The 241,589-nt window shown below is 39.3% G+C and overlaps 12 protein-coding genes across 20 annotated transcripts; 7 read left to right on the top strand and 5 right to left on the bottom strand.

Moving 5' to 3' along the window:
* Nucleotides 1-7,311: 7,311 nt before the first annotated feature.
* On the bottom strand, nt 7,312-13,472 carry LOC109985046 (vimentin-like). Its single transcript, XM_020635275.3, has 9 exons — nt 12,864-13,472; nt 12,435-12,495; nt 9,921-10,016; nt 9,480-9,647; nt 8,588-8,713; nt 8,163-8,383; nt 8,037-8,080; nt 7,852-7,937; nt 7,312-7,748 (listed from the first exon to the last, which is right to left on the bottom strand). The coding sequence occupies exons 1-9, from the start codon at nt 13,388-13,390 to the stop codon at nt 7,707-7,709; spliced, it is 1,371 nt and encodes a 456-aa protein (XP_020490931.2). The 5' UTR covers nt 13,391-13,472; the 3' UTR covers nt 7,312-7,706.
* An 8,487-nt stretch (nt 13,473-21,959) lies between these two features.
* LOC114920364 (oxygen-regulated protein 1) lies at nt 21,960-31,981 on the bottom strand. Its single transcript, XM_065954237.1, has 3 exons — nt 31,152-31,981; nt 28,926-29,085; nt 21,960-28,054 (listed from the first exon to the last, which is right to left on the bottom strand). The coding sequence occupies exons 1-3, from the start codon at nt 31,818-31,820 to the stop codon at nt 22,266-22,268; spliced, it is 6,618 nt and encodes a 2,205-aa protein (XP_065810309.1). The 5' UTR covers nt 31,821-31,981; the 3' UTR covers nt 21,960-22,265.
* Nucleotides 31,982-36,133: 4,152 nt separating this feature from the next.
* Nucleotides 36,134-42,672, top strand: tcea1 (transcription elongation factor A (SII), 1). 2 transcript variants are annotated; one of them, XM_020635158.3, is made up of 10 exons: nt 36,134-36,351; nt 37,840-37,902; nt 37,993-38,098; nt 39,016-39,118; nt 39,233-39,378; nt 39,462-39,518; nt 40,175-40,329; nt 40,502-40,648; nt 41,458-41,529; nt 42,246-42,672. In XM_020635158.3, exons 1-10 carry the CDS (start codon nt 36,277-36,279, stop codon nt 42,252-42,254), a joined length of 933 nt encoding a protein of 310 aa, XP_020490814.1. In that variant the 5' UTR covers nt 36,134-36,276; the 3' UTR covers nt 42,255-42,672. The 2 variants fall into 2 exon arrangements, with proteins under 2 accessions (XP_020490814.1, XP_020490813.1); XM_020635157.3 differs by having other exon boundaries at nt 36,136-36,351; nt 39,230-39,378.
* A 1,216-nt stretch (nt 42,673-43,888) lies between these two features.
* Nucleotides 43,889-56,259, bottom strand: rgs20 (regulator of G protein signaling 20). Its single transcript, XM_065954238.1, has 5 exons — nt 55,908-56,259; nt 48,479-48,645; nt 47,402-47,476; nt 47,064-47,298; nt 43,889-46,597 (listed from the first exon to the last, which is right to left on the bottom strand). The coding sequence occupies exons 1-5, from the start codon at nt 56,094-56,096 to the stop codon at nt 46,409-46,411; spliced, it is 855 nt and encodes a 284-aa protein (XP_065810310.1). The 5' UTR covers nt 56,097-56,259; the 3' UTR covers nt 43,889-46,408.
* A 1,654-nt stretch (nt 56,260-57,913) lies between these two features.
* atp6v1h (ATPase H+ transporting V1 subunit H) lies at nt 57,914-81,926 on the top strand. 2 transcript variants are annotated; one of them, XM_020635204.3, is made up of 14 exons: nt 57,914-58,028; nt 58,742-58,890; nt 59,685-59,784; nt 60,840-60,929; nt 61,544-61,657; nt 62,322-62,426; nt 63,413-63,472; nt 64,410-64,507; nt 66,423-66,615; nt 70,992-71,170; nt 71,469-71,594; nt 72,814-72,915; nt 75,565-75,678; nt 81,531-81,926. In XM_020635204.3, exons 2-14 carry the CDS (start codon nt 58,787-58,789, stop codon nt 81,598-81,600), a joined length of 1,455 nt encoding a protein of 484 aa, XP_020490860.1. In that variant the 5' UTR covers nt 57,914-58,028; nt 58,742-58,786; the 3' UTR covers nt 81,601-81,926. The 2 variants fall into 2 exon arrangements, with proteins under 2 accessions (XP_020490860.1, XP_020490861.1); XM_020635205.3 differs by lacking the exon at nt 63,413-63,472.
* Nucleotides 81,927-91,255: 9,329 nt separating this feature from the next.
* oprk1 (opioid receptor, kappa 1) lies at nt 91,256-97,172 on the top strand. Its single transcript, XM_020635176.3, has 3 exons — nt 91,256-92,240; nt 92,998-93,350; nt 94,299-97,172. The coding sequence occupies exons 1-3, from the start codon at nt 92,002-92,004 to the stop codon at nt 94,838-94,840; spliced, it is 1,134 nt and encodes a 377-aa protein (XP_020490832.2). The 5' UTR covers nt 91,256-92,001; the 3' UTR covers nt 94,841-97,172.
* Nucleotides 97,173-100,666: 3,494 nt separating this feature from the next.
* On the top strand, nt 100,667-105,297 carry chmp5a (charged multivesicular body protein 5a). The gene is made up of 8 exons (XM_020635227.3): nt 100,667-100,838; nt 101,198-101,302; nt 101,392-101,438; nt 102,035-102,128; nt 102,401-102,472; nt 102,980-103,088; nt 103,612-103,727; nt 104,827-105,297. The coding sequence occupies exons 1-8, from the start codon at nt 100,770-100,772 to the stop codon at nt 104,875-104,877; spliced, it is 663 nt and encodes a 220-aa protein (XP_020490883.1). The 5' UTR covers nt 100,667-100,769; the 3' UTR covers nt 104,878-105,297.
* Nucleotides 105,298-107,345: 2,048 nt separating this feature from the next.
* Nucleotides 107,346-110,246, top strand: bag1 (BCL2 associated athanogene 1). The gene is made up of 7 exons (XM_020635226.3): nt 107,346-107,472; nt 107,990-108,118; nt 108,268-108,350; nt 108,419-108,532; nt 108,642-108,749; nt 108,834-108,896; nt 108,976-110,246. Exons 1-7 carry the CDS (start codon nt 107,436-107,438, stop codon nt 109,063-109,065), a joined length of 624 nt encoding a protein of 207 aa, XP_020490882.1. The 5' UTR covers nt 107,346-107,435; the 3' UTR covers nt 109,066-110,246.
* Nucleotides 110,247-110,323: 77 nt separating this feature from the next.
* On the bottom strand, nt 110,324-113,771 carry myl12.2 (myosin, light chain 12, genome duplicate 2). Of its 3 annotated transcripts, none has more exons than XM_065954239.1 (4): nt 113,747-113,771; nt 111,375-111,583; nt 111,016-111,177; nt 110,324-110,799 (listed from the first exon to the last, which is right to left on the bottom strand). In XM_065954239.1, the coding sequence occupies exons 2-4, from the start codon at nt 111,556-111,558 to the stop codon at nt 110,612-110,614; spliced, it is 534 nt and encodes a 177-aa protein (XP_065810311.1). In that variant the 5' UTR covers nt 111,559-111,583; nt 113,747-113,771; the 3' UTR covers nt 110,324-110,611. The 3 variants fall into 3 exon arrangements, with proteins under 3 accessions (XP_065810311.1, XP_020490802.1, XP_020490804.1); XM_020635146.3 differs by lacking the exon at nt 113,747-113,771 and adding an exon at nt 113,092-113,237; XM_020635148.3 differs by lacking the exon at nt 113,747-113,771 and adding an exon at nt 113,092-113,235 and having other exon boundaries at nt 110,324-110,784.
* A 158-nt stretch (nt 113,772-113,929) lies between these two features.
* Nucleotides 113,930-133,682, top strand: myom1a (myomesin 1a (skelemin)). Of its 3 annotated transcripts, XM_020635252.3 has the most exons (38): nt 113,930-114,088; nt 115,567-115,806; nt 118,710-118,850; nt 118,950-119,136; nt 119,252-119,409; nt 119,610-119,702; nt 119,850-119,938; nt 120,087-120,131; nt 120,665-120,826; nt 120,918-121,079; nt 121,630-121,771; nt 121,879-122,078; nt 122,172-122,228; nt 122,686-122,810; nt 123,156-123,339; nt 123,559-123,733; nt 124,042-124,163; nt 125,172-125,368; nt 125,780-125,906; nt 126,597-126,781; nt 126,898-127,012; nt 127,217-127,373; nt 127,565-127,671; nt 128,063-128,107; nt 128,347-128,483; nt 128,611-128,755; nt 128,928-128,987; nt 129,072-129,139; nt 129,262-129,387; nt 129,951-130,034; nt 130,301-130,388; nt 130,511-130,549; nt 130,705-130,810; nt 131,750-131,913; nt 132,042-132,078; nt 132,325-132,347; nt 132,749-132,804; nt 132,959-133,682. In XM_020635252.3, exons 2-38 carry the CDS (start codon nt 115,622-115,624, stop codon nt 133,223-133,225), a joined length of 4,560 nt encoding a protein of 1,519 aa, XP_020490908.2. In that variant the 5' UTR covers nt 113,930-114,088; nt 115,567-115,621; the 3' UTR covers nt 133,226-133,682. The 3 variants fall into 3 exon arrangements, with proteins under 3 accessions (XP_020490908.2, XP_020490909.2, XP_020490910.2); XM_020635253.3 differs by lacking the exon at nt 129,951-130,034; XM_020635254.3 differs by lacking the exon at nt 115,567-115,806 and having other exon boundaries at nt 113,931-114,088.
* An 838-nt stretch (nt 133,683-134,520) lies between these two features.
* Nucleotides 134,521-158,957, top strand: lpin2 (lipin 2). 3 transcript variants are annotated; one of them, XM_020635211.3, is made up of 20 exons: nt 134,521-134,756; nt 140,295-140,495; nt 143,511-143,606; nt 144,179-144,534; nt 144,627-144,734; nt 144,841-144,967; nt 145,642-145,984; nt 146,086-146,185; nt 146,367-146,554; nt 147,026-147,119; nt 147,228-147,297; nt 147,401-147,493; nt 147,612-147,694; nt 148,064-148,211; nt 148,628-148,776; nt 149,933-150,019; nt 150,506-150,658; nt 152,602-152,716; nt 153,468-153,571; nt 155,706-158,957. In XM_020635211.3, exons 2-20 carry the CDS (start codon nt 140,304-140,306, stop codon nt 155,848-155,850), a joined length of 2,751 nt encoding a protein of 916 aa, XP_020490867.1. In that variant the 5' UTR covers nt 134,521-134,756; nt 140,295-140,303; the 3' UTR covers nt 155,851-158,957. The 3 variants fall into 3 exon arrangements, with proteins under 3 accessions (XP_020490867.1, XP_020490864.2, XP_020490866.2); XM_020635208.3 differs by lacking the exon at nt 134,521-134,756 and adding an exon at nt 138,025-138,232; XM_020635210.3 differs by lacking the exon at nt 134,521-134,756 and adding an exon at nt 138,027-138,232 and having other exon boundaries at nt 144,182-144,534.
* A 461-nt stretch (nt 158,958-159,418) lies between these two features.
* emilin2a (elastin microfibril interfacer 2a) lies at nt 159,419-176,918 on the bottom strand. Its single transcript, XM_020635145.3, has 9 exons — nt 176,623-176,918; nt 175,915-176,040; nt 173,114-173,304; nt 170,946-172,922; nt 163,933-164,283; nt 162,107-162,160; nt 161,585-161,644; nt 161,244-161,384; nt 159,419-160,235 (listed from the first exon to the last, which is right to left on the bottom strand). The coding sequence occupies exons 1-9, from the start codon at nt 176,802-176,804 to the stop codon at nt 159,907-159,909; spliced, it is 3,411 nt and encodes a 1,136-aa protein (XP_020490801.2). The 5' UTR covers nt 176,805-176,918; the 3' UTR covers nt 159,419-159,906.
* Between the last annotated feature and the right edge of the window lie 64,671 nt (nt 176,919-241,589).

The raw sequence follows: 241,589 nt of genomic DNA on the forward strand, positions 1-241,589 counted from the left end.
CCACGGTTCTGTGTGAAGATGGAGGGATTTTATGTGCTGGCAGTGCCCAAGACTTCAATTTCAGAGTGATTCACAATGGAGCTTAATGTTTGTAGGTTACAAAAGGTTGGCTTAAGGCCCCTCCCCTGTGTAGTGAACGTGTCAACTACACCATATGCTTAAAGAGATACTTCACCCATTTGCATTAAGCTTTGTATCATTAGAAACCTAGTAGTATTTTTGAATGGTCGTGCATCCCGCCCTCATTTTCCACTGAGATGGGAAATCTTTGTATTTCTCAGTCTGAAAAGGAGCTTTTAACGATTTGTGTGTCACTGGAAGCTGTTGCGGTTAGCGGGGTGAAACTACAACGCTAGTTCCTCATATTTTCGACCACTGAAGCTACAGACCTATCACAGATCAGTGGGTGGGAACTCACTCCCAGAATCAAAACTTAACGTCCGCCATATTGCTCAGAAGCTATGTTCACAGACTCTATGGAGAAATCTGAAAATGGCAAAAAAATATAAATATAGCAGCGAGATGGCTGCTGCCGACGCGACACAAGACCGGCCTGTCGGGAGCAACTGTCTCACAGCTATATTGCTGTATTGCTGGCCGCCGCTGGCCGCTGCCAGCTCAGCAACCGAGACTTAAGGCCTGCCTGTCGGCGGCAGTGAGGACGAGGAGCCCGGGCCGGCTCGAGCTGGAGCGAACTGGTAGTGTCGGTGCTCTCACTGTTTGTCTATGGACACAGACATAGACTCTGTTTTCTGCCAGGAATTTCCAAGATCAATTCTGGAAGAAATCTTGGAATCAGTTGAGGAAATGGCCGTATGTGTTTTAGTAAATATGTCTGTAAATGTTTTTATTACTATATTTCTACTGCTATACTGTATATTTTGGAGAAACTGTAATGATCGAATTTCCCTCTGGTATCAATAAAGTATTTCTGATTCTGATTCTGAACTAGAGGACCTTAGTGGGAGTGGCCTGCGGTGCTGTGCATTTTTGGGATTTGGTGTCTTTCATCCACATGAGCCAAAAAGACACTTTCTGCATTTTCTCGGCCAAGGAGGCACCAACTTCAACATTTATTTCACATTTCTACTACATACATGACCCAATGTCAATACAGATTCATGTTTCAACGGGTGAAGTATCCCTTTAATATTAGCTAATATAGAATTATCATATAGAAAACATGTAAAAGCAATAGAAAGGAGCCGCAAAATCTTTAGACCGGGAAATTGTACCCTTAGAGAGAGGAGTCAGATAAGCTTATCCGCAATTGTTGTTGACAAATTAAATGTTGTAAGTCCTGCCCGCTTACCCAAAATGACCCAGGCCCAACCATCAAAGAAATCATCTGACTTGTCAAAAATGTAAAATAAATAAATTAACATTTTTCAGCAGCAACTCGATATGCTTACACTCATTAATGTCCACATCTTGGCACAACATTCTCTCTCTTTTATCTCTGGGATGGGAACTTGCAGACTCCCTGGACAGTGATGAAATAATAACATTATTAACTCCAAGCCCCGCCGTCTCCAACTCGTAGCCAGGCCAACAGATTGCTATGTTAATGGTAGGCATACTATGGGTTTTTATGTAATGCCCTTTCTTGGCATGTGTGTTTAAGTGAATTTAAAGTAATAACTGTTTTCACTGTTATGCCTGCCGTGGCATCTGCCTTCAAGTGAATACAGCCTAACGTAATTGTGCTTTATTCCATGTGCTGTTAATTTGAAAAACAATTTGCCTTTTATATCGATTTCCATTGAAAACTTTGTAAGCCAATGTCGTGTTCGCTGCTATCCGCTCAGTTTTTATGTTTGTCGGAGATGTTTATTTCAGTACATTCATCACAGAACAAGAGAAGTGGTAGCTGGTGTGCTTTTGAAGCAGACACTTTATTAATTTTAATTAATCCTCTTACACACAGGTTTAAACTGTTTACTGTTGCTACTCATTATTGCCAGACATTGCTGTACGCTCCAAAATAGTGGTGAACTGATCGATTACGCCCTAGAGGTAATGGAGCTGTCCATGTTGCTGAACTCTTCAGTGAGGAAATATGTTAAATTCTAAATAGTCACGCAAATAGTTTATTGCGTAGCTTTTAACTGTAAAGGAACGCAACGTTATCAGGTGCTGTTAGACCGCCTGTGAGTGCGCCTTTGAAAATTGTGCCTACCTATATTTTCTGGGGCCTATCCAGTTATCAATTTCTGCCTACGCCACTGGTCCTGCCCCTAACCACATAAAAGTCTCTGTTTTTATACTGCTGATACATTCGCTGCAGAGAGTGTTTACAGAGTAAATACAACTTTACAAATAATCAATTTAAAAGGCTGAATATTTTGCAAAATATTTTCGCTATAAATGGAAAATGGACTTGAGTACAGCGCTTTTCTAGTCTTCTCATTACTCAAAGCACTTTTAGACTGAAGGTTACCCATTCACACACTGATCCATACGCCGCAGAAGAAGCAGCGGGAGTGTGTGGCTGCAGAAGGCTATGATCAAACCCCTGACATTCCAGTTGAGGGACAACCAACTCCACTGAGCCACAGCTGCCTATATAGTGAGATGTGTGACACTAGAATCTCAAACATTTTAACTGACAGTTCATGCAATCTACTTTATTAACATTTTGTCTGAGTAATATGAGCAAAGGAGACAACTCCAGCTCCTTGTAAAGCACAAGAAATCCTCTAAATATAACCTATTTCTTGTGCCAGTATTGCAATCAACAATGAGGTAATTGAGGCCCTTCAACATCACTGATTGTATCAAAGACTGTAAGACATTTCCCATAAAGCCCCTGCTAGGCTGGTTGTCTGAGAAGCTTAAACTGCCCTGACATTGATTCAATCGATCCATCCTTCAAAATTCATGGCGAGGGAGGTTTAAAGTGGTTAGAGCTGATTTCAAACTATTTTCTGCAATTTCTGCATAACAGTACTCAGAATTAGTTGAAATCTCCACACCACTGGGACTGTATAGTACTGAAGGGATGCAAACAGATCAGGAGGTAGGTGTCTGTGTTTTGTTCCTCTGGAGGAAGTAGATGAGCATACAGTCAGCTGAGAGTCAGGGAGGAGACTCCTCAACACATATCTACATCACTGGGGACCAGGGGGGAAACTCAACGGGAGTCTACACTGCCATACGGTCATGGAAACGCCACAGTACAGATGGTATTTTAGGAATCAGCAAGGGACAAGAACATTCCTCCGGGACGGACATGCAACGAGTTAGGGGGCCACTAGAGGTGGCAGTCGTGTTGAGGGTTGAAGATAAACAGGGTTAACTGAAGGAAACACTGACAAGGACAAAACTGAAAATGTGACGTTAAATATGTTAATTGAATGAAGATGCTGAAGACAGCTTTGTACCATGTATCTTCAATATACTACAATCACAAGTTTGTAACATTTATGTTTTATAAGTTCACTGGCCTGAGAATCTAACTCAGACACTGGATCATTGAGGCTACGTGTGCAATCTATCCCTTTTTATATATGCCATTACCAAAACTAGCAAAGATTTCTGTTGTATACTCTCATTATTACTCATACTGATTTAATAAAACACGATAGATCCAGGCAATACTGCAGATTCACATCTGAATGTGTGAAAATTAATAGGGCTGTAATTTGTCTGGGTGACAACTCAAACATCAAAGAGATGCTTTGGGAGTGGAGATATGTTGCATTGAGGCTGGCCTTCAAAGAGCTCTGCATTCATTAGGTGAATACCTTTTTTTCCTGTGGTACATTCACAGTGATCCTCTGAAGTGACCATTTTCTCTCATCTACAGATACATCCAGGAACTGAACCAGAGAAGAGCAACAAGAGGTGCGGTTTAAGGTATCACACCATCTGTCTCTGAGGCCCAGATGCTCCCAAAAACACTAAAAAGTCTGTTTTATTCAAGCAAAGAAGAAATGTTTTGCTAAACTGACCTTTGTGGCCATCTGTCATCAGGATGATCTCTTCCTGACAATAACACCTACATGTCAACTACTGTATGTCAAAAAGTGTGCATTACATCATTAAGCAAACACAACCAAGATACCCAGCAGATGAGCCATGTTAGTACACTGTTGTTAGTAAGTCAATAAGTACTTTACCAAAGTTTTGACTTACACTAAGGTATACTAGTACAAGGATAGGTATCAACCGCATGTACATATTGAAGCAAGAAAATTGCCCATACATTTGTCAGTGTAATTTAATGTTTTTTTTTACTGATCTTGCATAAGTACATGATTTTATACTATACAACAGTTGTTGCATACTAGAACCATGAGGGGTTTACTAGAACACTTAATGGAACTTATCCATCGTTATTGTTATTGGCTCCACCTGTCCCTTTTTACTGCCATTCAGATTATTAACATTAGGAAAGTAGCAATGTAGTCATATTAAAACATTTCAGTACAGGATTTAAACACAAAATAAAAAAGTAGGCCTATTGGCAATAAAAGTAAATTTACTTATAAAGCAGCTTTTCTGTTTTGTGTTGTTGAATTTGCATAAATAATGTATTCATATGCAAGTGGCACTTTTTCTTCTTTGCACTAAAATAAGATAATCCTTTATTTATCCCACAATGGGGAAATTTACAATTCCTTACACTATTCCTTTAAATCTCTTATACACATTTAAATATATATTTCACTTAAATGTAATGCTCTGTTTTGTTATTGTTATTTTTTTCTCTGTAAATTTGGAGCAATGAATGTCTACCAAGATTTTAAAAAGATGTATCTTATCGTGTACTTTTTTTTTTTTTTTAACCTGAAGTTGTTGAGAAAGATATTTTAACAAAGTCAATGACTGGAAGGTAGTTTACAGTAAATGCATCATCTTTTACAAACTGCTGATAAGCTATGTTGTATCTCAAAGCTACACAAAACTGAAAATAAATATCCCAAGTAGGCTAGTTTAAAACGCTGTTATAGAATAGGCTTTAATTACTTTGTATGTTTGTTACTCTCCATTACTTTTCATCATTGTGCTGTAACGTTATTCCAACAGGTGTGTAGCTTCCTCCACGTTTTATGCTCAGTAATAGTTTAACTCACCTGCCTGTAGACCTTCAGGTGTCTTTTTCTTCGAACTGTGTTTGGATCCGTCTGAGTCCTGCCTGCTCAGCACCTCGGACAGCGACTGGCGGGAACTCTGCCGCCCGGTTAGGTTCGACACGTTGAACAGAGTGCTCTTTTTCTTGGCCCGGTCCGACTCCGGGGCGGACTGGCTCCTCTCTGGGTCATTGTTCTCCGGCTCCGAACCCACTTTCACTAACGCATTTCTAGTCCTTGTTAGGGCGGAAGTAACCGAGCCCATCATCAAAAAAAAAATGTATACAAGCTTCAGTCATAAACAGTTGCTCTGAGTTTCATGTTTTACTCAAACCCTGTAGAAACTTGACTCCATTTTTTGTTCCACTCGTGAAATTAAAAACACCGGGAAAACAACTCTCCGACCTGTAAACTACTAGCTGTTAGCTTGCAAGTTAAAAATTAACTAAAACTAAGGTCTCAAAAATTTAAAATAACCGAAACCTGAGTTTAAACGGAACATGTCGGCTTCTCCCTCGACTTGTTTCCTGCGACTATCACGTCACATGGAGAAAGTTGCTCCGTCGACAAACAGGCTGATCTCTCGGGACAGCCCGTGCGGAAACAAGCGACATTAATTAACCAACAAGTATCTTTGGGTTATTCAAATGAGCAGAAATCATAATACTCGCAATTTAACAGGTTTAATAATCATTATTATTTTAAAGTCAAAAGATTCCCGCTGTTAAAATCGTGTTTTTACGTTTCTACGATCATTTATCGCGAGATTTGACTAACTAAACTGCTAAATTAAATGTGATTTATGGAGGTTCTGACGACTCCTTCCCAAACGCATCCTGCTGTGCTGCAGTGACAGACCGAATGACCTGCCACTGCCGATTGAGCAATTCACATTTAACACCGACAGATGGCAGTCGAGTACAGAAGGTTTTCAGGGAGTTTAGAGGAAGACCATTTGATTTGTGAATCACCTTTGTAAGTGGCATTAAGATATAATCAAAGAACAACAAAAAGTACTCATATTGCAGGGTGGACAATTTCAGAACCATGGATAGGTTACTATAGACCACAATAATATTGGACTAAAATAACAGCCTACACTACATTATGCAGTAAAACATTAAAAAAAAAGTTTTATATTTGTCTATCACTCTCAATTGTGAATATGTAAGAAGCCCATTATTTATAAATCAGTCAAATGGCTTATATCTAAAATCTCAATCTAGCAGCTACTACAAACTTGAAGATAAGTGGAGTAGAAAGAAGATTATCTTGTTATGATCTTAAGTAAAATAGAAATAGGCCTATAAAGTAAATAAACACCCAAAAGTCCCAAAACTGTCCCTTAGTTAAACATTTGACTAAATATATTCATATATATTGTTGACAAGCAATCTTTTAAGTCTTACCTTGAGACTTACATTCTGGAGCTTTCATTCACGTCACACGATCCTTTTTATTTGCACATTTGTTTGAATTTTTTATGTAGGCTATTTTTCGAAAACATTTAATTCCTTGTTGGCTGCAAAGTTGATTTGATTACATCAGTCAATTTAGCTAGTGAAGCTATAATATATGTTTGTTCTCAGTCCCCATGCTGCAAATGCCCAACTTTAACTTCTGTCTATAATTTATGAATGCAGTCAATAAGATGTTAACGAACCTTGGATGCAACCAATTCCAGCATATGATCATTCAACTCTGAGCACCAAGAGTGTGACACTGAATGCATACTTAGCTTACAGTATAAAAGTGGACATCTTTATAACCTTTAGTAATACAACAAAAATAAACTGTTTGTGAAGCTTTGTTTAGTTTTAATTTAATGGCATTGGCTAAGAGATGTTGACCTGACTCTAGAAATGTAATGATTAGGGTTAAGTCATTATTGGTAAGTGTTTCTGATACATTATCTTGCATGTGTGTAAACACCTTAGCGTTAAGGGCAGCAGGGTGCAGTAAGCTGGGAGATAATCATACATCAAGTTGAGGTCTCTGCCGAGACAACTGAATCAGAAAGATCTGATTCTAGCACTGTCCCAAAGCCCTGGTTAAATAAGGTTAAAAAATAATAATAATAATAAAGTCCTCTTAAAACTTAAATTTGGAAATGTTAACAGTACAGTTGGTACTTAAAATGATAACCACATCCCCTTTTCTAAATTGAAGGATTTTGTTATCCAGTGCTTCTTCAGTGCTGCAGTTTGAAAAGGAAGTATTACACTTTGCACACAGGTTTGATTTGCAGTCTTAATGGTTTATTGCTGTATACAGGCAATCGTGACATCTTTAGCATACACATTTCCTGGAGTGTGCATGCTGTATTGATCAAAAAGACTACTTTGGTTACAAAGAAAGATATTTTAAAACCTAAATAAGGATTTCTATGTTGTGCTGATTTCATTATTGCATCTAAACACAGGTGACAAAGAGAATACTTTCAGCAGAGTAGAGAAAGCGAAAAACAGTCTGTGTGTCAGCTAACAGGCTTATTGAATCACCACATACAAAGGCACTTTTAGAAGCTGTTTGTTTTTTTGTGTTGTTGGTTTGTTTGTTTGCTTGAAGCCCCAGTGAATTGTGTGTCATTGTATTGCTTTAGTTGGTTGTTTGGCAAAGACAGAGCCATTATTACTCCATGTCATCGTGGTTCTGAGTTGACTCGTTGATCACCTGAACGAGGATGAAGAGGTCAGAGAAAAGTTGAAGAGCAGAGGAGGAATGACAGAAAATGACTTATTGTAACTGATTGGAAATCATTTGAAGTGAATCCTACCTGACCATCCCTGGTCTCGATGGTCTTGATGAGAACCTTCTTAGTTGTTGAGGTTTCAACATGAGGTTTGGAATCAATCATCGTTTCTAAGAAAAGAAAAAAAAGTGTTTTGTATGATTCAGTTCTGTCAAACAACCAATACTAAAGTACTTGCTGTGAAGTCAACATGCAGAATGTGACAGTACCTCTCAGGTTCAGGGATGAGAAGTTTGGCAGAGGAGTGGAGATTCTGAAAGGTACAGTCAACAAATAACAATGTGCATCTTAGTTGAATATACTCAATGCTCTGTTTTTTCTGAGGCATACATTACCTGCTCTCCTCTCCTTCCAGCAGCTTCCTGTAGGTGGCGATCTCAATGTCCAGGGCCATCTTGACATTTAGGAGGTCTTGGTACTCTCGCAGGTGACGGGCCATCTCGTCCTTCATGTTGTGAATGTCTTCCTCCAGACGCCCGACGGTGTCCTGGTAACCGCCTGTTTCCAGGGAGAAGTTCTCCTCCATCTCTCTCATCTGGCGCTCCATAGACTCGTTCTGGGACAACAGCCAAGAGATGACAAAATGACACGCGGGCTTGTTACAATAAACTCTCCCGGATGTTAATCTATTTTTTGTGTTATTATTCAAACTTGCAGCCACTTTTGTTCAATTTGATTCCTGTATAGCGATTGAAAACATCAGGTTATTTTACATAGTGAACTTGTATACCACAGTAAGATCCTATAGCTGAATACTCACAGTTCCTTTAAGGGCATCCACCTCACAAGTGAGTGCCTGAACTTGGCGTCTATAGTCATTGGCCTCTTGCTTGGCAACTCTCAAGGCATCATTGTTCCTGGCTGCAGCATCAGTGAGGTCAGCAAACTGGCATCCAACCAGGGGCAAACATAGAGAGGGGAAGGAAGACGTTAGAAATCAACTTGTAAAAAAAAATGACGATTCAGAGGACGAGGGAGAGTAGATACAGCAGATAAGAGGGAATAATGAAAGATGTGGTAACAGAGGAGGCTTGCAGAAGTTACACAGCAGTTTGGTGTTTGGAACAGTCTGAAGGGAACATTGTTCACAACGAAATGAGGTTGTAATTAAGAGGTTATACAGAATGATGATTGATACAGCAAACTTGCAACAAACAGTTCCATATTCAAAAATGTAGTTACTTGGAGGCAACACTGTTATTCCTTTAGAGTTGTTTTCCTGGAATGTAAGAGTAAGTGTCTTTTCAGCTGCTATATGCTTCTCAGTGTTCAGGAGTTAGATGCTTACTTTTTTAGACATTTGGAGTTGCGTGGGTGTCATGTAAATATATATCTGTATATGTTTTTTGTTTGTTTGGAAAAGCTGCTTACTGCAAGGAAAAACAACACTGAACCAAAACACAAGGAAGAACACCAAAAGAAACAGCTAAAAGACACTAAGATCATAGAGAGAATAAGAAGGGGAAGTTGAAGGTTCATTACTGCAAGAATTTTTTTTTACATACAAGTAGTCATGTAATAATTTTTCAACATTAAAGTATTGATTATAGCCAGTATGGATATTAAAGTTGTAGTCACTGCATTGTGTTGCTTTTGAATTTCTTGAATGTTCTCTGACTTGAATTAAATAGTCTTTCAATGAAAATCTTTACCTTGGATTTGTACCAATCTTCAGACTCCTGGATGTTTTTGGAGGCCAGGTTCTCATACTGCAGACGGACATCCCTCAGAGCAGCTGTCAGGTCAGGTTTAGCTACCTCCATGTCCACCTGCACATGCTGCTGCTGCATCTGCATCTGGTTCTGCAGTTCCAGCATTTCCTGCAATACAATCAATAGAACTGGCATGTACAAACACTCACTCTTTGTCTACTCAAATAACCTACACTGACCACCAAATACGATACGTTTTAGTCAGTGTTTCTGTATTCTCTTGAAGACTTTCGGGGAATCATCATTATTTCTCCAATTCATATAACTCATTATGCACTGTGGGCCCATCAACAAATACCTCAAATGACTGGGTATTTAGCTCATGCTTAGTGTTTCCACAGTAGACTGGGTCAGCTTTAGCCACATGAGAAGGAAGCTTACCTCATCATGCAGCTTCTTGAGGAAGTTGATTTCATCCTGCAGTGACTCCACCTTCCGCTCCAGGTCCAGTCTGGCGAGAGCAGCATTGTCCACATCCTGTGTAGTGACACTGACTCTTAAAAGGGTGACGAGTGAAGGTGACATGAATAATGAATCATGTGTTTGCTGACATAGGAAGAAAAGGTCTTTCACATGCAGTACAGGCACAGCCACACAAGACTCACATATACAAAATGACCCATTGTGTAGCAAGGCAAGGTCACACATACAAAAGCATCCAATAAAAATCAACTGGAGCCACGAGATTAGTGTTGCTGCAGATGTAGATTTGTGTCACTGCGGCACATTTCAGACCACAATCCCACACTGCATCACTTGCATTGGCAGTGGTGGAATGCAGACATGTACAACAATTAAATTAGACTTAGTTGAGGGGATTTCAATTTATTAGTAACTTTAATTGTATAACTTGTAGCTCACACCATTAAAATGGCAATGTTGTGCTATTTTATCTGCTACATTTCAGTTATTTATGAAGATTTTAAAAGAAAAAAGTAGAAGCTCATAAGAAATCTACCCAGTAATGCATGACGTATCATGATTTAAAGCACTAAAAAAGATTTAAAAAATACATCAAATAGCCAATAATATAATTTATTAATTTTCAATAAGTGGATAATTGGTATTTGGTTCTCTGGAGTGCTGTAAGTACTTTGTTGATACTTTAAAGGACATTTTGCTGCAGGAGTTTGAATGTCGTACATTAACATGTAGTGTAGTGGTTTTATGATTTACAAGGTAAAACTCCTTTTACTTAAGTATGGGATCTGAGTACTTTGACCACTGCTTGAGATGGCATGATCAGGTTTTTTCAAATGGAAGTGAAGGCCTGTTATAATACAATACAACAGTAAACTAAATGATATTGTTAAATGTCTCCCCTGTCCTGACCTCTGGTAAGAAAATTCTACAAAATCCAGTGAGAATGTTGGCAACACAAAAAAAAAGGAATGTTACTTAATAAAGGGAGGCCATGCCAGAACACCCAGAACCACAAAGCGTCATTCAGGAGGTCCTTAATCCCATTTGTTATTTCTTAACTGCATGATTATCCTGAAAATCTCCACTGTTTCTTTTGGTTGAAACTTGGTCATTCCAATAGTAGCTCTGTTACTGAGTAATAACAATAAATCAGACTAATATAGCGCTTTTCTAAATACTCAAAGACCAAGTAATCTCTCCCATCTCACCATTGTCTAACTTTACTAAATAATATAACGCCACAATTTCCCAGTTTGGGATCAATAAAGTAATTCTATTCTATTTTATTCTATAAGTTTTCTGTTGTTGACAAAAGCGTGTCATTTTGATACATTCTGCTGTTTCAAAACCAGTCTGTTTATCTCCATTCCATCACTTGAATGTGGTACCACACCACTGAGCTTTGTCTGGGGCGTTGGCAGGCTGTTTATTGAGGTATCAGCGAATGAAGCAGCTTTGCCCCTGCTCTAATGCCACAAACAAAGTGAGCTATTCAGCAGGGTTACTCAAACCGGCCCACGGCTGGAAGAGTTACTGTCTGGCTGACTGAGCGAGAGCTGGCTCTACACCCTGCATTGTTGTCTCAGTGCCACCATGGCATGCCACAGGGACTTCCTTCATGCCATTCGTACGTACGTATGGGGTCAAAATGTATTGATAACTTAGTGCATTCCCCAAAAAGCACACATTTCTGGAGAATTAACTGTACTCTTGTAAAATCATCCACAGTTTTTTCTGCAGCCACATAAATGCAACTAATTTTAATTTTTATGTGCTTTTTGCTCTCGTGACACCCATCATCACTTCATTATTAAACAATAAAACCCAGTGATAGGGAAGGATCTCGTTAGTCCCTCTCTGAGAGTGCAATTTGCTGATGCCCTCCAGAACGAGACAGTTGGATCACATGGTGGCTTGTCTTCTCGCTCTGATAACCACATTGGGTCGGCACCGTTATTGTGTTTCTGTCCGTCTCATTCAGCGTGACTGGTCAGACTTAAAAAGATCTCCTCTCACTACAGGCCTCATTTAACTCAACAGCCACAACTTGGCCTTTTGTACGAGGCCAGGGTCAGTTCTGCTCTGCAGCTATTAGGGCTCAAGTCTAGAAGCTGCTGTTGTGCCATCAGAAGAGAGCATTCCTGTCTCTGCAGAGTTCATGAGCGATAATTAGATTGAGATTAAGAAGAAGAAAAGGGACAGTCACACCACTAACCTGTGAAAAGTGAGACTCGTGAGTTAAATGATCTAATCTTTTTGTAACCTGCTATTTAATTAAGGCGTTAAACCCATATAAATAGCAGCAGTAAAGGCGGGGCAGCTCAGGGACCTTCCTAAGGTCATTCCCTTTTTTATTGATCTCTTTGCAAAATCACCATCTTTTACACAAAAAAAATAACAAATTCAGAGATCAACCCTTTGCATAAACCAAGAAAAACCCCTTGTTTTATTTCATCATTAGTCATACTGTACCTGTCTAAAGCTCTGCATGTTGTTCTCTGCATCTTCCCGCTGGGATATCTCATCCTGCAACCTGCAAGAACAAAGAAAGGGTAGGAAATTACTTTTCAAACCCTAATGGGAAAATTCCACCTCAAAAACAACCAAAATCCCATTTCCTGCCTCCAATGCTTGTTCATGCATAAATACCTCTGATAAAAAACTTGAGTCAGACATAGCCTAAAAGCTGCAGCAGCAAGTTTTACGTTTAGCTTTTGCGCAGTGCCTGGCAAACATGTGACAAAAACTGAATATGGTTTAGGGCCATTTGAAGTCATTTAGACACGTTAATAATGCGGGGGGGGCATTCATACACTAATTATGTAGATCATATTTTAGGCTTAAGGATTAAAAGACAATGTGCATGCGTTTATAAAGAGAACAGACAGCCACGCCTCCTACTTCTCCCTCAGTCGGTCGATGTCGTCCGCCAGGTTATCCCGGTGAACTTCCACCCGGGCCCTCTCGTTAGTCAGCTGGTCCACCTGACGCCGCAGCTCCCGCATCTCGTCCTCGTACAGATCTCCGACCCGGGACGTGCCCTTGCCCCGCAGCTGCTCCAGCTCCGCCAGCAGGATCTTGTTCTGCTGCTCCAAGAAGCGGACCTTCTCTATGTAGCTGGCGAAGCGGTCGTTGAGCGACTGCATCTGCGCCTTCTCGTTGGTGCGGTTGGTCATGAACTCGCTGTTGATGGCGTCGGACAGGGAGAAGTCCAGGTTCTCGGAGGCGAGCCGGGGCATGGCCGCGCTGCTCCGGAGCCTCTGAGTCTTCGTTGCGTAGACATTGGGAGCTGAGGAGAGACTGTAGGACAAGCGGGAGGAGCGCACCTGACTGGGGAACTGGCGGCTGGAGTAGGTGGTCCTGGAGGTGACTCTATCCCCTCCAAACATCTTCTTATAAGAAGAATGTGGAGCTGGTCTGTAAGACATCTTGCTTGTTGTTTTCAGTCAATGACAAAGTGTCGTCCCTGTCCCAACTGCATCAGCGGAGTGAGCCTGGATAGGCGTTCCCTGAACCATTACGTTCTTATAGTCTCCTCCTCATGCAAATGAGCCTTACTGTGACTTGAGTGACAGCATGACAAACCAATCACGGACGCATAAAGCTTGGTTCATTTCGGATACTCGCAGGACAGGAATGTTTAACTCCTATGTAACTAGTTTAGCTTGCAAGTTTACATTTGCATTGGGTCTCAAGTAAATAAAGTAATTCTCCCTCCCCCACTAATTCTGTCAACTTCTAAATATTAGATTTAAAAAAAACATAATTTCTTGCTATAGCCTATTATCCTACTCTTCTACAGAATATGAAGTAGTTTTTACCCAACCTGTAAAAGCATGTCAGATAATAAGCATCGATTGATTATTGCTTTTAGTTTACAAATATTTTGGGATGTTTCATTCAGAACTTCCCTAGTGACCAACATTTGCTTGGTGCAATAGTACCCCTATCTGGACTCTAATTTTAGGCATCTGACTGACACTTTGGCTACTTTTTCTACGCAGCTTTATTGAAGAAAATCGATTTCTCTCAGTCAAACTTCTTCTAATTTTAAGCGATCTTTCCCTTGCATGCCTCTGCCTTCAATGCAGCAGCAGGGAGTATATAGCTTCCCTCTGTGGATATTTGAGGTCTGTGTAGTTGCGACTGCCTTAAGACTCACTGTGCACAAGCTGAAGTATAACAGCATGTGAAGGTCAGGAGACACAGAGTGTGTTAATTTTTCCCACTAATAAAAACTAAACAATGAACAGCAAGGGTATACTTGAAGTTCAACTCAGGAGAGAGAAGATTACAATGCTAAGGTTTTGGAATGTGTGTCTAGGTTGAACTGCATATCAGTAAGGGAGAGAGGTTTTCCTATGACTCCGTCAATGCCAGATAGATTTCATACTCACTTTCTGTAATTGTCATGATGTAGTGCTTAAAAAAATCCTACATGATAATTGATTTATACATTTGATAAGTTATTTCCTCCTTTTATCTTGACTTTTTCTTAACAAATGTTGAAACTAATTGTATGTCGCATTGTGTCATAAGACTGACTTAATTGTGACACTCATACTGATACCCATCTTATCAGCTATAGTGCATGATGCTTGAGTTTGTAGCAGTGTGCCGTTTGTGCTTGGTTGGGAAGAGGAGTACAGTTTGTGCAAAGTGAGCAGCTTCACAATCAGGTTTAGAGAACACTATGCAAACACTTCCAGGATGAACATTAATCTATTACACACACACACACACACAGGTTGGGGTGGAGAACAAATCAAAGTCCTTCAATACTGGCAGGTTTATGCATCTTTGGATGCATGTTTTTAGGTTCTTCACACTCAGATTGACCTGCAGAAGATAATAACATATTAATTACATCAACGGAGCTCTGTCTGTCTGATTTCTTCTCCCTTTCTTCTGTCTCGTTGGTGCTGCAGTGCTGCTGAAAAGCACAGATTCAGTGTTTCTGAAGGGAGACACACAGCAGCAGACCTGAGCCAGTGACACCTTACACCCTACACCTCTCAACCACACTGCACTAGTGCAACTGAGTACTCTGTGCCTTTTACAAAACATGAAAGAGGTTAACTAGGGGGATCTGATTTGGTTTAGTGACGTTTGTTGGCTTGATAACAGCTTAAAAGCACAAACATTTCATTCACGGAGAGTTTCACATTTTTACCTCCTGGGTTTGGGCGGTTGCAGTGATTTGAAGTTGGCATGTTGCCCCTGAGTTGTGACTTTGCAGGGAGAAACCCAGCTACCAAGCATCATGCTGAAAAAAGAGCTTAGTCTGAGCTAGTGTAATTAACAGTTTTATTTGTATCCTTATGGGTTTGAGCTATTTAGTTTTTAGCTTTTTAAGATTAACAAACATTTTTTGTAACCTGACAAAATACAAGTAGTGACAACATACAAGTATATCATGTACAATCTCATCATGCAGACTAGTTCCTATCAGATCAGGATTCTTACTGATGTATGTGTTTTGTTTATGTATAATTAATCTGAAATGAAACAAGTAACTCTAGCTAGTTAGCTCTATGTCACTAACTATTCAATTTAATACAATACAATTGAAATACCCCCTAAAAAACAAGGATCTTAAATTGTACTCCAGTATTGTTCATGAGTTACAGTAAAATAGGCCTTAATGTATTTTGAAAAGTCTGATGTGAAAAACAACAAGTCTGAGTTGAAAAGTCAGGTTTTTAGCAACAATCTAAGATGATGTAAGATGTTAATCATTTTTTGAACATGATGATTATGTGTCTGCAAAGTACAGCTAACAAGCACTCATAGTTAGTAACTCATGTACAGTGTCCTGCAGTACCTGAAAAGAATATGTTCATGTATGCTTGCAATATTGGTCATTTATTCCTAAAACTTGATGAGGTGGAGCAAATTTTATTTTTATCATATAAAAAAAAAACTTAAAAAATACAAGCTGAAAAAAAATATTTTTGAAATGTACCAATGCCAGTTATAGCCTACTACACGGTCCAGACAGGGGGCCAAAAAATGAGTAAACAGTGGATCCAGTTACTAAAACTGTCAAAGGAAATTCACATGATCCACCCTTAGATGCGGGGGGGGCTGTAAAAATGCCTGCTCCCAGGCCCATTATGATGTGGCTCTGGCAGTGTTGGCCACAGAGACAGACAGAGGAGGCCGGGATTGTCACAGACAGAGCAGGGATTGTGTATTGCTGATCTGTCACCTAACTGCAGCAGCAGAATGCAGACAGTAGGCCGTATAATTATTGTTTGTAGCCCGGTGTTTGCCAGTGCCAAAGTTTGGACCAAATAGCTCCCATTCTTGGCAATGTTTAGAATTTATCATTCAGGTCCTTTCATTTTTGTTGCTGAGGTTCCTGTTTTTCTCTTAAGTAATGGCACTGCAGGGGAGCTAATTAGAAATACTGTACAAAAGGACAAGAAGAAGAATCAAATAAGACCAAACATTAGTCAGTCGGCCTCTAATGGGACAAGGCAGCAAATAATTTAAATCTTGTTTTAGGGTGTCATTGCTTCAAAACCGCAGGCACTGGGCAGCAAAAAGACATCCTTTGTTTCACCTCCCATGATAGTGAATCACCCACCCGCAAGCCCAGTAACCATAGCAAAGTCCAAAATGTTTTGTCAGAGTTGAAACACAAACAGAGACAAATTCAGGGTCTATCCAATTTATTGCAATTAACACTAGAAAGACCAAGGCAGTCATTTTGACTGTTTTTTAATTTTGCAATGTAATAACTTACTTAGAATAAAACCTATGTAACTACAGGACCATGACTTTTCCGAAATGTGTCTACATTTTATTCTAGCATTGTTATTTTATCAAAAACACAAAACATAAAATAGTTTTGAGTATTTATACCTTGAAAGTCCATAGCGGTCATATTGGCTGCATGCATTATAGCCAGTGTATCATTTCAGTATTCGCTACTTTTTCCCACTCTTGAAGGTAGAGGTGGGCGATATGGGAAAAATATCATGATATATGATTTTTTTTTGGCAAAATCACGATCACAATTTTATCACGATGTTTTTCATACTGTTTAGACAAATTTGTAAGTTGCTGACCAGTTCAACCAAACTTATTTCCCTGTATAATGTTTTTAAATGCATAAAAACTGCGCAGACAAGTTTAATCTATTTGAAAAACATCTTTGTAGGAGGTCTGGAGGTCTCACCCAGAACATCTTTAGCAACAGAAATGTCTTTCCCTGAATTTGATCAATATTTATGCACAATTTGAAGGTTTTCCTCACCTCAAGGTTTTCCTCACTAAATTATGATTTAGTTATGTGTCTTCTTTTTATGTTCATCAGGAACATTTTCATGCAGTGATTCATTCATTTAAAAACATGTAGACTTCAAGTTCTTGTGTTTCTGTTCTATTTTAGCCCTGCAGAGTTCCTCCAGCTGTAGCTTCATACAGGCTCTGCAGCCTTTGTTTTTTTTTATGACATCATTGGACTAACTTTAGTTTAGTTTATATATAATCAAACATAATACAGAATGTGTTCATTCTGTGACACATGATCAAAGTAAGTTTTATTGACAGAAGAGTTTAATTCACAGAGGGGGCAGGACATTGTTGATTGACAGACAGACAGTCACCATGGTTACTCACTCTCACCTGCCTGCTGCTTTGTAACATTGTTTAGCCTAATCCCTATAAATTCAGTTATCACAACAGGTGAGTTTTGGATGGAGAGGATGATAGTAACTTTGAAAAACCGAGAGAGAGCAGAAAACACCGACAGCAACATTTTTATCTCCCCTGACTGTCTGAGCTCCTCTCTGTCTGTCTCTGACTGTTAACATCTCTCTGTGTCGCTATCTGAGATGCAGACTAATCTTAACTGTGCACACTATGCAGATAAGTTAACTGTTGCTCACAGCGTGTCGATTTGGAAAAATATCAGAACAGTTGCAGATAACCGAGATGGAGTTGTTTTTGCGGACTTTACTTTTAAGTTTTGTTTTCACCGCTGCGGAGCAAATAAGGACAGGGGGAGCTGCATCTGTGAAAGAGCATAAACTGCAGCATGATAGAATAAACACATTAGTCCGGTTCTAGGATCTCTCTGCTTTGGCAGATTGTCAGCAAGTTAAAATCCTTCACGATATAAGATCGTTATATCGCCCACCACTACTTGAAGGTGCGCATCGCTGTTGCCTAGCAACTATTGTTTATAACGCTTGAGCCAAGGAGGAAAGAAAGCTTACCCGCCTAAAACCATATAAAAAGAATAGGAGACATACATTTGAATCAATCAACATTGAAAAGGCAGAATAGAGTAAATTAGGATCTGATTTAGAACAGAATAGAACGAAATGTCAGGAAGGAGGAGGATTGCTGCCCCAGAGATTGCGACCTTTCCAGTCATGATAAAATGCCGGTCGTTCTAGTGTTAAGTCTTACAGTTAAATTACTATTTTATTTGCAAAGTTGCAGAAATTAATATTTGTAGGATGCAGATTGCTTACTGTGTCTCTATCTTATATTTAGTTTATTTTTTCTTTATCTCCCTTTATAATGTTCTTGGAGACATCTAATAAATTGGTTGGCTTCTTTGTTGGTCATTACTTGGCAGATTTAGGAGGGAGTGCAGCAGCACAATGTCTTTTTTTTGCGCCTCATTGGGTGCATGGAGATCAGACTGAAGCAAGTCGAAATGTGAGAAAAAGAAAGGCTGTGAATCCATGCCAGGGGCCCCCAGTGAGCTTTTGTCAAATCTGTGTGTGATGGGCAGGTTATTAGCACTGCTGGAATGTTACAAGAACTGTACATAATAAAGGTTTAAGGAACTTGTACTACAGTTGAGTATTTCCATTTTTAGCAGAATTATATATAAAATAAGATCGGAAAAATGCTTTTTTCTCCACTACTTTAATATGACAGCTGGAAATAAATACTGCACTTTTGGGGGTTAAAATACATTAAATAAAAAAGTACAGGGTTCTGAATGTTATCTGCGTCAAACCTTTTTGGGTAATAACAAACAACAGTTTTTAGTTGAGACCATAGACTATTAGAGTATATACACTATGGTTGAGACACAAAGTCACATCTCTTTGAGTTTTCAGCAGGTCCACCAAAGAGATGACAGCCCTCTAAACTCTCTGATGATTCATTTGAAACAACTGACTGAGATCTAGTGATAAGAACTCTAAAATGTTTCATAATATAGTAAATACTTAGTGTAAAGTCATGATTCAACTTCTGTGTTTCAGACTTTTCTTTTTCCGCGTTAATCAACCCACAACCTCTCAGATATGTCTTGTGACCCATTGCAGTTTAATATTCAGCACAATAAGAAATTGCACTTTTTAATTTTAAGTACATTATTAATACTTACTTTAAACGTTTTTTTAAAAATTATTATTATGGGTTTTTTTGTAGAAAAAAAAGGAGTACTCTGTATTTTAATATTTGTCATTCTTTATCCACTGCTGGTATTCCAAAGGTTTTTTTTCTATTCCATCTGCTGTGATTATTTTTTTCTTCGGCTTCCTGGAACTTAAGCTTTAGCTTGACAGAAAACGTAGAACGGAGCTTATACTGGATACCTTTCAACCATTGTAACAACAGAGAAATTAAACTGCAGGGGCTTTTTTCCAAATCTCCATAGTGACTGACAAAACCCTTGGAAAGCATCCAGAATGGTCAGTTTGTAAAGAAACTCGCTTTCACTCTCACTCTCTTTGTCTCCTTCTCTGTGCATGAGTGTGTATGCAGAAAAGGATTGAGGGGAGGGTCCAAAGAAGAAAAAACTCAAAAGCAATCGCCTCTTATTTGCATTAAATAACACTGCGTTATTTGTCCAACATACAGAATTAAAATCTAAACTGACCGGCTGTCATGTTGTTATAGTTATCAATGATAATACCCCCTGGTCACTCATTATTTGAGCCTGTCTGACACTGACCATCACATCACAAGTGTCACTCCCATATGCTTGGCTGCATCAGCAGTCAACACCCGCACTGACTGACAGCTGCAGATGACACTTTCTCTCTCTACGCTCTGTGTTCACCTGCCTGCAATGAGTGAAAAATATTGAGACAAATCCAACAAGCATGAAATAAAGGAAAACTCAATATAGAATATCTAATAATACTTTGCCAAACAGCTTTGTCTTACAAATCAGAAATCAGCTTTTGACAGCTTGACATGATAATATAAGGCTTTGACTGTGAACTGGGCTGGACTCTGTTGTTCCAAATTTAAACAGAATATTTTCAGCCTAAGGCTCATTCACATGCTTCTGCTGGTTAATAACTTTACAAAAGTAAAATGTCACCAAAGTCCACAGGCTAGGCAATGGTTATAAATGGGAACTATTATCTCCAGTTTGTATTTGACCCCTATAACTTAATTTCTATGTTATTACAAACATCTACAGTAACTATAAAGTTATGACTGGGCGTAAGTGGTGAACACACTCTACAGCCATAAATCCCCAGGAGTCATTATATAAACAAGCACTCAAAACATCAGACAAAAAAAACCATTTAGTTTTCATCATTGTCATTTACTAAAGACGTACAGTCTGTTTAGTTGGGGAAACCTTATAGGATACAAATATATCTGCCTAGTTTATGGGATTTCTCATGGCTTTGCTCCCCCTCCTCTGACTGGCTTTATTAACTTCAAAACTGCCACAAACAGGACTACTAGAGGCGCAGCTAGGAGGGACTGCACAATACCACTCAGGAAAACCACTTTCAGCCAGAGTGTCTTTTCCTTCAGAGCATCACATCAGTGTAATTTGCAATCAATTAGAGAGTCAACTTCCTATCATTCACTTAGGTATAATGTTAAGAAATGGTTTATTGAGAGCCATTGCCAACAATGTTAACACTGATGCCCCTGTAACTGCATCATGTCCTGTGTGGGATATTATCTCTTCAGGTTACTCAAATGGTTTCTATCTGTATTTTTATTTTACTAGGCTACTGAACATATGCTGATGTGTTATATTTAATTGTAAAATGCCGAAGAACATCTGGCAAAGGGACTGCCGATTTACATGAGACTTTCAGTTAAACCAGGTAGCCAATATGCAATAGTGATGGTCATGTTTTAAAACATTTAATTTTCTTCACCAAACTTTGTCCCACAAATACAATTGGACCTTTTTATAGGCTTTATTACAAACTGCAATTGCATAAAATATTCCTGGGGCCATTTGTATGTCCACCTGGTGAATTTATGTCAATTTATTTTAGACTGTGTTTTATTCCTGACGGGCTTGCAGTAAACATCCGGGTCACATTAACAGCGTCTCGTTTGAAAGTTAGTCAAACCAAACGAACCAAATCTAAGGTGTTTAGAAAAGCCCAGTAGGTTGATAAGAAACATTTACTGTTGTTCTGGAGGTATTTCCACATTCATCAAAATATCTTCTTAGAATAGGCTATCTGCAAAAACTATTCCGTCCAATGAATGAGAATTGGAGGGTTCTCTGTGAGGCTAGCTGCCTTGCACCTGTCATAAACCGAGGTAAGAAAAAAATATTGGCAGTGGTAACGTCCCCTGCTTTAATTTTGTTTAACAAAGCAATGAATGGCGAGACAGTTTTAAGGTTAGACTACCCATGTAGCCTTTGACATATTTCTGCTGGTTCAAATTTCTGAAGTGTTGTATAGCCTATTCATTTTATGATGCAAATAACTAAACTTAGTTGAAGTAGAAACATCGCCTGTCTGTGTAGAATGTTAAATAAAAAGCTTAATTGAATATCTTCCCTGCTTACAGTAGGCTATGCAAAGGCTACATTAATGGACTGGTGGTTTAACTGCTATACACTCCTCTGGCTTTCTGGTGTTTGGCAAATAGCAGACTGTTCATTGTAGTGTTGGAGAAAACAGCTGCTTGCTGAGGCTGAAAATTATACTCAGAGAGAGGAAAGTGATTTGAAACACTAACTTCTGTTGAAAATCTAAATCACTTACTGAATCCCATTGTTGCCTTTGCAGATAGAGTCATCTGTCTGATGTATTGCATTTTATTGATTGAGAAGCTGATGACATGTATTACTTGTAAGCATAGATAATACAAATATGTACAGATAGGAGCATTTACATAAAATAAACATTGCTATATTCAAACATAAATAAGAGGCACAACTCTTTACAATTGCTGCACTTGTCTTTCGGTTTGGAAGAGCAGCTGCAAGACAAGTTTTTTTTCATGATTATTTGACCAAACACAAAACAAACATAAAAATTAAAAATACTTATTTACATGACTATCTTTTTATGTAAATGTTTCTGTGAAAAAGAATGCCTTTCGCTGCTATAGTATGGGGCAATATTGGCCACATCTCAGACGCAGTGCGTCGATGGAGTCCTGTGCCTGTACTGCTCTCCCTCCTCCACCAGATGTCCTTCTTGCCATTGTCTGAGAGGAGGCCTCCCCTTCTGGATGCACTTTTCTGTCTGGTATGTTAAACTCAACTGATGCAAATGAAGACAGACTACCGTTTTTATTTGCCCAGGTTTGAGAAGTATTGATGGTGGGTGCCACCCGGACACCTCTCCCCTTAGCACTGCTTGCATCTTTCTTCCCACTTTTAAAACTAGAATCATCCAAAAAGGGGTCGGAATCACTTCCATGTGGCATGTTATAATAGGTGCACTTTGGGGTGTTAGGCTTGGCCATCTCTTCAAGCTCAGAAGAGGATAACGCTGCAAGAAGGTTTTGCTGGGTTTTATAAGGAGGCGGGGAGTCCTCGCTAGACCTTGAATGACTTGTATCTATAGATGTGCTGTCTACATTATTATACATTCCCTGGGACACTGGAGGAGAAGTTCTAATGAGGTGATTCTCCTTAAGCAGCCATCTACCTTGGTCAATCAAAACCCCGTCCTTTGAGTCCTTCTCTGAGGGGAAAGAAGAGCACTGTGTGGCCTCTGTGGCAGCTTCCGTTTCTGCCTTTTGTGAGCTTCCAGCACTGAAATAAGACAGATCCTCCTTTGAGGCTTTAGTGCCTGAGTCAAAAGAAGAGAAACTCCCTCCACTTTTATTGTGGGAACTTTGCAAGACTTTTGAATCACTTGCAACAGACAGTTTTGAGGTACGGATATCTGTTTTGCGTCTGCACACTGGAAACTGTCTCTGTGATCCCTCTTCTCCACTCTCTGAGACAATATCTACAGACTCTTGAGTTTGGTATCCACCGCTCTCTGAGGTTTCTGGCCTGTAATCAGACAAATCTGAGCACTGTGGGCTTGGCAGACACTTCACACCGTATGAACTATCCTCTCTCCTTTTTAGTTTTGATGTTTGATTCGTTTTTACAACTCGAGAGTTATCTGGCTCAATCCTGATTTTCCCATGAGCGTCATATGTAAATATAAGGGAAGCAGACTGAAGGGCAGAGTTAACAAAGTCAAGTAATTCCTGTGATATCTCAACTGGATGTGGTTGACTGCTGTTTAGTTCCTCTTGCTGTTCCCCGCCTTCGTCTGTTTCGAGTTCATCGACTGTGTCTGTTCCATCCCCCTTGTCATCTGCACACTGAATCTCAGAGGAATAATTACTAAGTGATTCAGGGTTGTGTTCCCCTACCTTTGTATCTTCCTCACAGCTACTCTGCTGCTGCAGATACAGAGCCTCCTCAAGTAGATTTTTACTTTCTGCATCACTTAGATCTTCTTCCTCTGCCTCTACATCCGACTCTTGCTTTTCTTCATCCATCTCTATCCCCTCTACAACTTCAGCCTCTACAACTGATTCTTCTTCAAGAGTATTTTCTGCTTTCTCCAGGTTTTTCCAGCACTCCTCTCCCTCAGAATACTTTTCGTTCTCCTTAAAATTCCCTAAAGTTTCTTCTTCTTCCTCTTCTTTCCCTTCTTCCTCATCTTCCTCTTCATGTATTTCCTCATCCTCCTCCCTCTCTTCAATGACGTCATCTTCAGTAATATTTTCTACCTCATCTTCAAAATCTTTCTCCTTGATAATTTTCCTCATTCCCTCTTCCTCGTCCTTTTCCCTAATGCCTACCTCTAAAACCTCATTACAATCATCTGATTCTTCATCCTCCTCTTCTTCCTTCACTTCTACAATATTTTCTACTTCCTCCTCCTCCTCCTCGTCCTCTGTCTCATCATCAGCCTCTTCCTCAACACTTTCTTCCTCCCCTGTCTCCTCATAATCATCATCTTCTTTATCTTCCTCCTCTGTCTCTTTATCAACCTCTTCCTCAACATTTTCTTCCTCCTCTGTCTCTTTATCAACCTCTTCCTCAACATTTTCTTCCTCCTCTGTCTCTTTATCAACCTCTTCCTCAACATTTTCTTCCTCCTCTGTGTGTTTATCAACCTCTTCCTCAACATTTTCTTCCTCCTCTGTGTGTTTATCAACCTCTTCCTCAGCATTTTCTTCCTTCCCTGTCTCCTTATCAACCACATCCACCACTTTTACTTTCTCTTCTATATCCTTCTCAATGTCAGTCTCCTCATTTTCTTCCTCCATTGACTCCCTGTCAAGCTCATAATCAACATTTTCTACCTTGTCTGTCTCCTCATCACCTTCATCCTCAACATATTCTTCTTCCTCCACCTCCTCATCAACCTCATCAACCCGTCTTACTTCCACTTTTATATCCTTCTCGACCTCAGTCTCCTCATTTCCTTCCTCCTCTGTATCATCCTCCTCAGCCTCATCCTCCTCATTGTCGTCCTCCTCTGTCCCCCCGTCAACCTCAATATCATAATTTTCCTCCTTCTCCATCTCCTCATCATCCTCTCTTTCATCTGTCTCTTCAACACTAATGCAATCTCCTGATTCTTGGTCTTCTTCATTTATTAATCCATCCTCCATCACCTCAACCACTTCTGTCTCTATTCCTAACAAACCTCCTTCTTCCTCCTCATCTTCTGACATCTCTTCCTCTGTCCCTTCCTCACCTTTCACAACAGACTCCTCCTCCTCTTCACTGCCCTCTTCTGCTTCCCCTCCATCCTGCCCCTTGTCATGATGTTTTTTTTCTACCTCTTCCTCACTTTCCATTTCTCCAGCCTCACTCTCCGCACCCTCCTCGTCCTCATCTGTTTCTTTTGTAACCTCATCTTCTCCGTCTTTCAACTCCTCCCTGTTGTCTCCCTCATCTTCTTGTTCTTCAAATTCATTTTCTGTTTCTTTGTCATTTACCAGATCATCTCGCTCTGTCTGTGAAATGTCTGACTCTTTTACACTGGTATCTGTTTTCTGAACTTCAGGAAGTTCTTTCTCTGATGCTGTCACCACTGTTGTACTATCATGCTCTGGTGATTGTTCTGTTTCATAATTTTGTTCTTCAACAAATTTCTCTACATCTTCCTCTGAGTCTGAGTGGTTTCTTTCAGTTTCTATGAAGGTGCTCTCCTCTACAGGGTAAAAAAATCTAGAGTGTTGGATTGTTGAACATATCTCTGCTCTTAACTCTTGCGGCATATTCATTTCCTCCATCAGCTCATCGATACCTAAATGATGTTCTTCAAATACATCACCACCTTCTGAGAAAACATCTAGGGCAAATTCTGTTTCTGAAACTCTGGGAGACAGCGGCTCACTTTCAAGCCTTTCCCTCAGAATCTGAAAGTCCTTCCAGCGTGCTCTGAGCTGAGAAGATGCTCTGCTTTGCAGATCCGTCAAACTTGCCCTTAGCTCTTCTGTGTCCTCAATAGCAGAAATTTTCTGAAGGGACTGCATCATGAGCATGGCCTCAGGGTCACTTCTTGATTGGTCTCCAACCCCCTCTTCAGATTCGTTTAGGTTATCTCGCAAAGTCATAACTGATAAGAATGACAGGAAGGCTTTACACGAGGAGCCAAACACTGAAGCTACTTGTGTTGGAAAATCTGGAAGACTCATGGACTTCTCAAGATTGGATGTTGTGTTTGTCTCAGACACCCCTCTGATGCACTGAATAGAAGAATAAATCTGATTTAGGACAGGTTTTAGCTTTGCATGGGGACTCAAAAAGTTTGATGATGATGCTTCATTGTCAGCTGGACCAATGGCCTCTACAGATTTGTGCGATCTCATTACGGTCTCCATTTTTGCAGAGTCGACTCTGACACTCGGCATGGAAACGCATAAACCTCTCACATACTGTTCATTATGCAGAAGAGTTGGATTTGCATGACACTGTGGTACAGTTAGACAAGAGGCAGATTTTTTGACATCACCAGGCACTGCACAACACTCGTCTTGAGTAGTCTGGCCTTCAGTCTTTTCATCTGACTCCGAATCGGCGCCTATCTGAAACACAACCTTTGTCTGAGTCCTTGAATCATCAGTGTTGGTCTCCTCAGTGTATGGCACTGGGTCCGGACTGACCTTCTCCAACCAGTTCTCAACATATTGATGAATTTCAGAGAGTGAAGGTTTGAAAGAAGGTGTTGACAAACTCTCACTCAGCTCTAGAGACTTTTTAGGTGGTGATAATTTGTGTTCAGTCATAGACTTCGGCCTTGTCATTGTCTTTCTGGCAGGCAAAAGAGATTTTTTGGGTTGTAAAATGTCTGATATGTTTTTCTTCATTTGAGGCCTTGCAGTTGGAGAATTGACATTATGACCGTTATTTTTAGCAGCTGTTTTATCCATGTTTTGTCTTAGAGTTAGGTTCCTTCTCACACTAACAGCATTGACTATTAAGGCTTGCTCTTTCCTGGGGATCTGTCCTTCCTTAACAGTTTTCTTGAATTGAGGCTTCCCTGTTCCGTTACTCCTCTGAACATTTTGAACACTTTCTGATGAACTCAAACTCTTCTTTCCCATACTGGTGTTGCTGCTAAGCTTGTCTGTAGATGATTGGACTCCATTTTTTGAGGGACTTACTCTGCTTTCTTTTAGCTTTTTATCTGAACTGCTTGTTGAAGTCAAGCTTTTCAGATTCCTAGCAGGTTTAACAATCATTTTCTTTCTCTCAGTTTTAGGAGTTTTGACTTTTCTTCGGGCTTCATGCTTTGTCACCGAAGATGGATGATTTGTTATCTCTTGCGTTTGAGTTATTGGTTCGGATGACAATGATAACATCTCTTCTTTTTGTCTTCGTAGTGAGTCCCTAGTGGGTTGCTGACAGCTAAAATCTATATCACAATCATTGCTAGACGAAGGAGGTGCTGAGTCAAGGGAAGGTTTGCTGTCCAGCGCAGGTGTGGAAGAATATGAAGGTGCACCATCTGCACTATATTCCTCGTTAGCATAATAGTTGTCATAGCTGCCTTGACTCTCAAAAATATGCATTACAGTCTCTGTAACCTCCATCCCATTATTTTGTATCTGAAGAACCTCAGCTACTCCCGACGACCTGATGGAGGATTCATTGTTGATTGTCCCTACAGATGGCGTTTTGCGTGGCTTTGGGATCGGCCTGTTGCTGCTGCTGTGTCTGACAACGCGGTATCCCTCAGTCTTCTTACCACCAGCTGTTCTCTCCATATAGGAATAATGTCCCAGAGTACTCTCTTGAACCCCCGACTCTGTCACCATCTTTACACTCTCAACCGACGCCCTTTTAACCTGTTGAGCACCTGGTGTAGGACTGCGTTTGAATGCTGTTTTTGCTATACCCGTCACTCGGTCTTCGTTAAACTTGACACCCTTTCCACCCGCAGCGGGATGGTTCCCCTCTTTCAATTCATCTCCACTGATGCTTGAGGAGTTTTTGGCAACGGCATTGTTTGAGTCAGTAGAGCTCTTGCGCGACTCAGATATTGAGGCACAGACTGTCCTCTTGCTAAGGCTAGTGCGGCTGAGTGTGGTAGTCCAGTGGAGCATCTCCTCCTCTTTGACAGTCAGACGGACCTTCATCTCCACAGTCATGCTGCCATCTTGATTTACACGGAAAGACTTTTCTATGTCATCATCCTGAGGTACAATGGATGCATGTTGCTCATTGTTTACCATCCCAGTTTCACCCGTCTCAAAGGATCTGTGTTGATGGTTGGCCTCAGTTTCGAATGATCTGTTTCTTCGTTGTAGATGGCTGTTTGTGCTTCCACTTCGAGACTTGTTTATTTGGTTGACAATGTATCTCTCAGATGATAAGGAAAAATTCCTTGATCCTCTTCCGCTTGAGAAAGATTTGTTGTTCACTTTTGATGAAGGTGATTGTGACAGCCAGGGAAAGAAAAAGAGAGACAGAAACAATGAATGGCTTTAAAACTCTCTCAATTCCCATGGTTTGGTTGGTATAGAAAATAAATACTTTGAGGTTTTAGGAAATATTGTGAATAGCTTTCAAGCTGAGAGTAAGATGGTCATATTGTCACATGTCAAAGATAAAGCTACATCCAACCACTGATGCTTAACTTATCATAAAGGCTGGAAGCAGTAACCCAACAATTCACCAATGTACTGTATGTTGTGTCCATTTTGCTTTTGTGTGGTTATAACAAAGAAGGTGTAATGTGTTAATGAGATTAACAGAAGACACAAAGTATATTTTTTTGTCTTTTAACTTTAATTGTTGCACCAGTCAAAAGAGTGGTATTGATTTGCCTTTCAAGAAAATAAAAAACGTTTCCCAAAAATGCTGGACTATTGATGGAGGCAGTTATATTAGTCTGGGATAGAGGCAAAAAAAAATTACATCTCCAAATCTGAAAGGATTAAAGTTTAGCTCTTTGCCTGAGACAATATAGAACTAAGTGGAAAACACACTTATATCAAGTCATATCTGCAGTTTAAATGAACTTCCCCTGCAACAACAAATATGTAGTGAAACTGATCACCAGCTAAGATGTCTTTGAAAGTCCCTATAGGGCCGGACATGTTTCATGAACAAAGTCTGATCGAACACAGTACAATTACCTAAAGTCTGTTAATTAATTATCTTCTAACTTTTTTTTCATTTGCATTTTCTGACTGTACATTCCCATGAGAAAAAGAGGACCACATGGAAACTTTACAGTATCACTATAACCATAATGTATTAAATTAACAGCATTACTCATGAATACTTACAAGCTCTGGGCTGTAACATAGATGGTTCCACAGTATCCATGTACGTTGCTTGTGCCATTTGGCCCACTCTGTGGGAGGAGTAGTTTCCTAATCTGAATGGCTCGTTTCCCGCCGCCACAACAACTCCAGAACAAAGGATAAGTGCTGCAAGACCATCAACCTGAAAAAGGAGCAGAAACAGTTTTTAACTTTTAATTCATTTCATGTTATGCACTGCTACATACCTGTAAACTCAAAGAAGACTTTCAGTTGGAAGTATCAAATATTAAAGGGACACTTGACTTTACCTGGGCAACGTATTATCCCAAAACCAATCAGATAAAGCATTTGAAAGGCAGTTCTATGGGAAATGAGATCTTGGCTCTTAGAATACTTAAACTAAGTCCAGTAACAGTGTATGAGCCTTTTTTCTTATTTCTGTTAAACTTGTTAATATGAACATTTACTGTAAAAGTTATGTATTCTAGATGTTCAATTTTGGCTTCTTTAATTAAATATATTTCATATAACAATGAAAAAGGAGATCTGTAGTTACCATAATCATATTTTTTTGGGGGGGGTGATTGGCTGAGTTCAAATCCAAATTCACTTTATACCTATTTAGACTACAATGATTCCACCAAAGTGTTTTCAGTTCCATAAAGAGTTGTGTCTATCTATAAATCTTAATTTTGAGGCCAATATAAACAATTATCCTTAAGGGCTCAGGATAATGTAAAATTTTAAGATTTAATAGCCCATGATAGCTGAGATTCAATCCAAACCCCATAAACTGGCGCTTGTTGTTTTCAAGACCAAGTAATTGTCAAAAAGTGGACAAATGGTCCACCAACAAGTTTCCTCAGCGTCAGAGGCCTATCCAATTTGTGTGACCCAGACGTACCTTTACTTAAGTATCCCTGGATAGAAAGTTAATTCAGGGACAACAGCAGAGGTGCCATGGATTCGCCCGGCAAGGTGCCAATTGAAAGGTCACAAAAACATTTCCTAGTATGGAATTTTTCAACAAACAGTTAAATAAAATGTACTTTTTTACTGCGTTTTGACTTGCAAATTGTGTTGAGAAAGTTTTTTTGGGTATTCTTTTTTTTTTGTTGACTATCTATTCCCATCCTATCAAACACCAAAAATGACCATTATCTGAATGGCTACTGACCAGTAAAACAATCGCAGACATTGTGTCTTTATTGTCCAACTAACAAAAAAAAGATTGTGGTCCTGAACACATTTCTCCATTTCTTCATGATTGTGCTAATTTTTTATGACTTTCAATTTTTATTTTCCGAAAAACAAATCAGCGATAACATATGGTATACATCTGTTTTTTACAAATACCCTCTACCCCACCCCCATCCACACACAGAACTGTAACACAGAGGGGTCAGCAGGTGTGATTGTGCTAATTTAAAAACATGGCATGGGTAAGGCAAATAAGGATGACCGTAAATGCATCTTGTTAATACACCGCCTCTTTGAGTGGTCAAATTACATGATATGGGTTTGATTCCAAAAACCAGGCCACTTATTGTGTTTCAACTGGATCAAGCATAGGCCACTCTGAACATCGGTTTCACTTTAAGTTAAAACAAATAGATGTTGCGTCAAGTTGCATTTTTTGCTAACACCAAGAATGATACAACCACCAGTTCAACATAAAACTTGAGCCATGCCCAGCTAGTTAGCCTAGCTGCTGGCTATTAGCTTAACCAAAATAACTAATTGATGTTTAACATAGGGTGTTGTCCATAGTCCTATTCAGCCATTTCAAGGTGCAATATTTATGTCCCCGTGATGTTTCACCATCAATATAAATGTCACAGATGAATATTAGTTGGTAGTAACAGAGGCGTAACAGGGGCGAGACGGGATCAGCTGAGCCAGCTGGACAGCACAGCGCTGTGTGTGCATGTGGAGCTCCCGCTGTGTCTAGCTTCTGCAATGCTGAAACATAATGTGAAATCAGACTGGGACACCAATATGGCATGGTTGCAGAATCAATATGAATGTACAAAAACTTAATTGTGGCTGAGCTTAGTTATGCCACTTTTGCAGAAACACAGAATAAAAAGGGCTCATGAGTATAGTTTCCATTCTTTATGCAAAGCTAAGCTAACCAGCTGTTTGTCACCTGACTATCAGCAAGGAAGCGCACAACTTAATTTTTCATTACAACGTATAAAAAAAAAAAGAAGCTGTTTCGATTATTTTCAGGAACACAATACTTACTCTTCTGCCATCTGTAGAGAAGAGTTTCAGCACTGGGAACTGCAGGATCTGGGAGAGGTAATCCAGTAAAGCGTCAAATGTTGGTGCTGTTCTTCTCTGCAGCACAATTGTGCGTTTAACAGCGGGATCTCTATTCTTGATGACCTCAAGCCTCTTTGGTGTCCTTACTGCCGCCCTCTCCGTGACCCTTGTTGGCCTGTTGGCCACTTCATTCACTCTGAGAACCTGACCAAACTGGAGTCTTTGAAGCTTTCGTCGCCCTGCGCTGAAGGGTCTGGTGGTGTTCCATGGTACCTGCCGTCGGTTCACATCATCCAAGTTTAATGGCTTCACCCGTCTCTGGTCGGAACAAACATATGATCCCCCATCATGTAAGTCCTCTAAGGCTTTAACAAGGTTGGTGCCACGAGGTGTGGTAATGGTTCTAACTCCGAATGGCAGAGGCACTTTCTTTGACAGAGCATCTAGTAGAGCATCAAATGTCTTGAAGGTGCGGGCATTGATGACCATGCGATGCCCGCTGAATGTATAGTCGCCACTCTTGTAGAAACATACTCTTTTAGAAGCCGAGGGATCTGAGATTGGCTGGAAGGGTCGTGAGGGTAACGTCTGTTCACTGTCAAGGGACAGTGCCTGGGCCGGGGGCTCCTGGACCGGTGTGTTGCTCATATTGCCCTGAGCTTTCTGGAAAGAAAGTAGAGTGAGGGAAAAAGCTTATTTGTATAATATTGATCAGTTGTCTTGTCATCACTACATAGTCTAAACACCTGACTTCTTTATTACATGGCTGGAAACAAGGCACACTACCTCCCCACGCAGAGCTATTCTGGTGTGCCAAATGGAGCTGGTTGTCATGAATTCTCACTGTAGATTCATTTCATGTTTGATTTTAGGCTGAAAACAGTCCCTGTTCCCTCTCAATCAGGGTTTACTTGATCTCACAATGCAGGTAACGTTGATAATGATGATAAAAATGTAAAAGGATGTCTATCTTTTTTCTAGTGCCATGTGCACAGTGAAATATAACTGTGTTTCACTAAATGCTAGTCCAATTTTTAAATAACGCAATTTGGTGTAGTCAAAATATACAAAATGGTGTGCTTAATACTTATCTTGGTGAATCTTTAAAACAAAATGTACATTCTCCATTTGTTTACAAATAGAAGGAACCTTGACCTTTCACCACTCTTTGGGAAGTTATTGTTGGCATTTGTCTTGTTGCAATTTTATTATTATTAGCCATAAACATTAAAATGCATCTTTATGGCACCACTGGCTCAGTACAATTGTTACTGAAGTAATCCCAGCACTTTGCCCTTTCCTCATTGCTGATTTCTTTGACATTTTCTCTGTTCAAAAATAAACTTTTACTGCACATCAAGATGAAGACGAAGATCCTACAAGCTTTTCTTTAAGAGGTTCAATGAATCACTTTGAGCAGCCCTTGGACAAAAGGGATTTTGTTTAACTTAGTTTAACTATGGTTGTGTGGCTTTGTAATGCAATGTGAGTGTTTTCTCCCAGATGCATAGACAAATCATTAAAATAGGTGGCTACACATTAAGCTATTTTATTGTCAGCTCAAAGGGAGACACATTCAACACATGCCAACTCTGTTATTGGGAATTAGGCTGACTGGAATCATGCATAAGGTCACTGCTCATTACATTTATTCTTGTACATAACATATTCCACTTCTATAGTTTAGTACATAAATGATTATATATAATAATTGTAGTGCTGTCATGCACACATAGTTCTTGTGCAGTATGGTAGTTCTTCTGTTTAACTTTTTTTATTTATTTATCCAATGCTCGACACTGGTGTAGTTTAGTTTGTAGTAATAAAGCAAGCCACAATATAGTGTAGTGATGAAGCACAAAGGCTCTGTTGCTTGTTTAGCCTGTTATAGAGGTTTCAATGGACGTACAATACTCTGGAATACAATGTGTTTTTCTTTTAAACACTACAATGTTTTGAATCTGATTTTTCTTAATTATTGATTAAACATTAACCCACATTGAAAGTGGAAACAACATATCAGGTCTAACTACATGAAGACTTCTGGACATGTAGACAAACACACACCTTAAACAAACAAACTGATTAGAAAAACTACAGCCTAAAGGTGCCTCAAAAATAGCTAACTGTTAAACTAACATGTGAACAGAAATGTAATGAGCAAGACTTACTGTATTCCTCACATTTCCCCTTTATTATAAAGGCAAAAACAACAAAAGCAGAGTCCGTTATTCTACCGAGCGGTGTTCAAAGCCTCTCAGCAGCACTCCAGGGCTATTTTGGGACGGGCAACATCCTGACTAATTTGCTTAATCTTTGCTCACACTTAATCAGCATATCAAGGTAGGGTAACCAATGGAAGTAACACAAGAGGCCAACTGCAGCTGTCTGGAAATGTCTTTTTCAATCATAATGGAATTCAACAACAAAATCAATGGCCATGTATTTTTTACTTTTATTTTAATTAAAAGTATTACTTCTTAGTATCTGAAAAGTTCAATGAAAATATGAAAACTTATGAAACTCTTTATTATTTGTTCTAATTACTTTGCTATACAATTTTGGACTTTTTATTTGCACTTAAAAAGACAAAGTTAGAAAGAAACTGACTGGGTAAATAAAATGAATGAATGGCTTAGTGTGTACCAGAATAAATTAGTTTCCGAGAAGGGGACTGGAAAAGGTCATGAAGAGAGCATGTGTGGAAACTCCAGGTCGATGATATTTCCTGTTACTGTGATGAATGTATACCTATACATTCACAGGTGGCTAGAACTGTTTCCAATTTGTAAGCAGCCTGCATAATCTGATTTGAGAAGTCTTTGCCTAATAAGGATTAGGTGAAAGATTTTGCGCACTTGCTGACAGCATCGGGCAGAAAAGGGTCTTAAGAGGGCACTTTTACCTCACAGCAGGTATTGGATATATGCCATTACATTTCAGAAAAAAACAGTGCATCACTATTTTACCTGTTTAACAACCGTTTAGATTTCATCAATGATAAATGTGACAATATATATCATATATATTTATCAATACTGCACCTTTGTTTCCAAACTCTGTACATTTAATTGTTTATACCATGCAGTAATATTAAATGTTCTTCAGTGATTAATGATTTAATTGCATCACGGGGTGAAAGCTGTGTCACTGTACTCCGGCTATCAGAGAGAGAGAGAGAGAGAGAGAGAGAGTTCCAATTATTATTTGCCTCTTACTGTGTAAAAGCAGCTAATGCTTCCCACAAGCACGTGCAGTGTCCTGGAATACTTAAACTAGGGGAGGGGGGGCTGTGTAGGTCAAACAAAGTCCAGTTTAAGGAGAATTCAAGCTACCTTGTGTTGAAAGTGTGGTCAAGCAAATAAAAAAATGTATACTTTGGCCATTTGTTATTACAGACCTGTGGAGAAAAATATGTCTTTGATTTTTTTCTTGGACATCATGTAATAACAGTAATAATAATTTAAGTAGGGTGAAAACTGAAGAGAGGGATTCCATTTTTTGTTCAGATAAATTATTAAAAAGATTTGCAGGCCTTGCCTTACTCTCTTGGTGGTAATGTCAGCACCTGATCTGTTTGGATTAGTAAGATCCAACTAAGCGAGTCAATCAGTCTGACATGAACAGTCAACAGTGTACCACCGTCATGGCTCAGATGCCTATACTGTTATTCAAGGGTCAAAGGCTTGCTCTGTGCAACAGACAAGAATTCATCAAAGCCAAGTTTTTCATCTCTTTTTGCTTACGCCCAGTAAATAAAATATTTTCCACTTCTGATCTGTCATCAGCCGTTGTCCGTAGTAGCTTGTAAACATGAGAGGTTTCCCTTCCTGTTTTATCTGCAAAACTTATTGTGGCCTTTGGTAGAAAATTAATCTGGTCATTATCAAAGAAAATATATGATTTAGTTTTTAGAAATGTTTGTTGAAGCAATGTTTTTTTTCTGTTTAAATATCTGGATATATTTGTTGAATGTTTATTTTTGTTTTTCAGATGTATCTGCAAGCCCTTGTTTTACAAATGAACCTATAATATTTCTAAAACTTTAGTAATGCGATGTCCAATCACATTTATCCGTTAAAGTTTACATCCTACAATAGCATGTTTTAGGAAAGATCCAAAGAGATGGTAACATTTGTGTGTTTTTGTTTTACTTATTACTTATTGTTACAATGTTATAATTCACTTAGCAGACGCTTTTATCCAAAGTGACGTACATCAGAGAGTGAGTACAACACTAATCCATTCATACACCGCCACTGAAGCATTTTACATTATCTTATTTATCTTATTTTTACCTTATTTTATTTGATCTATTTTACCTTATTTTATTTGATCTATTTTACCTTATCTTATTTATCTTATTTTTACCTTATTTTATTTTATCTATTTTACCTTATTTTATTTTATCTATTTTACCTTATTTTGGTTGTATTGGACCGTGGGACGGAGACAAACGCATTTTGATTCCACTCTATGTCTGGCATATTTTGAAATTGACAATAAAGTTGACTTTGACTTTGAAAATAATTTAAAGTTGAATCTAATATAAATGTGTTGCCATTACATTTTGCTGTCACTTTAACAATCAACGCACCATTTTAGGTCCAGATACAGATACATAGCATTTTAAACTTTGTCAGAATTTCTGCTGAACGTGAAAAACACGAGTACACAAAGACAATTTGTAAACAGTCCTTGTGGACCCAAGAGGTGCTTAAGTTGCACTTTGGCGCTATCTAACGACATGTATTGATATGGCAAAATGCAGGCTCGCATAGGTAGCAGGACAGGTGTTTGTGCGGAACTACTGAAAATATGGAGTTATCTCTATGCATTAAAAAAAAAAAATGTTACTTTTATTCTGAGAAAAGTTGTACATTGTGCATACTCGCTCACTGTGCCGTCTCGATTATTTCACCTGAACGCATCACGCATCGATTCGTCAGGTCTGCTACACAGCGGAGTGAGCGGCCCCGGTCCGTCAAGTAGACGCCGCCGCTCTCTCTCTTCTGGTGGCGTGGTGTTTGGGGGTCTTTGTCGCGAATTGTTTCTCTCCTTTTTTTTGGTTCCTAATTAGCGGATTCCGTAGGGATCAGTCAACATGGGGAAAAAAGAGGAAGAGGAGATCATCAGAATTGCAAAGAAGATGGATAAAATGGCGCAGAAGAAGAATGGGGTGAGATGTGTTGAGAAAGAATGAAGCGCTTACCTGCAGCTTGTTGACGTTTAGCTAATGTTGGCGCTAATGGGATGTCAATGTGGATTCTAACCTTTATGAGACATTCTCCTTTCAGTTATTGTCAGTGCAATATTGCATCGTTGTGCCACTTCACCAGAGGACGTGTTAGACATTAAAATTGCACCATTAACTCCAAACATTTGGTCCCACGGCTGCTGTTGTACCTGTGGCTAACAGGCTAGCCTCAAACAGCTAGCTTCCATGTCAGCTGAAGTCCTGTGCGTTGACAGTAGTTAGCCATGTAAGCGGTCCACTGTTGTTTTACTGGCGTTTGTGTCTCACAACACGTTTTCCTGCTGGATCCGGTCGTTTTAAGGTTACCGAAATTAATTTGCATGATAAATAAAGTCGGAGGTGAAACAAAAGCAAAGTGAAACCTCGTTGTGGTGATGTTCAAACCGGCTTAAGTCGTTGTTGTTGTTGCGTTAGCGAGCTAACTGTTAGCCTAGCCTCTGTAACTGTACCACCGGTAACTTTAATAACTTTAACACTTATTAAAGATGAATGTTCAGCTACACTTTGGGATTTTAACAGCGCAAGGCAACCGGGACAAATACCCTTTGCAAACCCTGAGTTTATTCATTTTTATGACAGAAAAACAGTCTGAAAACAGAGAGGCATTTGAATCACCTCACAGCTGAAAACACATGTTTCTATAGTGTTTACATTGAGAGTGGACTCAAAGTATACTCATTATCAATTGTCAGAAAGTTGCAGTGTCGTTTTCCTTTCATTGAAATGTGAATGTTTTGATCCTATTTCATTTATTGCACATGTTAAATTTGCTCCCAGTAATAATATTAGTAATAATAATAATAATAAAGGGATCTCCAGTTAATACAGTATGTTTTATTATTATTATTATTATTAAACCAGATAAAGGACCCATTGAGATCAGGATCTCTTTCACAAGGTTGACCTGGCCAAGAGGTCAGCAGCACATGTCAAAAGAAAAAGTTACAATGAAGTGACAGTACAGATTAACAACAAAGTGTTTTCAATAAAAAAAAGAAAGTGTGGGAGCTGTGACACAACAATAAAACAACAATTTGAGATTTTAAAAACACAGGCGCTGTTCAATGGTCTCACGCTGTCTGTCCTTCAAGATAGACCGGAAAGCACCAAGTGGAATAAGTTCAGGGAGTTTTAATTCAGTCTGTAGAGTTTTCCGCGCCGAGGGGGCAGCAAAGCTGAAAGCTCTTTTTCCTAATTCAGTCCTTACCCGAGGAACGGATAGAACAAGTGTGGTACAAGAACGCAGGGCATAGCGACTGCTTGTTCTCTGTAATAAAGCACACAAATATTGTTTAAAGCTTCAGTGGTCATGAATTTAGTGTCAACATAATATAAAGCAATTTACTGTAGACAGCTAAGGATATGTTCAGTGGGATATTGATTAATCTTTTTCTGAACTCGCCTCTGCAGGCTGGTGCATTGGATCTGTTGAAGGAGCTGCGCAGTATCCCCATGACTCTCGAGCTGCTTCAGGTATGTGTTCTTATTTCTTGTTGTTGTGTCACTGTTGAAACATGCAGTATACAAAACTCTGATGGACCCTGACAAAACAACTCTCTGCAGTCGACCAGAATTGGGATGTCCGTTAACGCAATCCGCAAGCAGAGCACAGACGATGAGGTGACATCCTTAGCCAAGTCCTTGATCAAGTCATGGAAGAAGCTTTTGGGTAAATATGAAATCCTTATTCTACATATTTGTTCTGTCATGTGTTATTTCTGTCATAATATTTTTTTCGTTAGATGTTGTGATTATTGTCTGCCAGTCTTTGTGTTTATTTTTGTAATGGTGATTTTGATGTCATACTTATGGTAACACATTTACTCAGCTGTCAAAAATGTTCTGATGGAATTTCTTAACTCACTTGCAAACCTTTTTACAACACACTGGTGTGGGATAGTGATATGCTCAGCAGTGGTATTAGTAAAGGTTTGAGTGCAGACATTTACACTGAAATGCAGCATCATTCAAAGAATATTAAAATCAAAGAAAAAAAAAAAGGCGGTATATTATTTTGTAGTACAAGTGTAATGTCATGATAGTATTCTTGATGTCTGAAGTTCAAACTCTGGCTCAACTGATAAAGCTTTTTAAGCTCATGAGTTGTGTTTGAGTTTCCTGTCATGCATGATGACTGACTAGTGATAAAACAAACAGACACACATTTTATTAATTAAAGGACAACAATATTGTATAAAGTAAAGCAATACAGATCACTTCCTAAATGTTAAATATTTTGCAGCTAAATTCAATTTAAAAAAGTTCAAATGCAATTTAAACTTGTGCTTTTCTCACAAGTGGTTCTAATACGAACCCTCTTACCACAGTGTCTGTTTCCACTCTTACAAGTGCGCTCTGTTGCATATATTTCCCCTCTCAATGCCAATATTTCCTGTATTCTGTTATTATCTGCTCCTAACAGGCAGATAGACAGAAAATAAAATAAGCTAACATAAAGGAATGCTGAATTCTTCTTTTGATGTATCAAGCTAATTAAAATGTTACCTTGTATTTCTTTTAAGTGTGGACCTTCTGTTGTCACTTTCGTATAATATTTGCTTGCTTGATTTGTCACTTGTTGTCCAGATGAGCCTGGTGGTGGAGACAAATCCTCAGATGAAAAAAGAAAAGAGCAAACAACACCTGTTGTTTCTCCTTCGCAGGGAAGCCCAGAAGCAAAAGAGGAAAGGTAATTAGAAAAAAAATGTCTCGTGATTTTCAGCAATACTGATGGTTACAAACATTCTTTTGCCAATTTAAGGTAGAAATAGGACGTGTTTTTACTCTGATTTTCTCACAGCAGCTCCAGCAGTAACTCCAGCAGCAAGAGTGAGCACCCTGAAGTTACACCCAACACATTAATCAACACCTTTCCTCGTGCACCGGGCACCTCTGACTCTGTCAGGCTCAAGTGCAGAGAGATGCTGTCAAATGCTCTGCAATCTGGAGGTAATATTATTATGTGAGACTTGCACATTTTCCAAATTTCCCGTTATGTACAATTCTGACTTTGGTCTATTTTCTTTTCGCAGAGGATTATATTGCCATTGGTGCTGATTGTGACGAACTTGGAGCTCAGATCGAGGAATATATCCTGTACATTGCCCTTTGTTTGTGATACTACATCAGGCCTATTCAACAGGCGGCCCAGGGGCCAACTCCACCGATCATTTTTATTTACAATTTAGAAAAAAATAAATTTCTAAACAAGGGGAAACTTTTGAATTGTCATTGTTGCCACAGTAAAGTGTTAAAATAGCAGAGCTCTCCCATTTAATTGAACATCTTTGGTCCTGTGCTCACGGCATTTCACTTATTGTTGCTGGGGAAAAAAACATCTTCCGTGCACTGTACTGCTGTGGGGGACTGGCTTGTCTGGCCCCCGGGTCCTTAGCTTTCTGAAAATTTGGCCCCCTGAAAAACATAGTTGAATAGCCCTGAACTACATGATAGTTTTGGATACCTGTGATATTACTGAGCACACCAGCTCTAATTATCTCCTATTTTTTTTAAATATAAAGTTTATACAATAGAATGTGAAACAGAATCGCTTAAAACATTCTAGAGGCTGTAAATTGGTGTTCTTTGATACATAACAAGAAATAATTGTGGTAATTGTATGTTTTTATGAAATTTAAGTCTTAATAAAATTAATTAAAGATAGCTTCTGCACTAACACATAATAGTTACTTTCATAATGAGGCTTCAATAATCCATAAAATTGTATTCCTTAACCTGACATCACGCATTTTCCAGGAGTTTAAGAACACAGACATGAAATACAAGAACCGCGTGCGGAGCCGAATCTCGAATCTGAAAGATATGAAGAACCCCAATTTAAGGAGGACTGTGCTGTGCGGCAGTGTAACTCCTGAGCGGATGGCTAAGATGACGGCAGAGGTTTGTTGGCTGTTGGTGGCTTAGATTTGGCGCTGTCAGCCGAATAGTTACTCCATCACTTTTCTGACTCTCTGCAGCAGTTTGGTGTTAGTTCATCTTTACCTACGTGTTGGCATCATTTTGTTGAGTGTCTATGTTTTGCAGGAATTAACTGACAGCCTTCTTTTTGTAGGAAATGGCCAGCGATGAGTTGAAAGAAATGAGAAAGAATTTGACCAAAGAGGCAGTCAGGGACCATCAAATGGCCACCACAGGAGGCACACAGACTGATCTATTCACCTGTGGCAAGTGCAAGGGCAAATGCTGCACATACACACAGGTACAGTCATTGTATGCTTCATATATTATCATATACATCTGAAGATGTTTCGGCTAATAGTAAAAGAGTGTGCAAAGTAACAGGTTTGTTTATAATCAATATCATTCTTAAAAATAATATACACCTGGGTGTCTTTCCTTTTTTTTTATTTCCCTAAGTATGCTCATTAAAATGTCATTTATGTATGATATGTATGATTTAAGGCCCTTTCAGATTGGTTGCGGTGGGTGCTGCGCGCTGCTCTCAAACCCTTTCATGGTCTGTGTTGTGCGGCGCCAGAGCGTACATGCGCCACATCAAGCTGAGCGCAGTGCAAGAATGTGCTTGCCGTCAATGCGCACTGCCTGGTAGTTAAAACTTTTTAAACTTGGGCACAGCGCTCCATGATCACACGGTTTGGGTGTACTAGTGTGTATGAAAACAGAAATGTGTGTAGTGCTTGCGAAGCAGTCGTTATAGCTCCTGGACGAGCTTAAATGTCCCCTCATCGTGCCCTGAGGATTTCATGAACCCACAACCTCGTCTTCTTTATTGCTCGTCTCCTCAGCAGAAGAAAGGCCAGGGTTGTCTTCTGAATTGTGCTCTGTGCCCTACCCTGGCTGTGAGCGCGGCACACACCTCATCCCTATGTGAAAGCCCCTTTACACGGGTTGGCTAAAATGACGGGGGTTATTGTAGTATTTGTGTGGTAAAGGAAGTAAATTGGTTGCAAATCCGTGATATGTTGAGTTTTCTGTGATTGAAGTGTCGACACTTGTTAAACATGACTTTGTAAATAATAGTTTGTGCATGTTTTTGTCATTCCCCAGGTTCAAACTCGCAGCGCTGATGAGCCGATGACCACGTTTGTCTTCTGCAATGAATGCGGAAATAGATGGAAGGTATGTTTGATTTGCGTGGGATTCTATTTACTCAGTTCTGCTTTGACTTGCACAAGTCTGTGGGAAACGGTGTAGCCCCTCCCACTTTATCCAGACGTTTGTAATGCATCTTGAGCTGTTTACACACAACACATGACAATTCTTTTTAAAGATATTATTTGGACAATTTGAACCTGTTCCACTCTCCACACAGGATGTTTCAACTAAATATGTCCCTGATACCAGATTATTGATTTTTTTGATCTACAAATTAAAGTTAAATGGAATTATCAAATCGTCCATCAAAAGAAAATTCTCTTAACTTGTTCATGACACGAAGCTAACAAATGTAAACCCTTTTCTGGTTCCGGTGTCTTAAATGTACAGATTCTTACTGTTTTATACTTAAAATGACGGTATTATTTAGTGTCTGGATGTCAAAAAGAAACGAGACAGATGCAGATAAAAAAACTTGTGCTCTTTGACAACTTTTCAAAAGATAGATAAAATATAAATAAGTTACCAGATTGCCTTCACAAAAGGTTATTACAATGCTTTTATTCCACAATTCCACATAACTAAAACCAGGCAATTTTATTCTAAACCTACCTTGATTTTGGAGATCATTTTTATTTCATGCAACTGCATAAATTGTTGTTTATTGTTCTAAAGAAATGTCCAATTTTGTTTATTTAAAAAAACAAAATCCAGCTAATTTGTGTTTTTCTGTGTTCCAGTTCTGCTGATTGGGCAGTCTCGTTCACGGCACTCTGACAAATAGCAAAATTCCTGGACCAGGTTACGTCTCACTGCAACAGATTGGAGCTTTGCATTGTGTGGTACATGGTGCACAACATGCCATACACAGACGCCACTGCGGTTACCGTTTGAATAAACATCCTGTTTATAGATTGAGCTCGTTGTCAGTTACCCCGACAACCTCCCCCCCCCCAAAAAATCTTTTACGATTGTTATTAGTTGTTTCTCACTGTCGGATATATGCGATCAGTCTTGTCTCATTCTCTTTTATCTGCATTTTTTTATATGTAGTTTTAACACTTTGGACAATGTTGTTTTGCTTTCCCCTCACAACATTGCATTGTTTATTTAATTTCCCAATAAAGTGTAATCCATTTGATTAAAAATAAGTGCTTTTTATTAGTATTTCGTCTCTTTTGCTTATGTGAACATTGTGTGTGTGTGTGTGTGTGTGTGTGTGTGCGTTGTTGGTGGAATATTCATCACATCAAAGGGAATGCTGATGAATGAATATTAGTCTGAGCAGGGACAGCATAATGTCATTTGCTGAACCAGGGTGGACACACATTTGTAGCCCCGTGCTTGAGGTTTTATTAATTGCCAGGTGCAACCACTTTGTGTTGACTAGTTGTTGTGCTGCTTTTCCTCACCGAAAAACTGAACCCAGAGCAGTTACAGAGCTCTGTCTAATCACTGAACATTGAAGGGAGGCTGTACAGCAGAGCTTGAATAGATTAATAAATTACGCTTCTCTTGTCCTGCTGTCTGTGAAGTACCTCACTACACTCACTATTGTGTATATTCAACTAAAGGTTACTAATTTTGTACCTCTAAAGAAACCCTAATCCAAAGTAATGAATCTGATGAGAAAAATTGCCTTTTTGGCATTTGCTTTTCCCCCACATCATTTTGGTATCTATAGACAGTATGGGGGATGGGGTAATCAAAGTGTAATTTCCTTTTTAATTTCATGTTTTGGCCTGCACAGTGGTGCAGTGGTTAGCACTATTGCCTCACCAGCGAGGAGGTTCCTGGTTCCAGTCCCTGTTGGACACGGCCTCTCTGTGTGGAGTTTGCAGGTGTGGCTGGCTGTCTGTCTCTATATGTCAGCCCTGTGATTGACTGAAAAGTCCTGGGTGTACCCCGCCTCTCACCCAATGGCAGCTAGGATCAGCTCCAGCTGCCCCCCCACAACCGGTACACAAAGGCGGTAACGACAATGGACACCATTACTAATGTGGTGAATTTTGAAATATACACTTCAAGAAATATGAGCAAATGTTCAAAATTACCGAAAGTATTCCGAGCACATAAGTTAATATATTGCTTTAAGAAGCTGAGCCTGGATATTGGATCTTATTAAACCCTTCTCATGAACAACACATAGATTTAAATGAAAAAAGAAAAAGTTAATTCATCTTTTCAGTTTTAATGGAAAGTCCCCAAACATTTACTGAAACCTGGATCATCCAAACCTGCATACAGCACCCTTATCTTCTTGATTCATCTGATAATTAGTTTCACATTTTCTAGGAGGTAAACCTGTTTTCAAATCTAAAACATTAAAGTAGGTAAGTTTAACTACCTTTTGTATTTAATAATCAAATCATGCAATAGTCAGTAAAATTATTGTGCTTTATTTGATCTCAATCAAAATGCCCACAAGTTATTTTCTCATAAAGAGAAGCAGAAAAGAAAACTAAACCATTTACTGTAAACATTCACATTATTTGTTTTTTAAAAATGTATTCGTCAGTAAACTCAGCGCAAAATAACACATTTCATATAGTAAACAGAAGAAGAAACAACATATATAGGCATCACTCCAAACCATTGGCTTAGATTGTGTTTTGAGGTTGATCTGCATGGTGTATCCAACAGCTCAAATTGCACATAAGTTGAAGTTAACTCTAAGACAAGTACAAGTGCCATCGTGAAGCACAGGTTGGCAAGAAGTTCAGATCAACCAGCCCTATCCATTGATCTTTGTTTGCCCTCAGCAAATGAAGACATGTGTTGTCATCGCAGTCCATTATATTGTTTGGTAGCACTCACAAAAATGGACTGATTTACTCACAACTAAGGAATTAAGACGAAACACATGCGATAATTTGGCCAAAGAGAGGGACAATATCCTGGTATACTGACCGGGTGCTCCAGTAACCACCATCCAGTTACCACGGCAAAAGTCTGAAAACAACTGTTGCCCATGAGAAAGATGTCATAAAACTGAATGTCAAGGCACTTCCCCATGTGAGGATCTTGTCTTTGAGCGACATATTTGTGAGGCAACAAAGTAATTCAACTAAAACTATTTCAGAATACATCAAAGTATTCAAAACTTGGCAACTCCAATTTTTTGTCAACAGAAATGCCCTTGTAAAGAACATGAACACAGTTTACATGGTAGCTTTGGTGTTGCTGCTAACCTGGCCTGACCACACTATGGTTTTAAAAATTAAAAGTCAAATGCATACAAAAAAAAAAGACATCACAAAATATGGGTGGCATTTTATCTCAACTGTCTGCAATTTCCAATAAGTTTCATGCAAAGTACTGTGTTTTTAAGTAAGCTAGGTATTATTGGTCAAATAGTGACTTCAAGTGAACTAACTAAATAATTCTCAGTTAGCTTTAGACAAGAAGACAAGTTGTTATAGTGGAGAGTTAGTTAGTTGACATTTTAGTTGTTGCACTTAGCTTTAGTTCAACTAACAATTTGAAAAGACTCTCAATGTACAAATTATATGAAGCTACGGCCGGATGTTTGTTAGCTTAGCCTAGCTTATCGAGATACAATAACTTGTCTATGTCACAAACACATTTCTGAAACCAGCACTTCTAAAGGGGTAACACGTATCTCATGGGTGTAGTCTATACAAAGTATAACACCTTAAAACAGCTGTTGGAGGGTTAGTGATCAGGCAAATATTTATCAGGCTACGGTAATCTGACCAGTCTCTGGGAATAGCAAACAGATGTGAGAGAGGCAAAAAATATTTTCATCTAAATCTCCACGAGCAAGGAATTAAGCATATTTATGTACTACACATTTAATGTTCAATTTATTTAAACAATTGCCAAACAGGCTTATCAGGACTTCCATGAATTTAGGAAATTACAGACATAAAGTAAAGCGTTACCCAATTACTCTATATTTCTCTACACAGTGACCTTGCAGTATAGTTTACCCCATTTATAAATAAATATAATTTGTTCTTGTTTTATTTCTGTATTGGCAATAGATCAATAAGCAATAAATACATTTTCTTGTAAATAAAATTATTTCCGTTCATATATCACAATGGTAAAAATATATTAGTCCCATACTCATGAGGTGTGAAGTGAGTGACACATATCCTCTGTGGTTAAGATTAAGTAAAGACAGTTTGAATATCCTGTCATCATTGAGTTCAGGTTTTTTAAAGAAAAAGAAAACTCAACTTAACAAAAGCTATCTTCCCTTTTCTGTTACTTCACTTATAACCACACCTACAGCTGTTTCAATCTCACACATTTTCTACATGAACTGGAGTTGCCAAGTCACTGTCACAGGTACCAAAGTGTGAGGTTAGGTAACAAAACAAAGGGGAAACCAAGGTAAAATCATACAGTACCCCACAAAGCTGCCTGCAAGTACAGCTAACATGTAGCCTTTGACTTGAGCTTTGATTTTCATACGCAGTATATAGAACCAGGTGTCTATACATAAAATAACCCACAATTCCATTTTCACTATTTACAAACTCATAAATATATAGTCTACAGTAGGAATAATTTCCCCCCCAAACAATCATACAAAAAAACAACGGACCATAAAAAACTCAACGCAAATAAAATAGATTATTTCTATCAAAAGAAAGAAAAAGATGTAATCATATTCCTTTGGAGTGTTTCGCTATGTTGATCTGTAGCAGTACTTGTGATGTCGAGCCCTCGGGAGATTTTGAGACCTGAGTGTCTTCGGTCAGGTGCAGATCACAATAGCGCTGATATCCCTGGGAGGGGCCAGGCCCGAGGCCCGGTTAATGTAATCCTACACTGAACATACAAAGAAAAATGTTTAAAAAATGGTTAAGGAAAGAGGCTGTTTGAGTGGAGGGGGATAAAGAGAGTTGAAAGATCACAGGTCATCACCACCCTAAGATTCTGGGGACTGCTCTGATAGAGTGTTGAGCAGGTTTTTGTAGGCTGGGGAGTTCATGTAGCGGGGATACGAGTCTCTTTGCATTAGTGTGTAAATCTGGAGCTGGGCTTCGTCGAACGTGTGCAAGTTGGGCTCCTGCATGTTCCTGTTGATCGTCTCTCGCACACGGGAGTCGAGGCTTACCTGGCAGTCAAGAAGAGGAGATAATAAGCAAGTATAGCCTTTCTTCTTAAGGATTACTATGACATTGTACTACAGTAATTTTCTTATTTTTACAGGATGGATGATGAAATTAACCATTAGCATTCTGTGACTGTCTGTGATATGGCAAATTGTTGTCCAGAAGCAGAGTGGGCAGACTAAGAAAACCAGATTCAACATGACATGGCTCTTTTTTCACAGTAATTTTTCTATGCTAACCTTACTTTCTGCAATCTGAAGATTCATTTCTACCATTAAGACAAGATATTAGTATTAAACGTATCTACCTTTTCTGAGTAAGAGAATTCAAATAAGCCCACACTGTTAAACTTATCCTTTAATTTCAGGGCAAATTAGATAAAGATTTTCACATATAAAGTGTAACACTTCACACACAAACCATTTTAGTATAACTTTTAAAAATATTTTTTTTAAAAAGCCTTCAGACCTCTTTAGGCGAGAGAATGGAGATATAGTCCTCATAGATGACCCGAGCCTTCTCCTCTACCACACTCTTATTAGCCTCGTTGCTGAACTCCTCGCAGGCTAACCAGAAGAGCATATTCTCCTCGCTGAACTCAGTCCGAAGAAACAGTCGGAAGGAGTTCCTTCCCGCCGGGCAACACATCAGCTTGTCAAATGACTGCCCCCATGAGCGCACCTCCTCCAGCGTCGGCTTAGGACTAGCAGGGAGCATGGACAACATGGAAGTGATTTATTTCAATATTGTGTTTACAAAAATATGATTGGTAGCCTGATATTTCTGTGGAAGAAAAATGTATGTACCAGTCTTCACAGTCAGCGGTCCCCTCTTTAACGTCATAAGAAGCCTTTCGGTTCCTATCATCCTGGTCTTCATTCCTTACGGTGGCGTTGAAACAAAGCATTTCAGAATCAAACATATTACGAACTGCACATGATAATTTTACTTCTTCTTGATGTGACATCTCATTATATCATTTATATTAGTATAACGTAAATATTGCATACAAACAAATCTTTCCGTGGTAATACACAAGTGTAAGCAGACTGTAAAGTATATACTCTCAATACATCCATGTTAAACCATCTAACTGTAATGTGTTCATGCAGTCTTGTTCATGCCACACACTGTCACCTGTATCACTGAAATGATTTATCAATTCATTCACGATCAGATGGCCAGATGGAAAATTGCAGTCATTTTCCGAGGATAAAAGCTCACGTTTTGCTGGCTCCAAGCTCTTAAAATATCTGTTTCTGCTGCCTTCTCACCTTTAAATGACTAAACTGTTGTTACTCAGTAATACAATGTTCATAAATACTTTGTACTGCTCAAGATTATAGATAAGGTTATAGCTTAATTTTTTAAAATCCAAAATCATGATGTCCTTAACAACATAAAGTTAATGGTCATGTTTGCCAGAACGAAGACTTCCAGCAATAAAATGTAATTCTTCATCTAGCATCACAAAATCTTTATGGAAGACTTGGTGTGCCCTTAGTAAAGAATTTTTGTTGCATGCAGTCATTTGACCAGCACTTGGGCTCTTGTAATAGCTATGTATTCAAGATTTGTAGTATTTTTTGACTGTTTGTATTGTAGGGTGTCTTATAAAACAAAAATATAGATTACATCCTCATGAAGCAAGAGCTGACATTTCTCTCATTCTCAGAAGATGAATTACTTATATTTACGTGTTTTTTTTACATCCTAATGAGGTTGCTACAGGTCCATATACCACATATGAAAACATAGAGAACACAACACAGCCTGCTGCTGAGACACTGTAGCTCAGGCTGTGTTGTCCTGTGTGCAGTAATGTCGACCATGCTGGGCCACAACAAGCCACTTCTCAGGTGGGGGGGGGGGGAGAGACCTACCAGGAACAGCTACAGCAGCAGCACCAGCAGAAGCAACATGCATTTGAGCCCCGTGGATTGGCCTGGCCCGGCTGGCCCTGCTGGGCCGGTGCAGTTCCCCCCGCTGCAGACTCCTGCTGCACCGACATCTGCCTCTTTCGCATCTCCATCCGCTCTGATCCCATGGGCTGCAGATAGAGGAAAGGGAAGAGGACCTGAGGTTAGTGTCAAGATGTCAGGAATAGTAGCTAGCTGAGATTTTATTTTCAAGGCATTTCACTGATCTTGATACATTTAATGACATTAACGGGTATACTGTAAAGACACCATCGTCTAGTGTGACATCTTGACGAGTACATCTGTTTTATGACCAGCACTTTGATCACAGTCACCATCTTTACTTTTAATTGATTAAATAAATCTTAATTCAATTTCCCTCTCACCAGTTGCAGTATGCATTTGCAATGTGTGCGGGAGCTCTCTGGTTACAGCATGTGCTGGCATGCTCAGCAGTCACACTGTAAAGGAATGCTGTTTGTTATATTCAGCGTTAAAGTGTTGGAAAATAATTTTCAGACTTTTTTTTTTGCACCAGTTTATGCACCTTCCAAGTGGATTTCAGCACTTCTAATTTAAACATGCTGCATGTTCCTTCAAACACTCCAAACTGCATGTGTGAAAGGGACAGATGGTTGGCCATTAGTTCAATGCACATTATTTAAAAAACTGTACTATCCCATTTGTGGAAAATCTGAGTCTGATCATAGAGCATTTTAGGATATGCTGTGCTCACTGATACCAACTGTCCAAAAGCAGTACATTAAATGCAAATAACATAAATTTTCTTTTTAGGTCTTTACCTCTTCAAGTGTCACTTTAAGAAGCACTTTTTGGCTACATTTGTGTTCACATCATGACTATAGCTCCTTGGCGTATTCAACAGAATTGCCATTAAGATTTATAGGCCTTTATGGACTACAAACAGGCACTACTCACAGAATGACTTGTCTGATTTTAACAAATGTGTCATCACCGGGTCAGACACTGACAAATCCTGTAAGATCATTTATGTAACAAACTGTCATTCCAAACACACGGCATCATTCGGCTACTATACAAGACTAAAAAATGTCAGGAGATTTGGTACATGGGAGGAGGAGGGGGGGGGGGGGGCAAAGGCGCAGCTTGCAAATCTATAACCGCAACATCGCTCTATCACAGCCTTTCAGTGAATACAATACCATTTGGTCATTTCTAAAATGGATCCGCGCGCGTTTTTTTTTTCCCCACACAAATTCCGGGCTGCAGATCTCGTGCGTCTTGCCAAATGGCATATTTTACGCGTTAGGTGTCGGGTGCTTCAAAGCTGACACAATTGCAGTATACGCTATGGCTTGACTCAACAGCTATAGACGATGAAATGGGGGTGGGGGTGGTCGCATCCATTCAAAGGAGAAACCACGATAATACTAAATAAAACCATCGTTTTTCTACAGTCGCACTGTTGCAGAAAATGTGGTCGACCCTTGGGATTAAATGGCTCCTGAACGATTTAACGTCAGAAAGCATTGCATTAGCAGCTCGCACATCACATCAATGGAAAGTGCCTTCATGAAGAACCGCAAGAGCTTCATCGCCCTGGACAACCAACGAAAAGACACTGCCTATATCTGTTAAAAGCCCACTGTACAGCACAGATAGTGACATGCCATTTAAAAAATGCCTGGAAACGGCGTCAAACGCTACCAGTACTTACAATTTCACCATGTATGCACGGCGAGAAGAGGTAATTCTTTGCCTTGATTACATCCGATGGCACATAAGGCTTTTTTTCCCTCCGACCGGCTGCTTCAAGTCAGTACGCATGCGTCTTCTCCCTCTACTCGTAGTAGCCCAGTGATGAGCGTAAAGTCCGGCAGACAGTACGGCACAGGTTGACAGTGCAGGTCCTTACCCTGCCTAAGTCTATGTCAGACTCCTGAAACTGGATGTTCAAGCCACAAAGGCTGCGTGATGTCAGAATAAAATTACGAAAATTGTATAATAAAGCGTAAACATGAATAAAGTAATTTCATTTTTAGCATTAATTACATGACATTTCAGGTGACATTCAGAAAGATAAGCCCCCAAGACGCCATGATTTCTTTTTTGGTGCATGTCCCAGTAAGACTTTGAATACAGTCGCTGTCTATGGTGCTGAACAGCCACAAGCTGGTGTAGTGCGGCGGGGGGGGGGGGGGGGGGGGGGGACTTTAGCTAAACCTTACTGTAGGATAGCACGACTTTCACTAGTAGTGTTGTGTCATATATAAAGTTTAGTCTTACATTTCTTCTCTGATATAAGTACTTTCACATTCAGCAGCTCCAAACTGTTTTCCATCCCGTGAGCTCTGAGTGAGATTTAATCTGCTTGTCACAAACAGTATCCTCCTTGCATGCATGTGCCCATCCTGTCTAAAAATTCTCCCAGAGTTGTGCATATAAAACTGTCATTGCTTATGCAAACATACACACCGTTTTTTTTTTTTTAATCCTGATTCTGTTAACAATTCTGTTGCTTTTTTAAAATAGTTTTTAACCTGAGTCTGCTCAGAGATGGCAGATACAGTTTTATAGGTGCCATGTGACATCATTAAATCTTTTCTGATCAAAAAATGATCATCTCTAATGTCCCTGCTAAATCAAACATAAAGGCAAAGAACAAAGATAACGTTCAGTTTTCAGCACAGGGTTAATCAATGGATTATTTTCACAATAAATTAATCAATCGTTTCGCTAATTAAATAAAATAAATCTAAAATAATGCTCATCCTTTTTCCCAAAGCAAAGTTTCATGTCGAACCAACACTCAATACTAAAGGTTTTTTTCATTTATTATTGTATGAAAAATTAATTATTGACAAATGTAAAGCAGTAAATCCTTACATTAAGGAAGCAAGAACCAGCCATTGTTTTATATTCTTTTGGTGATAAAACTACTGAAAACAATTTTCAAAGTAGAATTTCAAAAATAAAATCATTCACTGCAGCTCTAAATTTTTCAAAAAAATCACATCATTAGCTTTATACCTCCCTTTTTAATCATAAAGTACATATAAGAAAACTGTCTGAAGTGACCATTTGGTTTCCTCTCTCACAAAGATAATTTGGAGACTCCTATGTGCCATTTGATATAAAGTAAAAGCCTGTAACCACATTGATATGGATGACAACACTGCCACCTAAAGGTAGCTACAGCTCCATACCAGCATGATCTAATACATGCACAGGAACGTAAAGCACTAACACACAGAGCCCCAGTGTTCAGGTGCGTTACTTAAATGGCTATGTTTACCAGATATGATCTTCATAATATGATCCTTAATATTTTGATATGCTCATATGGGTGTTATACTTTGCCGGTATGATAATTATTTATAACAGAATCATTGCAGAAGTAGTGGGATGTACATTTTCATGCGTATCTTCAATGCAATCTACAGTAAGCCTTTATAGCACTTTGCTTTCATTGCATTTCTTGCTGGATGCAAACACCAGATGGCGCTCTGCCTGTTCTGCAGATGTCTAGTACAATATTCTGCACTTTTTCTAATTATCCACCCATATGTGCATGTTCATATTACATTGCTAGTCAAGATGCTTTCTAAAGCTGGGGAAATTCATGTCACAAGTTACAACCTGTTAAAAGAACAGTGCTGCAAATTATGGACACCTGATACACAAAACTGAGGGGATAACAGTTCCTATAGTGTCCGCACAGACATTCTACTTTTCTATGATACTGCTTTCTGAATCACTTATGGATGGGGCATTCATCTGTGCTCTTCTATCGTAAAAAAAAGGAGAAAGAAAATGATTTGTGCTGTGTCCAGATGAATTTCTTTCTGATTCTGACCGTGCTGAATTAGGGGTTTGCCCCCCGAGCTTATGCACATCTTTAACCCCCCCGAGATGCAATCATGTGACTTTTCTTCACAACACTTCATTTAACACCTTCCTTTGTGTTCATGTTATGTAACACACAACCCACAAATAGCCACGTGAAATTGATACAAACACATGCAAGCAAGAAAGCAGCAAATGATACTCTCCACTGTTGTGATTTGATGAAATGACACTCCCACTTTTCCCACTTGAAGGGCACAAAGCCAAGTCGAGGAGGAAGTTTGAACCCACAAGGTCACACTGAAGAGGAGGAGGCAACAGAGCTGGGTGACAGGATGAATAAAGTCTTTTCAATGTGTGATTAAGGGGATTGAACGCATTGTGAAGCTCTGAGGAAGATTGAATTAACTGTAGATTCAATCACAGGAGCTCAACATGCTGATAGTCGCAGGAGGGGAAGTGTGTTCTCGTCTTAACACCTACACAGATCACGCACGGCTTCCGCGAACTTTTTGGTAGGGGAAGATGAAAAGTTCAGTCACAGAAACAAAGACATAAACCATATTCCTTCTGTGTGATTGGACTCTGCTGTAATTATTGTTCATGTAATTAACCTATCTCTTTTTCCCTCCTGTGTGCTAATCAGGTTGCTCTTCGTACTGACATGTCAGGCTCAGTTTAAGTAAACACAATCAGCGTAGTTATAGTAACCAAGTAACACACTCACAGATTGCTTTTTTTCTTTAACATCAACTTGACTATGACTGAAGTGAATAAGTCTCCATACAAACTTAGAATTTGAATTGTCCCCAGTAGAGGTAAATACTGTACATTTCTGTTCAGCTGATCTGTCTAGTATGGGATCTTAATTTTCTAGCTTTGCACACACAGTATGTTGACGTTTGCTTACAGTTTTATTTGTCCTTTTTATTCTATATCACCACAGTTTATTAGAAATGTTGTGGGAAGTGTTTTTTATTTGATGGAACATTTATTTCTATAAAGCCCCACACACACAAAAATTACAGATGACAACACCAAACATCGACAACAAAATGCCTTCACTGATCTCTGGTCCTTATTTTAGATTCATATTACGAGCATTACTCAAATCTATTATATGGATATGTAGATAATAGAGCAGAAAATATTTTTTATAAATGTAAATGTTTAATTCATTAGTTTAAAAAAATAAATTACTTAATATTCACTGGATTTATAGGTTTCTATGCAATTTTGTTTTTATACATTGAATGTAAAACATACAAAAACATTCACATTTGAAGGTTGAACTGAACATTTACATTTTGTTGTTATTGTTATTTTTGCAATATCCATTTCCCTTTTTACCTTCTGAGATACTCACTGAACCCTCCAAACTGCTCCCGGGTCACTGAACCTGAACTCGCCATCACTTCAAATCATATATTTGTGCAATCTGTCCATTAAATGAACAACCTGGAAATACCGCTCCCTTTTTGAAAATGTGCTTCCAAAGCTATGAATGGTAATCAGGTAGAAGGACCGTATGTCTCTCTGCTCGGCTGACAATAGCTTTGAAAATAAAGGTCAAGGGGCATGAAACAGTGATGTTATTGAAGTCAAAGTAATAGAACTCAAATATTACATTTTCTACAGCTTAAAGGGAACACCATACATTTCACACATCAGAATACGATTGCCAGTCTTTAGAAATACTGCTTATGTTTAAGTCGAATGGAGTCTTTTGTAGCCTTTTAAAGGGAGATGTATAAGGTCTGAACAGTGGCCTCAAGTGATGTAACATGAGTCATCATCCGATGTTGCTAAACAATAAAAGTTTGACAGAAAATACAAAGTTGTGGATTTGAAGAAAGTTGGCTTAGACCTCTCTAACTCCCAATCTCATTTTGAAGCTGAGTGGTGCTACATTAGCCACCGCTAGCATTGTCTAATCTTAGATAAATTACTTTGGGTTATTTTGTGGCAAATATTTAGGGGCCGCTGTGGCTCAGTTGGTGGAGTCGGTCGTCTCTCAAGGGAAGGTTGGAGGCTCGATCCCCAGCCCCTTCAGCCACACACCTGATGTTTTCTTGGGCAAGACACCTAATCCCATGTTACTCCTGCTGCTTTGTCAGTGGCATATGAATGGGATTAGTTACTTCTTCTTTTAATCAATCTTTTTTTAAGGCTTATTTTTGGCCTTTTTTCATACCTTTCAAGACCATGGATAGAGTCAGAAATCGGGGAGAGAGAGTAAGGAATCACCAGGCCACCAGCGGCCTAAGGGATGAGTTACCTCTGATGGTCACTTTGCATAGCAGCCTCTGTCATCAGTGTGTGAATGGGTGTAAATGGGTAGGTGTGACCTGTGGTGTAAAAGCGCTTTGAGAAGTCTGAAGACTAGAAAAGCGCCATACAAGCTCAAGTCCATTTACCATTTATTTAGCACCAGGTTTGGAAAAGGATATTTGGAATTGAAACGTTTTCACTTTCCATCATGAATACTAACAAGGCTACTGAGCCACAATGCTAAACAGGTGGAGTAGTCTTTAAATGTCATGTATGGCAGTCTTTCAGCCCAGTTAGGATCAGGATTATTTTGTTTACTCCATTTCTATTAAGTCATAGTGTGAATGCAGCAGATAGCAACACATTGTACAAAATGTGTGGATGACCTTGCCTGACTCCTCTGTCCTGACACTAATTTCTAGGAGCAGCTTCTGCGTCCTCATGGCTCTCTTACAGTCTCTTCTTCTGCTGTAAATAGGTACATAGTTCTCCTTACTACAGACAGCTACTGGAAATCTTTATTTATCCATTTACTAAGAACCCTTTCCGCAGCCAAACTCCAAGCAAAATCCTGCACTATTTTTAGAAACAACTGAGAGTATTCACAGCTCCTTGATCATTTCTTTCTCGTTCAGTTTTTCATTAGGATGTTAATCATGTATCATAACTGTCCTTGTGAATGACTGCAAAACTGTGCTAAGATTTGCAATTACTGGCATCGCACTATTTAAAGATAAAACAACTTCTTGTAATCTTCTTAAGCCTCATTCAGACAGGAATTACTTCCCTAAATAGATGTTTGACTAGAAGTAAGAGCTGCCACTTTGACAAGAGCAATCTAGTTGTAATTACAACAAACAAAACAACAGTATGATGGATTACTCATTAGAAGCTCGTGATTTACGATGTATAACAAATAAGGAAGGACTCAAAGAGATATGTTGAGATATATGCTGCTATGCACCTCACAAGGTTATTAAGGCTCTTTAATTTAGATATCTTAAACTACTAAAGTGTTATTTTTTCTTAATTTGTGGATGCTTTTAAGTGCAACAACAATCAAAGTGTTAAACACAGTTGTTACTGTGCTTTGACTCAGAAAGTTTCTGAACTGAATACACTGGGCACTATAAAGTAAAGTTTTACATTCATTTACCTCGGGGTTTGGCAACAATTTTCTGTATTTGCTTCATTTGTACGACCTCTGAAGTTAGAATTTGTGGCACAGTTATTGAAAAGTGGGCGTTGTCGGAGTATTATTGCTAACTGGAAAATAATGGTAATATAGCCGTACCTCAGTGCACACCATCTCCTGCTCCTCTTGGACCGGGTCATTGTAGTTCACCCTGTACCCCACACCGTGTCGGCAAGCCCTGGCTAGACCCCGTATCCGCTGCCACATCAGGGTCCTGGTGCGTCTGATCCCCAGCAGAGGAGACGTGGGCCTGACCTCCCACTGCCTCAGCGCTCTAACACATGGCATGCTCCGGCCATCAGCCCTCACCTGCCACGTGAGGCTCAAGTCTCTTTAAGATCATAAGAAAACCACACTTTGTGCTCCTTTCCTCTATGTGTTCCCGGCGCCTCTTCTGAAGCACATCGTGGCCAAGATATATGGCGCAATAAAAGCATCAGTGACCCTGACGAAGAGAAGAGTGTTTACAAAGGAGAGGGCAGAAGGGGATTAGGACAATGTTCCCACTGGATGAAATCCTGATTCCTCTGTGCTTTACTGCGTCTCACCAGCTTAGGCCAGATTAAGCCAGGAGGTCTTAGTGTCGGAGTGAGATGGACGGAAAGGAAGACTAGCGTTAGATGTGGATTCATTTGTGATTATTGTGACTCTTTGATGAATTCCCATGTAATACAAAGGATTAAAACACATTGTTAAGTACAAGAAACATATGGTCACAATGTAAATGCAGCACCATTAGTAAAGATGTGCTGCCAGTCTGGGCTTCTGACATGTTGCAGGGTCAGGATAAACTCTTTTCAAATCTCAGTGTTAACAATCAACCAACTTCATCTCTCTGTCATCCTTACAAAGCTCTAATGATACACCATCAATTAAATACACCAATGATTACAATGCATTGGCTGAAGTCACACCTCTCATTTTCCATCCTACCAGGATGTTGAAAATATTTTCATTAGGTCTGCCCTCCTCTTCCTCTTTCAAGTTTGTTGTTAATCTTTTTGCAGACCTTAACAGCAGGGGAACAGACAATCACATGTGATACATCTGTATCCATTTTTTGTTTTATTTTTAAAGCAGCCACCCTCTATTTTTTCTCTTGTAATTTAGCACAAATCTTTTTTCAAGTCACTGACATGTGCTTCCAGATAGGACACATATTAACATAAAAGTAGACTTTATCTACACTCTAGGATTTCTCCATGTACAATAGTCTATTCATCTCAGGCAATATGCATCATCATTAATGTTTGAATGAACTCCTGTTTTAGTTCCAGCTCTTAAACTAGTGACTTTTATAATGTCCAACATTTTATTATCCTGTCTTTCCCATTTCATGAAATGGCAACAGGCTTTATAATGTTATTACTGCAAAAGCTGCTGTACAATTGATTTGCGTTTAGAAGTTGTTAACATATTATTGCCAATAAATAAACTTAAAATCCTAACCCTTTAGTTTAATGAAAACCAATAAACAACAAGAGTTCCATCACTTACAGTTGTTAGTTGCCCACTTTTACCTTTAATCAAACTTACAATTATAATTCTACAATTTTTCAATCAGAAAGTAGACCTACATCTCTCTTAAATGTGGCTTGTTATTGTTGATGTTCATTTCCCATTTTGTCATTCATTTTCTTGTTTGGTTCAGGGTATGTTTACATTCTCAATACCCTAAACCATGGATGGGCAACTTTGGTCACAGCAAGGGCCACATTCATTTAATTCTGACTGCCAGGGGGCCAAATTGTAGGATACAAAAATGATAACAGTCAATTATATCTCAAATTTAACTCAACATATACCAGTGATCAAATATTATTATGGAAATATTTCTGGTTTTCATGATTTCATGGCAGATTTTGTCATGTTTTCTTCATGTTTTGGTGTATAAAAATTGACTTGAGGGCCACATTGAGGGTTGACGAGGGCCGCATGTGGCCCCTGGGCCGCCAGTTGCCCACCCCTGCCCTAAACTATAACCTGGTTGTTTACATATTGTCATTATAGCGATTACGCTTACGAATTAGACTGATATGGATATTTAACATAAACTTATAATTTCCCAGGTTTAAAGTTAAACTCATCCGTCTCAACCATAGACTGTAAACATTACAACTCGCGCTGTCGTCAGTCTGTAGTTCATGTGACTGTCACATGACGCAGCGTGACGTCGTGTTGTAGTCAGTCAGCTGTTCGCACAGGATACTATCTAACTTGGTGAGTAATTCAACCGAGCGTTTTGCTCTGTCATTTATCATAAGATATATTCACAATTCCGTATAATGTAATGTGTTAGATTCCGTGACTCTACGTGTTATTTCATGTTAAACTGTATAAAAAGGATAAAAGGAAGGATGTGAAGCTATGTTAGCCCAGCTAGCTTGGCAGCTATTGCTTCTGCTTATTTTACGTGACAGTGTGTCGCTAACAGCGCTTTAATTTGGCAGTGTTATATGTCTGTGTTATATTTGGCCGTAGCATTAAAACTGCATACGCGATAGGCTATGAATTGTGTTGCTTTATCACGGGTCTCATCGTGAGATGTCGTGACATTGGACTAAAGCTACTGTAGCTAGCACCTGATGCTAACTTCCGCAGCAGGGTTTCTTTGGTTAACTTGTCTCTTTCTGTCAGAATGATTGTTAATGTTTGGTGAATGTAAGGCCACATTTCGAAATAATCGTGACGTTGTTCTTAAATTGTAGCTCAAAGCTTCGTTGGTTAAATATTCTAAAGCTAATAATCAAATGCGACTTCACTGTTTTGCTTCACTTGACTGATTACTTGTTTTCATGTTTAGATTGAATTGATGAATTCACAACATTTCAAATCCTGCACATTGTAGTCAACACACCAAATCAGGCCTCAATCCTGTAGCCTCTGATGTTGTGACTCTCTGGACTGATGTTAATTATGTTCTTTCCCTCCAGGTGGAGTTGATATATTTAATATACTTAACATATTTAACATATAAGATGGATATCCGCGGGGCTGTGGACGCTGCAGTCCCCACCAACATCATCGCTGCAAAGGCGGCTGAGGTGCGGGCCAACCTGGTCAACTGGCAGTCCTACCTGCAGTAAGTAACGTTACATATAATGCAGGGCATCATTTTAAGTATGTTGTGCATTTTCATGAGGAATCAGTGGAGTTAGGCTGTGATTACAGGACTTAAATCGTTTTGAATGCTTAAGTGTAATAACTGAAGACCTGACAGCCAACTTAAAAGCAGCTCCGCTCACTCCACACTTCCTGTGCTGTGATTCACTGTCTGGAGTGAAACTTCCTCTTGTGCATGTGTCTTTTAATGTTGTGATCTGACCGATGAGTCACTGCAGTATATAGCTTCCAAAATTGCATCCGATTCTTTGATATTTCGTTTGATTTCAGCATATATTTACAACAAGCCTGTTGTTTTTGTAGCTGTCCAGACCCATGGACCATTGATGGTGTGTCTTGTCTTAACTGCAACATGTGGCATTTTCAGGTTATATGCCATTAGTGTGCAGACTGCTCTTGTAATTAGAATCACCCTGTTAGTGACAAGGGAAAGCCCAAAGGAGGGCGCTTGACAGCATACATGCATGTTGTCTTTCCAAATGGTTCAGGATATGTTTGGAAGAACTCGTGAATGATGAATCATTACATGTCTTTATTTATCTGAACAGACTCATGATCATTGCATTCAATCATGTGGATAGGAGAATCAAGACTCCTTCAGGCACACTGACTTCATTAAACTCTGATCTGCTTCAGATGCTGCAATGAGAAAAAACAATTATGAAATCATTTTTGGGTTTGCTGCTGATCAAAGTAAAGAATTGAGGCATTTAGGCATCAGATTAAATTGTGTTTGTTGACATTCTCTTGTAGGAGTCAGATGATCTCTGCAGAGGACTGTGAATTCATCAAGAAATTTGAGGTGGCAAACTCGGAGGAGAAACAAGTCATTCTGACCAATGAAGGACATCAGGTATAACGTTCTTTGTGTTTTATGTGCATTCATGCTTGTTTAGCTAAAGTTCTCAAACTTATCAAACTTATCTAGTTGCAATTCTCCTTAAAATCCCCATGAAAGGAGAGTGACGTATTTCAAACCCAAAAGGTATAGAACCAATCACAAGCCAGAAGGCGGGATGTAACATTGGGATGAATTTGAGTGGGTCGTTAGCTTTAGCAAAGCTTTTTTTATTGGTGGAAAAATGTGTTAACGGCCCTTAATGCAGGATGAGTCATCAGACATTTGAAATGTTTTACAGAAAAAGAAAATACAGTAATTTTGATGTAAATATACTCAGATATTTTTCAATTCCATGTGATTTCTCCCTGGATGTTTTCTGTTTTGGTTCACAGCTTTCAAAATAAGCAGACAGACAGACATTTTCTTGTAGACGTCTTAATATCAACTCAAATTAATAAGGGCGTTGCAGCCATTACAAAACTACATTATCATCTTGTGGTACCTTTATTTCCAAAGGTGATACTGAAGTTGAATACCTGGGAGTGTTTACATTCTGCTAAAGTAAAAATAACTGTGAAAGAATTGATATAAAATATAATTTTAACTCTCCTTTTAACGTTGCATATTTTTAAAATTTTACTAGAAATAAACTGTCTCACTGTACTGTGTAGACCAGTGGTTTCCAAAGTGGGGGTCGGGACCCCCAGGGGGTTGCCAGCCACCAAGAGGGAGGTCGCGAGATGCCTTCCATAAAAAATAAAAAATCATTTAAAAGTGAATAAGTATATATTTTTACCCATTTTTGTAAATATACAAAAAGTAGTCTAATGTCATATAAGACATAGTATCATTATGTGAAATTAATGTGTACATTTCTATTGTTTTTAGGCTGTTTTATTATTTTGTGTTCCTAGTTTTTGGATAGGTTTATTAGTGTGTATGTGGCTGTCGCTGTTTTTAGAGGGGCCACACACCGAATAAAAGCAAAGGCAGTTTGTTCATTTTGTCAATAAGCGCCACTGTATGTCTTTCTGAGTCTGTCTATTCCTATTTTTGTTTATGCGCAGTGTGCCAAGACCTTTCTGAACCTGATGGCTCACATCTCCAAGGAGCAGACCGTCCAGTACATCCTGACTCTGATTGATGACACTCTGCAGGTACGCAAACAGAACCACTGGCTGTGGACAAATAGGACATGCATGCACATATATAGAGACAATTTGAAATGGCAGCAGGACTATGGTCAGAAAACACAAGTCCATTTTGTTCAATTTGTTTTGGCCCCAAATCTAAAATCTCTATTTTCTTCAACCTCTTTCCTTGGGAAATCAATTCCAATAAAAAAACAAACATCTATTTACCCCCACCATGCTAATGTTTTAAGTTTTCTATTTTTTTTTTAATTATTATTATTATTTTTCTTACTGAGGAAATACTAGTTCTTATTTGTGATTAGAGGGCCAGCCTAATAATTATTGCTATTAAAAACAGGTTGTTGAATTTCTCAATCAATTAAAAAAGTAGACCTAAAATGAGCCTTTGTTTCTCTACGTATTCTTCTTCAGTTTATCTTATTGTGCTTCAAAAAATAGAGATACTATGAACAATGAATGTATTAACAATCATAAAACTTCAGTAGGGCAAACTGATGTTGCTGAAATTATTTAATCATAATTATATCTTATTATGATTCAACATGCACTATCCTATATCTTATCTGTAATCTTCATTCACATCATCTTCATTCAATCTTCATTTTACCATTACTCAGGAGAACCATCAGCGGGTCAACATCTTCTTTGACTTTGCCAAAAAGACCAAGAACACCGCCTGGTCCTACTTCCTTCCCATGCTGAATCGTCAGGACCTTTTTACCGTCCACATGGTGAGTAAAGACACATTGATAGGTCAGTAGGTGTTTTTCAGAGTGTAAATTCTCATACCCTACTATCTTCCTCCTGGGTTTGCTGTTTTTGCCCTGCCCTGCACCTACGCGATGTGCGTATAACTAGCTCCTTTGTATAAGAATTTAATTCAGGGAACTGTTTGTGTTGTTCAGATACTCTCAGCATTTCTTTTAAACACTCTGTAATCATTTCAGGGCATCATTAATTCCTCAAAAAACAACCTTTAACCTTTTTCATAAAAAAACAAGCAATTACCATAATTATTTTTTTTACCTGCAACCACCTTCAGATAAAAGATGACCACCCCATGACAAACTGATTACTGTGATATGACACCAGCAGCTTAAAAATACCAGCCAGATGGCATCTAGCAGGTGGGCAAAATGAGACCCGAGGTCTGTGACTCTGTACTTTGAATCAGTCGAAGTGTCTCACTGGCTGACACTCAATTTCAGAATTTCAGATTCTTGACATTTCTACAGTACAAATCCTCTACTGGCAGGAAGCAAATTGGAGAACAGACTGTGTTCCACATGCTTTACTGTGACCTTACAATACAGTTCATGGTAAAAGTGCTGTCAGTTTTGAATGTTCCTTAATGCTCAGCAATATGAATTTAAGTTGTTTGCTTTTCTTCATTAGGCGGCAAGGATCATTGCCAAGCTGGCTGCCTGGGGCCGTGAACTTATGGAAGGAAGTGATTTGAACTACTACTTCAACTGGATCAAAAGTCAGCTCAGTTCCCAGGTATTTCAATCAGAGTTTTACTTTATATTTTGTGATGTTGATAACTCTACCTGTGTCCTGCGGTGCGTTGCTGCGAAACCGATCGCCCTTCAGGGACAAATAAAGTTGAAGTTGAGTCGATTACCAATGAGGTTTCAGTTACATATTTCAATACTTTCAGGACTAAAAAGGTCCCTTATGTATGTTTATAACACGACGTCAACGTAACAGCAGATGTTATTTGTCCCCCATGACAAATGACAAAGGGTTAAGGCGGGTCACCAAAATCAACAGATTTAATCTTAATAAAGTCATAAACACCATGATGAATTTTGCATGCTCATTATTAGGAAGTCTGGTGTTTATGCCCACTTGAAAATGCACATCTTATTTATGAGGGATGTTATTCCAGAATGGAAAGTTTTGTGTCTGTGTTAGTACATTCATTATATTGTAGAAAATGTATCTTTTAGTTACTCTGGTTAATTTGTCCTTCAACCTTTCCCTTCCCCATATTGAGATATCTTTCCTTATCTATACTCTAGTGTTTTAGCTCAGTGTGAAAACTGAGGGAATACATTGTACCTCAGTCTATTCATATTGAGTTGGAGCCGCCTTGTCAGACCTTGAGATGTTCTGATGAAAGCCGTGATGTTGCTGTGCCTTGGCAGATGTATGTGGTGAAGAGTGGGCAGATGATAAAACAGCTCAATATTGATTCACAGTTTCTTTTCTGTGTCTGCAATATTAAGAGGACAGTGCAGGGGTAGCCAGCATTTCCAAAAGCCAGATTTTGCCTCTTGGCAAAATATGTCTTTTAAACAATAACGTCATCTTGACAATTCTGCTTCTCTCCTGAACAGCCAATAAGGGACCATCCATTCTCCCTGAATTCGGGTTTAGGCTTACTGGGTGAACAATTTCCTCCAGTGCCACTGTAACTGAAAGCAGCAAGAGTTGGATTGTGAACAATTGTGCACCTGTTTCTTTTGTTTATCTCTCATTAGAACCTACATGGTACAGGTCCAGAATCAGGCTCAGGAGCAGGAACTATTTCCCCCAGTGAAGTGAGTATGAGTGAAGTGCATCTGCAGTCCTCCGGAGCTTCAGAAGAAAGAAACAGTGGGGTGGCACCTGTCAGATGTCACTGGACTTTCACATCTTTTCTTCCCCCTCTCTATCTATCCCATCCTGTTCTTGCACTCATTAATATTTTGCAGATTTTCAGAGACCTGACTCTTTTAGAACACTAGAAGAAATCTCCCTTTAGACAGCATGGTGTTTGCTGCCACTGGTTGGTTTTAATTGTAAAAGTGGATATTGCATGCTGTAAGCCACTTCTCCTTAATGCTGAAAGCGCATGACAAACACAGCTTTTTGTGTGCATTAGGATAACAAGGGGAAATTGGAATATTATTAGCGCAGCAGCAGTAGCATCCTACCATTTTAGACCCCATATTTTCTCAAGCATAGCCTGATGATTCTGAGAGTTGTGCTCCGAATACTGTTTACATGAGGGCCATCTAATAACCAAACATTGTCTTTTCCTCTGCATTTTCAACCAGGTAACCCCCACTCTTCTGCTCTTCTGTCGTCACTGGACTTCTCCGCCTCTCTTCAAATCTCTCTTTGAATTAACCGATTAATGTGATCTATTTTCTCCTCTTAGCTTTTTTCCACTCTAATCTCAATTAACATTATTCTGCTCAGGTGTGGTGGGACACTTTCCCCTGCTATTGCACTGTATTGTACCACTGGGTCTGTGATCTAGCATGTGTTGACGTACAGTTGAATACAATTGGTTGCATGTGCAATGCCTCAGGTTTTGATCAGTGACAGTAATGCAAGTTTTGGACTGGCCTTCTTCTCTGTGCTGTATCTGCTTGTCAACTGGGTGTTTCAGAACTGCACTAATTGTACTTGGCCTTCTAACGCTTTGTTTGTTTTCCTGAGCAGAAAGCTCACACTGCTGTTTGAGTAAATGTTTGCCTCTGTCCTCCACAGAGCTCTCAGTACGTCCAGTGTGTCGCCGGGTGCCTTCAGCTGATGCTGAGGGTTAACGAGTATAGGTTTGCCTGGGTGGAGGCTGATGGAGTCAACTGGTGAGTACTCCTTTTAAACAGTGTTACTTCTATTATCAAAAAAGCACTTGAACTGGTCTTTCAAACATGCTTTTTGAGAATTACCCAATAGGAGCACATTCATCCATATTTTACCACAGTTTCTGTTTTACATATAGATGTTTATTTAATGCCTTAACAACATGCCCCTGCTTCAACAATGCCATAACCCAATGTGAATTCCCAGACTGAGAAGTATCACACCATTATTATTATGAATGTACAAAGAAGTGATGACGGCTGAGCTTAGTTACGGTGCTGTGCAGAAACACAGTCTGAAAAAGGCTTATAAGAAATAATTTGTCCATAACAACCTAAGACAGTCCCCCCGCACTCCCCTTTAATTTTTATTTGTTCTATTCTCGTTTTATACATATATATTTTTTTTAATGTTTTGACTTGTCTAGTTTTGATTTTTCTTGTCCTACTATGAGTGAAGGTCATGCCAATTTGTTTTAATGTTTATATTGAGATCTTTGTCTTTCTTGTTGGAAACCCAAATCAAAACAGTTCAAATTGAAATAAATGCAATAAAAAGACAGTAAAGCCATGAACCAAGAAAAAGGAATTTAAAAAATGTAATTTAATTAATAGCGTACATTTTTAATGTCGGCTTGAAATGACTTGTCAAAATTGCAGCCATCAACTGAACTTACAGCAAATGGAAAAAGTAAGTGTCTCGAGCGAGCACCACTTGTCATCATTCCTCATCATTTAAAAAATCGTCTAGAGAGAGCAAGGAGGAATAATGAAAAAAATAAAATAAAATGAGGCACTATCCTGTCAGACCCATGGCTAGGAACAGGCTTAATAACATTTTCTTTAAAGAGCCAATTACTGAAGGAGTGGAGCACCTCATGTATCTGTTAATGCGTCCTCTAGTGAGGTCACTGGTGGAAGCAAATTAACCTGACTTTATAAAGGGTGCTGGGACTCAAGGTAAAAGGTCTGAACTGTCTTTATGGCTCTGAATTAACACATTGATCTTTTAGTTTGATGCCAGTGAATTTTCAAACATTTAAAAACTGTATTAAATATTCAAAGTCGTCAATTTATGTAAACTTAAACAATGAAGATTATACAGAGCCCCTAATGTCCCAAAAAGTAAAAAAAAAAATATATATATATATATATCTTGTGCGCACAAGATATTAAATTGTACGGATAGGATTTTTTTTTTCTTACTTATTGGACGTCTGGGGCTCCGGAAGTCTAAATTGTGAAATCTGTAATGCATGAAACCTGAAAATTAATCTTAAAAGAAAAGCTGAACATTGATCAAAAACCCCTACTAGATGTGAATGTATAATAATGATCTTTTTTGCAAAGGGAAAAACGTCCAAATTCCAAATTCTCACTTTCGACTTCATTGGTACATTATAGGCTGCCACTGTATTTCTGAGTAGAGGCAATAAGGGGGAACAGTGTAAGACTGTCAGTGAAGATGGATAGTGGAAAAAAAACTTTGAGAAGGCTCAATCATTTCTGCGTTATCTGTCAAAATGATGTGTTTTACAAATGATTGATGATTCATACTATCTCTTACTTGGTCCCATCTGTTTTTCTGTTTACAGCATTGAAAACATTCCTTCCTGCTTCATTTGACTCAATGTTTCAATTCAGTTCTGCACATCTACAAGCTCTACATCCTTGCACTTACCAGCTATTTCTGTTAATGGAGGACACGCTGTCCCGCTGCTGTCATTAGTACTTATCTAAAGATGATGGCTGTGAATTAAATAAAAGATAATTGTTGAGCAGCATGCAGACACACGGATGTGAAAGCCTCTCTAATAGGAAAAAAAAGTGATAGATAGAGATGTGGGTCATTTTTTCCAACCACTAAACTTGTTCTTATTCTTTCCATTTTTTGTTTTTTTTAAATTCTCTTCTTTAGCATCACGGCTGTGCTCAGCAACAAGTGTGGCTTCCAGCTCCAGTACCAGATGATCTTCTGTGTCTGGCTCCTGGCCTTCAGTCCTCAGCTCTGTGAGCAGTTGAGACGCTACAACGTGGTGCCCGCCCTATCCGACATCCTGCAGGAGTCTGTCAAGGAGAAGGTCACTCGTATTATTCTGGCTGCCTTCAGGGTACGTGTAGAATTTCTCAATTGTTCTGTATGTCTCAGAAATGCAGAATTATATAAAATATTCTTACCTGAAATCTGGATTCAGGCAGAAGTGGTAACAGGTGCACTTTGGTTGCAAAAGTAATTGATGAGATGAGATGAGATGAGATGAGATTCAACTTTATTGTCATTACACATATACAAGTATAGAGTAACGAAATGAGGTTTGGCATCTCACCAGAAGTGCAAATAAGCAGAAAATGCAAGAGTCTGTGCTATGTACAGTAATTGAGTGCAAGAGTCTGTGTTATATACAGTAATTCTGTGCTATGTACAGTAATTGCAAAATTTACAGATGTAGACAAAAAAAGTGAATTATTAGGTAACAGGTATTATTAGATCTGTCACCAGTAAAGTATTCATCATGAAGGTTCATTGTGTTTTGATAAAGTTTAGGACCACATGTTCCAGAGGCCTGTTTTGTTTTTGTCAAAACGTAGATCTATAAGATACTTTTTGTAACTGGTTGCAAAAGTTTGCAAGTCATAACATTATGCCAGCACCTTTTCAAAATGCTGCAAAGCACTAAATCTTCCTTTCAATCAGGCGGTATAGTGTAACACAACAACATTAAACTGGAACGGAAACTCTTAAACAGCAGATGGAGCAGTCCATAAAATAGCCAAACACATAAAAGATACATGAACACGATTTATGATTGTGCTGCCCTTTCCACCCCTTGCTATGATTGCCCAAAACATCCATTGAATATTTAATGAAGTTCTAAGAGCTGTGTTTCGGCCTTGCTCTGTTGCTTTGAGTTGATGCCAGGTAATAGATTTCCCAATTCTGTGTCCAGAAAAAGTTCAATTAATGGCAGAGTGCCTGTGTATTCCTCCATGCTGTGGTGCTTATTTGATTTAAAGAGCCGATTAAGTCTGACATGACTCCAACGCAGCTCTGGAACATTTTAAAAAAATATAGAAAATCAATGTAAAAGCTCCCAGGTCCTCAGAGGACTGATAATGTTCAGAAGAGTATTACAATTATTGCTCAGTTCCAGGTATTGAAGGCCCAATAGTGTCGTGAATAAAATGTCCCGTTTTATGTTAATAATGAAGTCCTTTTTGCTATCTTGATTATGTAAAAGAATAAAAACACTAAATCCATGGAGCAGTGCAGTAAGCCTGTTTAAGACTGGGAAGTTTAGACACTCTATGAAGATTAGCAGCAAGATCATCTTTTCTTAGTTTTCAATCAATCTTTATTTGTATAGCACCAATTCAAAACAAATGTTATTTTAAGAGACTTTACAAAAAGAGCAGGTCAAGACCTTGTGATATTATGTTACGAAGACCAAACTTTAATCCATCACGAGCACAGCACAAAGCAATATTAAGCAAAGTTACAGTGGCAAGAAAAAAACTGCCTTTAAACAAGCAGAAACCTCGAGCAGAAGCAGATTCATGTTGAACAGCCATCTGCCGTAACTGTGTTGGGGTTGAGTGCAAAGAGGGAGATGCAGAAAAACAGAGATGTTACAACATTTAAAATTGGTAAAAATGTAGTATTTGTAGCATTGAGAGTCAGTAGGGGGGTCAATAGCCATTGGACAGGTCTAACCACCAACGACCCAGAAGACCCTGTGAGACAAGGGAGCTCAGCAAATCCCAGGAAGATAAATGGTTCGTTACCTTATAGTAAGGCCTACAGTAATGACATAAATGCATAAAGAGAGAGAGGGAGAGACAGGAGCCCAGTGTGCCAGGTCCCCAGGCCGTCTAAGCCTTTAGCAGCATAAGTAAGAGCTGATCCATACCAGAGCCAGCCCTAATTATATGCAAAGATTTTAAACCTGCTCTTAAAGGTAGAGAGGCTCCTTTGCCTATATCTTAATTCATGGTCATCTTCTGGATTAACAACATTTAATTAATAAAATATCAACGCCAAGTTAATACATTACACAGTAGAAGAAGTCTGAATGAAATGAAAAGCTTTCTTTAAATTCTGGCTCTGTCCAACCTGACAACAGACCAGCGACAGACGTTGCTCTGAGCTCAATTCTGGGGTGAATGGCATTGATTACATGATTGAAACATGAGCTCATACGTGAAAGAAGGAAAGTTAACTGATTTCCAAACCTGACTTTTAGGTTGCTCATACTCCTTAGTCAGACAGTTTCCTTGATTCTTTTCCTTCCTTAAACTCAGACAAAAATCTTTTCATGTCTTTTGTTAAATGTAACCTAACACCCCAGATTTTAAAAATACGTTCGTTTTTGTTTGCCTTAATGGATGGCTTTCCACCCCAAATGCCTTCTCATTGCCACTCACATCAGCAGAGCTGTCACATCAAATGTTTTTGGATGCACCCATGAAAGAAAGGTGCTTGGCTTTTTAATTGGTTCGTCAAGTTTGTAGCTCAGTTTTACTGTCACAGTACGTCGCAGCTAATTAAAAGCAATGGCGGGCGGTGAAGGGAGACCCTGAAACGTCTTGTCATTGAGGGGGTTTTCCCCAGAGTCGTTGAAGTTACCTTGAAGTGGGTGTGTTTGTCATACAGTGAGGAGAGCTAGAAAAACAGTGTCCCACATGTAGAAGAGGAGAAGTGTTGTGTTGAAACCTGACAGCTCTCTTCAGGGTGTGATGAACAATTTGTTGAAACAGGGATTGCATGTACATATCAGATAATCTCACTGAAAGGCTAGTTTTGATTGGTAGTCTTTTAGCCTTATTTAGAGGCTTCCTCCAATAGTGACTATTGTGCTATATGTAGAATAGTTAGAAGCAGTTTAATGACATGTGCAGACACAAATGTAAGCAGATGATACCAAAACAGCAGGGCTACAGTCATTTACAGACATTTTCCACATTGTTTTGCATGATGCTATTTTCCCAAATGTCCTCATTATGCAAATGATCGTGCTCACCACATGGGACATGAAGTGTGATTTACATTATCCCAACCATCTGGAAGTCCTTGAACACATCCTCTAAGGCAGCACTGATGTGTTTATGATGAGTTTTACCTATTAAAAGTAAAAGTAGTTTCCTTTTTTGAAAAACATATTCACTTAGAAAATGTTCTGTGACCTGGCCAATAAGGATGTCAAGCAAACATCTCTGCATTGTGCTAGAAAAATAGGGGGGGGGGGGCGACAGATTTTTGTAGTTACCAGTTACTCTGCCAACAGTGAGGCTTAAGTGTTCAATCAGTGATTGTAGAGGGTTCCTTTTATTTGAGTCCCACTGCTCTTTGTCCTACTTTATTTTTTTTTCACTCCAAAATGTCACCAAGAGTTTGTGGAACTTTATCAAAAGGGTTGGGCTGCAGAATAATGCCCTGTTACCTACAAGCGGTCCGGTTTGGTTCAGTACAGTTCGGTTCAGTAAACCCTGATCTTGCTTGTGTTTCCACAGCCAACCGTACCTTACTTGGTAGACGCCAGGGTGTAAGCCGGATGGCAATAGCCAAATTAACTCCACGGTAATATTAAAACATTGCGCATTTTGTGTTTGTGCCTTACAACTGCTGTTGCATGGGAAGTGACGATTCTTTCGACCAATAACTGGACTGCAGTGTGTCTAACTCCACCCTCTGTTGGGGGCTCTGGACCCCAACAGAAGGGTAGCAAAAAAGTAGGACTGTATGGATCTGTTGTTATAGTAACAATACAACATTGTCATATATTATATAAAACATATATACCATTGCTCTCTTTGTCCAACCATCTTTTGTCCTTTACCTCATAAAACTTAAACAACAAGACGCTCCTTTAGACTCTGCCCGCTCAGTGATTATGTCGTAAGAGGCATTGTGTTCTTTTTGCAGCACAGCTCAGTATTCATCCCCTGCACATGCCCCTCACATCTAAAATGAATCCTGATTAAAGAGGTGTAATTTTACCTTGAAAGAATTTCATAACCTTGATGATGTTTTTTTCATATTAGGAATAGGAAATGATGGTAGAACTGTCTACCACAGTATATTTATAAAGCTGAAGAACTTGTTGACTAATACTAAATAAGAGCTATGAGCCTTCAACTGTTTCTCCATTGACTGGATGCTGTAAGAGACGACCCAACTTCTTCTCTCGAGGATGAGAAAAGTTTAATAAGAAAAATTGCCATATCAAACAATGAGGCCAGCTCAATCCTCTTTCCAGTAATACGTTTTTTAATACGATTATTTACTGTAACCATGCAAAAACAACCCTCATCTTTCATGACTTAGCCTGAATCGGTTGCTACACTAATGATTTGTATCAATTACCAGCTTTCTGTTTTGAAATGTCAGTCCCAGTTTTCACTTCTCATTTCTAAAACAAACTGCTCGCATATGAGATGAGTCATTTTTTGTACCTCACCTGTTTCTCAAACTGATTTTTGTCTTTGACAGAATCTCCTGGAGAAGTCGGCAGAGAGGGAGACTCGTCAGGAGTACGCTCTGGCCATGATTCAGTGTAAGGTGCTGAAGCAACTCGAGAACCTCGAGCAGCAGAAGTACGATGATGAGGACATCACAGAGGACATTAAGTTCCTGCTGGAGAGGCTCGGAGAGAGCGTGCAAGATCTCAGGTACATTGGACTTTTCTTTTCATGAATAACATGCGGTCCTGTTTAGTTTACAGTAATTTTCAAACGACAGAGCGGACAGTGAAAAAACTGTATGTTATTTTCTGCACCAGGCTCTCAAAGAATTAATGATTATTCCGTGTTGTACATGAACCCAGTTCTTTATGAAGGCATTGATTTTTTTTAATTAAAAATAAGGATTATAGGTTACCTTTTAAGATTTTCTCTTTGATCCTTAGACTGCCCTTTCACTAGCAGAAAAAAACACTCTTCAGTTTTCTATTTTTTTCCCCCACACCAGCTCATTTGATGAGTACAGCTCTGAACTCAAGTCCGGCCGTCTGGAATGGAGTCCCGTGCACAAGTCTGAGAAGTTTTGGCGTGAGAACGCTGTCCGCCTAAATGAGAAGAACTACGAGCTCCTCAAGTAAGATGATGCACACGCAGTAGAGAGACAATCGGTTTACTTTGTCTGTTCATATTAGATAAAGAGAAATTCTGTTAAAGGTACAACATGTTCAGATACTCATGAAGAAAAATGCTTTTTCATAGAGTTCATAAATTATATCATACCAGTCTTTGGTATGAAGGGAGGCTGGCTTAAGCCTGTTTAGTTATTTCCTTTTCTGGCAGCTATGCTCACTGATTCCAATAAGTATCTACTTTTAGCACTTGTAGATGAATGTAAGAATACAACGAAAAGTTGATTAAATTAAAAGTAAAATCTTCCTCAAATACATCTTTGAGTACTCTACTTCCAAGAGTGTTCTTTTTGGAGTTTCTCACTCTATCACAAATTTGGAAAAATGTAATTTTAGATAATGAAAAACAAATTCAGCCATAAGATTAAGATTGAAAGGTTTTCATTTCTCTACTAAGTTCTCAGTTAAGACATCTTTGACGTTGTACTTTGAAAGGGAGTCTAATCCCTTTTGATGGTGAATATAGTCAATCAAAACAAACTCCTGTATTGCAATTCCATGTCTTAAGGATGCCATTTTTGCTGTCTTAGTGTCTTTTTGTAGCTGTTTTTTTTTAATACACTCAAAAGCATACACTTCAAACTCAAGCTGAAATAGTCTCTAGTACTTCATCAGTGTGTGTACAAAAAAACAACACTTGAAACAGCTTCTGAAAAGGTTCTTACTCACATCATCTTGTTTCATAATTGCACATCCTCTTGCAAGTGCCAGTGTGTCCAATCGAAGGAATCGGATCACAAGAGATAAAACACCAATTTGTGTCTGTGTTCTTGTGTCTGTCACATACTCTTGTTGGGCCTATTATCATTCAGGAGAAATCCTAATCTCCCCATCTAATTGTCTCTTCACTCGTTTGTCTCCATGAACAGCTACAGGCAACATTGCAGCTTAAATGACGCTCCTTTTTTATTAGTCTCTTTACAAAATTCTCGCTCACGCGCCGTCTGAGTTGAACCCCAGGGTGACACGTTTTTACAGAATACCTCGTCTCATGTCCTTGGGTTTAGATTTTAAAGTTTTACACCTGTTTAAGGGTGACATTTACAAAGGCTTCCAGAAAGATCAATGCACCTCTACATTCAACTCTTTGATAAGCCTAGGAAAACAGTCTCTGCTCATCTATTGATTTTATGCTCACCTTTTTGTTTGCCCTTTCCTTAACAGGATTTTGACGAGGCTGTTGGAGGTGTCTGATGATCCTCAAGTCATTGCAGTGGCAGCTCACGACATCGGCGAGTATGTGCGACATTACCCACGTGGCAAAAGGTAAGGCATGGTCTCCATAAAATGTTTGGAGCCTTTTATGTTGATGCCCCGTTGTGGTCGTATCAAGAGACATTCATGTAAAAAGCAAACATAGACACATTTTCATGGACATTACAGTTGCATTGGACAGACCAGATGCATTGTTTGAGTGTTTAGCACACATGCTAATTCTCAACACTAGTCCACAGAAGGCTTTTCAGAAAGAAAAAAAAAAAAGTAATACTAATGAGAATAATAATGGAAAGAGAAAGAAACAATAATGAGGGGAAGAGAGAAATTATCAATTGTAAACTAATAATTCAAGGACATGCCGCTACCACATGTGATGAAACCTATACAGCAGCTCATTAGGAGCAGAGAGAACAGCAGGAGGTCAGCTGAGTAACAGAACAAACTATGTTGACAGAAGTTTGTAACAACCAGTATTTCTGCCGCCCACTGTCGCACTATAAGGAAGTATGACTTTTAGAAAACAGGCTCACTCCTGGCAAAACAAGGGACCGAGATCAGACTTGATAGTGTCAGTGGTCACTTTTTAATTTACATTTGTGCTCGTTATTTGTTGTAAACTGAGTGAATTATATTGATCCATTAATTTAAACTGCCTTCTGTCAATGGTAATGTTACAAGCACACATTTTGCTGCTTAACTCAAACCCACAGTCTTCCACAGTCTATGACTTTAGTTGTTGAGCATGAATATCCCTTCATTGCCACAGTTTCCCCATCTGCTAATTGCAGTCTAACGTGGCTTGTCAAAGAGCTTGAGCCTTTGAGATGTAGTGTGATGATAAGGGATGTGATACTTGCTGATAAATCTTTTTAAAATGAGGTTAGTAAGTTGATAAAGAGGAAGAATTTCAGGACATTCACAGACTGAAATGTTTAATGAAACTTATTTTTCAAAGTATCCATGCTAATGTTTGTGTTGAGCTTGGACTCTTTTCTGTTCTTTTTTAACTGACAGCGTTAAACCATGTTAGCCACCAGCTCCCAGTACTGCTAATGATGTTGTTTAAAAGTATGGTACGGTTTCGATTAGCACTTCGTTTATGGGTCTCAGGACGAAGTCTGTACCCAGCTTCAGTGTCACAGAGGTCCACAAGTTGGTAGTCAACAGTCAAGAGTAGAAAAGAAAATCGTGCTTGAAGCTAGAATTGATCAATCAGCAGCTCAGCATCTCGCTCTCTATCTCTCTGTCTTTCTCTCTCTCTCATGCGGGCAGGTATCAGTGAGCTGCTATGGTTACGAGAACCCCCCTTCCCCCATCAATATCAAGACTCACTTAGTAAAAGCAAAAAACATAACGTCTTCATTGCATGAACTGTGCTAGTAAAAGAAAGTAGTTATCCCTGTACAAAGTTTACATGTTTACAGCCTACAGCTTTAGAAAAACTGCATGGCTGAAATATTGCTGAAACAGAGGTATGTTAGGGTTGCAATATTAACAAATCTGCTGCAACTGTCTGCTGCTACATATTATGAGACACAAACGAATCAGGCCTTTTAAACTAAAAGTTGATTTAATGACAGTTTTAAAATAAAAACACTTAGCCCAATTTCCTTAAAAAGCTGACATTGTTTTAAATGAGAAACACTAATACTTAAAGTAGCCAGAGCCCAAAAAGAGATTGTTGTCTGCCATATTTGTTCATATCTTGTAACACTGAAAGGCCTGTTCCTTAGCAGCACAAAAACCCTAGGAAATAAGAATGTGGTTGTCTGTTTCTGTCAGGAGTCAGAGGTGGATGAACCTTTTTTTTTTTTTTTTTTTTTACTTCATATATCCTCTGAGGACGCTAGCAGCATGTGTCTCTCTACTCTCTCCGTGTATTGTTAAGGTTCAGCCCTAACAGTTGTTATCCTGAAGACACTGTGTGACTGACACTTCAATTATGTTTTTTCCTGTCTCCCTATTGATTGTTTTTCCCAAGGAGTCAATCCTTAAGGTTGAAATGCTCCATTTCTTGCTTTAATTCAACCTTTATTTATTCTCCAGAAATCATTGAGGGTGATTTCAGCTGTTGTTATCTCTTTTTTTTGGGATACTAAATAGTTATTTTGGGTGGATGTCAAATAAGAAAATTCAGCGACGAACAGTCGATGAACATGCAACAACTCACATGTCACTCAATGCAGCCACGCCCTTTACAATGCATAAACATTAGACTGGTCATTTCTAAACTGGTGAGTTTAATAAATGTCATGTGTGGAGGAAAATGCTATAGAGTCCAACAATTTTTGTACCAAACTATAAAACAATATGGTTGTTAATATTTATGTGGATTGACTCAGTCTCTAGTGGAAGTTATTTTTGCATTTCAGCATTGTTTTGGTGCTTGGTTTACCAGAGTGAATATGTAACAGGGCAGAGTGCCTGTATTTCACCTAATTTCATTTCCTCTTGTCACACCATTTACTATATTATCACCTGCATCATTATGCAGTTCTGTTTTCCTCTGCAAAGCTTTCCTTTCTCTTACAGGGCCGATGGTCCTTTATCACATGTTTAGAACATTTCAGTCAGGCTGAATGCAATTACCAGCTGAACAACTGAATATCCTGAATATCCTTCAATGTGAAAAAAGTACCTGTTCCATATCTGGATAAAAGCTTTCTACCATTATTTCTTGTATTCCTCTCATTTCAGAGTGATCGAGCAGCTGGGTGGAAAACAGCTTGTGATGAATCATATGCACCACGAGGACCAGCTTGTCCGCTACAATGCCCTGCTGGCTGTGCAGAAGCTCATGGTCCATAACTGGTATGAACACATTTGTGGATGCATTCATGCTTTGCATTCTGCTCCATATAATAAAACAAGTCAACACAAAGTTGTTGTCTCGAGGAAAATTAGATGTTACAGTCACATTGGAACCAAGCATCGTATGCAAATCCTTCACATTTGCATACAAATGATGAAAAGACCCTGCACACACCTCGAAGGTATTTTTAATTTATTTTGTCTGATTAGACTTCTGCTTGGGAGAAGTTGAAGTTCAGCCGAGTTGTGCTGGGTAGTATATCAGGTCAGTTGATTCTGGGCACTGATATAAAAAGGTATAAATAGAATTTGCCAGAACATGAAAACGGAGATGTTACTTAAATTCAGACTGTAGTCGCCCCAAATGACCAGCTACGAAGTACAGTGGTAAAACAGCTCCTGTCAGAGGATTCTAACATTCGATCCTTTTGATCCTAGATTTATAGATTTCTACATTTTTAGTAAGGCTTTACAAATAAATGATTTGATTGCTTGAAAACTTCCAAAAATTTTAGTTAATTTAAGTAGGTTCAAGGGTTTCTTTTTTATTATTATTGTCCCCACTTAAATTGAGCAAACTCTGATTTTAAGTGCTTTGTAACAATGTCCTTAATTAAAATCAAGCAGGTTTTTTTATTAGCTAATATTTGCAGTATTGGCAGTAAGCTGCTGTTCCAGTTGAAGGGGTTTCTACACGTGACCACAAGAGAGCAATGACAGCTTGTTTCCCCAACTGTAAAACATTGTGACCCCAACATGTCTTGGTCACAGCTCTTGGAAAAAAAAAAAGGAGTCCTTCATTAAATCAAGGGTCCAAATCGTTGTTATTAAGTGTATCTGTGAACAAAAACAAAGAAAGATAAACAACAAAAAACACGAAAACCCAAATATTTATCAGTATCTTATCTAAAATCCTTTTCCAACTCCTCATTGAGACATGACACCATCACTCTTTTATATTTCCCTTCACTAAGCTTCAATGGTATGGGCAAACCTTGCCCGAACAGATTTTCACAAGGTCCAGTCTAGTCACTCCTCATCTTTGTGTGTGTGTTTTTTTTTTTCTCTGCTGGCTTCTGAGAAACACAGAGACAAACAAACAAACAAACAAACATGAAAATACTCTGCTCCCTGAGCAACAGTGTATGGAGATATTGTGTTTTATGTCCTACTCTGCTGCTGTTTTCCTTTTATGTGACCATAATGTTGTTTGTAAAATGTATGTTTGCTCAAGTGGGGGCAGAAGTTAATATATTCACTAGCACAAAAAGGTTTTCTGTCTGGCGTTAGTGACTGAGAAAAATGAAAAGCAGGGGCGATGATTACCAGCTCTAAACATGTTCCCATTTCTCAGCCTAGGATGTTTTCATCCCCACCAGCTTTTCTCAAGCTCACTCTCAGCAGGACTCCTCTCACATCAGTGTGAAAGCATGTGATGTCATGGATCACTTATCATAGGTCTTTGCTCTTTATGTGATGAAGTCTCTCTCTCCTCTATGTCCTGATGGATCATCTTTGCCTCCTTTATGGAAACCTTTAGTAATACACTGGTGGTATGTGCTTCCTTGTCACCTTACCAAAACACTGCTTTGGGGATTCTGGATGCTTTTAATTAGAGCCCAACCGATTAATCGGCCAGCCAAAAATATCGGCCAATATTAGCATATCCAGTGACTATTATCACTCTGCAGAGTGTCGAGCGGGGATGAGCGTACATGCGCTGTTACTTTCCAGCTGAGTGACCATCTTGTCCACGTTATAAATCTTCTCCACAAGTGTTTGATAATTGCAATGGGGGGAGCCGTGCAATAAATGTATATATCTATTTCTATCTCTACAGATCAAACATAGATCTAAGAAATCGTTACCATTGTCCGCACAAAAAATACCAAGTCGGTCAGGCTCTATTTTCAGTCCCTTCTTTCATCGATATCGGGGATTCATTTGATCTACTCTGTACTCATCAAACCATCATCTTTACTGATCTATGATCCTTTCCTAAAAGAATTGATGAGGTTCTCTTCGAAGGAAGCCTCTATTCAGATGTGCCTGTCTGTGCATTTAAAACAGTCCTGCTGCTGCTGCTTCAACCCACAACACTTTTTTTAACGGTTTCACATGTGTTGCTTTATTTTCTGTGATAAATTAAAATCAGTAAATGGTTGAAGAGCTGTTCGGATACACTTTATTCCTTTTTAGTGTTGATCCAGATACCTCTAGCTGAGTATCTGCTTAGACAGCGAGCGTCTGTCCTATAGCAGCTAGAAAAATATACACATTATTTGTACAAAAACTAGCATTTTATACAAATTATGTATATAATCCAGGTTGTTTCAATTTAATCTGTTAGACATACTAGATTAAATGTAGGCTTCTATTTTGCCAAACATGGCACGTCCTTTAGTCGAGGAGCCTCTATATCAAAGAGATGTTTGATTATGTAAGGAGATGTTAATTTAAAAAGGCTGAATTAATGAATTCAATAGGATATAAGCAAAAGGACACTGATGTGTGTGAAACCAGCAATATGATGGGGATTAAGCTCATTCATATAGATACTGAATATTTACTTTAGCATGTCAAATAGCCTTTGATTTAAGTAAGGTACATGGGCCTTCACGCCTCTTATATTTCATGTTGAGCTGCTTCCAAGTCCTCTTTTCTCGCGCTGGACTCTGAAACTGATTTATTTTTCACCCGTAATATCAGCCTATAAGTGTGATTTAGTAGCCTGTTAAATTAATCGACTACATTCCAATTTACACATCGACTGTTCAGCTCGGAGTTTGTTGAGCCTGCTTTCTGGAATAGGACGCTGACCATGAGATGAGGTCAGCGTCACATGATGTGCCGTACTTCAGCCGTGCCCAAAGACCATTGCAACCATTGATTTGTTTTTGTGTCAAAGTTTAAAAAAATAAAAAAATAAAGACAAAGGGCGGGATGGAGACGGATAAAATTGCAGAAACATTTTTGTCGTCTCAGAAATGCGCAGGCTGCTTTTGCAGGTTTGTTCATTTTGACAGGGATCTAATATGAGGATGGGGGTTTCGTCTTTCGGTATTTACATCACACATTGAATTATTTGCCGCCTCCACTCATTGCCTTCATGAGAACAGAAATGTAAGAATGAGAACATTGGTTTCATAGTTTATTGATCAATTCTGAACCTGGGGTGTCTTCAGTTCTTATTGAAGATCATTTATTTTCAAAGTAACAGCTTCCCCCTTCAGTTGCTTCCCTCCATGTGAAGGACCTCCCATGCCTTCTTACTGGCAGCCCCCGCTGTCATGACAACAGCACAGATGAATGTGTGAAAGCGTTCTATATCCTTGTACCCTTCGGTCTCCTTTGAAAAGCCTTTCTTCTTCAATAAGTTGTTAATTGTGCTACTTTGCTCCGTATTGATGGTTTGTTCTGTTTAAGTCCAAGCCGCTAAGAGTCACTCCTGTCCTTGTGCTGTTCTGGCCCCGAGACACGGTCCTTTCAACTGAAGTCTATGGTTTCATTATATATCTTTAAACTGCCGTTTAAACACAAGCCTGGCTTTTATGCCCATAAGAATACCCAAATGTCAGTTCAAGATCACGCTGAACTCCTTTGAAAGAGCGGGGAGGGAGGGATTGGAAAAAGTGCAAGGTTGAGAAATCGACCTTGCTGAGAATTTAGGGGGAACAAACACTCTTTTTTTTTTTTTTTTTTTTGTTAAAGATTTATTTTTCGGCTTTTTGTGCCTTTAATGGAGAGATAGGACAGTGGATAGAGTCAGAAATCAGGGAGAGAGGGAGTGGGGAATGACATGCAGGAAAGGAGCCACAGGCTGGATTTGAACCTGGGCCGCCCGCTTGGAAGACTACGGCCTCCATACATGGGGCGCACGCACTAACCACTGCGCCACCAGCGCCCCGGAACAAACACTCTTTAACTCAGGTTCCCCTCCACAGTTTTCATTCTATTTTACTGCTTATTTAAATAAATCGATTTTCTGCTCATTCCCACTGCTATCCTCCAGATAGCTTTGATTAATATTTCTGTTCTTAGTTTGTGCAGCTTCTGAAACGAAAGTATAACATGCTCAACTTGCTTGGTTTCAAATGTTAAAGACGAACAGTTTTATTGGTTCTTCTGGCTACAAATCGTTATTACTCATCGTTACTTTTAGCAGCTTTTTCCATTTTGAACAACCCTGATGAGACTCTTTTGTTAAGGTTTGCAGGCTTTTCATTACCATCAGAGACAAAAATGACTCTCCCTCTTTAATTAACTGTATTGAATGACTGAAATCCACAGAAGTAGATGGCAGACTATTTGCCCTCAAAGCACAGTGGACACCAGCTTTATCTGCTTTGAAATCTTTTTTGTGTGGATCAAGACGGGGTTAGTAGTTAATAATGATATAGAGCATGGAGGCTTTGCTTGAAGATGAGCAATGGTAATTTGAAAGAAGAAATACCTGAGACAGAAATGCTAACATGCCAAAGAGTAAAATCTCTGAACCAGAGGGATTATTTTGCCACCCCCAGTGACCCCTGTCTCAACTCACTGCTGTGATTAACTCTTAGTGTTGATACAATTTTTTTTTTTTTTAAATCACAAACTGTTCATGAGTTTTTGAAGTGAATATGATTTCCTCGTTCAGAAGCTATATGCCAGCCTTTCCATGGTTAGGTTTTTGAGAGACATTTGATATTTTTCGTCGCAGTAAATTGAGTGTCATGGTAACACATCTGTAAATGTTACCGCCCAAAAGAAACTCGGAGGTGTGTGTGACCTTTCGAAATAATGACTTTATAATTCAACTCTGGGACTGACACCATGTCTGGGGATCAAGATAACAGGGAGGAGAACAGATGAAACGAGAACACATAGATACTAATTTAAAAGATATAGTGAGCTGCACAGTAATCAGCTGGAGGGAAATGATATGTATTTTAATCCTCATTTTAAGATTGGTGGATTATTTTGGCATTTGGATAGTTAGAACAGATGATTTATAACACTCTGTTTCTCTCTACAATTTGAGGAAAGACTTGTCAAACTATAGCTTAGCTTAGCATTAGGAATGGAAATCCTATCATACCACCTCACCCATGAGTCACAGATTTATGATGTATGTGTCCTGTGTCGAACCTCACAAAAGCTGCAGTGCCTCATCAACAATTTACCAAGGAAATCTTTGGCCTCTCATCGCCAACCTGGAACCTTTTCAATCAACAAGGGAGTCCGGGAAGCGACGACCATTAAAAGCAACTAAACCCGCTTGTAGCTGCAGGCTGCGTGGCAAGGCAGCTTATTAAACATATTCCACACATTGTACGCCATCAATTAAAAATTTACATCCGGTTTGTTTACCACTGATGCAATATTGATGTTGCACATCAGAGGCTGTTATGTTAATTGTTTAAACAAAAGGCCTCAAGAGTACTTAAACCCGCTCAATATAAAGGAAACGTTTGTGATTGGCCTGGAACTGAATCAAATGTCAAACAAGAAAGCAGTCTTTAGATGAATCTATAGTAGATTTAATCCTTGGTCGCAGCCCTTCTCTGCACAAAACAACAAAAAATCTATTCTTCAGAGCTGAAGGAAGGCAAATCTTATAACCTTTGAAAATTGCTGGACTATTTTTTTTCCTGTTACTTGTCTTTATGCTAAGCTAAGATAATTCGCTCATGCTTTAGAAAGAACATACAGACTCAACTCCTCATCTACCTTTCAGCAAAGAATGTTAAAAATTGCTATAAATTAAAAGGACATTAAATAGAGCAGTTGGAATTAAAAAAAAAAAAAAAATCAGTATATTGTGTGTTTGTGTGCGTTGAGGTGTAATGTTTTTCTTCTTTCTGTCACAGGGAGTACCTGGGGAGACAGCTCCAGTCCACTGATCAACAGCAAGCTCCAGCCGTGGCGGCTCGAAGCTGAACTGTTACCGTGCATTTGTGTTTGTGTGTCACTGCGTGGATGAGTGTGTACTATCTGTATATTGGTCCTCACCGTTTAAATAATCAGCTGTTCATTTTGTGTGATGACTTAAAACTCAACCGGTGTAGGTTCCTCCTTCCACCTCCTCCCCCAGCTGATCCTTGATGTGTTTTGATTTGACCGTGTTGCTTCGTGTCGTGCCCGCTGCTCAGTGATGTGTGGTGATTGAACACTTTATGTCTGTGATAATGTACAAAACTGCAAGTTATTTAAGTCTGAACTGTAAAACATTGTATGTATCCAAATAAAGATGCTTATCTACGCTGCTCCTGTGTTGTGTCAGCTGATATTGAGGTTGCACCAACAGAGTTGAGACTTACAGAGATTGGCTCATTCATCATTTAGGTTTTTTAATCTCATCATATTCAAAAACATGTAGACTCACAAATAGCTACACAGAAATGTCGAGGCTGACGAGAACATTCCTTCTTTCTTTTCCAAGTGTTTTGTTGTTGTCATGGTTCTCTCATCTGCATTCAGGCTCAGCTTGAATGTTACCTTCATTGTAATTAGTTTTTATTTATTCTGTATCTGTGCCTAATTATGAAGTCAAAAATAGCTTTAATGATATTTAAGAAAGGATTTACGTGCCATGTATTCAAAACGCAAAGGAGTCACAATATCTTTTTTATGGCTATGTATTTTGAAATGTACCATCAGCAATGTAAATCAGAAGAAGATGGAAAAAAAACCTTTTTCCAAACACAGCATCAACAATTCCCCATAACACCTAGGGATATGAACCTGCCTCCCACTTGAGCGGTACCTTCACAGAAGTCAAAGAGATAAACACTGCTTCATTTGAAGCACTTACACCGATGCATTCCACTGCAAAAGTTAATCTTTAAATTTGACCATAATAGTACTCTTGATAAAGTTAAAATGTGTACATTTATTTTCTATTTCTATGATGCCGGTAATTGTTATTTCTGATGTCACACTGGACTTTATGTTTTAGGGGGCAGAAAATATAACTTTGAATCACCTCTAAAATAAACCCCAGCCTGGTGTTATTGGAATAAACGTTATTTATAGTAGTAATTTTCAACAAGGTGTTTCACAGATAAGAGAAAAGGAAACATATAAAGAACATCAGATAACAAAAAAGAAACAATGGGATCATAAAACTATGGGGGATAAAGTCAAACAATATATAGAACGGTTTATTCAAGTCCCCTGAGATTGAAATCTTTTCGAGAGAGAGCTGGCCGGGGAAGCGCAATAACAAAGTTAAAAGAACATAAAATAGTTCATGTCCAAAAACAGTCCAGGAAAAGTTGGTAAAGAAAACAGAAAGAGCAAAAAATAAAAATAAAAACGACAATGTAGCCTGTCTTAATATAGACGGAAAGTGCTTCAGTGTTCTGGGGATTTGAGCAGCCATGAACCTGTCACCTTGGATTTAAGATGTGATGAACAAAAACATCTCTTAACTGTACCCTCTGTCTCTATCACACTCATTTCACAGTAAATGTACCCCTATAATCAACAGCTACATTAACCATGATCAACCAACATTAATCAGAGGAGGTTAAGTATACGATACAACCACAAATGTGTGGAAGGCGGCCTCTGGCTGTGCAGGTGAAGACCGGGAGTGTGTGATGAGTTTGTACTGAGTGAGGAGGACGTTGAGAATGGGCGATAAAAATCGATTTAAAAAAAAAAGTTACATGTAGAACCTTTAATCTGATTAATGAAGTCCCCTGTGCAGAAATTGGAAACTTTATTAGCTCTTTGAAAGTTATAAGAGAGACATATTGAAACGGTTTTCACAAAGATAAACTTGATCAATGTCTGAATCGATGTGTTGCACAGAGCAGCTTAGCTCATTTCTATCTTCTCATTTCTAGCTCCTGTGAGGAACTTTCAAAACTTTTCGTTTTGTGTTGATCTTGGTGTCCTGGTGGATAAAGGGAAACCTCTTATATTTTCCTGTACATGTGTAAGTAGTATTCTCTAATAAAATATGCCCTCCTGCTTTCTTTTAACAGTCATGCTTATCAGTCACTGTACATCTTGGTGTACAGTTTGGTGTAATTTTGGTCACATTGTCAGTCACCTAACCCCCCGGCAGGTTTACTGGCATTAAATATAACTATATAGAAATCATCCCTTTTAATTGTGATGCTCTGGTTTGCTTTTGTAGGTCAGAAAGAGGCATCAGTAATAATTTCACTCTGTTTCATAACCAGCTAAAAAATCCTCACAGGAGCTTTAAATTGGTATTCAGTACAAAAGACTCATTTCAAACTTTGTCCGACAAGAAAGTATGTAATTCATCAGCAATAAAAATGTTGACGAAATAAGAGTCAATGTAGTTCTTTAAAAAACATGTTCAAAGATAGTTACCACATCAGACACAGGGGTAAAAGTTAATAGATGCTTAAGAAATAATGCTGAAAATAAACTAAAGCTTGCAGATGTCTGTTTTTGTTACCTTGGTAACAAGGATTTAAAGCCTAAGTTAGCTGCCATGTTTGGTGTTGAATTTTTTATTTTGATATTATTTTTTGTGTATATTTTCATGTTGTTTTTCAGAGATAGGACAGAGGATAGATTAGGAGACGAGAATGAGAGAGTCAAACACAGGACGTCTACAGAGCCCCATGAACAGAGGACCATAGCCTCTGTTGATGCAACGCACGATACAATGAATATGAATAATGAATACAATATAGGCTATCAGGGGACCTGATGTAAAAAAAATGTAAGGGAATTTTAATCATCATATATATATTATTAAACATAATGTACTGATACTTAAAGGCATTAACTGTAACACAGAACATTTTCATTGGACTGCTTTGAATGAAGTCGACGCTTATTTTATATGATGATACACTTGAGGAAATATTTTCCTGTTTTGTTATGCATCCAGTACCCCTATCATCCATGCAGAGCTGCAGTGATTAGTAGATTCTAGTTCAGTTAATTCAAAGAAAATTATTATTATTATTATTTTATTTTTTTTAAGATTTTTTTTTTTATGCCTTTAATGGAGAGATAGGACAGTGGATAGAGTCGAAAATCAGGGAGAGAGAATGGGGAACGACATGCAGGAAAGAAGCCACAGGTGGGATGTGAACCCGTCCCGCCCACTCGAGACAACAGCCTCCATACATGGGGCGCGCGCACTAACCACTGTGCCACCAGCGACCCCCAGAAAATTTATTTAAAACTCTTTTAATAATCACATTTAGTTCTTTTTAAAGACTTTTTTATGTTAATTAGCTGTTTTTCTGTCTTCTTTTTTTAAAGTTACTTTTAAAGCCTTTTAAGATGTCACCTGGAGCCATTTCCTGACATTTCATTGACCAGGCAGTTTATTAATGAACAAGGAAAAAAAGTAGTCTTACTTTCAAATGCATCAGATTTTCTAAACTCTTGTCACCCTGTCTTTCAAAACAAGCCTCTTCAGTCTTAAGAAAATATGCTTTGCAAGCAGTGATGTCATCTCAGTCTTGTCTTGCTTGATTGCAGAGAATAACATAACAGAGTCGGAGTCCTTTTTGACAACAAAAAAACAGTGCACATATATTTTGGAAAGAAATAGGATGCTTTGGTATCAAGTCCCCACTCTAGTGATGTCCAGTGAACATGCAATCCTTTTATTTTTTTCAAAAGTTTTATCTTTAGAAATTCTTTCTCCGTGCAGAGTTTTGTTCTCAAATAGTCACACTGGAAGGCCAAACCCTTTAGACTATGACACTTTATTTATTACAACTATCAGCAATCTCTCATTAGAATTGCAAAGCCCATTTGTTATGGGTGAGTGGATCTAATAAGAAAACAATTTTGGTATTTCTTGTACTGCAGGTTACTTTTCAAATGCTGTGTTGTATTGTGTGGTGTGCTCCATCAGAATGTAAATTGAATCTGAGGTGTTTGACCTCTATTCATCTCACCTTGATTGTGCAAATGCTTTCAGCTCTTCCTTTAGTATTTCAGCTTGTTCAGCACAGTCGGGGTAACAATCAGATGTAAGAGGGCAGACCCTTCCTGTCAGCGGGGACAAACTGATGTTTAAATGTGTTTAGAGTTTCAGTGTGCCAATATCTAAAAAAGCTTCCAAAGTCTTTTGAACTCTTTTATTTCATTTCATTCATGTCTTTTACTGCTACTACTCATCTAGAATAATGAAACAGGTTCTTCCTTGACTGCGGATTAGCTAGCTGATAACACAGTCATAAACTGATGTAAAATTCATTCAGCCTTTAATTCATCTTCAGAAAATATGGAAGGCGTGTCCTCCTATAAATGGCATTAAAAGTACAATTTATACAAAAAGAAAAAAAAGTAATTATAGGAAAATAAACAACAGAGAAAGCAATGTAATACTTAGAACATGATGCAGAAAACATCCCCATACTTGCAAAAACAATAGAAAATGTATCATTAAAATGTTCACACATGAATAATCCCTCTCTCAAACAAAAGTGGAAAAAGTTCTGTTTGAAACAACGTCTGCACTTCATTGAATAGTAATTAGAGGACATTAGTATTTACAGCAGCTTCTGTGTGCTGCGCTCAGCTGCATAAACATCCAGAAGGCCACGCTTACAGCATGCAGCATACCTCTGAGTACGCTGCTTCCAGATGCCTTCGTTGCTTCAGCACTGATGTTAAACTCCATGAGGAGATAAAACATGTTTTCCAAGTCTGAATCCTCTGCAGAAATCACACTTTTGTACTCACTCAGACTGTCAATATCCAACACATAATTAAACAGACAACTTTCAATGTCAGCCAGAAAACACACATTTCATCCCTACAGATCCTTAACTTCTGAACTGAATATCACATCATATCACAGCCTTGTAGATGAAAAGGCATACCTGCAGTATTCACACCTACAGTTTCTTGATCATGTAAGCGGCCTTCAAATGTCTTAGCAAGCATTCAAATCAGGTTTCTGCACTCAGCCCTCGAGCTTTGACGTTTAAAAGGTCTCGAGCGCTTGGATGTACACAGAGTCAATATTGATGTAGAGGCTCACTGCTGCTGGCTGCCAGGCTCTGCTTCGCTCCGTGAGCAGTATTTACAGCGGATGGCACTCTGTGCTCACTGTGCATGCCTACCTGAAGAAAAAAAAAAAAAACGAGTGAACTCTGGACTGTCAAACAGATGGGTTTTCTTCCCCCGCTGCCTTTTCTGTTGTTATCCTACCCACAATTGTTGTTCACGGTCAAGGCAGAGGATGCTTGTGTGCATATTCAGCCTCTGGGGCTATGCCTGCCTTATGTCCTGTCTCAACTTTTCAATTGTGTGAAAGTTTTTTATGTCCAGGTAAATGCGCTTGTAAAGAACATTTGAATGCTAGTGTCTGGCTGACTCTACCAAATTCTTTGTGTTGAGCATTTTCATCTGCCCTGCCTGGTGGACCATTAAATGAGATCACAAAGAGAGGAGTATTGTTGCCCCGCTTCATCAATCAAATCCCTTTGCTCTTGTAACTATTGGCCAGAGACGGCCCGTTCCCATAGTGATGATCAAAACAAGTAGTTGCAGGACGCTTCATTCACGGCTGCATCTGAAGTTAAACTAAAACCAGAGTGTTTGCAGCTTGTCCTGTAGTTATGTGATGTACCTACATGACAATGTGGTCGTGTGTTACCTCGTGCTGAAATGTTATGTACGGACTCTGGAATGAGCTGATTCAAAAAGGTTTCAGAGCTGGACTCCATGCGTGTTCACAGTAATCGTTTTCCTGCCGGGCTGTGTGCACTCACACAGTCACAATTATGAATGAATAAATGCACACTATGAACATTTCTTCAAATAACAGACTGACTTTCTCAAAATGTGTGTTGTCCTCAGTACTGAACGTCAGTCCAAGCAAGCCACCAAATACAAAAGAACCAAATGTTTTTATCCCTACTGTTGTGTCTTTTGTCAGTGCCACATGCCAAACATTGTGATCTTTATCTTTAGCAGACTCTCTCTCTCTCTCTCTCTCTCTCTTTTCTCTCCCTTTTCTGATGTGAACACAACATCTGGATACTTAAAGGTACTGAACTCATAGTCTAACCTAGTACAATGCTGCTTTCCCAGGTTGGAGCTACAACATGTGGGACGTAATTATGCTGCTACTAAGTTGCTGGAGACATTCACACAGTGATCTCCACATGACAGCATTAATGGTTAGATAAATGAGGCTATTTTTGTGGCATTGGCGTCTGAGAGACAGGACAATTTAGGAAATCGGTATCTGATTGACTCTTAGAAAGCTCTCGAGGTATACTGTAATCCTATGGGTGACTTGAGAGAATCAAGGCTTGCTCTTGTGTTCCTGAACAAGCAAATTCTTCGAGTAGGAGTCAACTTATTTCTTTACCAAAGACATTTCAAAAGCATATTATTGTATAACATTTTCTAATTCTTACATCAATGCAAATTCAAAACCTCCTTGGATAATCTAAAAGTACATCATCATAAAGCTAAAAACAAGCATTATTTTTCTTCCTTTGTGTAACATATACTGTATGTAGTGAAGAGAACCGATCATCATTTGATACTAAGACGAAAAGCCGTGCCAGCCACCTGTTCTATCTTTCACCATTCATTTCTTAGAAGTCTTCAAACAAAGCACTGTGATGAATATCAATCTTGCAATAATGACATTATTATGAGATGGTTGCATTCGGATCTTGATTGATGCAACGTGGAGCTAAAGGACTAAACCAAATTATCTTACCAATAGGGACAGATTACTGAAGCTCTGCCTCTATAGACAAAAGAGTTGGATGGTTTGGATGCCCAAAAAAACATCATCTTTGAGGGGTAAAGTAGGTCCCCATTTTAGCCTGAAGAAATTCAGCACACAAATTTCAAAAATGCATTCAAACCCACACAAACTCTTCTTCCCTCCCTACCCCTGCAGTTGCCCAACAGTCACTGCCAGTACGTCCCTCTGCCTGGATGTGGCTCTGGAGAATGGATGTTGAGAGGGTAATAGGTGGGTACAGGAGAGTGAGGCAACATGTCCATAAATATGCATATTCTTTTGGTTTGGTTAAGAAGACACAAATGCTACTATACCCTCTTGAAAAAGAATAAAAGCCTGATGACTTGCAATAGAATGAACTTTAAGTATAGTAACAGATGAGACTTAAAGGTAAAATATGTAACATTTTCGCATCAAAATATCTAACTACCTAGTCCTTAGTTAGAAACTTTTTTGAGTTTTACACCTATTATTCCAAATATTCAGCGAGAAATCTCTAATTTATGTACAAATTGAAATTGAACATTATAAGCAAATCGGTCCGGTTTAGCTCAGGGCATGCAAAATCTCTCCCTCTCTCTCTCTCTCTCTCTTCTCCATATTTCTGTCCGTCTTCACTACTACAGTTAAATCAAGGCAAAATTTTTAAAAAATATATCATCTTTAAATGAAAGCATCACATACTTCTTTTTTTGGTATAGACTGGAGGAGAATTATGATGACTTAATATAACACAGATCTGCAGAGCCCCTCCAGACTCAATGAATTAGGATCCCAAACTTACCATTAAACCATGCTCCCAACAAAACTCCAGGTTCAGAGATATTTTGATTTCAGTTTCTCGGTTTAAACCATTCAGACATAAAAATCATTGCTGGCGTGCGGAAAGCCTAGCGTTTAGATCACGCCCCTCATGTGCAGAGGCTATAGTCCTCATGGGTTTGAATCTGACCTCGGCCCTTTGCTGCTGTTGTCCCCCACTCTCACCTCCCAGTACTTCCTGTCTCTCTACAGATGTCATATCCAATAAAGGAAAAAATACCCAAAACATATCTGGAAAAAATAAATAAAATCATTGCTATACCATACATACAAGGTGACAATGGAGACACCTCCATCTGCTGATGGAGATTGAGTTTATATACAGTAATAAAGCAGTCAGTCTGTGTTTGTTCCTGCACAGTGGAGTGAATAACCTTGAGTAATGTGAAAGGGGTTCACTCTGGAGAAAAACACACACAGACTCTGCTGTACCCAGCTGTTGGAGCATTTTATCATCTCTCAGCTCATTGTTTTGGTTTTGCAACCCCCCAAACTTTACAGTTTTAGTTTTCAGAGGTTTATGTTTTGCCCACTGAGAAACAGCTAAATGTACATTTAACATCTTTGAGTGAAATGTTTATATTATGCAGAGATGCACTGGACAGGTGGTGTTTCTCCATGTGTAAAATGTTAGCGGGCAATAAGTTGACAATTTAGTTGTAAGTCTTTCTTTTTTGCCCTGTTAGAGAGAGCTTCTTTAATCTTGAAAAGCTGCTGGGAAATCAAGGCAGCTCCTTCTCTTGTTGATGCCAAATGGCAATGAATGTTCAGGATACTCCACAGGGAACTAACAATGAATGCTGAAAACCTTGACAGTTTTTTAATCCAGGAGGATAAATGAAAAACACCAAAAGATGAGACAGAGAAACCCACGGCTTGGTGTAGAATCCTATGGGGAAAGTTTTTTACTCATTGTTCCTGCAGGTAGAAAATGAGAAAGCTCTGATATGATGATCCCTCTCTTCATCGTGAAACCATTCATTCAAGCCTTTCACCGGATATAGATGACACCTCGGGTGATTATGCAAAGGGTAGTTAAATGGAAAAAAAAGCCTCTGTTTTTGACCTCATCAAGGGAAGGTTATGCAGCAAACATCCCCTCTCCTCTTCTTCAACTCACATAAAACGACCTGTTTCAAGTGATACTGATAGTACACAAACATATCTATTGATTCGGGTTAATGGTAAACACTGCAACTACATTGTTCCTCCATTGCAGCTCTTATAAGACGAAAAACATGATTCAACCTTTAATTTCATCCCGTTTAGCTCTCTCAGTGGAGTTTGTATCACATATTTGTAACTGTCAAGGCCATCTCACAGAGCCAAGCTGCTCTTAACAATAGCAACACACCTACAAAAGGCTTTGTCACTCAAACAACACCTGGCCATGATGGGTCTCTAAGCAACCAGAGTTACTGCACCAAAGGAGGGAGAGGAAACAGCAGCACCTTAATGACTCCCTGTGTCAAATCAGTTGGGGGGAGAAATAAAGGGTTAAGGGTGGAAAATCCTGTAATTTCTGACAACCAGGGTGTCATTTTTGTATATAATTAAAGCTCTCTTCTTTATCTTGAGCTCTTATTGCAGCCTCAATTGGGGATTTTGGAAGAATTGAAGATTTATTTGGGTTTTTAAAGCAGTGGCCAAATTAGGATTGATAAAATACAGAAAGTGTGTCCTGTTTGATGCCGCAGGCATAATGGGAAATTATTTATATTTTTTAAAAAGTCTCCTCTTCTTTCTTGCAGGAAAATCATATTGTGACAAATGTCAAAAATAAATCAGATTAAAAGGTTATTGGCAATTTTAGTTTGAAGGCATGAAAAAAGGCCCCTACATTAAAGTTTCTTTCTGTCCGTGGCAGTTTACACATTGGTTGTTATCTGGTGCTGCTGTCATGTTCACATGCACTCATTTGAAGGTTGCTGTTAAGTGTTCTTCTTACTTCTTCAACATCTGAGAGAGAGCTAGAGAGAGAGAGATAGCAGACTCTGTATGTTTGCATTGCAGAGGCAGATCTCAAAGGAGTTGCTAGGGAACATATAATGAAGCAGAGATGGACATTTTAAAATTTTTCGAGAAATTTGTGGAGCAAAATAGCTTTAACTTTTCTGCAGGCAATTAATGAGCTTATGGGAATGAAAAGGGTTGTTTAAATGTTTAAATAAGCAACCAGATGTTTCAGTGTGATGGTGCATTTGACCAGAAATATGTGAGAAAATATATAAATCTAAAAGAAGCGTTTAATATATTACCAAAATATATTTTTACTTGGCCTGGCATGTATTCAGGGTCAGAACCGTTTTGCCGGCTTGATCCTGTCACATCTGTTGCCTCAGCCTCTGATGTCACTGAATGAGCAGTGCGGGCTTCCAGTGCGCACCTTCGGGGACGCAGCGGTGGCACAGACAGTCAATTCTTTGCTCGAAACCTTTTGTTTCTCCCCAAATTCCTGCATCCGTATTTAAACCTGTGGCTAGGCACCTATAAAGAAACTCCTCTTTTGTGTTGCTGCGTTTAGATGAACTTTTTGGAAGCAGAAAAACAAGTGAGGTGGTGTTGGGCTGAGGTGATGATGTCCTTGAGCGCGGGCTGTTGCGCTCTGCTTTTTAACTAGAGCCAAAATCTGCGTTAAAGGAGACATTTCCCCGTTTATTTTTGCAGCAGTCGTTTGATCTCAGCTGTATTTATCGATACCAGTGTGAACTGAGCTGTCAGTCCTTGTCCAGCAGCAGCAGCAGCAGCAGCAGCAGCAGTTCGGTCGGTGCGGGTAGAAGCGGTTCGGCACCATGGACAGCTCCTTGGTGCACATCTACAAAGAGGACAGGTGTCCCTCAGGACAGCCAGAGGAGTGCATACCAAACTTCACCTGGCAACCCGGACTGTCGGACGTCTTCAACTACACCCCCAACGGCACCTGGGACGCCGAGCCCATGTCGCCCCTCATCCCCATCATCGTGGCGGTGTACTCCGTAGTGTTTGTGGTGGGCTTGGCGGGCAACTGTTTGGTGATGTATGTCATCATTAGGTAAGTTCACACCTTTTAAATATGTTTTTAATCAAAGCCAGTCGTTCCCTTAAGTGAAAAACATGTAGGATTAGGCTATAGCTGAGAGAACAACAGGAAATTCATTGTATTTTAATTTGTGAACATCTGAGGTTAATAGCAGGGAGATTGCTCCATGAGAGTGTTTGTTCATCTGCTGTCGTGAATGTAATGAGTTTAGGGTCACTTGTAGGGCTATAAATAAGAATAGTCCGTGACGCTGAAGCATAAAAAACGAAGTGCAGTCGAACTTCTGTTCTTTCCATGTTTTCTTGTGCCTGTGCAATGTTCAGCAGTTGTTTTTCTCTGTAAACTGAATCTTGAAGGCAGCACCATGAGCTACTTTTAGGAAAAGTGCAGGTTTGCAGTGATTGTAATGTCATTCATCTCTTGTTTCACTACATTTGAGGTTCAGTTCAAAGCTTCATGAAGGTCTTTTCCTTTTAAGTAATGTGAAAGCTCAACCGTGGTTCGATTTATTTTTAAAGCTTTGTATTAATCACGGGATCATGAAGAAAAAGTTGAAGTTAAAGAGCCTCCCTTTGGTTATTGTGTGTGCTTAAGTGAATCTATTTAGTGATAGAGCTGAGCACCTTAGTAAACAATCGTTATCTCAAAAAGTGATTCAATTGACCTTGCTCTTCTTCTAAAAGATTAAAACAACAAAAAACTAAAAGTGGTGAACAAAAAAACAATCAATCAAATCCATCCATCCTCTTCATGTCTGCCTCCACAACAGATACACCAAGATGAAAACAGCCACTAACATCTACATCTTCAACCTGGCCGTGGCTGACGCTCTGGTCACCACCACCATGCCCTTCCAGAGCACTGACTATCTGCTCAGCTCCTGGCCGTTCGGCGAGGTGGCATGCAAGGTCTTTATCTCCATCGATTACTACAACATGTTCACCAGCATCTTTACCCTGACCATGATGAGCGTGGACCGCTACGTGGCCGTGTGCCATCCGATCAAGGCCCTGGATTTCCGCACGCCCGTCAAGGCCAAGATCATCAACGTGATCATCTGGGTGCTGTCGTCTGCTGCCGGGGTTCCTGCGATGATACTGGGCAGCACAAAATCCAACAATGGTACCTTCTGCTGCAATAAATATACACTTCTGTGCACTGTGACTTCACCTGAGATGTTTAACAGTAGTTACATATTTCTGTGTGTCTATTATTGAGACAAAAGATTGTCTGTCTTATATGCAATTTTAAACTTTAAAACTTCTTCACCTTGTTTTATCTCAGTTGCTGCAGGAAGCTTCCTGGAATTCTTGAAAGAGAATGTTCTGTTGGTTGACGAGAGCCTACATTACAAATACTTGACAGGATAAAGCTAGAGCAGTAATTATTTGTTCACATAGGTTGAGAAAAGAGATTGAAATATTCCTCTTTTTCAGGGACAGACTGAGAGATCGTGTGTGTTCGCGACGGGCCTCTATACGATAAGAGAGATCTGACATTAGGGTTTATTAGCTTTTCAGTCTGTCAACTGACAACTGGGTTGGTTGTGTCAGTTTTACTGTATACTTCGATTCTGGCTGATTTATCTTTACAATTGTTGGATGTGTTTTGACTAAATCTTTACAAGCATCCATGGCTCTCAAAGGATGAATCCTAGGGCAAGCATGAGGTTGACTATTTGTTTGTTTGTCAAATGTCTTCCCAACTGTTGGATGGATTTCCATGGAATATGATGAATTTCTATAATCGCTTAACTTTTTGGCACAACTGCACTTTGAGTACTACCAATGAGGAAACTTCAATTTGGCCTATTTCCTCGTAACTGTAAAAGCATTCTACATAGCTGAAGTGTTAAAATGCTAAAACACCTAACACTGTACACATATTAATATATATCGAACATGATATCAGCATTATGAGTACATAAGCCACCAGCAAACATTGAAATTTAGACTTACTCTCAATGCTAAAAGTGCATTTGTTAGCATGAAAGAAGACTGTAGTTTTGTTGGTTTTCCCATAATTCAGTGTGACTGACTGAAATCCTTCCTGCTAACTCTGTTCAAACAGGGACTACAGAGTGTGCTCTACAGTTCCCTGAACCCTACATCTACTGGGACACCCTGATGAAGATCTGTGTCTTCATCTTTGCCTTCGTAGCACCCGTCATAATCATCACTGTCTGCTACACTCTGATGGTCATGCGGCTGAAAAGCGTGCGCCTGCTCTCTGGCTCACGAGAAAAGGACCGCAACCTGCGTCGGATCACACGCCTCGTGTTGGTGGTGGTTGCCGTCTTTGTCGTGTGCTGGACCCCCATCCACATCTTCATCTTGGTCAAGGCCTTGTCAGCCAACGTGCCCGAGACCACCGCTGTCATGGCCGCTTACTTCTTTTGCGTGGCGCTAGGTTACACCAACAGTAGCCTCAACCCCATCCTCTACGCTTTCCTCGATGAGAACTTCAAGAGGTGCTTCAGGGACTTCTGCTGCCCCGGAGCCAGGAGACATGGGGACTGTCAGGGGGTGAGTCGAGTGAGGAGCACCCTGCGAGACCACTCATGTCCCGCAGAAGGTCGAGGAGATACTATGAGGCAGGCCAGGCCGGTATGACTAGCCATGGACACGTCCTCTATGCCCTATCAGGGCTGGGAGGACTCCAACGATCTGGGCTTGACTCAAATCACCACTGCTATCTGAGGGCGGGGCCACAGAAAGGACTAGATTTTTGAATGTATTCAGCATGTTGGTCAGAGAATCAGAAGAATTTGTTGACTGAAGAATAATTTAGTTATATTCAAAACTTTTCTAATTAAGACTAATCCCATTATAAAACCCAAACCATCCAACAATGTATCCTACACACCAATGTTGCCTGTGTAGCCAAAACCGTATGAGATTATTCTGACATTGTTGTTGAGAAATACATAAAAATGTAAATGAGTTGTATGGTTGGAGTGGATGACATGATACTCCAAAAGGAAACTGTGTCTGACTGGAGTCAATCCCTTGACTTTAACCTGCTGCTCTTTGACTTAGACCTCTTAATGTGTAACTCTCCGCCACATTAACTAATCCCCAACAGATACAAAATGTACTTGTTTGAGAAATATCTGCAAGAATCTACAGTAACAAAGTGCTTGAAAAATAACTTTATACTAAACAAGGTGTAGAGAAACAAGAAATGAATGACAGGCTAACAACATGTAGATTAACCACTAATACGTGTAAATAATTATTGTGTAAGATGTCCAAATATCTTTTGGCATATGTGAAATATAATATTTCAAGTATGATTCACAAGTGTTTAACCTTCTGAAAGTATTTCCTCTTTGATCGAGTCGGCCATTTTGCTACGCCATCTTTTATTATAGCGTTTTTAACAGTACACAGAACAGAAAAGCAACCGAGGCCACCATACATTCACGCTTTGAATGGCAGGGTTGTAAAATAGAACCTGACCACTAGATGGCTCTAAATCCTAGACACGAGACCTCTAGAATGAAGCTTAGCTCACAAGCCCATGAGACAGTTAATGTTTAAGTACATCAAGGCCTCTGCCAGAAAATGATAAAATGTATAAAAATGTATAAACCTCTTATATGGTTGATGTGTAAAATACATTTAAAAAAGGATTTTATTGTGTTGTCCATATTAGTGTCAATAGGAGCCTTGTCAAGATAATGTGAAACTTTAGTCAGCAAAATGTATGCAAAGTATTTTATGTAGCTTAATCATATTTTGTTCACCTGACCTGCTACATGTACTTAACATAATTCACATGTGTATATTTTATAAAGCAGAATGTACAGTAGTTCTCCCCGATGGGGAACAAGCAGCATTGTTTTAAACTAATTGTGTTTACATTCATTGTAGTTTTGGTGCTTTGCTGTACTGTGACTTTGTGAATGGTCTTTATCTTTGAAGATTCTCTCTTTGGTAGCACCGTCATGTAGAATATCGAATAATCTCTCAGGGATCATCCTCTGAAATTCAACAAAAGATCAAAGTGTTTTCTCCTTGACAAGGACTCAAAGTTTAAACACCAGACGTTTCTGTCAAAAGCTGAACTTTGAGCTTCAAGAAACCATTATTACATCTGACACTGCTCCACATTTCCAGCTGTGAAGATTTTCATCTTTTGGAGTAGATGTAGACATAGATATGTATAAAGTCATAATGTCATGTTCTCACCTTGTCAAAACGCCGGCACCTGTGAAATATGAAGGAGGACTCCAAGGCAACAGCCAACGAGCCAGTGAGACACTTTATCTACACGACAGGGCTTTTGGTGTTAGTTTTGAGTGTAAATCTTTGCTCAACATGTAATCATTACGGTTTTATTTAGATGATTTTTTTTACGTTTATTCCCGTGCAAATTTCTCTCTGTTAAAGAAAAAATATATATTTTTTGTGACCTTTTTATAGCTTGGTTATCAGAATTACTGTAGCTCTTATAGGACTCAACAAATCAACTGGAATTACCAAAATTACAAAAACTAGATTTTATTTTTCTGGCTGCATAGCAAATCATTTACATATTTGCTTGTCTAGATCTGATAATGTTGTAGTAGTTATTGCTGAAAAGGTTGGGCCTTGTTTTGTGTGCCTTATCTCTGGGCCCTTAACTTTTTTTTTTCTAAATGATGACTACGCTTAAATTGTAGCATTATTTTACAGTGAATGTATGTCTTACTACTTTAAGCTAGTTACACTATGTGTTTCAATTTCCTCTAATGCTGTTATTTAAGTAAGTAATACGGTTGTAATAAAATACATTATGATTTTCAGCCCAATGCTTAACAACATATTTATAAAGTGTTACATCGTAAGTTGATTTCATCTGTTGTATATTTAGCTGTAACTATGAGCTGTAAACGTCAAAACATGTTTCATGTAAGTGCAACTAAGTCACAATAAAGCTCTGAGATGTAAGATTGATGAAGAGAGCTTTATTTCTTTCCTTGATGATGTCAAATGGGTTCAATGAAAAAACTATTTGGCATAACATGACAGAATGGAGTTTATAATCCGCCTCCCCAATGACTCATTTTCTTTCAATCCTTTATTCATTTTTTCCAGTTCAGCCACAAAGTTAGTGTTTCCATGGTGAGTGCACAGACTGAAAGCAGGGACCCATGGCCTGTTGTACTAATTGTGTGATATTACGTATTCGTGGCCTTGCAGAGGAATTTGTATTTATTGCAAATGTATTAGTTGCTGCTATACTGTGGCTCTCTAGATCTTGGTTGACTTGTGTTATTGCCCAGGTTAAATGGATTATTTAGGGGCGCTGGTGGCTCAGTGGTTGGTGCACCCACCTCATGTATGGAGGCTATGGTCCTCCAAGCGGGTGGCCCAGGTTCAAATCCGACCTGAGGCTCCTTTCCCACATGTCATTCCCCACTCTCTCTCTCTCCCTGATTTGCGACTCTGTCCACTGTCTGTCTTATCGCTCCAATAAAGGCACAAAAAGTAAAAATAAAAATAAAATATATATGTATCTCACAGCATATTTCTCTCTGCATTCAGACCTTATCAGTGCTTACTCTGCTCTGTTGCCTCCTCCAATATACAGACTTTACTGTGTTCCTAATAAATGTTATTATCAACTTTAGACCTGGTAATATGTAGTAGTCACTATTTTTTGTGCTGCCCCCAAGTGGCCAAATATATTGGTATTAAAGGTTGATTAAATAATATATATATTATAGGTTTTAAGTTTGATAAAGATTCAAAGACTATGAAACACCATGTCTTTTTAAGTTTGGAGGACTCTGTTGGTTTAATGGACTTGTAAAATTGTAGTCGTGGAGACAAAGATGTGATCACTCACAGGTTGTCCAATTACATCAACTGACAACTGAGAATGAAAGTGATGAAATAAAGCCAATTACTCTAATTATAGTCAATTATTTTTTTATGTACAAAAAAAGAAGAGAAAATAAAAAATATTCTCTAAAGTTATCATTCGTCATATACTTAGCCCTCTGTGCAGCAGCTGACGGGCCAAATGATGTGCAGGGATCCCCAGAGATTGAGATGGAAATTATATAAATCACTCCTCTGTCAGCTATTATGATCACAATGCTTCCATTTCTTCCACCCTCTTTCCCTGTCTCTTTTTCTTTTACATTTAACAGGTTCAGTAAGAGTTTACTGAGATACCTTTTGAGCTTTTTGAACATGTTCACAACCCTTTAAGTCAATTTACAGGTGAAACAACATAATGCCACATAAAGCCTAATTAAATCATGTAACTGCAGAAGGAGTGTGAGTTCAATACCCTACATTTTTTTGTTAGCAATGCCTCTGTGTTGTAGGCTACTTCAGTACGCATTTGTATGTGGGACTTGTATTTGTATTGGAGCGTTTAATTCTTTGTATTACTATTTTTCACTTAAAGCTCCTGTGAGGAACTTTCGGTTATGTTGATTTTGGCGCCCCCTGTGGACAAAAAGGACACTGGTGCACTTTTATTGACAAGGCCATGCTTGGGCTACTGCCCTCCTACATCTGTAACCTAATCACATGGAGAACTGTTGATTCTTATGGCTTGCGTTCAAATGATCAGTTGTTGCTGTCTGTTCCATTTGCCCGCACAGAGCTGGGAAAAAGGGCTTTCGTCTACTCTGCTCCTTCTTTTTTTTATAATTTTAATTGCTGTCTGTATGTTGTGAGTGTGACTGTGTAACTTTTGCTGCCAGGACTCCCTTGAAATAGAGGTTTATTATCTCAATGGGACTTTCCTGGATAAATAAAGGTTAAATTAAATTAAATTTAAAAAAAAGTGTTACTTATCATCTTGCCTAATCTTGTCCTGTTCATGTGTATGTAATGATTCTGAGGATAAATCTCTTCCTACTGGAGGTTACAAGCATTCAGATGACAAATCTTGTCACTCTTGTCAATCTTGTTTTGTTTGCTTTCATAGCATTATATATACTATAGCATTATAGCCGAACATCGGGGTGGATGACGCCGTCATCTACCTACGGCAGAGATCCTGGACTCACCTGGAGAACACCGGCAGCACTGTGAGGGTCATGTTCTTTGACTTCTCCAGTGCCTTCAACATCATCCAGCCTGCACTGCTCAGGGGGAAGCTAGAGGGGGCGGGAGTGGACTGTCACCTGGCTGCATGGACAACGGACTACTTCACCAACAGACCACAGTACGTGAGGCTTCAGGACTGTGAGTCTGACATGGTGGTCTGCAGCACAGGGGCCCCGCAGGGGACAGTTCTCTCCCCTTTTCTCTTCACCCAGTACACCTCGGACTTCTGTTACAACTCTGGGAGCTGCCACCTGCAGAAGTTCTCCGATGACACAGCCATCGTGGGGTGTGTGTCTAAGGGGAGCGAACAGGAGTACAGGCAGGTCATCTTGGACTTTGTCGACTGGAGTGAGCTCAACCACCTTCAGCTCAACGCCAACAAGACAAAGGAGATGGTGATTGACTTCTGCAGGAATGTCGACTTCACCTGCTGAGGCGACTGATGTCCTTTGGAGTATGCAGGACTCTGCTACGGACTTTTTATGACACTGTGGTGGCGTCTGCACTTTTCTATGCAGTGGTCTGCTGGGGAGGAGGGAGCACAGAGAGAGAGACAGGAAGAGACTGAACAGACTGGTCAGGAGGGCCAGTTCTGTCTTGGACTGTCATCTGGACTCTGTAGAGGAAGTGGATGAGAGGAGGATGTTAGTGAAGCTGACATCCATCATGGACAACCCCTCTCACCCCCTGCATGACACTGTGGGGGCTCTGAGCAGCTCCTTCAGCAGCAGACTCAGACACCCACCCTGCAAGACAGAGCGCTACCGCAGGTCGTTCATCCCATCTGCAGTCAGACTGTTTAATCAGACTGTTTAATCAGACTGTTTAACAAACATCACCACCTCATGCTACACACTGTGTGTGTGTTTTTTAAGAACAAGTTACTGTGTAATTTTACATTTACATTATTGTATTTTTTTACATTATTGTATTTTTTATTTAAATGATGTAAATATGTTTGATCTGTTTTTAACTTCTATTTTTATTTTATATAAGTATATTCCTGTCCCCTGTTTTCTGGAGCTGCTGTAATGCACAAATTTCCCCCACGAGGGATCAATAAAGTTTATCTTTATCTTTATCTTTATCAGTCTGAATCATGACAAGCAAAAGACCCCTCACAGGAGCTTGAAAATAAAGCACCTTAAATACTCCCTTAAGCGTTTCGAACAGAGTCAATAGAATATAATTAAAAGCTCCATCTAATGTTACTATATTTGCATTGTAGTGGCTGATACGACAAAGACACTGTGGTGGAGACAAAAGCCTTTTGACACATCTACAACCCCTCTGCTCGCCACACGGGGGCGGGCGTGTATCACAACCCTGATTGGTCATAACGGTTTACGCCGGCCAATGGGAACCTCTTGCGTCTGTACCGTTGCTTCCGGGTGTCTCCACTGTAGAAATCCTCTTGCAGTTGATGTTTTTCTGGTGTTTTCTAAGGGCAGCTAATAGCTAAGTACCCTTTAATACGTTTATCAAAATGAACAGAATATTCGGACGTGGGAAGCCGAAAGCGCCTCCTGCGAATCTGTCGGACTGTATCGGCAATGTGAGTACTGCGTTGTTGTTTGTGTCTTTATTATGGGACATAACGGTACGTTTACTAAAGCTAACATGGCCACAAAAGGACAGTCTTACAACAACACTGTGCGAGTTAGTTATCACACTCAAGATATTAAAGGCTTTCCACTGATATAACCCCTTCTTTGTTTTCCTTTCCGCCGGATTTAGTTGAAAAAGATGTGTTTTTTTAAACCATAGCCGCCCTTTAGATTTTTACACCCTCGAGCTATCTCCTCCTCTGTTTTCCTTTATCACACAAACACAAACCCACACAGGCGAGATGTATGTGTGACCTGCAGGGAAAACATGAAGTTACAATAAGTCTTTGATGATTGATCTCCTCAGGTCGATGCGAGGGCGGAGTCCATAGATAAGAAGGTCGCCAGACTAGATGCCGAACTTGTCAAGTACAAGGATCAGATGAAGAAGATGAGGGACGGGCCCTCGAAGGTAACACCGAGCAGCCTCATGATCAGAATAGTGATGTTTCAACGATGGCGTGTTGTTTACTTATTAATAACGTGTATTTCACATTGCAGAATATGGTGAAACAGAAGGCAATGAGAGTCCTGAAGCAGAAGAGAATGTGAGTCCTGGTTCTGGTTCTGGTTCTGGTTCTGGTTCCTACATAGGTGATAGCAGTCAAAGACATGTGTAATGGCATGACTGATTCTAATAACCTAATGTAGCCCATCACACTGTCTGTATCTACATGTACATGTATCTGAGCACAGTTCTGTAAGAATGTGTATCTAACAGAAATGTCTGCATGTAGTTACCTAAAAAAATGATATCACCTTAACAGAGCCCAATACGAGAAAACGTATTGCACTTAGAACACTAAAATGAACTACTAAATTTAAGGGATTAAGAATGCTTGCTTATATTATAATACTCGCTGATAATTTGCTCAAACATCTAGGGTTGTTGGGGCACTACTAAGAGCTGAGGTAAACATATCTTTATATACAGTTCTATGGGGACCCCGTTAGATCTGGGTTTTTTAGCCAATTTTTTGTAATTCATCTGGCCATTCGTTCTGGAAAGCGTCTGATTGGGAGCATGACAATGATCCCAAGCCGACTGCTAATGCTGTGAAGTCCTTGGAGAGAAAGGCTTTCAAACAGTACCGTTAAGCACATTACAAATGTTCTGATACCAGCTGTGTTTTGTTCTGAACAGGTATGAAGGTCAAAGGGAGCAGCTGGCTCAGCAGTCTTTTAACATGGAGCAGGCCAACTACACAATCCAGACTCTAAAGGACACCAAAACAACAGTAAGAGCCACACTGCTTCACAAAAACACTTGTTGACTCTTTCATGCAAGTATATTAAACTTTAACTCTAGATTCTTGTCATACGGTGCTATAAGAAGGTTTTTTTTTCTGTGAGTGAACTCGATGCTTTTGGTCAAACTATAAACAGTTTCTCCTCTCCTGACATGATCTCTGTCAGCGTGATTCTTAGCCAGGTCAGCATTATGTCAAACAAGACACATTACAGACTATTACTGAACACCTCCTTCTGCAATGTATTTCTTTGTTCCCAGGTGGATGCCATGAAGATTGGTGCAAAAGAAATGAAAAGAGCTTACAAGGATGTCAAACTGGATCAGATTGATGTATGTTTGTTATATGCCATGTCACTGTTTCTATTATCACTCAGTAACTATGTAGTGAAGGGTAAGGCGACACCACACATTCATACTCAGGACTAGTGTGTGTTTTTTTTCTTTGTCGTGTGATGATGTACCCAGCACAGAGTAGGAATAAGGTCCACAAAATGTTAGAATCATCAGCATTACATCATTTCCCCCTCCTCTTCAATTGGTATAATCAACCTTTTTACACATGTTTTTTTTTAAATGCTTGTTGCAGTGTAAAATGTTCAGGTGGTTAACACCACTCTTATTAAAAACACAGCTGCACAATTATTAAAGTCCTTGTTAAAGAATATGGCTTGATAAGCACATTTATTGGAGCAACGCTTTATAAAAAAGTTATTTTATCACTCAATGCAGACACACTGCTGGATTAGTCTCTCTTTTATCACTTCATTGTTGTTACATCATTATCACTCTGTTATACTGAGAGATTTTGGACATTAAAAGTGTTTCTTGAACTTTCAGGATTTACAGGACCAGCTGGAGGACATGATGGAGGACGCCAACGAGGTACAAGAGGCCCTGAGCCGCAGCTATGGCACTCCAGAGATCGATGAGGATGACCTTGAAGCAGGTATTTTGAATTGACTTTCTCAGCAGGCCGCTTCATCGACAGAACCTCTTAAAAATGAAACATAAACGCCAACATTTAAACAACAGAAAGAGCTCAATAGTTAGGCTTTCAGCTTTTCAAAAAAACAATTTTTGTTTTAATAATCTTATCATGACTATTTTTTCCTTGGCTTTGCATTTATGTTATTTCATATATAAAGTACTTTTAATAAGAGACTCCTTTCCAGCAGTCAATAGTGACCAAAACATAACCAACAGTTAATTATATCAACAGAGCAGGAAACCATAAAACTCTGTTTCTCTTTCTCCTGTGACCCTGCAGTGATATTGATTGATTGATTGATTGATTGATAGGACACAGTCTGTCATGATGGATAAATATGAGCTGCATCTTCTAAATCTTGGCTTAAGGATGCATTGTTGTCTTTGAAATGCCACTTGTTTTTTTTTTTTCTGTAAACAAAGAAAAAGTAAAAAGCATCATTGTGTAGAGTACTTTAGTGACAGTGAATCTGTGGTTTCAGAGCTGGATGCACTGGGCGATGAGCTGCTGCTGGATGATGACAGCTCCTACCTGGACGAGGCCTCAGCTGCCCCGTCTATCCCCGAGGGAATGCCCAGTGACAGCAAAACAAACAAGGTAACTGTAGAGCTGTGTGGAGCACAGCCGCGACTGTAAACTAACATTATACTCAAGAGAAAGAGTGGAGAATTACATCATTTAAAATACGGCCTTCAACAAAGGACTATAATAATGATCCATTCCATATAAATCAGATGAATCTTTAAATGATTCTGCCTATTCTACAAAACGTTTGTCAGATTGTGGGTGAAATGATGACTCATGTTAGCAGCTCTGTTGAAAATACCTGAAACTGAAATTCCAAATGATGATGCTAGGGTTTGAAATGCTTTGACATCATGTCGTCGTGTTTTTGAAAGGTTTCACCAACCTTTCAAGCAGCCACATGCTTGAGTTCTTTTTTTTTTCAACTGTGTGAAAGTAAACAACAAGAATCTTCAAACTAATGTTGGGTAATCACGTAACCGTCCAGCTTCTTGTCAAGGCAAAGATGTAACTCCAGTTGATAGACATGAAGTACTGGAGAAGCAGAAGAGGATTTTCTAGCACAACGTCAACAACTACCGAGGTGCTAGAAGGGCGTTAAGGCTTCATGCTGATGTGTCGGTCTAATAAAGTTAATAAAGTTGATCTTCATGGTGTTGCTGGAGCTTTTTGACCTCTATAGGCATAAAGTACAAATATTATGTAGCAGTTTATGTTCAAAAAAACTCAAGAGATAGTTTTTTCTTGGTTATGTTTTTGGGACATTTTTGCCTTTATTGGACAGGACAGCTGTAGAGAGACAGGAAATGTTGGGAGGAGAGAGTGGGGCATGCAGCAAAGGGCTGAGGTCGGATTCGAACCTACGGCCGCTGTGACAAGGCAACAGTCTCTGAACATGTGGTGCACGATATAACAGCTAGGCTATCAAGCACCCCATTTAAGAGATTAGATTCCTCAATGAATCTACTTCATGCTGCTCTTGGTAGAAACTCCAAAAAGTATCTGAATGCTGTTGACCCTGATTGATTGACAGTTTTGAAGCATATTGATAATCAAAACCTTGTTTAACGTGAACCAGCTCAAAGAATGATAACACTTGAGACGTAGGTGTGTTTGCTTGTGAACACACTAACTAAAAATATTTACTAACTTTTTTTTTTTTTTTTTTCAGGACGGGGTTTTGGTGGATGAGTTTGGTCTGCCACAGATTCCTGCCACATAAACAAAGGACGGATCAGAACGACTGCACTTCAACTGAAAAACACTTTTATATGTAGAGGAACATTTATACATGCGGAAACCATTTGACCTGAGAACAACATGGTTTTGAATCCGTGTTTGGGTTGTGTATTGTTACCACTACCGTGCCAGCATGTGGCCTTGTAACATACTAACCTTTTTAAAAAAAAGAAAACATTTTCATTTTTTCCCTCTTCCTCCTCCGGTCGAACACTCTCAAGTCTCACTCTGCAGCAGTGTTACTTAGCTATATTTATTTCATTCATGTTATTCTAGATTTGTGTGCTGTTTTAGTCATGAAGATTTTGTTTGAGTTATTTTTTAAGTGAAGATGGTTTACACGGAGGCGGATCAAATGTCTGCAGGTTACATGAAATTTTCAAAATAAACTTGTTTCAATTAACCTTGTATTATTTATAACTCTCCTATACTTTCTTCTTGTTTTAGGGGTTTCATTTAGATTTGTTATTTGTCTTTTTTGATTCCTTTCTTTGAGATGTTGTAGATTTATCTTGCCGCTCAAATCTAAACAAGTGGACAACGATCACATCTTGTAGTTAAACGTGATATGTAAAGGTTAAACGGGTGTTAGATAATCTGGCATGGCAGCCTAAGGGAAATCCGTGTAGTGATCTAGTAGTTAAAACTGACGCACTTGCACATTTGCGCAACTTTTTTTTTAATTCGAAGGAACTGCATTCCTTCCCTGTAAAACTGCCGTACCCGAGGTTTGCTGTGTGTCGGTTATTGTTCAAATATTCTCAACATGTTAAATATGTATATCACAGATTAAATAGAACTCAAAAAGTGGTCAGACTTTTGGGTAAAATAATCTTATTAGCCTGTCGAGAGTAAGAGAGGAGATGAACACGAGAGGTCCCTAAAGGGTCAATTCTTCTAACATTGATTTCAGCTGTACTTTACATTTAGAGCATATTATCAAGAGGAAGGTGGCAAGAATACATGTTTGAGCCATAAACTTCTAGATGTAAGCAGGCCGACATAACCCTTAAACTCAAAGGTCAGCTGTGCCGAGCTTTAAATCTTCTGTTACCTTTTGACTCACCACGATATCTGTGTCATAAATCACAAGATTTATTATTACATATTGTGTGTTGTTAGTTTTATTTATGTTATCAGTGTAACTTTTCACTGCTACACAGTTTCATTGTAATGAATCACAAAACAAAAAAGAACAAAAATTAAAGATGGACATTAAAACTAATTTCAGGATACTGTTCCAGTCTTCAGTGTATCCTCCAGTGTAACAATTATACTCTACGGAGGACTGGCTGGTTCGCTTGATGAAGATGAATCAGAGAAGTTGAATGTACTAAAGAGATTAACATGAGCAGAGTTCAGAGTTCAGTTTTAATAGTGACACACAAATAAAATAAAAAACAAACTTTCTTGAACTTGTTTTAAGTTAAGAATGATTTTTTTTTTAAATGTACTATATTTTACTCTGAAGAGCCAAGTAAGATAGGATAATAGGAATATGACAAAAATATGTTAAAAATTTCAAAACTTTGGACCTTTGTTGGCAGAAAAGAGTGGGGGGTACTGTTTAACAGGTTTGTTTTTTATGCAGCTCCTGCATGTTATTTAAGACTGCTGTATGGCAGCAATGTGTCAAGTGAGCAGTCCATACTTAAGACAGATGTTTTGCTGAACGACGTCAGTATTAACTATAAACTATTTAGATACATTGCACTACAAGTCCCGACAGCAAACACAATGGGAATAATCACTTTGACAACATCAACTGGGAACTGATATGAAGTCATTATCAATCAAATATTTGATGAAAAATAAAATCGCTGAGGTTTATGATACAATTATTCATTTAATTTATCCAATAAAATGCTTTCTAAAAAATACAGAAATTATACCTCTGAATCTTGTGTTCTGTAAAACTGGCTCAAAGACTATTTTTAATTCATTCCATTAATGCATATATGTTCATTTTTCTGGATTGTTTTTGAACATGTATTTAAAATTTTATGTTGGACTAAAATTAATTGACATTAAAAAGGATGTTTTTGTCTGTTATTGAAAAACCTGTATGAAATCATATTGGTGTCATTTTTTTTAAACGCTCTCATTTTACATGGCAGGTATTATATCCATAAATGCACATTTTTCTGAAAGGAAACCCAATATCCACCAATTCAAGAAAACAAATGAAACTGTATAGACTGGAAGGACAGACCACCGAGAAAGCCTCCAGGACTGTGGACAGTTTCATACAAAGCCTTGAAATACTCTTTGATTTTTAGCTCGACCTCTGACTACTTATTATTGTTTTTTTATTAATTTCTGTTTTCATTCCTCTTTGTTGCATTCATGCATTATATAACAATGATTGTTAAATAAATAAATAAATAAATAAAGCTTTAAAAACATTAATAAAGCAAAAAATCAAAGAAAACCTTGAGTGACTCCTCGAGTTTCCCGTCAATCCCGGAAGTAGTTAGCAACCAGCAACTGTTAGCACGCTGTGTGATTTATGTTGTGATAAATAGACGCCAGAAAAGAAACATGTCAGCGCAAACGATAACAGTGACAGTTGCATACGGTAATCAGTTTTGGTTTATTGTCGTGAATGTATTTAAAGTGGGTAGATAGACATGAAAATGTGAGTCACTACCGACCGCACATCGCTAGTAGGAAAGGGTTAGCTAATGTTAGCTTTTACCAAACATGAGCGAATAACTCAGTTCTGTCTTTGACTTATTCACCTTTCTACTCTACATGCAGGAATACAGTCTAAACAACCTGAAGTGCACATGCTCTCGAAAGAGTCTGTGTTCCTCAGATTTGATCTATAGATGCTCATTTTGTCGATATAAAATCTCAGATTGTATAAAATGCATGTATTTGATTTTCTCTAAGTGAAGACTTCACCTTTTGTAATATACAGCTGTACTTGGTGTTTTGCCATTGTTGTAAAACTTGACTTTAACATGTGTGTATATTACATTATTTACGGCCATGTTCTTTAAATTGTTGCACCATTTAAAAGGTCATTTCCATATGAGAGAGTTTTTCAATCTGACATTTGTAGTTGTGTGATTGCTTTTCTCATATTCCAGGATCCACAAAGCACAGCATCACATTGACCGGGGAAGACGATGGCAAAGGTCCAACAGTCAAAGAACTGGCAGATGCTCTTACACAAGCAACTGGAGTACCTCAAACATCACAGAAACTGATATTCAAAGGTAGACTGCAGAGCCGCTCTTGTCTTGCACAGCCGAATGAACTTGAATATGTCTCACCCTTAACTTGACTTTTTTTTTGGGGGGGGGCCCGAGCGAGGACCCTCTTGAAACCCAAAAGATGATTATTTTTATTCTTCCTTGAATTTCAGGAAAATCTCTCAAGGACATGGAGGAGAGTCTGACCAGCTATGGAGTAAAAGAAGGCTGCAAGCTCATGATGATTGGCAAGCGGGTAAGACCACATTACATAAGTAGAGTCTCTGGTGCGCTCATCTGATATTAACTATAATTTACAAACAGAACAGTCCCGAGGAAGAAGTCGAACTGAAGAAGCTGAAAGACATCGAGAAGTCTGTTGAACAGACGGCCAAAAAACTGGAGAAGGTAGACGGAGAGTTGACCGGACTCAAGAATGTATGTAGTCTGTTGTGGTGTTAAATATTCCTAATTTCCTTCATGGTCAAATCTTTTCTGATTATTTGTGTTTAATTTACCTTTAACATTTTTTTTCCCCCCTGCGCAGGGCTTCCTTGCCAAAGACCTCCAGGCAGAGGCGTTGGGTAAACTTGACCACCGAGTGAAAATAGCAGCAGAACAGTTCATGAAGATCCTGGAGCAGATTGATACTCTGGTAATCTATTTTTGTTCAGGTGTTTATGTTTGTGTAGCGTTTATTTATACACTAACTTATAACTCTGTATCACCTTTATAACAGAGTCTTCCTGAAAATTTCAATGACTGCAGAATGAAGAAAAAGGGACTTGTAAAGACAGTGCAGGTAAAAACCTTTTAAGTGACACTAAAACCCATGAAAATGCTGAGATATATTATCAAATGTGATTATTGTCCATCAACAGGATTTCTTGGCACAGTGTGACAAGATCGAGGCTTGCATATCAGACCACCTATCAAAGATCCAGTCGAAAAATCTCGCTTTGGCGGAGTAGAGCCAACAGTCTCAATATACATTGCTCTGTGAGCAACTGCAAAGTGTACAGAAAATGTGGAGCAGCTCCTTGTCTATTTATTGTTAAGGTGTATTGAATGAGAGAATTCCTAGAATTTGATGTCAGCCACATCTGGGATATGTTGTCTGGGTTACAGACTGATATGAGATGCACCCGTGTTCCCACAGTTGCACTATGAAAGGATCAGAAGTGCTTTAAACTATGGCAGATCCCCTTAAAGCAAACCAAACTCATGATCATAAAACTGCCACGGTCAAATAATTATCAGAATTATCCATAAATATGTCAGAACTGTTGCCCGTGTATCAATAACTCTGGAAGAAAATAGAGAAATCATGTTTTGTTTTTCTTTTCATTGTGATATTCCAACTGTTAATTGTTTAAAAAACGCATTTGCTACACATAGGGGTCAAAAGTATGTGAGCAGACACGGGGGCCGGATAGTCTCGTGGTTATGTTGCATGCCCCATGTACAGAGGCTATAGTCCTCTTTGCAGCGACTGTGGGTTTGAATCCGACCTCGGCCCTTTGCTGCATGTCATCCCCTGCTCTCTCCTTCCAACACGTCCTGTCTCTCTTTAGCTGTCCTATCCATTAAAGGCAAAATGGCCCAACTCAAATATCTTTAAACAAAGGTAAGGGTTTTTAACTTTCCTAACAGAATGTGGGAACCTGGGTGCAGAAATGAACCTGATGATTGGCTACAAGAGGGGACTTGAAATCGTCCCAGTTCAGCCCAAATCTGAGTGTCAGGCTGCGTGTGCTATCACAAAGCAGGGAAAATGCTTTTTTTTTTTTTGTCTGTGTGCATCAGGGGAAATCTCATGTTTTCACTGAAAGGTGGTGCCAGTTTTTGTCTGATAAGGATTGTTGCTGGGGGACATTTAATTATATCAATGACATTAGGCAAATTTGAGAATAAGTACTTGTAACTTGAGCCCACAGCAGAAAAATAAGTACATGGTGCTGTTCATACATTTGGCCATAGTGTATGTAAATGTATTTGTTGTACATTTAATTCATCGCCTTCTGTTAAATCCAGTAATTGATCCTGTGTTATCATGTAACTTTTGAATTGACTGGAATGGGAAATGCTTTAAACCAACGCTGACACGTGTTTTGGTTTGTTTTAAAATAAAAGATTTTTGGAAAATCTGTGATTCATCTGAGACCGCAATTCTATCTACAAACATGTACCTGCCTTAAAATGACACATGATTCAGAAAAACCAAAGCAGTCATGATAACAGATGTCTTGTTTCAGTTTATTTCCAGCTTTATCCATGGTAGCTTATACAGACCCTTTTAGTGGTGTTTTCACAGATGTGCAAATGAGCTTCTGAGGAGTTAGAGAGGAGGGGGGGGGGGGGGGTCCAACAAGCAGCTTAAACATATGACCTTCAGTGAGCTATACCACAGTGAAGCTTGTCATGAGCCACATGACAGGATATAGCTGTTCTAAGTAGAGACCCAATAAAGATACACAGATTATACAGAATACGCTTCATCCAGAGCTGCTACAGTCACTAATCATCTCTGTCCTTGGCACCGTGCTTTAGTATGCGCGTGAATGCTACGTAGTTAAAGTTGCCTTTCTTATCAATGGGCGCTTCTCGGAACAGCTCATCCACTTCTTCATCTGAAAATCTGTCACCCATCGTAGTGAGCAGCTCTCTCAGGTACTCTTCCTGGATCACACCTGCAGGAGAAGACACTTTTCATAAAAGTGAGGTGAAAATCAAACTTAGGCATTATGCATTTAAGGTTGCTGCAATGTCTAACATCAACATTTTTTTGCTTCTTTAAAACGGGACAAAAACACTAACTATAACTGTTTTGTCATGTACTTTAATAAAACAAAAACTGCCTGCCAACATTGCCTTAGCAGGATTGAGAACAGTGTTCGTTTAATTTGTATACTTAAACCCACCTGTGCCCTCCTCGTCAAAACAGGCAAAAGCGTTGCGGATTACATCCTCAGGATCTGTGCCATTCAACTTCTCTCCAAACATGGTAAGGAACATTGTGAAGTTTATGGGGCCGGGCGCTTCATTCATCATTGTCTCCAAGTAGTCTTCTGTCGGGTTCTTACCTGAGAATGGTCAGTCACTGAGATTCATGACATTTGCTTTCACTCACTACCCACACTCAGAACAGAAATGCTTCACAGAGAAAAAAAAGTTGTCATATTTGTTCGACCAAGATTTCCTTTTGTAATCTCATAATAAACAAACTTTCTTGAGCACAGACGTGAACGTTAATAACACAGATTGTAGTCGAAAACTTTACCTAATGAGGCCAGCATATCATGGAGGTCTTCTTTGTCAATAAAGCCGTCCCTGTTTTGGTCGATCATGTTGAAAGCCTCCTTAAACTCCTGAATTTGGGACTGATCAAACATGGCAAACACATTGGACGTGGCACGCTGAGGACGCTTCTTGGTGTTCTTTCCCTTGGCCCTTTTGCTCGACATGTTGGCGGTTGGTAGGTCCCCCCTCCTGTAGTATAGACAATATAAAGGCTGTCAACCAGAGCTTTGTATGATCTAAAATCTACATCTTGAGGAAGCTTAGGTCTTTTATAGTGTGTAGCAAAATGTTATCCATGTTTTATCAGACTGTTGTGGCAAGTGCCATTTTCTTTGCAGCCATCTGTTGGGGCAGCAGCATCAGGGCTCGTGACTCTAAAAAGCTTAACAAGCTGATAAGGAGGGCTGGCTCTGTGCTGGGGAGCCCCTGGAGGTGGTGATGGGGGGGAGAAGGATGATACAGAAACTGTTGAACATTATGGACAATAACATGCATCCCTAACACAATCTCGTGTGTGAACAAAAGAAAGAAAATACTTTTTTTACCTACTGCAATTGCACTTTATAACGACTCCCCTTTAAGTAAGGACAGAAGACATTTAAACCTTGAAACTTTAGCCTGAGTTGCATATATCAAACTGTATTGTGGGCTCATGTTTTTTTTGTATGGGTGAGATATGTATGTATATATGTGTTGTGTTGTGTGTTTGTATGTATATATGTGTTGTGTTGTGTGTTTGTATGTATATATGTGTTGTGTTGTGTGTTTGTATGTATGTATGTGTTGTGTTGTGTGTTTGTATGTATATATGTGTTGTGTTGTGTGTTTGTATGTATATATGTGTTGTGTTGTGTGTTTGTATGTATATATGTGTTGTGTTGTGTGTTTGTATGTATATATGTGTTGTGTTGTGTGTTTGTGTGTATATATGTGTTGTGTTGTGTGTTTGTATGTATGCTGGCTGCTGGAACACATCTTATCTTATCACTTTGTCATATTTATCTGGATAACCATGCATTTAAGTCTGAAACGTATACAGGTTACAGATCAGTCTTTTTATATCGTAGATACCTTTTCTTGAGTTGATTGCAGAAACATAATGTCAATGCCCAATTTCTTAAACTATGGCTCAATCTATGAAGATGCTGCCAAAACACTAAAGCTGTAGTTTCATTGTGTCTCTGATCAGAGAGCTTTTGTTTTGTAATGAATTCAATAAGACAGGAGAGCAGAAACAGACAGACTGCATGACTGTATTTAACAAAGTTGTAAGCTTTTGACTATAAACTTACATAGATAGAAAGATAAGATAAACATTAAAAGTCCTATGTAATAAAATCAATGGTAAATATTCACCACCAGGTTTACAAAACATTTGTTGTTAGCTTTAGCCTGCTACATACTGCAATTGAGATAAATAACTTGAACAAACATTTAGCAGAAATGACTCTATTTACTAAAATGATGAGGTTATTTCACAAGTCTGGGTTGTGACTTTACTTTGTAATTCAAGGACCTTCAAAAATAATAGATAAGTCAGCGTTATCTTAAGATAGCATTACTTAGCCAGCTAGCCCTGTGTTGACCTTAATAACTGACTGACCAGACTAGCCTTCACAAGCGAACCGAGATCAACTCAAAGGTAACACTCTTATCTAAGGCTGCACAAACACCCCGGAGTGAAATAAATCAACTACCTTACAGAAAACTTGGGTTTACTGTCAAAGGGCTGATCAGCAGAGGAGCATCCACAGGCTGATGAAGAGAACAACCATCAGTGTTTCATTTCCTCTTCCCGAAACTGACCAATCAGAGCGGAGATGGAAGGAGCCAAGAGTCTGGAACGTTCCATGTTGCGTTCACGATTATCTGTTCTTTTAAATGATCCTGATTGAATATTGATAAATAGGTTTAAAAAAAAAAGAGAAGCTATTTAGGAATGTTACACTCACACTAATACATTTGAACAGCCCTTGTTTCAAGATGTGTGATGATAACAATAATTTATGAAGTTCACATGCTCCTCCGCCAGGTGGTAGCAAAGGCTAACAAACGCCTTGGCTGGAAATCTTTTTTTTTTTGTTTACCTGCGCTTCTCTGCTGTCAGTGTTCAGTTTTCTGCGTAGCCTTTGCACACAGTATGTTGGATAACTGAGCTGAAAAAGAAACTCTAATGGTTCTTGGCTACATTTGTGGTACAGCCTGTAGGTCCATGTGTTAAAATACGAGACATTTGACAACATGTTAATTCAGCTTCTGGGTCCGTGGCCCAGTTTGTTTTGAGGGAAATCACGCCATTCAATTCAATTCAACAGGTAGCAACACCTTAACAACCGCAGCTCCTCTTCTAACCATTTCTAATTCACTGGGTCCCCGATGACACACCAGAAGTCTCCCCCTTCAACCCCCTTCAGTAACTCCTGTTCACTGTGGAGAGTCTGGCTTAGCAGAGGCTCCTCAGCGTGGCCCTTCTCATGGTCTAAATTTAAATCCGTCCCAGCCTTAAAAGGTCCTGACGGTGTCTTGTGCATTCTGCCGAGTGGCAGCATTATTTTTGCTCAGTGGACTGCCGTGCTGTCCGCTGCCCCTCACCCTGCTGCTTTGCCTGTACCTGGACTGGCTTTGGCTACTTTTGGAATATCTCCCCATTTCTCTTATTTTCAACTCGTAAGGATTTAGGGATTCTTAGTTGTGGTGAGTGACATGTACTTTAATTTCTATTCTAATCACTTTTTATTTTAATAATGAGTAATTGTAATTCTGCCATGTGTCTATAAGTTTTCTTTTCAAAATCAGCATAAACACTTGTTTTTTTTAATGTTTTGTTTACATTCACGTAGTTTAACTAAGCCTTTACTAACAAGGTGTGTCCTTGTAGATTAGTCTGCATGTGTCATTGGAGTGAAAAAGAAGACCCAATCTATTCATTTGACTTTTGCTTTACAAACAATAAGAAGTTATTATGACTTAGATTTTTGCTTTATGCACTCTGGGCCTTCATGACTGACAGCATACAGTTTGTAGTTCATTTATAAATATAAACAATAATATGTCTGTTGTAGGTGTTGTCAAGGGCTCTGCCTGCAGAAAATATATTTCCAAGTCAGAACTGAAGTCATAATTGTTCTGTGATTACATAAGGAAAGTTCTATGCTTGGCATGAGCGGTTCAAAATTTCAGGCTGAAGACCTCAAGCAATTGATCGATTGATTGATTGATTGATTGATTGATTGATTGATTGATTGATTGATTGATTGGTGAATCAACAAAAAAAACTGTTGTTCATTATCCACATACAGTATTTCTCTCAGTCATGTTCTTTAGCAACAATCCCCTGTTCCATGTTCTCAAATGTGATTTATGAAAACTGATTACCTTTTGACATTACCTCTGGACGAACAAATGTAGCAATGTGGACTTGACAACACTAGCTTTAGGAAATTGTAAAGAGCATTTTCACAATGTAGACCAACTGGTTATTTGAACTATCACCCACCCAAAAGATTCATCGACAAGAAACATTATTGTCAGTTCAAGTCTCAGCACTACATAGGGTAATGTGTATTACTTTTTTGGGGACTATTTGTCTTTATTTGATAGGACATTGGCTAGAGTAGGAAATCGGTAGAGAGCGAGGAATGACCTGTGGGGAATGAGCCACAGGTCCAACCCAAACCTGGGCCGCCCGCTTGGAGGACTAAAGCCCCCGTACATGGGGGGTAATCTACCCGCTGGACCATCTGCGCTGTAATATGTATTACTTTGATATGTTTGTGTATTTCGCCCCAAATGACTACATCACACCACTTTTTATTCCCAGCTTTTTATTTTCACCTGGGGACTATCTTAAAAAACATGAAAACAAATAAATTCAACCTCAACTATTCTTTTCTCTTTAAAGATATGAAACCAAGGCCTAGAGTGTAGACAATGAGATGCTGCCATAGTTTAGTTATTACCTGCTGCTTCTTTGTTTAACAGTAGAAGTAGATCTTAACTGGCGCTAACATTTTACAAATCAAAAAATCTTGTTCCATCTTAACAGCTTTAACATTTCCCTGGTTGCCTTAACTTCCATCCTTAATAGCTAATCATCATCCCCTGCTCTAAACTAACCTCAGCAAGATAATCAATTTGTAGTAAATAATAATAACAATGAGATTGATCTACAGAGCTGGTTAAGAACAGAAAAGTCTGAAATCATAAGTTGGCGGAGCGGCCTTCAGGATGTCAGAATCAATACAAGTGACGCAGAAGCAGCAGCGGAAGCAGCAGCTGCTGCAGCAGCATCAGCATCATCACTATCAACGACAGGAACAGCAGAAGCATCACTTTGAGAGCAGCTGTTACCTGAGCTCCAAGTCTTCTGTTAGCCAGCAGTCGTTCTCCACTTTCAAGACTTCCAGCCGTCGGTAAGAGTGTGGGAATGATGCATAACCTAAGGATGGTTCATATTTCATTTAAATGAGTTTCTAACATTGAAACCTGTCACATCTCCTCTGAAGAGATGATTGTATTCAAGCAGGTTCCTTTCAAATATTCAGTACGGTGCTCTCTGCCTGGTGTGTTAGTGTGTTCAGCAGACTGAGTCACAGTGTATACATAACACGGATGCTGTCTCTCTGCTGGGCTTCATCTGCAAAGACAGTACATCTTTAATTATGTCAGGGTATGAAAGTACATTTCATACCTCTTGAGGCTGTTGCAGAACAGCATGTCAGAAGTCTGGGTCGACTCGAGTCATGATACAGGTCTCAGGTCTTTAAAAAGTGTTAAAGTGTAAGGAAGTCAAATGCCAAATGGCCAAGTCCAAATTTAGTCAAATGTTTTATTGTCTTTCAAATTTAAGTCTATGTGAGGTCTCAAATCTGGAGTCTAGAACTGTTTTTTGTAACTATTTGATCTACACAGCGAAAAGATTTCACTTATTTATTTGTCACAAGAAGAACTTTATGTTTGTGTACCTTCATTTGGAACATCGTAGAGACAGAGCTGTATTTGAATCTGAATCCGGCAACACATTTGATAAGAAACACATCATTTCAGTATTCTTCAAGCAAAGATCCAGCCTCTCCTATTAGATGATTTGCTGAATGAGGTTGATGTAGTTTTTGTAATGTGTCTTTTGTTTCTATATCTGTGTATATCTGACGGTTAATTGGACAAAATAAGCAGTTTGAAGGTACTTGGATGTTGCGCCTTGTATTTTTTGTTTCTTTGTGATATTTTAGGGACCAAAAAGTTAATCAACGAAAGGATCTTCTGATAAACCAGTAATGAAAAGAACCGTTAAAGAGGGGAAAAGACGAAGGGCTTGCTGCTGCAGGAATAAATGTTTCACCTCTGTGGGTCATACTCTGCAAAACAAATTAGGCCTGGTGACGTGTGCAAGTTGTGCACAGCACTGATCCAAACAATACTTTGACTTCCATGTGTATGTACCATGGTGCGACAGATTCTTGTCAACACATTCTGAGTTTCTTTGTCCTTGAGGGGGCGTAGCGCAGTGTTCATGTTGGAAGTGCGATGGCTTCTTAAACGGGGTCAGGGAAGGAATGTCAGCTGTAGCGAAGGGCTGCCAGATATATTCATGGACGGCTGAGCTATTCCTGTAGCCTGGACATGAGACGTTACCATTAGGCCGACTGTAAAGCCACTGTATGGATGTCATTAAACTGTAAATGGCTGTACAGTGGCTTGCATAGACCTTTAAAACTTAATAACTTTGGACCAGTTTCCACATTTATCAGTCTAGTTGATTTATAGGTTTTAAAGATTTGAATGTAGTCCTTCACCTTGGTTCAGTTAGAAGTTGTCCAAATTTGTGTTGCACTATTTTAATCTGTTGATTTACATATATAGTAGATTCCCAGACTGTTAGGGGTGAAATGCTTTTATCTGCAGGAGAACTTTCCTTCACACTGAGACAAAGACTTCCTTTAAGAACACCTGGTGAGTCAGCGGAAAGAATAAAACTTTTTCAGCTAGGCAGAACTCTTTTGAGACGTTCTCCATCTGTCTGTCTCTGCTGTGCGATCAGCCTCTTCCATCGACTTGATCCCAACCCGCCAGTATAGAATTTAGTTTATCAAAGCCATGTTGTGCCGCTTCTTCTTGAGGTGAAATGGATCGAGTGGAGCAGACTCGGATGAGATTATATGAGTGAAAGCAGGGCCATAAGATGAACCTTTCCACCCTGACGCATATCCACCACTTCCTGCTCCATTTATAAACCCAGCTGACAAAATGATGACCTGGCAGGGCCGATAAGTAAATAAGTCAGGGTGTATCAAGGGTCAGGGTAGTAGACCATGCACAGAAATACATCTTTCATTTCTGAGTAGCTGCACGACCGCATTTTCAGAATGTGTTATAAGAAACATATTTAAAGTTTTATAAATGCTGAGAGGCCAGTGATTCACGATGAGTATTTCGTCATTATTTTTAGATTTACCTGCAGCTCTGTTGTCCTTTTCCTTGTCTGCTGTAATATTTAACGTCATTACAAATTTTAAAAAATGCATTTAAATTACTTGTGAAATTAGATTTTGTCAGCTTTTAGTTTAAAAGACTAGTTAAAAGAAGTGTGTATTCCTGCCTGTGCGGCTTTTACAAATCTATTTTATTCACTATCTTAAGACCTTTTTCTGCATTACAACAGAACTAAAAAAGCCACATTTTTATATAAAAGTATTCAATATGAAAATTCAGTTTCACTTTGCTGCAAACAATACGTTCTATCTGCTATCACTGCTAGAGTTCAGGCTGTAGTAAGTGTGGCCGTCAGTCACTTTAAGGTGAATTCAATCACTAGATACTGATGGTAATTTTGTCAGTTTAAACAAACTGTGAACATGAAACATGTTCATCTCTTGATGCTACCGCTATACCCATCTCTGTAACATTAAAAATGAGTCTTAAGATTTGTATTTTGATTTAATGAAAGGGTAATGTAGAACCTCAAACAGCTGGGCACTGCAGTGTTAAGCAGCTGTTCCTTCATTGTTATTTTGGGGTGTTTTTTTTTTTTACTGCAAATGTGTCAGTATTTATAACAGGAGACAGGTGAAAATAGTACAGACCGGAATTAAACGGCGTTGCCATGGTAACTGAGGAAACATGTTCAAGACCAACGTTACAGCTCTTTGTTTTTTTTCTATGGGCTTACTGATCACAAGCTTCAATCCTCTGATGAACAATTTAGCATGAATTACCAAAAAAGATGACAACAGATGCTTTATTGGTTAAAAGAAAAGCATGCCATATCTTTGTGTTAATCGTTCAAGTGTTGTGACTGTTGTCTCGTCCCTGTAAGCCTGAAGACCTCTGTGAAGACAGAGAAAGGGCAGGAGGTGATTAAACTGAGCCCGCTACCCAAAAGAGCCAAACGCACCTACCTGGCGATGGACAAGGACAAAGAAGTTATCGGCTATGTAATCCCCGTATTCAGAGCCAGGTGAGTGAGGAAACTGCAGAACACCCGATGACATTTTCTTTTCCCACTTCACTGTAAGTCTGACCTTCTCTCACATGTTGTGGATTTGCTGCGTACCAGTCATGAGGAGGTCCGAGGTCTGATGGAGGCCCGGGACGACGATGTCACAGAGGAGGGGATCAACTACGTGGCCATGAGAAACCTGTTTGTCAGGGAGGCCAAGGAGGCCATGAGTGTTAGAGTCGAGAAGAAAACCAGAACAGTGCATATCAGGGAATCAGCTGAACGTGTTGCACTGAGCAGGACGGTAAATCCTTTCAGCCTTTTTGTGCATCATGATCCATTCACAAATCATTAAATCTCTCACATGAAGCCATACAATCCCCGGTACATGACAATCTGGCTTCACTCTCTCCCTAAAGATGGACGAGTGGTCTGAGTTCCGTAAGAAGATGAACCCAGACAGCCTGACACACCATCCAGAGTTTATCGTCAAGCCCCGTGGACAGACCGCCTGGGAGGGCAAGAATGTGAAGCTGCACTGCACTGTGGCTGGATGGCCTAAACCCAGGATCGCCTGGTAAGATACCTACCTTCTGTGAGGCACGGGAAAAAAACTGATGAAAACAAGGGTTCATGTGTTGTGTCACAGAGAAGTTTCCATCCAGAGCTCCTTACATCCACAAAAACTACTTCCAACACTCCTCACCTCTCTGCAATTACAGACTGTGGAGACGACGGTTAAAAATAAACCAGCTGTCTCATTCTGCTGTCTTCAAGGTACAAAAACAACGTGCTCATTGATGCTGAGGCCCACCCCGAGAAGTACACAGCCGAGAGCAATTACAACATGCACTCCCTGGAGATCAAGAAGTAGGTAATCATTCAGCCACATGGGGTCAGTTAGAATTCATGAGATAAACACACACAAAACACAAAACTGAATGTTTCATGCTAAGAATATTCTTTCAGTTTAGCTGTAGGCAAATCACCAAGTCTTTAATCTTGTTTTGTTTTCAGCTGTGATTTCTTGGACACCGCTAAGTATCACATCTCTGCCCTCAATGTGAAAGGGGAATCTTCTTTTTTTGCTACTGTTGTTATCAAAAGTAGGTAACTGTTTTTTCTTACAGCTCGTCAGTCCCTGTTTTTTAATAAGTTAGAGGGGTTTTTGTGCCCACTCTTTCTCATATTTGATCTCCTAAATTTTTTTTTGCTATTGATTGAAGATTACTAAATCGACGTCTTGCTTCTCAGGGTTCCAGGAAGGCGAGGAAGCAGGCCCTCTTGATCCTAAGCCACGTGAGTCACTCAAACTACTTTGAGTTTACTTGAAGGGCTTTTCATCTGATATTTGAACATTTTTGTAACAGCAAACAATTCTTAAAGAGAATTATCAGCACAAGCAGATGTTAAATTAGAAATGACTGTAAAAGGCATTAGCCAGGCAAACTCAGAGTTCTCACTGATGGCTTTCAAGTCTCTCTCAGCGCTGCTCTCAAAGTGTTTTTTTTAAATCTCTGGCAGGCAGCTGTTTTCAGTGAAAAAGCTCTAAAAAAATTCCACCATGAACTACCTACTCAACATCAAGAGGCATATGGACACAATTAGTGATTAGCAAGTGTATCGAGTTTCACATTTAACTAAGATCTAGACATTTTTTTTGCTGAGAAGCTGGTTGAGAAAAAAAAAACAGCAATAAAAAATAATTGGCGGACCAAATAAATTTTGAAGTGTAAAAAAAACATAACATAATAATGTCAATAATGGGTTAAAAACTTACTGTGCTGCTCAATATTGTTGAAACGTCAAAAGTTGTTTTTTTTCCTCTATAGATGGTTTCTGCCCTGAATACGGTGTAACGTTTGAAACAACCATCATTGACAAATTTGAAGTGGCCTTTGGCAGTGAGGGCGAGACACTGAGTCTGGGCTGCACTGTCATCGTTTATCCCACTGTGAAGAAATACCAGCCTGAAGTCGTGTGGTACAGAAACTGTAAGTAGAGAGAGAAAACTTAAGTGGGATAACTTGTTAATTATTTCACATAATTTGTAAATGTATTCTGTTCTTGAACTTTTCCCATCAGCGACCCCTTTGAAGCCCTCTAAATGGGTACACATGAACTGGTCTGGGGATCGTGCCACGCTTACACTCGTCCACCTGAACAAGGAAGATGAGGGCATGTACACCATGCGCGTCAACACCAAGTCTGGCTTTAACAACCACTCAGCCTACGTGTTTGTCAGAGGTAAAATGCCCTCGGGATGTTTTTACAGAAGACTTTAAATCCATTGAAAAGGATGAGGGTGATGTGAAATTTAGATTTGAAGTTTTACATGACATTGAAAATGATATGAAAACTTTGAAGCCTCTTTCCCCTCTAGTCCTAGTGAACTTAACATGATTAAAATCAGTGTAAATTAAGGCAATATATTAGAGATCAGAGCACATGCAGATGTGGTGAGGAAGTTTAGGATACTGCTGTGTCTTTAAGTGACACAACGCTCTCCCTCACATTCTCACAAAACAAACAGAACAGACAGGTCATCAACGGTGGCTGCCATATGCAGTCTGATCTCACTTAAAATTCCACAAATGTAATTCTAAGAAATACTCTTGAGAACCCCCTTTTGTTACCAACATGTGAAATACCCTTTCATAGCCAGCATCAGTGCTAACACTGTAGAGGTGTACCGGTAAGTAGGTCACAAAATGGAAACTGAGTATGTCATTGAAAGCATCTTGATTTAGCTACAGCATTACTCACATGTGCATGTGTGTGTCTTTTGCCTTGCCAGATGCCGAAGTTGAGGTAGAGGGGGTTCCCGTGGCCCCCCTGGATGTGCGTTGTCATGATGCCAACAAGGACTATGTGGTGGTAACCTGGAAGCAGCCAGCGATGGAGGGCAGCAGCCCCATCCTTGGATACTACGTCGACAGGTGAGCTATACATTTAGCCTTAAACAAACATAGTAGGAAGATTTCTTTTTTAAACGGGTAATTTATGAATCACTAATGTTGCTTGGGTCGTGTTTTTTTTCCCCAAGGTGTGAGGTGGGCACTCACCACTGGGCTCAGTGTAACGACACCCCTGTGAAGTACGCCCGCTTCCCTGTCACAGGACTGGTGGAGGGGCGTTCTTACATCTTTAGGGTGCGGGCCCTGAACAAGGCAGGAGCCAGCCGTGCGTCTCGTGTCTCTGAGGCTGTGGTAGCAATGGATCTCTCTGACAGAGCCCGCCTCAGAGGTGAGGAACACAAGAACAAATCCATAGAAATGCTGCGACAAAGACAGCAACTGCGATTTTTGTAATGGATTTTCTTTTCCTTTAAACCAACAGCTGGTCCCTCAGCTCCTTGGACTGGCATGATTAAGTTCACAGAGGAGGATCCCACTGGTATGAAAGCTTCATATGCTTTTAATTAGAAAAAACAGGACAGCTATATATTGAAATATCATGATGTCAGACGTTTACATTTCCAAAAAAACAATCTGCCAACAGTGACTTGGCATATTTTAGTTGCTTGAAGGGCTGCGTAATGAACCTTAATCCCTAAATAGTCAAAAGCATGTATCATATTTTCTGTCTAGTTTACTTATTTTAAATGATCTATATATCTATAATGGGAATACGTTTTGACAGTATTAAACTAATATGAGGATATTGTATGGCTGCTTGTGTTGAGAGATATCAAAACAGTTAATGCAAGATGTTTTTCATGTCTTGTTTAATGAAAAAGAAAAAAGGTTTTTGGTACTAAAGTTAAAATCTTGAAAATGACACACTTTAAGCACGAGTCACATGATTTAGGTGGCGTCCTCTTAATAACTGCAGCTTCATCTTTCCTCCTCAGTGGGCGTCATCCCTGGAGAACCCTCTGATGTTGTGGTTACCGAGGCAACCAAGAGCTATGTGGTGCTCGCCTGGAGGCCTCCAGTGCAGAGAGGTCATGAAGGAGTCATGTATTATATTGAGAAGGTGAGGAGAAATGGATAACTGTTTGTTGTAGAGCTAAAGCACCTCATCAATAAATAAGTAGTTCATGGAATCGAATAATATTTATAAACATTAAGGTTATACATTTATAGTTTTAATGAATGCTCTTTAGTTTTTATTTTGCAAAAAAATGCTAATTCTTTGAGGATATTCTTTAGGATAGGAAAGAAGTTGCCATCTTTATACTGACATATTAATCACTGCTTACCTAAGTACCTATGATTACCTGAAGGTTCTTGTTTGATTTTGATTTAACTCTGACATGTAAAGACAACAGTATTGTGTGGAGGCTCAAACTGACTTTTCTTTCATGTTTGTGGAACACAGTGTATGGCTGGCACAGACACCTGGCAGAGGGTGAACACCGGCATGCCAGTCAAGTCTCCTCGCTTTGCCCTGTTTGACCTCGCTGAGGGAAATTCCTACAACTTCCGCGTGCGCTGCTGCAACTCTGCCGGTGTGGGCGAGCCCTCTGTTGCCACAGGGGAGATAGTTGTCGCAGATAAACTGGGTGAGCATACAAAGCTGAATTTATATTTTGAATAGGTATAATAGTTAAGCACAACTTTTCTGCCTAGAGGGTTTATTGTCCAGGCATATTCCTTTATAATTTTATTTATTTGCATTATTTTCCAGCTATTCCCAGGAAATGATACTCCCTCTTTGCTCAATGTATTTATTCTCACTTCTTTTCCGTCTCCTCTAATTTCATTCCAATCTTCTCCGACAGACCTGCCCTCAGCTCCAGGCAACCCAGTGGCCACCAGGAACACTGCAACCTCTGTGGTGGTGTCCTGGGGGGCCTCCAAGGATGTCAAACAGCTCATCGGCTACTATATTGAATGTAATGTGGTCGGCACTGATGTCTGGATGCCTTGCAACAATAAACCTGTCAAGCAGACCAGGTGGGTACAGCTGAAGATGATTCTACGTTTCTGAATTAATATGAGAATTTCAAATGGGTGATGTGTAGCCTTTGCTTATGTGACCACGAAGGGGAAATGTAATTAAACATTGGCACCACTTAGAGAAAGGTCTAAAAGTCATTAAACACCATCAGTGTTGGCAGTTATGTAGAAATTATGTACACCACAAGTTAGCTCATTTTGCTCACAAATTTTTGCTTCCATTAGCTAAAAATGAAAACCCCACTTCTCTTATCAGAGTGCAATAATAATGTTTGCCTCTTTACAACTTTGTCTTACTTTTTCAGGTTTGTGTGCCATGGCCTGACCACCGGGGCAAACTATGTGTTTAACGTCAAAGCAGTCAACGCTGCAGGATACAGCCAGAGTTCCCCTAATTCTGATGCTGTGGTTGTGCAGGCGGCCATCTGTGAGTGTCCTCACAAGTCTCCATTATTTACCTTGCCTGTAGCATTCAAGCCATCTCCCTCTGCTTATTTCATTCTCTCCCTGTGCCATATGCTCCCAGCTATTTTTAAACATTCATTCATCTGGGGAACGATATCTGACAATATAGAGCAAAAAGACCTGCTTTAAATTCAGAGACATGACCTGCAGCTCTCTGCTCTCTGCCAGCAAGCCTCTAAGCTCTTGTTTGTTCATGAACCTTTTAAAACCTTCAGCACTCAGTTTCCCTTTTCCAGACCAAAAATCTTGAATCATCCAACCCATTACTTCATTTTCTTTGTTCTTATTAATTATCAATGTGTCTACAGCATGAAAGCAGCTGCCACATGATGTTATCCAACTCCAGCTTCATATTTTTGCATGTTCTTTCCTGACATACTCATCACTAATACTGCTCATCAAGCTCCTTCCCATGACTTCATTTTTAACTGACAAGAATATTAACAAATTAGATCATATTTTACAATGCTTTTCTGTGTGTAGGTATTGATGACTGTTAAAAAATAAGTGTTTTTGCTGGTGTTCTCTTTTGCCATTTAATAACTCTTTAGGGGTGCCTCTTGCTGCATGGCCAGGGTAAAGGCTAAAACATTGAGTTCTAGAGAGCATGGGCCTGATGAGAGTCTCGTCTGGCTTTCTGAGGTTTTGGTAGCGTGCAAGTTGCCCTGCTTCTGGCCTAGAGTGTAAGTACTTTATCCATTACGATGACCCTAAACAAGTGTATTGCTTGTGTGCCCAAAGCATGGAGCATGTTTAACAGTGCCACTTGTTTTTGCTGTGATAGCTCTCAACACTTATGGAAACTCAGATCAATGCAATATTTGGCTAATGCCAGGACATCTGTATAAGATTGTGTCTCGGGCTGAATATTTTATAAAAGCAAATACAAAGAAAAAGGGTGTGACTATCTGAAAACTATCCTCTTGGACACACTTCTTCAGTTGGTTCAATCTATTAACTTTCTCTCCAGCCGTTCCAGGGAAGCCCTCTGGTGTGACCTTGCTGGAAGCTGTAAAGGACTACATGATGCTGGGCTGGAGCGAGCCTGCTAAAAACGGAGGAGCTGATATCAGGGGATATTTTGTGGACTACAGGACCGTGAAGGGAGATGTTGTTGGGAAATGGCATGAAATGCACGAGAAGGCATTGACTACTGCCTCCTATAAAGTACGTTCATTTACTTTATACCATGGGCTGGATAAATACTCGATTCTGATTGGCTAAAGGGTGTCACTTGGGTGTGCCTTAATTTTGATATATGGAAAATTATGGAAGTAGTTCCAGTTAAACACTCAGTTCACTGTTCCAAATTAGTGTGCTGCAGACGGTAGCTAAGATGAGTAACCATAGCAACAGAGAAAAATTATTATTATTTTAGAGAATGAAAGAGTCACATTGTCCAGAGTCACTGTTGACTAAAATGTATCAAGGCAACAAGCAGTTTATTCTTAATTCATGTTTGTATCAAATTAGTTTTAAAAAAAATATTAGAATTGATTTGTTGGAAGGAGTTTAATATTTGTTGCCTCAATTTGTTTTTTTAACTCATATGTCATGATCTGTATTTGTTTCTTTTAGGCTGAGAACCTGAAGGAGAACGTCTCGTACCAGTTCCAGGTGCGTGCTATGAACATGGCAGGTTTGAGTAAAGCCTCTCTGCCCAGTGCAGCTCTGGAGTGCAAGGAATGGACCATTACTGTTCCAGGTATGAAACCACTGACCGGAAAATGATTTGAGTTGATTAAAGAGAGGAATCCCACAGGTAATGTATGGACTAGCTGGAGGACTTAAAAATTAGCTTAGATTTTTCTTTACAGAACAAACAGACGTAATGTGGTTTTAGTTTCCCAATTGTAGAGTAACCTTTTGTTTTTCTTACGGGACTTTAGGTCGTACAAAACCAGATATATGAAGACATCAACTTGTGCTTGAGAACACTTTGAGAATTCACAATATGATGGTCTGATTGATTAAAAATAATTGTATGTGTTATGCCTAGTGTTGTATTACTCGAAATCGGTCTTGGTCTGAGAACCACCTTTTGAAGGTTTCGTCTCCGAATCAAAAGCGGAATCTTGTCTCAGTCTTAGTCTTGTCTCGGTCTCAGACTGGGCGGACTAAGGATTTTAAATCAGACCGGTCAAGACCACCACTGAAAGACCAGGCTTTTTTTTCCACGTCATTACTGTGGTTTTGGTCTTTTCTCTGTCTCAATCTTACAACGCTAGTTTTGCCAAATTATTTTCTGTTTATAAAGGATATGCTTGAAAAAGAAAAAGTATATGAATTATTCAAATACAGGATAATTACATACTTTTTGGGAAAACTTCCCATGTTGTAAATATTTAAAACAAATATTTCCTTTTTGTTCTCATTATCTTGACCACCCTCCAAGGTGCTCCTGGTGGTCTTCATGCGTTGGAGGTTCGTGACACCTCTGCTGTGGTCCTCTGGGAGCCACCTGCATTTAGCGGCCGCACTCCTGTCAACGGCTACTATATGGATATCAAGGAGGCCTCTGCTGGAGATGAATGCTGGAAGGCTGCTCATGAGAAGGCCAACAAAATGAAATACATGAAGGTGAAGAACATGGAGAGATTGAATCTTAGACATCACTTGTGTATGTAGCTGCTGTAAATGGCCAAAGTCATGTCTTTAACTTGCTCTCCATTCCCACTTGTCATGTGCTTATTCAGTTTGCAGGGCTGAAGGCTGGTTCATCCTACGTCTTCCGTGTGCGTGCTCAAAATCTTGCTGGAGTTGGAAAGCCCTCAGCAATGTTAGGTCCAATCTTGGCCCAGACTCGCCCTGGTGAGTGTGAAAGTTTCGTAACTCACACTTTCAATCACATAGTTTTCCTACGCACGTCTGAAAAGTGTGGTAAAGTAGAGAAAACCTGCACTGCTACCTTAGTTTAGAACTCATTGTCTTGTATTTAATTTGCAACTTGCAAATCAGTAATCCTAAATTCTCTTTATTGCTATCAATTAACACACATTGTTACCATTTCTTCAGGCACCAAAGAGATATATGTGGATGTCGATGATGATGGCGTTATCTCTATGGTGTTTGAGTGCTCTGAAATGAAAGAGGGATCTGAGTTTGTGTGGTCCAAGAACTACAAGGCTATGACCGACACCTCTCGTCTGACTATTGTCAATGAAAAAGGAAGGTAAGTATCTGTTATGCCCCCAATTTCTTCTGCAACTTTCAGGGAATAAATTGTCTTTCTAGTTATTTCTCTATGCTTGTTCCAGGCTTTTTACCCAGCGTTGAAAACCATCTTGCTTTGTTAAATCACCACATATCTTTTCCTCTTTCCTCATTAATTCATTGTGACCCCCCTTGTGTCCTCATCTCCAGGACCAGAGCTATCTTCAACAGTCCCTCCCTGGAGGATCTGGGCACGTTCTCCTGTGTGGCCACCAACACTGATGGCATCTCCTCCAGCTACACGCTCACTGAGGAGGGTGAGTCAGCCCACACTCTTGGCATCTCTGCTGCAGTGTGTCAGAAACTTGATTCTCCTGTTTTTGTTTGGGTGATGTCAGTGCTAAAGCCTTAAGGACGGCCTGAAGGACTCTGGATGCTCCTGTTGGTTATCCTGTTTCAACAGCTGCATCAAATTGACCTGTGTTACTCTCAGGGGCAAATGTGTGCTTGTTCGGAAAGCTGTCTCAATTCTTTTAAACTCAGTGTGTTTTTAAAAGGTTATACTTTCATAATGTGTAAGTAATTCACTGTTCAACCATTCTGTTAAATAAAAAGACTAGTACAATAAAGCTTGAAGTCAGAGAGTTGATACTTTAGGGTTTTACAGAGCAGAACATTTCACTGATGCTGTTGTTTTTTTTTTTATAGGTCTCATGCGTCTTCTGGACATCAGTCATGAGCACAAGTTCCCTGGTAATTATTTCACTTCATCACAGAAATCCCCTTTTAACTCTCATAATAACATTCATCATAACTGAACCAGCAAACAATTATTGTGTAAAAATGACTTAAACAATAGTTGTGTAATAAGTAATTTAGCACCTCTATACTCAACAAATTCTCTCTAAGAACAGAGGATTGTTTAAGGCAACGTTTCTCATTCATACTTTACTGAACAACAAGATTTCACAGAAAAATGTGGTTTCCTCCAGTTATTCCCTTCAAGAATGAAATGGCCATGGATCTGCTTGAGAAGGGTCGCGTGCGATTCTGGACTCAGGTGGAGAAATCCAGCTCCGCTTGCCAAGTGGATTATGTCTTCAATGATGTCATCGTTACTCAGGGCAAGGTAGGGCTCAGACTTTAAAAGTCTTTTGTGCGTTGTCACATTATTGCCACATTGTCCTGTGTGTGTGCTTCTGTTTTTGCATTTTCATTCAAAAAAAATGATTTTCCTTTTCATCTTTTGCTCCCAGAAATACACAATGAACTTTGACAAGTCTACCGGCATTATTGAAATGTTTATGGACTCTCTGGAGGTCACTGATGAGGGAACGTTCACCTTTAACCTGGTGGATGGAAAGGCTAAGGGAACAACCAGTCTGGTGCTCATTGGAGATGGTAAGACCACATTTTCTGCAGTTAAAGTAGGTGTCCATTGAGGGGCAGCAGAAGACCATCTTTTCTTTTCCTCCATGCCTCTTCTATTCTTGTTGTAGCTGACCTTCTCATGTCTGAAAAGAGAGGAATTTATAGACAGAATTTGACACTTTACAATGTTTCTGTTTTCCAGAATTCAGGGCGCTTCAAAAGAAATCAGAATTTGAGAGGGCAGAATGGGTCAGGAAACAAGGTAAGTATTTAAACTTTTCCGTCACAAGGTTTAAAATGGAGAGAAAGTATGTTTCAATATTATTTCTTTATTAACTTTCTAAAGGTCCACACTTCGTGGAGTACCTTGGCTTCACTGTTACTTCAGCATGTGATGTGCTCTTGAGATGCAAGGTAAGAAAAGTAGCTGTTGTGTTGTGTACAGCTGTATACATTTCTCAAAAGATTGATTACATCCCAATGTTTGCAACTTGGCTGAGCCAACTTATTCCTCTATGTCATCTCTCTGTCAACAGATAGGAAATGTCAAACCAGAGACTGAGATCACCTGGTCGAAGGACAGCATTGAGATTGCTGAGGACGACGAGGAGGCCCAGAAAATTGAGAGACAGGAGGGCGAGCTGACCTTTAATATCGGAAAGGTCAGCCCATTAGACGGAGGCCATACTTTGTCAGGAGTCGTGATTTGCTGAGTAAAGAGCTAAAAGCCATGCTTCCCATGCAGCAATGCTTCCATTGTAGTGCTAAGATAGATGCTACGCTAGCAACCATCCCTCTCTGACACACAGATACATAAATGATGAAACACTTTAGAAAATATTCTTGTTGCTAACTCTGAGTGCTGATGGAGTCAGAACGTCAGCAGGTTCTACTTTGGAACCAGAGTAGATGTATTTAGTTTTCAACATTTATTACCGTATAGTTTAAATGAACTATATGGTTTATCTGTGTGATTTTATTTTCATCATCTCATTTCTAACAATGTTCAATTTAACTTCTCTGGCAACACCTATGCAGAAATTATTCAAACCTTATTCTGGTCAGCCAGGTGCAAGAGAAGTTACGTTGATATTTAAAACTTGTATGTTTCATTACCCAGGAAGAGAGGGTTGATGTCATTGCATAAGCTCATGAGAAGTGGTCTGTTCATCGCCATTCCTGTCACCTGCTTTTGCATTAACCGGCTCATCTGTCTAATTCACAGTGGATTATTAAGCAAGAGATACAGGAAGAAAAAGGACAAAAAAAGGCGCCTGCTGTGGACGTTCCCCCGCCGCCAAGACCCAAAGTCTGGACATTATCTTTGCTGCCATAAATTCATGCATATCATTTCTCCATGTGTTGTCCTCATCTTACCCTTATTCATGTTTTCATAATAACGCCTGCAGCATCCCGGGCGGGAGAAAAGCTTGCCTTTTCGGATTAGTTTGTCTCTGTCTGGCTGTTTCAATGTCTATGATATGTCCCAAGAATGACACTGTATTCTCCTCTGTTTGAGAAAGAGATTCATTTCTTTTTCAAGTTGACTGAACTTTCTTTTGCTTTGAACTCCAGATCTGCAAGAAGGATGCAGGTATTTACGACGTGTTCCTGAGGGATGACAGAGGCAAAGATAAGAGCACATTCAATCTGACAGATGCAGGTATAGTTTGTTCTCTGAATAATATCGATGAAAAATCAAGAAGAATCCAGAGCTAAAAAAGTGATATCTGTGAATATGACTTGCTATAATTTCTGCTTTCATTCTTTTTTTTTTTCCCCCAGGATACCAAGCTGTAATGAATGAACTGTTCAGGGTTATTGGTGAGTCATAACGCTTCACACTTACCCAGCGGTAATGAAGCGCCACACATGGACCACAGACTTAAATCACAAAAAAGAAAGACTGTATCGTTTTTACTGTGCATGAACTGCTCCTGAGTTATATATATTTTTTTTCTTAATTTCTCCTCTTCCAGCCAACTCCTCCACTGATATCCAAGTCATCAGTACTGAGCATGGCATCATCCTCTACTCCAATGTCACATATTGCAACGAGGAACTGCGTGTTGGTTGGCTCCACAAGTATGTTAAATAACGATTATTCACTTACATCATTTAATGAATTTTCCAATCTCCTGTGTGGCATACACATGTGGACTGGTGCAGACCAATTTGAACCCAATACTGACCATTTTATGTTACCGTATTCATATGCACTCATAAGTGATGACATTAGATGGTGTTATACATTCAAATTAAACAATATAGTACGTTATTGTCCCCACGGGGCAAGTTTGTTGTCACACCTTTGCACAGTTGGTACAAAAAAATATGTATATAATAGTGAGCACAGGAAGAAAAATAGAAACAACAGGAAGAAACACATAAACAATGAACAACAAGCATACCTTCATAGTGCATATGTGATAAAAGAACATAGCATTAATGAAAGAAAACCTTGTAAAATGAGTTCCAAAACGGATAAATACAAGCATTAAAGTCAAATACCAATGACGCATAAAGTAAACACACACAAAGACGCACAGACTGCTGGACTGCTGAAATATAAAACAAATCATGATGGATTTGGTGTTTCTCTATCAGCAAATGTTACAGCTAGAAAACATAGCATAGGTTGTTTAAAAAAAATAAATGTATCAAAACAGTGAAACATTTTTCTGAGCCAAAATCCTGGCATTCTTTAATATATTTCCACAGTTAAATGATTTTCTGATGCTTGATGACTAATATTGAACAGTGTGGAAGTGTTAAGATGTGACTTTTCTGAATGAAATGGTTGATCTCAGATGTGTGTGTATTGTTATGAAAAATCTGAAAACCAACATACACTATAAATCTCCAATTTTGGTGTAACTAAGGGATAAGTGTTAAGATTTTGTGGGTAAACAGAAATAGCTTTTTTCCTATTTTGTTGTATTTTCTCTTGCTATCCATTGTGCTAGCTAGGGCATCTCATAATCTAGCAGCAATTGATATCTGGTTCACCCTTTTCTCCTCCAGAGATGCTAAGATTGCCGCCTCAGAGAGAGTTAAGTCTGGAGTCACAGGGGAGGAGCTTTGGCTTAAGATCAACGAGCCCACTGAGAAGGACAAGGGCAAATACAGCATGGACATCTTTGATGGCAAGGATGGTGTAAAGAGAGTCTTCGAGCTGTCTGGCCAGGGTGAGTGAGACTTTTAAGCAGACAAGGAAGAAGCCACCGATTTCTCCATAGTTCCAATTACTTCCAGTTAACTTTGCCTATTTATATGCTTTTTAATAACAATAATTTGTTTTTGTTTTCTGTTGCAGCATGGGAACAGGCGTTTGAGGAATTCCAAAGGCTCAAGTGAGTAAACAAATCCATCCGACTTGATCCATCTGTTGTGTAACTCTGTATTTATTTGTGTGAATATCCTCCTCTGGCTAAAATACAAGCAGTCATCACAAACCTAAAATAGACTGTATATACTTTATGAGCGCTCTCAAAATACCTTTCCTGTTATTGTATAGAGGAGACAAAAAGGTCAGACTTTACTGGTTGTGATACTATTCAAAGATGCTTCTGACTGTGTCTGTCTCCTTCCTTCCGTAGGGCGGCAGCAATCGCAGAAAGAAGTAAGTGGGGTTGTTGTTGTTTTTCTCCAGAGAGTCTCTGCTCAATGAGATTGTATAACATTTTCTGGATATAGAAGCTGTTTCAGTTTTGATAGAATTGTAGACTTTAGGCTAAAGATACAAAAGTTGATTTGTTATTATTAAGATCATTCATAGGTAAGGGTTTCCCAGGAAATACAATATCTTTATTTCTGCAATGGGGGGGTTAATAAAGGTCCAAAACTTCATTCATGCACACAAAACTGTTAAAAATATTGTAATGTGATTTTTGTTTATTATCAAGGATTCATTTAAAAGTTTGAAAGTCATTCTGGGTGAATATTCTGTTGTCAACACAAAAACGTTCCACAGGTTTGTGGATTGATTTATTTCTTGGCTCACTCTTAAAATGTCTTGTTTAGATCGTGCTCGTGTTGTTGGAGGCTTGCCAGATGTGGTTGCAATCCAAGAGGGCAAGGTAAATTAACTTGATTTTACCTGTGTTTATACACTGTGGTGGTAATCTCCTTGTCTTAGCTTTCTCCTTCCTCCTTCTTTTTATCGTCTCAATGTCACTCGATTGAACAGCTTTTTAAAGCTCACTTCAAACACATGCAATGTCTCTTTTTCAGTCCCTGAACCTGACTGGCAATGTCTGGGGCGAGCCCGCACCTGAGGTGTGCTGGACGAAGAACGACAGGGAGCTGGTGTCTGACGACCGCTACAAACTCAAGTTCGAGCATGGCAAGTTTGCCAGCATCACAATTGCTACCGTCACCACGGCTGACTCTGGCAAATACGCCCTGGTGGTCAAGAACAAGTACGGCACAGAGGCTGGTGAGTTCACTGTCAGCGTCTACAACCCAGACGACGACGAGAACAAAGAGAAGAAAGGCTAAAGGATGATGATGCTGTGTTATGAAATAAAGCAGAAAAGATGAACAGCTGGCTTATCTCCAAAGCATTTTATTCTGGCACATGCCGGTGCACCAAAGCAGTATGAATAAAAGATGAATACAGCTGCTTCCTCCTGCGTCTTTCATGTGCTGGGCTAAAGAGCTTTGGGTATTACTTTTCGAAGAAGCAAACTTTGTATGTAATACAGATAGGATAATTGTATGCATGTAGTGGTTTGAGATGTCTTCTGTTAGCTCAAGCAAATATGGTAAATTATTGTGATGTTTCCTCAAGGAAAATGGTTCCTTCATCTTTCTGTTTATTTTTTTCAAAAATAGCATTAAGGCCAAGAAGAGCACAATGCTGTTCTCTCACAATATTACAGAAATTAATTCAGAAGATTTCGACCTCAGGCCTGAGGTTTGTGTAAAAAAATAAAGGAAAAATTGATGTCATGAATTTCCGAGCAAGTATTTGCTTTGTGTTGTAAGACATATCACATGCTACAGGGATTTCAGCTTTTTGTATCTATTTATAGAAGTTAGTTATTATGTTAAACGTGTACTGTGTGCATGTATGTCATGTGCCTGGGGTGTTTGCAAGCGACATTACAAGTGTCAATCATTACAACAGTCTGGAGGTGGTGGAGCAGGAAAACCCTGATGACGTGTTGAGTAGTTTTTAGTCTGACCGTAAAAACATGTAGTGGAAACTGGTTCATTCAAGGTATCTCACACAACAATAATACCACAAGCAAAGTAAAACAGGCATAACTGGAATACTCTAGGATGTCTTATCTGTACAAGCGAGTGTCAAACTGTCATGTTCATTTGTTGAAGGGGGGGTGGGGGGGTGTATTTCTGGTATGTTACTATGAAGAAAAATCATATGGATGAGTGGCCCTTAGCATTTTGTCTGAGGCTATGTGTCTAACAAGTTAAACATGCGTCTGTTTCCTCTTTAAGGCACTACTTTTCCTTCAAAAGTTGCATCTCCTTTAGAGAGAAAGGTAAAGTATGTAAAGTTCATAATCTCCCATTCACTTCATTGTAGGAACCCCAACTGGATTGGGGACAACTAATTTGAAACTCACAAGTTCCAAAAGTATCCTGGTCCCATAAAGTGAATTTTAGAAAGCCCAAGAGTTGATATTCAAGATTTCCAACCACTCATCCACATGTGATCCTTTTGTGTCACAATACAGTCACTAAATAACATCCAATATGACTTGCTCAGGTCAAAGTCTTGCTAAATGTAATGAGGGTGTTCCACTTTATTGTGTAATTTTTAACCCTGTACTCGCCTGAGCTGTCACACACACACACACACACACACACACACACACACACACACACACACACACCCCGGCTGTGTGAGTGAACCACCACAGCGCGGCTCTCTGTCCCGTCAGCCGCGGTGGTCCAGACCCGGACACGTCAGGAGGCTTCAGGTGGGACTTCATCGGGCACAGAGATGGGGACTTACTGAAGACACCGTACACTCCTTCATCTGCAGCATCCCGCTAAAGCAGAGGTAAATAAACAATCAGCGATAACTTCATCCCCTTGTTTCTTGATATCCAGTCACCGACCTGAGATGATTCTCTTGATTCTCCCGTCTGCTAATGTTAGCTAGCTTGTGAGCTGGCTAGCACACATTGGGTACGCTAGAATAGATTTACCCCAGATATATAACTACAAATGAGGACACCGGGTTAATCACAGTTGCACCTCAAAGTGACCTATTTTCGTTGAAGACTAGCGCTGGTTACCGTTTCACCAATTACTGTAAGCTAACGGTAAACGGAGGATAACATTAAAGCTAGCTGCGGGGTAAACAGCTAGCTGAGCCCCGTGTCCATTCATTTATTACACTCGCTCATGTTTTTTTTTACCGAACAGATAATGTCTTGAATATGATATGAACTTACAGCGAACACAACACAGACATACTAAAAATGATTTTGGTTTCTGTTTGTTCATTTCCGCAGTTTTCGTTCAGGTAACATTAGAGTGCTTCTGTACTAGTTGTGTTTTTATGACGCGACGTGTCAGCTTGAACACCTGGAATTAGATGTTTTGGCACCATAAAATAGTGTCTAAACAGCATAAAATAGTGTCTAAACAGCATAAAATAGTGCTTAAACAGCAAAAAGTAGTGCCAAAACACCATAAAGCAGTGCCTAAACACCATAAAGTAGTGGCTAAACAACATAAAATAGTGCCTTAACAGTATAAAATAGTGTCTAAACAGCATAAAATAGTGCTTAAACAGCAAAAAGTATTGCCTAAACACCATAAAGTAGTGCCTAAACAGCATAAAGTAGTGCCTAAACAGCATAAAATATTACCTAAACAACATAAAATAGTGTCTAAACAGCATAAAATAGTGCTTAAACAGCAAAAAGTAGTGCCAAAACACCATAAAATAGTACCTAAACAGCTGTGGTCCGGTGTATGTTGTTATCAGCTGTCACTAAAGTATTAGATGGCTTGTAAGCAATGCTGACAGTTCACCAAACAAAATCACCTGCCAGTGGGTGCTGTGTGAAAACACGACTAACTTGGTAGGGTACAGGTCACCTTTTATACTCAAATTACTTATAATTAGCTGCTTTATGATACCTTTAGGAGTATATTTTAACTAACTTCGAGGTGTTCTAGCCAAGACTAATTCAGTTTGTTCAATTTCCTCTTCATACTCTTTTGGTTAATGCTGAACTAGGGCTGGGCGATATGGACCAAAACTCATATCTCGATATTGTTTAGCTGAATGGCGATACTCATTAACAGTGGAAAAATAAACTACCTGTTTGTGAATTTAAAAAGTAATATTATAAAATAAAAATGTTCCTTAAATACAATAAAGAGGGAGAGAGAGGAGGAGCAGGGTTAAGAGGGACAGACAGTCAGTCATCATCAGTGAGATGAGAAAAAGGTGAACTGGCATCTCTGTAATGTTATTTTAACGCAACATAAACTATATCGATACTAACAATATTGTCTTACCCTATATCTTGTTTGAAAATACATCGATATATCTTAAAAACTCAATATATTTCCTAGCCCTATGCTGAACCTGTTTTGAAAAGGTGTTCCAAGGGAATTTGCAGGGGAAGTTTTAAGAGCTCTTGTTTAGTATTGTGACTTACAGGCGAAATGTTGAAACACTTGAACCTCTAACACTACACTGTTATTGCACCATAAAAGATTGCTAACTGACTGAGTCTCTGTTTGAAGTTTGAAAGTAAAGCAAATAATCTCTGTAAGAAAGATAGTCGTGAAAGCCATCTGGTTTAGTTTTTCTGCTCTGGCTGAGGGAGCTTACATTTTGAAGCCAATGAAAACTCCAATGATGTTGGACTTTTCTTTCTCAAAGGTTGTAGCTTCATCCCTTAGTTGCACAATTAGTGTAAAAAAAAAAGGTCATAATAGAGAGTTTAAATGTTGATTTAGTGTTTGAATTTAAAAGCTGTTTTTCTCTTGCACTGCAATAGAATGTAAAAAGGAAAGCCAAGACTGTCTGTCCGGGGTTGTTGTAGTCTTGGTTTGTGTTGCATGCATAATAAGTAGGCTCAATTTGGTGCAATTTGGTGCTCCATGGTGATACCCAATACCTGAGAGAGTGTAACATGAAGCTTGTGGTCTGGTTGCCCAGCTCAGTCACACGACTGATTCTTTTGTCACTCTCGTCAAAACAAATGAGCCCTGGATCATTCCCGATGAAGACTATTATTATGTAGTAAGGCTAACTAGGACTCCTAATGTAGAAAGTACGGCTACTTTTATGCTTTGATTCTTCTGTATGTATTTGCTAAATAACTTTTGATTGCTATTTGTGACTCAGTACACACAGTAAAGGGGCTGTTTTTATAAATGGAAAGTTTTACTCTATTTATGCATGACAAACAAACATTCAAACACAGAACAGATCACTGCAGAGGGGGAGGGTGAACAAACAGCCTTGCACTCAGTTGGCCTCTCTGTTTTGTTTGATACTGTTTACAAAAGCGTTAGCAGATGGGACTCTCGGGATGAGGGTTTTTTTGGAAGAGTCTTGTGTATTTTATTTATATTAAGCATTTCATTGAGAAGCTAAACCAGGCATGAGAATATTGGAGGTCCGAAAAACGAGAAACTCCTGATGACAAAAACATGTTCATCATCAGTGTCATGAGTATGCCTACTCCTTCTGTCTTGAATGTGCTATGATTGGATCTAGCAGTTGAGTTAATATTTAATAGTGGAAGAGATAATATCTTCAGGTATTTACAGAATTTACACTTGTTTACTTTTGGGATCACATGTCAGGCTTAATGAGCAACTGAAGATCAACATGTTGATGTCCATCGTAGTGAATATCGCATGGATTTGCTCCTGTAGCCAATCAATGTCATCGTTCCCCCCCTCGGCTCCTCCTTTTGATTAGCGATGCACAATAACAAGCACACGCAGCAACGGCCGTACATGTGACTGACTGCAAAGACATCACGCTGCAGTGTACTGCTTGTTTTTTTCCCTGAGCTTGTGCTCTTATCAGGGAGAAAACGTTGCATAGCAGTTCACTGAAATTAGCTGTCACTTATCAGCAATGCACCGCCACTTTAAAGAGGTCATCCTATTGGCTGAATCAACACTGTCCTGTCAGCTGACTGAATGAACACATCAAGCCCCAGAGGAAGGATGACCAAGTTTATGATAGTGTTGCACAATCGCCACTAGTGTCAGATAGTGGTGTGCTAATATTTACCCCTGTTTTCCAAAGTGATTAGGTGGGCCATAATTGATATAGGATTCAAGATGGCAGGGAAGTTCTGTCTTCATAACCTGAGAGAGGTCAAACTTGGTCCCAGTGGAGTACCCTGATGTAGGTGAAGTAAGAGCTGGTGCTCTATAAACGCCATGAAGAGACAGAGATCATGGGAGGACAAAGATCTCCTGGGAAACAACACAGAGGACAACACCGACAACAGTGATGAGTTCTCGTCTCTGAGATTGTCTTGGTCCCTGGTGAGTCAGCTCTGACAGGTCTCTGTCTCTGGCAATCCCATTCTGGGCATGATGCTGGAAGGCCTAACTACACTATGATTCATCCGCCCGTATTGTTTGGTTTGGAAGTTAGCTTGGCTTTGTGGTATACTTTTGTAGCAAAGCTCAGTGGTTTGGCACCTGACCACACTGAATCGGCTGGATTTTATGAGTCTTGGGGTGGCATTCAGAACCCTTTTTAGGTGTAAGTTTGACTGTTAAAAAAGAGGATGGCAGATTGATGTCATGTTTTGTGTTTTAGATTTTTGAATATATTCCTCTAGTCATTCAACCTAAATACTAAGCCTGTTAAAGTTGTTCTTTCCGATATGGCAGTTCTTTGTGTGTACTTCTACTTCTGACTGAGTTGATAATGAATGAAGGTGGCAGCAGGTAAAACATGTTGTCACACGTGACTGAGTTCAAGATAACAGAATACTGGCACCTTTCCAGATGTCTCCTATGTAAGGGCAAGTTTTGTTTTTAATGTGTTCTTTTTGCTCGCTCCAATTTTCTTTATGCATTTAACTTCTAGTCTATCTGAACAATCCGGTTGTGCACTGGATTACTCTGATCTTGAAAAATGTCTGTTCCTGCTCTAGCTGCACCCTGGATGAGTAGCACAGCTGTGCACAGTCCACCCATTGGTCCTCAACTTAATTAGCTATAATATAGCATTTCAGTTGTTACAGTAAGTTTAGAAGTTCTGCCTAACAAGCATTTGTACCAAAGCAAAGGGAACTTTGGTTCAGATAGTAGTTTCATTTAGAGTTCCAGTAAAGGTAAACAAACTCTAACCTCAGGCCCAAGTTGTATTTCCCATCCCCCTTTTCTAGAAATGCCTGTGAAGTTCCTAGAAAGAACCTGAGTTTCCTGTTGTTGATAGAAGGTGTTGCAATAAGTCATCTGCTCCCCTTTACAACCATTTGAACTGTCTACTCAAAATGATGGATGTATTTAATGATAGTCTACCGTCTGTGTGGTTGGAAATGTGAGTTATCCTGGGTAGCCTGTATATGTACTGTGTATGTTTAATTGCTACCTGCTCACTAGCTTACTGTCTGGAGACACATATGATCCCAGAGTTTCTCATATTCCATGATGCCAGCCTTTCACAAATGCCCTTATTCTCCACCCTGTAAGAGCTCACCCCCTGCTGCTCTCATGGCTAGAATCTGGACAAAAGGTCAGTGTGAGATAGGAGCATTTCAGGTTACACAAATGCAATGAAGTCAGCAGGGGAATGTGTTTACAAGCCCCACTTAACTAGACCCAGACCTGAACAAACCAAAAATTATGTTTGCTGAGTTAAATACACTCTATATCACAGTGTGCAAATGACTGGAAATGATCCAGTCAGTGAAGGAGCCAGAGGAGGGCTTGAAAGTTTGTTTGATTATGTTTAATAAGCCTAGATCTGCCTCTGGGTTTTCTCTCTGATTGACTTCCTTTTTATTGCTTTTAAAATAATTAACAGACTTACAAGCAAGTGACAAACATAATGTGCCCACATTGTACCCAAGCCTGAATAGTCTTAGACACAGAAGTCTTGGTTTCAGTTCTTTTTTCGCTGATTACTGCAGAGTTATGACTGTAAACAGGAAGTCAGCTGCTTCCATAGCAGAAGTGCAGTGGGAACTCAGTGTGAGGTTGTCTCTTGTCATTGTTTGAGCCCAGTCTTCAGCCCCTCCTCTCTGATGTTGCTCATGTGGGACAGCGGCCAGTGACGGGGTAACAGTGGAGCTCTGGCTGTCGGTATGCGGGTCAGGAGATAACAGACACCGCAGATCAAGCAGGCTGAGAGGGCGGTGAGAGACGAAAACATAACTCAAATGAGACAGCGCGACAGTCACGAAGAAGATTCTTAGAAAGGAGGGACAACAGTTGATAGACTGAGAGGGTGCAAGGGAAATTAAGTGGGAAACTATCAGATTCTACGCTCTGTGTTGGCCAAACTGATCTCCTCTTCTGGACTCTAGACATGACGCACTCATCCTGGCTTTGCCTTGACTTAGCTAATATTTAGTTCTTTCTCCCCCTCCAGGCGGACACCATGAACTACGTGGGCCAGCTGGCAGGTCAGGTGCTGGTAACTGTCAAAGAACTCTATAAGGGCATCAATCAGGCCACATTGTCGGGCTGCATCGATGTTGTGGTCGTCCGCCAGAGAGATGGCACCTACCAGTGCTCACCATTCCATGTGCGCTTTGGCAAGCTGGGCGTACTGCGCTCCAAAGAGAAAGTGGTAATTACCTTCTTCTTTTATCATTGTTATTATTGTGTTTTCTCTTGCTGATATGTCCCAGTAGTTATTATTTCACATATTTGGACATTATTTCAAACCTTTCAAAATTTCTCATCACAGCAGGAAAATGTTTCTGAAGCCATTTTTGGAGAATATGTTTATGCAAGGTTCTAATGTTTCCTTTTAAAAAAGCAGGCCCTATCCCTCAGAAAGTATTTTCCAGATTTGGACAGTCTTCAAGACCACTCAAACATAAATACGTACACTAAATGTGGCTAATACTGCATGCATGTTTATTTTCCAGAGAGAAACCAAGGTGTAGGGTACATCCACAGAAAAACTTTCACAGGTGCTCGATCAGAAGGCAAGAAAAGGTTCAGCACACTATATTAAAAGCCCCCAGAAACTTTTATTGCAAAAGCAACGTTTCAATCTCACAGGTCTTCTTCGGGCATTGTCGAGTCAACATCACAAAGCAAGACAAGTAACATTATAGGCGCAAACGAATTCATCACACGTGATTGTGTTCTGCATGATTGTCATGAGAGTCAACCCTCTCTCAAGTCAGATCAGTCGGAGGCAGAGCTGGACACTGTCTGTTACTCTGTATGGGGGGACAAAGCATGCCTCCATGTAAAGTACAACATCAACAGCTTTGAGCTGATAGAGCTAGATATACACACATCATGAGTTGCTACTGTGCAGCTTTTAAAAACAACAGAACACTGTATGTGTGCACATAATGTGCTTTATTGACATTTCCATGAACCTGCAGTTATGGTGGCCTACCTTTCTAAGAAATTGGGATATGGATTTCAGATAAATATTGACCAAAGTGAGAGACAGAGTGACAGGTCCCTTTACATCCTTATATTATTAGCTTGTGTTTAATAACACTGGGAAGTTAAAAGTTGAATCAACTAAAAACATCTATGTGAGTCTTTGTGTCCATTACCTCAAATTATGTTCAAAGATCCAATGTTTACCCTACCTCCCACCACCTCAATAAAAGGTACAAAAATATATATTTATATACTTTATGTGCCCCCCCTGTCAGGGAGCTGGGACCCCCCCCCCCCCCCCCCCCCCCCAAAAAAAAGCAAAAGTTAGCAGTAGAGTGACCTATTGTGATGTTTTGAAGTAGGGACTTTTATAGGTGGGATGCTCATGGCGTTTCTGCTTGATTAATAGTAGCTGTTACTATGATATAATAACAATAAAGCTATATTTAGCGCTCACTTCTGACTTCAGAAGATTCACTGATAGTTCTAGTAGTAACAGTACTAGTAAAGTATACTGTAGTAGAATAGAAGGGTCTAAATGTAATACCAAATATTATAGGTTTTAAAAAGTGTATCTAGTTCAAGATTTAAAACAAGCTGCTTCAGAATCAGGGAACATAGCCTTTCTTGTTAGTGAACTTCAGGTTACTTGAGTTTATAAGCTTACATAAAAATTCTGAAAATGACTGGGCGTTCTGTTTGCAATTAATGGCTATTATTAGACAGCCATTATAATTGAATGTGTTTTTCCAGCACAAGCTCTATCACTGATGTCCAGAACTTCTATTCTTAGCACATTATTGCCGTGCCCTGACGTGAAAGAAAGCGTATTTTCTTGCTTTTGGAGTGGAGTGGGTGATGATTTGCGGGGGATTGACACTCTCTCTACACCCACTCAGAATGCTGATGGGGCTCAGAGGGAGTACTGAATGAGTGGTTCCTATGGCAACAGCTCTACAACTTGAATGTGTGGGAGGGGGAAGGAAGTGAAGAAGGCTTCAACGAGGGCTGTTGTGTAACAAACAGTTATGCATAATGTGTCCCTGAGTTACTTATCAGATCATCAAGGGCTTCTGCTGAATTTATTTTTCACATGTTTTTTGGACCAAATACTTAAATACTTGCTCCTGTCATGCAGATATTCACAAAAAATCAGAATGGAAACTGTAGATGCCTGCCAAGTACTAATTAAATGTTGGCTTTGGATAGTGTGGCTGTCACAGAACACTAGTATCTTAAGTTGGCTATCAATCATGTTTTTAAAGAACTCTCTGATTCTAAACACATTTGAGATAAAGACATTACATAGCCTTACATGAAAAATTAATTTATTCTACTTAAAAATGTATTTGTTTTTGTTGTTATTTTGTTTTGTGTTAGTTTGTTTTTGGTTATAAGAAGGGAAAAAGCTTCTAAAGGTGCATTGTCTCTGATGATAACAGTCAGAAACAAGCCAATGCTGTGCCTTTTATTCTGAGTTTCTGCAGACGACCATGCCACGAGTAATTCCAGTTAACCAGCATTGTGTTGTCACATCAATAACTGAGTCATTCAAGTGAATGTAACTTACCACTGACTGTGAAAGGTTGAAGAGGGCCCTCACTTATTCTGCCTCATTATTAATTGGGCATTGAAATTCCCAGACATCACTCACCACCACACATAAACTCCCCTTCAGCAACCCAGAGGGCATGACAGAGAAACTTGAGGCTGCTGAGAAAACCACACAAAGCGAAATACGAAAGATCACAAGAGTATGTAAAAAAACAAATGCATGATGTTGGTGGCTGTAAGTAAAGAAGTAATTTTTTAGATCGAGAAGAGAAGTTGTGAATAAAATTGCTCCTCTTTTTTAGTCTCTGCCAGTCGTGACCTGGTTTCTGCTTTTGTGGTGTCAAGTTTCTGAATGGTTGCAGATCCACTGGGGGTTTTCTTGGCAATCTTGAATGGCCCTGTTCAATTGGCAGGCTCCATCGAATGCAAGCCCAGAGGACTAATTCTTATTAAGATTTCAAAAGCTTCAGGAGAAAGATGGGGGTGTAAGCCGCTCGTGGCCTCCTGCTGTATATGGCCTGAAAATGTGTAGGATGAATAATAAAAATAAAATGTTTAAAATCCTTTAAAGGGCAAATAACAGCAGATAGATACACAATATGTGTTTAATCACAATCAAGACGTTCTTCACAGTTACAGTGCCCTAACATTGCTTGTATGTTCTGTCAAATTCTTCCAGATCGACATTGAAGTGAATGGAGAGCCGGTAGAATTGCACATGAAGCTTGGTGACAATGGAGAAGCCTTTTTTGTTCAGGAAACTGAACAGCTGAACGTAAGCATCCAATTGACTACACATAGATTAATATAGCACAACATTTCCTTTTCAAATAAAATGGTAAAGCAATACAGTTCTAAATCAATGACACAAACTTTTATCTAGATTTTATTTTGTTAAGCATAGTTGCTGAAGTCACTGGAGATACCGAATAGATGCAAGTAGTCTTTATTCCAAATCCAAAGAGGCATCTTTTTCATGGTTTTATAATTTTTTTTTTTACTTGTGAAGCAGACTCAACGTATTTTAGATTGTGATTGTTTAGTTTCCATCCTTTGATTAACCTGTAATTTAATGAATTTGAGGAATGTCATACACACAGGGACAATAAAACCAGATTTTGTTTTTAGACATACTCCACCAGAAAGACAGATGTTCACAATGTCTAGACCCAACAAAATTGTAACAGTTCATTTGAACTTGTTGTACAGTGTAGTGCAATGTACTCATTGTGACAGCTCAGAGAGACAAAAGCTCTGTTCTTCTGTACATGAGTCATCAGCTTAACTATGCTGCTCTCGTTTAAACATATCTTTAGTCTTCAGTTCTTGCATTTTCCCTTGATTCAGCAGATTGTCCCTGCCCACCTCGCCACCTCTCCAATCCCCACCGAGAGTCATCTGTTCTGGATCTCGGAGGTTGAGCAAAAAGAGCTGGAGGATGACACAGCTGACCAAGAGGACCCGCCCGATCCTCCTACCCCGAGCACCATGGCAACGAAGAAGAAGAAGAGGCGGAGGAAGAAGCACAAGGGGGATCCCCGAAGAGAAGAGCTGACCCCTCCAATGTCAGTCACTACTGGTAATGCTAATGCTGCTAACATACCTGCTGCTATGACTGCTGCTATGTCCAGCGCGGGACAAAATGAAGAGATCTTTGAGATGGACATGAGCTCAGACGAGGAAGTTGCAGCACGTATTTCAAGGTATGTTCAGGGTCTGTAATGCAGCGTCAAATATCTGATTAAAAGATCTATTTGAATATCTGATTAATATATCTGTCTCACCCTGGATTTAGATCACCATCAGTGTCCACCATGCGCGATATTGACCCAAAATTACCTGCAGCCAGACACAACGTTGATGGTTATCCCCTGTCAGATGGGGACTGGCCGGCAGATGACAGGTATGTATTCACATGAGCACATAGTCATAAAAAAAAGGGTGTTGCTGAAACATGTTAAGAGACTTTAACTTTGTATTGTTTTGCATTTATTTGTCCGTCCCTTTAGTCATGGCTTGTCTCAGGCTTTTTCCCCAAAGAGTGACTCTGAACTGATGGTCAGACCCTCAGTGAGTATGCTCAGAGCTGAGTCCCACATGCAGTGGACTTGGGGAGAGTTTCCAGAAACAGCCAGGGTAAGCACTTCTCCCTTCTTACACTCTAAAGAACATCATTAACAGAACTGAAGAACATCATTAACAGAACCATAGACTGTAGAATGGACTGAGCAAAAAGGCCCTTTGGAGTGAAGCCATAGTAGAGCTCCCCCTTCTGACTGGCTGCCAAATAGGTCATACCCCCACTAACAGATGGAACATGGGTCAAACTGTAAAATCAAAATGCATGTCAGATACATTTTTCTCGAACCTTGTATTGCCATGACTGTTATTATCACACCCTTTTAGTTTCATCTTTTATCAGAGAAGTTTCTTAAGTCATTTGATGATGATAAAAACAGTATAAATGCCATGATGGACGGCTGTGTTGAAGAATATGTGCACCAGATACGCAGAGTACAGCAGAAATGGCCAGAGACAAAAGTCATTGAACTTTGTTAACCATAGGTGTCTGCTTTAAAATGACACTAGAATCTGTTCTGCTGTGGACTTTCCCACCGCAGCTCTCCCAGCCGAGCACTACTGCTCAGACTCTAGTTGCTAATTCACAATATGTCAGCGACTGTCACAGCAGTGTTCTGGCTTCATCTGGTTCAATGAAAGGAGGCTGAGGGATGCTGTTCACTAGATTCTACAGTGTATGGTCAGAAAAGTAAGTAATGTTTGGTATAACCTGTATTTTTAATATGCAGGTCCCCAAAAAAGAGAAACCAGAACTACTAAAGACGGTGACCATCACCCCATCAGACACCACCCATTTCCGAGTTATCCTTAGCTCTGAAGCCATGGAGAACGAGACTGAGACTGAGACTGAAAAAGAAGACGCTGCCTCCTCCTCAGTGTGTACCATTGTCAAGCCCAAGCCCCGCACCCCTATCACCACTGTAACATCTGATAGTCTCCTCACACCCATCTGCACAATTACCTCTGTGAGTCCCATAACCCCTGCAGAGCCCCTGGATGTCCTGCCATCAAATGTGGCAACCTCCACTCCTTCCAACAGCCAACAGAGCGATTCTCCCTCAAAGAAGAAAGGTATGTTTGTGTGGTTGTCACTTTTTTTTTTAGCCATCTCCTGCTTAGCAGTAGATTTGATCGTATATTAACTGAGAAGTAATTTATTTTTTTGAATCAAGGTGTCCCAAAAAGGAGCCAGCATCAGGGACCTGAGGATATCTACTTAGATGACCTGAATGTACTTGAACCTGATGTTGCTGCGCGATATTTTCCCAAGAGGTTAGATGACAAAAGAGGAACCTAATTAAGTTTGCTGCTTGACCTGTTTGAGTTAAAAATGGAAAGCTAAATGTGCTCTATTTAAAAACTAACAAATAGAAAATGTATTGTCCTCTAAAATGACTCTTGTGCTTTTAGGACAAGTATCATGGCATGGTTTTTTTCTCTGTTGTTTCTGCAGTGAGGCTGAGGCGGCGACTAAGCACTGGATGGACTCAGAGATCCACTCTGGCTCACAGTCTCCACAGTCGGTGGGCAGTGCAGCAGCTGACAGTGGGACAGAGTGTCTTTCTGATTCAGCGAGTGACCTTCCTGACGTCACTCTCTCTCTGTGTGGAGGCCTCACAGAAAATGCTGAAATATCCAAAGGTACAACAGAATGGCACTTACCAGAGTGCTTTATGTGCAATTAAACCTCAGCCAGTTAAAATATAAACATTGTGTAACTACAGAGTTCTACTTATGATAGCCACATCTAAAAGCATAAAACAAGGTGATTAAGACTTTATTCTGTTTTTTTTAAATCACCTTGGTATGTTTTACTGTAACATTGCTTGCTAACTTTTTCCTTTAAGATCACGTGTCTCTTTTTGAAGTATTGAATCCACACACTACTTTCTTTCTTGTGTCTTAACCACCAATTTAGCTTTTCATTGAATTTGTTTAAACATATACATGCATCAACATGTATTTTTATATATTCTCTTGTGTCTGGCTGAGGATTAAAAAAAAATGTTCCCAGACTTTCTTGTGTGGCTTTAGGTGAGATGTTATGGCTCACTACCACTGACCTGTTCATCTGATGTCTTTAATTAATGCTCCTCTCTCTTCTGTTTGCAGAAAGGTTCATGGAGCATATCATCACCTATCAAGAGTTTGCTGAGAATCCTGCGATTATAGATAACCCCAACCTGGTTGTAAAGATAGGAAATAGGTTAGTAAGCATTTTTTTATGTCATGAGTGAAATGAACAACAGATTATTATGTCATATATATTATTATTATGTTATATATGTCTGATGACTAATGTCTTTGTCCTCAGATATTATAATTGGACACTAGCTGCACCCTTAATTCTAAGTCTACAAGCATTTCAGAAGAATTTACCAAAGGTAACTACTAGTTTTTTGTTCTATATATTTACAATATTGAAGCATTGTTGTAGATTGGCAGGTAGATAGTTGGTAACTGCGGTTGTCTGAATGTTTTTACCAGGCAACAGAGGAGGCCTGGGTGAAGGAGAAGATGCCAAAGAAGTCAGGTCGCTGGTGGTTCTGGCGAAAAAGGGCAGATAGTACAATCAAGCAGGTTTGCACATTTTAAATTTAAAGTACACTGCAATCAATCTCCTTAAGTTAGACTCGCACCTGTATGTTACTGTGCAGGATTTTGTTTTTAATCTAAAAATACAACTTTCTTCTTCAAGTCGGAGACCAAGCTTGAAACCAAGGAGGAGTCTCATCTGGAGGAGGAAGGACCCTCCATGTCTCAGGAGAAACTGCCCATGCCGTAAGTAATATGAAGGGTTCATTCATTACTCAGTAACGGTGAGAAAGTTCAATGACACATCGAACTCTGGTATGAAATTGTAAAAGATTCACAGCTCCATAAACCTTTTGTTTATTTTTGATAACTCTCCTTTTCATCAAAAACAAGGCTGTTTATGGCTGTGTTACAGGGCAGATCATGAGGAACGAGTACGTTGAGTAAATTGTGAAGTAGTGAATTTAATGTAGTAAATGTCTTCAACAGTTAAGAAGCCCCACAAATATATAAAATAGGAAAACAACAAAACCCTGCAAAATGCTTTTACATTATGCAGACACTTTTTTTCACTGCATTTTGTGAAAAAGATGATTTGTTTATGCTTCCTTGTAGGCCTAAAGCAGGAGACACGTCCAGTGATGAAGAGGGGAAGGAGGTGAGTGCTGCTTCCTGTCAGGACAGACTGCAGCCGGTGGAAGTTCAGCACCACACAAGCCCACACGCTTACAGGAAGTCACTGCGCCTCTCCTCTGATCAGATAGTAAGTGCTTTCTTACACAGATGCTTTCCTTCCTCAAAATGATCTTCTTCCTTCAAAGTATTTAATTATTTTGCCTTGTAATATTTAAAACATCAATATTTTTTATTTTTTATTTTTGTATACAACAGTTTAATTTAAAATAAAGGATAGACATGACCTCAAAGTGCAGAGTATAGTGAGATGAATGCATTACTGGGTTTATTTTGTAGTGTATAGCTCCCTCTGCTGGCCAGATATGTACTGCATAACACCTGCTCCGGTTATGGTCTGTAGGGGGCTCCAAAGACCTGCACATTCTACAAACTGTGGTAAATAAATCCTACTGCAGAGTATTGCCTCTGCCGTGGGAACCAATGTGTACTGAATGAGATAGCCTCTGCCTCCAGATGCCTTCACTGTCCTTCTTGTGTTACCAGGCTAGTCTGAAACTGAAGGAGGGACCCAATGATGTGACGTTTAGCATTACCACTCAATACCAAGGAACATGCCGCTGTGAGGGCACCATCTACCTGTGGAACTGGGACGACAAAGTCATTATCTCTGATATTGACGGCACCATTACCAAGTACGAATGCACAAGCAGTTCCACAGCCGCTCTGAGCAGAGTAGTGACGCTTCACTTCTTCTTTTCTGCTTTTTGCTTTGAATATAAATTAACACATAAATACTGAAGAGGCAAACTAGCTCATGTCAGACTAGCTTGTAGTTATTTTATCTGAACTGATTTTGGCAACACTGAACTGCACAGTAAATTATCGAACTAATGATAGAACACTTTAAAATGTCCATCATTTAAGGCATGTATTTAATGAGATAACAAAAAGTATCTTATGCCCTCTGTGTGGCAGCCTATTTCTCTTTTTGTATGATATACTTGACATTTACTGGCAATTCAAATTATGCAAAAGGTCCTGTGTAACAAGAGACGCACAGCAGTCTGAGTTCATGACCTGTAAGCTTCCAATTATCAAAAAAGGAAAGTCATGACCAGTGCCTTTAGTAGTTACAGATCTTCTTTATTGAACATTTAAAGTCAAAGGAAACACAGTAAGGAAGATGAATTTGTTTTTATAGATCACTTCATTTGCCTATTAACTTGTTTTGAACAGTTTTCTTTGATATGTCAATTGCAGTGGACAATCTCAAGTCCCTCTAGAATACCAGATATTCACTCTATAATCCAGTTGTATTCACGTTAAGCTGTTTAATTATATAAAAGCTGGCTTCATCTCCTCTGACGCAAACCCGATGCCGCGTGGTGTTCCTGACGCCCACACTTAGGTTCATAGGTGCTCAACATCAAACAGGTTCAGATTGACTGCAGCTTATTATCCCTGTGACCCTTTAGGTCAACCTGTGGCTTGTGGCTTTCATTGAGTAACAGGGTAAAGAGCACGGGGACTGTAATGAGCCCATTTACATTTCTGTCTGAAAGTACATGCAGCTATTGGCTTGGGTTGAGACAGTGCCTCCCATATGGGCTAGTGATCCTCATTAGTGGAAAGCAGTCTATAATGTTCTCTTTTTATGATGAAATGCTAAAGTGGTGATGATGCTTTATGTGATCTTCTTTCACGCCCTTTACTATTGATCTACTATGTATTCCCCGACTATTACTAAACATCTGTTACGTTTGTAGAGTCTGTGTCGCAGTGATGTCCACAACAGATGTCTGTGTCTTTATGTCGCTAATGTTTGTATGTGTTTGTGTAATGTTTCAGGTCAGATGTGTTTGGACAAATCCTGCCACAGTTGGGGAAGGACTGGACCCACCAGGGCATTGCCAAGCTCTACCACTCAGTAGCTGAGTAAGTGCACAACAACACTGATTAATCACAGAGGAAGGATGAATGGCCGGTCAGTGGTTAGGTCTGTCTGGTTTGATTCCCAATCGTCTCCCTGTGGAGTTGATATTTCCTCCCGGTGTTTGCGTGGGGGGCTCTGAGGTGGATGACTCAGGAAGTTTAATCAAGACCGAATTATTGTAAAAGCACCGCTTAAGCCCATGTCAGTGTTTGGCCACTTTTCTTAATGTTATTCCTTTTGTGAGTTTGAAAACTTGAATCTCAGCCTGTCTTATTCATACAGAGAATATATAGTTTGATACACATGGGAGGAAGTAAAAACAATTAGTAGTTGAAATAGATAATAATCTTTCCTATGTCAATTTTTCATGAGAGCAACAGATATAATTGACATAATTCAAGTGCTATTCGTGGTAGCTGCTAGTGATTGCCATAATATGAACCTGTATTGGAACATCTGCTAATGAGCGCTGCTCTCCACATTTGCAGGAATGGCTACAAGTTCCTGTACTGCTCAGCGCGTGCTATTGGCATGGCGGACATGACAAGAGGTTACCTGCAGTGGGTCAATGATGAAGGCACTATTCTACCCCGGGGACCTCTCATGCTGTCTCCCAGCAGCCTTTTCTCTGCCTTCCACAGGTACAAGAATTTATTATAATATCTAGAGGCAAAGAGGCACAGTAAATAGTTTCAGTGTCATGAAGCCAAAAGCTCTTCTCTTAAAGTCCATATCATGCACAATATATTTCGATTTCAAACCATCCCTTCTTTGTTTGTCTTTCAACTCTTGATTCTTTTGCCTGCAGACTTGCTTTCACATTAAATGTTCACAAGTTTTACGGTCAGAATCCTTTCAAAGCCATGTCCTTATAATCAACTTTTCTAATGGTGAGGTATTGAAGTATTGAATTACAGCTTGCCATCTGATCCTAGAAATAGAAATAAGCATTTTTAGAATTCTAAAAAGCAATGTTTTAAAAATATATATTTTTAAGCTATTTTTTGTGGAAAAAGTACCATAATTGTTCTTAATACGGAACCGTATGAAACCGATAAATACAGTTTATTGCATTTTATTTATTTGAAAACCGTTAATATCAGTGTAAACGTCAAGTTAATTAAAAGGCAACAACACATACGTGTTGACACAGGCAGTTGTAGTTGCTTTACATCATCATCAAGTGTTTGTACCTTCTTTATGGCTTAGACACTGTAGAAACACAGAGCGCACAAAGGGCAGTCTTATGCCGTTTCGAGCCATTCTCAATTCACTGTATTTAAAATGGCCAAAGCTTTAATTTTGTACCAATATAAAATATCAGCACAGACTGTTCAGTAGAATGTGAGAAACTGCTCTTCTGTATTTCAAACCTCATACATCATGGATTTTTGTGCAACCTTTTCATCTGCACCATTGTTGTGTCACTATAGGAGCCTGCAGGATGTGGATCTTTATCCGTACAGGATTGAATCAATACAGGGCCCCTGTCATATGGGACTTTTTCTTATCAGGTTATTTGTTTGTGTTAAGTTTTTAACTCAAATCCCTCTGTCCAGGGTTGCCAGGTTCGCTTATGAAAAGCGACTTGTTTATTGTCGTGGTTTTTTGGACTTGTTTCTAAAGTGTAGTTTTCTTTTTTGAGCTTGCCTTGTCCCTAAATGAACCCCTCCTGTTTTTCTCCCAGCTCTCTCTGATAAAGCTAAACACGATAATTGGTCCTGTTGCAGGATCTGTGTCCAACCTCGTTCCCCCGTTTACCCCCACCACTCCCCTTCCCCCTATCAATGCCCAGGACTAAGTGGGCAAAATACAGGAAAATAAAGAATGGAAGAAAAGGAGTGCTTTATAATAATGGATCCAACCTTAACTGGGAGACCAGTCAAATGCACTGGGTTACAGTAAAATCTGCTTTATTGTAGTTTCTGAGAAGCAGTTTGTAAAGTCTGAACTATCCTAGGAGAATTTTTTCAACACATTAAATAACCTCAAACGTTCAACATCTTGATTTTAGTCTGCATGGAAAAAGGAAAATGTAAAATTACAAGTTACGGTAGGCTATTGCTGATGGTTGCTTATGCAATGCAGTCATAACTTCATACATATACTGTGATCAAGTGGCCTCTTTCTTACACACTGTGGTAGGTAAGGTCGCTGCATGTTTTGAGCTTTTATTTATTTGAGCTTGTTTCCATAGACCTGGTTGCTTATTTCTCTGGTTGCCTATGTCTTGCTGTTCAGCATCGTAGAGAAATATATATGATACAATATTGTGCAATAGCTTTGCTACCTACTGCATTGTCTCCTCTAAACAGTTTTGTTTTCCTTTTATAATGTGACTGTAAAGTATCTTTGCATATTTTGAAAAGCGCTTTCTAATGTTACATATTTAATTATTTTAAACCAAAGGTCTATCATGCCTTAACTACAAACATAGTACATTACAAAGTTTTATCCAAATAGAAGAAAGCAGCTTGGGTTTAAAGTAAACATGTGTTCAGTAAAGTGAACTGTAATTAGAGCTGACCCATGGTAAGGACATGTATATGTTTGTCTCACTAATCAAACTGTCTGTTTGCTTCAGGGAGGTCATTGAGAAGAAACCAGAGATCTTCAAGATTGAATGCCTTACAGATATAAAGAACCTGTTCCAGCATAACAAGCAGCCATTCCACGCCGCCTTTGGGAATCGAACTAATGTGAGTTAATGGATGTTTAAAGATGTCAGACTCACGGACATTAGCGCTCTCACTGTTACATGTCAGTGAGCCGTGTTTTCCAAAAGTCGATGCAGTGATGATGTATTGCAAGATCAACATGACAGTTTGGCTATCAATTAGCAGACACAAACATATGAAATCAGTACTGGGCTGAACCTGAGCTGAGGTCACTGGCGGAGAAGAACGTTCCCATGTGACATTATCTGTGCAAGGGAGCTCAAGCCGGGCACAGCATCTCATCTTCAGCTGCGTAAACACCAACACCTAGATGAAGCACGGGGGCCAGCCATCCAACCTCAGCCTGTCCCTAATGCTCGCCAAAGAAAAGAAAACAAGAAAAGAAACACACACAGACATACACAGTCTCCAGCTTGTCCACCAAATCATTCAGTCTGGAAATATTGCCATTATGAGCACTAGGATGACACAAACAGGAAATGTGTGGTTAATGTTGTGGACATGCTTATGTCAGTGTGTACCGCTGTGTATAATTTATGAGTGCTACTTTCTGAAAGATCGTCTAATGGCTCAAAGGCCTAGTTGCTAATTGTTCATCATTAAATGAGTTTAATTGAGATACTTTAATTACCCAGACATTACCAGCCTGAGATATGCATGACACTTAAATGTCTGGAAACATAAACTTCAATGTGACAATGAAAGAGGCATGTATTTCAGTATAATTCTTTAGTTGATATTCACACCACACATTTATTTTGTCACTACGCAGGATGTGTTCGCCTACAAGGAGGTGGGAGTTCCAGTGTGTCGGATCTTCACTGTCAACCCCAAGGGAGAGCTGATCCAGGAGCAGACCAAGGGAAACAAGTCCTCGTAAGTACAAGGGAGGGTCCTGGTGACTCATTTTGCCTTGGAATCACATATTCACAAACGATTGTATAGTCATTATTTGACAACTCCCAGAGTGAGCCCACTTTTCAGTTTGTTTGAAAATGACTACACAACAAAACAAGCTAACGCAAAATAGAGCAAATCGACTTTGTAATGAAGACATGGGGTGTCTCTCCATTCATAAGAAAACAAACACAGAAGGAGACATGTACAGGTGTTTACAAGTTCAGTAAACCAGTTTAAAGGATGGGCACTAAGGGGAGATGTACTGTAGGGTTTCATTTTAACATTTTATCCATAGTTCCTGAAATGTGTTTTACAGAAGCCTCAAAGAAAATGTGATTTCTTACATTATATAACTGCCATGAATAACATCGTACCAATCTTCTGTTGATGGAGTAACTGGCTTGAGTCATTTATTACTTACTGCCTTCCTGTTAGCAAAGGCCAGTATCCCAATTAAGTATTTGGTTTTGTTATTTGTAGGCGATTTTTGAACAGGTGTAATTTAGTATTTAATAAGACTCTTCCAGCCGGATGATCTCCTTGAGGTCGACTCAAGCTCGTTATCTTCCAAAGTATTTTTCCCAAGCTTCGAGATGTTTATATTAGTTTCCTTTCCTCATTTTTGTTTTATAGAGGTGGTGGTTTCTATGTTCACCCTCTGAGATTATTGTTTTTATTTTTTTTATTTCTATAGGCACTTTTGGCCAAAATGTAGGTAAAGATCTTATGATCCTGATCCAGCACACTTACTGGACAGTAACTTCCACAGTCAAGTTCATCCTTACCCCTCTTTTGGTATCGTGAGAGATCACCGCCTCTCGACAGAAGGGGGGAATTATTCCAGTCAGGAGCACGTGGTTATATGTGGTCTTGATTGTAGGGATCAGTAGCTCTTTCATTTCTTTATACCACTGCTGCCTTATTGGGTTTTAAGTGTGATATTGCTTTTTTAATTTCTTCAAATTTCACTAAGCAGGAGCTTATGTCAATCTCCTCTCACTCTAGGGAGATTTATTAGATCACAAAGGGCTTTCATTTCTGTTTCATCTATTTTTGGCTGTGTATATACGTTTTGTAGAAACTTTTAAATGACCCATGTATGTCTTTCTATTAGCAGTGAATGGAGTTTGTTTCAGGGTTATTTGTTTTATAAATTGTTTTTTGCTAGTTGCTTTTTCATTTTGTAAGCCAGTAGCTTCCCTGATTTGTCCTCCTGCCTCGTAATGTCTTTGTCAAAGAAAGATTCCAAGAAAGAGCTGCTTTCTTTTCGTTTAATTTGAGTAGATTTCATTCATCTTTTTCTTGTCTAATACCATGTAATTATTTGATTAAATGTTGTTTTGTGTGCAATGTTCAGGTTTTTCAAATTAGTTTGTAAGTGACCCACTTTGTTTAAACTTTTTTTCAGATAAAAAAAGTAACCTATCATTTTCCCTCTCAGAACAGCTTTAAATAAAATAGAAAATGACAAACTGTCAAAGGAAACAGAGAACATTGGGGGGTGTGACCTGATCCAAACAGAGCATCCAACAGTATTCAGAGTTGCTGTTGGATCTCACATATAGCTGTAGGAGGATCTCAATCATTTGGTGTTTTTGTACAATAGCAGTTTAGGCTGAGGGTGGTTTTTAGAGCGGCCCCTTTAACTTTAAAGAGCAGCAGGAAACTCGGCACTAATCATCATCAAAGTTCATCCAAACTCTGCAGTCTATGCACATTTTTGGAGCTATTTTTGCGGCTTTCAGCTCGTTGTTTTGGTTTCACAGCCCTTCATGTTTGTTTTGGTTCTTTCATATCATTCTTATCAACCTTGTTTAAGCAGCGGCAAGCATAAAATCTAAACAACTCTGTACACTACCTGTCCACTTTCTCAGGTGGAGAACAAAACAGAGCTAAAAGAAGAGTAATTACTTTATATAGTAAGATATGAAAGTGCTCTGTATAGCTTGTTTTGCTGCCCTCAATCAGCCAAAATCCATCAAACTGCATTTTATTTCTATGTTTTCCTTCTTTTTTTTTGCCATTTGACTAAAATAATTGGGGTTATTTTAAGATCTGTCCATATCACTCACTACTCTTTTGACCTTGGTTTTTTTTTCTCCCTCCACAGTTACGGCAGGCTGAGCGAGCTGGTGGAACACGTGTTCCCTCTGTTGAGTAAAGAGCAGAACGAAGCCTTTCTCATGCCAGAGTACAGCTCATTCTGTTACTGGAGACAGCCAATACCAGTCATCAACCCTGATGATCTCCTCTGATCCAGCTCATATGGATACCCAGGTATTCATATCGCTGCAATTGGACTGTGCACTTGAATGCATCTTTGGGAACTACATGAACTCCCCTCTCTAGTTCTCAGACACATACATGTACAAAAGTCTATAATGACTTTGACACAGTAACAGGGTTATGACTATAAACACAAAACAGCCTCTAAACTGTAATAACTTATTAGAGACGAGTGGTAGTGATCTCTAGAGTCGTAAATCCTGGTGAATAATCTCTCAAAATGTTCATCCTTGGACGACCTTAACACCAAATAAATAATCACCATTCCTCATGCCCGTGAAGGCATCGAAACCCAGTGAGCACTCTTTAGCCCCCTTCACAGAACAGGGATTTAGATCGGAGACTTTACTTTCTATCTCTCTGTACCTTCTAGCCAACAGGGTGGTCTGTATTTGCCATTAGGGAAGTGACTGAAGCCCCATACTAGGTATGAGCCTCGAGCACTAGAGACGGAGCTGCAGCAGGGAGATACATTATTTTCTTTAATTTTGTTTTTCAACTCTTATAATTGCCCTGAAGAATTGCAATTTAAATTTTAAAGCTAAATACAAACACTGTTAATTAAAACGGGACAGGCAAAATGAACACTGACAGACGATGACACCACAGTGTTTGTTCCAGCATTATTTAGCAGTGGCTGCAATGTTTGCCTAGATGGAGGAGATCCATGGTTCATTTGGAGGCTTTTTTTTCTGTTCTAAAGCATCAAGTTAAAATGGTAATGTAGACTGCTAAAATGCTACACTCCTCCCTACATTGAAATGTACAGAAACGCCTACAGTACCTACAGAAACATGCTGTAGAACAGGTGGGAATACTGCCGAAGGTGTTAAGTTTTTGTTTCTGACTGTCCACTCTGGACCGACGGTGCTCATTAGCTGCTGTCGGCAGAACAGAATTCAGATCATCACTTTTTCCCCTCGGAGAGTTTTTGATGTTCGTACTGAATGAGTCATGTTCAGTATTGTTAATATTTAAGGTCATACCAGGGATAAACTTTTGCCAACAAGTATGTGAAGATCCACACTTCTGATGTGACTCAAAAACAAAATGAAGCCGCTTCATGGTATGTTGTCTTACTGTTATTTTAGTATGTTTGTTCTGTTATACAAGCTCTGGCGAATCAAGTATGTTTTGTTAACAATGCAGTCATTATTTATGATAATTGATATGTTTAAGTTATTTGATTTCTATCGTGATGCCTTTGCTCGTCTGAAAAACTAATTTATCACCGATGCAATGTTAAAATACTTCAAATTGGTATTTATGTGACTGGACGAAGCACTTAACCGTAACTAATAGGCCTTGTACGATCTTTTTTTTTTTCAAATCTTGTATCCCATTTTCACAACGACCTGTATTCATTTGTTTTGCAGTGAATCTTTCAACATGTAAGGTACACTCACATTCCTTAGGACGGCATAGCAAAGTCTCAGCTTGAGGATTAAAAGACTTGTGTAAATGTAAATTATGTTGCTTGAGTTGAACAGTTGAAAGAAGCAGATTTGAACAGATAACAATGAAGGATGTTAGCTTGCGAGGACTTCTTTAATGGGACTTTTTGAGTGATTTAACTGTGTGTTAAACGTGTGTGTGCATAATCGCTGAGTGCTGCTGTTTGGGGTGACAGCATCACTCAACCTTTGCTTACGTTCCCTCAGTGGCTTTATCGAGACTTTTTCCAACGCACTTTTGTTCAAGCTGCACCCAGAGACACAGCTCAGAGCGCCTCTCACCCACATGCACTTCACCAAAGGTCTTCATAGATTACAGACCTAAGTATGCAATTAAAGCAGGATGGAGGGTTCTCGATTTACCTCTTTGTTGTGCGAGTGTCACCTCGGAGAGAAATACTTTGAATTATGTTGATAAAAGCAATTATTGAAAGTGGGTTTGTACTTGTAGTTTGCAAGGAAAAATTTGAGGATTAAAAACAAAATTATGTTTGTATTGGGTGCTAACAGAGTTAACCCTTAGCCTCTGTGTGTATATGAGTTTTTGTGTGTGTGTGTGTGTGTGTGTGTGTGTGTGTGTGTGTGTGAGAGAGTGTGTGTGTGTGTGTGTGTGTGTGTGTGTGTGTGTGTGTGTGTGTGTGTGTGTTTGTGTGTGTGTGTGTGCGAGAGAGAGAGAGAGAGAGAGAGAGAGATAAAAGACTGATCCCAAGCCTCTGATGAAAGGAGGAAGAGCCAAATAGGTTTTGTTTGGGGATAAACAGGAAATACTTGACTGTAAACAGAAAGCTTTTTGAAGCGCTTCAGTGGCATTATTTGTGTGTGTTATAGGAAGAGACTTGAGGGCAGATGTGCCACTCCACTGACATGGATCATACCTCGTGCACATGTGTAACAGCAGCATGCTTATTTATGCTTGTGAGGATTAAAAAAAACAACAGAAAAGAGTATGAGCAGGACTTACACGGACAAAAACAGTTCATGACTAAAAAGCACAATTTACAACAGCGGCTAGTTCTGGATTAGTCTCTATTAATCGTCTTTTTCTTTTTTTTTTTACACTCTGTAGTCCAGATGTTTCCATGATTGTTAAGATGTGTGTTCTGCTTTGATTGGTTTGCTTGTTCTCTATACAGTTTGGTGAAGTCAAATAGATATATCTTATGATTTAACAAAAAGGAATTCCATTCTTTCTATGAAAGTAAAATCATCTCGTGTGGAAGACTCACACTTCATCCCCTTTGACCCCCGGGATACATGGTATGTAATATTGTTTGTTCTCACTCGACCGCTGTGGAAAATGATCCAGTATAAAACGCTGATCATCACTCTTCTTCTGTTTCCGATGCCTTTCGTTTTATTATTTCTTATAAAGTGTATGATCTTTTGTGGAACTCTGTGTGTGTTGTTTCTTTCTGTTTGGAGGCAGTGCTTGCTATTTGATTGTGTCTGACCAACAGAAATACCTTAAGTGTATGCTGTGTTTGATTTGTATAGAAATGTGGTTTAAAAGTATGTTTAAAAGAACAAAATACATTGTAAGAAGAAGAAAATATTGGCCCTCAATGAAGCTGACAAAGTGTGGCTTGTGGTCATATTTGTATTAAATAAAGTTTCTAACTGAATACGTTTGTGTGTGTTTTTCTTGTCTCCAGTCAGAGTCAAAAAGTTCAAGCGTAACCACAGGCTTGACGTTTACCCTGTTGCTGATATTTTTTTTTAGAGCAACAATACATGAAGGAGGTTATTGTAGTTTAAATCCAAAAATCCTGTTTGTTTTACTGAATAACACAAACATTAAATATTTATAAAAGCTGTAACTCACTCTGAGGCTGAATAGAAATCTGTATTTTTCTCCTTCTTTAAAGGCGGGACCTACGGCTAAATTCCCTGCTGCTGCTTCTTAGTGCTGTTGGGATATTTTCTCAGTCTCCGTAGTGAGGAAAGGGGAAATGTATTTTTTGTCCACACCCACTTTACGTAATGACTCCAGTGGGATTTTGCCTTCTAACATTACTTTCTATGACCATTCTCCACAGCCAGCAGAGTTTGTAGCATGAATAAAAGCTTGTTGTGTTGCTTAACATGATGTTTTTCCACATTAGTTTATTATGAATCATTCTTTCCTTGTCCAGCGTCGATTACACAACAAGAAGGAGTGAGCTCTTACTGTAACAGGTGATCCATCATGGCTACTTTCAGAACAAACAGTATGTTCTCTTGTGTTCAGATTCTGTAAATGTAATCTCTGAGACGGTTCTGTTCAAGTCAACATCACACTTTATGAATTTTAATGTTAATTTATAAACACTTGTATATACAAGACATTCACAATAGGTACAAAAAGGCAACTGGAAATCAAATATATTAGAAACAAGTTCTGCTTCTTGTATTCAGGTTAATTTAGGACATGGCTTAAAAATTGCACTATAATGACTTTAAGTTGAATTCAGAACACGGTGGCCCTGCGTGGTGAATTAGCTGCATTACTGCAGTGACCAGTGATATTTCCCTCCTGTCCTTCTTTTGCGATCAAACTAGTCCTTTCTCTTCTGGTGCGCGGCTGAGCTCCAGCTATCTTTTGGCCTGTGGTGTATACAGGAAGATGGCACTGAAGGTGGAGAGGATCTCCCTGGCCTCGCTGGTGTCCAGCTGACCTCTGGTCCTCACCAGGCTCACGTGGTCTCCTTTCCTCAGGGGCAGGATCAGACTGAAGGACACAGAGCCCCCGCAGTTACCAGCAGCTGAGCGCCCGTGTTGACCGGCCACTGGCACCGCCGCACTCTGCAGCCTCTGGACGCTGCGGTTAGACACGGACAGGACCGCTTGCACTTGGTTGCCCTGCTTTGCTGTCAGCAGTCCTGAGATCATGTATCGGCCATCTAGAGGTACAGTGAAGATCCCTGTAGAGAGGAGAAAAGAATTGAGAAAATCAATGATGATTGATGAATAATGTCACATCGTCATAGCCTTCCCTCACAATTATTTTGTAAAAGATTCAGTTCACAGATAAGTCTGAAAACAATCATCAGATACCCACATGAACATTAAAACAAGTTTTGTCCGGTGTAATTCATATGCTTATCCAATCCTACATCTTCAAAACATTTAATTCCAACGCTGAGGCTCAGCCAAACAATTTAGTTATAAGTAACATCCTTTTTGGGATGCTGGGATTCTTTAGTTTAACACAATCTTATTAAAGTAATTGCAAGCTGGGCCTTTTTACACAACCAGCACGTTCACAGCAATGCTGGCATTCTTTCAGACAATTTCTATTTCTTAGTCTACCAGGTGAATGCAAATAAGATAGTCACATTCTTTTTGGCTCTGATTTAGAATCCATCAGCTCCTTAAGCATTTTGTTCGCCTGCTTGTAGATTATTTTCAAACTGTTTACACTTGTTTGTTTTCTTTTTAGTTTTGGGGCTTTTTATACCTTTATTTTAGAGATAGGGCAGTGGATAGAGTCAGAAATCGTGGAGAGAGATAGTGGGGAATGACATGCAGGTCATGGTTTTGAAGTAGAAAGTTGAGACACATCCATGTGTACATAACTGTCTACTCTGTGTCTCTAAGGTGCCTTCATCACCTCAGCTGGAGGGTCGAAGGACCCTGATTATATCAGTCTGTAGCTAGCTAAGTAACAAAAACTTTTTAAGAATATTTTTATTGTACTTTATTTTGACACTGCTGACATTGGCAGCTCTGACTCTTCGTGCATTGACAGCCTATTTGCCTAAGATGTGCTTTGTAAGTGATTTGAATTATTGGATTACGATGCATCTTGGCAGCTGTTCACACTTGAATGTTTGATTTGTATGACCGACTTTAAATGAATCAGCAAGTCACTGAGCAGTTTCATGGTAACCTTGAAACTAAATCAATGTTACGTTTTTGTTGTAGTGTACCTGTGTGGGGATTGTAGTGTCCACCGTCGTTGACTAGAACTCTGTTGAAGCGAATAATGCCGAACTCTCCGGAGAACGACTGCTGCGTGAGGCCAGCACAAAAGGAGAAGGGATCTGGAAAGGCGCTGTTGTCGACTGAAACTGGAACAAAACGAAATGGATGTACAGTAAGTCCATTTTTGTCCCCTTATTTCAAAGATACTCTCTGGTGCATTTATATTTAGTAACTGGTAATAAGAGTTACTTCCTCACAAATAGGATAAGGATTAATGTTGTGTTTTTTTTTTTTTTATCAATGGAGGCACTACAATTGAGAAAAATACATTCAAGATGGATTTTACCTGGTGATTCAACCGAAGCTTGATAAATGGGGTTCCATGGCACCTTTGCTGCTACGGGACCTACATGGCACAAAAATAGAGTGTTAATTGTAGTCACAGCTATCTGCTGCAGGGTTGACACTTCTATTTTTATAGACGTTTTTACAAAGTAAGCCTCAAGTTATATATTTATAATGTTTCCACTGAATGTATTAACAAATATGTGTTTGTGGGCTTTTATGAGTCTGTAAATAGCTTAAAAGAAGAAGAAGATCTTCTCAGGAAATATATCAATTACCTACTTCAGTAATGCAGTTTTCTTGATAATCATTAAATGAAACAGGGTAAAACTTTCTGGTAAGTGCCCGCAGATGAGTTTAAATCCACCCACACGTTCTTAAACTAAACACATCCAGTTCCCACTCCCACACACTCCCAGGCTACAAATTATTCACAGCCTTTCCAATTTTTTACACTGGTGTAGTAGGATGGCAGAGCCTGCAGACACATGCGGTGTAACTCGATGATGAACTGCGACAGTACCTTGGCGGCCCGTTGATTGAGGCTTGAAAGATGCAGCCTGTAGGGGAGGATAGCCTGCGAAAGACACAGATGACAAACACATCATGTTTTATCATCATGTGAGGACACAGGGTTAGTGAACACTCCTGCCAGATGCTGCTGTGTTGTTTCACATGTGATCATTATGGCAAAGCACAGTGGGATGATTTCCCAGAGAAAGTAGAAATTTAAAGGCAGCAGGTTATAATCTAGGCGGGGAAATGTTGGGTTTTGAGAGCCTCTTTTTCAGTTTGATTCTGATTTAGCTGTACCAGGACACTGGCATGTACAGTATGAGCAGAATCAGGTTTGTAAAGTCTCCCCTAAGCTTTTTAAATTGGATTTAAACCTGCAGATATCTCTGTCGGCTTAGCTTAGAATTCAACGAATGAGCGCATAACAGATAAAATACTCAACAAAGTGAAAAAATTACGAGGTAACTTCCACTTTAATGCTAATGTCCTAATAACAAATAAGAAATATTAGACTCCATACTATAGCTATCATTATTGCATGGATTTTAATATTTAAAAAGTGTTTATTCCCAGGCTAAGATTCTTGACGAAAATGGATTTAATAGAAATGTAAGAACTGTGCTAAAACGGACAGTTTCCCGACAGTCACTGTTTTGTTTTCAGATTTGTTTTCCTAACAGGATTACATGCATGCCGGTTAATTCACCCCATATCTTGTTCTCTCTTTCGTTCTCCATAAAAACCCTTTCAAGCTCAGCATTCCTTTGTGCATATGACATCAAAACTAAAGTGCATGGCTAATTCCACCTTTCGTTATTGGTTCCATGTGCGACAAATTCTGAACAGAACAAAACAGATCCTGAATCTGAACTACATGAGTATATCTTATGTAATGAACTGACAGCACTGTTTAAAAGATGACAAACATAAATTATGTCACATATGTGGTAATGCTGGCTCAGCCCCGATCTCCATGGTGCCAGACTTATGACGCTGTGTGGTTAAATTTTCCCTTTTTGTCATTGTGCTGATGACCGATGATGACAGGCTGTAGTTCCAGGATTTATTTAGGCACTTAACAAGAAGAGCATACATCAGAATCTGTGGTAAAAATCTGTATTACAGTCTGTGAGTTACAGTAAAATTATTTAATATGGGCTCTTTAAAATACTTTTTGGATACCAAGACAAACACTAAGAACAGAGGAAGAAAACAAGTGTTTGGAAATGAGGTGGTAATAACAAAGTGTTTAAGAGGTACTTAAGTATTTTAGAATCATAAATTATAAGGCACTGTAACTTCATCATAAGACTAGTGGATAAAAACATAGAGGATAATTGTATTGGAATTACAGTATAAACACATAAATTATAACGTTTTTGAGTACTGAATGCAATTAATTCTTTAATATAATCTAGATCATTGTTGCTGCTAGGGTAGAAAATATTAAACCAAGCATGGATAGAAGAATGCCCCTCTGTAGTTCTGTTTATGTTCTGTGTGTGTTTTGTCATATCAGATTGCATGTTACAGAGCAGAAATACCGTCAAGAACCAAACAAACTTTAATGCGGCTCATTCAACAACAGACAGTCAAAAGAACAGTGCTGCAAGTCTTCTCCTTGCATGTGTGCGCACATCAACAGTTTATATTTTCTATTACTATTCCCTATACTTCTGCCCTTGTAAAAATGAGCTTTGTCAATTAAATCCATTTAGTCTCTAATGGAATAAAAACAGGAGTCTGGTGAGTTTTGTTTTAACACAGATAAGGATCTAACAGATTTATATGTTTCTATGTGTTAAAAAAAGGGTCCCTGTAAGCTGTACTCACCTGGTGCGCCAGCAAATCCTTTGACCGGCATGCTCAACGAGTCCTCAGACCCTCTGCGCACAGTCACCCTGCGCATGTACCCTGGAGGTCCGGCCTCGCCTGTCTCCACCACTGGCCTGACAGGAACCAGAGGGAGGGTGGGGTGGCCTGGCTGCTGGGGGCTGGACGGCTGGCCTGGCTGACTGGTCCTGATCGTGTGCGTGTTGGTCTGCACTCGTTGGCCCGGTCTGTGCGGCTGTCTGGACTGTGTCGGTGGAGGGATGATTAGAGGGATGTGAATTTCTTGGATTCTGGGTCTGGTCTGAGTTGGATCTGGCAAAGACGCAGGCCTCTCTGGTCTTAAGGTCATTCCTTAGGAAAAGGAGAGAAAAAGACAAGTATTGGCAAGATTTTAAACATATCAATCTAAGTTAACTTTCTCAATATTGATGAAATTAACCATTGAGCATACAAACTTCTGGTCAAAATGAGTCTCTCCAATTGAAAGTTGAGACAAATGCTGTCAAACTATCTTCTATTTACTTGTTTGTCTTCGCTCACATGCTGAACATATCCTTTCTCTCTCTTGTAAATTCTCCTTTTGTGATTTTTATTCTGATTACAGGCAAAATTTGGACTAGATTTCACTGCACCTTGGAGCGGTACCACTATGAGTCTTCATAAAAAAAGTAAAGCAGACGGGCAGTGTGAGTTTTAGGCAACAAGAATCAGTTGGATCATGCATCACCTGGGCCTCTGAGATTAGAGTAGACACACTGTTAGAGTGTCCTCAAGACAAATAATATAAGTAATTACAGTACCTGCTTTGTGTCAGCCCCATCTCAGTGTATCTCACTGATTGTGTTGTGTCACATATACGTTTCAGAGAATGGGTTTGTTAATTATCAAAAGAAAGCCCTTCTTTGTTTGATACATCATCACTTAAACTCTTTCAAACCTTGTGTTAGGCATAAATGGACTAGATATAACAGGATTACAGTAATGTTATTCAGCCAATGACTCTTACATAAAGGGAATGACCACTTATCCTAAAATGATTGTACGATCAAATTAGGCGGAAAAGGCTCAGCTTCTTGAGAAAGCTCTCAAAGAACACAAACAACAGATAATCTCCTGGGAGCATAAACACATTATCTTCTTTAAACAGTAGGCTATCTACAGATTGAATTTGTTCACTGGCAGATGATAAGCTGTCATCACAAGTTAAAGCATGAGCATGCCAGATACCTGATTAATTTACTAAGAAAATACTCTCGAAGAAATGCTCCAGTTTACCATTAGAATGACTCAGGTGTAACTTGTCTGCAGCCATCTTCCTTAAGGCTGAATTCAGACTGGGCATAGCTTTGTGCTTAATGCTAACATTAGCATGGTAACCATTTTTGCTATCAAAATACAATGTCTACATAGCCATGTTTGCAATTTTAGTTTTGAATGTTGGTATGCCAGTATTGCTCTAAAAACAGATACTTTTTTTTGCTAAGTACCGACAATAACATGGCCTAGCTATTCATGACATGCCAACAAAGCTAGGATTAGCAGATATGTAGCATGTTTACTGTTAAAGGTAATGTTAGCATGTTATGCTAGTATTGCTTTTTAGCAATAAAAACACAAATTATTAGCTAAGTAGGCTACCAACATTTACATGGCTTAGCGTTTCATGAAAATGTCAATTTGGCTAGGCTTAGCAGATATGTATCATGTTTACTGTTAAAGTTAATGTTAGCATGCTAACATTTCTATTTAGCATGGAAAAAGTAAAGCTAAGTTTTCTTTCGATGTACATGTTTCTGTACCGTTTGTGTGTTGTGTGAAACTGGCACAAACAAGAGAAAGGACAGGGAAGACGCAACTAACGGCTGCAGATGAGGTTATGCTAGTAATTAGTAATTAGCAGGTGTAATGTACCCAGGTCAGAAGAGGTATAGCTAGCTGACAATAATTTTTATTCAAAATAGTCAGAAATTGGCTTTGAAGTATTTAACGAGGGAAACAATGTTAACACCTGTGTTGGCTCTCCAGGGTAATGCTTCACACACTGTAGTGATCACACTTAACAAAACACAACAGTATTTTGTAATCTCTAAAGGTTCTTTACAAAAGTCAATCTTTATCAAGGTCCATTTGTTTCTCACTCCCTTAATGTATCGAAATGAATGTTTAACTTCTTATAATTAAAAAAATACTTCTGCAGCAGATAAACAAAGTTATGATAAATCAAAGTTATGCTGTACTCTGCTGCACATATACTGTTGTAATGAGGCAAAAAGATCAATCACTAAACACCTGACAGTAGGCTAGTTGTATTGCTTTAGAGACCGTCTGTTGCTCTGGATTATGACGATAATCAACCACTTAGGTTTTATCAAATATAACATCATTAACAAACAACAAAATTCTTCCACAAGCGACTCAGAAACCACATGTATAATTAAAAACAAATTAAACCCAGCAATCATGTTGTACTGAGATAATCAGAAATCTTTCATTCATTTCCTCCCTGTGCCTCCTTCAGGACACCGGGTGCCTGAGTGCATATTTCCCATGAGCTCTCAGCCTGTGTCTCACTAAGGGGGCAACCGCAAAGTCAGTAAAAGACACACACACACACATACACACATGCACAAGCTATCTGGTGCAACCATGTGCATCACCAAAAACAGATGTTATTTGTTAAAAAAATGGATTGAGACACTGCAGAGGGAGGTCTTGCTCTGGTTCCAGTTGCGGGTGAGAGTGCGTGAGTGTTCAAAAGCGTCTGAAACCATAGAGGAATATTGCAGCAGACAAGCCGATCATGCGATGGAAAATGGTGTCAAGGGGCACAGAGCAGGGTGTGGTGATTGCACGCATGTACACTAATGCATCACTGACACGTCTTAGATACTTCTTCTTTCACATGCACATGGACACATTTTCTTCCACCTTCCATTTTCCCTGCAATGATATTATTGACAGGAGTTTCGGGTTATGCACTGCATGGCAGACCTCGGGGACTCATTGTGTATCTGGGTCCATTCTCCTCTGAACACTTCCAGATGGGTCAGAGATGGAAACACCTCACCTCCCAGCTGATGCAATTGGAGCTCCCCCTTTAAATTCTGGTACTGACTAAATATATACAGTGTGGGTTAGTGGCAGTATCAGGTATAACTTTCAATTATTTCCCCACAGACACCCTTTGACTTCAAAAAGCCTTTGAAAGCTTGTTTTTCTCGTATTCCCTCATCACGCTCGACAGTTAATCTTCCTGCCTGTCTCCCCAATATAGACTCCAAATGATCAATTGAAAAGCATTGATCCATGAAATCAAAGCCTTTACTTTATCTGGTGCTTTAATACAACTCCCTTTTTTCTGAAGGCCTTGTCTGTCGATTGACTTTTACAGGACAGGGCGGAGGAAGAGGAGAAAAAGAAGTCCTCTGGCATTCTTGGAAGGACAAATCAGATTTGGACAGAAGGAGAGAGCGTCAAGGGAGTAAAGAGAGAGCAGTTTGTAGATAAGAGACACTGGGAGGAAAAAGACAGGGAAGTGATTTGAGATGGACTGGGATCACCTCCAAAAAACAGGAGGCGTAGAAAAAAAAACAGCTTGAGAATCAAATGAAAAAAATCCAACACAAGAAGGTTGATTAGTCATCGTCAGAGTGAGGAACGGCATGCTCATGTTCCATGAAAACAAGTACTTTCTTTTTTTCTTTTTTCTTTTTACATTTCCTAATGAACTATTTATCAGTTTGCACCCCTTATGACGTTCGAGCCTCTTGCAGAATTTCAAAATAACTTTTAAACATTACTGCCCAACCACAACTCCCTATTGGAAAGGAAACAGCCAGAAACACACAAGCTTTAGTGGTAGACCTCTACTGCTGCCGCTGCTGTGGGCAAAGCAGTGCAAAAATGTTGCAACTTAAGTCTCACAATTTCATTCAGCAGTCACACTGAGTAAGGGTTAAGTCATTCCAGTTAATCTTTCAGTTATGTTATTACAACACCTCATCTGTTTGCAGTGTCCTCGGGGTCTTCATATGACTGAGTGGAGAGCATGAGCTCAAACACAGAAGGAAATGTTTCAGTACAATCTCCACTAACAACACCACACCCACAGATTTGGGAATTTTTGTAGATTTAAAAAAAATTCTACAAGGACAATTTCTTTCTGTCCAAGATTTGAAGAAAACTTTAAATCTTTATGCTACAGTCCAACTCCCTCATCTTGTGGGATTTTGAACACAGACAGCACAGCGAATGAGTACCACATTATCCCTGAAATAAATGGGAAAACATTTGGGGAAATACACATTCTCACTTTGTTTTTGCAAGGATTTAGAAGTTAAGATTAAATCCACAATCCTGTCTTTATAGTAGCCTAAATATGACCCTACCTCCAGCAGCCTGCTAACTTAGAAGGCTCAAATCAGGAGAAAAAAAAGCTAGCCTAGCTTTTCTAAAAGGGTAGCCAAATCTTCCTTAAAGCTGTCTTAAGCTCACTCATTATTAAGGTGTATTTTGTTTGTTAAATCTGAAAAATAATCAACAAAATAAAAGTGTAAGTTTTTGTCTATATTGTTTCTCACAAGGCTAGTTGCTTCCCAAAGTTTTCCGGCCTTAGCGATGGTAAGTTAGCCGGCTGCTGCTGTTAGCTTCATACTCAACCTATGTACATGTGAGAGGTATTGCTATTCTCATCTAACTCCAAGCAAAAAAGCAAATACATAAGTATAGTTTTTGTTTTTTTCAAACCTTTGCCTTTAAGTTCTCACTAACATAAATCTCAAAGCTAAAGCGTGGGATTCTTATGAAGACCTACAAAAACTGTAATTTGGAGAAGCCTATACTTTTTTTTATGAAGATTTTTGATGTTATGCATAATTCTGATAAGACTATGGCTAGAAAAACCTTTGCAACTGTTGTACACACAACAAAAAGAAAGCTATGTACTTGCTCTATACTGAGAACTAGCAAACTGTTAAAGTTGATGCTGCAAAGCTAACAGGCAGGGATGACTCTTGTTGAGATCAATCAAACAATGCTCCAATTGGAGCTACTCATGAACACCTTGCTTCTATGGCAAACATCAGAAAAACAGCAAATATTATAAAGCTAGATAGTAAGCAGAATGTCATTGGTAACAATTGTGAGGCCCGCTGGACTTTGGCAGACAGCTAGCAAATAGGCTAATGAGGAGATATTTGCTAATGAAGTGTATTGGATTAGAATTCCTTACATCTAATAGTAAAAGCCATAATAAACATACTTCATAATCCTGCCGTCACACACAAAGCCCTATCTGATTTAATATTGGACAAAGCTTCATCTGATTTAATACTGGGCAGAGTTTCTGTCTGATTTAATGCTGAGTAATGTTACATTTGAGGCACTGATATCAGATTTCTGAGTTTGGAAATAACAAATCATATTTGGCAAAAAGTGAAATGGAAACATAATGCCTTAATGTATTCATCTCTCACAACCACAACCATTAATCTATCCACCCTCCTTTCTCTTCAGGTCCCTATCAAACCATTGTTTTGGATGATTGTTTAACAGAGGCAGGCACCAGTGATGGGGCCCCCTATCATGACATCACAGCTGAGGGTAGTCGAAGCATCTGGTAATGGGTGTGGAGCCATGCTTCTCCCCTCTCCACCAAGACTGGCTCCAGCAGTGAGTCAGGGCCCTTAATGAGGACCAGACTCCACACATCAGGCTTAGGTCACCCTATGGGAATCTCTAGAGGTTGGTATGCGTAAGGAGAAAGAGAGGAGGTGGAGGTGTATTGTACATGAGCTTGTGTGTTTGAGGACTAACAGGCCAGGAGAGTGAGGTTTGGAGTTATGTGGTACGCATACAAAAAGGAGATGTCATAGTGCAAGAAAGTAGACCTCACAACTCAACTTGTTCATGAAAGGGAGTTGGGGAGATGGAACAGTCTACCCGGGTGCTCTGACATTTACAAAAGGGAGCAATGAGGCATAAAACAGTGAGAGTAAATCAATAGAGACATAAGGAGGGGCTGAGCCAGGCAATTATATTTACCTATCCCATTCCTTATATAAAAACTGGGGAATTCTTAGGACAACATGAATCTAAGTCACAGGAAGTTTCCAATGTGGGCCTCAGGACATATTGAATGACATATTCAAGGCAGGCACGAGAGGCCCAGTGAACTTGTGTCCTCCCACTCCGGGAAATACCCTGCAGTCATTCATGGGATATGATCCTTCAAACCGAGCCTCCGTGTAAACCAAGCAGGCAGAATGCATTATTGGGGATTATCTGCAGGAAATGTTTGTGTTTACACAGATGGCAATCACACTCAATTAACTTGTATGTTGGAATTTCAAAAAGGAAGCTGCAAAGATGTTTTAGTCAGTATTTTTTCTATTAAACATCTTTTGGCTAATTTTTGTGGCTTTATGTACAAATTAAACAAAAGTGAACAGACTCCTTTCTTTTTCTGACTGTGCTGATATGGGAATCTGTGAACTTTTAACAAGTACAATTATTACTGTCATATGGTTAATCTATTATGAGCTATATTTAGGTATGGCTAACAAGTTTGACACTGTGCGAAATATCCTTATTTCCTTAATCTCTGACAGTTTCATAAAAGTGAATGCAAAGCGACTGCCAGCACATGGTGAGTTTAGCAAGTATTAAGACTTGAAAGGATGGACAATCAACTAGCCTGTCCCTCTTCAAAGGTACATAAAAAGTTCTGGCACGACCTTTAATTCTTTTATGCTTTTACAAATGTAATTCTTGTACAGATTAAATAAAAAACAAACAGACTGAGATATAACGCTTTAACGAGTAATTTGCTGGTTCCTTTCCCTTTTTGCTGTCTTAATACTAAGATAAACTGATTGCTTGTTTGCCTCATATTAAATGAACAGTGTGTTGTAAGAATTCTTATTAAAGTCTTCACAAGAACGTGTATAAAAAAAGCCCTAGATGTCCACCTACAGCAAATGTCATTAAAACCTAAAAATAAATCCTTAACTCACCTGGCTCTTTGGCGGTGACATCTTTCAAAACATGTTTGGCCATCGCAGACAGCTGTCCCTGGAGCTTCTGCATGGAATTCTGCAGTGTGATGATGTCTGTACCACAGGTAGTATTCATCCTGTTCACACAGTCCTTCAGACCAACAACTTGTCTTTCCAGCCTATCTTTCAGCTCTTTGATATTGTCAGAAACCCCATCTAGCTTTCCACACACCTTTTCAAGTCTGGTCACACGTCCGTCCACAGCGAAAATGTCATCAGAAACACCCTGTGTGTTCTGTTTACATTGTCTAAGTTCAGAAAACACCTGTCTAGTGAGCGTATCAAGCCTGTTCCTTAGCTCATCAACCTGACGCGTGGTGTCATCCGTCTGGATACTGGGTACAGCTATGACTGATGACCAGTTTTTTTGTGCTGGACTTCCAGGGCCTCTTTGTTCTGCATGGCAGCAAGTTGAGTTAATTTTCTGCATATCCTGGTTGTATTTGCTTACAGAGTCACCTAAACCAGTAACAACACCAGCCAGTCCAAGCACTTTGTCTTGGAGATTAATCAATCCCTTCTGGAAGTCATCCATCATCTTGGCACTTCTGTCATTTGTGACTGACTGCCTTCCAAAAAGGTCTTCCATTTGCCTCAGCTTGTTTTTGTTGGCACTGACATTTGTGTGAAGAACATCCAAGTTATTCCTATACCGACTCAGATCCTTCAAAATGTGTAATAAACTGTTGGGTGCAGGTGATGGACTTTCTGAATCTAAAGAAAATCCTGAGCCTGAACATCCAGTAGAGCACAACTCGGCCACAGCATTGACCTTGTCATCCAAACCTGTCAGGACGAACTTATTGTTGTTGACTTGTGTCTGAATGGCATCCATGGATTCACTAAACATGCCTGGGAAGGAGTTGTTGCTTATTTCCACCAGCATGTTCGTAAACTGGTCCTCCATGCTGTTCAGACGCTCATCAAGAAGCAGTCGTAGTGCTGCCACTTCGTCAGCAATCAAACGTGTCAGCTTGTCTTCAATATAGAAACAGTGGATTTCTGCATTTTGCTCTGTGATATTAAGGCGGGCCTCAAGCTCTTCAATCATCGGGCCAAAATCATCGTTGTCCTGAGGGGCAGACAGGTGCGCCAGCTCATTGTCAATGCGGACGTTCAGGATCCGGTGAGCTTCTGCAATTCGGTCAATCTCTCGCCACAGGTCACTATGGTCATTACCACGCTCCTCTTCCACTTTGGTTGGATCGGTCTGCCTTTGGGTTCTTATTGGTCCATCTGCTGCAGCCATGTCCAAATGTAGTGCTCGGATCTCTTTTCTCAGATCAGCCTCCTTTGAATCCACCAGTTTGGTAAGTCTGACCAAACCTTGGTCACAGCTGCCTTCACAGGTTTTCTGTAAGGCCAGGATCTTGTCATTATATGAGCTTTGTAGCTTAGCCAGCTGTTCTTCAATGTTCAGGTCAAGCTCCTTCTTCAGCTTTTCAAACTTCCCATCAATGTAGTTCTGTACAATATCAACATCCCCTATAGCTGTTGTTTGAGATTGAGAGGCATCCATCAGGACACGAATCTGTCCCTCGTGGCTGGTCATAGTTCCTCTGAGGTCTTCCAAAGCTTCATCTTTGCTCTTCAGTGCATCATTGATATCATCCAGTCTGGCCACTATTTTTTCTATGGCCTTGTCGCCACCAATTCCACCTCTAGTAGCCTGATGACCATCCAGCACAGCCGGGCTCTCCTCTGTGCCTGACGAAGAAGAATTATCAGGTGGACGCATGTTGTTCAGAAGTGTCACCAGCATCTTCTTTGTGTCGTCCTGCAGGTCCGTTTTGAGGTTGGCAGTTAACCCTGTCAAAGCTGACTGAAGATCCAAGACTGTCTGAGACAGGCGCTGAACTTCACCTTCCAGCAGATGCACCTTATCGGTCCCACCAAGCCTGGTCTCATGGTGCCCAGTCTCTCTCCGCTCCGGTCCTTTGATCGGAGAATAAATTGTGAAATGTTTAGTGACAAATACAACTCAGTGATTATCTCTTCTTAAAGTAGAGTGGAATTGAAGTAGCCAACATTATTAGTACAGTTTAACTAAATACAAAAATAGTTGAAAACCAGATATCCAGCACAAATTAAACAACAACAGTAGAGCAAAAAAAAGGCTTCCTTACTCTGTGTGTGTCTAGTTGTGTATCCAGGATTTGGTGGGAGGTAAGGCTGTGTTCCTTGAACTAGTTGTGGTTCTGGGGGTGGTTTTAAATCCTTACAGTTTGGACCTTGGTAACCAGGACAGCATCTCCACTCCAACTCAGTGACAGTCTTGAAGGCAATCTTGTATGTAGGTCGAAACCGATTATGGAATCTGTAACAAGAGATATATTTGTACGTTTTTCAAAAACTGAACTTTTTCTCTGCATCAAACCATTTTTAGGAATTTTTCCAGTTTTAGTTTTCCACAAAGAATAAACTCTTCCAATAATATTCATTTTTATTGGAAACTGTTGAGTCCTGCAATCACCAAACTGACTTATCTTTCTGTTAGTCTCTTGGATATGGTCATTTTTAAGGCTTCTGTACTCTTCCCCTTAACTTGCAAATGTCCATTTTCTAGCCAAGACAAACTATTCCCTAAGAAACAATAGATGACATCACTTCCCCGAAAGAAGGGGTCAGTCATGCAGAGCATCTGGAAATCTGACTGCATAAACAATCATTTTTGCACATGTCCTGACAGTCACTGATAACACTTTATTTTTCCTGACAAAAAGAAGAAAAGAAGCTGAAAATGTGTAGGACAATATATTACTTAAATAATAATACCAATCGACTGTGTGCTTTAGAGTAATTTTACCAAAAAATAACATAAAGCCAGTACTGTATGTCATAACTTAGAAATGTAAGAACCTGATGTGTCTATTCTCATTGCCAGTTCTTCTAGGAAATTTGCTCCTGTGACAAAACAATCATTAGTTTCCAGGGATCTTTTCCACAACACAAAGGCTCTGTGCATGTGTTTTTAGAGTGTGGATCAGAAGGACTGAACATTTGTGAAACAACTAAAACAGAGATCACTTTGTTGGTCTTAAAAGTTTTGAGGACATGATATGATTTATTCAAAGGATGTATTACTTGGACATAATTTAATACTGCATCAAAAAGAGAGAATAGGTTTACCCTTACATTCATATCTTATAATTTACAAAGGAATAACATACTTCCATGTTTCTTGTGGTACATTTTAAATACATTTTGACTCTGGGGAGAAAATTATTTTCAGAATTACTTTGATAACATTTCTTTGGACGTATTTTTCATGAATGCAGTGCTCGCTATTATTGTTGGTACTAAAATGATAAAAGCTACAACAAGGGGTTAGGTCTCATCATTTTGAGGGTCCATGTCTTCTAATGTCAAACCGACAGCTGTGAACTATCTGTGAGTGTATGACAACACATATATGGAGACTTCAGGAGGAGATGAAAACAAATTAGCAACAGGAAACTAAAGCCTTGTTAAAACTACATATTCAGGAAAGAGCCAATGTCTGCCTTTTTTTTTTATTACTTTGGCCTGGGTGTTCAAGATCTTGGAAGATTAGCAGTCTCTTTGAGCTTATTGAGGTAGCTTTTGACAAATTTTTTGACCCAATTCTGATCTGGTTCTGAAAGTATCTGTGTCAGGTGAATGCTGATTTGTTAAAAGGCTTGACGTCCTTTAGTCCTGAAACAGCAAGCATGTCAGGAAAACAGATGAATTTCAGACATTAAGTCAAGAAATGTAGGTTTGGATTTGGTTTGTTTTTCATTCAAGGACGGGGTGATATTTAGAGAGTGTCATAATATATCAAGGGAGCTAATTAAATTGAGTGACTCATTGGCATACACTCCAAAAAGCATGTAGGCTATACTTTTCTAAAACAAAAAAGCATGACAGTGCAGGTATGTTGCTTCTTTGAACATGTTCGAATAAGTGGTAGGCCATACTAACATAACAATGTTGCCATGTAGGCACACTGTATTAACCTGGAGGTAGTGCAGGTATGTTTTCCCAAAATACCTTCTCATTATCAGTAATTTATGGAGGCCTGGGGGTCACAGGGTTTTTTCTGCCCAAAAACCTGAGTAGCCTACAGAAACTGTGGGGGGCATTATCCCACTTAAACCACTGTAATTTGCTTTAAAACAAAAATGGGACCATATATACAAGTTTTCAAACATTTCCAATTAAAAATCAGTTTTTAAAGAAGCCACAACTCTTGTTTTTTCCTGGAAACTCCCAAGAGTTTAACTAATAGGCCACTTCTAATAAGGTTCTATATTGCAGAGAAGCTCTGTTCACTCTGTTAAATAGAACAGATTGTAACTATGACTTTTTAACAGGTCTATAGCTAAGCCCCTAAAGCACTTTGGCTCTACCACTAGCCAGAAAGCCAACAGTATGCTAGCAGAATAAAAGTTAAAAGCATTTTGTACAGTTGATGTAATAGATTTTACAGTCATCTGCAGCCTTAATTGGGGGTAAGGGGTTGAGATGTGGGTCAGCAGAATTAGCCCTAGCTGTCCTATTCTCAGGAATTAATTGTCACCCTGCAGCCAATTAGAGTCAAGTATTCACCCGGACCATGGTATAATGGTGGCTAGCAAGACTAGCTTGTAGCCTGAAAAAGTGTTTTAAAATAAGTAACCTGAGTATTGGCTTAGACCTAAGGGATAGTTCTAGTCCTTCTTAAACTGAGGCTATTTCCTGTTCAACCCTTTGCCTTTTTCAGTGAGATTATTTAATTTTCAAGAGATGCTGCACTTTTGGTTCTGCCAATGGAGTTTCTTCAGCTGCTGGGACTTGCTCTGCCTCCAGCTTTCTCTCCCTCTCTCTCTCTCTCTTTGAGAAACATTTTGTATCCGAACTCCAGTCTGTCTCATACATCTAAACATGCACCCTCAACCCCCTTCCCTGAAGCACCCAGGATGCTTACGTCACTTGTTGCTGGCAGTCAGGCTGGTAGGCCGGGCAGGGGGCCATCACGGGCTCCTGGAAGCTCTCCACACTCCCCTGCACGGCGCAGCTCACGTTCCTGCGCACCACATAAGCACACCAGTTCCTGAGGAGAAAAACACACAGAACATAAACACTGAAATAATTAGGCGTACTATGGAAAAAATACTGACTTGTTTCAGCATTTTTTTTTTGGTATGCTTTGAGTAGGCTAATAAAAAAAAAAAAATCACCATAAAGTCCATAAAGCTTTCCCTGAAAGTTACGCCATTTAAATGAAACGGTCCTAATTTATCCCCTTATCGGTAAACAGTTAGGCTAAAAAGGGGGTCACATGTAGGTTAGACATTTGAGTAATCACTGGCATCCCAGCGTTTATCTGCATCTTATCAGCTTTGGCAACACTCAAGCCAAATTTAGCCCGAGGCAGACACACGTATAGTGATTGAGAACAGGCTACATATAACCATAATAGGCCAAATCCTCTCGACTTGTAGGGCAGAAGAGAAGGAATTGGCGTTATTGAATTTTTATTGGCAAATGCGCAACAAAAGCGCACAACTTCCAGCTTCAGGAAAAGCGGAATGAAAATGCACCGGCGTTGAACTGATTCATACACAAAGTGAGGAGACGTTGAAATCGTTCACCATACCAAGTTTAAAAAAAAAAAAAAAAGTACTCAACTTACCTATTTCTGTGTCTGTGCACCACTCCAGTGTATGCAGACCCTTGGAACAAGTCATAAGAGGAGGGAGACCCGTACGTGAACTGGAAGTTCAAAAACAGTGTGAAAACTATCCACCGCCAGTCCATCTCTGCCTCTCTGCAACTCATACTAAACAAACTCCTTTGAATAAATAGTCCTCGCATAGAAGAAGAGGGCAGCTATTTTTATTATGATGCGCAACGTTCCCCAAAACCAAAGTCACATTGTCCTAGCGACTGATCCAACTCCAATAACCCAAAGTTTGGGGAAGTACACTTGCAGTGCAACTCCCTTGGAATGACGCTCAGGGTCCACACCCTCCTCCCGAACATCAGATGCCGAGAAAACTTCCCCTTTAAAAAAAAAAGTTTAGAGCCAAAAGGTGCATTGAGGTTGGACATGTTTTCATTTAATTAGGTTGTGCTTTAAGTGTTACAAAGCAAGGACACCAAATAATGAAGGTAACAGACACATTCTGCTGTCTCCAAAAAGGATTTGAGACAACAGTTGATTACTTCTTTGTCTGCCAACAGCCAATACTTCACACTTCACTGATGAGCATAGCATGGATAATGTTGAAAGAGGTTTGTGTAGTGATGGAGGTGATGATATTCATGGCTAGGGATAACAGTAGTCATTTACATTCTGTCTGCCCTGTTGGTGGGTGTCAGGGAATAGACAGAGTGCAGTCTGTTCTGTCCTACAGCAATTTCTATTTCTTTAAGCCAGGCTGAGCAATGTCTTAACATGGTGGGAAAGACAGAAAGTTGCACATTAGTTACTCAACAGCTTTCATTCACAGCACGTGAGGCAGGAATCCATTGTCAGAGCTTTAGCTGTGGAAGTGTGAGAAGGAGGAGGGTTTGCAAGCACAGTTATTCTATTTCTGAGATGGCCTGAAGCAGTTTCCCAAAGTGCAATCATGAGGCCTTTTTTCCTCCTGATCAGACTGAAGCTGTCAGTTAAAAGAGGTGATTAAGTCGGGGGGAAGAAAAACAGAGAAGGGAGGGACATGGAAGAGAGACGTAACCAAGTGAGAGTAAGAGCTAAATAAAAACATAGAAACTACGTGTAAGGATTCAGAGAGATGCTGTAAAGACTAATGGGAGGAATAGAGTCTCCCCCCTCCCCCTAAAAAGCTTTCACCGTTGTACATGCGCTATCTTTCCTGACTGTTGTCAGACCAGAGATAGTCATTCCAAAATAAGACTGCACTATTTCATCAGGCCACTGCTCGGCCAAGTGAAAGATGCAGAAATGGGTTATGCAATGGAATGATGTCTGCAGGGATTTTTATTTTTTTTAATTCAGTTAAACTTGATGTGTCATTTGTACCCACATAATGTCACCCACATTAATATCATTGGCCCTTTCTTTTAATGTTCTTTTTCTTCCCCTTTACTCTTATATTCCCCTTTTATTCAAACCCAAGCAGACCCACGTCATACATCAAGACAGCCTTGAAATCTACTCAGACAGACAAAAGGAGATCGTAATAGCAGTATTGGTGATTTTTTTTTTAATGGCAGTTTGTTTAGTCGCCAGAAGAGGGCAGCACAGCAGCAGTAAAGAAAGCCCAGACTTCTCCTTGTAGTCATGGCAATTCCTTTCCAAAAGTGTTGGAGTGAGTTTTGAAAAGGACATTTCATTAGTGGGGTTAGAGTGAGCGCCCAAATTTCTCCAAACGCATTTCTCGGAACACCTTTCTGTGCTGTGCTGATGTCAATTATTTGTGATATGCAGTCTGAATTCATCATGTCATATCTGCTACTGTACATTTTATTGGAATCATGCTATCTCTCACTCTATATCACCATCATCTGTACTGTATTTTTTTTTTTTTTTTTGCATATGGTTGTAAAAGCAGCAGTGCTTCCACAGTTTTAAATGCAGCCAAATTGAAACCCTTACCTCTTTATTTATACTGAGGTTATTTGTCATCATAACCTCACATATATATGTGCTGCTCAAGTCAAAAACAGTCATTAACTTTATATATGCCTCCAAATTCATGCAGCACGGGAAGTTAGATGAGTCATGAGTAAAGAAAAATACTCAGACTTTTCTTTCAGTCAAAATAAGACACCATGATTCCAGCCATAAATCCAGGGGACATTTCCTCATTTGACCCCTCTCAGATCGATTTCTTATTTTTTCCTCTTTGCAGAAGTTGGAGGACAGATTGGAGCTGGAATAGCCTGCGTTTAGCCAGGGTGGATCCTTTGCAGCATACAATGCATTTGTCATTGAGACATGCATTTTGCAAGGCTACCCCTCACCGAGACTGCTTTTGAATCTTTTAAATTCAATGTGCTCACTCTGAAGTGGTGACCTTGATCTTTAGGTTGACTTATTATAAATGTGCAGACGCCCCTTAGAGGGGTGCGTTCAAGGCTGCTACCACAGGGACACAAAGCAAGTTTTTCTTTTCAAGGACCAGTTTTGCATAGTGCTGCAGAGCCATCACACGACTGGAACAGGTTGCTTCACATCAAGGGAGTCAAAATGAATTCAGCCAGAGCTAACTGTCCATGTAGGTGCATTGTGATACTGAGGGCATTGTGGTTCCATGACAGCAAACATGATCCTGTAAACTTTAACAAGAAACCAAACAACACCCAAGGAGGCGGAGCAGTGCTGCAAATATCGCTTTCATTTGGCAAACAACAGATATGCAGCACCTTTATTAAAATGTGAGAGCTACATTTACACTGTGAGACTCAGTGTAGGTGCTAGGACATGCACGCACTGCCCACACAGGTGCTTTTCAAAGGGGGGTCAAGGGGCTGCCTGAGGCTGCTGCAGTGTGGTCTTTGCTTTAATTTAGAACTTTTCACTGCTTGAACTAACCACAGTAACACAGAGAGTGTTTTGATCACATTTTTATCTTTTTACATTCATTGCAAGAAGTTTTCAAGTTTGGGTGAGTTTGAAAAAATATTCATTCTGAAGTTTGATGCTTTAAAATAGCCAGCAGTTTTGCAACAATTACTGAATTGAATATGCTGTTTTTGAAAAATATAAAAAATCGTCAGATACAAACCATTTGGCATGGGACTATATACGACATTTCAAAGATATGTCATGACTCTTTCTACATAGAATATATAGAACAAGTCTTAACTGTTCTCTTTGTTATATCATCTACAGAGTCCAAAATGAATCCACCAATGAGCAAGCACTTGGCAGAAACATTAAGCAGAGTCCGAGTCATTGGTGCACAGACTTCCGCGTCATCGTCTCGACCGAGAAAGTGTGACAGAGGTAAAGACAGACAGACAAAATACTTTCTAAAGCAAAAATTAAACTATCTCAAACAAGGCTTATTTTCCCAAGCTTCAATAGAATTCCATTCACCAAAATAAACAACCTTTAATTTCCTTGAGTCTTTTTAATTGTGATCAGGTATAAAATCCTACATCATCCCTTCCCTATACTTACATGAACCCCTGCATATGCATTTTATGGCATGGTGAAGAAGTAGAAGACTCCATGGTCTCACTTCATGCTGTTACGCTCACAGAGGTCTTTTGAATATGTGTTAGGTGTAAGGGAACTAGAAATGATAATACCTCAGACATTCGACTCTACCACATTGTCTTCCATCATTATTTCAGATTCACTCCTCTTGTCTCCTCGTATCTCTTCTGTCCCCTCCGGTTCTTTTTGCCTCGTACCTAAAAAGAGACTGACTGTCACTCTGTGATGGTTGTCTGGTCGTAAATAGCTCCCTAATTAGTCGACCTCTCCATCAAGGGTGATTCTCGCGATTGTGGGTGCTGTTTTAGGTTATTAATTGGCATAACAATGTGGATGACCTCGTCTGAATCAGGTTGAAGGTTGGATCTTTTTTGTTAAGGAAGAAAGTAAAAATGTGTTGGATTTACTGCTATGATCAGATCGAAGAGAAGATAAAGTTCAAACAGATGTCATGGTCAGAGACAACGAGGGAGACATGCAGACGGGGCCACAAAGGGAACAATATAGACGCCTGTTGTTGTGAATGTACACAAATAACTCCCACACACACACACAAAGCCCCCTCTTTAGTCTCTGACATAGACACACACACACACACACACACACACACACACACACACACACAGCAGATTAGGCAAGCTGATTTATTGGCTGTAAAATGTTAATATAGCTATATAAGCCATGCTCATGAATTATTAATTAAGGCCGTGACAGACTCGTCACCTGAAATGTTAATGAGGTGAGATTGCGTCGGGGCCAAGAGGTCTCTGTGAGCCACACTGAGCAAATACAACAGATGAGCTGAATCCACAAGATCCCCAGCATGCTATAATAAGAACCGCTGAGGGCACCTGAGATGGGTTGTGCCCATTCGGCCATGGAGTAATTAAATTAATGAATGGCAGTGTGTGAATTACCCGCTGTGATAGTGAACAGGGAAGATGAATATGATCCATTTTTACATTATCCACTTTTTCAATCCTACTGGTGATGAAAGGAGTGTCCAGCTATTTTGTCTTAACTTTATATTTTAGATACAATAAGATGGAACTTTAAAATGTTAAAGTAATATTTCATCATTATTTTTTAACCAATTCTTAATAAAGTATCCAAAAGTGAAAGAGGAGAAATAAAGACTTGCGAGCCTCTGGGAGAGAAGATCTCCTGTGGCATACAACATCAGGATACTTTTAATTTGTGTAGCAAACAGGCTCCAATCCCAATCTTCTACTTTTATAATAATATAATGTCTTTTATTTAGTCTTTTATTAAGAATAAAAATCAGAGCCATTCTTGAAAAGCCCAGTTATAGCTTCAATAATGATGGCTGGTTTGTTTTTAAGTTGTGTGTGAGCTATACAGGTACTTGAAAAAAATACAAATTATTAACAAGGGGGCGCCAGATAGCCTAGCGGATATGACATGCCACAGTCCTCATCGCAGCAGTGGTGGGTTTGAATCCGACCTCTGCCCTTTGCTGCATTTCACCCCCATCTCTCTCCTCCAGATGCTCCTGTCTCTCTTCAACTGTTTAATCTAATAAAGGCAAAATGGCACAAAAAATAACTTGAGAAAAATAATTATTATTAAGTTACATTTGTGTTGGGGAACTCAGTGTGTGAGCTGTCGGATTGGTATTGTGACTTTTATTTATGTTCTAGCTGGTCCAGTCAGATTTCTTTTAACTATACATATATGCTGCGTACTAGTTTATATATAAAGTATTCCCTTTGTATGCGATCATATGAATACCTCAACTTCTAGGTGTCGTGGAGGGCACAAGTGTGCATTACTTGTGAGCAGCACACTAGTCAGTGAAATAATAGCAGGACTGGAATTATAAATCTTAAAATAAGATTTGCATCAACTTTTATTTTAATCTGAGTTGTTTATCAACAGAGAGAAAGTAGCCCAATGCTGTTATTTCCACATTATCACTGAAACATGAAGCTTGTCTACTTATCTTTAAGCAGGCTATATGTTTTTATTTATTTCTTTTTGTGCAATTAGCCTAAATGTACATGGTCTACAAGAGTCTGATTGGATTTAGATAGACTGTTTAAAAATATTATTATTTACAGTCGGTTCAGAGGCACACACTGTGAGCTGTAATTAATCATATATCAAACACATCCCTCATATTGAGGCGGGAAATTTAAACGTACACCGCCCTGCTTTAGCTGTTCACACTGCTTTTAATGCTACCACTGTGTTTGCTCATGTAACTTTTTAGAAAGGACAGCTAGCCTACCGAAAGTTCACTTTGGGAGCGTCAGGATAGCTTTGTGAAAGAATAATGAAGTTGAGTTATATCCTGCTGTCTGAAACTTAAATTAAGGAACTCTTCCCAAGGGACCAGCAGCCGGACCATTGCCAAACTGAGGTAAGTGTTTGACACCTGGCTGTCTGTTGCTTCGTGTTTGCGAGCTGACTTTCCGAGCTGGACGGCATGAAAGATGTCGTTTAGTTGTGTTCTCTGTTTAGTGTTTTGCCTTCCTGTTTTGTGCAAATGTGCTTGCTACCAGTTTGTAGGTTTAATCAGCTCCTTTAGTAAGAATGTTAAGTGTGTAGTTTATCTTTATAGTTTGGCTGTTGTTGTCTCCTGGTTTTTATAGTGTTTATTTGCATTGTTTTGAAATACAGGTTGCTGTTATGTTAATATTTGAATTTGGTGTTGAAGGCAATATTTTTCATAACCAGTACTTTTTAATCTGTAAATAATCTGTTAATTTCCTAACAAAGTAGCCTAGATAATGACTCGTTTTGTGATTTTACCACTTATTGTAGTTTCCAAAAGCTCACAGACATCTGGCCTATAATGGCATGTAACAACCAACCAGCAGTTAAATACACAAAGACTCTCCAGTTTCTATTTTATACAGAAATGGCAAACTAAATAATTTACTAATTATTTATTTAGTTATTTATTAATTATTTATTTAAATTTACTTGTTTAGAAAACATTTTCCAGTCAAATTGTATTTTGCTTGTCTAACTTAAAAACATGGTAGACCAATTTATGTCCGGTTTTTGTAGCTAGAATATCCAGGTGGGTTTATGTTATGCCTGACTTTTTTCTTCACTCAGCCCATTCACATAGTGATTTCCATAATATCCATTTAATTCAGAATCACCTGTCAGTAGCCTTACAGCAATATTTCCACTGAGGTATTAGTATATTAAGAGCCCTTGCTGCTTCCAGACTCAATATCATCTAAATTGGTGAGCTCGTGTTCACACAGCTTCACTCAGTTGTGACACTAATCTCATGTTCTGATGGTCGACGGCAGCTTAACAAGAATCAGTCTGCGTTTAAGTTATGACTTTTTGATTGTGTCATGTGCTAAGTGAATACTTCTGCATCTCTGATATGTCTTTATCTGCTGCTGTGTACCAGGTAGATTGCTGGCTTTTAAAATTATCCAACTCACTTCTCAAGAAGTGGTAGTTTTACAAAAAACATAGTTTTTCTTTTTTTTTTACCTAAACTGAAGTTGGTTGGTTTGAAGGTCCACGAGATAGTTGCAGGTAACAAGTGCCTACTCATTGTTATGTTACAAAAGAAAATGGTTTAGGGGGAGATTGGATAAGATGCAGGAAGGATTTCTTTTTTGTATTCCTCGCGTTCCTGTTGTCCACATTTCTTTGCCGCTGAGGTGGAGGTCGGAGCAGGCCGTACATGAATGAGGAAGGCGGTGGTTGTGGGGAGAACACAGTCTGATGGTTAATCTGTTAAATACATTAACCACACAAATTATCCAGTTACAAAATATTATAAAAAATGTTAAAGAGGACATATTATACCCCTTTTCCACTTTTTCAAACAGTCCCCTGTGGTCTAAATGAAACATCTGTGCTGTGCTTTGGTCAAAATACAAGATGAATGAAGCACCAGAGGAGGTTTGTGACCCTATATAAACCAGCTCTCTCAGAACGCTCCGTTTTGGTGTGTGTGTCTCTTTAAATGCAATGAGCCCCCCCTGAGTTTTCCCAGTACACATCACTCCTCTGTAGCAAGAATAAAAATGGTGGACCTGCGCAAAAGTTTTGTTCTAGGCTGGGGGGGAGTCCATGGGAGAGATATCAAGGGAGGGGAGGGTATTTTTTTTTTTACCAGAATCCAAATTGTGACATCACAAGTTGAGCAAATTTGAAACGGAGCATTTCTCTCTGTGTTATGAGGCTTATGCAGACTACAAACAAAGGACTGGATGGATTTATTTCACATCATGTGGGTCGCTAGACACGCACGTTATCGAAATATTTGTTCAAAAACACTGTAGAAGTGTATTTTTCACAAAATCTCCCCTTTAAATCACAGGACCTTAACATGTACAATATGTAGAATTTGATGACAATCTTAACATTTAAAATATCATAATTAATAAAAAAAAACAGACTAAACCTAAGTTATATTTATATTTTTGTTTATTACTTGCATTACCTCAAATATTTCTAAGGCCAAAGAAATTTGTAATTTTATAGTTGTAATGGGACGTGTATTGTTGTGGAGGTCCCCAATGACAGAGCCGCCATGACAGGCACGACATGTTTATCATTGCCCTAAAAACAGTGGATATTACATCAAAGACTGCTTCACAAAGAAGTGGGAATTGCTACTGAAAGCTGCTGTACTATGTCTGGTAGTGGCCATGATACATTTTGCAAATCTATAACAAGATTGTTTTCACATGATGACTGACAACATCATGCTTTGCAATTATGTGGTTTTGGGTGTGATAGTTTTACTTCATATGTGCTAAGTGCTAGACAGGGCCAGGGTAAAATGTAACCCTGGTTGTTGGTCTTTTATGTTAGCAATGCTGTCCAAAAGATGTCACAGTACTCTATCAGTATCAAGTGTTTGCAAGTCCTTTTACTCTCAATGGACGTTTTCAAGTCACATTTAGAGATCCCTCATTATTTTCAGAAGCGCTGTACAGGCAGAATGAGAGTAGCCACATAAAAAGCTCTTTAGAAAAAAGATATGCTTTGTACAAGTGTACAAGAACACCTGAGAATCATAAAACCCTTTTATAACCGTTTCTGTAGTAAACTAACTTTCTATGGTTTAGAAATGGTCAAAAATAAACACAACCCAACAACTGAGTGTAGAAATAATCACATTTGGCTTGCTGAGTTTATCAAGTTCATATTTTCAAACAGTGGAATGATGCTCTTCTCCTCTCATGAATACCTGTATTACCTTTTTTAAATTTTATTTTTTAAATTTTATTTTTTTAATTTCGTTAACTTCTCAAGGTTTTCATCTATCAAAAAAGCACTTCAACCTTAACCTTTCCATCTTTTATCCTGTCTATCTATTCCTCTCATTTTTCAATTTCTTTACCTGTCTATTCATTCTTCAGACAGTCAGTTGCTTGCCTTCTTTCCATTGTAATTTAGTCAAGGACTTCTCTAAATCCCATACAAATGATGTAACTCTCTTTCAGACATTGTCCTTTAGTTGTTTGGCGTGAACAAGTGCTTCTGTCACGTCTGTGCTTTTTTGTGAAAGTGTGAAAAGAGAAGTAACCCTGAGCTTTGATTCATTGGAGGAGGGTAGAGAGTTCAACAAATCTGACGCACTTTCTCAAGTTTAATTTCACCTCCAACTTCACAATGTGAACTTGTCAAGTGCGTACATCGCCAATTAGACATGACGCTGTCCCTTAATGTAAGTTAAAGCTTGATAAATGGTTGATATGATTTGAAGGCATTAGGTTTGTCATACCATTTACAGACATCAGAAGTGTATTGATCTACAACATGAAGCTGCAGTATGACTCAGCCAGACAGTGTTAATGTGTTTTTGTGTTGTTTGAGGTGGGTGGGGCTGCATTTGATGATGTCAGCATGACATCAGAAGGGGTCCAGTAATGCTCTGAGTTAATTCCCCCACTTTATAAAACCCATCACTCCCTTCACCATCCCTCATCTTCCTCCAGCATGCAGCACGCCCCCGTTGTGTTTCACTTTCAGTCGAAGCACCCAGCAGAGATTCACACAAAAGTAGTCATCTTTAGAAAATAAATAAATAATGAATCCTCTGTTCTTCAGCAAGACACACAGAGAGGAGGAGAAGAGTGGGGAAAAAAAATGCAGATCAGCAGTGGTCTCTGATCCATATTGGTGTGAATGTAATTGATTTCCTGCTGTGTGGAATCTGTCTCTCAGAACCACAGAACAAACACGGACTGAATAGTTGAAAGGGCAGAAAAAATCTTGACTGTTTCTCCCAGCTCTGCCTAAATCTGATTTATCCCAGTCAAACAGCACACACAGCTTTCATACGGCCAACATGGCTTCATTACTGCTGTCTATAGGTTACCAACTAAGTTCTCTAGGTTTTTAGCTTCACTTTACAATTTTGGTTCAAGCTAGACAAGCAAGTGTCATTTGAAATAAACACAAGATACTTGTTGCCCAAAAAACAATGCCAAAGCTTTTATACATCTGACCAGTCTGTGTCCTTTGAGATCACAGACCTGACCTGTTGCATATCAGGGAGGGCTCAGGTTGATTTTACAAACTCTAATAACCCTGTAATGGAAATCTTGATATGGAAGTCCGTATTTAGCTTCTGCAGTAAAGACAGCTGGAAGTATAGTGGTGAGAAGACTATTAAGGTTTGTTTCATTTCTCAGATGTCCTCTATATAAGAGGTAAATGTGAATGAGAGATGTGGCTGCCTTCCACAAGCTCTTTTACCTTTTTTTAGTCTAATTACCAGCTCTGCTACCACTAGGGATGCAAATTCAGTCATCTTTCTTAACCAATAGTTGAGCACGTTTAAATCAATAATCATCATTCTCTCAACTAAGTAAAAAATAAGATAACTAAAGAAGTTGCCTTAAGCGTAGAATGGAGAACTTTGATAACCTGGGTGTCGTCGGTCAAAAAGGCTTAATCTTGATATAAAAGAATCCAGATTTGGGAGATCTCTTGTTTTCTGTCCAGCATCAGTTAATCCAGTTCACTTTAGTTTCAGCCTGATCAAAACACTGGATAGAATCAGCCGGATCCAGATAGAGACTTTTGAGGATTGCTAAATCTGGATAACCAGTGCTCTAAATGGGACTTCTCATACTCTAACTTTGTCCACAGGAGGTGCCAAAATCCACTCAAACTCCACCCAGCTGTTTTTATTGAAATACGTTGAAACAGTTTTTTTGTTAAAATACTTTATGGGGACAGAATAATTTATTCTTTTCAAAACCCTAACGTGTACATCATATACTTCATAGCAATACAGCTACAAAAGTATCATTCAAATGTCTGAAGTATCAGCATCATTTTAAAAAATAAAATAAAAAATAAGCTACTTTTTATCATATATTTTGTTCCTGTAATCCGGCCTGAATCCAGCCCTCTGCTTGGATCAGTATAATCCACATTTTCTGATCAAAGTTATTCCTGAAAAGTTTTGATCGATACAAGCCTTTCCAGAAAAAAAAAGAGCATGATTTGATTACTGGATCCTATCTGCTTAGTTGATTACTATTTTTTCTGCTGCTGCTTGCTAACCCATTGTTTCTCTCTAACTCCATCCTGCTATCCAACTATGGACACAAATGGTAATGGTCATAATGCCAAACTAGGAGCCCACAAAGCAGCAGTTCTGTGATATCAGTGGGTTACATCATGGACGCATTCACATTAAAAGTCTACAGGGCTACTATCTAGGTTTATGGCAGTCTGAGACACGTATTTGGAGACCATAGGTTTGCAATTGAGGGCTCAAGCAACTTGAAAACACAACTCTGTGGTATACAAACCCCTTGACTAAATATATACTCTTATGAGATTATGGCCCAGTTTGCAACGTGCATGAATTGTCTTTAATGCCCAATATTTGACATGAATTTATGGGAGCTCACCTGTTGGTTTGGTAGAGTTGCTCCTCGAAAACCGCAGTATCTCTTTGAGTTGTGCCCCATGCCAAGACTTTGGCTGCCAGAAACTCCTGGGAGTGCAGGCGCTGCTGGCAGTAAAGGCTCATCTGTAACACTAGAGACAGTGATTAGAGAGGGGGAATCAATAATACATGTTAGGGGACGGCTAATGTACCACAGGGACTGTCAGACAGACAGCAACGTCTCCGATACCCAGCTCGCCATCTCATATCCGCCGGTTTCCTCAAACACAAAGCCAGACGGAGTGGAGTGAGCTCAGGAGGTATGGAAAGCAACAGGGGAAATAAAAACTGGGGAAAGGAAAGGTTAGACAAATAGAGATAAAGAGTTGAACATAGGAGGGAGGAAAAAGAAACTAAACTAGTGAAGGGACTCAATTTGAAAACCATCTGTTTGATTTTATTGTAAATCCCCAAATCATATGATTACAAAGGAAATACAGAGGACGGAAAGTAGAAAGTGCCAGACAAACACAACAAGGTTATTATTACAGAATCCTGTGTTTGAAAGAGTGCCCTTTATCTTTACACATACATGATGATTCAGTGATCAATACAGACTGTGACACCTGCCGAAATGAAATAAATCTGCAAGCGTTCTGGGAAACAAGATTGGCAGCAGATAGAAGCCTGCCATCAGTCTCGGGGGACACATGCTGGCCGAGCGGTCTCACATCCACAGAGATCGGGGTTGAAGCCTCTCCTGCATTAGCACAAGAGCACCACACCAGTCAGCTGACCTCAAAGACAGAAATACACACACACACACATGCTGGAGAAGATGAGGAGTATGAGAGAATGATGATCTAATTAATCAGTCATTGGAACAATTGCAAGCTTCCTCTTTTGAATGCCACCCCACCCACGCACACACATAAAAACACACAAAGAACCCTCCCACCCCCACCTCGCTCCCTCTTCATTACACCCCCGCCTCTCTGTCTCATTTCCAGCACAGCTCATCATTAGGCTACAAAAACAAACACACAAACACAGTTTACAGATTCAGACAGAGTGATATTTGTCCATGCTGATGTCCCAACTGGGCCCCTGCCTGAATAAAACCTCATTACAGACTCCACAGTCATGGAGCAGACTTGTTCACCGTGATGCCACAGGTCGCTCGTTACCGCTCGACTTTCTCTACGCAGCTCGGCCCAGACTCTGTAAGCTCGTCCATTCAACATCTCTGCCTGTGAACTCCTGCCCGTCTTAAAAAAAAGCACGACAAAGTAATTACTAATCAGGCAAATATCCAAACTCTAATGTCGAACAGGCAAAACATCAGGTTTTTGATTGGGAACTAATCATCTTGGAAGGGTTGTCACTTATTATTAGACATTGGAACATTCATTTGAAGCTGGGGGAGAAAGTTCAAATAAGAATGATAATAAGCCGTTTGAACTCAAAATATATAGTCTATCAGCAGCATCAGTCTGAAATAGTTTGTAGTTTAATCCAGCAGAGGGCGCTCTCAGCATAACTTGACCATTTCATGCACTCTTGACCTCAGTAAATGAAGACAGTAATGTTGTAGCAAGGGCAACAGGGCGTGATTCAGAAGATGCAAACTTACATGAGTGAGACCCCTCTCTCTGCAGACAGAAGCCCACTGCTTAACGGGAGAGACACAGGGTGCACCAGATACCTGCAACTCTCCAAGCTGGCTCGCTAACATTTGTGTGTACAAGGAACCTCTGTTGTGACTTATGCTAGTCTGGTCTGCTGCCTTGTTTCATCTTTAAAAACACTCAATGCTTGGATCATGTGTACTTGCTCTTTTTGTTCATGGGACGTATCCCTCCGCTGCCTACTTTTTGGGTGGTGGTGTGTTATGCTGTCATGAGCGCATTTTCTAGCTCCGATCTCTTGTATTAAAGAGAAGCAAATGCGCATTTGCAGTGCAACTTATAACTTATGTCAATGGAGGCTCAGGATTTTACAGTCTCACACCCAGAATACCGGAAACACGTCACCGATCAGTAACTTTAGACACAGTTTTTTTTAAATCTACATTTTTTTAATCACTCAAGATTTACTTTGCCATTTTAAAATTGTACATGCCTTCATTGAAAACTAATTTTGAATAATAGTATTCAGTGAAGGTTTGTCATTCTAATTGTGGGAAATATGATAGTAGCTGTAATAGTCACATGGGTTTCTATAAAAATAATCTATGTTTACAAAATCTTAAGTATTTCATCAAACAGGTTTACAAACACAAGCTGACTATGTCTGTCAAATGGTAAAATGTGTATTTATTTAATGTCTTAATTTAAATAAATATTTTTACACTCATATTTTTACAGTTCTTTAGTTACGTAAATTCAGTTCAAAGATTTAAAAAACTATGATTTTTATCATCTCAGCTTTTTTCAACTTCTATGAAACTGACACCAATTCTCAGTGATTAGTACATTAATCCTGTACTTAATGTTTTTAGGGGCATTTTGCCTTCAGCTAATCAGATATTAAGACTAATTTTTATAAGAATATGTATAATGTATCAATTATAGCAGATTCACTGTATCATGACATTATTGTTACCGGGGCCTTGTATTGTGTATCATATTCTATTGTGAGCTACCCTGCACTTTACCACCCCTTTATGACCTACCAACACCAACAGTTGACTTTACAGTATAGCTTTAAAGGATAAAATGATTAATTTTCTCAATGGAAACAAGTTATTTTCTTTTGACAATGTGTCATTTTATCTTCACTCTTTTACTCTTTACTCTTGTAGTGACTAAAGTGATTATAGCCTGTGAGTAACAGCATAAGAAGCATGTAAGGCTGTCACAAATGGACTGACTGGCACCTCGTCAAACGCTCATTCACCCTCCCGTCACCACGCGCTCTCTCCGCTGGGTGCTATGATTCATCATCTCACAGGCGAGGGGGGTTAAACTGTAAAGAGACGTTAGTTTGTGTCGGACAGGCCTCTCTTTGAACAGCCTCAGCTGAGCCTGTGATGACATTTTCATTTGACCCACAGCCAACATCCCTGTAATGAGAAGCCATCAAAAAGCAATCTCCCAAAATAGAATGGGATTTCAATTTGAAGACTCCCATATTGATATGCAAAATATGACCAGAAAAAGTCTTCCATAGATCAGTCGGGTACATTGGGAGCTATGTGACGACGCCTCATACAAGAATAAAATTATGATAATGTGTAGAGAAAGGAAATGTTTAAAAGGAGGGGAAATATTAATCCAGCATTCAATTTGATTTAATGTGTTTGTAATGGATTTCTGCTCCTGGCTGTTTTGAAACCTAAATCAATTGTATATTTCCTATTATTGCACAAGAAGCTACAGTGAGTGTATAAATCTGTTTGGCAGAAAATAAGTTTTAGAGGGAGACTTTACTTGAAATATTAGCTGAAAGCCCTCTGCCAGGAGTAAGGTGCTTTTTCCCTCTGTGATCTGTAACTCTCAAGTTTGTTTTAATATCTTGTTTTTCTGTCACTTTGAAGCAGAACTATTGCACTGCTTGGCTGCAATTACCTTTTGTTTTCATTGATGGACTTTTTATGGTCTTTTAATTAAATGCTAAAGTCGGCTGCAAGAAGTAGAATATATTGCTTATTTTGTGACTGGTAGCTTAGTTTTCATTATGCTTCAATTAATGGGAAAAACATTTTTCATTCACATTTTCATTTGATCTGAAAATAATTGTAAAAAAATGATGACATGTTGGGGTCTGTACCAAACAAACATCCTTACATCAAGTACATCCTTACAGGACTACAGTGGTGTCCCACATTTAACCTGAATAAAAAAACTGCAGATTTTGATTGAGTGTGGTATTTCCCTCACCCCCCAGAGGCTATATATTTATTAACCATCATCATCAAGAAAAGGATAACAAAAGAGCTTTCACCAACAAATGCTGGGGAGTCATACTTTTAGACCAGTTGTACCAAAGTAGGCCTGTATTGGTGTTTGTATTCGTCCTCAGCTGTTTCGGATCGGACGTCACACTTCGGTGCTACAGTCATACAACAAATATGTCTAGGTTGAAGAAAAAGGGCAATCACACATGGCAGTTTTCACATCCCAATCCAGGTGGCAGTAATGCTTGTACCTGTGTGCTAACCGCTATTAAACACCAAACGAAGAACAAAACACACGACGAGGAGTAAAGTACAGGCGCAATATGACACAGCACAGCACTAGAAGAACTACCTGTTTCTTTCTTAATCAGTTGTGTGGGGAAACCTAGGGTTCACAGTGCTGTTTGAAATTGGAAACATGCCAAACATACTAATGAATATAAGATGGCATCACCCAGAGGTGCCAATCACTGGAGCAAGGCAAAAGTCCAAAGACTAATTTTCTGCTGTTTTGAAAAAAAGCCTCTGGTTCTGAAATACATTTTTTAGGCTATGCATGTGTTGGATATGCAGTAGGACCCACGCCTTAAGTGTAGGTGCTCAAGCCTCTTGAGAACAATGGTTCCATATCGTGTCCACCCGGAGTTTTCTCAGGGTGAGACCCTAAGCTGTCTTGGTTATCCAATCAACATTTGATTTAAATATATTCAAATTATACTGATGTAAAACAGTCGAGCAGCAAAACATAATCCAGCTTGTGAAAGTAAATAAATTAACTTGAGCCTCTCAGTGAGGTTTTTTGTTTGATGGGGACTAACTGTTGGACTATGCCCTGCACAGTGGCAGGGGCTTGGGGAGTTGAAAGAACAACAGGTAGCTGTTCAAGTATATAAAAATACAAGACTATCACATTTAATTTTCCCTGTAGTGAGGGAAACGATCGCTATCATTGTGAGCCGAAGACAAAAAAGCAACAGTAATTTTTGTTTAATTTTCCTCCACGGGTGGAACCTGATGAAAACATTACATGCTCTACTGTCATCGGAAGCTTTCATTTTCTTGTGAGCCTCGGATGAAATCTACCTTATTGCTGCCTCCCTGCTCGCCCACATCCACAGTAATGAGAGAATATTTCCCCAGAGTGAGAGAGCCGATCCAAGCTGCACTTTTAGAAACTTTATTAAACCAACCAAAGCAATTATTTTTGTGTTTGGCTTCCTCCTGATGAGTGACGATCCATTCAATAAAGCTGATAAACGTTAATATGAAATGAATTTTCTGTGGAGTTGGCGATCAGTGGTGTCTTTTCCGGGTTGCCAACAATAGTTTCATTTCTTCCAGCAGGGTTGGTTCAGCTGTATGGTCCTGTGGAGATGTGAGGCAGGTGCTGGAGCAACAACCGCAGAAATACCTCTGACTCGGAGGGATTTCATTTTAATACAAAAGTCTGGTGAGGCTCCAGCTGGCGCAAAATCTTTTATCGAATTGCCCAGTTAGCCTGCGATCAAACACCAGGGTGGGAGATTGCGTTCTTCAGCTGACATTTATCTATTTATCTTTACAGAGAAAAGGAAAAAAAATTGTAGAAAAAAAAATCAATAAGGCTTTAGAAATGAGACGTGTGGCTGCAGGCTGATAGATGTCTTGTCACACATTTTTTACCAACAACTTCAGCGTTCGGCCTGCAGAGAGACTAGAGATTCTCCGACAAGTCGATTAGCTGCTGTGTAACATTGAAGGGGGCAATTTAGGTGACTAGTCTGTGGGCATGCTTGCTGATCAGAAAATAATCAGTTCGCACATTAGAAGCTGCTGTCACTGAACAATGATATCATGATCAGACAGTTTCTTATGTGAAAAAAAATTGTTCACTACAGACACACGTGGTGATATTGTTAATGCAGTAGTTGTAGTATTGAAGTATTTCACACGCTGCTAAATCTCCTGCATACCGTGTATGGTTGGCATAATGTCAGATACTTTGAAACTTTCATACTGGTATTTTTGGGATGTATGTCATTTTAATGATTAATAGTTCAAAAAAACTACAAGACGCTTTCAAGGAAATTCTGATCTTCTATCTTATTTTAATCAAAAGCTGCGGATAGAGAGCAGCAGAGCAATAACATGTTGCTGATGTATTCATGGAATCTAGACAGTGTTCAGGAGTTTGTCAGCAATTTTTGGTGATTTTCCAAATCTTTATTTTTGGCCTTTATTTGATATGACAATGGATAGAGTCGGAAGAGAGGGTGGGGAATGACATGCAGGTTGGCCTGTAGCCTCTCGTACTCTAGTCCGGGCCAGCTGCTCTTGAAGACTTAAGCCTCTGTACATGGGACATGCACACTAACCACTTAGCATGAACATTTTCTTGAGAAATTTCAAAATAAATAACATCTCAATGACTTCTAAGTTATGGTTTGTTGACTGTTAAAAAAACAAACACCAGCGCAGTTATTTGAACATTTGGCGGCTAAGAACTACAGGTTATGTTAGCATAGGTTTTCTATTATTTTCCTTAGCTTGTTTTACTCAATAAACAACCAAAGGGTTATTATGGACAGAGATGCATTTTTTTTTACATACACAGTTGAAGTAAATGCAGCTGATTTAGGGGTGTGTGCGATATAAACAACAAATGATGTCTCGATCAATTTTAGGATTTTTGTTTTTTGTCTCCTAGTGCTGTTTGTTTACTCATTTATAACTTCAGCCATGCAAGCAGCTACGCTAGCTTAGCTTGTTGTGATGTGTGAGCACTGCATATGTTCTCAACACGCATGCGCAGGATGCACATTTCCCCATTCAAATCCTCCATTGACATTTAAAAAAATCCTTATATCAAGAGATTGAAGCCTGGAAACAAGACAACCAACGACCCCAATACTCGTGACTATAGTAAATGTGATTCGGCGCCAAAACTGCATTGAAAAATGTAAAAAACGGCAAAGGTACAAGACTGTGTACATATTTTACTTCTGGAATCAAGGAGCTACCTATCCCAAAATCCATTGTGAATGATATCGCTTCTTCTTAAATTTAACTTTTGGGTTATAATCAAATCTGCTAAGGAAAAAAGGAATGGGATATTTACTTAAGGAACCACACTGTTGAGCCCCATTTAAAGGGAACTTTGTGTATAGCATTCTGGTATATGTAGGCACTGCTGGCATGGCTCCACATTCAGGAGAACTCAGATTTCTAAGTCAACAAGGTACACACTAAGATATTTATTGCTGCGATTGACAGGATTTACCATCAACATCCACATAAAATGTAGTTTAATCGTCCTTTAATTTGAGATATATAAGTCTGTTGGATGTCTGACCTGTCCCTTTTGAATTCCTGTCAGCCTGTGAGTGGACATATGATAATTAAATGTCTCCTGGGTTCAAAGGAACATTTCATCTTGAAACGCTCTAATATTGAGAAGCAATATGTCAAAGCAACCTTCTCTAATGCAAAAGAGATGGCTTTCATATTTATTGGCCAAAGGAAATGTTTCAAACTGTCATGACTCTCACCGGTACAAAGGCTCATAAGATTCAGTTTCCACTGCAGTGGCTGAGGATAGAAGGACTCATCTGAAGTTTCTTCACTTTGTGCAGAAGCTTTTGTGCATTTCAATGGCCAGTGAATCGTCCTGAGATCCATTCCCTGAGAGAGACACGGTATAAAGGCAGTAATACTAGTTTTTAAAGTACAAAAGAAAAAAGATCATTAAAAATGATGACTGGTCTTCTCACACCAAAACAAAGATCCAAATAAAGCCACGTTTATTGCTAGAGTAAATGGGCTGACACACCAACCAGAGGTGTCTCGGCCAAAAAGTTGCACTAAAACAAACCGCAAAGGCTGCAGCTGACTGCCAACGCACCACGTACGTTCTGTGTGTGCGAGTGTGATATAATCAATCAATCTTTATTTGTATAGTGACAATTTATAACAACTGTTATCTGAAGACACTTTACAAAAGAGCAGGTATTATAGACCATAGTCTTAATTATGAAATCAGAGCAAATGGTATTTAAGCAGTTTAATTCCTGTGTCGAAAGTATGTTAAAATGTAAAGTCATACAAACATAACATCAAAAAAATAAATCTGATAAAATAGACCAAAGACCTTAACATGTTTTTAAAAGCAGGCTCTGAATAAGAGGCCCAACACTTTACGTGCGGTGTCACTTTGTGAGGAATAAGATGTAGACTACAAAGCCAATCCTCTTCAATCGTAAAACAGCATCCATCAATCTGTCACTGTGAGCTAGAGGAGTAGCTCCTGTGGATTCACAAAACAAGAAAAAAACAAAAAAAACAAATACAACAACATTCAAGACACAGCAGTGAGGCAGCTATTTCCTCCAATCACAGGATGGACACAAGTTATTTCGGCTGTTAGGTAATGTGAAACAAAGATTTTAGTGCCAATATGTTTGACCTGACTGTTCAGAATACATTTTCTGTTTCGTCTTGTGCAAAGCAGCTTGAAAAAAAGGGTTGAGACAAAGGATTTGAATATTGGATAGGGACAAAGCTGTAAAAAAATCAAACGACAAGCAAACGTTAATGCTTACAGCCTGCAGTGTTTAAAAAATAACCCCTAAAATCAGAAGAGGAAGCAATGAGTGGCTTTGAGTACAAAAATGTGAAGGTGTTGTTTAATTGGACATCCAATTCACCTGTTTTAAAATAAATGGCTTTAAGTTTGTTTATATGTGCAAGATTTTAGTTAGGAAACTGTTTTAAATGTGAGGATTGGCGGGTTAAGGTGTGCTTAAAGTAGTAGTGATGTTTAAGAGAAATTACCAGGGTGCTGAAAAACCTGCACAAAAGTTCCACAGTTCTTCCTTTTATCACGAAACTTAATGGATATTCATCTTTTTAAAAGATTCATGCAGGTTTAATTTTAATCACATGGGAAGGTAACAGAAAGAAATACTACTGCTTCAGAATTCAGCATTTAAACAACTATGCAGGATTTTATATAATGGTAATGGTCTTTGTAAAATAATTCATATGGAATTCGATGTACTGAATGTCACAATGGCACGTCAAGGCTCCAGGGATCTGCCAAGAAAACCCATCCTCCCGTTCTGAATGTCTAATTAACAACTGTTGCATTATCAAACTCAATTCACAGAATAGCCAGCACAACCTGCCGTTACCAAGGTAACAGCGGGAGTCATCTCAGTGTTTTGCACCATCAAAAGCAGTCTGAAACTAACAACGTGCCAAAAGTCCTTGAAGCCTCTCACACGACTTACTCCCAGTTTGAGGCTGCTGGCAACAAAACGTGCAAATGTGAACAGTTGAGGAGGAGTGAGTTGCCTTTAAGTGAGGGTGGATTTCACTTGAACATGATTGTCAGCTGTAGGAAGGCCGACCAGCTGATGTGATCCTGAGAAAAGAAGGCTGTGAACATCAGCCATGCATTCCCCCGAGGGAAATGAGGGACTGAAATGTATGGAGATAATTATTTCCTCCAATCTTCCGGCCTCCCCCCTGTCTTGGTTCTCTGGGACCCATCTGACCAACCTCTACTGTCCCCCAGAGACTCCTATATGTGCGTGAGTGTGTGTCCATTGTTTATGGACATCCATGTGGGAGAGAAAGATATTCTTATACAGGGTTGCATTTTTAGATTTTAAAAAGAAAAAGTGGTTAATTATTTAAATGGACATTTTATAGCTTACGTTTTACGCTGTCATTGAATTTAGTTAAATGTTTATTTACAAAACAATAAAACACAATGTTACCTTAAAATACAGTATGATTTAAGATGAAACACTACATCCCAATATGGAATGTTACAATAGGATACAAGACGACATACGACGTATCATACGACACAATGTCAAGATCTGATAACACAATATGTACGCTATGATGCTAACCAACAGGATACAGGATACACTAATACAACATGATACATTGTGATGAACCATGATACCATTCATTATCAGACAATACATCAAATTGTCTCTGTAGAGAAATTATTTTCTTTTTCTCAATGCTGCACACATGAGCTGTATGCAAAGTTGTACTAATGCATAAAAATCATTAAGATGGGGCCACTAGCCCAGTGGTTAGTGCCTGAGCCTCATGTACAGAGACAGTAGACGGCCCGGGTTCGAAAGCAGCCTGTGGCTCCTTTACCACGTCATTCCCCACTCTCTCTTTATGCGATTTCTGACTCTGTCCACTGTCCAAGACACTAAGAGCAAGACACCAAGCATCATGCTAACACAGCAAAATATACCATCAAGAACAACAAATGTAGCACGTTGCACATGTTCCAATAAATACACAACAATAACAAGAGAAATGAGTTTAGAACGCCATTGGTAAATATTTCCACCTTCTTTTTTTAAACAGATCTAACAGATCTTAACTTTAATAAGTCATGAGTAAAACTAGGTTTAGAAAGCAAGAAGAGTGTTTTGTTGGTTGCTGAATGGATGCTGAATTGGATGCTGAATCTCTTTCCATTGAATATCGGTATCTTCCAGACTGATTAAAACCGCAGCAAATGTCAAAACCAGTCTAAACAAGTCATGAAATCTTGAAGGGTGAGAGGCATGAGGGTGAGGGATGATGATGGGCTCCTCGCGACATGGCAGCACTGTGAATATTTCCACCGGCGTGAGGTTGAAGGGTCATCCATCTTACTGCTGAGACAGGAAGACAAATAGGCTGACACTCTGCTGTGAGTGGCTGTCATACATCTATCTCATCATTATTGAGCTGCTGGGGACTGGCACCCCATCAGCCTGTGTCACACTGCCAGCGTTTTCATTCAGCCGCTGTCCCCAGGATCAGATGCTACAACAATGGATGAGAGACGCTTCACGTGTGTTTAGAATCCTAACAAGGATTTTGTCTCCAAAGTTTGGACTTCAGTTGGACCAAAAAAAACAAAACGAAAAAAGTTTGTTCATCTGGTGCACGTTGAAAGAAAAAAACGTTGTGGGGTAGTGGGCAAATGCCTTCTTTATTTATTTACAGAGAGTTATTATACATTATAGATATATTAAATAATACATTTAGTCATATTTGTCACTCATTAGTCCTCATGTTCAAAAGGTTTAAAAAGAGGCTGTCTGATGCAGTGCTAAAAATCATCTGCCTGTTCATCAATTATTCAGGTAGTGTAATATTAAAAACCGAAACTGTCACTTCTTCCCTGCTTATCTTTGGGTTTTGGGTAAACAAACAGGCAACATGAATATCACAAGGCCTCCCGGCATTTTTCAATTTCTTCAAATTATTTTAAAAATATTTGAGTGTTAATCCACTCATTTAGATGATGATTAGCAAGATCACAGATTGCCTTGTCTTTAAAATGAATTACAGTTGGGGTTAAGACTGGTGGTGTGATGAGATGACACATTTAAAAGTGTCTCATTAGGCTTTCGGTAACTGTGATTGGCATTTTCAATTATTTCTTTTCCGACATTCAATACAGTGTATTAATAAAACAAAATGATAGTGTGATGATGCTCTGTTTTACCTTGTAACTTGTGGTTGGTTGGCTAAAGTTAGCAATTTGAGGAAACTTGTGAGGAGCTTTATTTGACGGTAGAATTAATAAATCTGTGACGCGATAAACAGTTAGTTGAAGTCTTCTTTTTTTAACCCTCTTGGTAGTTCCAGGGTCAGTGTGTGAAAAAAAAAAAAAGCCTCTGGACCTCTTTGAAACTCCCCCAAAAACCCCTGACCCTGGAGGAAACAACAGACAGAAGGTGGCTAAGAATAGATCGGAGCTGTGAGGGTCGATCCGAGCTATAGGCCCATCAGTGGTCATATCCTGCCGTCCTGATCACTTTCCTTTCTGGTTGGCTGCTCAGTGTAATCACCAGGTGCAAAGAAATCTCATTATCCCGGGTCCTGATCTCGGCGTACAGAATGGAATAGCAACTATGTTCGCCTGGTGTATTAAAACTTTGACCCTGGCATTAATTGGGCATGACTTGTTTTGTGTGTGCGCTGGGAGAGGGCGAGGGGGTTTTCGCTGCGAGGGATCCTGGTCCCGACGGCAGCTGGTGGGCAGTGTGGGCAGAGTACCAGGGGAGCCAGGGGTCCAGGGTTCATAAACACGGTTCATCATGGGTCAGAAGAGATTGCACCTTCTTTTTTTCGCACTTTGTTTACCCAGCTTGTGCACCTTGAGTATGAGCCTTCTGTATTGGAGCACTAATATCAGAACAAAATATTGCTTTAAATGAAATGTCTATTTAATCTTCAATTAGACTGACTAGTATATGAAAGGCCAATAAAACTCATTAAGTCAGAGAAGGCAATAACAATGCTTTGCTATTAATCAGGGGCTTTTAAAATGAAGAGCCATATACTGAAATTACTCTACCGTGAGCTCCTCGTGTATGTGTGTACGTAAGCTTTTATGTATTTTGTGTGTGTGTGAGAGCGTCTGCAGCAAAGCCTGAGGAGCAGACACGCTTGCCCCTCGAGATTAGAGTGCAATAAAGGAGGATGAACGCATCCGGAAAGCTCCAGAATGCGCTCCAGACACCGCCTTACTGGAAATCAATCCTCTTGGTCGGGTCCCCTGCGTGCTGGGTTTAAGTGGGAATGATGGCAGGAGGCGAGAACGAGCCGAGTAAAGAAAAGGAGAGAGGGAGGAGGGGAGGGATGACAGGGAGGAAAGGGAGTCGAAAGGCTGAGTGAGAGGTCTGATTGAAAGCATTATGGTCAGCTGGATTAGCAGGCTGCCTCTTAACGCTCAGGTCTAAGGAGAAGTTAGTGTGAGCCGAAGGGACGCAGAGGGCATAAGGGCTGGAGCTTGTTTGTTTTTTTTAGCTCTCATCTGATGCTGAGATTCACTGAACGGCCAGGCTCCAAATGCCAATATCTCTGCTAGTTTAATAGTGCACAAAGGTGAGTCAACTCTCTTTGAAAAGCAGGAAGGAAGAAAGAAAAACACATTTTATTTTCAGTTTTCTTCTTCCTGTGAAACTTTCTTCTGCGCTTTAATTGAAGTGCTTGTTAAGGTTGGGGTTAAAAGCGCAGAAGGTCAACAATCATACCTGTAGTGCCGTTGAGAAGTCTGGCAAGCACAAAGGTTGACTAAAGTGTAAATTGCTCTTGCCTCAAATCGGAACAATAATCACTGTTCTTTGTTGTGAATGTGTCAGAGGTGTCAAGTGTGCAAATTACACACTACGCTGTCACTGTGAAGAGTTCCCACACCAAACGCACAATAAGACAACTCTGAGAAGATGTGGGTGCTTGTTCAAAAAGAGAAGTCGGCTGTGGAGGTGTCAAACACGCATACTGTGCAAAACACACAATAGAGTGAACAGAGTTCTCTTATTTCTCATGTTTTTATTGATGCACTTCAATCACCAAGAGGAAATAAGTGACAGATTTGCTCTGGTTGACATTGGTGTAAACAAGACATATTGATGACTTGAAGAGTTTCACACTGACTGCTGATGCTTAAACATTGTTCAAGGACCGACCGCAAAGGACAACATGCAGAAAAATCCACCTGCACAGTAAGGCTGGAAAGAAATACTCTTCAAAGGGGCTATATGTAACTTTTAGCAACAATTGTTACAATTATTTTCGAACAGTTAACCTCGTTATCACAGACATTTGCAGCTTCGGTATAGTATATTCCCTTTTTAGTGTGATCAGTTTGTTATTGGTTTTGGTTCTTTTATTTAAGCATTTTTGATGGTTAATAAACAATGAAGATTGATTGAGAAAGCCCAAAATATTTCAAGTGTTGAAAACAGTAAACAATTTAAAATTACACATTTCTTACATCACAAACGTGTGTCTTTACGTTTCATGTTTTGTTATTACATCAAATCTTTTTTATATTTTTATATACGGTATATTTATTTTTTGATAAATGACCCGAGTGTAAAAGTTGGTTCATCTTCTGTCCATTGATAATCAATCAATCAATCAATCAATCAATCAATCAATCAATCAATCAATCAATCAATCTGTATTTGTATAGCACCAGTACAAAACAAGAGTTATCTCGAGACGCTTTTACAAGAGAGCAAGTTAAAGACCTGACTCATTGTTAAGAAACATAGGATGGGGGAGATGGGTTAGGATGCAGGAAGGATTTCTCCTTTATATCCCTTCAATCCTGTTGTCCACACTTCCTTGCCGCTGAGCTGGAGGTCGGAGCAGGCCGTATTATTCAGCTAACCGCTCAACCTGTATTAAAGCTTATGATATGTAGTTTTCATTATAATTGGAAAAATATAATGTAGGTAACAGCCCTTTGCCCCTTTCTCCAAAACCAAAAGAAATTGTGGTCTCCCTTTCTGGTGTTGACTCTTAGCAGCAAAGAGAAACCACTCCCTTTGTGTTGTCTCTTCATCTCCAAACACAGTGAACTTCAGCTGAACATGAAGGATCATGGTATTTGTTTCTTTTTCTAATTAAATTCCACTAAGCTGCTTCCCTACAATTTTATGGTCCCTAATGGATGATGAAATGTCAGTCGTAACATTATGACAAATCACAGTAATCAGATCAATCTCCATACAGGAACATTTCCACCTATGATGACAACTCTTTGGTTATTGCCATTTTAGGGGTCTAGGTTGTATACCCCCAATATTACCTTAGTGGTTGGATCGGCATGATAATAAGTATAGTAATTTTACACCTGGACAAAACTCGTGAAAATTGAAGTGAACACAAACAGACAAATATTTTACTCCGACTTTATGTGTGCTTTTCCCAGCAAGCCCCCCTAGTCAAATTTCTGCAGGTCATCAGGGTGATCTGATGTTTAAAGGCCGCAGGAAATATTCAGGAAAATTCACCATGAGTACTTGAGTGCTATGATGGCATGTCTGATGACCTGTGCACGCCCATTTTTATCTTTGTGCAATAAAGTTGCTTCGCACTCTTCTTCTTGCCAACATTTTCTCTACCACTCTTTCATCTATACCTAGGATGCACTCCCACTCGGCAATCCATACCTTGCCTAAGCACGCTTGACCCCAAAGTCCAGTTCGTTTGACAAGTGTGAGTGCTCCAATCCATGCTTAAGCACGGTACACTTCCTTGGCGCTGGCAAGGTTGGAAGAGGTGTGCTCAGGCCCGGTTAGTCCTGGAGCAATGTGAGTGTATAATATGCCCAATTACACATAGTATTTATATAAATTACAAAAAACTGTCATCATAGCTTTGGACTCTGTTGCATGTGTCGTCATCTTGGATATGTTGTAAACATTTCACTGTCTTCTGCAGTGTCCTTTTTTGTCTTGTCTTTTACAGTGTCCTTTTTACATCATGTCTTGACGACAGAGAAAATCTCCCGCTTTGAGGGATATGTGTGAAAGAGCAACTCGGAAAGATTTTAGGTGCAGGCTGTCCTGAAGTTTCCATGACTGTGTAAATGAAAAGAGCTTTACTGATTATTTTGTGGTTGTCACAAATAAATATTTGGTTAAAATCTTAATATCTACCAATACATGACTTGAAGGAAAGGGATTAAGGTGTGGCTCAGAGAAAGAAATGGAAAGATGAGGTGTGTGTGTGTGTGTGTGTGTATGTATGTATGTGTGTGTGTTTGTGTGCGTTCAAATACAGTGATCAAAGATTCTCCCATGCACCATACTGGGGTTTATTCATAAGCCAAGCTGTTGCTTGTCAATTGGCCAGGGTCACTTAGAGCTCCCAGGAAAGAACTGATCCACGTCTCTATCTGAATAGAGGACCACATGTTGCCAAGTCAATGCTCTGCTATTGAAATTGCAGACAAAGACTTCCCTGTAAGGCAAGAAAGCTTGACCTTCAAAAGTTCACAACTCCTTCAGCGAGCTGTAAAGAGCTCCGTCAGCCTGTCTGCTCTTACGTCTGAGCACATGAAAGAATAGGAAAATATATTTCTGATATAACCAAGGTCTTGGCTGCACAAGTTACGCATGCTTAAGTGTTTCTCTGCTGATACACAATTTCATTAAGATGATTGTACCTCCACCTGATCCAAACACTTCTCACAATCTCCCAATGATTCCACTCTTTATTTAACTTTTCAACAGAGCCTATAGAATAAACAGTTATATATTTAAGCTGTTATTTTCTATTTCATAAACTGTTTGTTGCTTTTGAAAAGATTTAACACACACATCATTGATTAATATCTCTGCCTACTGCAGATTGTGTCTAAACCTTGCACACTGCTTTTACAACATCTTGCGCATTCCTCCCCAAGATACTCAACATTTTTAAAAGTAATTAATTCATTTTATTCTATTAAAATTTCATTTAAAGTAGGAGTACTGCATGTTTGTTGAGCTTAATACAAACTCTAAGAGTATTGTGCAGCAAGAGGGCAGCACCGTCCATCCAAAGAGCACAATACATTAAAGATGAGAGCTCTCTTTTTGAAAATGGTGGAATTATCCCTAGATTCACCTTCACTATGTTGCCTTTTCCCCTCCAGTGACTGTAGCTCATCTATACACCCTAAGACTTCAAACACATCATCTCTATGCCCACAGCAGGTTTAAACTCATATTCTAGAGATTTCTGAAGAAGCAGCAGCAAAATACAAGAATCTCTGTGGCCAGTGGCTTGTGTTGCATCCCTTCTCCCTGCTCCCCTTGGCCTGAGTTTAGCCGGCCCGGGCGATGAGATGATTTGCTTGAGGCGAGCACTTGGGGAAGAGCCTCGGGCAGGGCCGAGACATCAAACAGCAAAGAAGCAGTGATAGAGAGAAAAGCACGGGGGACCTGTCATCAATCATAACTCCAGCAAGGCACACTGCAGGATCCAGACTCTCAGAGATTATTGTCATGACTACTGATTTCTATTGCATGAAGAAATCATCATCCGTGGTCCAATAATGATACATCTGTATACGTATTTTGGATTAATTCTCTTGAAAATGTCTCACAAAAATGTACAGTTAGCCGCTGCAGTGTTCATGTCAGATTCAAAAGTATACGGCTCCAACTTGGCCAGAATTTAAACAAAGGATCTAAAATATTAAAAGATGTACCTGAGAACTCTGCAATTAAGAAGTGCTCTTTCAGTTCTGTGTCTTCATGAGGCCGAGTCTGGCCAATGAAAACCATAGTGTTCTGACACCCTGACATGGCCTCTTGACAGTCCACCCACGTTTACCTAGGTAGCCACAAATGAGCTCATTTAAAACGACACCGTGGCTGTGAAAAAGCCAAAGCCAGACAGCAATCTCTGACAGGTGTCAAGATTGCCCTGTCGCATCCTCAGCGAGAGCGCCGTACTTTACTCTCACCTTCAAGTGCAATAAGGTACATTTAACAGGAGGGTGTGTGTGTTTTTAGGGGTGGCAAGGGATGATTTAAGAGCACTTTATTGGCAGTTTGCTGAAATTGTGTAACTGGGAATTTTACGGCACAAAAAGTCTTCCAAAACTTGAAAAGAACATTTGTTGTCAACAGATTGCTCTTCTTCTTTATTTTATTTGGACAATTATGTTTTGTTCTTTAATATGTCTTTGCTCCCAACACAGAGCAAAGAATTGTACATAAGTGCTCCACCTTGTCGAGAAGTTTAAAATGCATTAGCTATAACAAATGCACACATTATCCAAACTAAACTATGGGTGTCTGTTATGTTGTTGTATCTTGAAAGGTCTTCAGTTTAATTCTAACAGAGACAGGGGGTTAAACATGAGAAGTGATTTCATTGTTTGTTCAGAGATTTTCAATGACAGCCTTAGACTATATATCATTATAAAAGAAAAATGAAAACTGGTAATAAGCTACCGTGATGGAATTTTTAGTAGGGCGGCGGGCCCGACCGATATGACAAAAAAACAAAAAAGTGTGACATTCAACAAATATTGTGATTCTATACTATTGATTATCATCATCTTTCTTCACTTATTCAAGCAAAACTTAAGTGGAATCATAAAATAGAAAAGAGATTAAAATATCATGATAATAATAATTAGAAAATAATGTACATCACAAGTCAGTCAGTCTTTGATTTGAATGTATTTAAACTGTTTTTTTGTAATATAAAACACTCAGCTCCATTTGGTTCTACAAATTCACATTCTCTGAGATCCCTGCTGACGATGCAGAAGGGTTACAACAACGTGGATGCTTGCCTGCATCACTATAGTTAGCTTAGTTCCTACAGTTGCAGCTTGTGGCAAAGCATCTCTGATTTTTACTTCACCCTATGATCATCAGCTGACAAGCCTCTCTTTCCTTGGTTACCTGGGAAACCAGTCCCGCCCCATCTAGTATATGATTGGCTGAACAGCACAGGCTACTGTGGAGTGAATGTGTGCATGTGCAGGTATCATAGTGCTACTTGTTGTTATTCAGACAGCACATTCTACTGGTAAAAGCCAGTTCAACACATACTGAGTCCATTGAAATGAATTATGACCGGCGAGTATACTAGACATCATTGGCTAGGGATGTAAAGATTAATCGTAAAATCGTGATAAATCGATTCAAAGGTGTCAAGATTCACATCGGTACTCTGAAAAATTAATCGTAATAATATTGTGAGCGTCAGCAGTTATAAAGCAGAGGCGGTTGGCAGCTGTACAGCAAGATTTTGAAATTGGGGACGCACCACCGTTTTTTTTTTTAATCGGAGGTGTGGAAGCATTTTGGCTTCCCCAAGACAGAAAATGAAAGAGGTGAGAAGATAACAGACAAGACAAAACTGTGTGCAAATATTGCAAGAAGACAGGGAACTACACAAATAACACAACCAACATGATGCAGCATTTAATTGACACCACAATGAGAAGCTCCAATCATCTCCCCATGTTGCGATTTAAAAAAAACATTAAAAGGCCAAACCACACCAAGAACTGGGTTTGCAGCCCCTAAAGGAATATTGTTCAGTCATCATTTGTCTACAGTCTCATTTTGTAAAATAAATCGTAGATCGTGAACCCAGTATTTTGAGTGAGTTGAGTGAATCGTTACATCCCTATCATCTGCGCATATCAGTAGTAATTTAGCTGATAGTCAGTGACATGCTGATATCGGCCTGGCCGATTTATTGTCTGACCAATTTCGGTCATGTCTCAAGTTTTAGGACAGACGGTGAGAAAGTCTTATGCATTCTCTGAGTCAGCATTTCCAATTTGGCATCATTGGAGTCACTTTGGCCTCTTCATCCTCTTGAGAAAACCATTTGGGACATCATTGAGACTGTGTCCATGTTTTTTTTAAAGTCAATGGTTTGTACAAACCCAGCTGCAGGATCTTGAGTACTTCATTAATGCAGATTCCGTTCTGAGCCTAAGGGTCGAGGAGGAGGCAAAAAATAAACCATTAAATTAAATGAAAACCCCTGGGCGACAGACTTTCCTCTACTATGTGTACATGTAAACTCCACTGTGACACTTGTAATGAACTTTCCTGTTGGACCTTTACATGCAAGGCAACAAAGATTTATCTCTATCGATAAGATCATCCACATAACTTATCATTTCAGACAACACTTTACACCAGTCTGACATTTCAGCATGGTCTTGTACAACATATTTCCATTCCACATCCACAGCATGTGCTGTCACTGAGTGAAAGTTTGCTGGGAACCTTTTTTTCTTCTTCATGTTTTCATGCTTCCTGCGTCCTAGAAAACAACAATGGCAAAGAAAAAACTCTAGAGTCTAATTAGAGTCTCAAATGGCTGCACAGGAAGTCTGGTATCAAGAGACTTCCTGGCAGCCATGTCATGATATTTAAATAAACTAATTTAGCTCTTTAAGTAATCATCCTTTTCAGTTTTGAGGGGACATGATTGTTAAGTTACAATGCAAGCAGGAAAAAAACAAACCTAAAAAACAGACTTTCTTTCTTGTAAAATACCAGCCAGGGTGAGCACAAGGTGACGAGGTGTATCCAATTAAAAGAATATTCACCACTGATTATAACAAACACAAAGGTCTCATATTTAGAAGTGCCTGCCAACTCACTAAAGGCAAGCCAGAAGTATATTTTGCCTGATGTGCTGATTGTAGAGACACAAATCTTTTTTCTAGCTAAAAAATGCATTTAATGGCAAATTATTGCATTAATTCTATTATTGATTACTCAGACTTCAGGGATTTAAAGTTGGGAGTAAGTGGCTGGTAAAAATACATCATTATCATACTATCTCATACTGTGAAGGGGAACATTTCTTAAGAATTGATGTTAACTTTTCTTCTGCTCTCTGAGTGTGAATTTGTGTTTGTTTGTGTATTTGTCTCTGCCAAGCCTGAGCACACATTGAGACTGTGTGTTTGTGTGTGTGTGTGTGTGTGTGTGTGTGTGTGTGTGTGTGTGTGTGTGTGTGCGTGTGCGTGTGTGTGTGTGTGTGTGTGCGTGTGTGTGTGCATGTGTGTGTGTGTGCTCTCTGGCACCCCAGCTGACAGTATGTGGGTGATGGATGGCAGTTGTGTATACTGCCTGTTATGTCACACAGAAACACACATGCATACTCTTGGCTAGCAGGCTGCATAGCTAGTTTTATTACAGGGAAATAAGCAGGATGACAAATACTCTCTAATGGAGCATACTAACGCTGTGTCACACTCTCCTTCTGAATAGTCCCACTAATCTGGACGATTTCGCCTGCGAGCATGTTGATCTGTTGCTAATGAGACAAGCCTTTCCTGCTTTGCTTTGAACAATGAAACGTCTCAGCAGTGTATATTAATACAGTTTCTTCTCTCTGTTACTGGTGATAGCTGAATTGCAGCACAGTATTTCTAAAGGGATGTATTCAATGAATGCTTTATATAGTAAATATAGTAAACCCCTACGTCACTCTGTTGTATCTACACATGCTGGCTGTGACAGACAAGACTGCAGCAGCAGGGCAAAAACTTGAGTTATAAAATCTAGATGTGTTTCCTTTGTTTGCATATCCTTTGGGAGTCTCTGGAGTTAAATTGATGTACAAGAAAGATGGAGCTACCCCTGCTGCCTCCAGGTTTATTTGAATGAAAAATGTGAGTTATTTGGAACAAGTTTCCAGTGTTGCCAATGGACTACACTTACCAAAATGTCTGCAGTAACTTTTGTCGGGGGGTGGGCACATTTGGATTCAAAATGTATTAATCTTAAGTATGAATGACTTATTTTTCTAATCATACACCATTGTTATTCTAGATTACCCTAGAAGATTAGTGTTTTGATGGATATTGTGTTGGGCTGCAACAAATGTACGTTCTGTTGCAAAATGTATGAAAATGTCTGCTCTTTTAAATATGATTACATTTCATATTGATCCAGCAAACAGTCTAATAACCAGACATATTCAGTTTAAGGCCACATAAGTCCATGATAAATCAAATCTTTGCATATGAGAAGCTGGAAATGTGAATTATTTGGTGTTTTTTACTCATGGTAAATTGGTTACCATGAGCTGCTGATTAATATTCTCCCAATCAACTAATCAACTTTAAAAAAAAAAAAAAAAAAGATTTATTTTTGGGCTATTTGTGCTTTTAATGGAGAGATAGGACAGTGGATAGAGTCGGAAATCAGGGAGAGAGAGAGTGGTGAATGACATGCGGGAAAGGAGCCACAGGTGGGATTCGAGCTTGGGCCACTCGCCTTGAGGAACAAAGCCTCCATACACGGGACGCGCGCACTAACAACTGCGCCACCAGCGCCCCAACTAATCAATTCTTTTAATTATTATGTCTGCCATATCATGTGGAGTTTTGCTGACGAAGTTCTCCCAGCAGTAAAATTTTGAATAGACAATTAAAGTAATAAATTTATGCCAAGCAAAGTAATTTCTCTCTAATTGTGGATTGGTAACAAATGCATCATGTTTTTAATGATGGCAGAGTCACGCGTTTGAAACCATCAGTAACAGTCAACAGTCAAGACTGGAATTTGCTCAGACCACAAACAAAAAAACGAAATCCCCCATGAGTTGTTTAGGTCACCTGCAATCTGTAAAGGTCAAACGGTAGCCGAGACAGTCATTACTCCCTTGAATTAAGGTGTGAATGGATTTGAAACCACCTAAGATGGGATATGTCAAGAGTTTATAATCATGTCCTATATAATCTCCAATTCTATGACATCCATTTTGACTTTATATGACTGGATATTACCTTTTTTCTTCATTACATTATGTTATTCCGTGGTACAGTGAAGCCTCAAGACCTGTAGACAGTATACCAGGAGATGCTATAGACGAATGCTGAATGGGAATATGTCCTTATTTATTTTTATTTAGAGCAGTACATTGTCTACCTGACTCATGTGATACAAAAAAATTGAATTGCTGGTGCTAAATAAATATATCTAAAAATCAAAACAACAACAAAAACATAGCAATCCAAACATATTTCCCTGCAAATATGACTCACCATGTCACTACTTAAGACCCCTCTTAGTATTGTATTGTAAATGGGAGTTAAATTGCCAAAGAAACATTTAGTGGATTAAAAGAAGACGATGACAGCGGGATTAAGTGTAAGGGGTAACGCTAGGCAATTGATCAAGATTTATTTTTTAATTAGGATTTTGGCTTCCCAGGATCATGAAAACAAAATATTCAAGATATCATTATATGATTGTCTTGCACTATAGTTATGACAGAATTAGTGAACTCAGATATTTTAATTAACATGTGCCACATATTGCTGCTTATCATATCGTATATTCTGTTACCCTGCGATTTCCGACCCTACTCAGTTACTTGGAATATTTTAAAAGCAATTTAAACCTGAGGTGGTACGAGTTCAAATCTGACCAAGCCAACATGCTCTCCTTGTGTGTTTGTGTGGATGGCTCTTTGCCCGGTTATCTTTTGATAGAGTGACTGGAAATAGAAGCTGACCTTAAAAATGTGATGGATGAGTGTGTTGGATGCAGAATACTAAGTTAGGCACAGGCCCCCATTGGCTTATAGCTTAAGGTCACCTCACAGTGACAGAAATGAGAATGGGAAGCGAGGAAAAAAACAATTCATCTTCACTGTGGCCTGAACCCCTGATCCCTCATCACTGCCCCTGTCTCAGTCTTCTTGTGTTTTTGCGTAGCCAGACGTGTCACGACGAATTAGGCGAACTCACTCTCCAGTAATTGGTTTCTGGGGAAAGGTTTTTAGGCTGACATTAGAAAAAGGGTGGCTTCTTCTCTTGCTAATTGAGTCAGTGGTTAGAGTCAAAGAACATGGCAGAGATGTTCCTCCACAGTGAACGACGGTATAAAGAGGATCTGAGCTTGAGAAGTTCCTGCTTCACTTTGTCACTTTGTGGAAACCCTGTCCAGCCTTCCTTTATGCTCTGTGAGCGCATGTACACCGACAGATTAAAGGATAATGAATTGAATGAAAGCTCCTGTACCTGCTGCAGCCCATTTGCTCTGAATAATGTCAGGCAGATGTGTCGTGTTGGATTGGTCTGCACTCTGCACGGTGTGCCTGTCAATGCATTTCTTATGCCATGACCTTCTGATAGGAGGGACCAAGCTGTTCACAGGGGAAAGAAAATAAGAAGATTACACTAATAATTTTCCAAATGTATGTTCATTACAAATTCATTATGGGGCAGAAGTTGAACACTATTACTAAGCACTGAAGAAATTGTAATCATAGATTGATTTACTGAAGGCAGGTCTCAGATGGCCTCTGAGAGCGTCTGTCTCTGTGCCTTCAAATGTGTTTGTGTGGGTGTATTTTATGATGTGGGTGTTCATCAGTGCAATATGTGTGGCTGTCTTATCTAGAATCACAATATGTTTATGTGTATGTGGAATTGAACAAACACAGGTGCTAATTAGCAGATCCTTCTCATTTTCACAAGAAATCTCTCAAAGACAGAAGTGTTGTGGTCGAAAACGTACAATATGGAGGATAATTCACATACAGTAGATCTAGACCTGCCATTTTGAGTAGATGTTTCAATTATTCAATTGAGTGAAAATGTATTTCCACGTAATTTTGATAATCCTTTAATATGTTCAGAAAAATGGTGATTAATAAATAAAATCTGTGTTTGATGCCGAAAGAAAAAATTGAAGACGTCACTTTTTTTTATTTCATTGTTCACAGTGTTTGACATTTGATGGTCAACAATTCAGTTTTGAAGAAAATGATCAGCAGATACAGTAAGTTAAATGAAAAGACTTGTTAGTTACAGACCTACATCTGAAGCTATCTATTCACAAGTGTGTCGCTCTGTTTCGACATCACACAAAGAAGTAGAGCACAGGCAGATCACATTTTGTTCTGAGGAGTTAATTTCTCATAGATTAACCATGGCACACTTTTTTGTCACTCATCTCAAAGGTACAAAGTCATTTATGACTGATTTGGGTATGAATTTGTACAAATTCAGCCTGAACAAAAAGTAGAGTTACTAAAGTCAGTTGTAGCAGCACAGTGATTAGTGAATCTGCAGAGTACAGGTGGGATCCATTGATCATACATCACACAGAGAGCTCAGCTGGATCCACAGAAGATGTGCTACTGGGTCGGTCTGTTTCAAGACAACTTGTCAACACGTTTTTCAAGTTAACAAAGAAAGTGGGTTGTTTGTCACTGCCTTCGGAAAATGTTTATATTGCCCCTGAGGCGTAGTTAGGTTTCTTTCTTTGAGATTACAAACACACAGGGGTGTGTACAAGTTTCAGTAAAGATCTGTCAAAATGAAATATGTCTAACTCAGCTGTAGGTACCATGCTTTCTTTTAAAGCCAGCCGATATTAGCATATCCAGTGACCTTCGGTATCAGCTATTTTATGACTAGATTTATTTACTAGTCAAAAGGTATTTCATTTGAGTATTATTAAATTACACTAGCAGTTCTCTTTTTGGCTGTCACCAGCAGAGTGTGCTATATGGATTAAATCTTCTCTTCCTTGTACTGAATGTCTTTTCCTTAAGTGGTTGATAACTGCATTTAAGGGGTCATGGAATTGTGTACATTGGAGATAAATCTAAGCGAGGAATAGGCAGATATATTGCTATCAGATCACCCCCCCACACCACCACCACCACCACCCAAATATCAATATCAGCCCATTCCATATTGCTCTGGCCCTACAATTTTGCCAGTTTTATCATGGCCCCAGATAGGAAACAAAAATACTTATATAAGCGCTGAACCACCAAGTTGATCCACTTATTATTATTATCTTCTGTTTGCTACCAGTTTCATGGATGGACTGGCAGCAATTTAGAGTTACAACAAGAAACCAGGGCTTTTCCGTCGACAATAAAACAGAACAGAGTGCATTCAAACCATTTTCTGATTTCCCTCCAAAATATATATTTTAAAGGCGATAACTATTGTTGATTAACGTACTGAACTTGCGACCACTTGTCACATTGGAAACATATGGAAAATTGCAGCCAAAGTGTTGGCTACTGTTTACTATGCACATGATAGAGACACATTATTTAAGAGTTTGTGTATCCTCACAAGTTTCCAGCCTAAAAGATTCCAGATTGTGAAAACCAAGAATAGCAGAACCACAATGGTGATGTTTAATGTTTGCGGTGCTATTAAATTCCTCTGTCTTTCTCTTCACTGTCACTTTATTTTCTACAAGCTCAATTTTCAGACATCATCGTACTCAACATCTGGGAAACGGTGAGGCCACGGTTGCCCTTGAGCTCATCACTTTAAAACAGTCATTGACCACATTCATCACAACACCATCTCATTTCCTGTCAGCGGAGTGGTGGAAAGTGGTCGGATTTAACACTCCTCTATGGAGTGAGATCATTTGGCGGATTTAGAGATGCACCCGTAATAGTACCATTTGATAACCAGAGAGTAAGAGGAAAGACACAGACAGATGAAGGAGTGATGGATAAGTCCTCAGAATCAAAGGATGAATGCTAAGACATGCTTGTCAGGAATTACAGGCTCTCATTTTCTTCTGGGTGGGCCTCTGTGCTGTGAATAGTAATTGCTGGCAGGAATGTGGGATGTGCGTCTAGTGATATCAGGATCAGCTGAGAGGAACATGAACTCTCAGGGTAATGAATGAACCTCATACAAAAGAAAGGGAAATGGCTCCCAATCAGCTTTTAAAAGTCTGACAACGCTGCTGCCCTGAGCCAGGAATGACACCTGATGAAAACATCCTTTCCCTGAGTGCCCACAAAACTTTGGTAACACGTGTGATCTGTCTTCACATGTCAAAAGCATTTTCCTTGAATTGATGATAAACCTTGTACCTTAAAGTTGGAACTGGCTGGTCAGGGATAGTGTGTGGGTGTTTTGCTTCCTCTTGTAAATAGACAAAGTGAGAGGTGGAATTTTTATTAAAACATGATGCATGCAGGGTCAAGCTGTTTACTTTGGGTAGTTTGAGCTCCCAGTTTTACAAACTGTAGCTATTTCTAAACTAAACAAAACAAATGCTGTTATTTGTCTGATTTAACATTTGTATTTTACCCACTTTCAAAGGGTTTAGCAATTAATCACATTTTAACCTTCAAATTGAGATAAACGTGCGATAAACACATCGCAAAAGAATACCTGAAAACACTGTAAATAAGAGAAACCATGCTATGTACACATGAAGGAGCTGATGGGGCTCAGTGGTAGAGTTGGTCGTCTCTCAACCAGGAGGTCAGGGGCCCCAGCACCTGCAGCCACTTGTCTAAGTGTCCATGGGCAAGACACTGAACCTCAAATTTGCTCCCGCTGCTTGTGTATGAATGGGATCATTTCATACTGATGGACACGTCACACATTAGCCTCTGCCTTCAGAATGTGTTGTGAATGGATGATTGTGACATGCAGTGTAAAAGGTGCTTCGAACCTAGAAGATTAGAAAAGCTTAACACAAATCCAAGTCTATTAACCAGTCCACTCTCTATGCTAACATTTTACTTATGAGATTGGCTCTTATTACAAAGGCCATGCATTCCTAACAATTGGCTTATCAGATGAAGCCTCCATTTAGCTAGCCTTACAAGCTGTGCTAACGTGCAATGTTTTCTTGAATGATGCCTAAAGACAGAGAGAAAACAGAGAAAAATATGCGGTTCTTTTCACCATAAGGACTTTGCAACCTCATCCCTGGATGTATATTATCATCCATGTTACAAATATGTACTGTATATAACCTGAAGAAAAGAAGAAACTAAGTCCTATCCTTGATACCTGACCTATGGCTAGGTAACAGCCCCTGCACTTTTAGGATTCTGACTGAATAATGTGGATACTACTGAGTGCTGATGCACAGTGCCACATTTGTTACCTGAGAGTACATCTATTATAGAAATTATTAAAAACTTAAGATGACATTGCATCTTAGGAATCTTAAAGTTGATGAAGTGAACATCTAAATAATGATAAGTCAATGTATTTTCCTCACATCCCATCCAATTATTTTGGGACAGCGTTTGCTTTTTTTGACCTTACATGGACTCATGACCCCCAGGACGGGAAAGGATGAAATAGGCACCATAATTTATGCCAAAGTTTGACTAAAGACAGATGATAGGAACATTTATCAAACATTCATTAGTCAAAACCATCAGGCTGTTTCTATTTCTAATCTGATATTTCTGGACACGATCACAAGCACTTGTCATATCCTGTTAGTCATCGTGTACAGACTTCTCCAAATCATTGTCACAATGAAATATGGCTCCTGTTCAGCATTTGGCTTTTGTTATTAGTGCTACTTTTGATAATGTTTGGATTCTGGCCCGGATCTTGACCACATGTGGCTGCATTTCATTGAAAAGTTACATCTTATCTCCTTTTTTTTTTGGTATGTGTAATCAAAGAAGTCTGTTGAAATAAAGAAAGCTAACAATGGTCAGCTGCAACACTAGAAACATATGCTTACACTTTGCTGACAAGAATTTGAATTACATGGAACTAACTGGGCCTCTAAAGGATAATGGTGCGCATCTGCCAATGTTTTTGTTCTCTTCACATTTAATAGCGGCACCCAGAAAAGAATAATAGACCCTCAATAGGTTTTTAATAAGCAAAGAATCCATTATGAGGTAATTATCCACCATCTGAGCAGACTTACTGCAGTATTACACTCTTGCCTCGTCCAGAGCCTGTGGTGTTGAGAAAACACAAGAACCAAACAGTGATTTGACAGGCAGCTCCCAGAAGTGACGTGTGTTTGTCTGTATGTGTTTGTATGTGAATGTTAGGTGTGTGGGCGCTCTTCCTGCGGGCCTGAATCAATGTGGTTGGCCATGTTTAACTAAGTGGGATCGGTTTCAGTGTTGACGGTAAAGCCCCGGTTTCATGTAGCAACTCTAAATTGCTGCCAGTCCATCCATGAAACTGGTAGCAAACAGAAGACATGGTGTGATGATAAACATGAATAATAAACAGGGGGCTTTGCTGAGGCAGTGTTGGGAGACGGAGAGAGAGATTTTTATGTGCAGGAGGACTGCAGACTGAAGGTGAATAAGCTGTGGTTTGATAGAATAGCTTTGCCTTTTAATCAGAAAGCGCACAGCAACATATTTACGTTCGATTCATGGCTGAATCGCTTTCAGTCTGAGTTCCCTGAGGCCTGTACTGTGAATAAGTTCAAAATACAGAAGGAATCTATAGGTTCAGTATTGCCCAAACACTGGACATCACATTAAGCAGTCACGTAAAGCTGGTTATCAAACTGATAAAGTAACCCTTGGTTTCCACGGATGCGTTCACATAAAATGGGCTGGATTAGCAGCAAACAAATCTCAAACATGAATAAGTTTTCTGTCAGCAGATCATAATTTTTTTTACAAAAGCAGGAAATTATTATTTTACAAAAATATGAAGAAGTTACATAATCCAGACTAAAATCAACTGTTTGCAACAGCAAATGCGGGATAAACAGCAGAAAAAAGGCTCATGGCTTAATGCACAAATTAAGGATCAATAATGACTGTCCATCATGAGTGCAAGATAGGGGTATTCACATAGGTCACGGTTTGGTGCTTGTCTCGATTTTGGGGTCACTGTTTGGTAAGATTTTGGTTCTACAGGAAAAAGGCAACAAAAGCTCTGAAGGTTGGCATGTCTGGGTGATGCAGCCTAACATTCATTAGCATGTTTACATGTTTGAATTTACCGCTATGAGAACCTTAAGTTTCCCCACACAACTGATTCAGAGAAGCAGACGGGTCTCCTGGCTCCGCCGTGTCATCTTGTTATGTTCTTCTTTGTGTGTTTTGTGGTGTCTGCTCCTTCATCTTTGTTTGTTGTCTAATAGTGGTTCACAAACAGTTAATGAAGGAGAATTAAGGCCAAATGTATAGGGGTGTGTGGATACTCCCATGTGTGATACTGCCTTTTCTTCGCACTCAGACATATCCGTCATATGACTGCATGCTCCAAACCATGACAGTACGGGACAAATACAAATATAGTTACGGCCATGTGCACAAGGATCAGACAATAATAGGACATGTTTCTTTTCTAAAATGTGTGGCTTGTTGTTTATCCATAACAAAATCTGCTCTGGAGCAGGTTCAGAGTATTGTGACCTACCTCATTAAGACCCTTGCTAACACAATATCCAGCTTTGAAGCTCAAGTGTCTGAAGGAAAGCTTAGAAGCAATTGAAACCAAAAGTTAAGGTCTTGTGTGATGCTTTTTAAAGAAACGTTTTATTCCATTTGATGCCAATAAGCAAAAATTAAGCTACAAGTCATACCTAGTGTGTAAGCCCCTTAATGTTCCCCATTAAAAAAAACTAATTACATTTATTTTTCTCTACTTGATCATCATCAAATATTGCTCCTGTGGTTGTCTTCAAAAAACTGTGCAACAGCATACAATTCACATAATAATTCATGTCAAAATTAGTTATTGAATCCACAGTTTTGGCCAAGTGAAAGCAGTTAAAGGGCTTTCAGCTGCGACTGTAATATGAGTCAATAGTTTATCTCTATATCTGTGCTCATGAGTGAAATCTCCAGGCCACCACGCTGCAGACTATAGTTTTGTTTTGGAAGATTGAGATCGTCTAAGCACTCTGCGAGAGCCATTAAAGTACCATTTCCTTTACCAGAATCCCTCTACAAGTCATTTTCAATGAGTCTTTGCTGGTCGCTGGATGCTTTTATGTTTATAGTTTGAGAATGAAGTGTTTGTTTTGGTGTAGAGGAAGGCAGTAAATCGTCCTTTTATGGGTGGGATGGTACTAGTTTTTCTCAACACAAACAGCTCTAACACTTGAGGCTATTATTGAAGCCATATGTCTTGTCGTGGAAAAGTGGATCCAGGGATTAAACATTGTGATACTTCAAGGGCTGCAACTAATGAACATTTTCACTATTTATTAATCTGGTTAATAGTTTCTCAAATAAATTATTAGATGATTAGATTGTTTGCCTGTATAAAATGTCAGAAAAATGTTCTTGTTTAAAATCTATATCAAAAGATATTCAGTTACTCTCAGAGATTAGTAAAGAAATATTCACATTTATGAACCCTCACTCAAAATAACAAGGCTGAAACCAATACAATTTTTTTTTTTTTTTATTATTTTATAACGTGATAACTAAAGGATGTAATCGCTGCTGTGAAGATGATCATCATTCTTAGCAGCTATTTTAGCTGTACATCCTTGAATCAATGACATCTCCCACTAAAATGACAGATTCAGATTATTATTGTGTTTATGCTTTTACTACTTCCTGCTCCACTTGACAAGTGTTCCAAACCAGCAATATGTAGAGTGTCCATAAAAAAGAAAAACAGACCAAACCGTGTCACACCCTCGATAAGTTAGCCATGCAATATTTGTGTGTGTCTTTTTTAACACATTAAACCATTTTGTAGCCAATGAAACAATATAATAAATGTTTGCCCTGAGCTGGGAATCAAAATCACGGCACGTCCCTCTTGCCATTTTGTGTTTCATTGTGTTGCCACTAGAGCTCACTCTTAAGCAGAACAATACACTTCAACTGAATGTAATTATTTTCTGCCTGTCCCTCAAACAGTGCTGCTCCCTGTTTCCTTTCTATATCTGCTTACAAATGAAGAAGCATTCGCAACTTTGCCAACATGGTGCCTGCTATATTTGGATCCATTTAATAGCGTTCATGTTTAATGGCGCTACTGGAGCTTTTTAACCCTTAGTGGAGCTAGTAGTGAGATTATAATACTGCAGTCTGATGACTTGAAGTTACCATAGCTGATAGGCTGAAACCCTGAAGAGTTGTTTTTGTTTTAATTAATCTTTTCAAAGCTTGTCCACATGTCTCTGCTATGTCTCTGCTAGGGTTCTCGTGATACAGGATTTTTATACTTCAACACATTTAGTAAAAACAATATTGATACCTGTTTCAGTACCATGGCAACTAAAAATGAACTCTTAGGCACTTACAGTTATATTCAGTATTTTCTTGTTTTTAATTACCAAAAATATGCAGACAAACTTCTACACACTTTTTGCATAAAAGCGGTGGTGACAACATTTTTTAGCGAAACAGGAAAAATTATCTTTAAAATGCCATTGCTTTTCTAATCCTCCACAGGTTCATGCTTTGTTTTGCTCGTGAGAAACACAATCTTTGAGTATGAATCAATCGTCATGCTGGTGATAACCCTCCAAAACAATAAATGTATTATATGCATTACAACTCTACAAAGATAGCTTTGCTGGAACAAGCTGTTGCACCATTTTTTCTTTGTACACAGGTGTGTGTTTGGGACTTCAGATACTGTCTTTGGAGTCGGACAAGGATACTTTGGGGAAACAGAACAAAGACGAGCAAGCCGAGACACCCTCTGAGGCAGAAACCACCACTCTATCACTAAAGTAATATGACAACTATTCACTTTTGCCGTCAAAAGACCCAGGGAAACGATCCCCTGTTACAAGGCGCTGGCAAGTTCAGGCATCAACAGACAAGTAAATTGACAGGACGGTGGAGAGACAATGAGTTGAAAGCGGTTTACAGAGAGTTAGAAAACACCCAGGGGAAAGTGTGGGAAGTGTGTAGCAGGAGAGAAAGAGGACTAGAGATAGACTTAGAGAAGAGTAATAATGAAGAATGAGAGCAGGTGGGAGGGAGCTGTCAAACCAGAAGGAGAGTGATCAAGTAGGTGTGTGTCTCCGAGGGAGGTATGGGAATGAAGGGACAAGGTTGGTGAGGGGAAAAAAAAAAAAGAGCCAAGGAGCGACTGTTTTAATAACTTCAACTTACCTTGGGTCAATTGAGACGAGATCTCCCCAAACACAGAGGTGCCTTAATAAAAGCCCTGCACATCACATTCAATAACTCACTGTGAAAAACCAATGAAAGGCCGTGACAGACATGTGAACAACATATGGATCTACCTGCTGCTCTTAGGGTCCGTGTTACAGTCATCAAGAGGAGCAAAAAAAAAAAAGAAAGGAAGATGAAAGAAATCAATACCAAACAATGGCAAAGAGACTTTATTAGTTTCTTCTTAGACTGGGTTAATGAATCCCACTGCTGGTACATGAGCCTGTGCATGGATTTTTTTCCCCCTTTAACATTTCCATCACTTCACCAGCGTGTTTTTAATCTCATCATTCACATTGACTACCAAAGCCGTCACTGTTCTCTCCTCTGCTCCCACGTGAGTTAAGCTCTGCGTCGGACGAAGGCTTTAACGCCATTTGTTCCCCCGCCTCTACAACCTGCTTGCGTACGTGGTGACAACTTGGAAACCTCAGGTAGTAACAGTAAAGAGGCTCTTCAATCATGACACAGAAACAAACCTGCATAGATCAGTTTGCCCATCCCAACTCTATTCTTAGGAAATCAGAAAAACACAATCATTTCTTAAAATAACCTCACCCTCTCCCTGCTGTACCTGTTGCCCTTGTCAACACTGGATGTGAATTTCTTGTTTGAATTTCCACCTTTACTCAAGGGTGATGCCGTGGTTTAAATTAGCAACCTTGCAAAAGCTCCCCATTGACTTTTCAGGTGTATTCTGGGTAATGAAGTACTGAAAAAGACTGAGAAAACCTGGCTTTATTGCTTCATCTGTTCTCAGGTGGGTAAAGCTCTGAATTGGACATTCCTATTTACAGCAGTGTTTTCGATACGCCGTGACATATCATTGTGACCACAGGTAACGCCATGAAGGCTGTCACAACAACAGAAAACCTCCCTGCAGGCATCAGTTTGTTCATTCAGACTCTTAAGTATTTTAGGCTGTTGATGAAATCCAACCTGTGAATGTGCACCTTCAACCAAAGGAAAGTCGAGGGACATATTACCACAAGCCTTGCTGTTTTCCCCAAGTGTATTCTGGGTAATGTAGTACTGCTGAAAGCTTGTGAAAACCTGGCTCTATTCTGTGGTTAGCACCAAGGTGAGTAGAGCTGTGCATTGGGGGTCGACTTCATCAGCGCTATAATTTTCTTCCACTTCAAGCTGCTGGCATACATGGTGTCGTATCATGTGATAGCACAGGTAGTAATGCTTCAAAGTCTGTCAATCACAGCACAAAAACACACCTGCAGGGATTAGTGTGTCCTTCCTGAAACAGAAAAACAGAAAAGCATAGAATTTAAGCAGAATATAAAAGACTTAATAAAAATAATTTCCATATTGTTCCTCTAAGATATTTTTAGGCTCCCCTTTTACACATGGAGGATACCTGTTACTCTTGTTGACAAACCACATGGTTGTCTTTTGTGAATTTCTATCGTTACTCAAGGATGATGCAAGGGTTTAAATTTGCTGCCTACAAAAGCTACCTTGCCGTTTTTTTCCCCCGTGTATTCTGGGTTATTTAGTCTTGAAGGAATCCAGGGAAGACCTTGCTCTATGCAGGGGTTGTTGGCAGGTTAAAACATACAGACACAGACACGTCATAGATCAGGCCTCCCCTCTCCCCTTTTAGCTTCCACATCATGACTTTTTCATCAACTCCTCTTTAATTAAAGATGAAAAGCCTTGACTTAACTTCCGCCAGCGCTCAGTATCACCTTGAAATCTGTTCAGTGGGCCAGATCGTGATGAGCCCCACTGGCAGGATCAAGGCAAAAGATCAGTCCCCATATTTTGAAAATGTGGTAGCAGATTTGTTTCTCATTCACGGTAGGAGAAAAACATTTTATTTTTGTAAAGCAGTCAGTAATAACAAATCAGATATTTATGGAATTAAGGTGAAAATGTGAAAAATACTGTTTGATCCTATTTAGTCTCTTATTTGTATGGAGGTTATAATATTTATATTTGTATTGTATCACTATTTCTGTATTTCTTTAATACTAATGATTCTATTTTAATCCTAAAAGCCTAGCCAGGGACACGGGTTGCAAATGAGCTATGGATAGAAACCTGTATGCAAGGCATCCATGAATAAACTAATGAAATAAAATGAAATAAACTCTGTTCTAAAGGATAAGTGCTTATCAGGTGAAAAGTGATAATGCTTTTGCTTGTACAGTAACTTTTAACTGTAACAACCACAGTGACAAAGGTGTGAAAGAAGGATGTGTTTTGTTTGTAGAAAATAGACTACTACAGATTGTAAGGGGGAAATCAATTTGGATTCAAGTTCAAGATAGTGTCTATTATTACCTTCTGACATATGATGTTATTTTACCATAAGGTTTTTTTTTAATTCAACAGAAAAGGCAGTCTGAATAGCATCATAAAAAAACAAGTATAGTGTTATTATTTGTACACAGACTGATGACTTTTGTTCTTGTGACACAAGAAAAGTGACACAAAAGTAAAGATAAAACTCTTAACTGTAAACCAAACATAGATTTTACCTGCAAGATTAAACCATGGGACAGTGTTACTGTGTAAGTGTTAGATTTCTGTGATATTAGGAAGAGCTCAGGTTACACAAACAGCTTTAATTAACACACTCACCAACAACCTGTTGAGTTGCGTTATGTCACTCTTACATAAGTATTTTTTTGTATATTATTGTTGGCTTAACTTTTTACAACTCTAAAAGAGCATGTTTGTAGCACACAGACACACAAACACACACCTTAACACTCAACAACAGTTTGATCTCTTATGCAATCAACACTCATTTTCTATTCATTTAATTTATCCATCACAAATGACTTACATGTGTTATTAAGGTCTGCTTAGACATGATGGTTGAGCTGAGTTTCTGCAGCCTTTAGCAGAGCTGTTGGTGCTGTGTGGTCAGTAAATCAGTAAACATGAGCTATCCTCATTAGCAAGCTCCACTGCAATATCCACTGTTTTTAACAAACATTGTGGCAAAATAATGGAAATGTCAACAACAGCTATCATGAGGGTACTTTTTTAGAGACAATTATCGCTGAAATGCACACAAAGTTATAACAGATTTACATAAACAGGCAAAGCAACAATGCACCATTATTTTCTCTCTTGGACTGCCCAGCTAATGGCAGTAGAAAGAAATCAGATTAATGTCAACATTTTCGACAACTTTGATACTTTTTAACACCACATTCTTTAAAAGATTTAAACTTCATAATTTTTACGTTTGAAAGTATCAAACAGTACCAAAGCTTTTGAGTGAAACAGATCTTCAGTTATTGATTAAACTTCAGGCTTGGTAGCAAAAGAGAGAGTGCAGTGGTGGTCATGTGACATAAGCCCTTACACTGTTTTCACAAATGCACTACTGAGAATTTCCAGAGAATTTCAGGAGGACTGCCCCTGGAGTCCTGTTGATCTGATCGTCCATACTTGTGTCTCTCAGTTGGAGATTATCCCGGTTGGATGGGAGGTGGGGCGGGGGCTCTCCTGAGGCAAGACATGACTTCAAAAAGAACAACCAGGAAGTGGTGGATGAAACACAGTATTACGGCCCTATATTGAGAATATTTGCCTTTATATCAATGCTATGTGTTGTCCAACAGAATCACAAGATCAACAAAAGAGAAGGGAACATACTGAACATACGGGCAAACAGAAAACATAATGCAGATGTATTATTACGTGTATGGGAACTGTATACCTGTCGTGTGCAGAAAGTCTATGGATGTTCACCGATTGTAGCTCGCCACCCCCTCCCACTTACTGGAGGTGAATTCTCCATACTTGCTGCTGCGATCTCACATCAGCTAATTCTGACTTTCTGCAGGAGAAATTCCCGATAAAATCAGAGTGAAAATTTGGGTTGTTTGTGTTGACACATACAGCTCCTCCTGCAAACTTCCGGAGTTTTTAAGGACTTTTGTGCAAGAGTGAAAGCTCTAATAGAGAGGAATTTGAGAGAGCATCGCAATCAAAAACAAAGCTGTGAAACTGAGCAATAAGATGTTACTTTCTGAATGTTTCACAGAGGTTAGGCAGGAATATAGTTATACACCAACATATTTGAAAAGTTTAGATAATATACTGTAGAAAATATGGACTCAGAGATGCCACCCACTGTTTTTTTAAGCCCATCAATGGCGGTAGCCATATTGAAATTGCTGTCTCAACTAAACTTTTGGACAAAGATGTGACGGGCAAAGAGATGCAGCCTCCTGACAAACTGCTACAGACCCTGCTTGCAGTCAGATCAATCACGCCCTTAATTACTCCTATTCTTCATAAAATAACAGATGAAGACATGAGCTATCGAGACCAACATAACTTTTGGAACCTCGCTGTAAACATGTTTATTTCTTCTGTTTTTGCAAATCCCTCATTGGCTTCATTATACAAGACTGTTGGTTGCTGTTTGCTTTAGAGCAGACTACAGTGTTTGCTGAAAAGTTAAGGAGCAACTAAACTTTCAAAGTTGATATTGAGTTGAACATGAATGTCTTTTCCAAATTTCATGGCAACCCATCTGTTAGTTGTTGGCACTTTTCTGTCCAGTGAACGAAAGGGTTGTGAAGTCACGGACAGAACGATAGTGCCATCCATAGAGCCAAGGGCTATCACAATGGCTAGAAATAGATTCAGTAAATCAAAAATAACTGCATGACCAATATCCAAACTTTCCGTCATTCAAGTAAAAATTAGGATAAATCTCTGATGGCTCTTACACAGGTTATTAGAGTCCAAATGTGGGAATTTTAAGGTTACCTGCTTTGCATTTGGAAAAGAAGGGTTGTGTGTAGTTCATTGTAAACAAATGACGTACACATTAACGTGTGAACTGGGTGTACAGACGCTCATGTCTGACCTTGTAAACATTTTAAGTGTCTCCAAAATATTTGAAAAAGTTGATGGCATATGTGCGTGTGAGGCCCTGTTGCATCATGACACGTTTTCATGCTGATAAGATAAAAAAAAAAGGGAGTCAAATGAACTTATGAAAAGTTGTGAAAGCACCATGACTCATGTCTCCTTGTTGTGTTATTGGCCTTTTTGTAATAGCAGGACCACCTACTGTACATATTGCTCTGTGTTTACCCATGAGTGGCTGAGCTCAGAGAGGAGAACTGGCCGATCCACTGAAGGGATGACTGATCAAAGCAGTGAAGAAAACCCTGCTGATTTAATGAAAGAGTAAAGTGGCTGGCCAATTCAAACCTATTTGGTTTTTGTTTACCCTTGTTAATACAGCATGTGATCGACAGTAGTTGGAATGAAACCCAGAACTACAGTAGGTGCTGGTTATAACAGTAGGTTTATCTGGTTCTGTTTTATTTCTCTCCCTCGGTGCAGACGTTATGTAGATTTTATATTCCTTTGCTTGTTTGAACATAACATTCGTAAATTGGTTTAGGAAATAAAACAATTTTAATAAAAGAGAGATAATCCATTTGCTTTACTATACAGTATATTCAGTAAATATCCATAGCTGCTGTAAAATATTGTACCCAGAGCTGACAGATGTGCAGCTCACCCTGCAGGGTCATTTAGCCCGAGGCGGGGTTATATTTCTGCACCATAAAGTGGATTTTGGCAGGTTGCAGGTTGTTTTGTCAGAGGTGGGATTATCCTTTGCCCCGCAGCCCAATTATGCCAGATGTACTGGAGTGATATTTCTGGGATATTGTCTTGCAGCATCGTTGGAAACAGCAGGCAGCATATGTGATTGCTGCTCTGTGTATTCATACACATACACGCATAAAAAGCAAAACTAGAACATAATCTGTGTGCTTTATAGTCATTTTCATGTGAAGTCATGCAGACATCTGTAGTGCATCAATTTTTTTTTAATGGTATGATTCTGCACATCATTATTGCACGAGTAGCAGTGGATGGATGTAAATTAACATAGTCAGTCTGATGTCTCGCATACATTTCCTTCCTTCTTTCCAGAGACTCAAAGTTTCTCAAGAGGTTTGAGCAACAGAAAAACTTGTGGATTTAACCCAAATAAACTTTCAATGCCATCTAATAAATTCCATGCGCTTCTTCTAAACGGCTCTCGATATTTTGGGATTCATGGTTAAGGGTATAAAACACAAACACACCATTTCGAGTGTTTACTGGTTGATAGTATCACAATTCATTTTGTGTTTTCCTTCAGTGCCCATGTTTGCAACCATTTTCAAGCATTACATAGTGTTTGTTACTTTATAAAAATAAGCCCACAAACAAAGCAAGCTGTTCACGGTTACTGTTTTGAAGCCAAAGACACCTCACCACTTGGCATGCGTAAAGAACAAGGAGCATGAGAACAACACCTACTAAGTAACACTAAGGGGGAAAAAACAGCCAATATTATAATATGTGTTAAAAAAGCCAGATATTTAGGATTTGATTAAACACTACCTTGAGTAATAAACCCCCAAAATCCGTATTATGGCTTTGTAGAGAAATGTTCCGATATGTATTTGAATGGCTACCTGTGTCTTTCGTTCACCCAGTGCATTCTGGGACTGGCTCCAAACCCCTGTGACACTGGATTAGTGGGCACAGGAAATAAATGGAAGAAAGGAACCGTATGCCCTTTGTAAAATGCTATTAGTTTGCAATTGTGCCTTGCTGAAGACGGCACACACATTCCATGTGAACGCAGAATAGGTCAGAATTGTTTTGTCGAAACAAAAGACGGCACAAAAGACCCGGTGTCATACGTAGAATAACAAAATTAGCTTCTGCTCCGGGTTGGGAATACAATTATCAACATCAAAACTTGAGTGAAGCTTTCTTTCACCTTTCTGTTTTTAATTTAAACTTTAATTAGAAGCCATGTGTTTTGATCTTGCAGGGGACTAGCTCTGCTTTAGCATAATGCCATCGTATCAAATATTCTACTGTGTGGAATGTCTTTGACATGGTGTCTGTGAACTGCACCTTTTTATAAATTTATGTGAGCTCAGACTGTCCAGATACTAGTAGAATAAAGAACAGTTTCCATCCCAACTTGCACACCTCGTGGTTTTAGCCCTGAGTGTTCATTAACATGATGCAATCAAACCAAAAGTCACGTCTCTGTGGCACTTTTAACTGAATCAAACAAAGCAGGATGTGGGCGAGAACAGCGACTCATCCAACGCTTTTCGAAAGGTTTATAGTCATCCTTGGCAGTTATTTTCCCTTTAATGTCATTACTCTTTACAGAAACAGCTGAATGCAACGGTGCAAAAGAATGGCATGTCCTTGGTTGTTGCCTGACAACCAGAGCTGTTTTGTACGAATTGAATTGCTATTCTTCACAATTGTAAGGCTCGCTGCTCCTGTGCCTCACTCAGCCAAAGGCGTCTGTGCATGCAGGTCTGACTTAAAAAAAATGTACACTAGTGAAATACTTATGTTTCAAAATTCCCCAAAATAAAATCAGTCTAAAAAAATGTGTCTATTACTCAGACACACTATTTTTTATATAACATCACACTCGCATGTCATCATATTTCTATCACTTTGACTGATTTTCCCACTCAAGGCACATGTTGATCTTAGTTGGAAATAACACTGACTTTCATTAACACAAGACAAACTGATGGTGCTCGTTGCTGTCAAAGAGTTTGCATTTAGAGTCAATCAGAACATTGACATGGCTTATAAAGGTTGAGGAAATGCTCAATCTGTTGCTGATTGAATGGGAAGGATGATGGGAAAGAACATTGATGTTTATCTTCAGAGCCCTGAAGATAAAAACAGTGTCCTCATATAGTAGCTTCTTTAAAAAGTGACCTACCATATAGACCAATAATAAACACTGTCATCAGTGTCAGATTTAATCTGGGGGCCTTTCTGTTAGCTTTCTGATGATAGAGACTCTGGGAGTGATGGCTATCTTATCTCTGCTTCCAGTGTAGCAAATGGTTAATTCATTTTCTAGTGCTGGTCATTGTTTTCAGTCAAGCTAGCAACCTGAGAAGGCAGAATGGTGTCGGAGCTGAATACTTTGCATGCAGATGCCTGTCGATAGAGGTTAGTTAAAATTTAAAACGTTGTCAGCTGGCTGCAGATTGGACCTGTGGTCTCATTGTGGCTTACACATTCTGCCCTTTTTTGCTCTGCACAATGAATGGTTTCCATGATTGACTTAAACATTCCAGACTCCATAAATGTGGGTCACTTGCCCACAGATTGTGTATTTATATGCCCAATGTGTTCACAGAGATCAGCACCAGGTATGAAATCAGCTGAGTCATTTCTTCTGACATTGACGTGCTCCACACCTTCAGTAAACTTTTCATAAACATAACTCTGTTCTCACTTACTTCACTGATCTGAAAAGTCACCTTAATATAAACTAGTGTTTAGTAAAACTTAGGAAGTGAATGTCTTCATATACTGTATTGTGCTGCTATTATCAGCAATCTGACCTCCCCCTTAAATGCCTTTCTATTTTCAGGTGGAGCCCACTCACAGGCTTGGCAGCATTGAGAAAGAGACTCTATTGCAACTCTCCAATCGGCTGTAACACCACCACACTGCTGCTTCATTCAGAGATGAAACCCAGAATATTCAGTGTGAGTCCTTATATTATTTAAAAATTATATATTTGATATGCTTTAATACCCATGGGGAAATTCAGGTTGACATTCTGTTTTGTAAGATACATGCTCACACACATAGGCCCGAAATACACACATGCACAAACAGGTTCCTATAAGCATTAATTAATTAAAACATGTGAGAGGGCTGCACACAGGGGGCGACCCCTGAGCTTTTGGGGGTTCTGGGCCTTGCTAAAGGGCACCTTGGCAGTGGAAAGTGAACTGGCCCCTCTCCAGCAACCAGACCAACTCCTATGCTTTGGTCCATGCCGGAACATGAACTGGCGACACCAGTTCCCAAGTTCCTATGGACTGCCGCCCAGCAACAGATGCAGCAAAAGATATAGCAACAGAATAACCTGCAGAATTGAATACAAATTAAGTGTTTAGACACTCCAAAAATATCACACAAATATTAAAGGGGTGGAAAATTTTGCCAATAGATGAATATTCCCACCGTTTCCCCTCTTTTACATAATGTTTTAAGTATTCAGATTGTTTGATATGACAGTAAGGCCTGCATGATATGAGGAAAATCTGTGACATGTGACCACGTTGTAGTGCACTAACAATATGATGGACCAGAATCAGAATTGGGGTTTACTGTCAGGTAGGTTTACATAAACAAGCAATTTGTCTTAGTTTTATTTGTGCATTACAAAAAAATAACTAACAGTTGATGTGTCTTTTTGCTGTTCAGCATGTTCCACCCGTCTCTGTAAATAGTTGTCTATCGACAGTCTTCTCCTGTCTCCTCTCTCTTGCCTCAGCCATCATGCTAGCTAACCTGGCAGTTGCCACAAAGTAACTCCAAGACATCTGAGTGCAGCTGCTCTCTTGCTGGTGCTACAATACAGTGAAAGCTTGGTCCATGAATCGAGGGCTCCATAATATTGTTAAAACGATCACATGAAGGGGTGAATGCACAGGGGTTGCAAATTAAAACGTTGTTTCTTCTTTATTACAGTAAAGGCATTATTTTGCTTCATATACTTTAATATTGGCATATCCCCATGACAATGAAAATGCAATGGATTGCAGTTTTTTGTTATTCAGTGTTGCACAAAGTTAGTATTGGATTTTTTCTTTACCAGACTACATTCAAACATGCATAAACATGGGCAGCAGCTACAGCGGTTGATTGTGCATCCTTCTGGTTTTCTGCCCTCCTGACCTCTCTCTGCCTGCAGGGATGACATGTATTTGGCAAAGTTAGCAGTCACACCACCTTTCAAAAGGCTTGCAAGTATCATACTTTAGGAAAAAAGAAAGGAATTGCAGTGTAGCGTGCGTTCTGTCATTCTTTGAATAAACCAGAGAGAAGGTGAGTGAAGTTGGTGACAGAACGTTTTGTATTCCTCTTCTGGTTACCACTCAGCGTACGGCTCCCAGGAGGAATCTCACCCTTGCCTGCTTGCAAAATTCTGAACCGGGCTGGAATCTGCGCGGCGTCACATGGATTTGTTTCCATGGCGTTCGATTGCCCCTCGTGGATGTGTTTCCATGTTTTTTTATTTCCTTGTGTGAGCCGTCCCTTGTGGATCGATATTAGTGTATTTGAACTCATCTCCACTGAGCTCAGTATCACATCGATAAGAATTTGAGCAGAAATTCAGGTGGCAGTAGAGGATATATTGACTGTCCAGTTGGCAGTTGGCTGATAGATACTTGGACCTTTGTGAATATATTATAAGAAAATGAATAAATTCAAAGAATATATTTTTATTTTATTAATAAATGCACTGATATCAAAGGAGACAGTGCCATATTGAAACAATTCATCATAAAAATATATTTTAGTCTTTGTATTAAACTGGAGCAGAAGAATATTATGCAACAAACAACTTTTTTAACCATAAATGGATAGAAATAGATAAATTACAGCCAATACAATTCGTAGATACACATACCTGTGTCTGCTTTGTCAGGTATTTTAAAATACAGGGTAAAAAAGAAAAGGTTATGATCACAGCAAAATAGGATCATCCTGAATCATAGGAGCAGACAATGAATAAAAGAATAGAGCACCCAAATACATTTTATTCTTACGTTTAATTGTTCAACAAACAAATTTGCAGAATCCCAAAAAAAGCAAACGCACTCGGTGAGATGTTTAAAACTGATCCACCTGATTAATAAGAGATAACAAGGAATCTAATATCTCTCTGTGTTATGAAAGAATGCAGTAACACGAATTACGCCAATTCAAATGAAACACCTTTTAGCTCAGTGTCTTGGATGCAGTGTTTTTCATTAAAAACTGACTTTACACAACTGGCTCAGCACCAACACACAGACAGAAAAAGTAGCTAGGCATCGATGAAGTCCAAAACAGAGTTCAAAGGAATCATTACGTTGAATTTTCTCAGGGGAAAATAAGAAACCGTTGGTAAGCCTGTTAAGGTTAAAATAAGGTGATACTATGAACTCAAAACAAACTAGAAACACTCACACTAGCAGTTTCAAAATCAGTTTGATTTATGGGAATATTAACTGAACATATGATGTTGCATGTATAAAAAATGAATCAAATATGTTCTTTATTGTTTAACTGAAGATGGTCGTCTGGAAAGTCAATTCACACATAAATATTCCAAATTGCGTTCTATTTAAACTTTTAATAATGAAAGTTTGTCTGTTTCCATTGTTGCTGAAAATAAAATATCAGGGTGCCGGTGACTGAGTGGTTAGTTTGTGTGCCCCATGTACAGAGTCTGTAGTCCCTGAAGCCGGTGGCTCTGGTTGGAATCTGACCTGTGGCTCCTTTCCTTCATGTCATTTCCTACCCCCCTCTCTCCTTGATTTCTGACTCTATCCATTGTCCTTTTTTTACAATAAAGGCAGAAAATGCCCGAAAATTAGTCTAAAGAAATAAAATAAGATATGTTTTCAGATGATATTTTCTTGGGCTCAAACATTTGTAGTGTATATATAGTTTATAGTTTATTACTCAGGTAAGTATATAAAAGTCTTCAAAGTATCAAATATAAGCAGGTTTATTGCTATAGATATTAATGAAGAGTGATGAAAAATAAAAACTGAAGTCCTACCTCAAACTGGTTGTACATGACTGTAGTACATTTCAACCACATGTTGTGTAAGTATACCAGACTCTGCAGAAATTAAACATGTGTTTTTGTGTTTACAAAATGTTTTAACAAATCCTTTCTTGGACTTGTCACCGGGGGTGAGGGAAGATGTTGACATCCTGGTTAAGATTTATATTCAGAACAGCAGCTATATTGTTTGTTTTGAGGCGTCTTCATGTCAGAACAGAGTGGAGGCATCCTTTGTTGTTAAATATTTCAAGTTTTTCAGATATTACAAAAATGCTTCAGGGCAGATTTGTTATTCAAATTGGACCTTGAGGATGTGTTCTATCCTCCTCATCCTTTGCTGAGGCTGCAAGGCAAACAACAAGAAAATATAACACCAACTTTGTGACTTCAAGTCGTAAAAAGTAGTCCTCCCTGTGCCCATATTAAGGCCTTTGGTCTTGTTGTTTTTTTCCCTTTCTTTTATACATAAATAGAGCAGCACCTTCCACTTTCACCCCATCCCAAAAAGTTACCTCACCCCAACCCAACCCAATTACTGTCGGCCTCTTTTTGCTGCAGAATATGCGTCAAACCACCGCCTTCAGTCCCAGGTTAGTTCAGTCATGTTTTATTAATGTGTTGCTGTTATTTGTTTTTTTCTTGCTGGTTTTCCCTGCGTTGGGGGTAAACATGACGCACTCGCTATGTAACAAACCTCGAACAAGGCAACTGCTCACATATAGAGAGAGAACAGATGAAGGAACAGTGGAATGGCAAAGCTTTTATTATCCCTGTAGATAATGGCAGAGTCAGGGGGATTTGGAAATTAAGGTATATTTTTTGCCCCTCTTCCTTGGCTCAAAGACACCTGTAGCTTTCTTCCCCACACTATGCGTGCTGTTATTGGTTAGGTTCCACAAAGATTGACGTCTAAAAAGGTCTCACAACAAGGCAAGAAACTACTGACAGAGAGCAAGTTCTCTATGGATACAGAGACCACTTCACAACTCTACTGGGCTAAATTAATGTTTGAAATTCATTGTTTTTAAAACCAATACTCTTACCGATACCAATACCAGTTATTTGTACCAATACCACCAGTGTCGTAGTACCAATACTGATATCAGTACCCGATACCAGTATTAATTGTTCCAATCAGTTACTATCATGTAGAAGCCCCCCACCCCCACCCAACAGATTTCAGGTAAATAATGATAATAAAAACAAACAACAACACTGTCTTGTTGGCATAAATTATAATGTTGATCATAGAGAGTCAAATGTCCATAATGTTTTTTTTCCACCTTCAAAATGTATTTTTAACCCAACTGCTATCAAAAGGTCAATAGTTGGACATTGATTATTTTTCGTATAGTCCTGTTCATTTATTAGTAGAAAAACTCTGACGATGCATTATTTCATTATTGTAAGATTTGCTGTTTAAATGTGTTTTGATGAGCTCTTTATAGCTGCATTCTTCAATTGAACCCATCCTGGTTCAGTCAGAGCCTTAGAGGCTTTATATGCGATTTTTTTGATCCATCAGATGTCGCCCTTGAGCACCAGCATGAAACCAAAACAACCCGCGCTGCATTGTTGTGTTAGCATGCTAATGCTAGCGATCTTTATTATGCTCCTATCTTCACACTGCATGTAAATTTACCCGAAATTAGCGTGATCTAGAAACACAGTTAAGCAGTGAGTACAGTATGTTATTCTTCTTTTCTCTAGTCCCTCAATTAAACAACTTTTATACACGAGGGGATGAGCCGGCCGGCCGATGTAAACAAACTGACGATAGGACTCTGAAACCTCTGAAAACATCACAGACAGTGGGACTCGGGTGTTACACCCATTGTAGACAGTCATGACTCACAGAGTTATTTTCAGAGGATATACTTGATTTCTATTATAAGTGTGATAAATCACATATTAAGCCTGTAAGAACAAATATGGAAACAATAAATCACATATAATATGCTTTTCAATGATCACTGAAGGATCATATTTTCAGCAAAGACTGATGGATAAAGAAAGAAGATGTGAAGAAGTCTCTGCTTCTGAATCTCCACAGGAAATGCATATGTCAAGATGGTGATGAAAGTTGGAAAGTTGTACAATAATCATTCTGAAGAGGAGACAGACTGATTACATCAGTGCTATTAAAAGATCACTGTCCAACAGCTGATATTATGCATCCAATGAGGGAAGCAAGTTCATTGGACATTTTCGCTGATGTGTAAAATTTGTGAATGAGAAAAGCTTTTAGTGTGAGGGGAAAACGGGAAATGCCCCGAAATTGAATTCAGTTGAAAAAATGGCAGGAAATTGAATAAGGGGAAAGAGAGTGAAAGGGATTCACCAGCAGAAGACCAGAAGAGGAAATGTGAGTGGATACTTGTTTAACATTGAACTTCAACCAAATGCTCCATTTGTAACACAGATGATTGTTTGTAAGGTTTGACTGGTGTTGATTCACAGAAATGAAGGATTTCCCACACTTTCCTTCACATCTGTCACACTTCAGATTGGCCATCTGTGGCCATCATTTAACACAGTTTTGATGCAGTCAGATAAAGTGATAGCTAGCTCTTTAAAGAGCTACATTGATGAATCAGTTGATTGTCAATTATTTCTGGGAAAAATATGCCCCCAAAAAGTTAGATTTAAATAGTTGAACAAAGCTATTTGTATTTTCACGTACAAATTGGTGTACTGTATATACAGAGAATTCACTGTTTTATGGATTCTATGCCATACTGGTATAAACCTAACCTAAACCTGTGCTGGTTTTGTGCTACTGATTAAACAGAAGTTACCTTGGATTTCATAATGTTTAGATGTATCTTTTTATTAATAATCAGAGACCCAAGTTGTAGGCCTAAATGATATTCACATACATTAGTGAACAGTCGTCCTTTTTGCTGTCAGATTACTTAAATCTACAACATTTTCCATGGTCTCACATTAACTCACACTTAAACCAGACTTTACCACATCTCCACTGTCCACATGTTATAGCTTTGGCTCTAACCTTGGTGGGCAGTGCATCACCCCTCTGTGTCTATTCTGGTGTATTGCTGTAACATTTAGCCCTGTGTATTACAGTAAGCTCAGCAGAGGTATGACAGCAGAGTGACAGAAGAAGCTAATTGGTCCAAGTGATGTGTCAGAGCGGTGTAGGCTCAGCTGAGCTAAAGAGGTAGCAGCTTGTGTCAGACTTTTACACCTGCACTATATACAGTTTGATGGGAACGGTCATACTATATATCCCCTGCAGTTCATCGAAGGAGTCATGTTATCCCCCTACAGCCACACTAGGGCTGGATAGCAAGGAGGCCGAGGGTTATGGAAATTTAGCTGCTAAGTTCATACCGAGGTGTAAAATGCTCCTCAGGGGACTCAGGGTTTTCACTCTTCTGTAAAAAAAGAAAAGAAAGTTTGCTTCCTGCAGAAAAGCCTGGTTCACATTCTGCATGCGTCTGTGTTGGCACACTCGGGCTGAGACATCGGTATACATTGAATTTTTTTTTACATTGCACACAGAAATAGAGTATGTGAAGTGAAGGCTTAAAAAAGTATGAGGCAGTTCTAAATAGAAAAAAGAAGCATGGCCTCCCCAGAAAATCGGCACAATATGAGAAATATATACAATGTGCAGTTGTTCAATATTGCTATAGAAGGATATGAGGTGCAATTAAAAAAGAAAAATTAGAGAGTGTGTAGCTACAGTATAACTCACAGTTTTTATGTCCATGGTTCTTCATGTTTGAATCAGTATCTGTGTTTTCAAAATTTTTCTCCTGAATCCAAAGTGAATCCAAAAAGATACTTTTTCAACATCAAACTAGTACAACTTAATCTGACAACAGCTGTTAGCTAGTTTAGCTTCGTCAGATGACATCAGATTGGTGTGAAAGCATGGCCCATAGATAATAGGTGAAATGTGCACAGACTGATTGAGGAAGTATTGTTTTTTTACATAAAATACTTATTATTTAACGCGATCATTTCTGACTATTTCGATGTGTTTATTGCAAGTGGTCATGATGGGATAACGATGAAGTTATTTTAATTCATTTACTGTGAAGTTCTATTTCCCAGCAGCATCAATGGCTCCAGGTTAGAACCTAAACATGTTATCTTGTCTTGTTGTGGGGCTTGTTTGGAATTACAACACTTTTTTATTATTTGGATTTCTTTTGCTCACACGGTTACCACCTTCACAAATGACCATAAACAGACCCACAACACTCAAGGCAGGGTCGTGTCATTCTAGGGTCGGGTGTTAAGAGAAACCAAACAGCAAATCTTTCCCCTGTGGCTCTAAGAAAATAATTCAGCCAATGTTACTTCAATACCGCTTATGTTATTATTTTGGTATGAAAAGCATAACCTGAAGCGTTTTGCAAAGAATCGAGTGCTCAATAACAACAACTCCCCTAAAAGGATTAAAAAAAAGTTACAGGTATTAATCCACAGTGAGGAGTTTTTAGCTGATAATGAAATAATCTACATTTATAACTGATAATTCTGTATGACCTCAAAACAAGTGAACACCAACATCAGTGAGGTATGTGGCTGTCACTGTCATTGCTGTCTTTGGATCAGATTTAGATGAAGAGATTTATAGCTGGAAGAAACTTCATTTACATTTTCCCTGGCAACATTTCACGGTGTGTTCATGTCAGTCAGTTTGAGGAAGAAATAGGAGCTTTTTCCTTTATAGAATAAATAATACTTGACACAGATGTACAGGGGCAGGAACAACAACAAGATAAAAGCAGAGGATTGACAGAAGAACAAGTTAACGGAAATTGACAGTGATAGATCTCAGGAGAAAACACGATTTAAGCTTTTTCAGAAACTGTCTCTGAATTTGCCCTTTTCCTCCTAGACAGTATGTCATGTATCTATTTTGTCTAGAAGAAAAAATATATAAGATTCATTTTTGGGCTTGTTATGTCTTTATTGTAGAGACAGGACATTGGATAGAGTCAGAATTCAGGGACAGAGAGTGTGGGTAATGACATGCAGGAAAGGAACCACAGGTCAGATTCTAACCTGGGCTGCCCACTTCGAGGATTACAGCCCCTGCAGCTGTGGCTCAGATGGTCAAGTCGGTCATCTCTCGACCGCAAGGTTGGAGGTTTAATGCCCAGCTCCTGCAGCAATGTCCGATGTGTCCTTGGGCTAGACACTTAACCCCAAATTGCTGCTTCGTCAGCGGCATATGAATGTGTATGATTGGGATTAGTTAGTTCAGTAACATAGCAGCCTCTGCCATAGAGGTGGGCGATATGGGAAAAATATCATATCAATTTTTTTTTGGCAAAATCACGATTTTATCACAATTTTTTTCATACTGATCTTTAGACAAATATGTTAGTTACTGACCAGTTCAACCAAACTTATTTCCCTGTATGATGTTTCTAAATGCACAAAAACTGTGCTGACAAGTTTAATCTATTTAAAAAACATGAGGAGGAGGTCTGGAGGTCAACTTAACTGTGCAAACTATGCAGATAAGTTAACTATTGATCACGGCGTGTTGGTTTGGAAAAATATCAGAACAGTTACATATAACCGGGATGGAGTTGTTTTTGCGGACTTTACTTTTAAGTTTCGTTTTCACCGCTGCGGAGCAAATAAGGAGGAGACGTGTCTGTGTCGGAACATAAACTGCAGCATGATGGAATAAACACATAAGCCCGGTTCTACGATCTCTCTGCTTTGGCAGATCGTCAGCAAGTTAAAATCCTTCACGATCTAAGATCGTTGTATCGCCCACCACTACTCTGCCATCAATGTGTGATGGCACATACAGTGTTAAAGCGAAGAAGACTTGAAAAGGGCTACACAAGCTCAAGTCCATTTACCATTTACATGGGGTTCACAAACTAACCACTGGACAGCAGGTGCCCCTATAAACTATATTTTAAGGCTTGGCTTTGTGCTGTCTATTAAGGTAAGGTTTACTGTTGGGTTACTATTAAGAACAAACAATATGTAATAATTCAACAACTTAAGCTCTAGCTCCCATATAAGAATTACCATTAGCATCAAAATGTGTTATAGCTGTAGAATAGATTAGATGAATGAATGACTCTAAAACAAAGTTAACAAAGTTTCACCTTAATGCTGCAGTAATATATTTTAGACAAAGACTGTATAAACATGAACATAGTCTTCATGACGTCAACCAACCAACGATCAGTCAGTTGAGTAACAGGCGAGGAGATTGAGTGTAGGTAGATAAGCCTTATGCCTCCAGGCAGATTGCTACAGCACACCCCCCTGTCGGTCAAATCACACATGCCTCTAAAGTGCAAAATATATGCTCTTAATAACTCTTTGCCTAAATAGCATAGCCATAAAACGAAGTACAGTTATGACCTGAAATGTTTCTTTGTACCAGGATGTAAACACGTTTATTTCTGCTGTAAAAAGTAAAGCATTGTAATATGGGACCTATAGGGATTCCTTGGCTTCTGGAGCCGACCTCAAGTGGACACTCTTGGAACTGCAGTTTTTTGCACTTCCACAATGTCTTTGTTTTTCAATGCCGAAGGTTGGGCTGAATTTTACATAGCCATGTACTTAAGTTCTATTCATCCTCTCAAAAGATGTGTAAAAAATGCTTACATATTTTTAAAAGTCATCCATCATTACTTTAAAAAATGCATTCTTTAGCCAAGTGAAGATTTCAACAAACCTGTCTTATCACTTTTGACCCATGGGGTTGCCAAAATCAACAGAAAATGAAAGTGCATTATAACTGCTTTAAAGTAAGTCTCTGTGTTGTAATTTGGTGTAACCTTAAGCCAAATCAGATTCACAATGTGTAGAAAATTATTTATTTGAAAAACAGAAAGAAGAAAAATCCTTAAAAACACTGAAAGACATTGGAGAGCTCACAGGTAAAATGTCAGTATTGAAACTTGGGCAGATTAAACTAGATTAAAGTAATGGACCTGCAACTATTTCTCTCAGAGTGAGCGATTTAAAAGGATTTAAAATGAAAATTATCATATTATCATAAACTGTGTGACAGTGTGGTTTGGCTGTTTATTTCCTACTCTCTACAACCGTGTGTAGTCAATGTGTGTTTGTATTCTTGACATGCGTGCCTGTGTCTGCTGAGCAGCAGCAGGAACTTAAGCCCGGCTCAAGGTCGGCTCTGACTTTTCCTGCGAGTTCGAGGATTTGAACACAACACAGACTACTTAACAAGCTGCTTCTCCAACCTTCACATGCAACCTTAGATCCCTTAAGTCTGAATATTATGAATCATACTTCTAGAGTGTGCTTTTAAAGTTCCTCTAAGTTTGTATTATTTTTATGTTAACACAAAAAAATCTTCATCATAACAGCAAATGTGATCCTCTGGGTCATTTCAGATTAAAGTACACCTATTTTAAGATGTGTTCTTGATCTTCACTTAGACAAATACTTGTATTCTGACACGTGTCCCAGATTGACTCCGCTTTGGTGTTGAATTTTGATTGCGTCCGGTAACAATCTCTTTTTAAAGTATTTGCTGTAATATCTCCGGAGACATGAATCTGATAGATGTTTTTGTCCTTGTGGACAGCACTGTCTTCCGCACAATGAAAGCCTCCTCTGAATTAATTGATTCATTTAGAAAACAATACATATTAATAGCTTTACAGGACCTGAGAATTAAATGCAAATCTGGTCTGAATGTTTCCAGCAAGAAGGCGTCTTTCCTGCATCTCATACTTCCTCCTGTTTTACATTTTCTTGTGCAAAACATACAAAATAGATGACCCTCGATATCCTTCGTGTTCCTTTTTCCCACTGCATCCTATTTATCTACTGTTCTAGCCACCTCCACCAGACATGTTTATTTATAACAACGCCTCTTGTGCAAACAAGCGTTTGGAGAGTTGAACACAGTGTAGTTGAGCAGCCGACTCAGAGACATCAGGCGGAGCAAAGCCTTAAACACCACAGTTTGTGCTAGCTCCTTAGATCCTACCCAGCCACTGGAAGTCTTGGGTAATAAAGCAGTGCCCAGTGTAGGCCTCTGGGGATAGGCCGCTGCCTGTGTGACTCATCCTCCGAGGTTGATCCCTTCTTGGTTTCTTTCCATTAATAACCATCTGAGCCCATCTGAACTCTTGTTTCTAATAGCTTTACACTTCCTACTCGGCTCAGAAAAGAAAAGCATCCAACCTGAATGCTCCAGCCCAGAGGCATAAGGATGAAGACTCCCTCTCTTTGCAGTTTTTATGCAAATTTCAGGACTATACTTAGTCTAAATATACCCCATGTTACTAGCTACAGATCATCTTCTCTGTTTAAGCTAAAGCATAAAAGAGACAGAGGAGCTGCATCAGTTGCAAAAAGGTTTTAATCATTAAAAGCCAGGTTCAAAGGGAAATTAGGTACATTCAGGGCAGACATGCAGGATTTAACACCTGAAAAGAAACGCATTCTCCACAAACTGATGCATATTTGATGCACATACTATGGAGGATAAACTAGCCTATAAATGTATTTTCATGTACACTCAACATTTATTCACAGAATGCAAAATGGTTTCAGGATTGTAACAGCTTCATAACCATCCCAAATATGATTCTCAAAAAGAAATGTGATTGAAATAATGATGATTGATAAAGTACATTCTGTTCTGGAGAAACCAACAGAGGGAAGCCAACATGTTTTCATGGAAAGTTGTAAACAAAAACCCTCATTCATGTTATGAAATAGCAGTTTTCATCCCTTTTGTGTGGTGCATTGTTTTGCTGCCAATGTGAAGCTGGAAAGAGAACAGGAAAGGAGGATTCCCACATTTAGTGACGATGCCCCTGGTGTCTATTTATTTCTCTGTGTGGGCTTTACGTGTTGATGCATTTCACATATAACCACTGGTACATCTAGTCAGACCACTATTATTATCTTGCAGAAAGTGCACAGAGAGCTTTAAGCAGATTAAATATTTCAAAATGACTAAATAAAATGTCTTTCCTTTTATTCATTTATTTAAGGCCTCAACCAAGACTCTGTCTGAGAAACAAAATGTTTCTAAAGCTTGAGAACATGTTAACCTTAAAGTCAATAAGTATAACTGACAAATGTAATGCTCCCCTGCGAGGAGGTTTTTGTTTTATTTCTGCAGCTGTTTCAAAGGGCCTGCTCATGGATTGAGTTTTTGATTCTCTGTAAATAATATTAAAAATAGTTCTGTCTAGACTTGCTCTCTATATATAAAGTCCCATGAGAGAGCTTCAGTTATTATTTGGTTCAATATAAATAAAATGGACTTCTCTTCACCAACAGAGCTTTGTGAAAAAAGAAAACCTCATATTCAATAGTTCGACCACATTTAGATTCAAATAATCTCCTTACCACAGTGAGCTGTGAGTTTGGATGATGAGCAGAATGTTTATCTTAAAGGACAGGAAATATTCTGTATGGATATTCAATTCACATGTGATAAAAGTTTTTTGATTTAGACATTCATTTCAGGCTTATTATTTTGTTACAAACTGAAATGAAAAACCGCCATCATTTGGCTGTTACTGTTTAGAAACGCTTTCTCCTTAATCATTAGTATCAATATAAAAATATTTCTTTCCAGAGCCACACTGTGATGACAATGAACGCACAGTCAAACCTGACTGCTATAACTCCATGGCAACAAAATATAAAGATTCAGAAAAAAGAGGTCACTGATGACATTTCTGTTTGAAACACAATCATACAGAATCACTCAGTTGGTTGATCTGATCTCACCAGCTCTCAACAGGAAGGTCGGGGGTACGATCCCCAGCTCCTGCACTCACTTTTGATGTGTCCTTGGACAAGAGTAACCCCAAATTACTCCTGCTGCTTCGCCGCCAGCGTATGAATAAGTGTGAATGGGATTAGTTACTCTGGATACTCACTTTACATAG

This window comes from Labrus bergylta, chromosome 4 (genome assembly GCF_963930695.1).
Source record: "Labrus bergylta chromosome 4, fLabBer1.1, whole genome shotgun sequence".
In the NCBI taxonomy this organism is placed as follows: Eukaryota; Metazoa; Chordata; class Actinopteri; order Labriformes; family Labridae; genus Labrus; species Labrus bergylta.

Coding starts and splice junctions, on each gene's coding strand:
- chmp5a (XM_020635227.3), top strand. CDS start 100,770: ATGAACAGAATATTCGGACGTGGGAAGCCGAAAGCGCCTCCTGCGAAT. Junction 101,303..101,391: donor TGAGGGACGGGCCCTCGAAG/GTAACACCGAGC, acceptor TTCACATTGCAG/AATATGGTGAAACAGAAGGC. Junction 102,129..102,400: donor TAAAGGACACCAAAACAACA/GTAAGAGCCACA, acceptor CTTTGTTCCCAG/GTGGATGCCATGAAGATTGG.
- atp6v1h (XM_020635204.3), top strand. CDS start 58,787: ATGGATATCCGCGGGGCTGTGGACGCTGCAGTCCCCACCAACATCATC. Junction 60,930..61,543: donor TGATTGATGACACTCTGCAG/GTACGCAAACAG, acceptor ACCATTACTCAG/GAGAACCATCAGCGGGTCAA. Junction 64,508..66,422: donor GAGGCTGATGGAGTCAACTG/GTGAGTACTCCT, acceptor TCTCTTCTTTAG/CATCACGGCTGTGCTCAGCA.
- bag1 (XM_020635226.3), top strand. CDS start 107,436: ATGTCAGCGCAAACGATAACAGTGACAGTTGCATACG. Junction 108,351..108,418: donor TCATGATGATTGGCAAGCGG/GTAAGACCACAT, acceptor ATTTACAAACAG/AACAGTCCCGAGGAAGAAGT. Junction 108,750..108,833: donor TGGAGCAGATTGATACTCTG/GTAATCTATTTT, acceptor CCTTTATAACAG/AGTCTTCCTGAAAATTTCAA.
- LOC109985046 (XM_020635275.3), bottom strand. CDS start 13,390: ATGTCTTACAGACCAGCTCCACATTCTTCTTATAAGAAGATGTTTGGA. Junction 12,496..12,863: donor ATCGACCGACTGAGGGAGAA/GTAGGAGGCGTG, acceptor TTGTTCTTGCAG/GTTGCAGGATGAGATATCCC. Junction 8,384..8,587: donor TGGATGCCCTTAAAGGAACT/GTGAGTATTCAG, acceptor CTGTTGTCCCAG/AACGAGTCTATGGAGCGCCA.
- lpin2 (XM_020635208.3), top strand. CDS start 138,125: ATGAAGAGACAGAGATCATGGGAGGACAAAGATCTCCTGGGAAACAAC. Junction 144,735..144,840: donor GACTGGCCGGCAGATGACAG/GTATGTATTCAC, acceptor CCGTCCCTTTAG/TCATGGCTTGTCTCAGGCTT. Junction 150,020..150,505: donor CTCTACCACTCAGTAGCTGA/GTAAGTGCACAA, acceptor CCACATTTGCAG/GAATGGCTACAAGTTCCTGT.
- oprk1 (XM_020635176.3), top strand. CDS start 92,002: ATGGACAGCTCCTTGGTGCACATCTACAAAGAGGACAGGTGTCCCTCA. Junction 92,241..92,997: donor GTGATGTATGTCATCATTAG/GTAAGTTCACAC, acceptor CCTCCACAACAG/ATACACCAAGATGAAAACAG. Junction 93,351..94,298: donor CAGCACAAAATCCAACAATG/GTACCTTCTGCT, acceptor CTGTTCAAACAG/GGACTACAGAGTGTGCTCTA.
- myl12.2 (XM_065954239.1), bottom strand. CDS start 111,558: ATGTCGAGCAAAAGGGCCAAGGGAAAGAACACCAAGAAGCGTCCTCAG. Junction 111,178..111,374: donor TGATATGCTGGCCTCATTAG/GTAAAGTTTTCG, acceptor GACCATTCTCAG/GTAAGAACCCGACAGAAGAC. Junction 110,800..111,015: donor TTTTGACGAGGAGGGCACAG/GTGGGTTTAAGT, acceptor TTTTATGAAAAG/TGTCTTCTCCTGCAGGTGTG.
- tcea1 (XM_020635157.3), top strand. CDS start 36,277: ATGGGGAAAAAAGAGGAAGAGGAGATCATCAGAATTGCAAAGAAGATG. Junction 38,099..39,015: donor GTCATGGAAGAAGCTTTTGG/GTAAATATGAAA, acceptor CTTGTTGTCCAG/ATGAGCCTGGTGGTGGAGAC. Junction 39,379..39,461: donor AAATGCTCTGCAATCTGGAG/GTAATATTATTA, acceptor TTCTTTTCGCAG/AGGATTATATTGCCATTGGT.
- myom1a (XM_020635252.3), top strand. CDS start 115,622: ATGTCAGAATCAATACAAGTGACGCAGAAGCAGCAGCGGAAGCAGCAG. Junction 121,080..121,629: donor AGCCTACGTGTTTGTCAGAG/GTAAAATGCCCT, acceptor TTGCCTTGCCAG/ATGCCGAAGTTGAGGTAGAG. Junction 129,140..129,261: donor ATGTGCTCTTGAGATGCAAG/GTAAGAAAAGTA, acceptor CTCTGTCAACAG/ATAGGAAATGTCAAACCAGA.
- emilin2a (XM_020635145.3), bottom strand. CDS start 176,804: ATGCGAGGACTATTTATTCAAAGGAGTTTGTTTAGTATGAGTTGCAGA. Junction 176,041..176,622: donor GTGCACAGACACAGAAATAG/GTAAGTTGAGTA, acceptor TTTTCTCCTCAG/GAACTGGTGTGCTTATGTGG. Junction 172,923..173,113: donor CACAACTAGACACACACAGA/GTAAGGAAGCCT, acceptor CTCCGATCAAAG/GACCGGAGCGGAGAGAGACT.
- rgs20 (XM_065954238.1), bottom strand. CDS start 56,096: ATGCCATGTGTTAGAGCGCTGAGGCAGTGGGAGGTCAGGCCCACGTCT. Junction 47,477..48,478: donor TGCTGCTGTAGCTGTTCCTG/GTAGGTCTCTCC, acceptor CGCCACCGTAAG/GAATGAAGACCAGGATGATA. Junction 46,598..47,063: donor CCATTCTCTCGCCTAAAGAG/GTCTGAAGGCTT, acceptor CTTGACTGCCAG/GTAAGCCTCGACTCCCGTGT.
- LOC114920364 (XM_065954237.1), bottom strand. CDS start 31,820: ATGAGCAACACACCGGTCCAGGAGCCCCCGGCCCAGGCACTGTCCCTT. Junction 29,086..31,151: donor TCTCTACAGATGGCAGAAGA/GTAAGTATTGTG, acceptor CTCCTTTTTCAG/GTTGATGGTCTTGCAGCACT. Junction 28,055..28,925: donor TATGTTACAGCCCAGAGCTT/GTAAGTATTCAT, acceptor CTTCATCAAAAG/TGAACAACAAATCTTTCTCA.